The sequence below is a fragment of the Platalea leucorodia genome (assembly GCF_965183815.1).
Source record: "Platalea leucorodia genome assembly, chromosome: W".
Lineage (NCBI taxonomy): Eukaryota > Metazoa > Chordata > Aves > Pelecaniformes > Threskiornithidae > Platalea > Platalea leucorodia.
The window spans coordinates 42,063,626-42,351,983 of NC_138859.1; the positions used below are offsets into that span (position 1 = coordinate 42,063,626).

At 43.9% G+C, this 288,358-nt stretch overlaps 2 protein-coding genes across 2 annotated transcripts; both read left to right on the plus strand.

Moving 5' to 3' along the window:
• The first annotated feature begins 6,124 nt into the window (after positions 1-6,124).
• Positions 6,125-22,042, plus strand: LOC309601890 (Krueppel-like factor 9). Its single transcript, XM_082335133.1, has 2 exons — positions 6,125-6,766; positions 21,705-22,042. Exons 1-2 carry the CDS (start codon positions 6,301-6,303, stop codon positions 21,926-21,928), a joined length of 690 nt encoding a protein of 229 aa, XP_082191259.1. The 5' UTR covers positions 6,125-6,300; the 3' UTR covers positions 21,929-22,042.
• Positions 22,043-105,741: 83,699 nt separating this feature from the next.
• LOC309601520 (polycomb group RING finger protein 3-like) lies at positions 105,742-214,561 on the plus strand (the record flags this gene model as incomplete). Its single annotated transcript, XM_082334562.1, has 11 exons — positions 105,742-105,879; positions 160,619-160,659; positions 163,240-163,316; positions 173,197-173,314; positions 183,053-183,149; positions 185,536-185,591; positions 186,604-186,714; positions 187,500-187,588; positions 189,385-189,522; positions 198,048-198,128; positions 214,514-214,561. Exons 4-11 carry the CDS (start codon positions 173,206-173,208, stop codon positions 214,559-214,561), a joined length of 729 nt encoding a protein of 242 aa, XP_082190688.1. The 5' UTR covers positions 105,742-105,879; positions 160,619-160,659; positions 163,240-163,316; positions 173,197-173,205.
• Between the last annotated feature and the right edge of the window lie 73,797 nt (positions 214,562-288,358).

The window sequence follows — 288,358 nt, forward strand, 5'->3', positions numbered from 1 at the left end:
TATGTTCCTTATATCCAATTTAATGAACTAGGGGGTCAGCGCTCAGTGGAAAATGTTATTCTTAAGGAAAGAGAAGGTTTTAGCCACTGGTACTACAGAGAACATACCATATTTATTTACAGTATTAGTGGTACATGAATGACAACCCATTCTGTACCCCCTTCTGGTCAGATCTGGATAACAGGACCTGTTATTCTGCCCAGTGCCTTGTAAGCACTGGAGACCAACAGATGCAGGATCAGTTGGGAAAAATGCTCAAAGAACAGGGTAAAACTGTCCTTCATCCCTTGATGGCTGCCACCTTAGACAAATTGTTCTATTCATGTTTTCTATTTGATTTTCATCAACTTACAGATCATCCAATAACAGATGGAACCACTAGTTCATTTGTTTAGGTTTTCCCCCCCCAGCTATGATATGCTAAATGATTTCAGCCTTACACCAATTATCCATAGCAAAGGATTATTATTGTGTGGGGTTGTACCTAGACATTTAGTGAGCTAGTGTACAAAATGGCTGACACCTACTCATTTTTATTTCTTGTGGGAAGAAAGCAATGCTGTTTCATATTCTTTACTCACTTCCTAATTATTTCCATATTCCATTAAAGAGAGTGTCCTGGTTTCAGCTGGGATAGAGTTAGTTTTCTTCTTAGTAGCTGGTAGAGCGCTGTGTTTGGGATTTAGGATGAGAATAATGTTGATAACACACTGATGTTTTGGTTCTTCCTGAGCAGAGTTTACACTAGTCAAGGACTTTTTAGCTTCCCCTGCTCTGCCAGGTGCATAAGAAGCTGGGAGGGAGCACAGCCAGGACAGCTGACCCAGACTGGCCAAAGGGCTATTCCATACCATATGACATCATGCTCAGTATATAAGCTGGGGGAAGAAGAAGGAAGGGGGGGACGTTTGGTGTGATGGTGTTTGTCTTCCCAAGTAACCGTTACGCGTGATGGAGCCCTGCTTTCCTGGGGATGGCTGAACACCTGCCTGCCGATGGGAAGGAGTGAATGAATTCCTTGCTTTGCTTTGCTTGTGCGCGCGGCTTTTGCTGTACCTATTAAACTGTCTTTATCTCAGCCCATGAGTTTTCTCACTTTTACTCTTCTGATTCTCTCCCCCATCCCACCGGGGGGGAGTGAGCAAGTGACTGTGTGGTGCTTAGTTGCTGGCTGGGGTTAAACCACGACAGAGAGTAAAAGCAATCTATAAAGCTCTTTATGGTTTGGGCCCTGTCTATTTTTGCAAGGAAGGATGGTCTGTGGTTGAAGCAGTGGAAACTGAGGAAACTGAGGTTTGACTGATTCTTTGCCTGTTATAAGGCCTTAGTGACCTCAGGTTATGTATAGCTCAGTCTTGCTGGGCCTCAGTTCACCACTGATAAAAGAAAAGTAAAACTCCTCTGTCTGACAGGAGTACTTTTATATCTATACAAAGATTTTAGAGGCACCCTGGTTTTACTTTGATTAATGCTTTATAAATGTCTATGCAAATAATTTCAAAGGCAGAGTGTTTCCCCATTATGCTCTCTCCTGACACTTGAGAAACAGAAAAATACACAAACTAACACACTTCATGTCTTGGTATTCATGGTTTATGGATGATAGCAAGTTCCTTCCCTTTTTTTTTAATAATACTTGGTCCAGAAAATCATTTTTCCTTCTACTCTTATAGAGTCAAAGTCAGTTAACCCTGACAGCACACTATAAGCTCTATATATTTGCCAGAATGGATGGAGGTGAAGGATATGTTATTTGGGTAGAGAAGGTAGCTTTTCTGAATGATAGGAAACTACTTTAACCAACCTTACTTTTGTTTGCTAACTGTGGCTTATATTGGCAACAAAGTAGTAAAAACATTTTATAAGATAATAAAAGTCCCCTGAGCAGTGGAACCAAGGAATCCTGGTCTCCTATGGTGTATGTTCAAAGCGTGGGCTCTTGTCAAGATATCTGAATGTCTAACAAAGAGCAAGCTCATACTTCAACTATGTCCTCAGTGAAGGTACTAAAGGGGTTTCTCTCTTCTCTGCTTAACACCTATTTTCACTAAATTTGAAGGAAGTTCATATCTTCAGTATGAAATTCACTTGAAACTGGCTAATGGGCTCAGAGGTATTATGAGCCAAATAAACAGAAAAACAGGTGGACAGATAGCATGGCAACATACATTTCGTTTCCTCAGAAAGACAGAATAAAAAGTGAACTGAATAATGCTACTGAGTAACAGTATTGTATTGGGTATATGTGGCAAGGTTGGGGGGTGGGGGGCTGCAGGGGTGGCCTCTGTGAGAAGAGGTCAGGAGCTGCCCTGTGCTGGACACAGCTGAGTCCACAATAGACCCACTGCAGGCCAAAGATGAGCCAGTCAGAGAAGTTGGTGGTGCCTCTGTGAAAACGTATTTAAGAAAGGGCAAAAAACACCACACAGGCGTATGGTGAGGGGTGGGGAGAGAGTGAGAAACAGCAGTGAGGTCAGAGAAGGAGGGGGAGGAGGTACTCCATGGCACTGGAGCAGGTATTCCCCTGCAGCTTTTGGAAGAGACCACAGTAGAGCAGTTGGATATTTCCTGAAGGAATTGTGGCCCGTGGAGAATCCACGCTGGAGCAGATTTTCCCTGGCTGGACTGCAGCCCATGGAGAGGAACCACACTGGAGAAGGGGAAAAGTGTGAGGAGAAAGGAGCAGCAGAGAGGAACTGTTATGTACTGACCATAATGCCCCACCTCCCATCCCCCCTGGACCGTGGGGTGGGTAGAGGAGTTGGGAATGAAGCCTGGGAAAGGGAGGGTGGGGGGAAGGTGGTGTTTTAATTTTTTTGTCTTTGTCTTTCACTATCCAAATCTATTTTAGTTGGCAATAAATGAAATTAATTTTCCCCAAGTCAAGTCTGTTTTGCCTGTGACGGTATCTGGTAAGCAATCCACAGTCTTTGTCTTGACCCACAAGCTTTTTCATCCTATTTTCTCCCCCTGTGCTGTTGAGGAGGAGGAGGGAGAGAGCAGCTGGGTGGGAGTTTGGCTGCTCACCACACAGTAGCAAAGGCAGGTGATAACTTTAATGGCATGCAGTCTCACAAACAGACAGAAAAGACTTGTTTAATGTCTGAGTCCTGAAAATCCCAGTAAACAACCCTTGATTTGTTTTGTTATCATCTGTCACGTTGTTCAGATCCCCTCAAGACACTCAAGCATTTTGACGACTATATAAAACAAGATGAAGATGAATGCATGACTAGACAGATTAAGACTGGACAATGACTGCTGAGTTCTCAGTGTCAAGGAGTGCTCTCGGCTCATATTTCATAGAATCATAGAATCGTTAAGGTTGGAAAAGACCCTTAAGATCATCGAGTCCAACCGTTAATCTATCACTGCCAAGTCCACCACTAAACCATGTCCTCGAGCACCACATCTACCCTTCTTTTAAATACCTCCAGGGATGGAGACAATGGATGATGCTCTGACCTTCAAAACAGGTATTACAAATAAGCATATATCTAAAGGCATACTATTTTGCCACTGGCTTTCTTACACTTCTCTGAAATAAGTCATGTTACCAAGTGTTTGATTTTCTTTAAGGGGCTTTGAAAGGAAAGTGGATTCCTGTTTCTTGCACTGAATCTACATTAAAGTCCTATGCTCTTTTTTTTTTACTTTTGGGGTTTTTTTGCTGATTGTTTGCAGGGCCCAGGAAGTACCTTTTTTTCTGCATTGTTGCAAAACTTGACTTCTTGGGCTTGGGGGTTTTGAAAGGAAGATATGTGAAATGGCATTGGCAGGAGGGAAGTTTCTTTTATTCCTGTAAAGCATAGGACTAGAAGAGGGATGCAAGATAGGGTGCAAAAGTGCATTAAAATATTCCTCAGATAGATACCCGATTTGTAGTTTTTCCCATGCACTTTGGGTTGAACCAGTTACCAACAATTTGTCCAGGAAGAAACTTTCCCCACAACAGACTTGTGGAGACTATTGAAGTTGTTTAGCTTTTTACCTCCTCTGTAACAGAGGAAGTAGTCCACTCTGCCCAACCCTACTGTATTCGCAATAGACTGGAGCCCTCCTCTTCTCTCCCAGTGATGATATTATAAGTGTGACTGTAGTCAGCATCCTGGAATTGACAGAAGTAGTTTAATGAGGGACTTCTAATTAGGAACAGTTAATCTTGAAGAAGAAACAAAAGACTGATAAAGAGGAGTCTCCTGGTCATGGGGCTGAGAAGTTGCCACACAAGGATTAAGTCAGCGGATTGTTGGAGATACCTGGCCTGAGGGAAGAAACAGGAGGACACCAAAAAACAGTCTAGCAAGGAAATACCAAGATAAGCATGAGAAAACAAGGCTGCTGATAAAGCCTAAGTGAGGATCACTTGAACCATGAGTGAACTATCCTAATTAACATAGTAAATTTTATTATATAAATTAATATACAATATAATATAATACAATATTAATTATATAAATTAAATTATAGAAATTAAATTATATAAATAAATTATATAAATTAACATAGCAAATTTTAAAAAGCAAAAAAACCACCTCTAGCACCCCGGCCCAAGCAAAGACCCCTACCCACTGAGCATGCGCTGTAAATTTAAAACACACTGTACCTTTAAGTGGAGACAAGGCTTGTGAGAACCAATAGAAGCAAGGATGAATAAGTGGAATTGTAAAAACACTGATAACAGCTACTCGGAATGTATAAAACGTCACTGTACATTAACCAAGGGGTGCTAGCTTTGTGGAGTTACCACCTAGCACCTATCTCTGCGCAGACATGAAATAAATCGATATCTCAACTCTGTGTGTAGATTGGCTTATTGCACACCAGGTAACAACGGGCCCATCTTGTGCGATAACACGACTTTTGATCCTTTATGTAAGATTTAGGTATGTCAAAGGGTGCCAAGGAATGGCCCGTGCACCATGGACCTGTTTTTACTTCATATCCACTGCACAGTGACCTGAGCAGTCTCTTGCAGCTCTCTGTGAGGGAATGTATGTGCAGCAGCAGGTTCATTCAAAAAACTTGTGCTGATCCTGTTTCCTCGAGGAGATAGAGATGCCTGTGGCATGGCTGCTTTTTTCCTGGCAGGGAGAAATGAAACTCGAGATTCCTCCAGATGGAAAGTCAGGAAGTCGACTAAAAACACACATATGAATGCATACAAAAGTTACTCATTAAGTAATTTTACATTGCCCTAAACTTGTGCTTTCTTGTATTGGGTGGAGAGAAGGCCTGATAGTTTTACGGAAGAGTCGGCTGGAGGTTTTTGAGCACCTGAGTGAGCCGCTTGGCCCGCAGGGCTGCGGCCGGCCCACCAGGTTTACAAGGTTGTACATCCTTAGGAACCTCGCTCTGATTAGCCGAGCCCTTGCCAGTGACATCAGCCGGCTCACTTTTCATTAGCCGGCTGGTTGCTGGGACTGTAGGATTTCTAGCGAGACACTTAACCCTCTCGATGCCGCACGGCGCCGGCGGCGCCGGCCGCCCCCCGCAGCCTGCCGGCAGGACTGCACACCCCTCACGTAGGAGGGCGCGGGGTCGATGGTGCGAATCGAGCCTCGGGGAGGCTGCGACGAGGGAGACGTGGATCCCCCTCCTCTCGCTCCCCTTGCATCATCGCCCTTTTAACCGGGCGCGCCAAGGCACCCAGAGTAGCACGCGGTCTGGGGAGAGAGCACAGGGATTGGTGGGTCTGCGCCTGGTGGACACACCCTCCATGCAAAAAGACTCATCTGAGTGAAAGAGGCAAGAAGGTAAACAGAGTTGATTTGTGCTGTCTGTTGGCCGATGGGGGGGGGCTCCGAAACTAATGTGATGGGATTTGGCGCGGCCGTTCCTGAGGAGTGCGCGGGGCAGCCAGCAGTTTCCTCTCTACTAGCGGCCGCGCCTCGGTGTCCGCCGCTGTCGCCAGACCCAGGCCGACAAAGCGCTGTTCCTCAGCACTGCCCTCCGTCTGCTGAATATTGCCTTGGGGGGTGTGTGTGTGAAAGACGAGCCCTGGGGGCAATTTGAAATTTTTTTCCCCCTCGCGTTTTCTTTTATTAAATATCCCCTAGTGAACTACTCGAGGTTGGCTCCGGCAGCTGTGTCTCTCAGCCTCATCCCAGCGGCACCCTGCCCAATACTAGACTGACCCTCCAGCGGTTGGCAGACCATGGCTTGCAGCACCTGGCGCGACAGTGCAGCAGGCCCCAAGGGAGTGTATTGAGGTGCCCTGTGCTGCCCGGGGACTTGGCGAAGCGCAGCCAGCAGCGGGAGTGGGACTGTGCACGGCGGTGGCAGGGCTGCTCCCATACCATGTCGGCCGTCGCCTACATGGACTTCGTGGCTGCCCAGTGCCTGGTGTCCATCTCCAACCGCTCTGCCGTGCCCGAGGCGGCACGGCTGAAAGTGCCAGGAGAGGAGCAGGTTGGAAAGGAGCTGTGCGACCCCCGTGACGCTTGGAAGGACTACTGCACCTTGGTGACCATCGCCAAGAGCCTCCTGGAGCTGAACAAGTACCGGCCCCTGCCCATCCCCTCCGTCTGCAGTGGCAACGTGGAGAGCCCGGACGAGGATGTGGGCTCTGACAGTGACGCGACCACAGAGCCGGGGTCGAGCCCGGCATGCAACTCAGCGCCGGGGCAGCCCCCCCACCTGCACGACGCCGTGCCCCCCAAGGGGAAGTTGGTGGCTGAGAAGCGGCACAAGTGCCCCTACAGCGGCTGCGGCAAGGTCTACGGGAAGTCCTCCCACTTGAAAGCCCACTACCGAGTGCACACAGGCAAGCCGCGGGCGCGCGGGGGGGGGGCGGGGGCGGGGCTCGAGGGAGCTGCTTGTCCTAGGGTGAACCCTGTGGGGATCGTTTGCCGCAATATCACTTATTTCTCCTCCCACATTTCGGGTGGGGAGCCTGTGGAGGGGGGCCCCGTGTGAGCCCTACGTCGGTGGCACCGTAAATCTGGCCGAGAGCCCTCGGGGTTGTCTAAAATAGCGCGGTGTGGTCGGGTGCAGTGTCTGCCAGGCTAGCGGCTGGTGAGTAGGCCGCCTGCCACCACGGGGGGTGAGAGTGGGGCCGGCTGCCCTGGGCAGAGCTGCGGCAGCAGGGCGTGGCTCGTCCTCCCGCACCCCCGTGGGCTTCCTGAATCCTCAAGGAAGAACCCATCTCAGCTCCTCCAATAGCCCTGGTGTGAAAGGGCCGGCAATTAGTGGAGGAAAGCCTAAGGAAGAAAAAGGCAGGGAGCAGAAGAGCAAGTCTTGTGGAAAATCTTGTTTTTTAGAAAGGTAGCAACCTTTGGAAAGTGAAATACATTTTTGGTAAACAGATCAGCTTGAAGAGAAGCTGTTGGTGACTGATATTCCAAGATTGCTGTATTGCTTTTATTTATGAGCTTCTTGAATTGGACTTTCTGATCCAGCGCTACAGCACATAAGTTTCTTAGTTATGTGACAGTCACCTTCATTATAGATGCTGTGGTAGGTTAACTCTGGCTGGCTGCCAGATCCCTAGCTAGCTGCTCTCTCACTCCCTCTCCTCAACAGGACAGGAGGAGAAAACAAGGTGGAAAAGCTCATGGATCAAGATAAGGACAAGGAGATTCCTTACCAATTACAGTCATGGGCAAAACAGACTCTACTTGGGGAAGATTAATTTAATTTATTGCCAATTAAAAATAGAGTAGGACAGTGAGGAAACAAAACCCAAAACTTTTAAAATAAATAAATAAATAGAACCCAACCTCAAACACTGCCACCCACTTCTTCCCAGGTTCACCTTCACTCCTTTGTTCCTGACTTCTCTACCTCCTCCCCACCCCAAGCGGCACAGGGGGGATGGGGAATAAGGGTTGCAGTCAGTCTGTAATGCTTTGTCTCTGCTGCTCCTTCCTCCTTATACTCTTCCCCTGCTCTAGCATGGGGTCCCTCCCACGGGATACAGTCCTTCAAGAACTGTTCCAGCATGGGTCCTTTCTGCAGGGTAGAGTCCATCAGGAACAGACTGCTCCAGCATGTGCTTCTCACCACAGGCTGCAGTTCCTTCCAGGAGCCTGCTCCAGTGTGGGCTCTCCACAGGCTGCAGCTTCCTTCAGGGCATATCTACCTGCTCCAGCATGGCCCTCTTCATGGGATGCAGGGGGACAACCTGCTTCACTATGGTCTTCACCACAGGCTGCAGGAGAATCTCTGCTCTGGCACCTGGAGCACCTCCTTCCCCTGACTTTCTCCTTCACTGACCTTGGTGTCTGCAGGGTTTTCTCTCATATTTTCTCACTCTTCTCTCTCACAGCTGCTGCACATCATTTGTTTACCCTTTCTTAAATATGTTATCACAGAGGCACTACCAACATGGCTGATTAGCTCAGATTTGGCCAGTGGTGGGTCCATTTTGGAGCTGGCTGAAACCGCCTCTGTTTGGCACAGGAGCAGCCCCTGATCTCTTCTTATACAGGCCACCCCTGCAGCGCCCCCCCCCCCCCCGCTACCAAAACCTTGCCATGTAAACCCAATGCAGATGTTTACTATAATATTGGCTGTGGCAGAACAGCTTTATATGAAGATGCTGAGCATGTTTTGAATGTAAGGAAATCCTCGCTACTTTTCAGAGTATTAAGCTCTGAAAGAACACAGAGGCAAACTTTCTGCTCATATAAATGAGCAAGTTTCAGAGACACTAATGGCATTTTGCTCGCTTGCAGTTGTAAAGATTTTTGGCCCATTTCCTAAAAATAAATTGGTGGCCTTGGGTAAAAAAAGCTCTCCTGCTGTTCTTTGAAAGGATGTATATTTGGTAATGCTCAACTACTGTTTTTATCTTTTTGAAGCCAGGTTTAATTCATCAGTTTTGCACTCTGTGTTTTGATAGCCCTTAGTAACTTTAAGTTTTACTTCATGCCAGGGAAACTGGATGTTTCAGGATCCTAGTAATGGCTTGAATACTGAAGTGTAGGATGGTTGTGTTGTATGTTGGCACCATACTCTGTCTCACTTCTGGGCTATGTGAACTGTTAAATCTTGGCATAGCTCCTTGCAAAGGGGAGGCCACATCTCCCCTCCCATGCACGGTGATAAATTACACCTTTTGGCTTTTGTTGGCAGACCCCCTCAAGCAGGTGAAGGACCAAATGAACTTAAGGGGAAAATTCCAAAAGTATGCAACTTAAAAACCTGTATCAGCCCCACAGACTCCCCATGGAAGAGACTTTCTTCAGGGACTTAGGTTACTTTGTAAATGATACAAGCAGGTTAACTTGTACTCCCTAGATGTGGCTCATTCAACTTAGAGGATTTAGCCACTGTCCATATGGGATTGGCTTCTTCTCTGCTTAGCTGTTCCTGTTATCATAACCCATCTCAGCTGAGATGGCATTTTTCACAAGGGCTTCATTCATAAGTCTCTGTGCTTTAATACCCATGTACTCTCCCAAGCAGTTTAGAGGGTGTGGCAAAATGGAAACTTAGTGATTAAAAAAAATCTGCTGCAGCAACTCTTATTTCCTCTGGTTCTGCCTAACAATTAAGAGCATAGTAATTGTAGAATTTTTTTAATTTCTCCAGATTAAAGGGCTGTGTATGAGTAAGGAAAGGCATGGATCAAAGGAAACACACTGCCACATGCTTCATATCTGTTTTGTAAATGACTTATGGATTTTGTATATTGGCAGTGATAGTAAGTGGTGAAGTAAAAAATGAATTTATCACTGAGGGAACGTGTTGCAAGTTATTGCTTTAGTATTTAGTGCAGTCTGAGTAGGGCATGGTAAAATCTGAACACTGGCTAAACTTCTATTGCTCTAACTTGCCTGTTCATCTAGCTATATTTGTATTGCAAAGGAAGAGACCTGGAGTTGGTTATCTACCTATGCCTTACTAGGAGATCTGTTATGTGCTTGGCTCAAGAGGTCAGGAGAAGGAGGATTACTGGATGTGGTTCAGTGGTGGACTCTGCATTTAGGTGGAGTTAAGACTGTCTCCATGAGCAAGGAAAGAAGATGGTCAGTGATGACCCTTAAATAACTTCATTACCTACCCTAGGGATTATTGTGTTATCAACTCAAAGATTTCAGCTCAAATCCTCTTTTGGAGGCTGAAGGTAACTGATGCCTTGCAAAACTTTGGCTCACAAATGACAAAGGAAATATATTAGTATCACTTCTACTTAGTGCTCAGATACCTGCCCTGATATGGGGACCAAAATAGACATCAACTGGGATAGCATTTTGGGTGTTAACATGAAAATTAATATACTGTACAACCCACACTGCTTGCTGTATGCAATATAATTCTAAGTATCTTCTGAAGTGGTATGAGGCTTACAAAGGCCACTCGCTTGTGGGTGGCACATAACTCCAAGTATTAAATGCTTAACTTGGACACACTAATGTACCTTCACTGTAGTTCTGTGTGATTAAAAACATTACAAAAATGCAGCAGTAAATAAACTTTGAGAGCTTTCTAATGTAAACAGTTACTAGTAACCAACTGAAATACTAATGATGCTGCTAATAGTAATTACTTTTTATAAATGGCAGAACAATTCCATAGCAACAGTGGGATTTGATTGAGCCTCCAGAGTTATTCATAACTACATATTGCAGAGTGTTAATGCTCCCTCCTCAGTACCATTTTTTAAAAAAAATCATTTATCTCAGATTTTTGAATCCCTTCCATCTACCTTCCACTTAATCAGGCCATCAATTTGGTTTCTTGCTACTTTGTAGCCTTTAGTTGAAGTAGGTACACAGCTATCAATTAAAAACTTCCTGGTCTTAAAATTTTAATATTCAACCTCAGTCTCTCAATCTTGGACAATGACTTTAGGACTTTGGTTCACACCTATGATCTTGCTCGTACCAACATGACTTTTTACTCATGGATGCTAACTAAGCAAGGTGGAAAGCTCTGAATACTGATTTGTGCTGTATAATGTTGAGAATCTAAAAATTCACTGGACCATATTTGGTCAGCTAACAGAAAATGAGACATGAAAGAGCAAATAAAGTTAGAAGACCGAAGACTTGATGTTCAGAGGTTAGAGGTCTGTATCTTACTAGTAATTCTGTAAACCTGTTGGTTGAAAGGTATTAAGTATTTCAGAGACCAAAACTATCTGTATAATAACTGTTTGCTTGAGCCTTTGAGTCTAGCTAAATTTCCAGAAGACTGTGGTGGGTTGGCCCCAGCCAAACAGCTACCCTGCCCCTCTCATTCCCCTCTCCTGTGGGATGGGGAGAAAATAGAAGGAAGGCAAGAAGACCTGTGGATTGAGATAATGTCAGTTTAATAGGGAAAGCAAAAGCTGTGTGCTCAAGCAAAGCAAAATAAGGCATTAATTCACTACTTCCCATCAGCAGGCAGATGTTTAGCAATTTCCTGGAAAGCAGGGCCTCAACATGTGTAATGGTTGCTTGGGAAGACAAATGCCATAGCCACGAATGTCCCTGCTTCCTCCTCCTTTCCCTGAAATTTTATTGCTGAGCATGACATCATATGGTGTATCCCTTTGGTCAGTTTAGGTCAGCTGTCCTGGCTATGTCCCCTCTCAGCCTCTTGCCCACTCTGAGCCTACTGGCCTTTGAGCCAGGTGGGGGATTTGGAGAGACAGCCTTGATGCTGTGGGAGCACTGCTCAGCAGTAGCCAAAACATTGGAATGTTATCAACATGGTTCTAGCCACAAATGCAAAGCACAGCACTATATGGGCTGTTATGAGGAAAGTTAACTCCATCCCAACCAGACCCAGCACATCCATCTAAAACTGTCTTCTGTGGTGATCTTAACAAAAAAGTCAGTGGATGGTGCTGCACATCCTACTTAAGCAAGCAGCCCTTGGTTGTGCCACCATTCCCACTGAACTCAGTATGACTTAGAATAGGATTTGCAGGAGGAAGTTAAAGAAGTCTGAACTCTCTTCTTTTCCAGAAGGTAGGCCTTTCATTTCTTGCCAAACCCCCTGTGTTTCTGTGATGTAATTGGGTACTTCTTCATTCTATCTTGGATGTATACCTAAATTCAAAATTTATGAACTTGCAAAAGTCTGTGATACAAGGACAAGCCTATCACTGAAACTAAACTTCTGCCTTTCCTTTCTTATCACTACTATCCAAAAGTAACATGGAATTTATTATTTAAATTCTGATGTGTTGGACAGGAACACTATTACGGGTAAGATTGTGTGAACTGTTTCCCATAGCATCTCTGAGGTACGTGGCACTTTGAGTAGAAGATAAAAGATGGTATTATCCCAAAGCTCACAAGCCAAAAACTGTTTGTCTGGAGGGCAGGTGGAGGACATGAAATATGAAGTGACCTTACCTTAGTCTCATAATACTTAGGTAGTATTATGAGAATAGGACAGGTGAACTCTGATCAATTTGGTAGTAGCAGGATGGATTATAAGAGTGGTCTTTCTGCACAACAGTCTTGAGTATTGAGGTGGCATGGGCAAGTCTTGCAGACTTCCCCTGAGGGCTTTCTGAGCATAGAAAAAAGCCCAGACATAGGCAAGATGTGCACAAGACCAGAGCCCTGAAAGTAAGAGCAGATATGCAGAGGATTAACTTGAAAATGCAAAGACTTCTTTAAATAGGTAGTTTTAGAGGTTTGATATGGCCAGTAATATGTAGGTTTATCTTAGCCTCAAAAATGAGGGGGGGGAGAACTTAACAGAGGAGGATGTGCAGACCAGAGGATCTCCAGGGAAAATACAGACATATGAGAGTAAATAAGCAATCTCAGCCAGAAGGCCTGGGCAGGGAGCATTGAGCAAAGGACAAGATACCAAAAGAAAGGAAAAGAATGGCAGGAGAAACTAAATTAAAGAATGTACACTTGCTATGATGGTGTGAATGCAAGCCAGTTAAAGGTCATATGGCAGCTCATAGCAGATCCTCCTGCTTAGAAAAGAGGAATAGAGAAGGTACCATGATGTTAGTTTGTGAGATGCCTCTTACAGGACCTTTAGAAGTTAACTCACCTGGGGGGGGGGGGGGGGGAGTGGGTGTAAATTCCAGACACTTCCCAAAATTTAGTGCTACAATTTGGTGGGAAGTTCATGTCTACATCAGGTACTCTAATTAAGGTTAGATGCACAAAAAATCCTGTTGTATGAAAAGTTTTCCCTCTACACTAGGTTTTATAGCCAACTGCCATCTTGTAAATCAGGTCCAAACAACACAAAATTTGTAACATTAGGCAGTTGATACACCCTTAAACTCTTCTGACATTTTACTCCAATTGATAGTTAGTAGTAGGTTGTGGGCAGAAGCATGGATCCATAGATGGCCATTCTACAAGGTGAATCTGAGGAGCATTTCTGGTAGAAGGGAAAGACACACACAGCAGCTGATTAGTGCTGCAATATAGATATAATAGCATTGATCCAGGTGCCATATCAGTTTAGTTTGGTGGTTTAGTCTGGAGAAAAGGAGGCTCAGGGGAGACCTTATCACTGTCTACAACTACCTGAAAGGAGGCTGTAGCGAGGTGGGGGTCGGTCTCTTCTGCCAAGTAGCAAGTGATAGGACAAGAGGAAACGGCCTCAAGCTGCGCCAGGGGAGGTTTAGATTGGATATTAGGAAAAACTTCTTCACCAAAAGGGTAGTCAGGCATTGGAACAGGGCTGCCCAGGGAAGTGGTTGAGTCCCCATCCCTGGAGGTATTTAAAAGACAGGTAGACGTGGTGCTTGAGGACATGGTTTAGTGGTGGACTTGGCAGTGTTAGGTTTACGGTTGGACTTGATGATCTTAAAGGTCTTTTCCAACCTAAATGATTCCACAATTCTATGACTCTACCGCTTTGTTATTTGTATTCTAGATTATCACTAGATTGACAGACTGTACACATACAGATATGTTGGCAGTCCTCTGCTTGAGCTTTTTTGAGTATTTTATGTGAGCATAATCTGAAATTTATGCACTGCAATGACACATTGCCAGTTCCTTTACAGTAAGACTGAAGAGCAGAAAGTGGAGCCAGCAGGACATTTTTGCTAAACCCAGACCTTTGTCTGCAACCCCTCTTCTCAAGGATTCATAAAAACATGCAAATTCCTAGAGTTCTAATAGGCGTATTTCCAGGTATTGGAGAAATAGGATCATATTGACTGGAAGCCTTGCTAGCTGAGCAAGGTAGGCAAAAATCATAAAGATTAAATCCAGTGTTGCCTGACTCAGTTGTGGTTTATTTCTGTTTCAAAAAATAAAGTTAAGTGACTGTATGTTTCACAGTGGGGAAAACACCCCAGAAAAGCTTGCATGGGTTATATTAATTCAATCCATGTAAGGAAGTATACATGTAGGAGAGAAGCAGTGAGCAGGCATTGCCCATAAGGATGTGACTCCTGTTGCCAGATGGATGTATTGAAAATGCAGCTCTACTGAGTTCCTGCATGCTGTTGTTTTATGATCTTGAAGACCATGTGGTAGGCATCACCTGTGCTTTTTTTAAGTTTGTGTCTCTTGCACTCCTAGGTGTTAGGATCCATGTGGGAATGATCATTGCCCTTCATTAATTGCAGTGCTGTTCTGTACCACACTGTCATTCATTTCCTCACAGAGCTCCCAAACCTGCAGCCACAAGAGCAGGCAGAAGCCAAGTTAAGATTAAAAGGCCAAACTCTGGGGTAGTGATGGTAAAGCACACTTCAAATGTTTATTTGTGGTAATGTAGTTTATCATCTAGATGTAAGCTATGGTGACTGTGAATAGCCTGAGAACACTCTATAAATACCTTAAACTTGAAGGAAGAGTCTGTTGAAATATTGACTAATGAAATAATATTAAAATAATCAAAATTATATTATCTTTCTGAATACACATAAAATTGAGACCAGTAATGTACCTCAGTTTCATCAAAGATGGACAGAAGGCATGTGTGTTTCTGGCCACAAGCTTGTCTGTACATGAGCAACTTGATAAGATAACCACCACTTAACCTCCTTCACACACATCTTCAGAGAACAGAAGAGTACACTGCAGTGAGGACAATGCTTGCTCTAAGCAAGCTGAGCTTAGCCGTTGTCCACCTGGTTGTGGTAGGCCCTACAGGCACTAACGGTAACAGTGCCTGTAACAGTGGTTACTTTCAGCTAGCCCCACAGATGCTTGCAACATTGATCTCTGCAGAGCCAGGACACCAAGTGGAATCTGAAGGAAGGTCTTCCTTTGCAACCCAAATGCATAAGGAGAGCCAAGCACCTCAAAGAGGGAGCCCTAGCTGTGCATAGGGCTGTCTGTGTTAGCATGTCGGTAGTTCAGTGCCTGACTCCAGGCTGGAGAGAAAGATGGTCCTATCTTTGCTCAGGATGCCTAACCATGAACCTTCTTCTGAAGCAAAGTGCCTATGCCAAGTCATTCCTCTTTGTGCTAGAGAGGAGGGAGGGGACAAGTTCCATAACACTATTATACCCAGTAGCTCAGTAATTAGAAAATGCCATCAGTAGCTGAAAGACCAGTTTTCAAGTCCCTGCTCTGTGGAGTTTAGAAAGAGACCCCTCTGATCGGAGAAAGTTTCTGCTCCTTACCCTGTTGAAGCTGTTCCTCTTTAACAAGCATTTAATTATTTAGATGGAACAGGAACCTAAACCCAGTGCTTCTCAATACCAGGTAAGTGCCCTAAGCACCATGCTATGAGTTGGTCTCTCTCCATTGCTCAGTTAATATTTAAATATTACTGCAAAATGGAGGAAGTTCAAATGGAGAAAAGATGGAAAAGGAGAAGAGGTGGAGACTTGCCCCAGAGTACCTGAGAGTCTATTGCTGAGGATATTCCTCTCGGCTATGAAAAGTGTGAACTCTCAGGTGGGGTCTTTCATCTCCCAGGTAGCTTTCCTGACTGACAGATATAAGGGAGCACAGTCCCCAAATAAAGCCTTTTCTAAGGCATACTGGGAGGGATATCATAGAATCATAGAATCATTAAGGTTGGAAAAGACCCTTAAGATCATTGAGTCCAACCGTTAACCTATCACTGCCAAGTCCACCACTAAACCATGTCCTCAAGCACCCCGTCTACCCGTCTTTTAAATACCTCCAGGGATGGGGACTCAACCACTTCCCTGGGCAGCCTGTTCCAATGCCTGACTACCCTTTCGGTGAAGAAGTTTTTCCTAATATCCAACCTAAACTTCCCCTGGCGCAGCTTGAGGCCGTTTCCTCTCATCCTATCGCTTGTTACTTGGGAGAAGAGACCGACCCCCCACCTCGCTACAGCCTCCTTTCAGGTAGCTGTAGAGAGCAATAAGGTCTCCCCTCAGCCTCCTCTTCTCCAGGCTAAACCACCCCAGCTCCCTCAGCCGCTCCTCATAAGACTTGTTCTCTAGACCCTTCACCAGCTTCATTGCCCTTCTTTGGACACGCTCCAGCACCTCGATGTCCTTCTTGTAGTGAGGGGCCCAAAAGTGAACACAGCATTCGAGGTGCGGCCTCACCAGTGCCGAGTACAGGGGCACTATCACCTCCCTGGTCCTGCTGGCCACACTATTCCTGATACAAGCCAGGATGCCATTGGCCCTCTTGGCCACCTGGGCACACTGCTGGCTCATGTTCAGGCGGGTGTCAACCAACACCCCCAGGTCCTTTTCTGCCAGGCAGCTAATATAATCCAGTAGAGAAGCTACAAGGATGTTCCTTACATCTGACACTGTATCAGATGGGGGTAATAGCAAGATTGAGTCTCACTGGGATTCAGGCATGAGCTAGGATTCCCAACAGCTCAGTAGAGCTGGGTTTTAGTGGGTGGTTTTGCATCTGGGTTTGGTTGGTTGTTTTTGGTGTTTTTTTTTTTTTGTTTTTTTTTTTTGAAAGAATCTCAAACACCTGCACATGTAAGCAGCTGTTGAGTGGTGGTTCTGAGGATGTCAGAGCAGTCTACTTGCTGAAGGTGGCATTTTTAACACTTTAATCAACCTGTGATGTTAAGTCCTGAGTACTGGTGGAATAAACTTATTGATGCAAATTATCCATCCATTGCCTATCCTGTAATCACCTGACATTGATTAGGGGTCTGTTAAATCCATTGCAAGACTAGCTGGTTGAGGTTTAAGTGTTCTAGAAGTCCTTGTTTTATACAAATAGTACATACCATCCTCAGTGCTGATCTTGCTCTGTGCTGTTTCTTACCAGCATCTGTAGCTTTGGTTGCCATGTTTTAATGATCCAATACTGGACTCTCTCAGAAGAGGAAAAAGGCTGCTTGAAATGCCTCCAGTTCACTGCTCAGAAGTGGGTGTACAGATGCCTGTGAGATTCATCTTCATCAGAATATCTTGGATTTTGAATGAGTGTCCACATGTCCCACAGGAAACCGCTCATTCAGAGTGTGTGGGGGAAACAAGGACACTGGAAGACAAAAGTAAGAGAGACCTGAGATAACAGCTATTCTGAGGCAAGGAAGAAAGCCTGTCCATCTTTTTTCCTGCAATAAGCTGGACCATGATCTTTGCACTCATCCATCTACAGAACCTGTGATACTTTGTGAGACACTGAGAAACACAGGAGTGGTGGCTGAGTAGGTTCACAGGAAGAAGAAAAAAAAAAGCTTATTGTGGTCATGTCTAAGTCAAGGATTGTAGTTCAGGACCAGATCTTTTCAGGATACCAAAATTTCTTTGGAAAGTTCATGTTCCAGCAGCCACAGAGCTTCAGAAGGATCTTGGAAGACAAAGACAAGAAGGTATGCTAGATTCTCCGATTTGAACCACACAGAGTTGAATCTGTGTGTTAAAGCTGTGGGAATACTCTCTTTTTTTTTTTTTTTTTCTTTTTTCTTCTCTCCCCTTCCCCCCTCTGGCTTCATGCAAACAGTCCTGTTTTCCTAAGTAGTTTTGCTTTTGCCTGATGGCAAAAGATTTCCTTATTTCAGCTTTCCATAGCTGTGTGCTTTTCCATCTCCCTCTTTCCCATCAGCTCCCTCAAATCCCTTGATAGGAAGGGATCAGCCTTGCTGTAGTTCTGTACCTCTGGATTTTAGGGCAGGTGCTGCAGGCAGAGGTGGAAGTCCCTGCAGCAGTAGATAATGGCTACAGCTATGCCATGTCACATGGCTAGACACAGAATGGGAACTGAGTACAGACACTGCATCCCATAAGTCAAACTTGGAACCATTCTTCAGTTTTGATACTTAATATAGTTGCTATTATGCATCCTAGGCAGCACAGTCCTACCATGTACCTGATGGTATCTTGTTCTGTACATATGTCAGTCAAGGGTGTCTAATTAGCTGTCTGTTCATGCAGCTGCAACTACAGTCCATTTGACTTCCTATTTAATGTGTGAAGCAGTATCATTAGCATTATTTGATAACAAACTGCATTAGTTAACATAGATCCCAGACTCTGGACTCATGGCTGTGTCCAACTTCACTACCGTCAGCCAGAAAAACAAAGCAAGTCTAACAAGCAACTCATCTTGGCCAGACTTCCATCCACACCAACAGCAATTTCTGAAAGTCTTCTGTAAAGTCAGTGCTTAAACAATTCCAGTAATTCACATAAAATTAATACACCATGGAGTGAACTTAAAAATAAGTTTGCACCAGACACTCAGTTTGTTCCAGTCCTAGTGCACGTTCTTTTATAAACCTTTAATAGCCTAAGTGTGTGATTATCAATTTTGTCTTCAGCTTTTTCAAACACCACTTTTTCATTTTCCCTCTGGAAAAATAAGACAGTCCAGAATTTCTTTATCACTTGCTTGTCTAAATTAAGTCATCTTTGTTAAAGCCACTGAACTGCAGCTCCTAACCTCAGTCATCCACATCTAAAACAGTGTCTTGTAGTGAGAAGACAAATAATGAATTAGGATATTGGGTATAATACCTGTACTATTAATGACTCTACTAATGCAGACTTTATATTCTTTTTTCTTTTCTCCCCCCCCCAAACCCTGCACAAGACCACAATGTGGAAAATCTGGAATGTCTCGGGGCAGGACCAAAAAAAGCTAAATAATTGACCCCCCCTAGTCAGAAAAAAATGGAAAGTTACCTGTCTCAGCTCATAAAAAGCAGCTTAGATACAGAGTTTAAACTTGCAGAGAAATTAAAAACTTTCTATTTGAGGGAGAGCATGTGAGAAGGAACAGGGAGGAAAGATCAACTGGAGCAAGAGAGCAGAGATCAAAAGGATCCACAATAACTTTATATCCATATGGGATCTGATGCAGAAATGCGAGTTCTTTAGACTTCAGAAAAGATCTATGGAGAACCAATGTTAGCTTGTGCTGTTATGTCCACCATTACGTCCCTGGTGGCAAACAGGACAAAGAATGGGAATTCTGCAGACGCCTATTCCAATAACCTTTAAATGAATTTGTTTCATTTGTTACTTCTGTAAGCCGCCCTGGATATGTCTTTTGAATAAAATTTTATCTCTTGTTCAGTTCCTATCGCATATGGTTTTAAGGTATTGTTGATACATCACAGTGGCCATTCCTCCATCACTTGGTTGAAATCCAAGCTAAGGCATGTTTTAAAACATAAGTAGCATACTGACAACAAAGGAAATAGTACATAATACCACTTCATTTTAAGGGTTTATTCTGCTCATTTCAAGCCTTAGCAGTACTAAGGGGAAAACATGTGGGGGAGGGGAATGTCTGACTAGAGCACAGAAGTCAGTAGCACCTTGTTATCCAGCCTAGATACCTGATCTTTCTCTAATAGAATTAGGGATTTCTGCAGGCTGAAGAGCTGTCCTGAGGTAGAATATAAGAAATGTTGTTTCTGGGGAAGGGGCAGGATGCATGAACCTTTTCCACTGCTCTGGAGTGTAGGTACCTGGTATAGAGCCATATACTAGATGCCTCCATGTATGCAAGATTTATAGCACTTCTCCCACACTCCCTGGGGGATCCAGAAAGCTTTTCTGCACCTCCCACTGATGCCTGCTTCAAGAAGCTGTGACAGAAACCATGAGAGAGTAAAAGAGCAGTACAAGTTAAATGTTTGACTCTAATGTTACGTGCAGACATCAAGCAAAGCAAAGCCAGAAGAGACCATTTAGCATGGTGCCATCACACAAGTGCTCTGTATTGTTGTGTGCAGCTCCCAGTGTTGCCCTGGGTTGTAGCTGTGATCATGGCCTTCATGTGTAAATGAGCAAACATACAGTTTTAATTTCTTCTATACAGGCAGTGCTTATTCCGAAAGGCTTCCAACCACATTTAAAAACATACAGCAGGAAGCCAAGTCGTCTGTAAAAATTAACCCACAGGTCAGAATGGCTTGCAGTGATGTTTCCACCCTGCTCTGGGTTAATGCACCAGGCTAAATTGGCATTTTGCTATTTCTGCTTCCTTCTTCCTTGACCAAGAGCCAGTCTTGCTGTGAGATGAGGAAAGAAATTGCACAGGAAGCAGGCTATGTTGTGGCTAGCCTAAGAGGCTGCCTTAACGTGCAAACTCATACTCATCTAGCTAAAACTACCAAATGCTGGTCATTCTGGGACAGAGTAGTCTGCCTGTCAAGGAATACCATATAATTAGAAGCCTAAACCATTAAAATTACTACATTACTTATGAGAATTTCACTAGGGCTTTAAGGGCCCATTGTGTGGCTAAATCTCAGCTTATTTAGTCCATCATCTTCCTCTTTGACATCACATCTTCTGGATGCCATCAGTCATTTTCCCCCCACTTCTCCGCCCCCATTCTTCTCTCTAAAGCTTTGCAATGCTTTCTATTACCGGTTGTCATCCTGGCTTCTGGGCTATTAATTCCTCAAGTCTTTAGCCTGGTCTTTCATCTCTGCTGCTGTGTCTGAGGAGTTATTCCAAGGCACACTTGCTTGTAAATGACTCCTTTTTTTTGTGATCTGTAAATGTGAAGCCAACCAAGGTCAACCCACCACAGTCAGCTTTGCAGATCAGGAAGAATTGGGTCTGTGACTATATGCAAGGCCCATGCAACCCGAAGAGGTGAACTGCAGGGATTTGCGGTGTTAGGGAAATTATAGTGAGTACTGTTCACTCCTCACATCCTTGGTTTTAAAACAAAGGTGCAGTGTATTTTAGGTTAAGGTGTTTGGTTTTGTTTTTTACCATCATAGCAAACATTTGTATTGATAGAGCTGTGAATAATGAGATAATTTTCTTGCCCTCAAATCAGCCATCTAAGAGATTGAGGGGAGTCCTTTATTTTGTGGAGCAGCTTGGATTTCTGGGAGAAAGGGAAAGGAAAAGAGAGGGAGCATAGGCCTTCCCTCTACAGCCACAGCATTTTTGATGTACATATTTATAGTCCTGGGGCTGCACAGCTCTCCCAATCCCCTCCCCACTCAGTTCTTCCCAGACTGGAATTACTTGTACTAGGTGAGATTTTTTTTGCTCCTTTTCTAATGGTTACAGATTATTTTATTCAGCAGAATGGAAGTGTTAGAGGAATAATAGTAGTGTTCCTTTCTCAAACCTCTGTAGTGAGCAAAACATAAAAAATGTACAGGAATAAGCAGAGCTCATCTGTTGTTATGACAACATTCAGAGTCATGTAAGGTTCTGCACTAGAGTGAGAGTTTCACGCGGTTGGAGGGGGTTTTGGCTTCTGCTAGAGGTGAGACTGAAACCTGATGAAGTGATCAACAGGTCTGCAGACACTGACACCATGGCAAGAAATAAAGGCAACTTTTCCCCTCAGCAGCATATCCCTCAGCTGTCCTGCTGCAGCAAAGTTTTTATGTGCTGGTGTTTATATCCCTCCCCTAAATTTCTTGTCATCCTTTCCTCCCTGCAGGCGAGCGACCATTCCCCTGCACGTGGCCTGGCTGCCTTAAAAAGTTCTCTCGCTCTGATGAGCTTACCCGTCACTACCGAACCCACACAGGTGAAAAACAGTTTCGGTGCCCCCTCTGCGAGAAGCGGTTCATGCGGAGCGACCACCTGACAAAGCATGCCCGGCGCCACACCGAGTTTCACCCCAGCATGATCAAGCGATCCAAAAAGTCCAGCTCTTTGTGAAGGCAGAGCTGGCCTGGGGAGGGGAGTGGAGGAAGTGAGCCGCAGCAAGGACATGGTGAACAGTGCAAGAGCAGCCTGCTGCCGTGCTGTTCACAGTCTACTCACGGTTTGAAAGCACATGTAGCCGAAGTTTAAAAAATAAGTACTCTGTGCTCCCCTCCCCACCCTTTGCTAGGAACAACAGTCTTAAGCAAGTGAATTGCAGAGTGAGTGAGGGAAGGGATGGTGATTGGACTAGGCAATTACTTTCTTTTGTAATTTAAGGCATTGACACTGGTGTATATAAGTCTGACTGGATGGTTTGGCTTGTGACACCACAGTAGCGTGATTCCAAGGTCTTTGTGATTGCTGTGTCATGAACATGTTTTGTTGAACAATGTAATGCTGCTTGTATTTAAAATATATTGAGTAAAACCACATTCTGAGTCGCTTAAATAATTCTCAAGTAAAAACTCCATTTTAAAAGTGGCTTTACTTCTATCTCAGAATGATCCTTCATTTAAAAAGGCGGTTAAAAGAAACATTGCATTTGTTACTAATAGCATCTGATTGATACACAAAAATAAGGTGAATTTATACTCAAGAAGACCCATTAAAGTAAATGTGTCTTTTCAATTTTTCTTTGTATTTACTATACTTTTGAATATAAGCTGCCCTTTTTCTAGTAAAAATGTGTATAATTCAAGCAGATACTTAAAGCAAAAAAAACCCACAACAGCTCAGTCATTTTCTGACAGTATGTGTATTTAGCTCTATTATTTACTTACCTAGAAAAAATAGAAATCAGCCTGTGTAATGTGGCAGGGGTATGAGGGCAGAAAAATACATCTCTCAGTTAACCCTATACTTTCATTTGACAATAAATACAGTACTGTACTATAGAAATACCACTAACCGTGCTTTATTTTGCTGTGTTTTGTTTGAATAGATGCATAACAGCAGCTGTCATCTTTATAAACTGCTCCTTTTTAAAGGTTTTTTTTCTCTTCATACACTTGCTTTAAAGATTTATTCTCTTCATACACTTATCTAACTCCTGCAAAATCCAATGGCAGTTATGTGTGCTTATGGAGAGAGTAGACATTTCCTTAAGAGCACTCTATTAATGAAAACAGCTAAAATTATTGTAAAGAGCATTTTGAAAGGGCTCCTATATCTCTTTATAGCTGTTGCTGTAGAGTATGGGGGAAAACCATGAGCTAATTGGAAATACAACACAGAAGGTGTGTCATAATATTTCTAGTGTCATAAGCTTCTCTAGGTACCTTGCATTGTACCTGTGTCATGCATGACACATCAAATACTGAGAAAGGCAATATTTGTTTTAAAACTATGTTTTGCTCTTTAAGAGGAGCAAAAACATCACTGAAGGAAAACTTTAAATCATTGTCATTATCTGAGTATTCCATCTTTGCTATGTTAAAAGCATGAACTGTAAGAGGTTATCAGTGATTTTTTCCCTCCCCAACTACTTATAAGGGAAGAATTATGTTTACAGATTTTTCTTTCCAGAAACATTCTTCTGTTCTGTTTTCACCCCTCAAGAAGAGGAAGGGGAGGTGCAGCCCTTCTTAGAGTCTTTGGGCCAAATTCATCTCAGGATAATCACACTGAAATCCAAAGTGTTTCCCCCACAAATGAATTTAGGTCACCTTGTAAAATTTTTTACATAAAAGTCTTGTTAGTACACCTGCAATTACAGTATCTTATTGTACTACCTGATAAAAAGCTTGCTTCCTAGAAACAAACATAAAAAAAATCAACTCAGAGAGTATTTTCTTCTACAGCTGTATATAGCTTTCAGCATTTAGAAATAGTTTGCATATAGTTCATGATAAATTCCATCTATGCGATGAGAACTGCTTTTAAGGCATTAGGGATATTGAGCAGTCTATGCAATAAAAAGGGATGTGTTTTCTTCAGTGAAGACGTCAGGAAACCAAGCACATTTTCTACCTCCATTTCAGCTTTTTGAAACATTTCTTTTAGAAACCAAACTTTAATTTCTGGTGTCCAAATTGAGTTGTAGGAACATGTGTTCTTCCTAATAGGTAGCAGCAGTATTTCTATTGAGTACTGTTAATGCCGCCTTGTTGAGTGGGGTCAGGGCCATGTGTAACCCAATGACATTCAAAGGAGCATTCACATTCATCTTCATTCTTCTCTATGAAGATCACACAAACTTTAGAGTCTGTCATACAGTCTGTATTGTTGCCATTTTGTAGGACAAATGCAGTACTTGGAAAATTAAGGCCTGAACCTATGAAATATGACACTCCCTCACATCCTATCAACTACAATGGGGAGCTACAGCTGATAAACACCTCTTAAATCAATATGTAAATGTTTTGGCTACCAGGAATAACCTACATATGGATGTAAATGTCCAAATTTAGGGATCACAGCTTGAATAGTTGGGGTAGAATGCACATTTGAAGAAATCTCATTGTTTCTTCACATTCTAAAGGAATTAACAGATGGGGGGTACTTTGGTCCTTGAAACAATGGAACATATAGACTCATGTCATTATTACTTGTGACAAAATCCTGTTTCTGAAAAAAAAAAAAAAAACCACCAACAAAACAAACCCCACTCCCAACTGATTTGCTCTAATGTATACTGTATTTCAGCATAGGACAGATGGGATTAATGTGATTCATTAACCACTAATAGAATATATTGGGAATTATCAGGTTTGGAAATTTGTATTTTATTGTTTTGTTCATTTGGCTTTTTAAGGTTGGTTGGTTTTTTTTAGTAAAAGCAAACAACAAATCTAACATATGAAACAAACTCCAGGTTAGTTCTTTGCATCTTGAAGTTAAGTTTTGAAAGAGTGTTGCAAATATTGGGAAAGAAAGGAAAATCAGGTTCTCTAATACTGTATGTACTTGTACTATTTTGGAAATACTTTATAGTGCTGAAGTTAGGACAGCTCCTCTCCTTGGTTAAGAAAGCCCATTACTATAGAGAAGCCATGGCTTTAAAGGTATAGCTATACAACATCTGTTTTGAACAATTTTTCATGACCTGTATTGCAGATCTATTTTCAGTTTGCAGATGGACTTAGCCCAGCATACACCGGACTGGACACATACTTCAAAATGCTGGTTTACAGATTAATGATCTGTAACACTGTAAAATACCAACTTTCCAACAGTTTAATCAGTTATCAGTTTTCTTTTTGTACAGCATTAGTATTCTTTATAAGTTATTTTGCTGTCCTGTTTTGTAAATAACATAAAATTGTAAAAAAAAAAAAAAGGGAAAAAAAAAAGTAGGCATAGATGGTTTTGTACATATATATATAAAATGTTCAAATAAAAAAAGCAATTAAAAACAAATGTTGTTTTGAATAATTGGAGTCAGAGAGAGAGTGATCATGTAAACCAATATCTGAATTATTATAAAAAAATACTGCTGCACATGATGAAATCCATGAGTTGAGTGGTGTATGAGCCAGCTTCAAAGATCTTAGCATTGCTAGTTATTATGCTTGGGTCTTGTTTCTCTACTTTTTCCAAGTATTTTCCCAGGTATTCCTTCTCCCACTGCTCCAGGGAGACAAAGACTAATTGTGGCATAACTTACAGTGGGGGAAGAATATTACCTCACTAGCATGCTAGGAAGTTTCTCTCCCATCGCTCAGTGACTTTTGAGCTCAAGCTGATGCTCTCCCTTGCACCATGCAGCTGCCCCATGAGCTAATGTGCTTAAGCTTGTGCAACCACACTGCTACCTTGAGATTTCCATGGATTTGGATGGGTTCACGAATGTAAGGAGAAAAACTACCTGTTCAGCCTCTGAAGGAAGGAAAGACAAGGAGCCCTGCCCCAAAAAGCTCACTGATGTTTATAGTCAGAACTAGCTAAGAGCAACTAACACTAACTTAACCTGGTACCTGAACTGTGCTAGGGTGTGAGCAAAATTAGAACCCTGACCCAAGGGAATATTTTAACCCTCTAGCAATATTTAACCCTCTGGCAAGGCAAGCAGAGATAGAGGAATGGGATAGTGCTGTCTGCAGCTAGAACAAGATATATAAGCAGACTTCAGGTTTTGTCATTATATTAATGACATAGTGGGAATGAGTGCACCCTCAGCAAGCTTGTGAATGACACCAAGCTGAGTGATGCAGTTGATTCGCTATAGGGAAGGGACGGCATCCAGAGGGACCTGGACAGGCTTGAGGAGTGGGCCCATGTGAACCTCATGAAGTTCAACAAGGCCAAGTGTAAATTCCTGCACCTGGGTCAGGGCAATCCCCAGTATCAATACAGGCTGGGGGATGAATGGATTGAGAGCAGCCCTGAGAAGGACTTGGGGATGTACTGGTGAATGAAAAATTGGATGTGAGCCGGCAATGTGTGCTTGCAGCCCAGAAAGCCAACCGTATCCTGGGCTGCATCAAAAGAAGCGTGGCCAGCAGGGCGAGGGAGGTGATTCTGCCCCTCTACTCTGCTCTCGTGAGACCCCACCTGGAGTACTGCATCCAGCTCTGGGGTCCCCAGCACAAGAAGGACATGGACCTGTTGGAGTGGGTCCAGAGGAGGGCCACGAAAATGGTCCAAGGGCTGGAACACCTCTGCTATGAGGAAAGGCTGAGAGAGTTGGGGTTGTTCAGCCTGGAGAAGAGAAGGCTCCAGGGAGACCTTATTTTTTGTCCTCAGGCTGAACAGCCAAAAGACAAATAAAACAAACTCAGCATGGTTTTCTCCTCCCCTATCACTTTTAGGATAATGGACACAGAACTGGGGCATTGAGCTCATTCCCCTGCAATCTCATCATATAGCACTGTTTGTAAATTTATCATTCCTCACCTTAAAACTCATTAATTTTTGTCTCTAGTGATCTAATTGGAAAAACTACCAAAATCTTCCCATCGTAGACAAGGCCTTAACCTTGGATGTTTCCAGCCAATGAGATCTAATAGACTCTACAGAATAGTCCTCCCAGGAACTGTGTAAATTTTGCCTGAAATAGTCACAACACATGAAGACTGGAAGCATTCCAATAGATGCTAGCAGTAAGATTTCAGCTTGAGGTGTGACACTCAATACAGACCAACTCATTCGGAGAACACAATTTCTACAAGGAGATTCCCCCCCCCGCCCTCCAAGGGAAGACGAAATGAAACACGATATACAAAAAAAAAAAAAAGTTCAGTTAAAAAAAAAAAGTTCAGTTAAATGCCCACAGCATGGTTCAGAAAGCCATGTAATTTCCTACCTGGTAGGATGACTTCTTTCACTTCCATGAGAATCTAAAATACATGTTGTTCAGCACTCATTCAGAGCCAAGGAGGTTTCCTTTCTGCATCAGAGCTCCATAACAACTGCTACTTTCCCAGTGTTTTTTCTATGGAGCCAAAAATCTCTTCCAGGTTGAGCTCCTCACATCTCCCAGCCATATCTGACAAATTGCATCAACAGTAACAATGCAAAGTTATAATTGTCAGACCAATGTACTTATTGAAGTCTGCTTTAAGGGATTGCCTTAAAGTGAAAGAAGCTTTCATAATGGCATGAATTTTGCAATTGCAGGGCTTTCAGTGCCATTCTGTCCTTAACTGAAAACTTCCTTGTCCCTTAAAATACCTTCTCAAACACTCCCACAGGTATTATGGAACTCTTCACCTTTCAAAACGGGAACTTCTTGATTGACACAATTTTTAATCCTTAATGAACACTTCTTTCTGTATTATTATACACTGTTCATATGGAGCTCACCTATTCCTTTCGGGGGAAGAGAGATCAGAGCCCCTGTTGCTTTTAACTTCTATTTTTGAAGTGGCCTCTTTTGTCTGTTTTTGTCTGTTGCCTCTTAGGCCATCAAAACAACACCTAAAAATCTGCACTGCTGAACACAAGGTACAAGGGAAGTGGAATGTGTAAAGTACAGGACTAGGAAAACACTTAGTAGATAAGGACAACTTATCATTCTTACAAACCAACCCAGAGATCCAAAAAGGCCTCATGAGAATTCAGAGGGCACAGAGAAAGACACCAAAGAAAGAGCATTGCCAATATCAGACACCTTCTAATCTTGTGCTAACAATGTGCAAAGAAAAGTCTCAGGCTTTCCAAATGGCTTTTTCCTCCTCTTGTGGATAATGGGCAGAGCCCATAAAGACAGCAGCAGAAGTTTCAGGAGAGATGAGGAGGAGGAACGTGTAAGTAAGATGAGAGCTCCCTGTAGAGAGCATATGTGGGCTTTTCTGCTGTTAACCACTGTTTCAGTGGCCTTGAATAGTGTTTCTAAATGGCAAAAAATTTTGAGATCCTATGAAAAGCCATGTTATAACTGCTCTGTCAAAAACACAAAGACAGGGAAAACCACAACTGTATTATTAATATATGCAAAGTTGGTAGTAAATCACTGTGCCTGTTTTACTGTTTTACTTTAACCAAGCCTTACCTAGAAGCTAAGCAACATTCAGCTTACATTCAGTGAACCATTTTTCTCAGGGGTATTATTTTTTAACTGAAACATTTCAAATGGGAACACCTTACTGTAAACTCCTTTAAATTGAAGTAAAGGAGATTCTCTCAATATAATTTATTCCGGTAATTTTATGTGAGTAAACTGGTCTAAGACATAATGATGGTTGAGGAGCTGCATACACACTGGAGCCTGTACCACTTTATACTGGCATCAAACCAGTACATGTTATACAGCAAAGCATATTTTAAACAGTACAAAAGTTCTGACCATAAAAATCCTTCATGAACAGCACAATTAGGTTCAGAAGCAGTTACTAAGTGTATCCTCAGCCATTGGGGCCCATAGAAAACTCTTTAACATCAGTGTCTTTTGGCCTAAAACCTAAAAACAGAGCAGGGCTGATGATACTGCTAGTGGTATGTGAGAGCAAGTCCCTTTCTGCTTTCTGTACTGATCATCTCCTTTGGATTTATTCTGTTCACAGTTTGCAGTTCTGGGGGGAAAAAAACCCCTTTGTTGTCCATGACAAAGCTATAACATGACCCAAATTGAGGCAAAGCAGTATTAATGGATTGCAGTTAAGATCAAGCAACATAATGATCACAGTCTAAAGCTTTGGTTACAAACTGGGGAAGGGAGGAATCTAAAGATGAACATGAGGTCCCTTCCTAGGCATATGTTCCTTGCCTTTTCATTATGATCCCAGAAGGTGGCAAATGTTCCTTCCCATCACTAGGTGGAAGAAAAAGATGGATTTTCTGTTCTGTTGAAAACACTAATTCTCCAGTACAGTCATGTCTCCCAAAGACACCTGCCTCTTCTACACTATTTATTGCATAATACTGTATGCCATGTGTCTGCTAAATAATGTCAAGTTTAGAATTTCTCCTAGTATAGCTTTTTTCCTCTACTTATCTTCCCCTCATTGTTTAATATCCTTATTTATTTTCACCATAGTCTTTCTTTTCCTCCAAGCTTTCATCCTAGATGTCTAATCATATACTTTTAAATTACATAATCCTGACTACTTAAAGCATGTATTTACTTTGAGCCATCCACATCACGTTACCTGTGTCATCTTCTGCTCTCTCTTCTTTTCCAAAGCTCCTTGTTATGTCTTCTGCAACCATCTTCTCAGTTATCATCTGTTCTCTCATTCTTGCTTCTAGCAAAGCCAGCTTTGTCCACTGCCACCCCTAGTTACTTTCCCCCAACAAAGTGAATTTTGTAATTCTTTTCCAGCTTACTTGCAATGTTCTCATCTCCATGCTTCCCAAAAAGACTATCAGTCTCTGAGAATGGATGCTTGCTCTTCTACAGATAAGCACTGGGCATATTTTCCAAGATTTTGTGTAGTTCCAGGTGCAATAGTGGATGCAAATGATTTGCAATACTAAACTCTAGCTAATGACATGTATAAGGCCACATTCTTCATTTTGAGACAAACATACACTGTCAACAAAATATTAGTGAGGGGAATAGAGTAACAGAAGGAACACTGGACAACTAAGGAATTACTCTGAGAGCAACTGGGGAGCAGAAGAATTGTGGAGAAAAGCTGATGGAATTTGGTGGAAAACACAGAGACAAGAATTGCTGGCAGGGGATTGAGCTGTTGGGAAAGGGCCATAGGAGAGAAAGATGGCTGGTATGTTGCTATAGTGAGAAGGTAGACTGGTTGTCACCTCTCATCTTTTGCCTCTGCTGTTGCTACTTGCCTTTATTTTTCCACGTTTTCCCTGCTGAATTTCAACATCTGCCACAGTAGTTGTGACTGTTCACTCAACTCCTGCTCAGATTTTGGTTAACACATGGCTCATGCTAAGGCCTGATGTATGCTGGGAGCAACGCCATTAGGTCAAAGTGAGGGCAACACATACATAGGCAGGACACAATGGCCAGGAAGGGCTAAAGGTCATTATGCAGCCATTATCACCTGCAGATTGCTGTCGCCTGCAGCCATAATCCTTGCATATTGGTTGTCTGGCAGTTTCTTCAGAATCCGCTAACTCATGGAAATGGTATAGACCAAACTTCCAAGCTGGACAGTATAAATACGTCAGCTTACCCAAAAAGCTTTTGAAGCAGATACAACAGCAGCTGGACTGCTGAGGCTTTCGTGCTTCCCGGTGTGATACAAGGGACACCTGTACTGTGACAGAGAAGGAAGGATGAGCACTCTCACCATCAGCTAGGTAACTATTTTGCTCATAGGTGCACGAGTTACGAGTTGCAAGTTATGAATTAGAGAACTTGTGAGTGAGAAACTTCATGAATTAAGTGATGAATTAGTGAATTCACGTTTTAGACTAGTCTGTACAAAGGAGACTGAGCCCTTGTTTGTCATGTGTGTTTGTTTTCTTTCCTAATGAGATCAAAAAATAAAGTTTAATTTACAGAGTATGTTGTCCTGTAAATTTGAGAGATCCAAATGGACCATGACAGTAGTGCCTGAAAAACTTGCAACAGCTAAATGCATCCAGTTCCTACATCCCTCTCCTCTCTCTCTGGTTAACAATTCATCCTTGTCAATGATTAAGTTAACGTAATTAAAATGAAGTTTAAGTACAGTAAGTACTCCTAAATAACCCCCTGCATATGAAACACCATATTTAGTCCAGGCTGTTGTAACATGCAAAGGATAGCTGGATCAATAAGCCTTATGATGTAATGAATCCTGGCTTTATTTTGAATTAGCAAGGCACTGGGAAAAATGCTTCTGTAAAAAAAAAAAAATCTAGAAAAGTTTTATTTTGGACATTTTGTTTCAGTGAGTCAGAACTGAAAATGGTAACTTTGGCTCTGTGTTATTTATAGTGAAGCTGGAGTGCCAAGGTTCCCTCCTTCCTGTGATGTAGGCTCTCCTACCCAACACCTCCCATCATGTACTGTGTCAGTCAAATCAGAAGAAACTACAGTGCACCTTTCAAGAAGCAGGTCAATTAAAGACAGGTGAGAGGATGGGGAAGTGATGCACGAAACATCAAAACAACTCCTATAAAATTACAAAACATTTTGATGTAAAATTAGAAAACATTTTGATTTAAAATTACTGGGATACTACTGAGCCAATGTAGCTCTCCAGCTCAGCGTGGTGCTCCTTCCCAGCACAGGTGGTGCTAAAGGTTCTGGGAGCACAATAACAAAAGTGGGAATTATGCATTGCCCAGGACCATCCCTTAACCACTCCCTGGGGATGGGCACAGGACCCCTTCTCAGCTTAGCAAACAGTACGCATCTTTAATTAATTACAGCTCTCCCTCCCTCATTTCCCCACACCTAAACCCTAAGTGTGGACAGCAGAGATAGTGTCAGATAACATGTTAATATTATGCATGTTTACTAACTTGAATGACAAATTTCACATCTTACATATCTGCTTGCTCTAACACTTTGCTTTCTAGAAGACATAATGGAATGGCATTGGAATTGGACAAGGAAGGTGAAAATTAAGATTTACTTGTAAGAGATGTTACAAAAATAAAGAGGCCTTGTTAAGGGAACAAGCAAGTAACTGTGGGCTCATGAAAGAAACCATAAGTCAGTCAGTTTAAAGGAAGTAGTGTCTGAAGATGTTCCAGAAGCCCCTAGAAAGGAAGCATCACCCAGAGAGCTTAGTAACAAAAGAGCGGGAACCTTGACACGAACGATAAACAAGAGCCTCCAGTAGTGTTAATTCTAAATAAAATTTGCTATTGGACCAGGACCAGATGCATATTCTGGCCTCTAAAGGACACCTACCATACTTTTTAGCAAGCATCCTGCAATCCAGACCAGCTCAGTGCATTTGATCATCTCTCACTAATTCCAAAGCCTGGAGCATAGAAGTTCAAATCAGCAACAGCCTTAAGAAATCTCATTTATTTTTCTTCCAATAGAAGCCCAGCTCCATCTGTAAGTAAGTAAGTACTGTTTTTCAGTCTTTCCTAATTAACAATAACTTAAATGCACAAATACCATTTTCAGTCATAAAATACAGTAAAAGGTAATTTATAAGTAAGGTCTTTTGAGTATTTAGGTTCTCAATTTTATTTTTATTTCTTACAGTAAGTCACAATTTCCATGCTGCTTTTTCCTCTGTCTCAATACATGCACAGACAGATGTTTGTCAGAACAACAGAGGGTGGTGGAAGATCTTTATCATAGTCATCAGCTGATCTAAACAGCAGGGAAGAGTACTTCTTTTTGGAGAAAGCTCAATTTATACTTCAACTGTCATAACTATTTGGGGTACTTCCATTTCTACATTTTTGAGAAATTATGCCTAGTCAGCAGGAAAAGTTGGATATTGTATGTATATTTAACCTAAACTCCCACTCATCCCCTCCTCCTCAAAGTTATGCAGAATTAATTCTATGTGTTTTTATAGCAAAAGTCCCAGAGGAGCTGAATGGCAGTAGAAAAGCATGAGGAGCAGCAAGGAAACTGGCAGCAACACAGGGGTCCTATACACAGATAAGGAATGTTAAATAATGCTGTAGCTCCACTAAGTGACTTAGTGGGGTTTTTCATGGTTAAATACACTATCCAGTTCAAAAGACTTACTTGTAAGCTAAAAGAGTTCTAAACATGGCAAGGATGCATCTGCCAAATGAATCATCAAGTTACTAACTGGAACATATGCATGGGAGGCATGCAGTCTTATAGCCCATTTGGAAATAGCAATAGCTGCTTTTGTATACAAAGTTGGTTTTATAGGGTTTTTTTGTTTGTTTAAAGGCTTTAGCTAGCAGCACTACTGGACAGTGAATCTTTATTTATAAACATGACAGTGTTGCATGGTTTTGCTGCTTGTCACACTGTCTGGGGAAAAGTAATATGAGTGTCTGTCATATTAAGGTTGTAGCTGGAAATGTCAAGAATAGGACCTCTGGTCTATAGTGACAGACGTCCAAGGGAAAAGCAAACACTCACAACCCTATTACCCTCTTCACTTGTGCAACATGGCAGGCATACATCCAGAAGATTGAATTTTTGAAACAGGAAATGAAGTACCATTCTCTTGAAAGAAGTCAGATTTACATTACATACCTCAGCCTGAAGCATGAGAAAAGAACAGAATTCTAGGAAGAAATCCCATTAATTTCTACAAGGACAGCATTAAGACGAGATAATCAATGCTATTTAGCCATAGAAAAATCAAGTCCTAACACATGTGCATGTATGTAGTTTTACCTATTTAGATATTGAAAATAAATTGATATAGTGATCCTCAGAGACTAAACAGAAGATACATTTCCCTTGAATTTAAAAAAAAAAAAAATTAACCTTACAAGTTCAGGGTTCCAAGAAGACAAATATTTTGAAAATCAACAAACACATTTGAAACAAGATCTTGCAATGAGGTGGACAGATAGGCCTTTTATCTTCAATTAAGTCAGGGAGACTCTTCCTGCCCACTCAGTCCCTGAGCTAGAGCCCAAGTTTCCACACTCATTTAGTACTTCTGTCAAATATTTCTATATGAACACTAATCTTCATGGAACTAATTCTATCAACTCATTTCACAGTAAAACAGAAATCCATTTATCAACAGTGATGTATTCTGGCCTGGGATGTAGAAATATGTAGTTCTCTATTCCCTTAAGGGCTCCTTTATTCAAAATAAGAACTAAATTACTTACTTTTAATACCTGAAACTTTTCAGACCATAACCCTTTCAGAGGGTTATTTTATTTTTAACATCTCGTTTTCACAAGAAAGCCAGACATAACAGCATTCTGTCAGTGAACTTTGTCAATTGAATTGACAAGTAAAACTCCCACCCAAGTGGATACCAAACTTTGTATAAAATTCTATCAATGGCTACTTCTCTGGTGAAAATGAGGATACAGCATATTTTCAGATGGTGTTTTGGGACTCATTCATTTTTAAGTACATTTTACATACAGATGGCAGTTTCAATTTCTTTACAAATCATACTCTTCACAATTTAGTATTAAGTTTAATTTTTGTAATAGTAATAACTGATATTTTATTTTAGGTATTCAACATTCTATTGATAACATGTACTTTCAAATATTTAAGTTATATCCAAAATGGCACTAATGAATTTTTATGGCTATTTGCCAAAAAGCTATTGTGTATATGAGTCCAATTCAGCTGAAGCCTTTTCATTTTATTAGGAAAAGTGAGTTAGGGGGACACTATTTACCACAAGCAAATTCCAGTTTTTGGGAAAAAACAGACACAGTATAATCCAGAAAATTTTAACAACTATATTTTTGATATAACATGCTTACATTGGAGGAGCCCTTACTGATAAAATAGCAAGATACAAGAAATATTCTTTTTCATTTAAAACTACTGTTGAGAAAAAGTAGGTTTTTTGGAGAAGAAAGTCACTATGAGATTTGGAGGAAAAAAAACCAAAAAAATCTTACACATCAAACTTTTTATGCTTTTATGCTTTTACACAAATTTTAAAAAACAAAGCTCTTAATCATCAGTTCTTTGCAGGTTCTCACTGTTTACAACTTTTTAAGTCTTGACTACCAGGTGTTCTACAAAAAAAATTATAGATATATACAGACAGACACACTTGTGTGTGTGTGTGTGTGTGTGTGTGTGTATCACTGTTCATCCTTCCAACTTGCTGCTGTGGAAGCAAAATAGTTATTGTCTCATAGGCCTTTGCAGGCGTCACCAGTTAAGAAACATTTGCAGCTAATGGTCTTGACAGTCAGCACTGGCAAGAAGACGCATTATAAAATAAAATCATCAGTGGATTATTAGTAAAAGGAGTGGATTATTTGTAAAAGGATATACTGTCTAGAGCCTCCTTATCTGCAGAAATCCAATCACTGTTGTTATTTACTAGATCTTGCTTATCTGACACAGTTTTGCTGAAGAATGGGTTGTATAACCTAAAAGAATATAAACTCTGTAACTGCCCCAGTTGGGCAGACCTCATATCAGCAGAGGCTGTCACTCTGCTGCTCTGTCTTCTCTCCTATATCTATAGCAATAAACTGCTGCTGTTCTAACCTGATCTAAATTGTAATTCCGGTTATTTCCGTGACACTGTCACCTACAAAAAGCCTTTAAGTTCCATTTCCTTGCTTCCATCATAAAATGTTGCAGACAAAAAACACTCCCATCTTGTCATTGTAAGTGAGATTCTGCAGCAGCTGGGTAAAAACAAAAAAACAAAGTGAAAATAGCTAGAAGAGAAGGTGTTGTGTGACCTAAAAAAATGGAGGTCTACATAAAGCTTTAGACCTCAAAAGGTCATAGAATCATAGAAGGTTTGGGTTGGAAGGGACCTTTAAAAATCATCTAGTCCAACCCCCTGCCATGGGCAGGGACATCTTCCACTAGATTAGATTACCCAAAGCCCCATTCAACCTGACCTTGAACACTTCCAATGATGGGGCATCCACAACTTCCCTGAGAAACCTGTTCCAGTGCCTCACCACCCTCATCGTAAAAAATTTCTTCCTTATATCCAATCTAAACCTACCCTCTTTCAGTTTAAAACCCTTGTCCCTTGTCCTGTCACTACAGGCCCTGGTAAAAAGTCTTTCTCTGTCTTTCTTATAAGCCCCCTTTATATATTGAAAGGCCACAATAAGGTCTCCCTGGAGCTTTCTCTTCTCCAGGCTGAACAACCCCAACTCTCTCAGCCTTTCTTCATAGGAGAGGTGTTCCAGCCCTATGATCATTTTTGTGGCCCTCCTCTGGACCCGCTCCAACAGGTCCATGTCTTTCTTGTGCTGGGGGGCCCAGAGCTGGGCGCAGTACTCCAGGTGGGGTCTCAGGAGAGTGGAGTAGAGGGCCGAATCACCTCCCTCGACCCACTGGCCACACTTCTTTTGATGCAGCCCAGGATACAATTGGCTTTCTGGGCTGCAAGCGCACAATGCCAGCTCATGTCCAATTTTTCATCCACCAGTACATCTCCAAGTCCTTCTCTGCAGGGCTGCTCTCAATCCATTCATCCCCCAGCCTGTATTGATATTGGGGATTGCCTTGCCCCAAGTGCAGGACCTTGCACTTGGCCTTGTTGAACTTCATGAGGTTCACATGGGCCCACTCCTCAAGCCTGTCCAGGTCCCTCTGGATGGAATCCCTTCCCTCTAGTGAATCAACTGCACCACTCAGCTTGGCGTCATCTGCAAACTTGCTGAGGGTGCACTCAATCCCACTCTCTAGGTCATTAATAAAGATATTGAACGGGACTGGCCCCAGTACGGACCCCTGAGGGACACCACTCATGACTGGTTTCCACATGGACACTGAGCTGTTGACTGTAACTCTTTGGGCACTGCCATCCAGCCAGTTCCTTATCATGTAACAGTCCATCCATCAAACCGAATCTCTCCAATTTAGCAGCAAGAATGTTGTGGGGGACTGTGTCAAAGGCCTTACAGAAGTCCAGGTAGATGACGTCCATAGCTCCTCCCTTGTCCACTGATGCAGTCACTCTCTTGTAGAAGACCACCAGATTAGTCAGGCATGATTTGTCCTTGGTGAAGCCATGTTGGCTGTTTCTAATCACCTCCCTGCCTTCCATATGGTTCAACATCTCTTCCAGGAGGATCTGTTTCATGATCTTACTGGGCACAGAGGTGAGGCTGATTGGTCAGTCAATACAGTAGGATTTTATAACCTTTTTGACAGATTATGTTTAATTTATTCCTAGAAACCCCCAAAGAGACTCCACTCATCCCTTTAGACAATACATTTCCATGCTTCACTTAATCCAGGTTCCAGTAATTTTTTGAGGAACTGTAGATAAGCCATCGGAACTGCAGGGTCTGGCTTTCTCCTCAGCCTGCTCTTGACAGCCTTTTAATTATCCTCTGATGCAGCTCACCTGAACCACCTCATCAGCTAATATCTTTATATGAAGTGCTATATCAATACTCTGTGGTAGGCCATTATAGCTTCACCATATGTTATTAATTGTGTTGACCACCCACTTGTGGTTGATCATATAAAAAAAAAACCCCAACCTTCAGACATCTCTTCCTGATGAATAGTGGTCCGACAGACTCCTTGACCTTCCTCTTACCATAAATGTTAAATAGATTATTATTTTTTTTAAAGCCTCTGAAGTTTCTTGCTTGTTTCTTATTTTTACTCTGACTTTTCTGGTTAGCTCTGCACACTCAATTTTCCTCCTTATCTATTTTTAGTCATTTGACAGTGAACACAACTTTTAAAACTGACTTGGAACCCTACACAGTCATCTTCTACAGCTTCTCATACGTTGGAAGTATTTATGGTAGAGCTAACTCTATCCTTATAAAATCGAAATCCACTCTCTTATTTCTCAAAGTAGGAGAGAACATAGAAAAGCAGAGCCAATGATAAGGAGAAAAAACACAATTAGACAAAAGGGGAAAGATTACAAGTACAGAACAAGTGAGATACAAGTAATGTGGAAGAGAAATGAGCAAACTGTGTGGAGATAATGAGACTGCAAGATCAGAAGGAACAGCAAGCACCATTTTTCTGCTACTTTCAGTCAGGTAAATGGTGTAGGTGGCTTATCACAGGTCCTTCAACTGTGTTTTTTAAAGAAAAGAATGGCATGTACCAGCCAGATCTTCTAAAATGCAGTAAACTACAGGCCTGTCAGTCTCACTTCAGTGCCTGGTAAAATTATGGAGAAGGTTATTCTGCGAGTTATTGAAAAACACTTGAGAGACAATGCAGTCATTGGTCTAGCCAGCATGGGTTCACGAGGGGAAAGCCCTGCTTAACCAACTTAATTTCCTTTTATGACAAGGTCACCCATCTAGTTGACCAAGGGAAGCCAGTAGATGTGTTTTTTTTTTTTATTTTAGCAAAGCTTTTGATACTGTCGCTCACAGTATCCTTCCGGACAAAATGTCCAGCATACAGCTAGACGAGTCCATGATACGATGAGCAAAGAATTGGCTGACTGGTCAGGCTCAAAGAGTTATAGTAAATGGGGTTACATCAGGCTGGTGGCCAGTCACCAGTGGGGTTCCCCAGGGCTCAATTTTAGGGCCAGTGCTCTTCAATGTTTTTATCAATGACCTGGACGCAGGAATAGAATGTACATCAAGTAAGTTTGCTAATGATACTAAACTAGGAGGAGCTGTGGACTCCCTCGAGGGTAAAGAGGCCTTACAGAGAGACTTGGATAGACTGGAGAGCTGGGCAATCACCAACCGTATGAAATTTAACAAGAGCAAGTGCCAGATTCTGCACCTGGGACAGGGCAATCCTGGTTATACATACAAATTGGGGGACAAGAGGCCACAGAGCAGCCCTGCAGAAAGAGATCTGGGGGCTTGGGTTGATGGCAAGTTGAACATGAGTCAACAGTGTGCCCTGGCAGCCAAAAAGGGCCAACTGTGTCCTGGGGTGCATCAAGAACAACATAGCTAGCCGGTCAAGGGAGGTGATTGTCCCACTCTACACTGCACTGGTGTGGCCCCACCTCGAGCACTATGTGCAGTTTTGGGCGCCTCAATATATGAAGGACATGAAACTATTAGAGTGTGTCCAGAGGAGGGCGACCAAGATGGTGAAAGGTCTGGAGGGCAAGACTTATGAGGAGCAGCTGAGGTGGTCACTTGGCTTGTTCAGCTTGGAGAAGAGAAGGCTGAGGGGTGACCTCATTGCAGTCTACAACTTCCTCAAGAGGGGCAGGGGAGGTGCTGATCTCCTCTCTCTGGTGACCAGCGATAGGACACGAGGAAATGGAATGAAGCTGCGCCAGGGGAAGTTCAGATTGGACATTAGGAAAAGGTTCTTCACTGAGAGGGTGGTCGGTCACTGGAACAGGCTCCCCAGGGAAGTGGTCATGGCACCAAGCCTGTCAGAGTTCAAGGAGCATCTGGATGACACTCTTAGTCATACGGTTTAGTTTTAGGTAGTCCTGTGAGGAGCAGGGAGTTGGACTTGATGATCCTTATGGATCCCTTCCAACTTGAGATATTCTATATACACAAACATGTGTACATATGTATACACACACACACATACATTTAGTGCCCAGGGCAACATCTGATGCTTTCCAAGTGCCAGCACTCTAATTAAATTATTCTGAAACTTTATTCCAAAACAACATGGGAGGCTACTTTTCCTCCACTAGCAGATGAGATACAAAGCCCCTACAATTTCCCTTTTATCTGTGGAGTCAGGAAAACCACACACAAGGATTCCATTTCTGGCCTTTTTTTTAACAGAAAATTGATATTTGACAGTAGTCTGAGTCAATGAGGCATAAGTGTGGGGAAAACAGATGTGGTTCAAAGAAGGCCCATGCAAGGAAATAAATTCATGATTCTAAGAGAAAAAAAGAAAAAAAACCCTCTAGAGTACTTGCTAATCTTGCTGAAGTTCATGTAAACTCAGTGCAGGAATGGGATTATAGTCCCTAGTGCAGAAAGTCCATACTGATTGCTTACAATTTGGTCTACATAAGACAATCTTTATCTATGCCTATCATTTTAATGAGAGCTACATTGAGGATTCACGAGTTTCAGGAATTTTGGTTCTAAGATGTTAATGTCTCTATATTTATTGTAGAAGCAGCAATCCTGCACTTTGAGGCCATCCATGCTTGTTCTTCTTTATGCAACACTAAGACTTAGGGTAAAAGAAAGAAGTGAAGGTGACTCCCTGATGGTTACTTGCAGAATACTTCTAGTTTTAGAGAGTTGTGGCAAGGAGACAATGAGAAGCCCATCCCATAGAAGCTGGCACATGCCAGATGATTGGTTCAGATTGCTGCATACCACAGACATCAAAATGCATATGAATCTGGGTGATCCATCAGAGCAGAGTCCCTGGATAATGGTAGGCTTGACAAGGTCTAAAACTTGCCATAAATTAAATAAGCCATACCCCCTTAGAGTCTTAAAACTGTCTTAATGAATTTTAAGTCTGTAGGAACAGTGTTTGGCTTCTTTGCTACCTTCATGTCTTGCTTTGGAATGAGTAACATACAGACCAGATAGCATCTTATATTTGAGAGGATTTATTGTTTATCAGCTGATCTGCTAAGTCAGGAAAACAAGCAATTTTTTTGCGTTCCTAGTGTTTTACTACAACTGCAGGCAGACAAACATCCTCAGGACTGCAAAGTGTAAGGTATTTACTTCCATGTACTACAAATCTCTATTATAGAAACATGGAACTGTGAATCCTTGAGGCTTAGGCAAATGCATACGGACTTTGGAAGAGAATTAAGATGATTTAACATAATTACAAACTCAATTTGCCCAAGTGCAAGGTTTTTCCGATTTTGAAGAAAGGTCACCTTTCTCACCCTCAGTGTTTCCCCTGCTGGCAACAGGTTAGCACTTCCAAGGAAAACTGAAGCCCAGCCATTCTGATGAATGCTGTACAACCATGACAGATGTGCTGGAGCAAAGTGATACTGCAACTAAAACCATTTGCAAGCTGGTTTTGGTTACCATTTCATTCTCCCCCACTAAGGAAGAAATCTATTCTAACGCAGCTTATCAAACAAATAATTAGCTTCTCAGATTTGCAGATTGTATTTTGATAACCACACCTGATGATCAGGAACCTAAGTGGAAAAATCATGTGGCACACTTTCAAAACAAATGGTGCTGCACTGACCTTTTTGAGGGTGGTATCTTACTGAGGGACGCTAATGAGAGATTCACCTAATCTGCAGAGATAAGAGCACCACCACTTAGATGGACTCTCTCCATTTGAGTAGGATTTAGTACTTGATGGTCAGATCAATCTCAACAGACTCACAGTCTGAATGGCTTATGAACAACACTTAACGCATGGTGGGTTGACCATGATCAGTAGCTAAGCCCCCACCAAGTCGCTCACTCCCCCAGCAACAGGAAGGGGGAGAGAATCTGAAGGGCAAAAGCGAGAAAAACTCATGGATTAAGATAATAACAGTTTAATAGGGAAAGCAAAAGGTGCACACACAAGCAAAGCAAAATAAGTAATTCGTGCTACTTCCCATCAGCAGGCAGATGTTTAACCATTTCCTGGAATTCAGGGCCTCGGCATGTGTAACAGTTGCTTGGGAACACAAATGCCATAACCACTAACATGTTCCCAGCTTTTATTGCTGAGCAAGATGTCATACAGTATCGAATATCCCTTTGGTCAGTTTGGATCAGCTGTCCTGGTTGCGTCCCTTTCCCTTCTTGCACACCCCCAGAATACTTGCTGCTAGAGCAGAGCAGGAAAAAGAAAAGGCCTTGAGGCTGTGCAATAGCTAAAACATTGGTGTGTTATCAACACTGTTTTAGTAACAAATACAAAACACAGAAACATATGGGCTTCTATGAAGAAAATTAACTCCATCCCAGCCAGACCAGCCACAAGGAAGATGCATGACAACATGAATTTCTTCTTCGATATCAAAATTAAGTCATACTTTGTTTCCTACATGAAGATCAACTTCACCACCACACTACATAGAATTAAGAAGTTATTAAACTTCTCATTAATTTGCTTGACCAGCTTTTTCAAGGGGTTTAGCCATTTATCTTTGACCTAGAATTAGAAATATCCATGTAAAACCATTTTTAATAATTGAATTTTCCTTTAGGAAGAGCAATTATATACAAAAATACTGTAATTACAAAAGCTAAAAGCTGAGTTTACACTCAAGAAAACTTGAAATGTTACCTTTTATTTTGCTACATACATTCTATTCTAGTAATGACAGACTTATACAGAAGTGCTATTTTATTTTTGCTGTTAGTTGTCTAATTCATTTTTCTTTTCCTCTAGTATACAGAATCACACAGAATCACATAATGGTAGATGTTGGAAGGGACATCTGGACATCAGCTGGTCCAACCCGCGTGCTCAAGCAGGGCCACCTAGAGCAAGTTGTCCAGGACCGTGTCCAGACAGCTTTTGAATATCTCCACGGGGGGAGAATCCACAACTCTGGGCAACCTGTGCCAGTGTTCTACCACCCTCACAATGAAAAAGTGCTTCCTTATGTTCAGATGGAACCTCCTGTGTTTCAGCTTGTGCCCATCGGCTCTGGTCTTGTCACTAGGCACCACTGAAAAGAGCCTGGCTCTGTCCTCTTTGCACCCTCCATTCAGGTATTTATATACATTGATGAGATGCCCCCATGGGGCTTCTCTTCTCTGTGCTAAACAGTCCCAGCTCTCTCAGCCTTTCATAGAATCATAGAAACGTTAAGGTTGGAAAAGACCCTTAAGATCATCGAGTCCAACCGTTAACCTATCACTGCCAAGTCCACCACTAAACCATGTCCTCAAGCACCACGTCTACACATCTTTAAAATACCTCCAGGGATGGGGACTCAACCACTTCCCTGGGTAGCCTGTTCCAGCGCCTGACTACCCTTTCGGTGAAGAAGTTTTTCCTAATATCCAACCGAAACCTCTCCTGGCTTGAGGCCGTTTCCTCTTGTCCTATCACTTGTTACTTGGGAGAAGAGACCGACCCCCACCACGCTACAGCCTCCTTTCAGGTAGTTGTAGAGAGCAATAAGGTCTGCCCTCAGCCTCATAGGAGAGATGCACCAGTCCCTTAATCATCTTTGTGGCCCTTCATTGGAGTCTCTTCCGTATGTCCATGTCTCTCTTGTACTGGGAAGCCCAGAACTGGACACAGGACTCCAGCTGTGGCCTCACCAGGGCTGAGGAGAGGGGAAGGATCACCTCCCTCCACCTGCTGGCAACAGTCTGCCTAATGCAGCCCAGGATACCGTTTGCCCTCTCTGTGACAAGGGCACGTTGCTGGCTCATGTTCAATCTGGTGTCCACCAGGACCCCCAGGTCCTTTTCTGCAAAGCTGCTTTCCAGATGGGTAGCCACCAGCATATATTGGTGCATGGGGTTGTTCCTCCCCAGGGGCAGGACTTTGCCCTTCCCCTTGTTGAACTTCATGAAATTCTAGTCAGCCCATTTCTCCAGCCTGTTGAAGTCCCTCTGGATGGCAGCACCACCTTCTGTTATATCGGCCACTCCTCCCAGTTTTGTGTCATCAGCAAACTTGCTGAGGGTGCACTCTGCCCCATCATCCAGATCATTAATGAAGAGGCTGAACAGGACTGGACCCAGTATTGACCCCTGGGGTACACCGCTAATTACCGGCCTCCAACTAGACTTTGTGCCACTGATCACCACCCTCTGGGCCCAGCCATTCAGCCAATTTTCAATTTACCTCACTGTCTGCTCATCCATTCCATACTTCATCAGCTTCTCTATGAGGATCTTATGGGAGACAGTGTCAAAGGCCTTCCTGAAGTCCAGGTAGACAATATCCACAGCTGTTCCCTCATCCACCAGGCCAGTCATGTCATCACAGATGTTTATCAAGTTGGTCAAGCATGATTTCCCCTTGGTGAATCCATGATGACCACTCCTGATGACTTCTTTTTCCTCCATGTGCCTGGAAATGGTTTCCAGGATCAGCTGCTCCATCACCTTCCCAGGGATCGAGGTGAGTCTGACCAGTCTGTAGTCCCCTGGGTCCTCCTTCTTATCGTTCTTGAAGACAGGAGTGACATTTGCCTTCCTCCAGTCTTCGAGCATTTCTCCCAGTCGCCATGATCAATCAAAGATTATTAAATGTGGCCTTGCAATACAATCTGCCAGCTCTCTCATCACTCGTGGGTGCATCCCATCAGGGCCCATGGACTTATGTATGTCTGGTTTGCTGAAGTATTCCCTGACCTGATCCTCTTCCACCAAGGGTACATTTTCTTTTCTCTAGCCTTTCTCGCTGGGCTCTGGGACCTGGGATTCCTGAAGGCCGGTCTTGTCAGGAAAGACTGAGGTGGAGGAGGCATTCAGCACCTCAGCCTTTTCCATGTCCTGTGTCACCAGGTCTCCCACCTCATTCAGCCATGGGCCCACATTTTCCCTAGTCTTCCTTTTCATAGAATCATAGAATCGTTAAGGTTGGAAAAGACCCTTAAGATCATCGAGTACAACCGTTAACCTATCACAGCCAAGTCCACCACTAAACCATGTCCCTAAGCACCACGTCTACCTGTCTTTTAAATACCTCCAGGGATGGAGACTCAACCACTTCCCTGGGCAGCCTGTTCCAATGCCTGACTACCCTTTTGGTGAAGAAGTTTTTCCTAATATCCAACCTAAACTTCCCCTTGCACAACTTGAGGCCGTTTCCTCTCATCCTATCGCTTGTTACTAGGGAGAAGAGACCAACCCCTTTTGTCACCTATGTACTTAGAAAAGCCCTTTTATTTCTCTTTGACATCCCTGGCAACATTCAATTCCATTTGGTCTTTAGCTTTCCTAACTTCATTCCTGGATGCTCAGACAATGTCTCTGTATTCCTCCCAGGTTACCTGTCTCTGCTCCCACCTTCTGTATGCTTCTTTTTTGTGTTTGAGTTTGGCCAGGAGCTCCTTGTTCATCCATGTAGGCCTCCTGGCATTTTTTGCCTGACTTCATACAAGTCAGTACTACCAGAAATACATATGATCCTTTACTGGTACACTTCTGGTATTAAATATATAATATTCTTTGTTGGAAAAGTTATAATGGTGTACACATGACTAAACTTAAGAAATGTATTGGAGATTCCTGTTTTGTACATACATTTTGAAATTCTTTCAGAAAATAGTGATCTGGACTCAGTTTGCACACCTGTCAAGCTTTTCCAGCAATTCATTGCAGTTCTCAATAAGAACATGCTTTCTATCATCCAGTTCACGAAACTGTTGGTATTTATTAGAAGAGATATTAAAATACACACCTTTTTATTTTAAACTTCTGATTGCTTTTCACTACTGTCTGTGACTTTGCATTATATTTCACTAACTCCTTAAGAGCGAGCTCAACATTTAAATAAATAAAGTCATTTTCTCACATTCTACTTACAGTTCTAACCAGAGGTGATGCTAGCATACCAGCCACAGAAAACATCAGAATCAGCAAAGGTACATGAAATCAGACCTCGTTCTGCTTTTCTGCTCAGAGTCAAAAGGTGCCAAGGTAAACTGATCAAAAGCATGCTCTTGTAATACAGCTAAATTTCTCTTCGCTCAAGGAGACAAGTGCTCTGGCATGGGGTCCTCCATGGGCTGCAAGGTGCATATTTGCTCCACCGTGGACCTCCATGGGCTGCAGGGAGACAACATGCATCAACATGGTCTTCTCCAAGGGCTGCTAGGTAATCTCTTCTCTGGCACCTGGAGCACATCCTCCCCTTCCTTCTTCACTGACCTTGATGTCTGCATAGCTGTTTCCCTCATGTATTCTCACTCCCCTCTCTCACAGCTGCCACACAGTGTTTCTTACACTTTCTTAAATGTTATCACAGAGGCACTACCAACATCGCTGACTGGCTCAGCTTTAGGCAATGGCATATCCATCTTGGAGCCAGCTGAAACTGGCTCTGTCTGACATGGAACAGCTTCTGGTGTCTTCTTACAGAAGGCACACCTGCTGTTACCCCTCCCCTGCTACCAAAACCTTGCCATGTAAACCCAATACAACATGTGTGTACGTAGACTCAACATGTCTAAAAATCACAGAATCATAGAATCATTAAGGTTGGAAAGGACCTCTGAGATCATCGAGTCCGACCTGTTAACCTAACTGCATGGTCCACCTCTAAACCATGTCCCTAAGCACCACATCCACACGTTTTTTGAATACTTCCAGGGACTGTGATTGTACCACTTCCCTGGGCAGTCTGTTCCAATGCCTGACCACTCTCTCCGTGAAGAAATTTTTCCTAATATCCAATCTAAACCTCCCCTGGCACAACTTGAGGCCGTTTCCTCTTGTCCTGTCATTTGTTACTTGGCAGAAGAGATCAATCCCCCACCTCGCTACAACCTCCTTTCAGGTAGTTGTAGAGAGTGATAAGGTCTCCCCTCAGCCTCCTCTTCTCCAGGCTAAACAACCCCAGCTCCCTCAGCTGCTCCTCATAAGACTTGTGCTCCAGACCCTTCACCAGCTTTGTTGCCCTCCTCTGGACACACTCCAGCACCTCAATGTCCTTCTTGTAGTGAGGGGCCCAAAAGTGAACACAGTACTCGAGGTGCGGCCTCACCAGTGCCAAGTACAGGGGCACTATCACCTCCCTGGTCCTGCTGGCCACACTATTCCTGATACAAGCCAGGATGCCATTGGCCCTCTTGGCCACCTGAGCACACTGCTGGCTCATGTTCAGCCGGCCCTTGACCAACACCCCTAGGTCCTTTTTCCAACAGGCAGCTCGCCAGCCACTCTTCCCCAAGCCTGTAGCATTGCCTGGGGTTGTTGTGACCCAAGTGCAGGACCCGGCCCTGAGCCTTGTTGAACCTCATACAGTTGGCCCCAGCCCATCGATCCAGCCTGTCCAGGTCCCTCTGTAGGGCCTTCCTACCCTCCAGCAGATCGACACTTCCACCCAACTTGGTGTCATCTGCAATCTTCCTGAGGGTGCACTCAATCCCCTCATCCAGATCATCGATAAAGATATTAAACACAACTGGCCCCAACACTGAGCCCTGGGGAACACCACTCGTGACTGGCCACCAACTGGATTGGACTCCATTCACCACCACTCTCTGGGCTCGGCCATTCAGCCAGTTTTTCACCTAGCGGAGAGTGCACTTATCCAAGCCATGAGCAGCCAGCTTCTCCAGGAGAATGCTGTGGGAGACAGTGTCAAAGGCCTTACTAAAGTCCAGGTAGACAACATCCACAGCCTTCCCCTCATCCACCAAGCGGGTCACCTTGTCACAGAAGCAGATCAGGTTGGTCAAGCAGGACCTGCCCTTTATGAACCCATGCTGGCTGGGCCTGATCCCCCAGTTGTCCCACACATGCCGCGTGATGGCACTCAAGATGATCTGCTCCATGACCTTCCCTGGCATCGAGGTCAGGCTGACAGGCCTGTAGTTCCCCGGATCCTCCTTCCAACCCTTCTTGTAGATGGGCGTCACATTTGCTAACTTCCAGTCAGCTGGGACCTTCCCGGTTGACCCGGACTGCTGGTAAATGATGGAAAGTGGCTTGGCAAGCTCCTCCGCCAGCTCCCTCAGTATCCTTGGGTGGATCCCATCTGGCCCCATAGACTTGTGGGCATCTAGGTGGAGGAGCAGGTTGCTGTTACCTCTTCGATAATTGGGTCTTCATTCTGCTTCCTATCTCCTTCTCCCAGCTCAGGGTCCTGAATACCCTGAGGATAACCACTCTGACTATTAAAGACTGAGGCAAAGAAGGCATTAAGTACCTCAGCCTTCTCCTCATCCTTGGTGGCGATGTTTCCCTCTGCATCCAATAAAGGATGGAGATACTCCTTGGCCCTCCTTTTGTTGCTGATATGTTTGTAAAAACATTTTTTGTTATCTTTGACTGCAGTGGCCAGTTTAAGTTCTAGCTGGGCCTTTGCCCTTCTAATTTTCTCCCTGCATAACCTCACAACATCCTTGTAGTCTTCCTGAGTTGCCTGCCCCTTCTTCCAAAGGTGGTAAACTCTCTTTTTTTTCCTGAGTTCCAGCCAAAGCTCTCTGTTCAGCCAGGACAGTCTTCTTCCCAGCCTGCTTGTCTTTCGGCACATGGGGACAGCCTGCTCCTGTGCCTTAAAATTTCCTTTTTGAAGAATGTCCAGCCTTCCTGGACTCAGGAGTTCCTGGACTTCAGGACTGCCTCCCAAGGGACTCCCTCAACCAGACTCCTAAACAGTCCAAAGTCTGCCTTTCTAAAGTCCAGGGTAGTGGTTTTGCTGACCCCCGTCCTGTAGAGAACTGCTAGTGTAAAACAACAAGATGTCTCAAACAGCCTGGGTGCTAAAACCACAATGCAGAGCAACGTTTGCTAAGACCCAGGACCAGACAGTACCCTGGAGTGAGGGTGAGGGAGGGAGCCCTGTGGAGACAGGACGGCCTTGCCTCGGCCCCATTCACCGCGGTCTCTGAAGCATCTTATTCCCCCCTCCCCACACCTGCTGCCTGGGGGACAGTCCTGGTATCACTTTTCTTGGTTTGACTGGTCGCTCCTCTTAATTTGACTGGTATCTCTGATATAATTTTCCAATTAGCAAAACTACTAACCACTTGTGTCTTGGGAAAGGAATTTGGGAGGGAGCTAAAAGATAACAAACTGTGGAAAACTAACGGCTCTAACCTTGAAGAAGAGCTAACAAGATGATAAAAGTGAACATCTTGGCACCAAAGACTGGATGGTGGCCAGAGAAGCATGAAGTCTGATAAAACTGCAGTAACTGGGTGAAAGGTAAATGTGGCGAGGGGAGATCACGACCACCAACTCAATTCAGGACCAAAAAGACTTGCCCCCCCACACCTGAAAGGAGCATGCATGCTAATTTGCATAGCAAGCGAGGCTAATTTAAATACAGTAAACCAATAGTGTATGAAATGTTAATCACTAACCAATAAGTGTAAATTTAGGCGGGTTTATACTAATCACTTAGCCTGATAAAAGTGCTGTAGTTTGTATGACGGTGTGTGTGCTGGATTTGTGGAATTATTATCACCGAGCACCCTGTGCAGAATCAACATCTCTATAAGAACCTTCACTTCTCCTCCTCGCTCTTCTTTTCCCCACTGAATACCCCTGTTGGCAGGACCAACGCTGGATCCAGGACTGGTGATTCTCTTTTCCTTCTCTCTCTCTCTCTCTCTCTTTCACTTTTCCTAAGGTGATTAAGCTGTTAAATTGAAGTCAAGTACTGCACGGCCTACCTTGACTTTCCATAAAGCCACGTAGCTGGGGTGGATATAACCGTGAGAGGGTTGGTGGGTATCGAATATTTGTACTCAATATTTGTCTCTAGAAGCTTTCTATTAAAGCTAGTGTTTGTGTACGGACCTTGAGTGTTGGCCCACCTTAATCCACACCGAGAGGATTTGCAAATCTTAGTCACGCCTCCCCCCTCCTCCCCAGGTGGGACATAACACCTCCTTACTTCTCCAAGAATCAAAAACTCTATCATTTCATGGTCGCTGCGCCCAAGACAGCCTCCGACCACCACATCACCCACCAGGCCTTCTCTGTTCACAAACAGCAGGTCCAGCGGGGCACCTCCCCTGGTTGGCTCCCTCACCAGCTGCGTCAGGAAGTTATCATCTCCCACACACTCCAGGAACCTCCGAGACTGCTTCCTCTCTGCTGTGTTGTATTTCCAGCAGATATCTGGTAAGTTGAAGTCCCCCACAAGAAAAAGGGCTAGCAATCGTGAGATTTCTCCCAGCCACTTGTAGAATACTTCATCTGCCTCTTCATCTTGGTTGGGTGGTCTATAACAGACTCCCACCAGGACTGTGTCCCACAAGGCCTTGTTGGCCTCCCCACTGATCTTTACCTATAAGCAATAGATGATTTTAGAGTAAATTCCTATAAACCAAAGCACAGCTACTGTGAGCCTTCTTTTTTATTAGCTCCCATTTAACTTTATTTATCTACTTGGGATAATATAGTGAACGTGATTTACACTGAATGACTTTATTTGAAACTACACAGAGAAAACCTTAAAGTTACATAATTAGAAATTCTTTGCTGTTTTATATTCGACCTTGTGTTGGTTTTGGCTGAGATAGATAGAGTTAATTTTCTTCATAGTAGCTATTATGGAGCTATGTTTTGGATATGTGCTGAAAACAGTGTTGATAACACAGGGATGTTTTCCTTATTGCTGAGCAGTGCTTACACAGAGTCAAGGCCTTTTCTGCTCCTCACACCACCCCACCAGCGAGTAGGCTGGAGGTGCACAAGAAGTTGGGAGGGGACACAGCTGGGACAGCTGATCCCAACTGACCAAAGGGATATTCCATACCATATGGCATCATGCTCAGCAATAAAAACCTGGGGGAAGAAGAAGGAAGTAGGGGATGTTCAGAGTTATGGTGTTTGTCTTCCCAAGTAACCATTCAACGTGATGCAGCCCTGCTTTCCTGGAGATGGCTGAACATCTGCGTGCCAATGGGAAGCAGTGAATGAATTCCTTATTTTGCTTTACTTGCGCGCATGGCTTTTGCTTTACCTGTGTTGTGGTTTAACCCCACCCGGCAACTAAGCCCCACGCAGCCGCTTGCTCACTCGCTCCCAGTGGGATGGGGGAGAGAATCAGAAGAGTAAAAGTGAGAAAACTCATGGGTTGAGATAAAGACAGTTTAATAGGTAAACACTATCCCACACTAAGGGAATGATATCTGTACATATATATCAAAAGACAGGGAAAGTGGTGGTTATTAATTGGAATGTATTGGAAAGTGTGGGACCTGAGCATGATATAGATGGTATAGAATAAGGGGTGGATACTGTCCTGGTTCCAACTGGGATAGAGTTAATTTTCTTCCTAGTAGCTGGTATAGTGCTGTGTTTTGGATTTAGGATGAGAATAATGTTGATAACACACTGATGTTTTAGTTGTTGCTAAGTAGAGTTTACACTGGTCAAGGACTTTTCAGCTTCCCATGCTCTGCCAGGTGCACAAGAAGCTGGGAGGGGGCACAGCCAGGACAGCTGACCCAGACTGGCCAAGGGGCTATTCCATACTGTATGGCGTCATGCTCAGTATATAAGCTGGGGGAGTTGGCCAGGGACCACTGCTCAGGGACAGGCTGGGCATCAGTCGGCAGATGGTGAACAATTGCATTGTACATCACTTATTTTGTATATTCTTTTATCATTATTTCCCTTCTTTTTCTGTCCTATTAAGCTGTCTTTATCTCAACCCACGAATTCTACTTTTTTTTTTCCCCCCAAGTCTCTCCCCCATCCCACTGGGGGGGGAGTGAGTGAACAGCTGTGTGATGTTTATCTTCCTGCCAGGTTAAACCACAACAACCCACCACAGGGCAGTCCCTTAACCTCTTCCCACAGAGGCCACCCCTGTGCCCCACCCCACCAAAACACCTTGCCATATATACCCAATACACTTCTGTAAAGAATGCTACTACCTTCATAAAACACTAAGCTAAAGATTATTGTAAAACAGCAGTATCCAGGCAAAAAAGCTTGGAGAGCCTTAAGTATCTCTTCCTCTCTGTGCCCAGAAATCTCACCTACCTATCTCCCACACATGCACTCCCTACCTCAGACCTGTTGCTTTCACAAACAAAATAGGAAGTGCTTGGGAATAACTGCTTATTGCTGTCTTCCAGCTCAAGTGAGCACTGAGCTGCAGATAGGTGGGAGCTGCCAACAACTCTGAACTGGAAAGGATCATGTACCAAGAGACTGGGAGCTTTTAATTCAAAAGATTTTTTAACTACACATTTACTCAGTGATTACACATGCAATTCATCTTTTTAATGGACAGTTACACCATAGGAATGCACTGTTTTCACTTTCTAGAGGCACAAAACCCTAAGCTAAAATCCATCTGCACAATATATTGCTTCAGAACTTCTGACAGTTTGGGAAGTTTAATTATAATCCTATGCTTTGGAGAGCTTGCTTTATCACCCCATTTTTAAATTTTTGTGTATTTTAGTTAAATATGGGAGCCCTCCAGTAGCAAAAAAAACCCTGAAGTGTTCATCATTTGGAAACTATATATTTGGATAAGTGTTTTTTCTACATTTTAAAATATGGGACACAATCATTGATAAACAGCTCACATTACTTTCTGGCAATTTAACTTATCTTTATATACTAAGTACAACAGAAGCAGTGGTAACAGATGCTATCATGAGTGATCATCAGCAGAGTTCTTATGTTCACTGAAGAATTAGGGTTGCTGTTCTGTAAAGCATAAATCAACTCAAAAGTTCTGTTTTCCCTTCCCTCCACAGAGCACTAGGAAAAATTGTGCAATACAGTTAAGCATTTCACAAACTTCCCAAACACACCGGGAAAGATATTTTCCTATACTGTGTTGATATTTTCAGAAAGGTTTAAAAAAAAGCAGCACCTTTTTTAGATTTTTTTTTTCCCCCTCTCCACTTCTACAAAGTTAATGCTAGAAAAGGAGGCAAGTTTTACACAGTGGCATGAAGGACTGGCATTAAAGCTATAAAGATAATATAGCCAGAAGTGGAGGATGGCCCTTTTAGTCACAGCCAAGATATTTATGTCAGTTCAGAATGACATAATAAAACTGTACAAGGCAATGCTTATATTCCATTACAAATCTATATATGACCTGTATTACATTCAAAAAACCACATTTTTAAAGGAACATTTTAGAAGCTTCTAAATTGAAACTGGAGTCTATTTTGTATCCCAGAGTTTTAAAAACCAATTGGTTTCATTTGAAGTGTATGAGTTTGACCTCATGATAATGAATGCAAAGGATCCAGGGAAAGGCAACACACCCATGTGATTTTTTTTTTTTTTCTCCATAAAAGAAACATCAATTTTATACTCATGCCTCTATCATTTCTAGAGCCAAAGTAAATTCTGAATCCTCTTAAGTGGGGAACCTCAGCTTTCAATTGTACATAAAGCTCCCACTTCAAGCCTTGCAAAGCTGCATGAAGTAAGATCTTGTGTTCATCTCTAGGCACCAAAAATCTGAAATAGATTCAATGTTGAATATGCATGATCCAAGCCTGAGGCAAGTAAAACTCTTCAGGGTACAAAGAGCACCTGCATTTGGGCAGAGGAAAACTTCAACATTCAACAGGAAGACTGGAAAACAATAGACATCTGATGTGGCTGTGAAGCACATGCTAGAATAAATGCACTAACGGGTTAACAGCAAGGTAAGTCAATTTTCATTCAGCTTTGCCACTTGATTGTCATATCCACATGCTAAATATATGTAAATAAATAAATAAATAAATACACAAGTGTTGATTCCCACTCCCTCCTATGTATTCTAAAGTGCATGGCAATGCTAAAGATTCCTGTTCACTTTCTAAAGGTGCCTCAATGAAAGCCACCTAGATATAAAAGTAAATCTAAGTAGAAAGAATTACTGTTTTCAACAGAGATGCTACCAGGAAAAATCCTAGCCTAGACAGAACTTTAAATTTGTTTCAGCCAACAGCATAAGAACTAACTTGGAAAGAGCTCTATCTGGGTACTTCGGGAAAGTTCTATACTAGTGTGGGGCTCTGATTACAACTTATTGGAAGGCATTTACCAGATGACAGAATTCACTTAAATTCTGTATTCATAAGCAATTGGTATTCTGTTGTGCTCATCAGTGGTACAATTGGTTTTGTGCTGTCGTGGTTTAACCCCAGCCAGCAACTAAGCACTGCATCGCTGCTCACTCACCCTCCCCTCCCAGTGGGATGGGGGAGAGAATCAGAAGGGTAAAGTGAGAAAACTCATGGGTTTAATAACAGTTTAATAATTGGAAAAAAAATAACAATACTAAATTGTAAGGAAGAGGAAAATAACAAAGAGAGAAATAAAACCCAAGAAAGACAAATGATGCAAATGAAAACAATTTCTCACCACCAACCAACCGATGCCCAGCCAGTCCCCAAGCAACCGCCCCCCCGCCAAACTCCTCCCTAGTTTTATTGCTGAGCATGATGTCATATGGTATGGAATATCCCTTTGGTCAGTTGGGGTCGGCTGTCCTGGCTGTGTCCCCTCCCGACTTCTTGTGCACCCCCAGCCTACTTGCTGGCGGGGCAGTGCGAAGAGCAGAAAAGGCCTTGACTCTGTGTAAGCACTGCTCAGCAATAACTAAAACATCCCTCTGTTCTCAACAGTGTTTTCAGCACAAATCCAAAACATAGCCCCATACTAGCTACTCTGAAGAAAATTAACTCTATCCCAGCCGAAACCAGCACATGTGCAAAATGAGAAGCTAGTTTAAGAAAATATAGTTACCTGTAGCCAATGTTTTCTCATGAACTGGTGTTTGAACATATGTTTGTTGACAGTATTTAATTAAAAGTTTGGAAATTTATACATAGAAAACCAGAATTTGCATTTTCTTAAAACTTGGCTTAAGTAGTAAATGCTGCTATGTGCATACTGAGTATTAACATCAATTATTTAAAGAAATTTGCAACAAATGAACCTAAAAATTAACAAGCTATCAAAGCAAGAGAATTTAGCAAGGCTCTTTCAAACAATCATCATAAACAGGCAACTGTGACAATTATCTAATGAGCAGATGGAGCTAATAGTTCTCCCTAATGTTCAATGTGGGTCAAACACAGATTTGCTTCTTAGGCTCATTAAATGAATTAAATACCAGAAGTCGGTAAAATAACACTAAGGTTCTCACTTAAACTGTCATAGTAAAATAAAACCCCCAGAAATCTGTTGTTGCTAATTTGGCTTGTTCAAAAAAACATGCTTTTTTGGTCTTTCCATCTAAGCGTTTAAAAACAAACATACACAGACACCCCCACAACAAATATGCTGCTCTCTCCACAATATCCCAGTGCTAAGACCTCACAAAAGGAACATATGTGATCTTCTCTTGGATGGAATAAGTGAGGCTTTCTTCAAATCTTAACCAGATATTTATTCAGATATTCTAAAGGCTCAAAATTGCTTGGGAGATAAAGCTCATCTTAGCACTTCAAGGTTAGCTTTGGGGCAAGACTCTCTTAATGCAGAACTGCTGTAGAAGAAGAAAAAAAAAATTATCACAGCCAAAGTCTAAGAATAAGTTAGAAGGGAAGGGGACACTTGAAATGTATTATTTCAAAATATACTTCATTTGAGATAATACATAATTCAGCTAAGATATACTGAGTTTTCCCTATGTGCTGTCCGAAAAGCAGATTCGTTGCCCGGTGTGCAATAGGCCAATAATCACACACTCAGGAGAGACATTGATTATTTATTTCAGGTTTGCGCAAGCCTGGGTGCTCGGTGGTTTCCCACAAATCAAGCACACGAGATTTCTACCAACGGCCCTTTTTATACAGTACAACCATAACATACGTAATCCATTACATAGCCTTTTTGCTACCTGATTGGTATATGTTAATATACATTCCTAATTTGGTAACAAGATAAGTACATCTTTACAGAGCATGCTCAGAGAGTGGGGGTCCCCTTAATCAGAGGAGGGTCCCACAGTAGGGGGTGTGATTTTTAGTATTATAATGAGGATAGTTCATAGAAAGGACAGGTATGTTGTCCACTGTTTCCATAGTGTCCTTGGTTGGTTTACATGAAAGAATCCAAAATCAATTATTACTGACATTTCAAAGGACATCCTGGTTATATTTAAACTTTTAATATATGAACACCATCCATCGGACTACACTCCTACAATCTACCTGTCTATCTATTAAGTACATCCTGTTTCCTAATAATGAATTTCCAGTTAACCCTCAACACATGAAAGGGCATCTTTAAGTAGAAAACAATAGACAGACAGACGCCACAGTGCAACGCATACATTACTCAGGGGAATACAGGAGAGGAAACTTCTAAGAAGGGGCTAAAGACTTAATTCAAAGACTTCTTCACGCACCATGTGGGGAAGCTTGACTTTGGATTTCCATTTATTTAAAAACTTATAATGAACCTTCTTCACCATGGTCTTTTCCACAGGCTGCAAGGGAATCTCTGCTCCTGCGCCTGGAGCACCTCCTCCCCCTCCTTCTTCACTGACCTTGGTGTCTGCAGGGTTGTTTCTCTTGCACTTTCTCACTCCTTTCTCTCCCAGCTGCTGCACAGCGTTATTTTTACCCTTTCTTAAATATGTTATCACAGAGGCACCACCAGCTTCACTTTGGCCAGCAGTTTTGGATCTGGCTAAAACTGGCTCTGTCAGACATGAAGGCAGCCCTGGTCTCTTCTCACAGAACCCACCCCTGCAGACACACCCCCCCCCCCCACACACCCCCCCCCGCTACCAAAACCTTGCCATGTAAACCCAATACAATTGCATAGCTTCCTAATCTCATCAAGGAAGGACTGGTTATGCCGTTTTCTCTCCTCCAAGAAGGGCATTTAATTACAATACGAGAACGTAAACCATGAAAGAAAAGGTAAAACTGCTCTGCTCCACTCTTCTAAAGTACTTTCTGGTTCATCTTGAGCCTACATCTCCCATGTGGGTTGGGTCTATTTGTCTACCACAGACTCAGGAGAAAGAACGCTTCCAAAGAATAGCTAGCCTTTGTACCTGGACTATGGCTGATAATAACAAAAACCAGGACATAATGAACGTTCACCATGTTTTCACAGATACTTAGCTGTCTTAATTGAGTAAAGCTAAGTTCCTATTCAGCTTTTAATGAAGAAGCTGAAGTAATGAATCAAGCTACAGAAATCAAGGCTAAATGTTTATCAGTGATAACACCCATTCCTAAAGACACAGAAGCATCCTATTCTATGCTATAAAGGCTTCCACACAAGATATTTTCCACAGTGGATATCCCAGTATTCACAGAAAGAGTTATGTCTGAAGCTCTTAGCTATACACTTACTGCTTTATACTCTGATTCTACTCTGTTCTTCTTGACAGCCACTGTAGTGCTCTGAAGAACTAAGTTTGCTTTGAGGATGTTCAGTGATTATGCAATTCTACACAGAAAAATAGAAAGTGTCAATTTTTTTTCCATGAGACTCAAAACTGATATAATCATTACCAGGCTTTAGAAACTATACATTTTTTTTTTTTTTTAGCTAGAGCATACAACCTCAAACTACGTTCAGCTCTGAAGAGTTTTCCTTCAAATTAATTTTTTTTTTTAAATCTATGTGTCTGTGTATAAAGTGTGACTTGCTGGTGACCCCAGTTCTTCAAGATGCACAGTCCACACGTATTCTTACTCTGCAGGCATACACATATCACCTGTGAGCAAACAATTTATGCTTGTACATCAAAAAAGCATGTTCTCTTTCCCTACATCATATATTCACGTGAAGTGTGAGAATACACAAAGCACACAAAGCCATCTCAATTCTTTCTCAGAGAGAATTCAACAGGTAGATTTCATAACTCAAAAACAGAGACTGAAAAAGGGCAAGAAATAAACACATAAGATATATCCCCTCTCTCATCGGCAGTACAAGATGAGTGACTGGATGTGAACTACATGGCAGAAGCTATGACACTCGGGAACATAGGAGCAGTCTTTTCACAGAAACAACCAAGTATTACATAAGTTCTGGACACCCCTCTACTAGCACAGTAATCACTTGGCAGATGTACTCTAGTACCTTAGTGTAACTTGGACAAGATATGACAACAGAAAGAGGTTCTATTTTAAAAGTCTTGTAACAGGCTTCAGTGAGCCCCACAATCTGGTTTGACAACTTTGACAAACAAACACAGCTGTTTTTTAAAAGGGTCAGCCTCAGGGATGGCCAAGAAGGCTTCAAAATCATCAATATATTCTTGAGCATGTGAAGAATAGCTTCAAGCCTGGAAGTACAAGGCACTGAAGGCAGGTTCACCAATTTTCTTATGATTGGCATATAAATAAAAAGGAATCTACACTCTTACGGAAACAGAGCACAGGGTCCTAGCTGCAGACCTAGGGGACCTGCAAGATGAAGTTTTGAGTGGTAGCCTCTGACCACATGTACTGGGTTCTGGCTGGGATGAAGATAACTTCCCTCATAGCAGCCCATATAATGCTGTGTTTTGCATTTATGGCTAGAACCATGTTGATAACATGCCAGTGTTTTGGCTACTGCTGAGCAGTGCTCTCACAGCATCAAGGCTTTCTCTCCAAATCACCCCCCAAAGGCCAGTAGGCTGGGGGTGGGCAAGAGCTTGGGAGGGGCACAGCTAGGACAGCTGACCTAAACTGACTAAAGAAATATTCCATACCATATGATGTCATGCTCAGCAATAAAAGCTGAGGAAAAGGGGGAGGAGAGGGCATTTGTAGTTAAGGCATTTGTCTTCCAAAACAACTGCTATGTATATTGAGGCCCTACTTCCCAGGAAGTAGCTGGGCATAACCTGCTGATGGGAAGTAGGTAATAAATGTCCTCTTTTTGCTTTGCTTCCACACATGGCCTTTGCTTTTCTCATTAAACTGCCTTTAGAATCATAGAATCATTTAGGTTGGAAAAGACCCTTAAGATCATCAAGTCCAACCATTAACCTAGCACTGCCAAGCCCACCACTAAACCATGTCCCTAAGCACTACATCTCCCCATCTTTTAAATACCTCCAGGGATGGGGACTCAACCACTTCCCTGGGCAGCCTGTTCCAGTGCTTCATAACCTTTTCAGTAAAGAAACAGAATCTCAAGCCACGAGCTTTTCCATCTTATTTTCTCCCCCTGTCCTGTTGAGAAGGGGGAGTGAGAAAGCAACTAGGGGTGGGGGGTGGGGTACCTGTCAACCAGCCAAGGTCAACCCACCACACCACAATACTGAGTCAAGGTCAGAGATCTTCACTATATCTTATTTCAACACAGTTTCCAGTATTTCAACTTTGTCTCTTCTTTGGAAGATGCTTAAAAGAACACACAGAAGTCCAGTATGAACTCAGACAGCTGTCCTGGTTTCAGCTGGGATAGAGTTAATTTTCTTCCTAGTAGCTGGTATAGTGCTGTGTTTTGGATTTAGGATGAGAATAATGTTGATAACACACTGATGTTTTGGTTGTTGCTGAGTAGTGTTTACACCAGTCAAGGACTTTTCAGCTTCCCATGCTCTGCCAGGTGCACAAGAAGCTGGGAGGGGGCACAGCCAGGACAGCTGACCCAGACTGGCCAAAAGGATATTCCATACCATGAGACATCATGCTCAGTATATAAAGCTGGGGGGAGACGGCCAGGGGGCAGCAATCACTGCTCAGGGACGGGCTGGGCATCAGTCAACGGGTGGTGAGCAATTGCATTGTGCATCACTTGTTTTGTATATTCTTTTCTCATTATTATTTTCTCTTCCTCTGCTGTCCTATTAAACTGTTTTTATCTCAACCCATGGGTTTTACTTGTACTTGAGAAGCCCATAGGTTATCATGAGTAGCTGCTGTAAGGCAATCTGCTGGAATGTCCCGTGCCAGCCTGCGCTGTGCACTGGTGGATGTTATCATTCCAACCTGTCAGGAGAAGATACATGGCTTTATTACACAAAATAAAAGGCACCACAGTATAGAAGGAAAGAGGAACCTCTCCACAGATAGGATCTGCACAGCATGCTGTGGGAAAATCCATCCAGGGTCCATCTGATGCTGCATGAAAGCAGAGTTCCCAGCATCTGAAGGGTTGTAAGATTTACTCGCTATCTGTATTCCTCTTTTTATTCTATCTTATTAAAACAGCTATTTTAAGATATTTGTTGTCAGGCCTTTCTTATTGAGATCTGCTAAGAAGCCTGCACTGCACTGTTCCCTCCGATGCAGAACACCTGTAAAAGTTACAGTTGGAAGAACGAAGTGGGACTAGCTAGAGACAGTTCAAATTAAGCCATTTCTGTCTGCAACAAATAAAAGGAGTACTGCTTTTGGCCCATTTTTCTGGCTTTGCTAAATGGGCAGTAACTTCTTAAGTATAGCTACATATGCAAGATGACTTCTGATCAAAGGCCAAGAACAGTATTTCAAGACCTGTCCTGTTTGCACCAAGCAATTCAAGCCACTCTGATCAAAAGTCTTTTAAAGAAATTTTTGGCATATTTCTAATATTGCAGTTTTAGGAAAAATGGTTTAGGTAAGAAAAATAATAAAAAGAAAATAAAAACCTACCACCCAAGGCCTTTTCCTCTCAAGTATCTCAATTAAGTCTAGGTAGCACTTGCATTCATGGTATCTCTCAACATCTTGTTTGTATTGTTCAATCGTCTGTCTCATTTTCTCCAGAGTTAGTTTTGTCTTTGCACAATTTCTATAAGAATATATTTTTATATTTTATGTTATCTCCATGAAAACACTTTTCAGAAATAGTCCATACCTCACCTGTAAATAACTAAGTAGAAATTTAACTCTACAGAGGACATTTTAGTACAGCAATAATTAGAGGGGAACAATCCAACTAGGAATAGTTGTCCAGCTCTTTCAAGTACCTAATCACATACTTTCTGTGAAAACAAAACTAACTTAAACAGCAGCCTTAATCTGAAGAAAACCTTTTAAAAGAGCTTAAACATTTTCCAATTAAGTTATTCCTTACAGGTCAAGCCTCCATTAATCTAGAAGCTTCTAAACAACCATAATTGATTCTGCTAAATACAAGTAGTAAAAATGCTTATGGAAGATCTCATAGAGACTTGTAACAGAAATATTAAGGTTGTTAGATGAATGCAGCATATATGAACAGAAATGCATGTGTGTGAATAAGCACAAGAAATAGCAGAAGAAAAGATTACAAGAATGGCCTGTACAAATAAAGAAAGACACTGTTCCCAAAACACTGCTCCCAGCAGTAACACTGAGAAACACATTATTTCTGTCAAGATCAAAAAGCCTGTTCTCTGGTAAGATCACAGCACAGGTGACTGTCAGGGAAAGACCCTGCATCCTAATGCCAGGAGGATGGCAACAAGGTTGCAGCACATTGCATGCACCAGTCCTTTTCCTGTTAGCCCATCTGTTATATTCCAAACAAGGAAAAACAGGTAACAGGCAACAATCTTGTCCAAAATTTATGAAAGTTGAAGTCAGCAAGACTGAGGCAAAGGATCACCCCATAACAGTTGATTACTCCTAAAGGGCACAAAAGATCTGTCCAGAAAACAGTTATTGACAGTCAAGAATCCCAGAGAAGTGATGGGGACTTGACAACGGGCATCCCTTGTACTCTATATCCAGTCCACTTGCATAGATATGGCTTAGCGCTTGCAAGCATGAGTGGGTGAGTAAATGAAATCTGAGAGAAGATGAGCATGAGTGGGTAAAGTCAACCCACTTACAGATTTTGTAAATAAAATACCATTTACCTCTTCTATAAGATCTCACATTAAATTTTATTATGCTATTCTCCCTACAGTCACTTCTCTATGTCTCTATAACGGGCAGGTTTACCTCCAGTTCTCTTTCTTTTTTTCCCCTGAAGTTTTTCAGTTCACAGTGAAATTGGTACATTTCTGGAGGACCAATAGATTCTTCAGTAGTTTCAAGCAACTTAATCTTACTCAGTTTTGCAAATTCTTAAACTTTATCCGACAAAATAAAAAATTATAAAAATGTAGTATTAAAATAATGCAATACAGCAATATTGAATTTAAATAAAGCAACCTATTTCTCATCAAGATCACCTGACTTACAGTTCCATGTCAGATAATCATAGCTCTGAAAGTTAAGCAGAGTATCTCCTAAAACAGTCACCCAACCCCCCCCAAACATTTGTAGGGATTCCCTATGTGGTTTTGTTGGAGCTGTTCTGGCATAACTTAAGATTAAACCTTAGCTGTTCTTGTCCAGGGCTGTTTGGCTTTGTTGGCAGCTTTTGAGGGTAGCTGTTAAGGGTGAGGATTGGTTGGCTGTTTTTCAATTGGCTATCATGTTTCTGAACAAGATATTCTAGTTCAGAAAATGAAAGATTTTATTCCACTGTATTACTAATGTTGGTTCTCAGGCTGTTGATGCCACATCTATCTAGTATAAATGCTATGATTAACTCAAAAATTATGTAACATGGAAGTTAAGAATATGCCTATCAGGTAACGATATCAGGACAGCAGCATCCAAGGCAAGGGAACAGCTCAAAACATGATTGGAGTGAAAGGTGTGCTTCCCATTGCCTGTAGCAAATTAACAGATAGATAGCAAATTAACTAGACCTATAACACAGTAATATCCACTGAACTGATATATATGTACTAAAGAAAAGCTGTTTTAAATGCAAAAGTTATGTTGGTAGAGTCTGCAGAAAGTTCTACTCTAAACAAATATTGTGAATACATAAGAAAATACTGTGGAAACAAGTATTAATTTTCTAAATTTTAACTTTTTTCATCATTTTTTCTTGAATGTTTTTCTCCTTGAACAGAACAGTAAGTAGATGCTTGTCTAAACTCTAACAAGGTTTTGTTTTACTATCATCCCTGATGATCCATATGAACTGGAAAGGACCCCACCATCACTTTTTGTTAAGGTGCAATTATGAGACAACTTAGATATTCTCACAAAAACCCTAATCTGTCTGAGCATGGATTCAGCTACAGAAGCAGCATGTGGCATTCTTTAGTCTTCTCCCTCCTTTAGGGGCTACTTTCCATCAGGATAATTTTACATAATTTGATCCTGAACACCTTTAAGTCCTGCTCTATGCTCAAGAAACTGTTGAACCACAGAAGTTACCAAAAAGGCTCTGGTAGCAGTCCCTGTTATAGCTGCAGGGCCATTTAGTAGGACTGTCTCCTTTTCAGAGAAAGAAGCCTAAACAACTCTTCCCCTTTGCTTACCGACTACAGGATCCAATCCTGAGGAATTGACTGGATGTAACCAGTGAAAAGTACATAAAGTACATGCAGAGACTGACTGGAAAAGTCAGGGATGCAGGACTGCAGAAGCCATGGAGGTAAATGCACAGGGAAGGCGCTAGGAGACCTGAAGACTTCAAACAATAAAGCTGTAGGGAAATGCGTATAAGAACACCTCAACAGCAGACTAGTGGGATGGCAAGATACCACTGCTAGTGTTGCTACCCAAACACATAGGGAACATCAACAGCTTTCCTTGTCAGTCTCAACTGACAGCACATAAAAAACTATCTAATTAGCAAGCCTTAAAGGTCACACAGTTCCTTCCTTCTTCCACCATCATGCCAGTATGACTACCTCCTCCCTCTCATATGATGCTGAATGATCATAATAAATTTCCCAAGTGCTGCAAGATCATAGAATGGTTTGGGTTGGAAGGGACCTTAAAGATCATCTAGTTCCAACCCCCCTGCCATGGGCAGGGACACCTTCCACTAGATCAGGTTGCTCAAATTCTCATCCAACCTGGCCTTGAACACTTCCAGGGAGGGGTCATCCACAACTACTCTGGGCAACCTGCTCCAGTGCCTCACTATCCTCACAGTAAAGAATTTCTTCCCAATATCTAAGCTAAATCTACCCTCTTTCAGTTTATAGCCATTATCCCTCATCCTATTGCTACACTCCCTGATAAAGCGTCCCTACCCATCTTTACTGTAGGCCCCCTTTAAGTACTGGAAGGCTAATATAAAGTCTCCCCAGAGCCTTGCCTTCTCTAGGCTAAACAACCCCAACTCTCTCAGCCTTTCTTCATAGGAGAGGTGTTCCAGCCCCTGATCATCTTCATGGCCATCCTCTGGACCCACTCCAACAGGTCCCCATCTTTCTTGTGTTGGGGACTCAAGAGCTGGACACAGGACTCCAGGTGGGGTCTCACCAGAGCAGAGTAGAGGGGCAGAATTACCTCCCTCGCCCTGCTGGCCACGCTTCTTTTGATGCGGCCCAATATATGGTTGGCTCTCCAGGCTGCGAGAGCACATTGCCAGCTTATGTCCAGTTTTTCATCCACCAGTACCCCCAAGTCCTTCTCCTCAGAGCTGCTCTCTATCCACTCATCGCCCAGCCTGTATCCATGTTTGGGATTGCCCCAACCCAGGTGCAGGAATTTACACTTGGCCTTGTTGAACTTCATGAGGTTCACATGGGCCCACCTCTCCAGCCTGTCAAGGTCCCTTGGGATGCTATCCCTTCCCTCTAGACTATCAACCACACCACTCAGCTTGGTGTCATCCGCAAGTCTGCTGAGGGTGCACTCAATCCCACTGTCCATGTCTCTGACAAAGATGTTATATAATACTGGTCCCAATACAGACCCCTGAGGGACACCACTCATCACTGGTCTCCACCTAGACATCAAGCCATTGACTACAACTCTTTGAGTATGACCATCCAGTCAATTCCTTATCCACCGAGTGGTCCATCTGTCGAATCCATGTCTCTCCAATTCAGAGACAAGGATGTCGTGCGGGACAGCGTCAAATGCTTTGCACAAGTCCAGGTAGATGATGACAGTCATTCTTCCCTTATCCACCAATGCTGTAACCCTATCATAGAAGGCCACCAAATTTGTCAGGCACAATTTGCCCTTAGTGAAGCCATGTTGGCTGTCACCAATCACCTCCTTGTTTTCCATGTGCCTTAGCATAGTTCCCAGGAGGATCTGCTCCATGATCTTGCTGGACACAGAGGTGAGGCTGACTGGCCTGTAGTTCCCTGGGTCTTCCTTTTTTTCCCCCCTTTTTAAAAATGGGGGTTATGTTTCCCCTTTTCCGGTCACTAGGAACTTCACCAGTCTGCCACAACTTTTCAAACATGATGGATAGCAGCTTAGCAACTTCATCTACCAGTTCCCTCAGGACTGTTGGATGCATCTCATGAGGTCCCATGGACTTGTGCACCTTCAGGTTCTTTAGATGGTCTCAAACCTGATCTATTCCTATGGTGGGCAGTACTTCATTCTCCCAGTTCCTGCCTTTGGATTCTGTGAATTGGGCAGCACGGCTAGAGCACTCACCAGTGAAGACCAAGGCAAAAGAGTTGCTGAGTACCTCAGCCTTCTCCATGTCGCAACGAGATGCGGCAGTAAGAAACTACAAAACCCTTTCAAAATACAGTGCTCCAGTTGCATCCACCGTCTTTCAAAATTCTTCCATACCTAAAGAAGAAACTGGCACAAATTGCCTACTTGGCTATTTCAGGCTGCAATCTGTTCTTCTGCTGTTTTCAAGGTTGATTACTTTCTGTTGATAAAGCATGTTGATGTATCATTTACCACTTGAACCTCACGTGATAATATCATTGTGAGGTGTCTTAGACCAGTGTGGTGGGCTGACCCCAGCCAAGAGCCAAACACCCACAAGCCAAAAGACTCAGATCAAAATAAAGACAGTTTAACAGGGAAAGGAAAAGCTGCACACACAAGTAAAGCAAAAAGAGGAATTAATTCACTACTTCCCATCAGCAGGCAGATATCCAGCTGCTTCCCGGAAAGCAGGGCCTCAGCACATGTAACAGTTGCTTAGGAAGACAAATGCCATAATCACAAACTTTCCCCCTTCCTCCTCCTTTCCCCAAACTTTTATTGCAGAGCATGATATGGCATGGAATATCCCTTTGATCAATTTGGATCAGCTGTCCTGGCTGTGTCCCCTCCCAACTCCTTACCCACCCTCAGCCTAGTAGCTTGGGGGGGGGGGGGGGGGGGGCAGGTAGGGCAGAGCAGGAAAGAGAGGAAGCCTCAAGCAGTGCTTCCATAGCAATAGTCAAAACACTGGCATGTTGATGCTATCAACACCAGTTTAGCCAAAAATACAAAGCACAGCACCATAGGGGCTGCTATGAAGAAAGTTAACTCCATCCCAGACAGACCCAGTACAACCCAATTAATAAAAAGGGTGTTTACACTTTTGAGAATACACAAAGATCACTGAATGACAACAAAAATATTAGAGTTACTGCATGAAGAAGACATCTAAGTGTTTTATATTAAAAAACTGGACAGTAGTAGCAGATTCAATGCTTCAGATAATGCCCACTACTTCAATAATGAATTAATCTTGCCATGTTTCCTGTGTCACATAGAAAGTCTCAAGAATATCTGCAAATCTTAAGTCAGAGGAAGTTATTCTTATAAACAAACTTGTGCTGAATGTATGAATGGAACCATTTTAAATTTGTTAGAGATGTGAAGAGTTTATATACATTTTTATATATGAAATTTAGTAAGTGATATGCAGAAGGTGCACAGCACCACTATGCCTTTAACATTAAAAAGTAGTGTACATCACTGTGGGAATAAATGAGATTGTGTTTTACTTTGACAAGATGCAGCTGTGCCCTTGAGGCTTGCTACAAACAGGTTTGAAGGGATACAGCTGTGGCCTTGAGGCTTGTTACAAACAAGTTTGTGAAACTCAGAGGCAGAAAAATAAGGATGAGATTGGATACATCCCTGAAAGAGGAATTTGCGTGCACCAGCTTGAAGAACCAATAAGTAACGCTGAAGAGACGCATGGACACAAGACAGTAGCCAATGAAATGGGTTTTGCTTGCTCGTGAACACTAGATCATATTATAAAAGGGATAGATTGTAAAAATAAAGCGTCATCACCGTTGTTGTCGTCATCTTCACTTGTCTTCGCCTAAACTCATATGCGGAGTCCGTGTTTAATTGCCACAAATGGTAACCCTGACGTGATTAGATCCTACGACGTGATTCGATCCTACGAACCGCGGATGAGAGAGCGGCCGGTGGCAAGCCCAGCTGAACTTTATTGCAGCGGACCAGAGAGCTGCTTGTCCAGACAATTAATCGCCTTGGGAAAAAGAGGTGAGCAGCTGGGGACTGGAAAATGGGGGCGCAAATGTCCTCGGAAGAAAAATCTATTTTGCGTATATTTTTGCGAATCCTTGCAAAAAAGGGCATAAATTATGATGAAGGAAAGGTTCGGTTGTTGTTAACTTGGTTGCGAAAAAACGGGCAACAAGCGAACGCAGCGACCGCGTTCCAGGTGGAGACTTGGGAGGAGGCAGGAAAAGTGTTATGGGAAGCGGCCACCAGGGGGGACAGTAATGCCGCAAGTGTTTTGACGACGTGGCGTTTACTGAAAGACTCTTTAGAACAATTAGAGTCAGATCGAAAGGCTGCAGCTTCTGCTACCACTCCGGAGCTAACCCCGCAGGGCACACCAGAAACACCGACATTGGGTTCGTCCTCCGACATGCCCTTGCTCGCGGGTGCTCAGGCTGCACAACCCTCCACCCTCCCCACGCCACCGCTACCCTCTGCGCCGCTTTCTCCTTCACCTGCTCCTATGGCTTCAACACCTCTGCTAGACCTTCCGATCCCTGCAACCAGTACTCCACTCCCCCGCCCACCCCCGGCCCCTGCTGCATCAGCACTCTTATCGCCTTTCTCTACCACTTCTAATGCCGATACTCCACAAACCCATAATCAATTGCCGCCCGAGGAATGGGGGGCATCAGCCCCTGCTACAAGGTGGCAAAAGATTAGACACCAAGCATTGCAAGTGGGGGATACAGCTTTTTGTTCAGCGATAGCGTGTCCCGTCATACGCAGCAACACAAATGTCCCCGATGAGCCTGAACCTTTTTCTATAATGTTTTAAAAGATCTACGACAAACAGTTGCCGCGCATGGACTGGGTTCTCCTTTTACACAATCCCTGCTACGGGGAATATTTACAAATGAAATAGTACCATTTGATATATGCACGCTTACTAATCTTATATTGACCCCAACACAAAAGGTGATCTTTGAAAGCACCTGGCGTACCGCCTGCCAAAACGCCACAATTATCAGTATGCAGCGACAAGGCGACCCTTTACAAGGGGAAGGACTCCCACAACTTATGGGGGATCCGCTGTTAAATCATCCAACGTTACAGGCACAATTATGACCAGAGATATTAGCACAAGGCAGAGACCTTGCTTTACAGGCATTACTAAGAGTGCTGGATGCCAGAAGAGCGACAAAGTCATTTACATTAATAAAGCAAGGGGCAGGAGAGGGATATATCTCATTCTTAGATCATCTTAAAGAGGCTTTGGAAAAACAAGTTGAAAATGCAGAAGCAAGAGAGGTCCTACTCTTAAAATTAGCCTTTGAAAATGCGAATACGGACTGTAAAAAAAGTGCTTTTGCCTCTAAAAAAAAAATCCCTCCTTAATGGACATGATAGAAGCTACCCAAAAGGTGGGGTCAATGTCCCATAATATGGAAACATTAGCTACAGCTTTTGCCACCGCAATGAAAGTACAGCAATCATGTTTCTCCTGTGGTAAAACGGGACATTTTAAAAGAGATTGCCCACAACTAAGAAAAAGAGATACGACGAGCTCTAAGCAGATATGGACTTGAAATAGCCCCTGAAAAGGTGCAAAAAACTGAGCCTTGGAAATATCTGGGCTGGAAAATCTTGCAACAAACAATTGAACCTGCAAAAACAAAAAGGGGGAATGCCAGGAGCCACTCCAGCAGACAAAGTAAAGCCGTGTATGTGTTAAACTACCTGAATATGTCTGAAAATAATATTCCTGTTATTATCTCTCATTTTCTGTCTCTTCAATCAAAAGATTTAACAGCCACACCACAGAAGGCCTGAGTTTTTACAAAGTCGCTACAAACAGGTAAATGGGAAGGTCCTTTTGATCTACTAACCTGGGGCAGAGGGTATGCTTGTATCTCAACAGATGTAGGACCTAAGTGGGTACCTGCAAGGTGCATAAGACCGGCTCTTGCATCGGATAACAAGAATGAGTAGCAGAAGACGCTGAACTCTGAGAAGACTGATGGGGAATGACTTATCAGACAACTCCGAATTAATCCATAAAGCAATCAAAGATTTGAAGTTAGCAAATTACAAGTCAGTGATGGATTTGGTTGGCTGAATCACTTACTAACAAGTTGGGGAACTGGCGGGTGGGTAATGTCTCTAATCAAAATGGGTTTTTTCTTGTTACTAATATTTTGCACTATAATAACGATAGTTTCTTGTCTAGTGTCTTGGGTATAGAAAATACTATAGAATACGATTAAACAAGCTTTTGTAGTAGAAAAACAAAAAGGGGGAATTGTGGGAATAAATGAGGCTGTGTTTTACTTTGATGAGATGCAGCTGTGCCCTTGAGGCTTGTTACAAACAGGTTCACAGGAATGCAGCTGTGGCCTTGAGGCTTGTTACAAACAGGTCTGTGAAACTCAGAGGCAGAAAAATAAGGATGAGATTGGATACATCCCTGAAGGAGGAATTCGCATGCACCAGCTTGAAGAACCAATAAGTAACGCAGAAGAGACGCGTGGACGAAAGACAGTAGCCAATGAAATGGGTTTTGCTTGCTCGTGAACACTAGATCATATTATAAAAGGGATAGATTGTAAAAATAAAGCGTCAGTGTCATCGCCATTGTCATTGTCGTCGTCATCTTCGCTTGTCTTCACCTAAACTCATATGCGGAGTCCGTGTTTAATTGCCACACATAACTCCATCAATAAGCTATATATACACACACATTCCATACAGTATGAAAGATACTTTTTCTTCTCATTTTTCTGCTTTTAAAGAACAGCAAAGATGTATCAGTTATCAATTTAGTTCTCTAATTTGATACACCTTCAAAAATTTAGTCTGGTTAAGATGCATCAATAACAAATGAGTGATGAGTTAGTCATACACTCTCGAAACTTTGGTCACCACTTCAGTTTGGAAATTTGTCTAGTGCCTACTCAGTCAGCATACTGTTAAAGGACAGGGCTTAGTAACATTTTGGAGGCCATGTACTTCTTTTAACAAAATTTCCTTTTCATACAATTTGGTCAGGGTAGACAGTTTTTATAAAAATTAACTCAGGATCTGAATCAGTTGATTAGCTCTGTGTCCTATTTAGTTTAGGCAAACAGATCAGGTTATGGCTTATCAAAATAACTTGTGCTACTGCAGCTTCAGGTTAAACTCTCTTGCAAAACACACCCATTTAAGGAATCTATTAGTATAGTCACTCTTTAGTTGAGAGGACAAAATACTTATAGGAAGCATGCAATATTACCCTGTAATCATAAGTAAATGTAATTTACTGGTATATTTTCACAGATCAAGTCCAAATGATGTTTCAGTTGCTCTGTCATGTGAAAGTTTACCTAGATTATTACATTAGTTGGAATTCAATCTATTTTTTTTTTTGTTTCTCCCTCTGCCCCTACCAGCAAGTAGGCTAGGGGTGGGCAAGAAGTTGGGAGGGGATACAACCAGGACAGCTGACCCCAACTGACTGAAGGGATATTCCATGCCATATAATATCATGTTCAGCAATAGAAATAGAGGAGATGAGGGGTTGGGTAGGTAGCCATTTGCTCAGAGACTGGTTGAGCATTGGTCTACTTGTGGGAAGTGGGAAGTGATTGCCTTTGCATCACTTGTTTCAGTGTTTCCTGCTGCTGCCCCCCCCCCCTTCCTCTTTCCTTCACTTATAAAGTTATCTTTATCTCAACCCACAAGTTGTCTCTGTCATCCCACCTGGGGGGGGTGGGGTGGCATTCAGCTACCTACCAGGGTTAACCTACAACAGATAAGTTTTTAAGCTTAAAATTGGGGGGGGAGGCACCTGCTTAAAGAAAGCTCTCTGCACATTAGATATTTCCCCCCCATGACTGTGTGAGGAAATAATCTTATTAATATGTATGAGGAAATATAGTTTTACTACTTACAGTTCAATTTCAACTACACCTTTCAAGTGGCCCTGCTTTGCCGAGAGACAAACCTACAAAATGAATCATAGAAATCACTGCAAAACAACAGTTACTTAAAAGCCTCTCTTACAAAAATATTTATTTGTGGAATATGGTTTCTGTAATGGTATATTTTTATTGAGAACTGGCAGTTAAAAATTTATTTTGGATTTCTATTAACAATAACTAAAGGAAGGCACTATTAACTTCTTCATTAACTAGCAGTATTAGAACTTCCTATACATGTTAACAATTTCTGATCAATTTCAACCTCCAAAAGTGAACAAATTATAATCAACAGATCCACAGAGATGAAGGAGTTTCCATGAATTCAGGAAACAGAGGCAATACAAATGAAAAACATGTCCAAATGTTAACTCTAATAGTGTAATATATATATGAAAGGCCAATAAATAATACTAACATACAGTACTGCCATCCAGACAGTTTCCATATTTACATTTGCTCAAGACTGAGCTGTAACTAGAGAATATATAAGATCATTTAAGTACCCAGATTTAGTGTTTCAAAGTTCTACTGAAACATATTCCATCTAACCAAAATATCCAACAAAGCACAAGGAAAAACTAAAACATCTGACAATGCAAACAAGCTTCCTACTATTATGCCAGCACATTATCTCTTGTGAGTAAAAATGATAGTCCCATTGAAGATAATAGGAACACTTATCCCCAAATCATCCAACTTGCATTTAAATCAAAGTTTAACAGCTCCAGGGTTTTAGATAAATTCTCAGACACATCAATGACGTTCTTTCTATAGATCTTATAGATTTGGAAATTTATGGTAGACTTCATTATAATTTTTCCTTAAATTTAGTTGGAATTCTTATTTGAATGTTATTTACGTAATAGGAGGCATTTTCTTACCCCACTACAGAAGCCTGGAAATCTTCCAGCATAACACCTAGTCTAGTAAGGTTCTAGGAGATTTCACACATCTTACAATTCAGCCAAGACAACAAACAGTTAAATAAGCCCATCCCTTTGGTAAAAGCCTTTGTCACTGGACCAGGGTTATTCTACAATTCAGACACCTTAATTTTTATTTAAAAAAAAAAAAAAAAAAAAAAAAAAAAAAAAAAACAAAAAACCACACAACACAACAACAAAAAAACACCACTAAACAAAAAACACCCACCACCAAACCAATGAATACAGTCTTTCGTTCCCCTCTGATGGGCTGAGCCCTCAATAAAACTCAGATTAAACATCAAAATTTTACAAAACTTTATATTCACCTTATCAGCTTACACGATAAAAGGTTTTCCAGTCAATCCCAGGCAGATAGCACAAACAATACTCAACTTTGCTGTTCCACTAACACCTACAGTCATCTTCAATTTGGATCCTGGATGTACTTCACAGATGCCATATGTTCTGGAAAGCACAATAATTTTATTTTCTAATGTAACATATTGTTTATAAGGTTAAAAACCAAAAAAAAACCCCACTTACTTAAAGCCACCTTACAATTATATTTACATATTACAGACATACTTCTATCAAATCTAGACTCAACCCTCAAATATTATAAGAGATCCTCAGAATGATAACTAACACTACGTTAAAACAACATAGAATAAAACCCTACTTACCATGTTATTTACAACAACTTCACAACAATATAAAGAATGAAATGTTAAATCCAGACAATTTCTAGTGACTTAACTAGGACTTCATATTATTTTACAGCTTAAGAAAAGTGAGTTCAGCTAAGTCTGTTATATTTGATTCCAGTTGACTCCTGCATTGCAGTCACAGAAGGAGATTCCACTCAAGTCTCAAGAAGTCTGTGGATTCTGTGGTACTCCATATTTATAGACTGGATATTGTGCAGTACCTCTTCCTAGTTGCAACAACTTAAAGCATTAGCCTATTATCAGTAAAGTTGGGTTTTTTTGTTTGGTTGGGGGGGGGGTGTTTGGTTTTTGTTTTTTTTTTACATTTTACTCATATTAGACATTATCTTTCATTGGGTGCATGCGGCAGGCCTAGTGCAATAGGAACTACAGGAAAAGACCAAGCACTAGCATACAAATTCAAGACAAGCTAAATAACATTAGCATGATTAGTAATGCTCCCACATTAATAATGAATTTCATCATTTACTGTTCTGTTCCCACACCATACCAGACACAGAAACTGAAGCACTGACACCAAAAAAGAAACAAGAGACAGTAAGTGATAAGACAATAACCTATCATCTTAAGTACTTCTAGAAGAGAAGGTAGCAGTTAAATCCTTAATGCACCTTATGGGAAGAAAAGTTACTACTTGTCAGAGTAGTAGTACTACACAAAGAACCTATAGGATCCCATAATCTACATAGTAGGTCCTCTCCTCCTATAGGTTCAGCATTAAAAAAAGTTTTACACAGCTCTTTCCCCCAGCCCTAGCTCATCTTGAGATCCAAAACCTTATTAAGTCCCTCCATTAACTGAGGAATACTCTGCTCATTATACCATAATTGTTAACAGCTGCAGCAAGTACGTCCCCATCTTGCAAACCTGGTACTTGAGGTTTAGCTCTTCTGACTTAACAGCCAGTTCCCGAACCTTGTATCCACTTTAAAACAAAGGACTAGGGGAGAAAACCTAGAATACTCATGCTAGCCAGCAACCTCTGGCACGACTCCAACAGAGAAACTGCATAACAGCACTCAAAGACATCCCACGGCCAACGCCAGCCACTCAGCCATCACCACCTGAAGTACAAAACACCTGCCACCTACTCACTGAAAATTCTCTATGAAGATCCTTATTACGGAGCTCTTAACGAAACAAGTACACAGCTCAGTAGCCTTCGCTGTCTGCTAAGTGCTGCTCCTACCGAGCTGACAAGCGCCCAGACTCCACCTACCTACCACTGCCATCTTCACCCCAACCTCCTCCCTACACCATACATCTGTAAAGGAACCCGCTTGCTTACATACCCACCCCACTTCCCCTCCCCTCCCATGAACAGGCAAGAAAACAGAGACAGGGCATTCATCCTGTGGTGAAAGACGCATGCATTGGCTGAAGGGGTGTGACCAAGCTACGATGAAGCTGGTCATTGGCTCGCAGAGTGCCACGCTGGTGTCTATTGGCTGGAGCAGAGTCGAGGCGGTAAAGAGGAGTTCCTTTAGAAGAGAAGCGGAGGGGTTTTTTTTGCATTACTTTTGGTTTCAGAAAACAAGATGGCTAGTGGTGCTAAGATGCTTCGTGCCCCCCTAGTTGTAACGGGAGTTGCCCGTTCAGGACAGCTTCAGGCAGCCGCCTGGCCTAACAGACATAAAGCGTAGCCCACGGAAGAAATCCCTTTCGCCTTACGAGACTACATCTCCCGGTGGGCACTGCGACAGGAGGAATATGTTTCCTAGCGTGCGTTGCAGAGGGGACGCAATGCATGTCGGGACCGGCGCGCTGTACTGAATGGAAGTGCTTCTGGTTGTGGTGTTGGGTTGTAATGGTGTTATTTGGGTGTGTTTTTCTTCTCTGGTCTGTGTGTGCGGGAAGAGGCCGTCTCTGAGGCGGCCTCTCAACAGCTGCCTCTCAGAAGAGGTGTGAGTGGTATTGGGGTCTGCTGTTAGGTTGCTGAATCGTGGGAGGCAGATGGAGGAGGCAAGGCAGCAGTAAGGGCCCTGGTTCTTCTCGGCGGCATTTGCTCAGAGGAGTGGGATGAGGCTTGGCAGGCCTCAGGGTTGTTGGTACCACCATGCTAACCGAGGTATCCTTAGCTGTCATCGAGTGCTACCGCTAATTGCCTTTTCCAGGCTCCTAATAAACGTAATGTATTGCATGAGGGTGATGTTAGTGGCTTTCCCATGAGATGGCAGCATGACCAAGCAGTTGGGGCACGGGCAGCGTGTTCAGTTCTGGGCATGCAGCAGCCACTCTGAAGTTAGTTCTTCCGAAGTGGGTGTCTTCTAAATACCCTCACCCCTTAATAGGGAAAGGCTTAGGTTTGGGTCAAATGAAGTCCTCTTGTTTCTAGACTGCAGTATTTGCTTGGGTTTGTTTAATTTTTCTTAATTTTTGATAAAATAATGGAAAAAATATTTTTTAAATGTGTTACTTAAGAGATCTGGAAGTCCACAGGAAAGATAGATGTTCTTTTGAAAAGATCCTAGAGCCCTTTCAAATGAAGCCCTTTACTGTTTGGGATGTTATAGTTGTTTTCGAACGTTTCTTTTTCATAGATGTACTATACTGGACTCAGAGCAATTACTTGTGGGTTCTCTCATATTTACGGCTTTTGAAGACATTTTCAGACGTTAAACATCATACATAGTACAACACAGTCTCAGAACTGTTCTTTGCCCTGCTGTGGCCCCTTTACAGCTATTCCAGCAGCAGGAGAGGAACAAATAATAAAAATGGATCCAGGGCAGAAATTAGTTGCATGGGGAGTTTCCATGGGCAGAGCTGATAGAATGTTTTTTTACCTCACCATAGAATTGAGGTTTGCCAGTAGAGGAATCTTAATGCATTTGTTCTTGTTTTTCAGATGTTTTGCAGCCCTTCTTTCACTAGTCTGGCAATTTGCCTGTTCTGTAGACTGAAATTCAGCAGGTGTGGAACTAATTTAAAGTCATCTTTCAAATTCTCCTTCCATTCTTTAATTCCTGCAGAGGCAGAATCAGACAGAAAGGTGCTGTTGTTTCCTGGTGAAGGAAGAACTTGGGCTTTTTAGTTGCAGTCAGGATAGCACTTCATACTCTACGGATAAATATTACCCTTAGTGATACCAACAAACTCATTATATCAGCGAGGTCTCTAAAGAATAACTGAGAGCAGAATAAAGTAATTGATTATGTTCTCATTCATATCAGTATAAATCTGATTACTTTGATGTAACGAAGCAGAGTTGCATAACAGTGTTGCTGATATGAGTTCAATAGTTAGACTTTGTGCTTCATTTCATTTATAGGAAAGTCCCATCAGAAGTATGCAGAATCACAAGCCCTGGTGACTTTAACCAGTTCACTTTCAATTCTTTTCCGCTGTAGTGGTCCTGACCAGAACAAAACTGTACATCGAGGAGTTAGTGATCCACAGTACAGTTAACATGAGTGGGCCCAGGCCTATGCTGCATATACAGCATGGCCTTCAGGCCTGTGTTGTGCTGCATAAATTCCTGGATACAGGATAAATTTAGCCAGCTCATTGTAACAGAGGAGCCTGCAGGCAGCTCCCACTTAGTATTGGTGACTAAGCGACCTGTGTGTCCTGCCTTTATCGAAAGGTGTAGCAAAAGGTTCTCATGCAAACATTGCTTCTGTTTGACAGGAGAAATGATGAATAGAATTGCTTTCTTGTAAGAAAAAATGCTATAATAGCTTGAATGACCAAAATAGGGGAACCTCTTCTACTGATGGGGGTCTGCATGGCATGCTATGCATGGGTTGGAGTCCTGTTTGATGCTACACCACTCAGGGTTTCCAGTATCTAAAGGGATATAAGACTATCTATGCTATTGTCTCCTTATAGTGTTAGCTCTAATAAATAGCATTGTTAATGATGCCTTACAGAGTCTGAGTGCCTTTCTTACTGGGATCATCATGGACCAGCACCTCCCGATGCAAAACATCTGCTTACATAATTTGATCTTGTATTGGGTGTATGTGGCAAGGTTTTGGGGGGGGCTCTGTGGGAAGAGGTCTGTGGCCACCCTGTGCTGGACACAGCTAGTTCCAGCTGACTTGGCAGCAGACCCACTGCAGGCCAAAGCTGAGCCAGTCGGCAAAGTTTGTGGCACCTCTGTGAAAACATATTTAAGAAAGAACAGAAAATGCCAAACAGGCAGAGGATGAGGAACAAAAAGTGAGAAATAGCAGAGGGAACACCAAGGTCATCGTTGGAATAGGTGCCCCACAGCGGAGCAGATATTCCCTGCAGCCCATGGAGGACCCATGCCAGAGCAGATGGATATTTCCCAATGGAACTGTGGCCCATGAAGAACCCACGCCGGAGCATTTTTTTTCTGGACAGGAACTGCAGCCTGTGGAGATTCCACACTGGAAGAGGTAAAATGTGAGAGGGAAGGAGCAGCAGAGAGAAACCGCTATGTGTGGACCATAACCCCACCATCCCCCCTGTTCCACACCACTCACAGGGTGTGGGAGGGTGGTGGTAGAGAAGTTTGGAGTGAAGCTGAGCCTGGGAAAGGGGGGAGGCAAGGTGTTGTTTTAATGTTGGTCTTTTTGTTTCTCACTACCCAAATCTATTTTAATTGTCAATAAGTTAAATTAATTTTCCCTAAGTCGAGTCTGTTTTGCCCACAACAGTAATTAGTAAACAATCTCCCTGTCTTTATCTTGACCCACAAGTTTTCTTATCCTATTTCCCTCCCCCCCATCCTGTTGAGAAGGGTGAGTGAGAGAGCAGCTGGGTGGGTGTTTGGCTGTTAGCCAAGGCTAACCCATTACAGATCCGAATGTTGATACCAAAACATAAACTCTCTAGAACAACTGTGAAACTGTATTAACTCTTATGAAACAGTCCATTGTTAATGGTTGTTTTCATTTTCAGAATGTAATAGTAAGATTTATGTGTTGGTAACCAGCTGCCACCAGGATTGTAGGTAGTTACTAACTTCCTTTTGTCTCTTCCTGAGTCACTAGGAAATAATACCCTGTGCTTCAATCTGTGTGGTCTAATAAATTGCATAACAACATACATGTTTGCTTATTTACTTGAACAACCTCTTTAATTGGTTGTGTCACCAAAATAATAAAAGATTATTAGAGATGCAAGAGGCTACATCTTCAGCTTTTGTCTCAAATGCTCTGTACAGCTCAATACAACATGTTTTGGTTGGGGGAAATCTAAACTATAGTAGAATAATCTGAAGTCTGATATAATGTGTCCCAGGTGCCGGTGGTCCAAAAAGCCCATATATATTTTGTGCTGAAAGGAGCAAAAGCTATTTCCATTTTTCAGGGCTTAGATCTTGCAGAAGCAGCTTGGATATGGTGGCTGTAAGAATCATTTGTATGGCTCAAAACAGAAGCTTCCTGTAGCAGATGAGATTGACTTTGGGCTGCTCTGTGCTAGCTGTCTTAGATGATGTGACCCATGCATTTAATTTTTCTTAGCTTGAATTCAGTATTTTGAATACTGTTACATTAGGCTCAGTGGTTTCTTGTTATGCCAATAACTAAAGCAGAACAATAAGATAATTTTCGAAGTTACATTTTATTAGGAAGTTAGAATAATTTTAAAAAAACCCCTTACATAAAAACACATAAATTCTTTACAAAAATAACAAGTTGTGTGAATTCAGTTTCTTATTAACATAAATGGAAAGCATTTGTGGTTGGATAAAGTATAAGAATCTGATTTATTTAAAAGACAAGATCTGTATGCCAGAAGACATATGGCTTTAAATGTATGCAAACCCATTTCATATAGTTCAAAATGGCAGTGGCTTACATTGAATTATACTGGAACACTAAAAGTGATTTGATTATTGGCAAGGATGACAAATATATTCATTACAGTAAAAGAACACAAAAAATTGTTAGCAAAATGTTAGTTTCCCAGAGAGATTAGTCATCATGAATAATTGCTTTTAACCTGTAGGATATTACTAACAGCTAATACTTTTTTCTTTATTATTTCAAAATACTTATAACTTCATTTTAAAAAATCTATTCTGTACCAAATACAAAGCATTCACTGAATACAGATTTCAGATAACGCAATACTGAATTTTAATTGTGCACCTTTACTTTCCTCTTCTATCTATATGCCAGAAAGATTTAAAAAAAAAAGAAAAAGTATTACATCTGTGCAAAATGAGAAGTCTTTATATGAAACCTGATACCTCATGCAAAAGGGGGGGGAGTCTAAGAAGCCCTGAGTCAACAGCTTCATTGCAAAGGTGAGGAACAAGAGTGCTCTGAGTTCTTTCTATACATTGGTGAACATTCAAATCGGTCCAGTATTTGCTTAAAACATATTTTGAAATAGGCAGTTTGCAGTACCTTCTATGTACTTCATTCCTTTCAGCAGAATGTGTTTAATACTCAGTTTCATATAAGTTGTCAGGATAGCCTGATGAGAAATGAATTTCTTCCATTTCTAGAATATAAGAAAGAGGAAAATACTGTAGTTAATTGCATTTTTATCACTTTAAATTAAAAATGCAGTTACTGTAAGGGTATGTGGAAGGGGTATCTGGTCAAGGACCATTTTAATGCAAAAAGGGATAATAAGAAAAGGAGGAAGCCATAAACAAGAACATATAGGAACACAAACCTGACCAACAAATGATAAAGGAGGCAGTGATAAGAACCACACCTGGTCAGTCACACTAATTGATGAGGGCATGAGTGAGTGTGAGAATGTTTATTCCAGCAAGGTTATCTGATCAGGGTTGGGAATCTAAGGGAAAAAGGGGAAACTAGAAATAAAAATAGAGAGAGACAGACCTGACAAAACAAACCCGGAGACAAAGACAAGAAATAAACCTTGACAGTCGCACTAATTGATGAGTTATCAAGAAACTACAGGTGCCACTTCCAGGAAGACCAACTTTAACTTTGCAAGTGATGAGATTGTAAACCAGGGGAGATCAGGGACACTGGACTGGGAGGGGTGAGGGAATCTATAGAACTATTTAAACCCATGAAGAGATGTGCAGGGAAAGGGAGGAGCAGAGCAGAACAAAGACGGGGCAGACAGAAAAAGGTATAAAAGGGGCTGGTCACTATGCTTGTCTGTCTGAGCCCTGTGTCTGATGACTGCAGTCTGTCTGATCTTCTTATATCTTCTCATTAAATCTTAACTATCGCTCTGTGTAATCACACTCTTGATCATGTGTGGGTGTGTGATGCAAGGACTAAGTGCCAGCTACTGGTGAGACTTGTATGTGAGTGAAATTTGGTGCCAGCCACTGGACACCCCTGGCCTGTGGTGTCAGCTACTGGAGCGAGTAGTGGTCTCTGCCTCTGGCCACTGGGGCGGGTATGGTGTGTGTCCTGAAAAACTGGCTACTGGAGAGGACTGGCGTGACTCAGGAGCTCAGTGCCGGCAGCTGGAGCGAGGCCGTGGGTCACAGCCTGTGTGCCTGGTGCCAGCATTTGGCATGTGCTGAGTGTCTGTATCTTCCCCAAACCTGGTGTGCATGGGGGGAGTGGTGCAGGCAGTGGTGGTGGTGCGTGTGTATTTGCTAGCAAACTTCAAGCTGGACTAGCCAGCGAGTAGGGGGGCCTCAGGTCCAGGCTGGGGTATGAGGCAGACAAGGGTCTGTGCTGGTATGCCCAGGGGGACTTGTGAATGTGGAGTTCATGTGGGATAAGCATGTGAGTGAGTGCGTGTTTGCTAGCAAGCATCAAGCTGGACTAGCCGTTGAGTAAGGGACCCATGAAGCAGGTAAGAGGGCCCAGGATCCGGGCAGGTGTACAGGGCGGACAGAGGGGGTGTGCCAGTGCTCAAGGGATCCGTGAATGTGCATGTGCTTGTGAATCTAGAGTGCTGTGTGTGTGCCTTCACTAGTGACCATCTATCTCTACCAGCCGAAGAGGAGGAAGGGGACTTGGCTGTCTATACTATATGTTTTATGTGAGTCCTATATGTTGGTGCTGTTGAAGGTAGCACCTTGTCTGTGGCAGTCTGTGTAACTGGCCGTGTCAGTGTTCTCTGTGTGTGTGTGTGTGTGTGTGTCTGTCTCTGGGATGCGTGCTCAGTTTTGCTACTAGTTGAACCTGCAAACAGGAAAGCAGCAGCTGTGTCCCTCAGCCTGAGCAGAGACCCTAGGGCACCGGGGCACCAGACTGGGCTCCAGCGGCCAGGTGGGAGGAGTCCTGGGCTGGAGCTGCTGGAGGAGGCAGCCGCTCTTAACATCCTTTAACAATTACCATGTTGGATTTTAAATGAGATGGCCATACAGCTTTTAAGAAGTGCCATAAGATCTTTACTAGTCCAAATTTGTCAGGACTTTCTCATGTTTCACATCTTTTCTAAAAAAAGAAAAAATTCTTCTGCAGTAACCCAGAAGTATGAAACTAAAATCACACCCATTCAGTGGGGATTCAAGGGAAGAAGTATTGCCTATATAATTACAAAAATCACTGTGTGAATTACCAGGGGTCTCCTAAGAAAAGCAAAGTATGTTTATGCTTACCTGAACAGGATCCTGCCTGGAACAGAATATCATCAATAGCAGTGTCACTTCTTATTGACACTCTATGAATTGGTTCAAAAATAATCTGTAAAGGATAAAGCATAGCTTTTTTTTTATGAATCCCATACCTAAGAAGGAGGACTGGGGGGGGGGAAGAAAATACCAATGCATTCTATTCAAGGATCTAGTGTGTCCTGAAAGCCTGCTTCACTGAAAGAAACTTCTATATTCCATCAGCAGACTGATTTTCCTTGGTCAGAGAATTTGGGGGCGTATGATGCTGAAGGAAGCAGGTTTGTTCTCACAGTTTGATTATATAATTGCTGTGTTTTATAAACCACTGATCAATTTATGAGTTTAATAATATAACACTTCTATCTTGTTTTTCAGCCCAAATGTGTTGCCATGCTAGATTATGCAAGCAAAGCTTGAGGGAGGGAAAAAAAGTATTACAGTGTTATGCTGTGCTCTTGCTAATGAAGCTAAACTTGCTTTTCAATAAAAGTTAACTTTTTCTAATTAATTTTTGGACTCTTAAGGCAAAATGAAAAAATAAGTACATCTTTGATCAGTACAGTTTTGGGTCCAGAGCTGTTTCAGTCAACAGCAATTTTGGCTTTCTCTTTGACAGAAACAAAAGCAGGCTTTGTCTCTGGCAATGTTGACATCAAAGGCAGAGCTCTGGACTGCATCATCCCTTGACTTTGGTGCCACCACAGAAAGCCCATTCTGCAAGAAACAGTTTTATTACAGCTTAGTGAGTATATCAAATCTAGACAAGGCTTTAGACAGCTGAAGGAAACGAAAATTGCATGTGTGATGTAAATAAAAACTACTGCTACTGAAGTGATGGGAAACAGCATTTAAGTAATTTTAAAAAAATAATTTTGAGTTAATTAATTAATGAACTATTTTCATACTTGAACCCACTGTCTTTAATTCCTTCCCTACCTTCACTTTTAAGAAATTATTCATTACTTAAGCTTGTTCAGATGTCTGTTCTATCCTGTTGTGGTGGGTTGACCCTGGCTGGATGCCAGGTGCCCACCAAAGCCACTCTATCACTCCCCCTCCTCAGCTGGACAGGGGAGAGAAAATATAACAAAAGGCTCATGGGTCGAGATAAGGACAGGGAGAGATCACTCACCAATTACCGTTATGGGCAAAACAGACTCTACTTGGGGAAATTAATTTAATTTTTTGCCAATCTAAATCAGAGCAGGATAATGAGAAATAAGAACAATCTTAAAACACCTTCCCCCTACCCCTCCCTTCTTCCCGGGCTCAACTTCACTTCTGAATTCTCTACCTATTCCCCCCCAGTGGCACAGGGAGACCGGGAATGGGGGTTGCAGTCAGTTCATCACATGTTGTCTCTGCCACTCCTTCCTCCTCACATTCTTCCCCTGTTCCAGCATGGGGTCCCTCCCATGAGAGACAGTCCTTCATGAACTTCTCCAGTGTGGGTCCTTCCCATGGGCTGCAGTTCTTCACAAACTGTTCCAGCATGGGCTCTTTCCAAGGGGTGCAATCCTTCAGGAACAGACTGCTCCAGCATGGGTCCCCTGCAGGGCCACAGGTCCTGCCAGGAGCCTGCTCCAGCATGGGGTCTCCACAGGGTCACAGCCTCCTTCGGGCATATCGACCTGCTGTGGTGTGGGGTCCTCCACGGGCTGCAGGTGGATATCTGCTCCACCATAGACCTTGTTGGGCTGCAGGGGGACAACCTGCCTCACCATGGTCTTCTCCATGGGCTGCAGGGGAATCTCTGCTCCAGTGCCTGGAGCACCTCCTCCCCCTCCTTCTTCACTGACCTTGGTGTCTGCAGAGTTGTTCCTCTCCATATTCTCACTCCTCTCTCCAGCTGCAGTTACACAGGTCCCCCCTCCCCCCTTCTTAAATATGTTATCATAGAGGCGCTACCACCGTTGCTGATTGGCTTGGCCTTGGCCAGCAGCGGGTCTGTCTTGGAGCCATCTGGAACTGGCTCTGTCAGACATGGGGGAAGCTGCTGGCATCTTCTCACAGAAGCCACCCCTGTTAGCCCCCCCACTACCAAAACCTTTCCATGTAAACCCAATACAGGCAGCTAGCCTGAACCTGTTCTGTGCCATCCTCATGGTCCCGAGTATTATTTTTTTGTGTGTATTGTTAGTTCAAAGTACTCATGAAACTGAAAAGTTTAGAGTACAGCCACCACTACAGTATAAATTAAACATTACAGCAGTGTTGTGTTTTTCATGTCCTGGCATGGGGCATAAAGGCATAGACTGACCTCCTGGGACTGCATGTGGTGAGAGAAGCAACACTTGGTGCAATGTGTATATGTGCTGCCTGTTTGTAAAGACCTTGGAGTGAAATATCCTGATGATGGGAGCCACCACAAAGGTGACCTGACAAACATACTGACAAACAAGGATCATAGAATCACTTAGGTTGGAAAAGACCCTTAAGATCATCAAGTCCAACCGTTAATCTAGCACTGCCAAGTCCACGACTAAACCATGTCCCTAAGCACCACATCTACATGTCTTTTAAATACCTCCAGGGATGGGAACTCAACCACCTCCCTGGGCAGTCTGTTCCAGTGCCTGACAACCCTTTCGTGAAGAAATTTTTCCTAATATCCAGTCTAAACCTCTCCTGGCACAACTTGAGGCCATTTCCTCTCGTCCTATCACTTGTTACTTGGGAGAAGAGACCGACCCCCACCTCGCTACAACCTCCTTTCAGGTAGTTGTACAGAGCAATAAGGTCTCCCCTCAGCCTCCTCTTCTCCAGGCTAAACAACCCCAGTTCCCTCAGCTGCTCCTCATAAGACTTGTTCTCCAGACCCTTCACCAGCTTTGTTGCCCTTCTTTGGACACACTCCAGCACCTCCATGTCCTTCTTGTAGTGAGGGGCCCAAAACTAAACACAGTATTCAAGGTGCGGCCTCACCAGTGCTGAGTACAGGGGCACCATCACCTCCCTGGTCCTGCTGGCCACACTATTCCTGATACAGGCCAGGATGCCATTGGCCCTCTTGGCCACCTGAGCACAATGCTGGCTCGTGTTCAGGCAGCTGTCAACCAACACCCCCAGGTCCTTTTTCTTCCAGGCAGCTCTCCAGCCACTCCTCCCCCAGCCTGTAGCATTGCCTGGGGTTGTTGCGACCCAAGTGCAGGACCCAGCACTTAGCCTTGTTGAACCTCAAACAGTTGGCCTTGGCCCATCGATCCAGCCTGTCCAGATCCCTCTGTAGGGCCTTCCTACCCTCCAGCAGATCAACACTTCCACCCAACTTGGTGTCATCTGCAATCTTCCTGAGGGTGCACTCAATCCCCTCATCCAGATCATTGATAAAGATATTGAACAGAACTGGCCCCAACACTGAGCCCTGGGGAACACCACTTGTGACCGGCCACCAACTGGATTTAACTCCATTTACCACAACTCTTTGGGCCCGGCCATCCAGCCAGTTTTTTACCAGTTTTTTAACTGGTGTAGGAGGTCGCTAATCATTTACCCTTGGATCATGGCGGCTTCATTCTGCTTCCCATCTCTGTCTTCCAGCTCAGGGCGCTGGGTACCCCAAGAACAACTGGTCTGACTATTAAAGACTGAGGCAAAGAAGACATTAAGTACCTCAGCCTTTTCCTCATCCTTTGTCACTATGTTTCCCCCCACATCCAATAATGGATGGAGATTCTCCTTAACCCTCCTTTTGTTGCTTATGTATTTGTAGAAACATTTTTTATTGTCTTTTGCGGCAGTAGCCAGATTAAGTTCTAGTTGGGCTTTGGCCCTTCTAATTTTCTCCCTGCATAACTTCACAACATCCTTGTAGTCCTCCTGAGTCACCTGCCCCTTCTTCCAAAGGTGGTAAGCTCTCCTTTTCTTCCTGAGTTCCAGCCAAAGTTCTCTGTTCAGCCAGGCCGGTCTTCTCCCCCGCCAGCTTTTCTTTCTGCACATGGGGATGGCCTGCTCCTGTGCCTTTCAGATTTCCTTCTTGAAGAATGTCCAGCCTTCCTGGACTCCTTTGCCCTTCAGGACTGCCTCCCAAGGGACTCCCTCAACCAGGCTCCTGAACAGGCCAAAGTCTGCCCTCCGAAAGTCCAAGGTAGCAGTTCTGCTGACCCCCCTCCCTACTTCGCCAAGAATCGAAAACTCTGTCATTTCATGATCGCTATGCCCAAGATGGCCTCCAACCATCACATCACCCACAAGTTGTTCTCTGTTCACAAACAACAGGTTCCGCAGGGCGCCTTCCCAAGTTGGCTCCCTCACCAGCTGTGTCAGGAAGTTATCATCTTCCACACACTCCAGGAACCTCCTAGACTGTTTCCGCTGTATTGTATTTCCAGCGGACATCTGGCAAGTTGAAGTCTCCCACGAGAACAAGGGCTAGCGATCGTGAGACTTCTCCCAGCCACTTGTAGAATACTTTGTCTGCCTCTTCATCCTGGTTGGGTGGTCTATAACAGACTCCCACCAGGATGTCTGCCTTGTTGGCCTTCCCCCGATTGTTACCCATAAACACTCGACCCTTCCATCACCATCATCAAGCTCTAGACAGTCAAAACACTCCCTAACATACAGGGCTACCCCACCGCCTCTCCTTCCTTGCCTATCCCTTCTGAAGAGTTCATAGCCTTCCATTGCAGCACTCCAGTTGTGCGAGTCATCCCACCATGTTTCCGTGATGACGACTACGTCATGGTTTTCCTGCTGCACAATGGCTTCCAGCTCCTCCTGTTTGTTGCCCATGCTGCTTGCATTGGTGTAGATGCACTTCAGTTGGGCTATTGCTCCTGCCGCCTTTTTGGGGGGAGAAGCCCTAATTCCTATGTGACTGGTCTCAGGTGCTTCTGTGGTTTCTAACACATCCAAACCCCTTGCGTCTTTGCTGCTGCTGCGTGGATCTCCATCCCCTACCTCCACTGAGATGGCTAGGGTGCTGTGCGCATTAGTACAGAGAAATTTCAAATGTGCTCCAGAGTGCTCAGCAAATCATGGAGCAGACCTAAGGACCTCGCTAGCACACCATCTCTCAAACACTGGCGTGCTGCCCTATGGCTTATCACTAGCAAGCCTGGTTTTATCCCTTTCCCCCTTCAAATCTAGTTTAAAGCTCTTTCAATGAGCCCCGCTAAATGCTGCACAAAGATCCCTTTCCCCCTTTGAGACAGGTGTATCAATGGGAAGCCTGAAAATACAATGCTAGATGTTCTTAGATGAGTGCAAATATGTCAAGCAATTACATGAACCTACCTTGGAAAATCCAAATCATTGTTAACTCACAAAATAAAAATATAGATGCTCAACTTGCTATGAATATGCTAACCAAGATAGATTTTAACAATTAGACCATACAATACCCATAGAGATAATGGCATAAGCAGTGCTTGAATGTTACTGAGTGAAATTACCGGACAAGAAGATAATTTACTAACAAACTGCATGATTGGTATTGCTGAAGGCAAAGACATCTGAGGGCACATGTCACAGTAGTATGTAGGTGACATCCTAAAAACTAAAACCTAAGAAACTAGCAATGCTACTGCTTTGGATACAACACAACTATCCTTTCATGGAGCACTATCCATTCACAGCCCTGGCTATTAAAGAACAAACCGATTGTTTGGCTATGATTTTCTGTGAGAAGTGCAAGGCCTATGTAGATAACCATCATGAATGTAAAGGCTGGGAGGGTGGAATGTGCTATGAACAGATCTATAATGCATCAGTGTTTCATGCCCATGACCAAAACTCCAGAAGCAGGGCAGGACTATATTATCTATGGCATGGAACGTATGCAAGAAACTGGGACACATATCCCGAACTACATTTTTGCCATGGAGTCAGCTCCAAATGCCCTTTGGGGTGAAGAAGAAGGGGTGGAAAGGAAAACTGAAGGAGAATGGGAGTTTAAGGGGGACACATGTCTCATGGTCTTTATTCACTTGTTTACGGACACAGAGTTTTGGGGCTACACTTTCCTAGCACATAATGCCAAAGGCTATGATGGCTACTTCGTTATTAGCCAGCTTTTGAAAGGAAAAATGGACGTGCAATTAATCACCCAAGGTGGTAAACTCATGTACATAGAAGTACCCAGTCTGAGTATACGTTTAATAGACTCTCTACAGTTTTTTACCCATGAAACTAAGCAGCCTTCCCCAAGCATTGGGAATTGCGGGCTGCAAAGGTTATCCCCCCCATTTTTTTGACGCTGCTGAAAATCAAAGTCATGTAGACCCTTTTCCACAGCCAGAATATTATGGGGTGGACAGCATGATGCTTCAAGAGAAAAAGCCATTCTTGGCATGGCACACAGCTAAACAGAAGAGGATTTTTTTGACTTGCAAAAAGAATTGGGTGTGGCTGGGATGAAGTTTACTTTCCCAGTAGCAGCCCTCAAAGTGCTATGGTTTGTATTTGTAGCTAGAACAGTGTTGATAACACGCCAATGTTTTGGCTACTGCTGAGCAGTGCTGGCACAGCATCAAGGCTGTCTCTCCAACCCCCACCCCAATGCCAAAGGCCAGTAGGCTGGGGGTGCAAAAGAGTTGGGCCATTCACCAGGGATTCACCTGACCAAGTGGTGCAAGAGGGCCTTCACCAACAAGCTGGCCAGACTTACAAGGAGGGCTTTAAACTAGATTTAGTGTGGGGGAAGGGGATGGAGTTTTGAGCACCAGACAGGAGCCAGGGGCTGCTGAGGTATTAGGAACCAACAGGGAAACACCTGTGAAATGCCTCAAAGGTATTAGGGCATGTTCCTCTAAAAGGTGACAGGGTGGATAGCCCAGCTGAAGTGCCTCTATACCAATGCACACAGCAGGGGTAACAAAGAGGAGGAGCTGGAAGCCACTGTGCAGCTAGAAAGGTATGATCTAATCGCTATTGCTGAAACGTGGTGGGACAAATCGCACGACTGGAGCGCTGCAATCGATGGCTGTAAACTGTGCAGAAGGGACAGGCAAGGAAGGAGGAGCGGGGGGGTTGCCCTCTATGTAAAAGAATGGACTGACTGCACAGAGCTGTCTTTGAAAAACAGCAATGAGCAGGTTGAGAGCTTATGGGTAAAAATTAGGGGCCAACCCAACAAAGGAAACCTCATGGCTGGTGTTTACTACAGGCTGCCCAACCAAGGGGGGCTTGTTGACGAAGCATTCTTACTTCAACTACACGAAGCATCACAATCACAGGCTCTGATCCTGCTGGGGGACTTCAATCACCCTGACATCTGCTGGAAAACCAGCACAGCAAGCTGTAAGCGGTCCAGGAGACTCTTGGAGTGTGTCAAGGATAATCTCTTAATCCAGCTGATAGACAGCCCAGCCAGAGGAGAAGGGTTACTGGACCTCTTGCTCACCAACACAGATGAATTAATTAGAGAGGTCAAGATGATTGGTGGCAGCCTGGGCTGCAGTGATCATGCCCTGGTGGGATTCACAATCTTGAGAGCTATGGGCCAAGTGAAGAACAGAGTCAGGACCCTGAATTTTAGGAGAGCAAAATTTCAGTTGTTTAAGGAACTAGTGGATGGGACCCCGTGGGAAACTGCCCTCAGGGACAAAGGAGCTGAACAGAGCTGGCAGCTCTTCAAGGACATTTTTCTTAGAGCACAAGAACTATCGATTCCCACGTGTAAGAAATCAGGCAAGGAAGGCAGGAGACCAGCATGGCTGAGTAAGGACCTCCTGGTCAAACTAAAACACAAGAGGGAAATGCGTAGGCAGTGGAACCAGGGACATGCATCCTGGGAAGAATATAGGGACGCTGCCCAGATGCATAGGCATGGGACCATGAAAGCTAAGGCACAGTTGGATCTGATTTTGGCAAGGGATGTGAAGAATAATAAAAAGGTCTTCTACAGGTACATTGGCCAGAAAAGGAAGATTAAAGAAAACGTACCCCCTCCCTGATACATAAGACAGGAGAACTGGTGACACACCATCCGTCAAACACTGGCGTGCTGCCCCATGGCTTATCGCTAGCAAGCCTGGTTTTATCCCTTTCCCCCTTCAAATCTAGTTTAAAGCTCTTTCAATGAGCCCCGCTAAATGCTGCACAAAGATCCTTTTCCCCCTTTGAGACAGGTGTACCCCATCTGTTGCCAGCAGGCCTGGTGTCATGTAGACTGACCCATGATCAAAAAAACCCCAAAATTCTGCCAGTGACACCAGTCTGGGATCCAGGTATTGATCAGCTGGCTCTTCCTGTGTCTTCCCTCATCATTCCCTGCAACTGGAAGGATAGAGGAGAACACTACTTGTGCTCCTGATCCCTTAACCAGTCGCTCCAAGGCCCTGAAGTCTCTTTTGGTTGCCCTTGGACTTCTTACTGCAACTTCATCACTGCCTATATGAAAAAGCAATAATGGATAGTAATCTGAGGGCTGTACCAGGGTAGGAAGCTTTGTCTTCACATCTTTAACCCAGGCCCCAGGGAGGCAGCAGACTTCCCTAAGAAGTGGGTCAGGTCTGCATATTGGGCCTTTTGTTCCCCTCAGGAGGGAGTCTTCTATGACAATAACTCTTTTTTTTTTTTTTTTTTTATGGAAGTGGTTTTGACACAGTGCATAGGCTGACTTAACCTTGGAGACACCTCCAATCTAGATGAACCATCATCCTTATTGTTTTGTTCCACTTGCAGAGCCTCATACCTATTATGCAAGGACACCTGGGAAGGTGAGGTAGTCACAGAGGAGATGCACCTGCTGCTACAGGCAGGAACTTGTTGCCATTGCCCCCTATCCCTTAAGTCACTGCATTCTGCTGGATGGAGAGAGGATAGGGAATCCACTGTATCATGCGTCCTGTCGGCCTGACAGGCCTGTCCCAGGGAAGGTAGGGTGCAATTCCAGTAACCTCTCTCTCTCTCTCTCTCTCCCCCCCCTCCCTCTCCTCCTCCCCCCCCCCCCCCAGGTGGGTGCGTGAGCTGCGGGCTCCTGGCCGGGTTCTCTGCTTCCCAGGTTCAGGAAACCCCCCCTGTACACCGGGCTAGAGCACTCCTTGGCCGAGAGCCCCGAGACATCCTTGATAAGCTCAGCCAAACCTCCTTAATGGGGAGTAGTTGGCAGGACAAAGAAACCCTGATGGGTGTAGGACAAAGAAACTGTGATAACGAACTGACCTTCCAGGAAAACAGGAGTCAGCAACAACTATTCCAGGAACCGATGTCCCATGCCCCGTTATGCATCTACACCAACAAGATATAAAAAGTAACTCGCTACCTACCCAAAATGAGCTTCTCTGCAAGAGTCCCTCTGCAAGAGCTTCTCTGCACGAGATCTCCCAGACACTGTGACGTATATCATCCTTGAAGAGAGACTTTCCGTCATCGATTAGCCTACTCCTGGGAGCAGTTTGGTGAATGACATACCAGTAACACCTCACATAATAAATTTATAGGTGTGCACACAGGTAAAGTATATACTCACTTCACTAGTTGGTATTCTGTAATAACTTGTAATATACAAGAATAACCCAAATATATGTAATATATATATTATATATTTGCTTTCCTAGTGATAATTTTGTAATAACGCGTGATCGCATCCTAGTCCATCTGGAAAATAAGGGAATTACTATCCCTGGAGCTGAACAACAGGGACCTAGCCAAACGGCTCAATTTTTAGGCATAACTTGGCAAAGTAGCAGACAGCGTATTCCCTCTGATATCTTGCAGCAAATATCCGAGTTGAGCTCACCCTCCAGTAAGAAGGAGCTCCGACAAGCCCTAGGAACTTCAGGATTCTGGCGAGCCCATATTCCAGGGTTTAGTATAATTGCTCGACCTTCATACAATCTGCTGAAGAAGCATGCTACCTGGGAACGGACAGTTCCTCATGAAGAGACGCTTCGTTTATTAATATGCAATGTTTTAGAATATCAGGCTATGAGCCAAATAATACCAGGGGCCTCCTTTAGCTTACATATAGGACTCGCAGAAAAGAAAAAGGATATCAATGGGGATTGTGGCAACAAGCTCCCGATAAGGCCCAATTAACTCCCATACTGTTTGGGTCAAAGGGGTGGCAAGGTTCACAATCACATTATTCACCCTGGGAAAAATCGCTGCTGGCTACTTATGTAGCCCTATTAGATAATGAACCCATCACATTAGATGTACCCTTAGAAATACAGACCCCGTTCCCCATCCTCAAAGGAATCGGAGAGTCCTCAGGGAATTGCACACTCCAGTACAATCCAGGGGATGGTAATGTACGTAGCACATTGCGACTAGGTTGAGGGGAAAACGGGACTTACAGGGAAATTGGTAGAGTACAATATCTGATGGCAAGGGGGTGCCGAGCCACCCCTTGATACGCTGCCCTCACCCATTCAAAATGTGCTACCCCCATCTGATTTACAAAAGGATAGCAAGGTTTGGTCTAATGTCTGTTTTACAGATGGATCAGCTAAAACGGTTAAAGGAGAATGGAAGGGAAGGACTGCCCTCTTGCACCCCTTGGACAGGACATCTGAAACAAAAGAGACAGAGGGATTAGTTCAATTGGCTGAGCTCCAGGTGGTAGCGTTAGCTGCCAAATGGGGTGTTGGCACAATATATACTCATTCCTATGCGGTATTGGCTCCCATACTGGAAAGTTGAAGGATGGGAAGTCTGGGGAAAGAACTGTGGGAACAGCTATATTTAATAGCTAGAGCGAAGCAGGATGATGAGAATACTCTTCAAATAGGGCATGTATCAGCACATACGAAATGCACAGATCTAGGATCCAGGTGGAACCATGAAGTAGATCACTTGACTAAAGAACCTATAAAGAACAGTTATATTGTTCTTTCACATAACATATATACTCTCTCCACGTCTGTTCACAAGATGCTGGGTTGGCTACGTGACTGCTTAGGACATACAGGTGCCCTGAATTTATAGCGACAGGTTGGCCTCCAAGGGTGGCTCAACTCCAAAGTACAATGCCTAGACTTTGTAGTTAGCTGCCCTTTCCGTGCAGAAGCCTGAGACAAATTTTTGGCTGGGCAACAGTGGGCCAATTTGAGGGAAGGTAAATACTTGTGGTCCTTGTGGCTAATAGACTTTTTAGGACCACTACCCTGAACTCCAATTAAATGGGAATACATTTTAACCAGGGTAGAGATTATCAGCGGTTTAGGTATGGCCTATCTGTGCCTTCAAGCCAGTGCAAAATACATAATTTTTGGATTAGAACAATGGTTTACACACCTACCCCTACCCTCTGAGTTTCAATCAGACAATGGATCACATTTTCAAAGTAAAGATATACAGAGATTGGCTGAAGCTTGAGGAATTAGGTGGATTTTCCACATCCCTTATCATCCTCAGTACAATGATATTATTGACCAATTGAATGGACTTCTTAAAACTCATCTATGAATTCGCACTTGGACCAGTGAGTCCAAAATCTCAACAACTGCCTCCCCATATCACGGCTGGCAACATCACCTTAATGATGCAGTTGCACAAATTCAACATGGGTGGGGAGAACAAGCAATTGTAATTCATAGTGACTTGTAGTGCGTATATGTAGAGAGAAGAGACGAGAGGAGAGAGACGAGAGACTATTTCAGTTGGAAGTGACCTACAACAATCATCTAGTCCAACTGCCTGACCACCTCAGGGCGGATGAAGCATTAAAGCATATTATTAAGGGCATTGTCCACATGCCTCTATCATGGTTTAACCCCAGTTGGCAACTGAGCACCACACAGCCGCTCGCTCACCCTCCCTCCTCCTCCGGTGGGATGGAGGAGACAATTGGGGGGAAAAAAAAAAAAAAAAAAAAAAAAAAAAAAAGTAAAACCCATGGGTTGAGATAAAGACAGTTTAATAGGACAGCAGAGCAAGAGAAATTAATAATATTAATAATAATGATGATAAAAGAATATACAAAACAAGTGATGCACAATGCAACTGCTCACCACCCGCTGACCAATGCCCAGCCTGTCCCCATGCAGTGATCACTGCCCCCTGGCCATCTCCCCCAGCTTATATACTGAGCATGACATCATATGGTATGGCATAGCCCTTGGGCCAGTCTGGGTCAGCTGTCCTGGCTGTGCCCCCTCCCAGCTTCTTGTGCACCTGGCAGAGCAGGGGAAGCTGAAAAGTCCTTGACTAGTATAAACACTACTTAGCAACAACTAAAACATCAGTGTGTTATCAACATTATTCTCATCCTAAATCCAAAACACAGCACTATACCAGCTACTAGGAAGAAAATTAACTCTATCCCAGCCGAAACCAGGACACTGGTTAAACACTGACAGGCATGGGGCATCGACCACCTCTCTAGGAACTGTTCCAGTGTTTAACCACCCTCTCAGTAAAGAAATGCTTCCTAATGTCCAGTCTAAACCTCCCCTGATGCAGCTTTGAGCCATTCCCACGCATCCCGTCACAGGATACCAGGGAGAAGAGATCAGCACCTCCGTCTCACCTTCCCTTCCTCAGGAAGCTGCAGAGAGCAATGAGGTCACCCCTCAGCCTCCTTTTCTCCAAACTAGACAAGCCCTGGTCTTGTCTAGTAAGGACCTCCTGGTCAAACTAAAGCGTATGAAGGAAATCCATAGGCAGTGGAACCAGGGAGCCTGTCTTCTCCAAACTAGACAAGTCCCTGGCCACTCCTCAAAGGACATGTCTTCCAGCCCTTTCACCAGCTTTGTTGCCCTCCTCTGGATGCATTCAAGGACCTTAGCATCCTTTTTAAATTGTGGGGCTCAGAACTGCCCACAGTACCCAAGGTGAGGCCACACTAGTACTAAATACAGCGGGATAATCACCTTTTTTGACCGGCTGGTTATACTGTGTTTGATGCACCCCAGGATGCGGTTTGCCCTCTTGGCTGCCAGGGCACACTGCTGACTCATATTGAGCCTGTTGTCGACCAGCACCCCCAGATCCCTTCCTGCAGGGCTGCTCTCCAGCCCCTCCTCTCCCAAACTATACTTGTGTCTGGTGTTACTCCGTCCCAGGTGCAGAATCTAGCATTCATTGCCCAATTGCTCCAATCTATCCAGATCCCTCTGCAAGGCCTCTTGTCCCTCGAAAGAATCAACAGCACCTCCCAGTTTAGTATCATCAGCAAACTTACTAAGGGTGCATTCAACTCCTGCCTCCAGGTCACTGATAAAAATATTGAACAGAACTGGCCCTAGAATTGAGCCCTGAGGAACGCCACTGGTGACTGGCCGCCAGCCAGATGTAGCCCCATTCTCTACAACACTTTGAGCTCTGCCCTTCAGCCAGTTCTTCACCCAGTGCACCGTGTACCTGCTCATCTCACAGCTGGACAACTTGAAAGACTGTGCCTGATGATTGCACTGTTCTTTAAATGCCTTTCAATAGCACCCAGGATGATCTTCTCCATAATTTTTCCAGGTACTGAGGTTAGACTAACAGATCTGTAGTTCCCTGGGTCTTCCCTCACACCCTTCTTGTAAAGTGGAATAACATTGGCTAGCTTCCAGTCAGCGGGAACCTCCCCAGACTCCCAAGACCTTTGGTTGATGATCGAGAGGGGTCCTGCTGTAACAGCCGCTAGCTCCTTCAGTACTCTGGGATGAATCCCATCAGGCCCCATGGACTTATGAACATTCAGCTGATACAGCTGGTCCCTTACAATTTCAGTGTCCACAAATGGAAAGTCACTGTTCCCACACTCGTGGTCCTCTGACTCAGGGGACCAGGCAGCCCAAGGTCTATCAGTATTATTAAAGACTGAGGCAAAAAAAAAAAGCATTGAATGCCTCCGCTTTTTCTTCATTCCTATTTGTCAGGTGACCATCTTCAACAAGTATCAGTCCAATGTTTTCCTTAGAACTCCTCTTGCTATTAAGGTACTTAAAAAAGCCTTCCTTGTTGTCTGACACAACACTGGCCAGTTTCAACTCTAGTTCAGCTTTGGCCTTTCGTGCCTTCTCCCTGCATACGTGAACTACGACTCTAATCTTCCTGCGAAGGCTGACCTTGCTTCCAGAGATCATACAGTTTCTTTTTCCTCAGTTCCACGAGGAGTTCCCTCTTCAGCCAAGCTGGTCTTCTGCCCCGCTTGCTTGACTTTTGACACGCTGGAATTGCCTGCTCCTGTGCTTCTAAAAGGTGGTTCTTAAAAACTGACCAGCACTCGTGGACTCCTAAGCCCTCAAAGGCAGATTCCCAGGGGACTCTGCTAAGTAGCTCCCTGAGTAGCTTAAAGTTTGCTCTCTTGAAGTCCCGGGTAGCGACTCTGCTGTCCTTTTTTCTCATTACACTGAAAATTTTAAACTCAACTATTTTGCAATCACTGTGGCCAAGACAGCCACCTACCATCACATCTCCCACGAGTCCTTCTCTATTCACAAACAACAAGCCTAGGAGGGCCTCTTTCCTAGTTGGTCACTGAGTACTTGTGACAAGACATTATCTTCAACATACTTCAGGAATTTCCCAGACCTGCTTGGCACAGCAGTATGGTATTCCCAGTTGATGTCTGGGAAGTTGGAATCTCCCATAAGGGCAAGGGCTACCAATCCAGAGATTTCTCCTAATTGCCTATAGAGTAACTCCTCAGTGCTATCATCCTGGCTGGGCAGTAGACACCCACTGCAACATCTCCTTTGTTTTCCATCCCCCTAATCCTCACCCAGAGGCTCTCCACCACATCACCGCTAACTGTAAGGGCTGTACAATCAAACCTCTCCCTTGCATACAGTGCAACTCCTCTGCCTCGCCTGCCCTGCCTATCCTCCCTGAACACCCTGTAGCCCTCCATCCCAGCACTCCAGTCGTGGGACTCATTCCACCAAGTCTCACTAATACCAATGACATCATAGCTCTGGGAACTGACCACTGCCTTCCAGTTCATCCTGCTTGTTTCTCATACCGTGTGTGTTGGTGTACAAGCATTTCAGATGGGCTCCTAAGCCCTCCGTGCTCCCTGGAGCAGCGTAAATGCTCCCATTAGCATTGCCACCCTCAGGCAATGCCATACCAACCCTTGGCTTACCTTCAGCTCTCCTGTTGGTATCCCCTTCCCCCATCGATTCTAGTTTAAAGCCTTCTCAATCAGTCCCGCCAGCTTACGAGCAAAGAAGCTTTTCCCCCATCGGGAAGGAACAGGTGGATCCTGTCAGGCCCCAGCATACCTTGTGCCTCAAAGACTCGCTCTTCCATGGTTATAAAAACCAAAGTTCTGGCAGAGGCGCCAGTCCTGGAGCCAGGTATTGATGTCATGGGCACGCTTGCTTCTTCCAAAGTCTCTCCCCATTACTGGGAGGACTGAGGAAAACACTGCCTGTGCTCCCAAATCTTTTAGCATTCTTCCCAGGGCCCTGAAATCTCTTTTGATCAACCTTGGACTTCTTGTTGCAACATCATTAGTACCCACATGAAAGAGCCAGAGTGGGTAATAGTCCAAAGGCTGTACTAAGCTCATCAGTCGTCTGGTGACATCCCTGATTCGGGCCCCAGGGAGGCAGCAAACTTCCTTGAAAAGAGGTTCCAATCTGCAAATGGGTGCCTCCATTCCGCTCAGGAGGGCGTCACCTACGACCATAACTCGCCGTTGTTTCTTCTTGGCACTGGTCTTAATGCAGGTCTTGTTGCGAGGGGTTGGTTGATCTGACCTTGGTGACGGTGCTTGCACAGGTTCCTCCTATCTCATTACACACTTTGTCTACCATACCCAGAGCCTCATACCTATTCTGTAAAGGTAGCTGAGAGGGTAAGGAGGGGTTCCTCTTACAGCTCCGTGCAGTAACCTGCTTCCACTCCTCCCTATCCCTTGTAACGCTGCCTTCCTCCTGGCACAAAACAGATCCTGGACCTACCTCCGTAGTGGCCATGCTGAGTTGGCACGTGTGTACCAGAGATGGCAGAGCACAGCTCCATTGGTTGGTCTCCTTCTCAGACTCTCGGATGCTCCTCAGTCAGCCCACCTCCTCCTGAAGCCACCAGGCAGAGTAGTTCATCTACCTGGTCACACCTCCCACAGGCTTGCTTGCTATCACCCTCTATATCTCCAGGCAGTCTGAAGCCTGGGTGGTCGCATGCTCTGACAGGAGCTCTGTCTGTGTGGCTGCATTGGTTCTACTGGGTGCTAGAAGCTCAGGAGAAGCAGAGGACACCGCTTTTCGCTGGGTGGTCACCATGCTGCCGCACACCTGCCCACTGCCACGTGCCTGCCCACTGTGCTAGGTCCTCTGTTGTAGGATACAGTGTAAGGCTTTTCATCCATTTTGAGCTGTGTTGAGCACCTCCACCTGGTCTCCCTTTCTGAGCAGAGGTGCAGATTCTCTCATTTTAAATACGCCCCCACATACATTTTTCCAAACCCTCGCAGAGTTTAAAGAGTTCACATCCACAGGCCTGGTTCTGACACTTCTGTGAAAGCTATGGCTATAGCTCTTTATAAACTCCGACAACACATCAATGTAGTCAAGAGCGTCACGTGCTGCAAAATATCTTTGTTTTGAGCATCCTCTTTAAACCCTCTATAAACAGAGGCTTTTACTTCATTATTAGTAGCAAAGCAGTAAACATCATACTGCTTTAAATGCTTCTTTAAAGGCTTGCTTAAAAATTTATTTCTTCAGTCTGTCTGTAACTTCTGAGGCATGGGCCCCCTACTAAAAATGGTTTTAAAATCTCCAGCTATTTCAGAACCCATTTTGCCTTTTAGACCAATGGCCCAGGCATGCTTTGATAATGTGTCTGTCAATCACTGTTAAGAAGTACTTAACACCATTGTTGTGTTTGGAAAACTGTTGCCTATCCACCAAGTCTGCCTGCCATGGAGCATCCACCTCTGCCACACTCACCTTGTTTCTTCTAAAACCTCCAGAGCTTCCTGCCTCCTCCAGAGCACTATAAATGTCTTTTAATAAAATTAATCTATGCCACGTCTACCGACACACCACTACTACGCACATGCACAAAATAAAACACTGAACAATGAATTTAACCCATGCACAGAGAAACTTTATTAACAGGTTATGAGGGGTGTCGATCACCAGTCAGGCTTCTCCAGCCTCTATCTTTTTTTTCCCCCTTGAACACTGCTCTCCTTTCTATACCTCTTCTCCTTTCTTTGACTGCTGCAGACCTGGGCAGGAATGCAAGCAGTTCACAGTACATTTCTGTCTTCTCCCTTCTCGCTTAGTTGGAGCTCTTCCCAATGTCCTATAATGTTACCAATGACCAAAGGAGAAGAAAACACATATAGCACAAGCCTGCATCCCATAACAGTCTTACAGGTAGCTGTAAACTCTCTCTGGTGGGTTGACCTCGGCTGTTCACCAGGTGCCCACCAAGCCACTCTATCGCTCCCCTCCATCAATAGGACAGAAAGAAATAGGAGAGAAAATATGGCAAAAGGCTTGCGGGTTGAGATAAGGACAGGGAGATCACTTACCAATTACCGTCATGGGCAAAACACACACGACTTGGGGAAATTAATTTAATTTATTGCCAATTTATTGTAACAAAGCAGGACAGTGAGAAATAAGAACAAATCTAAAAAACACCTTCCTCCCACCCCTCCCTTCTTCCCAGGCTCACCTTCACTCCTGACTCTTCTACCTCCTCCAAAGGAGCACAGGGGGATGGGGATTGCAGTCAGTTCATAATGCTTCATCTCTGCCGCTCCTTCCTTCTCATGCTCTTCCCCTGCTCTCGTGTGGGGTCCCTCCCACACGATACAGTCCTTCCTATGGGCTGCAGTCCTTCAGGAACTGACTACTCCAGCATGGGTCCCCCATGGGGTCACAGGTCCTGCCAGAAAACCTGTTCCTGCATGGGCTCCTCTCCACAGGTCGTAGTTCCTGCCAGGAGCTTGCTCCAGCATGGGCTCTCCATGGGCTCTCAACATGGAGAGAGATGGTGAAAGCCTTTCCGCAAAGTATACTTCCATGTCTTACCCTGCAGTGCTAATTCAAAGATGGCATCTTCATTGATGTTATTCCAGCTGTGTGTGTACTGTATTTCTACAAGCCCTACCTCATACTTGCCTGAGAGCTCCAGGGGCCTCACCAGTTGTATGGTAAGCTTCAAGCTGGGATTCTGTGGGAAGATTCTGGCGCTGGCATTGCTGGGTAGCGTGATGTAGAAACACCCATCTGCCATCCTTCTATTTCCCCCAACTCCACTGCCAATCACTAGATGTCCTGGACTTGAGAGGCTTCTATCCAGCTGTTAAGTTTCTGGGACCTGCCATGCCACTTCACCAGCAGACGTTTCTTCCTTCCTTCCTTTCTTTCCCTTTTGCTGTGATGATGATCTCAATTTTGTAGATTATGTCCTCATCACAATTCACTTCTTGAAGTTCTTCACGGTAAAATGTCCCCTCGATTGTTTCATGACCATCTTCTGTTATGCGATACACAGATATCTGTCTCCTTCTCACAATTTTATCTACTATGAAAACTTCATTCATAAACATCTGCTCATAACCTTTCTTCACTGAGAAGGTGGTCAAGCACTGGAAAGAGCTCCCCAGGGAAGTGTTCATGGTCCCAAGCCTGTTGGTGTTCAAGAAGTGTTTGGACAACGCTCTTAGATATATGGTTTATCTTTTAGGTGTCCCTGTGTGGAATCAGGAGTTGGAGCTGATGATCCTCATGGGTCCCTTCCAACTCAGGATATTCTATGATTCTATGACTTTGATTTTCAGCAGTGTCGAAAAAATGGGGGGATAACCTTTGCAGTCCGCAATTCCCAGTGCTTGGGGAAGGCTGCTTAGTTTCATGGGCAAAAAACTGTAAAGAGTCTCTTAAACGTATACTCAGACTGGGTACTTCTATGTACATGAGTTTACCACCTTGGGTGATAAAAGGAGGAAACAGATCTTGGGATATCTAAGACTGTTGCTTGTTTTGCCTGTGATAATAATTGGTAAGTGACCTCCCTGTCCTTACCTCAACCCACGAGCTTATTTTCTTATTTTCTCCCCCTGCCCTGATGAGGAAGGGGAGTGAGACAGCGTCTTGGTGGCAGCCAGCCAAGGTTAACCCACCACAGTTTTCTGGTACAGTATTGTGCTTGTTATTCTCTATATCCCTGAATGAATCCAGTGCTGAGTTCAGATTTGTGCCAAGGGAAATAGGGTGTTTACAAACTACTAATAGGTGAGTTGCACTCATAGTACTAACAGTTTGCGAAGGTCTGTGGAGCACTGACAGCATCTAGGAAGAAAGATGAGCCCTGGGAAGAAGAACCTATAGTTTGCTAAGGTTTACTTGTCTAGAATAAGTTCACACATCATATAATCATAGCATATCTCGAGTTGGGAGGGACCTATAAGGATCATCGAGTCCAACTCCCTGCTCCTCACAGGACTACCTAAAACTAAACCATATGACTAAGAGCATCGCCCAGATGCTCCTTGAACTCTGACAGGCTTGGTGCCATGACCACTTCCCTGGGGAGCCTGTTCCAGTGACCGACCACCCTCTCAGTGAAGAACCTTTTCCTAATGTCCAATCTGAACTTCCCCTGGCGCAGCTTCATTCCATTTCCTCGTGTCCTATCGCTGGTCACCAGAGAGAGGAGATCAGCACCTCCGCTGCCCCTCTTGAGGAAGTTGTAGACTGCAATGAGGTCACCCCTCAGCCTTCTCTTCTCCAAGCTGAACAAGCCAAGTGACCACCTCAGCTGCTCCTCATAAGTCTTGCCCTCCAGACCTTTCACCCACTTGACTTCTGACACTTTGGGATTGCCTGATCCTGCACTCTTAAGAGATGGCTCTTAAAAAGTGACCAGCATTCATGGACCCCAATACCTTCAAAAGCAGATTCCCAGGGGACCTTACTAACTAGCTCCTTCAGCAGCCCAAAGTCTGCTCTCCCCATATGCAGGGTCAAAGCTTTGCTGGCAGTTTTTCTCCTATCGCCAACTATTTGAAACTCAACTACTTCATGGTCACTGTGACCAAGACAGACACCAATCACCACTTTGCCCATGAAACCCTCTCTGTTTACAAACAACAAATCTAGGAGGGCACTTTTCCTAGCCGGCTCCCTTAGTACCTGCACCAAGAAGTTATCATCTTCAACGTGCTTCAGGCATTTCCTGGACCTGTTTGTGTCTGCTGTATGATATTCCCAGCTGACGTCTGGGAAGTTAAAATCCCCCATAAGGACAAGGGCAGCTGATCTAGAGATATCCCTTAATTCCCTATAGAATAATTCATTGGTGTCGTCATCCTGGCTGAGTGGTCAATAGTAGAATCCCACAATTTCTGCTTTATTTGCTTTCCCTTTAATCCTTACCCAGAGGCTCTCAACCGTGTCATCGCCAACTGCAAGCGCCATACAATCCAACCCCCTCTTACATACAGCACCACCCCCCACCTCACCTGCCCTGCCTATCCCTCCTGAAGAGCCTATAACCATCCATCATAGCTCACCAGTCACAGGACTCATCCCACCAGGATTCACTTATGCCAATGATGTTGTAGCTCTGGGACTGGACCAAAGCTTCTAGCTCCTCTTGTTTATTCTTCATGCTGCGCACATTAGCGTAGAGACATGATTGAATAAGGCAATGCTCTTTTACAGTGTGGCAAAATCTATGGAATTTAAGTTATAATTGTGATATAGGGAGGAAATTCAAGTTTGCCCTATAGTTGCAATTATGGTACAGCCGAATATCAGAGCTGTGCTTGTGTGTATACCTGGTGGGCCTAGTCATTAATTCCTGGGTGGTCCAGGAACTCCCCAGCTTGTCTCTGCCTAGATGAGACAATGGATTGATTTGAGACAAGGTGATTGTGAATCTGCATAGAAGTTCAGTCAACAAATCAACTAATAGCTACAGGATCACTCTCTGGGTGGGTGGGATTCTGGATAGTCCAGGTGGTTCCCCCAGGCAGCTCCTGTTGTGCATAGGACAAATGATAGGCACTACTTCTATGCTTCAATGTGTTGATTAACACCCTATGTGGAGAATTTGGCAGTCTGAGTGATTCCCCCCAGTTAGTTCCTGCTGTAGAGAAAGGAATTGACTGAACTGTATGTAAATACGATAATTTTAAATAGCCATTTGTATTGGGGTTGACATGGCAAGGTTTTGGTGGTGGGTGGGTGGGTCTGCAGAGGTAGCCTCTGTGCCAGATATAGCCAGTTCCAGCCAGCTCAGCAATGGACTGTAGTGATCCTGACCGAAAGACCATGGTACATTGAGGAGTTAGTGATCCACATAACAGTTAACCCAAGTACACCCAGACCTGTGCTGTGCTGTGCTGTGCTGTGCTGCACTACACGTACGTGGCCTTCAGGCCTGTGTTGTGCTGCACATAGTCCTTCGCCACAGGATAAACTCAGCCACCTCATTGCAACACAGGAGCCTGCAGTCAGCTCCCACTCAGTACCATCGATTATGTCACATGCATGACCTTGCCTTTATCTAACAGTGCAGCAAGAAGTTCTCGTGAACATAATTTCTGTTTGATTGTAGATATGATAAATAGAGCTGTTTCCTTGTAAGAAAATCCCATAATAGCTTGAAAGACCAAAAGGGAAGAATCTCTGCTATGGACAGTGACTGCATGGTATGCTGCATGTCGGTTGGAGTCCTGTTCAATGCTACACTGCTCAGGGCTCCCAACATGTAAAGGGGCATACGATTATCTATGCTATTCTCTCCTTACAGTGTTAACTCTAATAAATAGTATTTTAAATTATACCTTATAGAATCTGAGTGACTTTCTTACGGGGATTGTAATGGACCAGCATGTCCTGGTGCAAAACATGGACTCACTGCAGGCCAAAGGAAAGCCAGTCAGAGAAGCTGATGGTGCCTCTGTGAAAACAAATTTAAGAAAGGGTAAAAAACACTGCACAGGCAGTGAGGAGTGAGGAAAAAAAAAGTGAGAGAAACAATCCTGCAGACACCAAGGTCAGAGAAGAAGGAGGGGGAGGAGGTGCTTCAGGCACTGTAGCAGATATTTCCCTGCAGCCCATGGAGGACCCCATGCCAGAGCAGGTGGATATGCTCTGAAGGAAGATGCAGCCCATGGAGAGCCCACATAGGAGCAGGCTCTCCTGACAGGAACTGTGGCCTGTGAAGAAGACCCACGCTGGAGATTTTCTTGAAAGACTGCAGCCCATGGGATGGACCTACACTGGGGCAGGGGAAAAGCGTGAGGAGGAAGGAGCAGCAGAGATGAAGTGTTATGAACTGATGGCAACCCCCCCATTTCCCATCCCCCCTGTGCTGCTGCGAGCGGTGGCAGGGAGGAGGCAGAGGAGTCAGGATTCGGAATGAAGGAGTGAAGTTGAGCCTGGGAAAAAAAGGGGGGGTGGGGGGAAGGTGTTTTAGTTTTTGGCTTTGTTTCTCACCATCCTATTTTTAATTGGCAATAAATTGAATTAATTAATGCTATGTGGCATGAGCTCAACCTCAGTTCCTGCTTTGCAAATTTGTCCTCATGCTTTGTCTTTCAGCAGGGCTTTCAGTTGAAGTGTTTGACTTATGCAACCCAATGAAAAATTGCAAATATCTTGTCACCAGCATTCCCAGCTCCTGTTTAAGTTTCATTGTAACTGGTGGACTTCTTAAAGCTCCAACTTAAAGAAGTATGTGATTATTTGGGGGAGGATGTTAAAAAAACAACCAACCTATATGCTTCTGGAGAAAACTTTGGAATATGATATGGCTTTAAACACTGAAATCTGAAAGCATAAGAATTGTCCAGAATATAAATCTTATTTATTAATCTCATTATTTTGAAAAATTCAACTCATCTTTATAGTCTGGGGAATGTTGGTACTGTTAGGAATTGGACATCCATTTTCTGGACTTTTAAAATGTGAGCGTGTCTTGGAGATGATGTGAGCTGTTTCTGAAGTCTAGACCTGTGGATGGGGGAGTATTTGGGTCCTAGAGAATCTAGTACAGAAGTTGGTGGGTTGCATGTGTGAGTTTAATGTTGGGAGATTGTTCTGGTGCCTTTTTGTGGTGTGAATAGAGGACTAGAGAGTCCTGTGTGTGGAGGTTGTTGGTGGAGAAAACCTGTTGGTGGGTTGTGCAGGGTTTATTCCTGTGTAAATAAGGGTGTTGGTGGGCTGTAGCAGTGAGATCTTTCCTTCTATATCGCAATATTGTATATTGCACCCTCAGTAAGTTTGCAGGCGACACCAAGTTGGGTGGAAGTGTTGATCTGCCTGAAGGTAAGAAGGCTCTGCAGAGGGATCTGGACAGGCTGGATCGATGGGCCAAGGCCAACTGTATGAGGTTCAACAAGGCTAAGTGCTGGGTCCTGCACTTGGGTCACAACAACCCCAGGCAATGCTACAGGCTGGGGGAGGAGTGGCTGGAGAGCTGCCTGTTGGAAAAAGGACCTGGGGGTGTTGGTCAAGGGCCGGCTGAATATGAGCCAGCAGTGTGCCCAGGTGGCCAAGAGGGCCAATGGCATCCTGGCTTGTATCAGGAATAGTGTGGCCAGCAGGACCAGGGAGGTGATAGTGCCCCTGTATTCGGCACTGGTGAGGCCGTACCTCGAGTACTGTGTTCAGTTTTTGGCCCCTCACTACAAGAAGGACATCGAGGTGCTGGAGTGTGTCCAAAGAAGGGCAACAAAGCTGGTGAAGGGTCTGGAGCACGTGTCTTATGAGGAGCAGCTGAGGGAGCTGGGGCTGTTTAGTCTCAAGTAGAGGAGGCTGAGGGGAGACCTTATTGCTCTGTACAACTACCTGAAAGGAGGTTGTAGTGAGGTGGGGGTCGGTCTCTTCTGCCAAGTAACAAGCAACAGGACAAGAGGAAATGGGCTCAAGTTGTGCCAGGGGAGGTTTAGATTGGATATTAGGAAAAATTTCGTCACGGAGAGAGTGGTCAGGCATTGGAACAGACTGCCCAGGGAAGTGGTACAATCACAGTCCCTGGAAGTATTCAAAAAACGTGTGGATGTGGTGCTTAGGGACATGGTTTAGAGGTGGACCAGGCAGTTAGGTTAACAGGTTGGACTCGATGATCTCAGAGGTCCTTTCCAACCTTAACAATTCTATGATTCTGTGATTGTAAGAGTGTTTGTCCTCCCAATATGTGAGGGAGATGTTAGAAGGGTCATGCAGAAAATGTCTGTCCCTGTTTATCACATCATTTGTGACAGTGATGAGTGTCCCTGTCTGTGGAAATGTGCAGATGTGGGGAGGATTGTTCTGGGGTGCTTGTCTTTGCATGTGGAGAAGGTACAGGTTTGGGGGAAGCAGTGCCAGTGGTGCCTGCCCCTGCGTGTCAAGAAGGCTAAATGGGACAGGGGAAAAGCATGCATTGCATAAGGGCTATTTCTGGGTAAATTCACCCCTCACCCAAACTCTCCCATCTTGACAAAAAGATAGCATACAAGGATGCTACCTGAAAAAAGTGTGCATGCATGAGGGAGCAATACTGGGCTGGGAATCCCACAGGGGCCACCCTAGGGAGAAACGCAGAGTACAACAGAGAGGTATCCTCCACCCCGAGCTTAGGGTGGTGTCCTGGTTTCGGCTGGGATAGAGTTAATTTTCTTCCTAGTAGCTGGTATAGTGCTGTGTTTTGGATTTAGGATGAGAATAATGTTGATAACACACTGATGGTTTAGTTGTTGCTAAGTAGTGCTAAGCAGTGCTAAGTTGTTGCTAAGTAGTTGCTAAGTAGTGCTTACACTGGTCAAGGACTTCTCAGCTTCCCATGCTCTGCCGGGTGCACAAGAAGCTGGGAGGGGGCACAGCCAGGACAGCTGACCCAGGCTGGCCCAAGGGCTGTTCCATACCGTATGACGTCATGCTCAGTATAGAAACTGGGGGGAGTTGGCCGGGGGGCAGCGATCGCTGCTCGGGGACGGGCTGTGCATCGGTCGGTGGGTGGTGAGCAATTGTATAGTGTATCACTTGTTTTGTATATTATTATCGATTATTATTACTACTACTATTACTACTATTCTATTTTATTTTACTTCAATTATTAAGCTGTTCTTATCTCAACCCACGAGTTTTCTCCCTTTTACCTTTCCGATTCTCTTCCCCATCCCACCGGAAAGACACTGCTCCCCTTTCACCACACGCATAACGGAGTGGGATAGGAGGAATGGATGACGCGAAACCAATCCCATATCTCGAGAGAGGCAAGGATATAGATCTGAGCGTATGTGTACACACAGTGCGCATGCACCATATGCATGACACGCTCACTCGGCTTCATTCGGTCTGCACTCGGCTATTTCCGTCTCTTTGTTTTAAACTCTGAGTCGGAATATTGGGAGGGGAGGAGGAAGGACAGAAAATATTTTTTTTCCTTTTTTTTTTTTTTTTGAGGGGGTAGGGAAAAAATAAAAGGGGAACTGGAAGGAAAAGGGGACGGGAATCAACCCCCTGAAGATAAAAGATTCCTGCTCCTCCCCCTTCTCTTAGCGGCCGGGCACAGCGTAGCTCATCTTCTTTTCTGTTGCCGTCTGTTGACAGGTCAGTCTGCCGCCCTCCGGTGCTGGGGGGGGAGCGGGATAGACACGACACGACACCGGGTTGGGTGTGGGCGTGGGCAGGTTGTGCGTGAACTTTTTGTGATGCAGAAAATGCACGTTATTGTCTCGGTGGGTTCGACGTTTCTCCCCCCCCCCTTAAACCCCCTTCCTTTTTCGTGCTTAATGGTAGCTTCTGCCCACCAAAGGGAAAGGTGTCTTTTCCTTTAAAAAAAAAAAACACACAAATTGTTTCTCCCCCCACCTTTTTCCCCCTTCTGTTTTCACCCCTCCCTTTCTTATTCCAACTATTAAGCTTCCTGGCTTTTGGAGGAGTGGTAACGATTCTTTCTTTTCGGGTGCCTGGTCTGTGTGTTTCTGCGTCCTGCCAGCAGACTCTTGTCTTCAGGTTTGCATGGAGACCTCGCATTACTGTGGGTTGGCTTAGGTGTGTAGCTCAGCAGGGTGATAAGGAATGTTTGTGGAGAGGTGGTGGTGGGGTTTGGATGAGAGCTGTCTTGAGTCGCGTTCAGAAAACTCCCTCCACCCCTATTAATGGTTTTGCATTGATTAAACCCCCACTATTGGAAGGGGGAGGGAATATGTCTCTAGTCAGAATGGAGTGGGTGTATTCCTTGCTAAATTACCTCAGTTATACAGGTGTGGGGTTTTGATGCTGTGTATGGCTTAGGTTTTCAAGTCCTGTGAGAAGTAGGAATTGAAATAGCACTGGTAGATTAAAAAAGGAATGTTTGTGGTTTGCATTGCTTTCCTGCCCCGAGTATTTGTTGATTTGTTTTTTACTACCAAGTTCTGTTTATTTTCTACAAATGTTGAATTTGTCAGTGAGTTGTGGTGTTATGGAATAATGTGGTAGTCAGTCTCTTGTTGAAAGGTAATTGATTTCGCTTCAGAAGGTCCTATGAAGAAACTGCAGGAGACAATACTTTAATGCTATGGTTGTATAATACTTGAATGCTCTTTGCTAGTTCACATATATTTTTGTTTCAGGAGATGCTGTATACTCTATAGCTCTGTGTATGCATAATCTCAAGTCAGTTTAGTCATTTTTTTTTTTTTTCTTTTCCCCTCTGGATGTGAAATATGGATGACTGAGAAACCTAGATCTAGAAATTATGTTTGATTACCCATGTGTACTCTAGAATGTTCCTTTAGAAGTGTTTTGCTTTGGTATTTTTTCAGGAGTCCTACATAATTGTCTACCTATGTTTCTTAGAATTAAAGTTGTGGATGAGAAGGTTAAAATAAAAAAAAAAAACAGATGCTATTTAAACACAATGTTCATTCTGTCTTTGAAATCTCATGTGCAATAACGATCCTTCTGGACTAAAGTAATTTTAGACCAAAATGTTGGACTCTCCAGGAAGCTACTTTGGGAATATATTAAAAATATTTGCATGGAAACTTTAAGGTAGATATGATCTGTAAAGTGGATGTACGTTTTGACAGACACTGCAAATGTAATGAGATCTTGCAAGAATGCGAGCGTAGAATATTCCTGTTTGTTTATATGTGTATATATAACTCTTCATCCTTTTATATTGGGATAGTGGTCTGACTGGTACATAGTTTAAGACAGAGATACTAAATGGAAGCCTTTATTAGCAGTATTTGGTGATGCAAGAGATTTCAGAATGTTGATATTCTTAAATGTCCCGTGGTTTAAACTGTTTCCTTTTTGATTTTACTAGTAAAAAGGGTTGAGTAACAGTTCAAACTACCCCCTTGTGCTCGGATAGGTACTCCCATCAGGTTTGAAGGGATGCCAGAGAAAACTGACTTAGGAACGTCAGACTAGAATGTCTGATGGAAATAAGTCAACAGCTAGAAAGACACTACCCAATTCCAGAATCTATTACTTGGTACAGGACTTGTATTGGAGCCCTGTCTCTAGGGTAAATTAATAATTTTAATAAAAGACAGGTTTTGGGAAGATGAAAGTCAAGGCTCACACACTTTGTTCTGAAAGTACTTGCTATGCTGAAGTAGTTAATACAATCAACAGGGTGGAGAGGGTGGGGTTGTGTTGCATTAAAACCCCCCCTTGCTATTGTGATATGTACTGTTGTGTTTTATTGTTGATTGAAACAGATACTGTATGCAGCAGTTTTTACTGTAGTCTATTTGAAGAGCTGAGGAAAAACTTGCTGCTCTTCTTCAAATTAGGTTTCTGTTAAGTTAATCTTCAGAAGAAATACTTCTGTATTTAAACTGCTAGCGTATAAAATATTCCCAGTGGTGAGAACTTAGGAGATGGAAAAAGTTTATTTGCTATTGAACATTTGAATGAAACTTGTCACTACAAAGGTCTGAAAGTCTTACAGGCATGTTGCAGGACAGAATAAAAGAGCAATGATTTGATAGGTAATGCCATTTTCCTTTTTCTACCAGAAAGATAACTTCATTTAAAGTGAAAGTTGAGTTGAGTTGGTTCTGAGGGGTAAATTCTGTCTGAATGACTGATTATTTAATAAAAAAAAAACCCAAACAAACAAAAAAAACCACTTGTTTTTTAGCTTCGTTAGCATGCAAACTCTAAAATGTCTCCTTTCATAGAGTTCAAGAGTCTGTAGGAATAGATATGTCTACTTCAGAGAACTTGATTTTTTTTTTTTTTTTGAAACCTACCTTGTATACTAAGAGCTTGTCAAATTGCACTTGCTTTTTGAAGCACTTGACACATTCTTTTTAGAGATTATTCTTTATAGTGGCAAATGTAATTCTCAGATGCTGTCTCTAGGTACAGGCTAGTTGAAAAATGTGAATTTGTCATGAGCAGTTTACTTCATTTAGAAAGGTATAGTTAAATAGCTGTTATCATTGGGGCTTCTTAAAAACAAAAACAAAACAAAAAACAACAACAAAAAAACCCCCAACCAAACCCAAAAACAACTGCAAACAAATAAAACCCCCAAACAAAACCCTGCCCCCAAACACACAGACTCACTCTTCCCCCCGCCCGCCCCCCCCCCCAGCCATTCATAGTCAACCTGTCATTCCTCATACTTGTGAATGATTTGTGCTATGTTTTGCAGAGGGATAAAGAAATCTAATTCCTACATGTTTTCTTGAAAATAATATTAAAAATAAATTGATGGCTGAATAAACGTATATAAGGGACCTAAATAAGTGTGTGAAACGGTACAGTGAGCTCAAGACTTACCTGTTCTGATTAGCTTTTGGCAACCAGTCATGTAGCAATGATTGCCTCTCGCCCAGCTTGTAGTTAGGTGATGTGGAGTCAGCTGGGGAAAGCGTTGAGAAGACTTGGGTGAGAACTGGAGATATCAAGGGTATGTTGGTGTTATTATGATTGAGGAAAGTAAAGGCACAAATGCAATGGAAACCAGGCTCTGTTAGTTCTATTACTCATGGAACAACTTGTTTGCATAGATGAAAAATGGTTGAGTTTGTTTAAAGTGATGGGAAGGGAATTCATGATACCCTCATATGTTTGGGTTGCTGTTAAACATTTTACATTTTAACCTTGTGACTGACGCTAACATTAAAACTGACAATATGTAAAAACACTTATTTTGGTGGCAATAACTACCATTATTAGGTGAAATTGAGGGTGTATTTGTTTTGTGAATAGTATAGTATGGTGGGAAACATTTGCATGTGTGTTGGGGAATGTGTGCTGTGCAGTATGTGCTTAAGAGCAATTTTTTTTTTCAGGTTACTGGAACAAAGATTTAACTGCTGGTTTGTAAATGATTATTTAGTTCATAAATTAAACTGAGAATTTTTTTTTCCACCCTTATGTATTGCTATGGTTTAACCCCAGCTGGCAACTAAGCACCACACAGCCACTTGCTCACTTCCTCCCCTCCTGTGGGATGGGGGAGAATTGGAAGGGTAAAAGTAAAACTCATGGGTTGAGATAAAAACAGTTTAATAATTAAAAATTTTTTTCTTTTCCTTAAAATTTATTATTATTATTATTATTATAACAGAGAGAGAGGAAAATAAAACCCAAGAAAGACAAGTGATGCAAATGAAAAGAATTGCTCACCACCAACTGATGCCTAGCCAGTCACCAAGCAGCAGCCCCCCTGCCAACCTCCCCCCTAGTTTTATTGCAGAGCATGACATCATATGGTATGGAATATCCCTTTGGTCAGTTGGGGTCGGCTGTCCTGGCTATGTCCCCTCCCGACTTCTTGTGCACTTCCAACCTACTCACTGTCAGGACAGCGTGAGGAGCAGAAAAGGCCTTGACTCTGTGTAAGCACTGCTCAGCAATAACTAAAACATCCCTGTGTTATCAACACTGTTTCCAGCACAAATCTAAAGCATAGCCCCATACAAGCTACTAGGAAGAAATTTAACTGTATCCCAGCCAAAACCAGTACATGTATAATGAGACAGTGCATGATATTCTGTCTTCAGTAGATCATTTATCTATTGTAATGTTGCTGGATACACTAAGAATCTCATGACTGAGATTTTTTGATTTAATGTTAAAAAAAAGAAAGATACTGGCCCTATAGATTATCTTGGCTATCTTCTCGTGTCATGTGCATGCAAATATTAATCTAAAAGTATAAATAAATAATTAAATAGGAACCATTTATAAAGTATAAATGGTTCCTATTTAATTATTCCTATATAAACCCCCAAAAAACCCACAAAACCAAAAAAAACCACAAAACCCTATAGCCTGCAAACACTACAATGGCCAGGGTTAATTTTTTTTTTTTGTAAGGTGTTGTCCTTATACAATCCCTCCCCACCCTCTAATTTGGCACCTGAAAGAACAAGGTAAAAAGTATGAGCCAACTGGCTAACTACAAATGTTCATTACTTAGGGTGTACTGTATTATGTGCAGATAGCATTTTGTGGAGAGCAGGAGCCATTTACTAGTTTAAATATACAGACTGATATAATGGAAGCTGTGAGTCAATTGATTACTTGGAATAGTTTTGGCAATACAGTGCTCTTCAGCTAACTTATTAGGAGAATTTGTGGCATATCGTTTTTATTACATTGAGTTTATTTGTCGTACTTAACAGTAGTTATCTGTAGGCTTGACTTGTGGAACGGAAACTTTGAAATCTTATGGCCTATTTTGTTCATTTCAAATGACTTTACCTCCAAAACATTAAAGCATAGAGACTGTTTGAAGCCAGGATTGTATTCTCAGAGTTTAGGGCCAGAATGGACTGAGATTTTTGTCTGACTGCCTGTGTATCAAACCATGAACTTCCACACAGTTGCCCTTGCATTGAACATAACTGCTTTTGACGAAAATGTGAACTGTCCTAGATAAAAGGAATCTCGTCTTGATTTGAGGATTCTAAGGATGCAGGATCTACGGGGTTTTTGTTTGCTTGTTCCAATAGTTAATCATGCTAATTGCTGAAAACATATACCTATTTTCTAAAGCAAATTGGCATCTGATTCCAAACTCTAACTCCTGTTATGCCTTTATCTGCTAGCTAGAGTCTTTTAATACTTTGTTTTCACTTTGTGAAGGTGCTGTGACACAGTTGACCTCCCAGTTGTCTCTCTTTGATAACTAAACAGATGGTTCTCTCTGTGAGGCATTTTGAGTACCTGAATTTTATTTTGAACTCTTTTCCTTCTGTGTTTTTTTCGATTTTTTTTTTTCAAAGTATGGATTCCAGAGCTGTATATGGTATCTGACTGATTCTGTCTGCACCAATGAGATATCTCTCTTGACTCATTATTCCCCTGACTTATACAGCCAATAATTACATTAGCCCTTCTTGCTTCAGTATCACGCTGGCTGATTAATCTCTGACTTCTAAATACTTTTTTTAATTGAATCCTCTTTTTTTGGGGGGGAAGGGGGCAGGCAAATATAACCTTGCCACTTGTTAAACGTGTTAAGTGCTCACCAATCCTAGAACATGTTGTCCCCAAATGCAGGTGCCTGCCGCTGTGTGTGTGCTGCCCCACCCCCGAGATCCTGCACTTGAGGGGAAAAGTTTTACTGTGTCCATGAGGGAACTGGGTGGTTAAAGTATACATTGCAAATAATACCTGTCTGGTGTAAAGCTAAAACATTTTAAGTTATTTTGGAAGCAATAAGTGTGGATGTTTTCTTTGTTGAATGAGGTATATAATTGTGGTGGGTTAACTTTGGCTGGCTGCCAGGTGCCCACCAAGCCGCTCTCTCACTCCTCCTCAGCAGGAGAAGGGGAGAAAATAAGATGAAAAGCACATCGGTCAGGATAAGGACAGGGAGATCACTTGCCAATTACCATCACAGGCAATACAGACTAGACTTGGGGAAAATTAACTTATTGCCAATTAATAACAGAGTAGGATAGTGAGAAACAAAACTAAAATCACCTTCCCCCTCTACACCCCTTTCTTCCCAGGCTTACCTTCACTCCTGACTCTTGTACCTCCTCCTCCCATGAGTGGCACGGTGGGGTGGGGGTTGTGTTCAATTCATAACACCTCATCTCTGCTGCTCCTTCCTCCTCGTGCTGTTCCCCTGCTCCAGCATGGGGTTCCTCTCACAGAATACAGTCCTTAAAGAACTGTTCCAGCATAGGCCCTTTCCATCCTGTTTTGTGGGGTACAGTCCTTCAGGAACAGACTGCTCAAGCGTGGGTCCTCCACAGGCTGCAGTTTCTGGTAGAAAGCCTGCTCCAGCATGGATTCTTCTCCATGGGCCGTGGTTCCTGCCAGAACCCAATATTCTTTCCCACAGCCATCGGCAAAGGGAGCTCCTGCTACCACCTTCCCTCTCTGTGTGACACTTAACTCAAAACAGTTTCCCATTCATGGGCCTATCGCTAGTTCTTCTGGTTCACGTGGTTTTGGGGGGGGGGAATCCCTTGGGGGCTTTTCCTTGTTGTCTTTATGCACATGTTGTTCTGAAGTTGGTGTTTTGTCCTGGCTTTCCTTTTTAACAGTTTTGCTTGCATCTTTAAGCACAGTACAAAGTCCAGAAGCTGCCCCAATAATATTGCATGGTCATCCTGTTGGGCTGGGGCTGGATGCAGGAGGCCTCTCAGTCTGGCTCACAGGATTGGTCTCTTATTTGCATGGGGTGGAGATTGTGAAGGGGCCCTTAGATGGGCCTCCTAGGAGGGGTCCGTAGCCCTCAGGCATGTTCCAACTTGTTTGTGCCCCACCCCCTATTCCCCCCCTTTTTGGCATTCCCCCCAAGCCCAAACATGTTAGAGCTTGTTCAGCAGACTTAAAAGGTGTTTTTTTAAGTTTATTTAGTTTAATTACTTTCTGTTCACATTTAAACTTTAATTTTTAATAATTTTTATGGATATATACACACCTGTATATAGAGTATCTATCTACGTGTGTGTGTATATAGATATAAAAAAATATGTTCTACATCTATGTATAAATAATATATATAAGTGCAAATATACGAGATGTATAGATACATGAAAATGTATACGTTTTTATATGTGAGCACTTCGGGGTCCAAAAGAAATGGGCAGTCAATCAGAGGATGCTCTGAGATCACATGGGTATACCAGTGTCAAAAATGGCAACCAGCCAATCGCAGGGCAACACAGAAACACTTGGATTCATGACATTGTCTAAAAAAGTGGCCTTAGCATATGTAGTAGGAGAGGAGCTTCCAGGTCTGACATAGACATACAAACAACAATGTCTATGTAGACATAGACAGACAACCCTGCAGATGCCAAGGTCAGTGAAGAAGGAGGGGGAGGAGGCGCTTCAGGCACTGGAGCAGAGATTCCCCTGCAGCCTGTGGAGAAGACAATGGTGATGCAGGTTGTCCCCCTGCAGCCCATGGAGAGCCCATGCTGGAGCAAGCTCCTGGCAGGAACTACGACCTGTGGAGAGGAGCCCATGCAGGAACAGGTTTTCTGGCAGGACCTGTGACCCCATGGGGGACCCATGCTGGAGTAGTCAGTTCCTGAAGGACTGCAGCCCATAGGAAGGACTGTATCGTGTGGGAGGGACCCCACACGAGAGCAGGGGAAGAGCATGAGAAGGAAGGAGCGGCAGAGATGAAGCATTATGAACTGACTGCAATCCCCATCCCCCTGTGCTCCTTTGGAGGAGGTAGAAGAGTCAGGAGTGAAGGTGAGCCTGGGAAGAAGGGAGGGGTGGGAGGAAGGTGTTTTTTAGATTTGTTCTTATTTCTCACTGTCCTGCTTTGTTACAATAAATTGGCAATAAATTAAATTAATTTCCCCAAGTCGTGTGTGTTTTGCCCATGACGGTAATTGGTAAGTGATCTCCCTGTCCTTATCTCAACCCGCAAGCCTTTTGCCATATTTTCTCTCCTATTTCTTTCTGTCCTATTGATGGAGGGGAGCGATAGAGTGGCTTGGTGGGCACCTGGTGAACAGCCGAGGTCAACCCACCAGAGAGAGTTTACAGCTACCTGTAAGACTGTTATGGGATGCAGGCTTGTGCTATATGTGTTTTCTTCTCCTTTGGTCATTGGTAACATTATAGGACATTGGGAAGAGCTCCAACTAAGCGAGAAGGGAGAAGACAGAAATGTACTGTGAACTGCTTGCATTCCTGCCCAGGTCTGCAGCAGTCAAAGAAAGGAGAAGAGGTATAGAAAGGAGAGCAGTGTTCAAGGGGGAAAAAAAAGATAGAGGCTGGAGAAGCCTGACTGGTGATCGACACCCCTCATAACCTGTTAATAAAGTTTCTCTGTGCATGGGTTAAATTCATTGTTCAGTGTTTTATTTTGTGCATGTGCGTAGTAGTGGTGTGTCGGTAGACGTGGCATAGATTAATTTTATTAAAAGACATTTATAGTGCTCTGGAGGAGGCAGGAAGCTCTGGAGGTTTTAGAAGAAACAAGGTGAGTGTGGCAGAGGTGGATGCTCCATGGCAGGCAGACTTGGTGGATAGGCAACAGTTTTCCAAACACAACAATGGTGTTAAGTACTTCTTAACAGTGATTGACAGACACATTATCAAAGCATGCCTGGGCCATTGGTCTAAAAGGCAAAATGGGTTCTGAAATAGCTGGAGATTTTAAAACCATTTTTAGTAGGGGGCCCATGCCTCAGAAGTTACAGACAGACTGAAGAAATAAATTTTTAAGCAAGCCTTTAAAGAAGCATTTAAAGCAGTATGATGTTTACTGCTTTGCTACTAATAATGAAGTAAAAGCCTCTGTTTATAGAGGGTTTAAAGAGGATGCTCAAAACAAAGATATTTTGCAGCACGTGACGCTCTTGACTACATTGATGTGTTGTCGGAGTTTATAAAGAGCTATAGCCATAGCTTTCACAGAAGTGTCAGAACCAGGCCTGTGGATGTGAACTCTTTAAACTCTGCGAGGGTTTGGAAAAATGTATGTGGGGGCGTATTTAAAATGAGAGAATCTGCACCTCTGCTCAGAAAGGGAGACCAGGTGGAGGTGCTCAACACAGCTCAAAATGGATGAAAAGCCTTACACTGTATCCTACAACAGAGGACCTAGCACAGTGGGCAGGCACGTGGCAGTGGGCAGGTGTGCGGCAGCATGGTGACCACCCAGCGAAAAGCGGTGTCCTCTGCTTCTCCTGAGCTTCTAGCACCCAGTAGAACCAATGCAGCCACACAGACAGAGCTCCTGTCAGAGCATGCGACCACCCAGGCTTCAGACTGCCTGGAGATATAGAGGGTGATAGCAAGCAAGCCTGTGGGAGGTGTGACCAGGTAGATGAACTACTCTGCCTGGTGGCTTCAGGAGGAGGTGGGCTGACTGAGGAGCATCCGAGAGTCTGAGAAGGAGACCAACCAATGGAGCTGTGCTCTGCCATCTCTGGTACACACGTGCCAACTCAGCATGGCCACTACGGAGGTAGGTCCAGGATCTGTTTTGTGCCAGGAGGAAGGCAGCGTTACAAGGGATAGGGAGGAGTGGAAGCAGGTTACTGCACGGAGCTGTAAGAGGAACCCCTCCTTACCCTCTCAGCTACCTTTACAGAATAGGTATGAGGCTCTGGGTATGGTAGACAAAGTGTGTAATGAGATAGGAGGAACCTGTGCAAGCACCGTCACCAAGGTCAGATCAACCAACCCCTCGCAACAAGACCTGCATTAAGACCAGTGCCAAGAAGAAACAACGGCGAGTTATGGTCGTAGGTGACGCCCTCCTGAGCGGAATGGAGGCACCCATTTGCAGATTGGAACCTCTTTTCAAGGAAGTTTGCTGCCTCCCTGGGGCCCGAATCAGGGATGTCACCAGACGACTGATGAGCTTAGTACAGCCTTTGGACTATTACCCACTCTGGCTCTTTCATGTGGGTACTAATGATGTTGCAACAAGAAGTCCAAGGTTGATCAAAAGAGATTTCAGGGCCCTGGGAAGAATGCTAAAAGATTTGGGAGCACAGGCAGTGTTTTCCTCAGTCCTCCCAGTAATGGGGAGAGACTTTGGAAGAAGCAAGCGTGCCCATGACATCAATACCTGGCTCCAGGACTGGCGCCTCTGCCAGAACTTTGGTTTTTATAACCATGGAAGAGCGAGTCTTTGAGGCACAAGGTATGCTGGGGCCTGACAGGATCCACCTGTTCCTTCCCGATGGGGGAAAAGCTTCTTTGCTCGTAAGCTGGCGGGACTGATTGAGAAGGCTTTAAACTAGAATCGATGGGGGAAGGGGATACCAACAGGAGAGCTGAAGGTAAGCCAAGGGTTGGTATGGCATTGCCTGAGGGTGGCAATGCTAATGGGAGCATTTACGCTGCTCCAGGGAGCACGGAGGGCTTAGGAGCCCATCTGAAATGCTTGTACACCAACACACACGGTATGAGAAACAAGCAGGATGAACTGGAAGGCAGTGGTCAGTTCCCAGAGCTATGATGTCATTGGTATTAGTGAGACTTGGTGGAATGAGTCCCACGACTGGAGTGCTGGGATGGAGGGCTACAGGGTGTTCAGGGAGGATAGGCAGGGCAGGCGAGGCAGAGGAGTTGCACTGTATGCAAGGGAGAGGTTTGATTGTACAGCCCTTACAGTTAGCGGTGATGTGGTGGAGAGCCTCTGGGTGAGGATTAGGGGGATGGAAAACAAAGGAGATGTTGCAGTGGGTGTCTACTGCCCAGCCAGGATGATAGCACTGAGGAGTTACTCTATAGGCAATTAGGAGAAATCTCTGGATTGGTAGCCCTTGCCCTTATGGGAGATTCCAACTTCCCAGACATCAACTGGGAATACCATACTGCTGTGCCAAGCAGGTCTGGGAAATTCCTGAAGTATGTTGAAGATAATGTCTTGTCACAAGTACTCAGTGACCAACTAGGAAAGAGGCCCTCCTAGGCTTGTTGTTTGTGAATAGAGAAGGACTCGTGGGAGATGTGATGGTAGGTGGCTGTCTTGGCCACAGTGATTGCAAAATAGTTGAGTTTAAAATTTTCAGTGTAATGAGAAAAAAGGACAGCAGAGTCGCTACCCGGGACTTCAAGAGAGCAAACTTTAAGCTACTCAGGGAGCTACTTAGCAGAGTCCCCTGGGAATCTGCCTTTGAGGGCTTAGGAGTCCACGAGTGCTGGTCAGTTTTTAAGAACCACCTTTTAGAAGCACAGGAGCAGGCAATTCCAGCGTGTCAAAAGTCAAGCAAGCGGGGCAGAAGACCAGCTTGGCTGAAGAGGGAACTCCTCGTGGAACTGAGGAAAAAGAAACTGTATGATCTCTGGAAGCAAGGTCAGCCTTCGCAGGAAGATTAGAGTCGTAGTTCACGTATGCAGGGAGAAGGCACGAAAGGCCAAAGCTGAACTAGAGTTGAAACTGGCCAGTGTTGTGTCAGACAACAAGGAAGGCTTTTTTAAGTACCTTAATAGCAAGAGGAGTTCTAAGGAAAACATTGGACTGATACTTGTTGAAGATGGTCACCTGACAAATAGGAATGAAGAAAAAGCGGAGGCATTCAATGCTTTTTTTTTTTGCCTCAGTCTTTAATAATACTGATAGACCTTGGGCTGCCTGGTCCCCTGAGTCAGAGGACCACGAGTGTGGGAACAGTGACTTTCCATTTGTGGACACTGAAATTGTAAGGGACCAGCTGTATCAGCTGAATGTTCATAAGTCCATGGGGCCTGATGGGATTCATCCCAGAGTACTGAAGGAGCTAGCGGCTGTTACAGCAGGACCCCTCTCGATCATCAACCAAAGGTCTTGGGAGTCTGGGGAGGTTCCCGCTGACTGGAAGCTAGCCAATGTTATTCCACTTTACAAGAAGGGTGTGAGGGAAGACCCAGGGAACTACAGATCTGTTAGTCTAACCTCAGTACCTGGAAAAATTATGGAGAAGATCATCCTGGGTGCTATTGAAAGGCATTTAAAGAACAGTGCAATCATCAGGCACAGTCTTTCAAGTTGTCCAGCTGTGAGATGAGCAGGTACACGGTGCACTGGGTGAAGAACTGGCTGAAGGGCAGAGCTCAAAGTGTTGTAGAGAATGGGGCTACATCTGGCTGGCGGCCAGTCACCAGTGGCGTTCCTCAGGGCTCAATTCTAGGGCCAGTTCTGTTCAATATTTTTATCAGTGACCTGGAGGCAGGAGTTGAATGCACCCTTAGTAAGTTTGCTGATGATACTAAACTGGGAGGTGCTGTTGATTCTTTCGAGGGACAAGAGGCCTTGCAGAGGGATCTGGATAGATTGGAGCAATTGGGCAATGAATGCTAGATTCTGCACCTGGGACGGAGTAACACCAGACACAAGTATAGTTTGGGAGAGGAGGGGCTGGAGAGCAGCCCTGCAGGAAGGGATCTGGGGGTGCTGGTCGACAACAGGCTCAATATGAGTCAGCAGTGTGCCCTGGCAGCCAAGAGGGCAAACCGCATCCTGGGGTGCATCAAACACAGTATAACCAGCCGGTCAAAAAAGGTGATTATCCCGCTGTATTTAGTACTAGTGTGGCCTCACCTTGGGTACTGTGGGCAGTTCTGAGCCCCACAATTTAAAAAGGATGCTAAGGTCCTTGAATGCATCCAGAGGAGGGCAACAAAGCTGGTGAAAGGGCTGGAAGACATGTCCTTTGAGGAGTGGCCAGGGACTTGTCTAGTTTGGAGAAGACAGGCTCCCTGGTTCCACTGCCTATGGATTTCCTTCATACGCTTTAGTTTGACCAGGAGGTCCTTACTAGACAAGACCAGGGCTTGTCTAGTTTGGAGAAAAGGAGGCTGAGGGGTGACCTCATTGCTCTCTGCAGCTTCCTGAGGAAGGGAAGGTGAGACGGAGGTGCTGATCTCTTCTCCCTGGTATCCTGTGACGGGATGCGTGGGAATGGCTCAAAGCTGCATCAGGGGAGGTTTAGACTGGACATTAGGAAGCATTTCTTTACTGAGAGGGTGGTTAAACACTGGAACAGTTCCTAGAGAGGTGGTCGATGCCCCATGCCTGTCAGTGTTTAACCAGTGTCCTGGTTTCGGCTGGGATAGAGTTAATTTTCTTCCTAGTAGCTGGTATAGTGCTGTGTTTTGGATTTAGGATGAGAATAATGTTGATAACACACTGATGTTTTAGTTGTTGCTAAGTAGTGTTTATACTAGTCAAGGACTTTTCAGCTTCCCCTGCTCTGCCAGGTGCACAAGAAGCTGGGAGGGGGCACAGCCAGGACAGCTGACCCAGACTGGCCCAAGGGCTATGCCATACCATATGATGTCATGCTCAGTATATAAGCTGGGGGAGATGGCCAGGGGGCAGTGATCACTGCATGGGGACAGGCTGGGCATTGGTCAGCGGGTGGTGAGCAGTTGCATTGTGCATCACTTGTTTTGTATATTCTTTTATCATCATTATTATTAATATTATTAATTTCTCTTGCTCTGCTGTCCTATTAAACTGTCTTTATCTCAACCCATGGGTTTTACTTTTTTTTTTTTTTTTTTTTTTTTTTTTTTTCCCCCCAATTGTCTCCTCCATCCCACCGGAGGAGGAGGGAGGGTGAGCGAGCGGCTGTGTGGTGCTCAGTTGCCAACTGGGGTTAAACCATGATAGAGGCATGTGGACAATGCCCTTAATAATATGCTTTAATGCTTCATCCGCCCTGAGGTGGTCAGGCAGTTGGACTAGATGATTGTTGTAGGTCACTTCCAACTGAAATAGTCTCTCGTCTCTCTCCTCTCGTCTCTTCTCTCTACATATACGCACTACAAGTCACTATGAATTACAATTGCTTGTTCTCCCCACCCATGTTGAATTTGTGCAACTGCATCATTAAGGTGATGTTGCCAGCCGTGATATGGGGAGGCAGTTGTTGAGATTTTGGACTCACTGGTCCAAGTGCGAATTCATAGATGAGTTTTAAGAAGTCCATTCAATTGGTCAATAATATCATTGTACTGAGGATGATAAGGGATGTGGAAAATCCACCTAATTCCTCAAGCTTCAGCCAATCTCTGTATATCTTTACTTTGAAAATGTGATCCATTGTCTGATTGAAACTCAGAGGGTAGGGGTAGGTGTGTAAACCATTGTTCTAATCCAAAAATTATGTATTTTGCACTGGCTTGAAGGCACAGATAGGCCATACCTAAACCGCTGATAATCTCTACCCTGGTTAAAATGTATTCCCATTTAATTGGAGTTCAGGGTAGTGGTCCTAAAAAGTCTATTAGCCACAAGGACCACAAGTATTTACCTTCCCTCAAATTGGCCCACTGTTGCCCAGCCAAAAATTTGTCTCAGGCTTCTGCACGGAAAGGGCAGCTAACTACAAAGTCTAGGCATTGTACTTTGGAGTTGAGCCACCCTTGGAGGCCAACCTGTCGCTATAAATTCAGGGCACCTGTATGTCCTAAGCAGTCACGTAGCCAACCCAGCATCTTGTGAACAGACGTGGAGAGAGTATATATGTTATGTGAAAGAACAATATAACTGTTCTTTATAGGTTCTTTAGTCAAGTGATCTACTTCATGGTTCCACCTGGATCCTAGATCTGTGCATTTCGTATGTGCTGATACATGCCCTATTTGAAGAGTATTCTCATCATCCTGCTTCGCTCTAGCTATTAAATATAGCTGTTCCCACAGTTCTTTCCCCAGACTTCCCATCCTTCAACTTTCCAGTATGGGAGCCAATACCGCATAGGAATGAGTATATATTGTGCCAACACCCCATTTGGCAGCTAACGCTACCACCTGGAGCTCAGCCAATTGAACTAATCCCTCTGTCTCTTTTGTTTCAGATGTCCTGTCCAAGGGGTGCAAGAGGGCAGTCCTTCCCTTCCATTCTCCTTTAACCGTTTTAGCTGATCCATCTGTAAAACAGACATTAGACCAAACCTTGCTATCCTTTTGTAAATCAGATGGGGGTAGCACATTTTGAATGGGTGAGGGCAGCGTATCAAGGGGTGGCTCGGCACCCCCTTGCCATCAGATATTGTACTCTACCAATTTCCCTGTAAGTCCCGTTTTCCCCTCAACCTAGTCGCAATGTGCTACGTACATTACCATCCCCTGGATTGTACTGGAGTGTGCAATTCCCTGAGGACTCTCCGATTCCTTTGAGGATGGGGAACGGGGTCTGTATTTCTAAGGGTACATCTAATGTGATGGGTTCATTATCTAATAGGGCTACATAAGTAGCCAGCAGCGATTTTTCCCAGGGTGAATAATGTGATTGTGAACCTTGCCACCCCTTTGACCCAAACAGTATGGGAGTTAATTGGGCCTTATCGGGAGCTTGTTGCCACAATCCCCATTGATATCCTTTTTCTTTTCTGCGAGTCCTATATGTAAGCTAAAGGAGGCCCCTGGTATTATTTGGCTCATAGCCTGATATTCTAAAACATTGCATATTAATAAACGAAGCGTCTCTTCATGAGGAACTGTCCGTTCCCAGGTAGCATGCTTCTTCAGCAGATTGTATGAAGGTCGAGCAATTATACTAAACCCTGGAATATGGGCTCGCCAGAATCCTGAAGTTCCTAGGGCTTGTCGGAGCTCCTTCTTACTGGAGGGTGAGCTCAACTCGGATATTTGCTGCAAGATATCAGAGGGAATACGCTGTCTGCTACTTTGCCAAGTTATGCCTAAAAATTGAGCCGTTTGGCTAGGTCCCTGTTGTTCAGCTCCAGGGATAGTAATTCCCTTATTTTCCAGATGGACTAGGATGCGATCACGCGTTATTACAAAATTATCACTAGGAAAGCAAATATATAATATATATATTACATATATTTGGGTTATTCTTGTATATTACAAGTTATTACAGAATACCAACTAGTGAAGTGAGTATATACTTTACCTGTGTGCACACCTATAAATTTATTATGTGAGGTGTTACTGGTATGTCATTCACCAAACTGCTCCCAGGAGTAGGCTAATCGATGACGGAAAGTCTCTCTTCAAGGATGATATACGTCACAGTGTCTGGGAGATCTCGTGCAGAGAAGCTCTTGCAGAGGGACTCTTGCAGAGAAGCTCATTTTGGGTAGGTAGCGAGTTACTTTTTATATCTTGTTGGTGTAGATGCATAACGGGGCATGGGACATCGGTTCCTGGAATAGTTGTTGCTGACTCCTGTTTTCCTGGAAGGTCAGTTCGTTATCACAGTTTCTTTGTCCTACACCCATCAGGGTTTCTTTGTCCTGCCAACTACTCCCCATTAAGGAGGTTTGGCTGAGCTTATCAAGGATGTCTCGGGGCTCTCGGCCAAGGAGTGCTCTAGCCCGGTGTACAGGGGGGGTTTCCTGAACCTGGGAAGCAGAGAACCCGGCCAGGAGCCCGCAGCTCACGCACCCACCTGGGGGGGGGGGGGGAGGAGGAGAGGGAGGGGGGGGAGAGAGAGAGAGAGAGAGAGTTACTGGAATTGCACCCTACCTTCCCTGGGACAGGCCTGTCAGGCCGACAGGACGCATGATACAGTGGATTCCCTATCCTCTCTCCATCCAGCAGAATGCAGTGACTTAAGGGATAGGGGGCAATGGCAACAAGTTCCTGCCTGTAGCAGCAGGTGCATCTCCTCTGTGACTACCTCACCTTCCCAGGTGTCCTTGCATAATAGGTATGAGGCTCTGCAAGTGGAACAAAACAATAAGGATGATGGTTCATCTAGATTGGAGGTGTCTCCAAGGTTAAGTCAGCCTATGCACTGTGTCAAAACCACTTCCATAAAAAAAAAAAAAAAAAAAGAGTTATTGTCATAGAAGACTCCCTCCTGAGGGGAACAAAAGGCCCAATATGCAGACCTGACCCACTTCTTAGGGAAGTCTGCTGCCTCCCTGGGGCCTGGGTTAAAGATGTGAAGACAAAGCTTCCTACCCTGGTACAGCCCTCAGATTACTATCCATTATTGCTTTTTCATATAGGCAGTGATGAAGTTGCAGTAAGAAGTCCAAGGGCAACCAAAAGAGACTTCAGGGCCTTGGAGCGACTGGTTAAGGGATCAGGAGCACAAGTAGTGTTCTCCTCTATCCTTCCAGTTGCAGGGAATGATGAGGGAAGACACAGGAAGAGCCAGCTGATCAATACCTGGATCCCAGACTGGTGTCACTGGCAGAATTTTGGGGTTTTTTTGATCATGGGTCAGTCTACATGACACCAGGCCTGCTGGCAACAGATGGGGTACACCTGTCTCAAAGGGGGAAAAGGATCTTTGTGCAGCATTTAGCGGGGCTCATTGAAAGAGCTTTAAACTAGATTTGAAGGGGGAAAGGGATAAAACCAGGCTTGCTAGCGATAAGCCATGGGGCAGCACGCCAGTGTTTGACGGATGGTGTGTCACCAGTTCTCCTGTCTTATGTATCAGGGAGGGGGTACGTTTTCTTTAATCTTCCTTTTCTGGCCAATGTACCTGTAGAAGACCTTTTTATTATTCTTCACATCCCTTGCCAAAATCAGATCCAACTGTGCCTTAGCTTTCATGGTCCCATGCCTATGCATCTGGGCAGCGTCCCTATATTCTTCCCAGGATGCATGTCCCTGGTTCCACTGCCTACGCATTTCCCTCTTGTGTTTTAGTTTGACCAGGAGGTCCTTACTCAGCCATGCTGGTCTCCTGCCTTCCTTGCCTGATTTCTTACACGTGGGAATCGATAGTTCTTGTGCTCTAAGAAAAATGTCCTTGAAGAGCTGCCAGCTCTGTTCAGCTCCTTTGTCCCTGAGGGCAGTTTCCCACGGGGTCCCATCCACTAGTTCCTTAAACAACTGAAATTTTGCTCTCCTAAAATTCAGGGTCCTGACTCTGTTCTTCACTTGGCCCATAGCTCTCAAGATTGTGAATCCCACCAGGGCATGATCACTGCAGCCCAGGCTGCCACCAATCATCTTGACCTCTCTAATTAATTCATCTGTGTTGGTGAGCAAGAGGTCCAGTAACCCTTCTCCTCTGGCTGGGCTGTCTATCAGCTGGATTAAGAGATTATCCTTGACACACTCCAAGAGTCTCCTGGACCGCTTACAGCTTGCTGTGCTGGTTTTCCAGCAGATGTCAGGGTGATTGAAGTCCCCCAGCAGGATCAGAGCCTGTGATTGTGATGCTTCGTGTAGTTGAAGTAAGAATGCTTCGTCAACAAGCCCCCCTTGGTTGGGCAGCCTGTAGTAAACACCAGCCATGAGGTTTCCTTTGTTGGGTTGGCCCCTAATTTTTACCCATAAGCTCTCAACCTGCTCATTGCTGTTTTTCAAAGACAGCTCTGTGCAGTCAGTCCATTCTTTTACATAGAGGGCAACCCCCCCGCTCCTCCTTCCTTGCCTGTCCCTTCTGCACAGTTTACAGCCATCGATTGCAGCGCTCCAGTCGTGCGATTTGTCCCACCACGTTTCAGCAATAGCGATTAGATCATACCTTTCTAGCTGCACAGTGGCTTCCAGCTCCTCCTCTTTGTTACCCCTGCTGTGTGCATTGGTATAGAGGCACTTCAGCTGGGCTATCCACCCTGTCACCTTTTAGAGGAACATGCCCTAATACCTTTGAGGCATTTCACAGGTGTTTCCCTGTTGGTTCCTAATACCTCAGCAGCCCCTGGCTCCTGTCTGGTGCTCAAAACTCCATCCCCTTCCCCCACACTAAATCTAGTTTAAAGCCCTCCTTGTAAGTCTGGCCAGCTTGTTGGTGAAGGCCCTCTTGCACCACTTGGTCAGGTGAATCCCTGGTGAATGGCCCAACTCTTTTGCACCCCCAGCCTACTGGCCTTTGGCATTGGGGTGGGGGTTGGAGAGACAGCCTTGATGCTGTGCCAGCACTGCTCAGCAGTAGCCAAAACATTGGCGTGTTATCAACACTGTTCTAGCTACAAATACAAACCATAGCACTTTGAGGGCTGCTACTGGGAAAGTAAACTTCATCCCAGCCACACCCAATTCTTTTTGCAAGTCAAAAAAATCCTCTTCTGTTTAGCTGTGTGCCATGCCAAGAATGGCTTTTTCTCTTGAAGCATCATGCTGTCCACCCCATAATATTCTGGCTGTGGAAAAGGGTCTACATGACTTTGATTTTCAGCAGCGTCAAAAAAATGGGGGGGATAACCTTTGCAGCCCGCAATTCCCAATGCTTGGGGAAGGCTGCTTAGTTTCATGGGTAAAAAACTGTAGAGAGTCTATTAAACGTATACTCAGACTGGGTACTTCTATGTACATGAGTTTACCACCTTGGGTGATTAATTGCACGTCCATTTTTCCTTTCAAAAGCTGGCTAATAACGAAGTAGCCATCATAGCCTTTGGCATTATGTGCTAGGAAAGTGTAGCCCCAAAACTCTGTGTCCGTAAACAAGTGAATAAAGACCATGAGACATGTGTCCCCCTTAAACTCCCATTCTCCTTCAGTTTTCCTTTCCACCCCTTCTTCTTCACCCCAAAGGGCATTTGGAGCTGACTCCATGGCAAAAATGTAGTTCGGGATATGTGTCCCAGTTTCTTGCATACGTTCCATGCCATAGATAATATAGTCCTGCCCTGCTTCTGGAGTTTTGGTCATGGGCATGAAACACTGATGCATTATAGATCTGTTCATAGCACATTCCACCCTCCCAGCCTTTACATTCATGATGGTTATCTACATAGGCCTTGCACTTCTCACAGAAAATCATAGCCAAACAATCGGTTTGTTCTTTAATAGCCAGGGCTGTGAATGGATAGTGCTCCATGAAAGGATAGTTGTGTTGTATCCAAAGCAGTAGCATTGCTAGTTTCTTAGGTTTTAGTTTTTAGGATGTCACCTACATACTACTGTGACATGTGCCCTCAGATGTCTTTGCCTTCAGCAATACCAATCATGCAGTTTGTTAGTAAATTATCTTCTTGTCCGGTAATTTCACTCAGTAACATTCAAGCACTGCTTATGCCATTATCTCTATGGGTATTGTATGGTCTAATTGTTAAAATCTATCTTGGTTAGCATATTCATAGCAAGTTGAGCATCTATATTTTTATTTTGTGAGTTAACAATGATTTGGATTTTCCAAGGTAGGTTCATGTAATTGCTTGACATATTTGCACTCATCTAAGAACATCTAGCATTGTATTTTCAGGCTTCCCATTGATACACCTGTCTCAAAGGGGGAAAGGGATCTTTGTGCAGCATTTAGCGGGGCTCATTGAAAGAGCTTTAAACTAGATTTGAAGGGGGAAAGGGATAAAACCAGGCTTGCTAGTGATAAGCCATAGGGCAGCACGCCAGTGTTTGAGAGATGGTGTGCTAGCGAGGTCCTTAGGTCTGCTCCATGATTTGCTGAGCACTCTGGAGCACATTTGAAATTTCTCTGTACTAATGCGCACAGCACCCTAGCCATCTCAGTGGAGGTAGGGGATGGAGATCCACGCAGCAGCAGCAAAGACGCAAGGGGTTTGGATGTGTTAGAAACCACAGAAGCACCTGAGACCAGTCACATAGGAATTAGGGCTTCTCCCCCCAAAAAGGCGGCAGGAGCAATAGCCCAACTGAAGTGCATCTACACCAATGCAAGCAGCATGGGCAACAAACAGGAGGAGCTGGAAGCCATTGTGCAGCAGGAAAACCATGACATAGTCGTCATCACGGAAACATGGTGGGATGACTCGCACAACTGGAGTGCTGCAATGGAAGGCTATGAACTCTTCAGAAGGGATAGGCAAGGAAGGAGAGGCGGTGGGGTAGCCCTGTATGTTAGGGAGTGTTTTGACTGTCTAGAGCTTGATGATGGTGATGGAAGGGTCGAGTGTTTATGGGTAACAATCGGGGGAAGGCCAACAAGGCAGACATCCTGGTGGGAGTCTGTTATAGACCACCCAACCAGGATGAAGAGGCAGACAAAGTATTCTACAAGTGGCTGGGAGAAGTCTCACGATCGCTAGCCCTTGTTCTCGTGGGAGACTTCAACTTGCCAGATGTCCGCTGGAAATACAATACAGCGGAAACAGTCTAGGAGGTTCCTGGAGTGTGTGGAAGATGATAACTTCCTGACACAGCTGGTGAGGGAGCCAACCAGGGGAGGTGCCCCACTCATCTAAGAACATCTAGCATTGTATTTTCAAGCTTCCTATTGATATGAGTATACATGATGTGTGGTCTTTTACATCTTCAATGCACAATTGTGGTGTATCCTCAGCTTTGGTCATAAAGCTTTAAACTTATATTCAAACACGTCCAAAGTTTCAGTTAAATCTGAATCTTAGGGAGAGTGCTTTGCTTTGTTAATCTTAAATATTTGTCAAATGTCTCAAGTCAGAGAATTAAATTTTATGCTTAGAGTTGGCACAGAAGGAAGGAATGTCATTAAAATGCCATTGTGCTATAATAGGGGCCTTAGTTTTGGCAATTTTATTTGCAAATTGAAACGTTTATTAATGGACCTTTCTCTCTAGTTAACAGCATTCACTGTTAAACTGGAGACTGCTGTCCTCTTGCTTTCTGATAGGTGATAGCAACACTTTGACTTTATTAATAAACCTTGTGTATGTTCAGTTGTCTTAAGTACTCTCTAACTTCATCTTCCTCTACTGTGGGTAATGCTTTACTCCCCCTAGACTCTGCCAGTAGTCTCAGAGACCTGAGGGAAAACTTCACCAATGAAAACTGAGGCAAGGAAATTGAGTTCTTCAGCCTCTTCCACATCCTCATTCACTAGGTCCCCTGCCCCATTGAGTTGGAGCCCACATTTTTTTCTTAGCATTTCTTTTACTGCCAGAAGCCCTTCTTGTTGCACTTCACATCCCTCACTAGTTCCAACTCTAGCTAAGCTTTGGCTACCCTAATTCCATCCCTGTGTACTTGGGTAATGTCTATATTCCTCTTGGGTAGCTCGTTTTCCACGTCCAACTTCTGTGTACCTCCTTTTTGCATTTGAGTTCAGTCAGGAGTTCCCTGTTCATCCATGCTGGCCCTCTGCCACACCTGCTAGACTTCCTGCATGTCAGAGTAGACTGTTCTTGTGCTTTGAGGAGATTCTCCTCTGAGATCAACCAGCCCCTTTGCTCTCCAGGGCAGTCTCCCATGAGAGCCTGTCAAGCAGATCCCTAAGTAAGCTGAAATTAGCTCTCCTGAAGTCCAAGAATGTGATTCTACTGTTTGCCTTGTTTCCTTGTCTCGGGATCTTAAACTCCACCATCTCATGGTTGCTGCAGCCAAGGCTGCCCTCAATCTTCACATCCCCAGCCAGCTCTTCCTTGTTTGTGAGTAACAGATACAGCAGAGCATCTCTCCTAGTTGGCTCTTTGGTCATCTACATCAAGAAATTCTTTGGCACACTCAACAAGTCTCCTGGATTGCTTGCACCCAGCCATATTGCCTTTCCAGCAGATATCAGGGTGTTAACAGTCCCCCATGAGTACCAGGGCTTGTACACATGAAGACTCCTTTTAACAACTGGAGGAAACCTCATCTACTTCTTGATCAGGTGGTGTGTTGGATTAGCTTTGGCTAAGGGCCAAACTCCCACCCAGCTGTTCACTCACTCCATCTCCTCAGCATGACAGGGGGAGAAAATAGGATGAGAAAGCTCATGGGTCGAGAGAAAGACAGGGAGATTGCTTACCAGTTACTGTCGTGGGCAGAACAGACTCAAGTTGGGGAAAATTAATTTAATTTATTGCCAATTAAAATAGATTAGGGTAGTGAGTTCTCTACAGGCTGCAGTATGTGTCAGGAAAATCTGCTCTGGTGTGGGGTCTTCCACAGGCTGCAGGGAATATCTGCTGTGGTGCCATGGAGCACCTCTTTCCCCTCCTTGTCTGACCTTGGTGTTCCCTTTGTTGTTTCTCACTCTTTTTGTTCCCTCTTTCTCTCTTTGTCTGGTGGGGTTTTTTGCACTTTCTTAAATATGTTTTCACAGAGGTGCCACAAACTTCACTGATGGACTCAGCTTTGGCCTGTGGTGGGTCTGTTGCCGAGCCAGATGGAACCAGCTGTGTCTGGCACGGGGCAGACCCTTACCTCTTCCCACAGAGGCCACCCCTGCTACCAAAACCTTGCCATATATACCCAATACAGGTGGTCTGTAGCAGATACCCACCATCATGTTATCTGTGTTGAGAGCTTCTGAATAAGGATTGGCAGATAGGTCAACTGGCTTATCACTTGCTCCAAGGCAAAGCTCCATGAATTCTAGCCGTGTGTTTTCATAGAGCACAACCCCTATTCTTCACCTTTTTGGCCTTACTTTCCTTTGCACCTCTCTCAGAAGGAGAAAAGGGTTTTTGCCCAGGAGCTAGCAGGGCTGATTGATAGAGCTTTAAACTAAATTGGAAAGGGGGAAAGGGACAATACCAGGCTCGTCAGCGACGAGCAACGGGATGGCACGCCAAAGTTCGAGGAGCTGCGTGCTAGTGAGATTCCTCAGGCTGCTCCACGAGCCAACGGGCACAATGAACCGCACTTGAAGTGTTTCTACACAAATGCACGCAGCCTGAGGAACAAGCAAAAGGAGCTAGATGCCTTGGCCCAGTCCCAGAGATACGACATCATAGGTGTAAGTGAAACCTGGTGGGGTGAGTCCTGTGACTGGTGTGCCGTGATGGATGGGTACAGGCTCTTCAGGAGGGATAGGCAGGGCAGGCGAGGCGGCGGGGTGGCATTGTATGTAGTGGAGGGGCTGGAATGCATGGAGCTAGCAGTCGGCGATGGCCCAGTTGAGAGCCTCTGGGTAAGGATTAAGGGACAGACAAATAAAGCGGATGTCGTTGTGGGAGTCTACTAGAGGCCACCCAGCCAGGATGACGACACGGATGAGTTATTCTTTAAGGAACTAAGGGATGCTTCTAAGTCATCTGCCCTTGTCCTTCTGGGGGACTTCAACTTGCCAGATGTCAACTGGGAATACCACACAGCTGGTACAAGCAGGTCCAGAAGATTCCTAAACCATCTGGATGATACCTTCTTGGTACAGGTACTAAGGGAACCGACCAGGAAAGGTGCCTTCCTCGACTTGCTGCTTACTAACGGAGAGGGTCTCGTGGGTGAAGTGGCGATTGGTGGCTGCCTTGGCCACGGCGACCATGAAGCAGTCAAGTTTAAAATCTATGGTAACAGGAGGAAAACTGCCAGCAAGCCCTCAACTCTGGATATGAGGAGAGCTGACTTCAGGCTGCTCAGGGAACTACTTCGTAAGGGCCCCTGGGAAAAAGCTTTTGAAGGTGCTGGGGTCCGTCAGTGCTGGTCACTTTTTAAGTACCACCTGCTAAGAGCACAGGAGCAGGCAATTCCAAAATGTCGGAAGTCAAGCAGGCGCGGTAGAAGGCCGGCTTGGCTAAGTAGGGATCTTCTTCTAGAACTAAGGCGAAAAAAGAAAATGTATGGCAGGTGGAAGCAAGGTCAGGCGACATGGGAGGACTACAGAGATGCTGCTCGCCACTGTAGGGAGGAAATTCGCGCGGCCAAAGCTCAATTAGAGCTGAAGCTGGCCAGTACTGTGAAGGACAATAAAAAGGGCTTTTTAAAATATGTTAATAGCAAAAGGCAGGCGAGAAATAACATTGGCCCGTTACTTGATGAGCATGGTCACCTCACAAACAGGGACACAGACAAAGCAGAGACATTTTAATGCTTTCTTCGCCTCGGTCTTCAACACCGATGATGGGCTCTGGGGCCCCCAGAGCCCTGGGCTAGAGAACCATGAGTGCTGACTGGAAGCTGGCAAACATTGTCCTAATCTTCAAGAAGGGTAATAGGGATGACCCCAGTAACCGCAGGCCTGTCAGTCTCACCTCTGTGCCTGGCAAAATCATGGAGAAGATTATTCTGGGAGTTATTGGAAAACACCTGAAAGACAATGCAGTCATTGGTCCCAGCCAGCACAGATTCACGAGGGGAAAGTCCTGCTTGACAAATTTAATTTCTTTCTATGACAAGGTTACCCACCTAGCTGACCAAGGGAAGCCAGTCGATGTCATCTTTTTGGATTTCAGTAAAGCCTTCGATACTGTCTCTCACAGTGTCCTCCTGGACAAAATGTCCAGCATACAGCTGGATAAACACATAATGCAATGGGTGTGCAATTGGCTGATGGGTCAGGCTCAAAGGGCTGTAGTAAATGGGGTTACATCGGGCTGGCGACCAGTCACTAGCGGGGTTCCGCAGGGATCCATCCTGGGGCCAGAGCTCTTTAATGTCTTCATAAATGACTTGGATGCAGGACTTGAAGGTTTGCTGTCTAAGTTTGCCGATGACACTCTCGAGGGCAGAGAGGCCCTGCAGAGAGATCTGGAAAAATTAGAGAGCTGGGCAATCACCAACCGTATGAAGTTTAACAAGGGCAAGTGCTGGATTTTGCACCTGGAACATGGCAGCCCTGGATGTACGTACAGACTGGGGAATGAGAGGCTGGAGAGCAGCCCCGCGGAGAGGGATCTGGGGCAAGTTGACGGCAGTTGAACAATGAGCCAACAGTGTGCCCTGGCAGCCAGGAGGGCCAACCGTGTCCTGGGGTGCATCAAGCACTGTATTGCCAGCCGATCAAGGGAGGTGATTGTCCCGCTCTACTCTGCGCTGGTGCAGCCTCATCTTGAGCGCTGTGTGCAGTTTTGGGCGCCACAGTACAAAAAGGATACGAAGCTACTAGAGAGTGTCCAGAGGAGAGCCATGAAGATGGTGAAGGGTTTAGAGGGGAAGCCAGATGAGGAGCGGCTGAAGTCACTTGGTCTGTTCAGCCTGGAGAAGAGGAGACTGAGGGGAGACCTCATTGCAGTCTACAGCTTCCTCACAAGGGGAAGAGGAGGGGCAGGCACTGATCTCTTCTCCAAGGCGACCAATGATAGGACCCGAGGGAACGGCGGGAAGATATGCCAGGGGAGGTTTAGGCTGGACGTTAGGAAAAGGTTCTTCACCCAGAGGGTGGTGGAGCACTGGAACAGGCTCCCCTGGGAGGTAGTCACGGCGCCAAGCCTGACAATGTTCAAGAAGCATCAGATATATGGGGTGAATTTTGGGGTTGTCCTATGCAGGGACAGGAGTTGGCCTCGATGATCCTTGTGTGGGTCCCTTCCAACTCAGGACATTCTAGGATTCTGTGATTCCTAAAGAACCTGTATCCATCCATTGCAACACTCGAGTCCCTATGCAGTCCCTGAATACTTGCATCAAGAAATTGTCTTCAGCACTGTCCAGAAATCTCCTGGCTTGTTTGTGCCCAGACGTATTTCCGTTCCAGCAGATATCAGGGTTGTTGAAGCCTGCTATGAGTACTAAGGCCTGTGATTGAGAGGCTTGTTTCAGCAATTTAAAGAGCTGTCTTCCTCTTCTTGGTTAGGGAGTCTCTAGTAGATGCCTTCCACAACATCAGCCATGTTGGTCTATCCTCTGATCATTAACCATAAGATCTTCATTCAAGGATAATCCAGGGAACTATAAACACGTCAGCCTCACTTTGGTTCTTGGGAAAATCATGGAGCAAGTCTTCTTGGAATACATTTCTGGATTTACTAAAGATATCCAAGTTAGGATGTTATGGTCAGGATGGATGGAAAACTTGATGGGTAAAAATCTGGTTGGCTGGTCAGGTTCTAAGGGTAGCAGTACTCTACCTGGAGGCTGGTAACAAGCGGAATACCACAGGGGTCTATCCTGGGACCTGCCCTGGTTAACATCATTATCGATGATCTAGAAGAAGTGACAGAGTGTACTCTCATCAAGTTTGGAGATGACATGAAATTGAGGGGCGTGGGGGCAGTTGATATGCTTGAGGGCAGGGCTGCTATTCAGAGGATCTAAGCAGGCTGGAGGAATGGGCCAACAGGAACCTGATGAAATCAGCAAGGACAAATGCCAAGTCCTGTATCTGGTACATTATAGATCTGTTCATAGCATGTTCCACCCTTCCAGCCTTTACATTTGTGATGCTTTTCTACAGTCGGTGGTTCTTTAATTGCCGGGGCCTTGTGCCTCTCTAAACATTCCCTGGACTTGCACAGCAGTCTGCATCTAGGGCACCTTATTCTCATACCCATGCTAAATGCACAGTTGTATGACTAGCAGAGCCAGCAATAATATTTACAGCTATGGATGTGATTATACAGCATATGACAAAGCTCACAGAAGTTTCTCACCTGCTCCAGATACCTTCCTGATGTCCCTAACACCATAATAATGATGTTCATCATGTAAAAGAAGGAAAGAGGTCTTGGGATATTCAAGCCCATCATTTGACTTTAAAAATTCCCCAGCCTTTTTTACCCTCAGATAGGAGGGATGACATGTGTATTAACATGTAGCAAGTTGTCAAGCAAAGTGATCTCACTCAGCATAACCTTCCTGTGCACAGACCACTCCAGTTGGTCATGTAGCTCTTTTTTTCTGCATCTGCCAGATCCCTTGCTGCTGTAAGCACTGTGAACTCCCAGCAAAACAGAGATTATTGTCTTTGTTATTTAGATAGATAATTAAATAGGGACACTTTTTGTCTATAATTTTGGAATGGGGGATAGACTGCAGGGTTCTGCATACCCCAACCCCCAACAGCTTTTGCAATAATGATGGCCAGGTGGAAAGTCTGATCAAAACACAGCTCGCTCTTACTTTGCAGGAGAGTACTGACCCAGTCTAAAAATTTCACAGCATTCATATTTCTTAAATTGACAGTAGGAAAGTATAAAGAGTCATGCATGCGGACAGCTTCAAGTCAGAGCCGAGCATAATCACCAGGTTTAAACAGGTGTCCTAAGCAGTCAAAATTTTGCTCTACCTCCCAAACAAATGTTTCATAAGCTTCATGAAATCATACCTGGTCTAAATTAACAAATTTGTATTCTTCTACACATTGCCTAGCCCTGAACCTCTGGATCACGCTTGATGGTGTCATAAGCCCTTGCCAACAAGACACTTGTAGTAACACAAAATTCATTTAGCCTTTCTAATTAGCAGTCTTTGTTGTAACAGTTTTTTCTGTTTTGCTAGCCTGTGAGCCAATACCCCAGAATTAACAGCACCACCAGCCCCTTTATGCCCTCCTTCTTGGCTGCTACTCCTCTTTACCTGATAATAATCATGGTCTTTCAGCTTTGCAACCCCCCCATTGCTCTTTCTGCTCCCCTTGCTCTTTTTGCAGTAGCTTTGGTCCATAGGTTGCTAGGCTGTGTATTCAAAGCCTGAGTCTTGTTGCTTCCAAAGTATTCATGGTCTAAAAACACAGGAACTTGAACAGTTCCCAGCACGTTTCTGTCTTCTCCCTCCTCAGTCAGTCAGCTGGAGCTGTTTAAAATGTTCTATAAGGTCTTCATTGACCGAAGAATAAGAAAATACATGTAGCACAAGCCTGCACCCCATAATAGTCTTACAGGTAGCTGTAAGCTCTCTTACAGCTGTGGACAAAGGGAGTTCCCACCACCACCTCCCATCTCTGTGTGACACTTCTTACTTCAAAACATAGTTTCCCATTCGTGGGCCCATCGGCTTGTTCTTCTGGTTCACATGGTCTTTTGGGGGGAATCCCTTGGGGGCTTTTCCTTATTGTCCCCATGCACACATTCTTCTAAAGTTGGTGTTTTGTCCTGGTTTTCCACTTCAGTGGGCGGTGTTGCCTGTGTCTTGAAGCACAGTGCAAATCCCAAAGGCTGCCCCAATAATACTGCATGGCCATTCTGTTGGGCTGGGGCCGGATGTGGAAGGGCCTCTCAGTCTGGCTCACAGGATTGATCTCTTCTTTGCATGGGGTGGGGGTTGCACAGGGGCCCCTTGGTGGGCCTCCTAGGAGGGGTCCATAGTCCTCAGGCATGTTCCAACTTGTTTGTGCCCCCCCACCCCAAACATGTTAGGGCTTGTTAAGCACACTTGTAACGTGGGTAGGGGGGACGATGACCCCATCTTTTTACTTTTATTTAATTACTCTCTATTCACATTTATAAATATCTATCTATAAACGAACAGCACATATATTTATACATCATTTATACTCCTTTATATATCTATCTATATAGTTTTTTTTATACATGGTCCAAAGGAAATGAGCAGCCTATCAGAGGGTGTTCTGAGATCACATGGGTCAAAAAATGGCAACCAGCCAATCACAGAGCACAAAAATGGTGGCCTCACAAAAATGGTGGCTTCCATGTATGTAGTGGGAGGGTGCTTCCTGTTCTGACGTACTTCTAGGTAAACTGGAAGGGGCATCTTTTCTTGCCAGACAATCACAGGGCAGTCTGAAAACACATGGGGCATGTTGTTGTCAAAAATAGCGGCTACCTGCTGTAAAATGGCAGCTGAAAGAACATGGCGGCCCCTGTGTATTTAGTAGGAAGGGACTTCCTGCTCTGACATCCTTCCAGGGTAAACAGGAAGGGTTGGCTGGTCCTGTCAGCCAATGACAGGGCTGCCTGAGAACATGCGGGGTATGATGGTGTCAAAACATGGCAGTCAGCCAATCATAGAGCAGTATGAAAAAATGTGGGTTATCATGTTTTACAAAATGGCAGCTCCCTGCCATAAAATGGTGGCTGAAAGAAATAGGTGTCCCATGTGTACGTAGAAGGAAGGGACTTCCTGTTCCAACATACTTCTGGGTAAACTGGAAGGCATGGCTGGTCTTTCCAGCCAATCACAGGGCAGTCTGTGAACATGACAGGTATGACATCTTACAAAATGGCAGCTCCCCAGGAGCAAAAAGAGGTGGAGTAAACAAACCAGATGACTGGAAGGGGGGAGGGCGGGCAAGTGGCTGCCCCAGACAGACATGTGACTGCCAGTAGGGGCGGGGTTTCTGATGGAAGTTGGAGGCTGTGGCACCTGTCACTTCTTATCCTGGATAAAAGAATTCTTTATACAGTTCTCCCCTTTGCCTTCTCTTCTAATGGCTGAACAAACTCAATTCTATCAGCCTCTCCATATAGATCATGTGTTCCAGCCCCCTAATCATCTTGGTGGACCTACAGTGGACTCGTTCCAGTATGTCAGCTGGTGTCTTTCTTGTATTGGGGAGCCCAAAACCAATATAGTATTCCAGATGTGGTCTCACAAGTGTCAAATACATGGGAGTAGTCACTTTCCTTGACTTGTTGGCTACACTCTTGCTAATACGATCTGGTATGTGGTTGGCCTCCTTTGCCACAAGGTCACACTGCTACCTTGTGGTCGTCTTCTCCACCAGACCCACAGGTCCTTTTCTGCAAAAGCTTCTGGGCAGTTGGCCCCCAGTCTGTACTTTTGCATGGGGTTGACCCATCTCAGCTGCAAGACTTTGTATTTGCTTTTGTTGAGCTTCATGAGGTTTCTGTAAGCCCATTTCTCCAGCCCCTCAAGTTCTCTCTGAGTATCAGCCCTGCCCTCCAGCCTATTGACTTCTCTCCCATTTGATATTCTCTGCAAACTTGCTGAGTGTGTGCTCTGTCCTATCGTCCAGGTTGTTAATAAAGAAAGACATTAGACAGGATTGGCTCTGGTTCTCTTATCACAAAAATAAATGGAGATTAAATTGAAGTTTGAACTTCTGTGCACCTGTTGCAGATTTTGGAAGTAAACAGTTTCCCACGTCACCATTTGGTCATCTAAAGCATGGATACACAGAATATAAGGATAAGTGGAAAGTTTACAAATTTCTCCTTTGCATCATCTATTAGATGGTCTGATATTACCCTATGATCTGTTCACTGGAGGAGTGAAAACAAGGGAAGAACAAGCCGCTCTACTTTTCCCGTAACTTCTTTAACTGTTTAATGCTTTCCATGCTCAATAGACTTTTTTTTTGTTAATCATCCGTTATGACTACCAGCACAATTTTAACAGTCAATTTTAACAGCAGCAGTCAATTTTAACAAGAAAATATATATAAAAGAAAAACAAACACCCTTTCTATTTCCCCTTCTAGCCTTCTTAATTAAAAAACCAAAGTGAACAATTTTTTTCCTCTGAAAAGACTGTTTCAGATGTTCAGGATGCACTGTATATAAATATCTTCTGAGTACATCCTAGAGCAGGGTCCTTTCTCTCCTTGTCAGCCAAACTTTAAATGTTACTAGTTTATGGTTAATTGTTCTAGTAGGTTGTCTGCTAAAGAGCCGAGGGGAAAACTGTATTAGAAATGGTATGTATTTGAGCCAGTATTATTTTTTTATTAATATTATTATTTTATTTTGGATGTCCCTAATGGTATAATTCTGTTCCCAAGGGTGGTTCTTGGTGAATTGCATAAAAGAGCCAAATGCTATTCTGTGGGTAACAATAGGGGACTGCATTACTTGGCATCTTTGTATTAAAAGACTTTTTCTCCCCTCTTTGCTGTACATTACTCACTTATGTCTGGTGTTTGGAATTTGTAGTCGGGAGGAATAAAGACCTAGTAAAGTGATTTTCTTGGAGTTTAAAAATTCCTGGAGGAAGATGGACAAATACCTGATTAAATATTGTATACTGGAAAGACAGAGAGCTGTTTAAAATTTGATTTGATGGGAGGAATACATTATTCCTTGCATGGAATATCAGATCACGTTTAAAGATGAACCTCACCAGAGTGGAGGAAATTCTCTTCCAAAAATTTTTAAACACGTTGTGCGAATATGTGTATGCACAACCTTGATAATAGCCATCATTTTGTGTGCTAATTAGCAAAGCTGTGATAATTCAGGAAGTTCTGTAATTTTTAAAAGAATATATGTTCTCTTATATAAAATGTAGAAGAAATTTAATGTAATATCTACAAGCTAAACTTTATTGATCATGCTCTCAATTTTCTATTTTATTGCCTGTTATTGTGGGACTACATACATAGTCTGCTTCTGTCATTGTGAAATAGTTATACAGTACTTGCAAATGTAATGCATTGCAGTATTCCTGTTTGTGCTTTTGTGGATGCTTTAGTCACAACTGCATAATAACAATGTAGCAATTACTTGTTTACTTCCATATTATTTTTCCACGTAGTTTATTACCAGAAATTGGTCTCATGATTCACTTCTCTACTGATTTCATTTCTGCTACCCCAGTATATTATTTTGTCTTAGTTCACTGTTAATGCGGTGTTAGCTCTCTCTGTGTACTTTCAAGGCAGAAACCGCTAGCTTTTTTCTCCATCAACTTTTTCCTCAGTCTTATCTAGCACTATTTCCCTTGTGCATAAAACTTGACATCCATGCTTTGTTTTAAGGGATTTTGGGGTGTTTTGTAGAATAATTTAGATACAGAACATAGTTTCACAAATTAATTGAAAATAAACTATTCAGAGGCTGGAGAGAACAGTTGCTATAATTGGTTAAAGAAGAATGGCTTGACTGATCTATTCTGTAAGGTTGTATATTTTGTTCTATTCAGATATTTCTACAAAGTCAAATTTTTAATGTGTGGTGAAATGATTATATGTGGAGCTGAGATGGGAAACTTCACAAGGTAATAAATTCCCATGCTAGGTAGAATAAGCAAAGCTGGTGGTTAATGCTGCAGCTGGTGCTGATTAAGGGTAATTGATAATTGTTGACTTTCTCCAAGGTTGAATTAAGTGGTTAGTAATAGTCAATTTAAAAAACATTTTTCCCTACTTCTGTTCATTTAAGTGCAAGCCCTGTTGAGCACTAAGCAGTAAGGGAAAATACAGGTAATATTTTTTTGAGACCTTTAAGGTCAAATATGTAATTGAAATGAACGCACTGAAAGCCGAACGCATGAACGACACTGAAAGCCGAAACCTGGGTAAAATCAAGGAAGACTTTCAAGCCCTGGGGGTGCAAGTGAAAAACATTGGTGCCCAGGTTATCTTTTCCTCCATCTTGCCAGTTCGAGGGAAGGGTGTAGCCAGAAATAGGCACATAATGCATATCAACTCCTGGCTACGTGGCTGGCGCTGTTGTGAGGGTTTTGGCTTTTATGACAATGAGGCATTCTTCGATGACTATAACATGCTAGGGAGGGACGGAATCCACCTGTCTAGGAGGGGCAAGGGAATCTTCAGCAACAGGCTGGCTAACTTGGTGAGGCGGGCTTTAAACTGAAGGACTTGGGGGGTGGGGTCCAAAACAGAAATGCTCATGCCACCACATCCAACTGGGGAGTAAGTAAGTCAGGCCAACCAGAGCGGTGACGGGTGTTCCTTAGCTGTCTCCCAAGATGTGTACCAGAAGAGCAACCACCTCAAATGTATGTATACAGATGCACACAGTCTGAGAAACAAACAGGAGGAACTGGAGCTCCGTGCCCAGTCAGAAGGTTATGATATCACAGGAGTAACTGAGACATGGTGGGACAACTCACACGACTGGGGAATCGCGATGGACGGTTATAGGCTGTTTCGCAAAGACAGGCAGGGAAGAAGAGGTGGAGGAGTCGCACGCTATATTAAGGAAAACCTCGAATGTATCGAAGTCAACTATGGTGATTGTGAGTGCTCTATTGAATGCCTCTGGGTTAAAATCAGAGGGGTCGTCTCCAAGCAGGACCTCACAGTGGGGCATCTGCTACCGACCTCCAAACCACGATGATAAAGCCGATGAAGCAATATTTGGGACACTAAGGCAAGCTTCTGGTCAACAGAACCTGGTTCTCATGGGTGACTTCAACTACCCAGACATTTGCTGGAAGAACAATACAGCAGCTCGCATGTCGTCCATCAAGTTCCTGGAATGTGTAGAGGACTGTTTCCTCTTACAAATGTTAGATGTGCTAACCAGGAAGGAGGCACTACTGGACCTGCTATTCACAAACCAAGAAAACCTGCTTTGTAATATCTCGGTCAGTAACAACCTTGGCTGCAGTGATCACAATATTGTGGAGTTCGGGATCCGGCTGAGCATGGTGAAGGTTAGCACCAAGACAAGGGTTCTAGATTTTAGAAGAGCAAACTTCAGCTCGCTCAGAGCTCAGTTGGGAGGGATTCTGTGGGAAGCTTCCATGGAGGATAAAGGAGCCAGCAAGTGCTGGGAGTTCTTCAAGAATGCTCTCTTGGAAGCACAAAACCAGTTTATCCCCTATAAAAGAAAGGGAAGTAAGCAGAGCAAGAGGCCCCCTTGGCTCAACCACGAGCTCCTGGGTCTGCTTAAAACCAAGAGAGATGCGTACCAGAGATGGAGAAGTGGAAGATTGTCCACTGAGAACTACAAGGGCATTGCCAGAGTGTGCAGAGATGCAGTTAGAATAGCAAAAGCTCAGCTTGAATTGGAACTGGCCAGAGATGTCAAAAATAACAAGAAAGGGTTCTTCAGGTATGATGTAATTTGCAAGCGGAAACAGAAGGAAAACATAGGCCCACTGTTAAACAGTAGAGGTGAATCAGTCACCAACAATGCTGAAAAGGCAGAGGTTCTCAACACTTTCTTCACCTCTGTCTTTACCAACACTGTTGGGTCCCAGGCGTTGGGAACGAAAATCCAGGATGATCCAAACATAGACCCACCATCAGTGAAGAAGGAGTTAGTATGTGAATTATTACAGGAGCTTGACCCCTACAAATTGATGGGCCCTGACGCCATCCACCCGAGGGTGTTGAGAGAGCTGGCTGATGTCATTGCGGGGCCACTCTCTATAATCTTCGAGAAGTCATGGAGATCGGGGGATGTCCCAGAGGACTGGAGGAAGGCGAATGTTACCCCTGTCTACAAGAAGGGCTCAAGGGTGGATCCGGGCAATTATAGGCCCATCAGTCTTACTTCAGTCCCTGGGAAAGTTATGGAACGGATCCTCCTGGGGGCCATCACGAGTCAAATGAAGCACGTGATTGGGAAAAGCCAACACGGCTTCACAAAAGGCAGATCGTGCCTGACAAATCTGGTGGCCTTCTATGATAAAGTGACCTGCTCGGTTGACATGGGGCGAGTGGTCGACGTCATCTACCTGGACTTCTCCAAGGCTTTCGATATGGTTCCCCACGGCCTCCTCCTGGAGAAATTGATGCGTTATGGCCTGGACAAGTGGTCTGTGCAGTGGGTGAGGAATTGGCTGGTGGGCCAAAGGGTGGTGGTAAATAGGTCTTTTTCAAACTGGCAACCCGTCACAAGTGGGGTCCCCCAGGGATCGATATTGGGCCCAACGTTATTCAATATCTTCATAAGTGATCTGGATAACGGGATCAAGTGTAGCCTGATGAAGTTTGCAGATGACACCAAATTGAGTGGGGAAGTAGACACTCTGGAAGGGAGAGCCACCCTGCAGGAAGATCTGGATAGGCTGGAAGAGTGGGCTAACATGAACCTTATGAAGTTTAACAAGGACAAGTGTAAGGTCTTGCACCTGGGAAAACATAATCCAGGAGTGCAGCATAGGCTGGGATCCACCTGGCTGGAGAGCAGCTCTGTGGACAGGGACCTGGGGGTCCTGGTGGACAGGAAGCTCAATATGAGTGAGCAGTGTGCTGCTGCAGCCAAGAAGGCCAATAGGATGCTGGGTTGCATCAAAAAGGGCATCACCAGCAGAGATACAGAAGTCATTATCCCACTCTACTCGGCGCTTGTCAGGCCACACCTGGAATACTGTGTACAGTTCTGGTCCCTGTTATACAAAAAAAGATGTGGACAGGCTGGAGGGGGTCCAGAGAAGGGCCACCAAGATGATCAAGGGTCTGGGAAGCCTGCCGTATGAGGATAGGCTGAGAGAGCTGGGCTTGTTCAGCCTTGAGAAAAGGAGGCTTAGAGGTGCTCTCATCACCATGTACCAGTGCTTAAAGGGGAGCTACAAAGAAGATGGAGACTCCCTTTTTACAAGGAGTCCCATGGTGAGGACAAGGGGTGACTGGTACAAGTTACTCCCAGGGAGATTCCGATTGGACACGAGAGGTAAATTTTTCACAATGAGAACAGTCAATCATTGGAATAATCTCCCCAGGGAAGTGGTTGACTCCGCTACGCTGAACACGTTTAAGACTCAGCTGGACATGGTGCTGGGCCATCTCGTCTAGATTGTGCTCGAAAGGTTGGACCAGATGATCCTCGAGGTCCCTTCCAACCTGGTATTCTATGATTCTGTGATGATTCTATGAAATATCTGGAGTAGGAGAACAAAACTGAGAATTCTGACTGACAGACAAGTTGGTGAATCTAGTTCTCACTCCACCTGCCCCTTTTCTGAAGAATTTCCTCTTGCCCTTTTTGCCATCTTCAGGCTATATTAGCAAAACCTGCCTTCATCGATGGTTTGTGCTAATATGACATACTGTTGAGCATCTGAGGTGCAAATATATGTTTTTGCTTCAAGGTGGCTATATCTAGCAAGGGGTGGACAGTTGCAGGCAATAATTTCTTAAACCACAGGAATGAGTCTGTCAGCTCTTACTCCTGTGATGATCACTGAGGTTTGTCTGTGGCTGTGATAATCTAGACCTTTCAGTTTTTGTTCAAGATTAGCTTCGTGGAGAAGCAGTCTTTCTCCGTGTTTTGACAAAACAACCTAGAACACTGTTGTAATTTTCCACTGAGCTCTTCTCTCTGAGACCATGTCCCTTAGACCAGTGTAATGCTGTAGTGTTACTGTTGTGATGATACTGCTTTCATTTCTATAGTTGAGGTTTCATTCTGTCTTAAGATTTTGTCTGTCATAGTTTGGGAAATGTAGCTGGTGCTGATGGCCTTGACTTAGAATACAGACAAAAGACTGCACTGGAACAATCAAAGTATGTTCCATATGTTCCTTAAGGTATGTTTGAACACTGATTCATTATTAGATTATGTAATGAAGAAATGCCTTAATTGTTGACTTTTTTTACCTCATTTTTTTCCTGTAAGTTATTGAGTGAAACATTTAAACGTTGAGAATATAGTGGCCCTTTCTGAACCCACACTGTGAAAGTTGGAGAATTCTTCACAGTTGATGTTATGGCTTGGAAAAGGATGAATGTTCCAGTTCTTATAAATAAATAAAATAAATAAATAAACCCTGTTCAGTTATCCAGCTATTACAGAATATTGGAATTTTCACTTTGTGAAGGAGTATACCAACAAAGTGTAGTATTCATTTTACATGAAGCACATGCAATGACTGAAAGAGATTTCAAAGGGATGTGTTCCTGTAATGACTTCATTAAGCCTCACAAAAGTGAGAGATGGAATCTTTCCTTTAGCCAGTGTGACTGATCCCCAATACAGATTTCGTAAGATGGGTTCAGAACATATGACCTGCAAGAAGCATGGCTAATGAAATGTAATGGGAACCACCCCCACAACTTTCTTACCTTTGTGCTGTTTGTTAAATGTAGTTGATTGATAGAGTTTATTGCATTGAAATAGTGAGAAGTTCATACTAAGGTAGCTTGGTTTAGAATATCAGTAATTCAAGGCTCTTCTTTTTGCATATTTGGTTTAACATAGTTATTTTGGGTTTGATCAACATGTCAAAATAACCCACCAGCTGAAAAAGCTACAATTGTCCTAGCTAGGGCATTATTAGTTACTGTACTGGAGGACTTGATTTTCAGCCTAGAAAAGAGAAGGCTTGGGGGGGATCTAGTCACAGTCTTCCAATACCTAAAAAGTTGTTAGAGAAGGTGGAGATACTCTTTTCACAAGAAAACACTGTGACAGGACAAGAGGCAACAGGCACAAGTTGTTTCAGAGGAAATTCTGTCCAGATATAACATAAAAATTCTTCACTGTGAGAACAATTAAACACTGGAATAAGTTGCCCAGAGAAGTGGTGGACTCTCCCTTGCTGGAAATATTCAAGACTTAGTTTGATGGGGCTCTGAATAACCTAGTCTAAGGCCTTGCTTTCAACATGAGGTTGGACCAGATGATCTCCAGAGGTCACTTCCAACCTAGACTTTTCTGTGATTCTAAAATGGAGAGCAGAGTACATCTTAAAACTACTCTAGGATTTCAAGAACAAAAGAGAAAAGGAGTTTTTACAAGGCTCATTTTTTGTGTTGTATAACTTGTCAAACAGCCGATTTTATAACTCCAGAAAGAATACATGGTAGCTGTTATGCATTTACAAGGTTTAGGGGCAATTCTAGTAATTCTAGTAATTTCATTCACTCATCTTCTGTTGGAGCAGCTGGGGCAGGATTGTCAGAAAAAATAAATTGAAACCGTTGTTGGTTGCTGAAATCTTAACTAGAGGCAAAAATATACTTTTTTTTTTTTTCAGACTCTTTCAATTAAGGCTTCAAGTTTGGCTAGAGTTGGCTGACTGTAATCTGGGCTTTGTTAAATTTTACTGGAATGTTTAAAAAAATAGCAGATGTCCAGTCAGTTAAATTTTAGCAGCTTCCTAACTTTTTGACAGCTGGTGGCTCCTGGCTCCTCATGACAGACTTGTTTTTTAGCAGTCAATGCTTTACTCATCTATCACTGTGGCTCTTCTAATAGGTGGAGTGAGATGGCTGAGTGTGTGAATTTTTGAAGGGTTCCTAGTAAATATCCAGCAGTATTGTCTTTGATTGTATCGTAGGCTTATCCATGGCCACATGCTTTGAGGTGCTCCAGCAGGACCTCATGCACAGCCACTGATGCTTCAAGGTGTACCTGCTGCAGTGTGGACTTATCCACAGCCACAGATGCTTTGAGGTGTCCCTTCTCCAGTGTGGACTTATCCTTGGGCCACAATCCCTTCACAGGTATACCTGCTGCGGCACAGACATAACCATGGCCACAGACGCTTCGAGGCATACCTGCTCTAGCTTGGGCTTATCCACGTCCACAGACGTGGTGTCCTGCTCGTGCGTGGACTCATGCACAGGTCACAGTCCCTTCGACTCGAGTTCACACAGCAGTTCCAGCCTGTCCAGTACAGCAGCACAGAAACAGCAGAGATGCCCTGGCCATCTTCCAGCTCAGGCGCATGGCCGTTGTTGTTATCAAAATGTTCCCAGGCACAGCAGAGTAAGATGATAAGCAGTACAGCAGTACAGCAAGCAGCGAAAGCAAAAAACAGCCACTAACAAGCACTAGACTCTAATATACAGTAAGGCAAGCAAGCCCTGTGGCAAGCACAGGAGCCTGCTGATTAATACCTAAACAGCACTAACAACAGCTATAAATTCAATCTAGCACATTCCAATTAAATCTTTCATTATCTCGAACCCTTCGTGCCCCACGTTGGGCGCCAAAAAGGACTGTCGTGGTTTAACCCCAGCTAGCAACTAAGCACCACAGAGCTGCTCGCTCACTCCCCCCAGTGGGATGGGGGAGAGAATCGGAAGAGTAAAAGTGAGAAAACTCATGGGTTGAGATAAAGACAGTTTAATAGGTAAAGCAAAAGCTGCACATGCAAGCAAAGCAAAACAAGGAATTCATAGAATCATAGAATGCTTTGGGATGGAAGGGACCTTTAAAGGTCATCTAGTCCAGCCCCCCTGCAATTGGCAGGGACATCTACAACTAGATCAGGTTGCTCAGAGCCCCATCCAGCCTGGCCTTGAATGTTTCCAAGGATGGGGCATCTACCACCTCTCTGGGCAACCCGTTCCAGTGTTTTACTACCCTCATTGCAAAAAAAGTTCTTCCTTATCTCTAGTCTGAATCTACCCTCTTTTAGTTTAAAACCCTTGCCCCTTGTCCTATCGCTATTGGCCCTGCTAAAAAGTCTGTCCCCATCTTTCTTATAAGCCCCCTTTAAGTACTGAAAGGCCGCAATAAGGTCTCCCTGGAGCCTTCTCTTCTCCAGGCTGAACAACCCCAACTCTCTCAGCCTGTCCTCATAGCAGAGGTGTTCCATGCCTCTGATCATTTTTGTGGCCCTCCTCTGGACCCACTCCAACAGGTCCATGTCTTTCCTGTGCTGAGGACCCCAGAGCTGGATGCAGTACTCCAGGTGGGGTCTCACCAGAGCAGAGTAGAGGGGCAGAATCACCTCCCTCGCCCTGCTGGCCACGCTTCTTTTGATGCAGCCCAGGATACGGTTGGCTTTCTGGGCTGCGAGAGCACATTGCCGGCTCATGGCCAGCTTTTCGTCTATCAGTACCCCCAAGTCCTTCTCCTCAGGGCTGCTCTCAATCCCTTCATTCCCCAGCCTGTACTGATACTGGGGATTGCCCCGACCCAGGTGCAGGACCTTGCACTTGGCCTTGTTGAACCTCATGAGGTTCACACAGGCCCACTTTTCCAGCTTGTCCAGGTGCCTCTGGATGGCATCCCATCCCTCAGGCATGTCGACTGCACCACTCAGCTTGGTGTCATCTGCAAACTTGCTGAGGGTGCACTTGATCCCACTGTCTGTCATTGATGAAGATATTAAACAGCACTGGCCCCAGTACGGACCCCTGAGGGACACCACTCGTCACTGATCTCCATCTGGACATCGAGCCATTGACCACTACCCTCTGGATGCGACCATCCAGCCAGTTTGCTATCCACCGAACAGTCCGCCCATCAAATCCATATCCTTCCAATTTAGAGAGGATATTGTGGGGGACCGTGTCAAAGGCCTTACAGAAGTCCAGATAGATGACATCCATAGCTCTTCCCTCGTCCACTGATGTAGTTACTCCATCACAGAAGGCCACTAGGTTGGTCAGGCAGGACTTGCCCTTGGTGAAGCCGTGCTGGCTGTCTCGAATCACCTCCCTGTCCTCCATGTGCCTTAGCATAGCTTCTAGGACGATCTTTTCCATGATCTTTTTAGGCACAGAGGTGAGGCTGACAGGTCGGTAGTTCCCAGGGTCCTCCTTTCTACCCTTTTTAAAAATGGGTGCAATGTTTCTAAAAAGGGTCTAAATTAAATTCTAAATTCATTTGCTACTTCCCATTGGCAGGCAGGTGTTCAGCCATCTCCAGGAAAGCAGGGCTTCATCACACGTAATGGTTACTTGGGAAGACAAACACCATAACTCCGAACATCCCCCCCCTTCATTCTTCTTCCCCCAGATTTATATGCTGAACGTGACGTCATATGGTATGGAATATCCCTTTGGTCAGTTGGGGTCAGCTGTCCTGGCTATGTCCCCTCCCGACTTCTTGTGCACCTCCAGCCTACTCACTGGTGGGGTGGTGTGAGAAGCAGAAAAGGCCTTGACTCTGTGTAAGCACTGCTCAGCAATAATGAAAACATCCCTCTGTTATCAACACTGTTTCCAGCACAAATCCAAAACATAGCCCCATACTAGCTACTATGAAGAAAATTAACTCTATCCCAGCCAAAACCAGCACAGATTGCTATTTAGAGAGTATTCTTTTTCGTCACGTTATTAGAAATACAGCAATATCCGTATGAGGATGGGAACCAGTTCTCTTTCCTGATTAACAGAGGTCAGTAACTGCTTCATAAGTAGGTACAAAAATCCCTATACTCTACTACATAATATTACAACATTATTCACTAGAGAGACAATATTTCCTAGTCTCTTTGAATAAGTGGTTGGCTTCTGTAGATATACATGTATAACATCCTATGTAACTGGATTTTTTCGTTGTACATAGAACTCATATATTCATTCTGTGAAGGAAGTGGACTGATACATGTATATGATGGGAGGGAGGAAGGGGAAGATCTCTTCAAACATAACAACTAAAACTTAAGTTCTGTAGGAGTTGATGACAGCTTCACTTAGCTTCAGGCTTCTTTGGGGTGGTCTTTTTGAGCCTTGATTATCTTGCATAATGTCATAGCTATTAATACAAATGTGCACCCTTTAAAAGCTGGCAGCTTTTAAAGCCAGAAGTCAGTTGAGTCCCTCACCTGTACTACAAAAGGATGTTTTAATGAAGATTAAGATAAGACTTGGGTGACGGTTGTCCTGTGTCTGTTACTTTAGTAGCTCAGCTACTTTGTAGCAGAATCTCACTGCTGACTTGATTTTGAAGGGACTTTGTTCTTCATGAGACTGAGGGCTCTCTTTAGGCAACCCTTAATTACTGGAGGACAAAGGTCTTTCAGTCTCTTCATGATACATGTGATTTGAATTGAAACAAAGTACCTTTCTAATGACTTTTAATTTCTAAATCTAAATTCTGAACAAAGAATGTATTGTAACATTTTTCCTCCTAGTATATTACAAATTATTTCTGTAATATTTTGTCAAGATTGCATTTTGGAATAGTGTACAAAAATGAATATTTTTTCCTTCAAAATCTTGCTGCCTCTATAAATAATTTTATTTAGTGATAATGAACTAGATTTTATTTAGAGAAAGTTAAAGTGGTATTAATGAAAAAGGTTACTCTTGAGGCTATGCTGTATTTATATAGTATTTCTAAAGATTTAGAAAAATAGAATCACAGAATCGTTTAGGTTGGAAAAGACCTTTAAGATCATCAAGTCCAACCGTTAACCTAGCACTGCCAAGTCGACCACTAAACCATGTCCCTAAGCACCACATCTACTCGTCTTTTAAATACCTCCAGAGATGGGGACTCAACCACCTCCCTGGGCAGCCTGTGCCAGTGCCTGACAGCCCTTTCGGTGAAGAAGTTTTTCCTAATATCCAATCTAAACCTCCCCTGGCACAACTTGAGGCCATTTCCTCTCGTCCTATCGCTTGTTACTTGGCAGAAGAGACTGACACCCACCTCGCCACAACCTCCTTTCAGGTAGTTGTAGAGAGCGATAAGGTCTCCCCTCAGCCTCCTCTTCTCCAGGCTAAACAGCCCCAGCTCCCTCAGCCGCTCCTCATAAGACTTGTGCTCCAGACCCTTCACCAGCTTCATTGCCCTCCTCTGGACATGCTCTAGTACCTCGATGTCCTTCTTGTAGTGAGGGGCCAAAAGTAAACACAGTATTCAAGGTGCAGCCTCACCAGTGCCGAGTACAGGAGGACGATCGATTCCCTAGTCCTGCTGGCCACACTATTCCTGATACAAGCCAGGATGCCATTGGCCCTCTTGGCCACCTGGGCACACTGCTGGCTCATATTCAGCCGGCTGTCGACCAGCACCCCCAGGTCCTTTTCTGCCGGGCAGCTCTCCAGCCACTCCTCCCTCAAGCCTGTAGCATTGCATGGGGTTGTTGTGACCCAAGTGCAGGACCCAGCACTTAGCCTTGTTGAACCTCATACAGTTGGCCTTGGCCCATCGATCCAGCCTGTCCAGATCCCTCTGTAGGGCCTTCCTACCCTCCAGCAGATCGACACTCCCACCCAACTTGGTGTCATCTGCAATCTTCCTGAGGGTGCACTCAATCCCCTCATCCAGATCATTGATAAAGATATTAAACAGAACTGGCCCCAGTACTGAGCCCTGGGGAACACCACTTGTGACCGGCTGCCAACTGGATTTAACTCCATTCACCACAACTCTTTGGGCCCGGCCAGCCAGCCAGTTTTTTACCCAGAGAAGAGTATGCCCATCCAAGCCATGAGCAGTCAGTTTCTCCAGGAGAATGCTGTGGGAGACAGTGTCAAAGGCCTTACTAAAGTCCAGGTAGACAACATCCACAGCCTTCCCCTCATCCACTAAGCGGGTCACCTTGTCATAGAAGGAGACCAGGTTAGTCAAGCAGGACCTGCCTTTCATAAACCCATGCTGGCTGGGCCTGATCCCCTGATTGTCCCATACATGCCGCGTGATGGCACTCAGGATGATCTGCTCCATAACCTTCCCCAGCACCGAGGTCAGGCTGACAGGCCTGTAGTTCCCTGGATCCTCCTTCTGGCCCTTCTTGTAGATGGGTGTCACATTTGCTAACCTCTAGTCAACTGGGACCTCCCTGGTTAGCCAGGACTGCTGATAGATGATGGAAAGTGGCTTGGTGAGTGCTTCCACCAGCTCCCTCAGTACCCTTGGGTGGATCCCATCCGTCCCCATAGACTCAGAGCCAGGTATTGATCTTCTGGCTCTTCCTGTGTCTTCCCTCATCATTCCCCGCAACTGGAAGGATAGAGGAGAACACTACTTGTGCTCCTGATCCCTTAACCAGTCGCCCCAAGGCCCTGAAGTCTTTCTTGATTGCCCTTGGACTTCTTACTGCAACTTCCTCGCTGCCTACCTGAAAAAACAATAATGGATAGTAATCTGAGGGCTGTACCAGGGTAGGAAGCTTTGTCTTCACATCTTTAACCCGGGCCCCAGGGAGGCAGCAGACTTCCCTAAGAAGTGGGTCAGGTCTGCATATTGGGCCTTTTGTTCCCCTCAGGAGAGAGTCTCCTATGACAGTGACCCATCTTTTTTCCTTTGTGGAAGCGGTTTTGATGCAGGGTGTAGGCCGACTTAACCTCAGCGACACCTCCAAGCTAGATGTACCATCGTCCTCGTTCGGTTCCACTTGCAGAGCTTCATACCTGTTATGCAAGGGCACCTGGGAAGATGGGGCAGTCACAGAGGAGATGCACCTGCTGCTACAGGCAGGAACTTGTTGCCATTGCTCCCTTTCCCTTAAGTCACTGCATTCTGCTGGATGGAGAGAGGATAGGGAATCCACTGTATCATGCATCCTGTCTGCCTGACAGGTCTGTCCCAGGGAAGGTAGGGTGTGATTCCAGTAATCTGTCTCTCTCTCTCTCACTCCCTGATACTCCTCAACCTACTCACCTCCTCCCAGAGCTCTGTCACTAAGTGGAGGAGTTCCTCTACCTGGGCACGCCTCCCACAGGTTTGCTCGCTGCTGCCATCCAGTACTGGCATGAGTAGGGCACACCCTGCAGCCTGACACGTGGGTGGCAGCATGTTCCCACCGGATCTCTGTCTGGGAAGCTGCGTTACTCATGGTGGGTGCAGAGCTTAGCGAGGCCATGGCTTTTTGTTGGGTGGAGACCATTGCTCCCTGGTTGATCTTCAGCACCCTTCCTGCATGCCCTTCCGCGTGAACTGCCACGCCACGCCCTGTTTGTCCACTCTGTTCATGGCGCTCCTCTGAAGTTCTGACACTTCAAGGCCCCTTCAGATTTTTTAGCAGATGTATTACATCTTGGTGCAGTGTATTTGGTTTGCACAGTGAGGTTTTGGTAGTGGGGGGCCTACAGGGGTGGCTTCTGTGAGAAGCTGCTGGAAGCTTTCCTTATGTCCAATAGAGCCAATGCCAGCCGGCTCCAAGACGGACCCACCGCTAGCCAAGACCGAGCCAATCAGCAATGGTGGTAGCGCCTCTGTGATAACATATTTAAGAAGGGGGAAAAAAAACCTGTGCAACTGCAGCCGGAGAGAGGAGTGAGAATATGTGAGAGGAACAACTATGCAGACACCAAGGTCAGTGAAGAAGGAGGGGGAGGAGGTGCTCCAGGCACTGGAGCAGAGATTCCCCTGCAGCCCCTGCAGAAGACCATGGTGAGGCAGGCTGTCCCTGTACAGCCTATGGAAGTTAACGGTGGAGCAGATATCCACCTGCAGCCTGTGGAGGACCCCACACTGGAGCAGATGGATGCACCCGAAGGAGGCTGTGACCCCGTGGAGAGCCCGTGCTGGAGCAGGCTCCTGGCAGGACCTATGGACCCATGGATAGAGGAGCCCACGCTGGAGCAGGTTTGCTGGCAGGACTTGTAACCCTGCGGGGGCCCACACTGGAGCAGTCTGTTGCCGAAGAACTGCACTCCATGGAAGGGGCCCACACTGGAGCAGTTTGTGAAGAACTGCAGCCTGTGGGAAGGACCCACATTGGAGAAGTTCGTGGAGAACTGTCTCCCGTGGGAGGGACCCCACGCTGGAGCAGGGGAAGAGCGTGAGGAGTCCTCCCTCTGAGGAGGAAGGAGTGGTAGAAACAACGTGTGATGAACTGACCGCAATCCCCATTCCCTGTCCCCCTGCGCTGCTCGGGGGGAGGAGGTAGAGAAAATCGGGAGTAAAGTTGAGCCCAGGAAGAAGGGAGGGGTAGGGGAAGGTGTTTTAAAGTTTAGTTTTTATTTCTCATTACCCTACTCTGATTTGATTGGTAATAAATTAAATTATTTTTTCCCAAGTCGAGTCTGTTTTGCCCCTGATGGTAATTACTGAGTGATCTCCCTGTCCTTATCTCGACCCACGAGCCTTTCATTATATTTTCTCTCCCCTGTCCAGCTGAGGAGGGGGAGTGATAGAGTGGCTTTGGTGGGCACCTGGCATCCAGCCAGCGTCAGCGCACCACATCCAGGTATGAACTTGTTTTCTCAGCTCTGAATAGAGGAAATAGAACACAGAGAGTAATTTGGGTTTAGATAAGCTAGTGATCATTTGTCAAAAATGGAAAATTGGTTTAGTAGGGCCAAATCTGGTTGGTCGGAGATTGTTTTTCTCCAACTATAATCTTGTAGAAAAGTTTTCCCCTTCTCTTGTGTGGTAGGGATTATTCAGCACCCAAAAGAGTGTTAGGCTGTTCTTCAGACATGAGCCAAGACTCAGTCACGAGTAATTAATGGTTTGAACAATCTAATACATTTTAATTGAAAAGAGGCAGCTGGAATGCACCTTGCTTAACTGTGTTGGAGACTGGCTTCACAAACAGTGGAGCGAAGTTTATGTCTTGCCAAAGGGAATTTACAACTCTTCTGGCTGTGCAGTCCAGCCTCTTGCCTTGAGTCATTCCTAAAGTGTCCCTAAGCTTTAAAACAAGCCTACTTGTGTGGTAGGTGCTGCTTGAGCAAGACTCCATGTGAAATAAGAGTTTCTTTGAACAATACAATGATCAGATTACACAGCTTTGATAATCAAGACAACCAGATATCAGGTTAAAATGGTAGCGTTTTCTGTCAGGTTTTGTTGTGAGAAAACCTAGTGAAGATTGGATTTGGGAGTTGAAAGGTGTAAAGGTTTTCCAAAGAAAAGTTCTGATTAAACTTAATAGTATAATAAAGCATAGCATGGTTAGAATATGCATAAAAGTACTTTGTGCATGTATAGCTACTGTACAGTAAACACCATAACTACAGTAATATCAGTTTTAAGCCTCAGAACAAGTGCAATTATTTTTATAGTGCTTATGAGTCCATTAAACCATATTTCCTAATGTGGATCTGTCACAAATGGGAGAATTTATTTGGACAAATTGCTCCTTTGATAAAAAACTATTTCAGAAGGGCATTGTAGCTTCATTTGAAATTATTAGATGACCAAACTCCTCTCTTATTTGTCTGCCCTAAACTTGCAGCTACTGGTTCTTGTCTATGCCCTTCAGTACCAGGATTTTCTCATGTAAGTAGCATGAAGTTGCTTTTGCGGTATAATCATGTTCCTGTTGTCTTTTTGGAGAAAGTTTTTTTTTTTTTTCTTGTAAAACCTTTGAATAGATTTGTAGCTTTCTACCTTCTCAAATTTTTAACATTGCTTGGAAAAACCTTGGTAACAAAACCGTATTAAGTGTTTGGTATAGATTTTGTCATTATCCTGTGTAGAGGTAAAATCCTTGACCAGAGGACACCCAGTATTTTCTCTACTCTCAGTACTTTCTTGCTGCAATGTTGCAATGCAGACTCATGTTTTCTTTCATCTATGTTTGTAAATGAGTGGAAAACCAGAAAGGTGCACCTCTGTGCTGTGGAGAAAGTATTTTCAAACACTGAAGGGCAGAGAGGCATCCAGTTCTAAGACCGCTTTTAATTGCTCAACAAAGATGACTTGTTTAACTGTCATGCAGGATTCCAGTGTGATGATCAGAAATAAAGTTTCATAAATGGACATTTTCGAGTGAGCAGTTTCTTTCATGAATATGAAAAAAATCATTATGCTTATTCTATATTTTGTATTGTGTGGGCCTGACCCAAAGAAATTCTTCTGGTTGCTGTGGATTTTGTGCTTTGTGGGTGGAAATGTCTCCTTTGCTTGGTAAAATGCTTCAACGATTATCTTCATATTGGGGGTAAAACTTTTTGCTGGATATCTACCAACAAGAAGAATAAAACTACTGATTAGATACTGCTGTTATAAATGCTTGTTTTGTAAATGATGGCTTAAAAAGGTTGTCTAGCTGGGAAATTCATTATGAAAGGAAAGAAAAATAACAAGAGCCTTTGATTCTCATTGCAAGAAAGATTGTGAAAGAAAGATTTTTCTCCACAGATTAACTACTTCAGTACAATTTCTTATCTGTACTTGGTTGGAATTTGGTCCTATTTAATAGCTATTTAGTAGCTTGTGCAAAACTTGATGCTATTTGCTTGGTCCCTAGCGGCTAATGTGGGAAAAGTTGATTACTTCTGTCTTAACTGACAGGAATTCACACTACTAAAATGTCACTGTAATTGTTAGTAGTTTCTTCCCTCTCTTCTTAAGTACTCCCCCAAAATCCAAATAAGTTCTTAAGATTTTTTTCTTCCTGAGTTTCACAGGCTGGCTGTAATTGAGTGTCATGGTTTAACCCAGCAGGTAGCTAACCACCACACAGCTGTTTGCTCACTCCCCCCACCCAGTGGGATGGGGGAGAGAATCAGAAAAAAGGTGTAACTCATGGGTTGAGATAAAGACAGTTTAATAGGACAGAAAAGGAAGGGAAAATAATAATAATGGTAAAAGAATATACAAAACAAGTGATGCACAATGCAATTGCTCACCACCCACTGACCGATGCCCAGCCAGTTCCCAAGCAGTGGCCACGACCCCCCGGCCAACTTCCCCCAATTTATTTGTTCAGCATGACGTCACATAGTATGGAATATCCCTTTGGCCAGTTTGGGTCAGCTGTCCTGTCTGTGTCCCCTCCCAGATTCTTGTGTACCTCCAGTCTCCTTGCTGGCAGTGTGAGAAGCTGAGAAGTCCTTGACTTCCTTGACTCAGTAAGCACTGCTCAGCAACAACTAAAACATCGTTGTGTTATCAACATTATTCTCATCCTAAATCTAAAACACAGTACTATACCAGCTACTAGGAAGAAAATTAACTCTATCCCAGCCGAAACCAGGACATTGAGGAACCTGTGTCGAGGAATCATAGAATAATTTACATCGGAAGAGACCGCTGGAGGTCATCTGGTCCAACCCCCTGTTCAAAGCAGGGCTGATTTCAAGGTTAGGGCAGGTTACTCAAGGCTGTGACCAGTTGAGTTCTGAGTATATAACCTCTCTGTACAACCTGTTCCAGTGTTTGACTGCTGTCTTAGTGGCTCTCTGTTGGACTTGCTTCAGTGTGTCAACATCATCTTGTAATGGGGAATGCAAAATTGGACATAGTACTCCAGATGCAGTCTCAGAAGTGCCAGATGGACTGCAAGAATCATTTCCGTGGACTGGCCGGCTACACTCTTGCTAATACAGTCCAGTATATGGTTGGCCACCTTCGTCATGAGGGCACACTGCTCCCTTCTGGTATACCTGTCATCCACCAGGACTGCCCCCTGCCCCCCCCCCCCCCCCCCCCCCCCTTTTCTGCAGAGCTACTTCCTAGCCAGTCAGTGCCCAGCCTGTCCTGTTGCATGGGGTTATTCTGTTCCAGGTGCAGGACTTTGCATTCGCTTTTGTTAAGCTTCATGGCAGATAATTTCTCCAGCCTATCAATTCCCTCTGAACAGCAGCCCTACCCTCCAGCCATATTGACTACTGTCCCCAATTTGGTGTCATCTGTGAACTTGCTGAGAGTGCACTCTGTCCCATCATCCAGGTCACTAATAAAGATGTTGAACAGTATTGGCCTCGATATTGATCCCTGAGGGACATCACTAGTAACAGTCTGTCAATTGGACTTTCTACTGCTGATCACAACCCTTTGAGCTTGGTGGTCCAGCCAGTTTTCTTCCTCCTTTCTAGTCCACTTACCCAGTCCATACCTCACCAATTTGGCTACAAGGACACTATGAGAGATCATTTCAAAGGCCTTGCTAAAGTCAAGGTAAGCAATATTCACTGCTCTCCCCTTGTCCACACAACCCGTCATGTCACTGTAGAAAGCTATCATCAGGTTGGTCAAGCACAATTTGCCTTTGGTAAATCCATGCCAGCTGTTCCCAATCACCTTCTTGTCCTTAATATACCTGGACATGGCTTCCAGGAGGATTTGCTACATAACTTTCTCAGGGACTGAGGTGAGGCTAACTGACCTGTAGTTCCCTGGATCCTCCTTATTGTCCTTCTTGAAGATGGGTGTGACCTTTTCCTTTTTCCAGTCATCAGGAACCAATCCAATTGCCGTGACCTTTCAAAGATGGTAGAGTGCGGCCTCGAAACAACATGGGACAGCTCCCTCAGTGCCCTTCAGTACATCCCAGCTGTTTCTATGGGCTTGTGTGTGTGTGTGTGTCCAATTTAAGTGTTCCCTAATTCTTTCTTCCCCTACTGTGGGTAATGCTTCACTCCCCCAGATTCTGCCACTAGGCTAAGGGACCTGTGAGGCCTGAGGGCAGACCTTACCTGTGAAAATGGATTAAAAAAAAAAGGCACTGAGTGCCTGTATTGGGAGCTTTGCAGAAGACATTGTATTCAAGGAGTTAGTGATCTTGAGTACGCCATGTTTGCTCTATTGGGCCTTGTACTTAAGGCTTGAAAAGCCCATAGGTTAGCATGAGTATCTGCTGTAAGGGAATCTGATGGAATGCCCCATGCCGGCCTGTGCTGTGCACTGGTGGGTGTTATCACAGAGATAACATTCCAACTTGTCAGGAGAAGATATATAATTCTGTTTGTTACACAAAATAAAAGGCACCATGGCATGGGAGGGAGCAGGAACTGCTCTATGGACAGGATCTGCACAGCATGCTGTGGGAAAAATCTGTCTGGGGTCTGTCCAATGCTGCATGAAAGCAGGGTTCTTAGCATCTGAAAGGACATAAGATTTACTCGCTATCAGTATTCCTCTTTTTATTCTATCTTATTAAAACGGCTATTTTATTATGCCCTTTGTTGTCAGGCCTTTCTTATTGAGATTGGATTGTAGGTATTTCCTTCCACTTGATGAAAATTAATTCATTAACCTGTTTACCTGCTCTATGAAGTTTGTGGCGCCCTCTGCTGATAGCTTCCTGTACATGGGAAAAATGATTTAAGAGTACCGCTCAGATATGAGTACTTGAGAAATGGCTGTAATAATGAAAAATCTAATGCCTTCACAAATAGCTTAACTCTCTCATAGAAAGGCTATGCATGCTGCTAATCATAACTTCACTTATTAAAACAAATGTAAATATTGAACTGTTTCTTTCTATTCAACAATAAAGGTCTTTCTAGCTAGTTTATTTTATTAAACATAGCAGGAAGAATTTTGTCAAAGCTTTGAATATTTTAAAACTTTATTTTGAAGAAAAAAAATCCTTTTAATTTTGAGGCATTTTATTAATTCCAGCAAAACTTCCTTGCACAAAGTAAGTTTGAACTTATTGTTCTCCTTTTAGGTGGCTGGAGTGAGTGAGGGTCTCAACATCAGTAGTTGGAGGAGCCATGGATCTAAGGAGCATGTGTCCGGAGTGCCAGCTATTGGGGGGATGGGTATGAGTGAATATGGGGCCAGCAATTGGAGTCAGACCAGGGGTGTGTGCACTAGAGCGAGTAGGAGTCTCAGTGCCAGCAACTGGAGTGGGTGAGGGTCTTGGTATCAGCCACTGGGCTGGGACCGTGGGTCATAGGGCCCGTTTGTGTCCTGGGTGCCAGTTACTGGGGAGACCAGGGTGAGTAAAGTGAGTGAGGATCACAGCATCAGCAGCTGAAGTGGGGACAGCAGGTCACAGGGCTCATGTGTCTAGGTGCCAACTACTAGGGGGTTGGAATGTTTGTATTTTACCCTAACCTGCTGTGTGTGTGTGTGTGCATGTGTGTGTGCATGTGTCTGTAATTTGCTAGCAAACTTCAAGCTGGACTAGCCATTAAGTAGGAGGCCCAGGATCTTGGCAGGGGTATCAGACTGGCAAAGGGCCAGTGCCAATATTGGAGGGATCTGAGAGTGTGGGGGTGCCTGTGAGATGAGTGTGTGAGTACATGCACCTGTTTGCTAGCGAGTATCAAACTAGACTAGCTGGCAAGTAGGAGACCCATATAGTGGGTAAGAGGGCTCAGGATCTGGGTGTGGATATTAGATGGACAGAGGGGCCATGCTGATATTTGAGGGATCTCTGAATGTATGTATGCTTGTGAATCTAGAGAGTGAGGGTACATGTGTTTTCACTAGTGAACTTCAATCCTGATCAGCCAGAGAGGAGGAGGGAAACTTGGCTAGCTGTACTTATGTTTTATGTGAGTTCTGGTAGTGTTATATGTGGGTGTTGTTAAAGGCAGCACCCTGTCTGTGGCAGTTTGTGTAGCTGGCCATGTTAGTGTCCTCTGTGAGAGTGTGTGTGCGTGCGCACACATGCATCTCTGGGATACACACTCAGCCTCGTTACTGGTTGAACCCGCAAACAGGAAAGCAGCAGCCACATCCATTGGCTTGAGACAGAGAGACCCCCCGGGCTCGTCTCCAGCAGCCAGGCAGGAGGAATCCTGGAGTCTGCCAGAGGTAGCAGCCTTATAACATCCCTTAACAGTGTTCACCCCTGTTCTGGACTCTCATGAGAGAAGGCTAACTTCTTGTCTTGCATTAAAAAAACATTTGGTACAGATGAGAACTACAGTTTGCCAATCTATCAAGTTACTAAGAGCAGTCCTAGCAGTTTGGGTAGTCCTGTAAATAAAATAAAATAGATGTTAAAATGCTAGCGCTCACTTGGCCCTGAACATGTTTGTATTAAGGGTTAGTAAGTATCCTTGCCCAGTCACCAATAGCTGGTCTAGATAAAAAAAATTGTGTACTTCATTCTTAGCTTTCATAATGCATCATTGTCTTCTTGCATTCAGAGCATGTAGCATATGGTGATATAGGACCAGTTTGGCTTTTTTATTTTCCCCTCTCAAGAAGATAAGCGCCACTCTTTCCTTCCATCTGAATTACAACGTTGCTGTGTTCTCTCCAAGTAATGGGAGATATTTGATAATCCCTTTTAGAAAACATCTTCACTGATCATAAGCTTGTGTTGTGATGTGTTTTCAGAATGCTCTGGTGATAAACCTGTAATTCAGTTTCTTCAACCACAATATAAATGAGGACATTTTTTGCTGAAGGAATGGATTCTGTTGCAGCAGATGTGTCCTCAAGTCCATTCTCCTCTACAGACAAGGGATTTTCTGTTTTCTGTGTGAAGTTTTTTGTTGTTGGTACCAACACAAAGGCATTTAATGCCACTCTACTTTGTTTTCAGTGTGGCAATGTTTAACATTTGTTTGAATTTTCTCTGAATGCAGTAAAAAAAAAGTACCTGAAGGACATGCTGAGAGATTGTTCGGTTGCATTGCATTCTGGTTTTCACCTATTGCTGTCATAAAGTTTCATTGTACCATAGTGTTTATCATTTCCTTAGGCAATATAAAAGTAAAATTAATAATTGCAGGCTATGCCTTTGGTTTTGATGGAGGAAGATAAAGAAACAGTATTCATTGTTTGTCTTTATAACATCTGGATATTTCCTGTTTGGAAAGTGATGGAAAAATATTTTTTCCTTTTATGTTGGAAAATATATGAAGTTTTTGGAGATACGATAGATTTCCATCTGAAATTTTTTTAAAAATTCAGTGAAATGGAGAGCAGATACTTTTAAATAGATTTTGAGAAAAATACTGCTTGCTGTGGATCTTCAAACCCAAATCTTTTTAAAAGACCAATCATTTTCTTCTGTCATTCTCATTTGTGCAGATGTGGTGGGTTGACCCAAGCTAGCAGCTAAGCACCACACAGCCGCTTGCTCACTTCCCCCCACCAGTGGGACAGGAGAGAGAAGAGAAGAGCAAAAGCAAGAAAACTCATGCGTTGAGATAAAGATAATATAATAAGCTAAGGAAAGAGGAAGAAGAAAGAAAAAACAAAAACAAAACCAAAAAAAAGACGATGCAAAGGCAATCACTCACCACCTCCTACAAGTAGACTGATGCCCAGGCAGTCCCTGAGCAATGGCTACTTACCTAAAACCCTCCTCCCCTCCAATTTTATTGCTGCTGCATAATGTTATATGGCATGGAATATCCCTTTGGTCAATTCAGGTCAGCTGTTCTGGTTGCATCCCCTCCAAACTTCTTGCACACCCCAACCTATGCGCTGTGGGGCAGAGTGAGAAACAGAGAAGGCCTTGATACCGTGTAAGCACTGTTCAGCAATAGCTAAAACATTGGTGTGTTATCAACACTGTTTTGGTCACAAATCCAAAACAGCACTGCGCTGCCACAACTCTCTTCCTCCTGAATAAGCTCTGCTACCCGTGATGGGCTCCAAGCTGTCTGTGGATGACACTGTGCATGTTGTGATTGTCAGAGGTGGCTTTGGAGGGACTGCAGGTGCCAGCCAGCTGAAGTCCTGGACAATCCCCTTTGTGCTAGTGGTTAGCACCATACAGGCTGCTATGAAGAAAATTAACTCCATACCAGCCAGACCCAGTATAGCAGATAATTGATTTTTTTGGTCTTTTTGCCACCACATGGTATCAGGACTGCTTGAATTTTGGGCTGTTTTTACTTTTCTGTGGTAAGCTTGTCCTTTCATAGAGAATGTTACATGGGTGTTTCCTGAAGTTCCTTTTTCTACTAATTCTGGCAGGCTTTCCCTTTTTTTCTTTGTCAAAAATGAATGTTTCTTTTTCCTTTGAGTTGTTTTGAATTAATACATGTAGGTAGTGTTAGGTGAGCTTAGTAGGTTAAGATTTCTATGTGGTGGCTGGATTTTAAGGAGTTTTGGATGCTAACTTTCAGATTATTTTTCTGTCTTTTCAGGTCTCTGGATGGCAGACTGAAAAGAAATGCAGTTTTAAGAGGTATGCCTCATATAGCCCAAAATATTCCTGACTAGCATATATGCTAATGATAAAGCCACTCCTTTGAGGAGGGGTCTCTTTGCTTGTCCTCTGTTTCTGTGAGTCTACTCTAATAAGGTTTATTTGCTGGAATCTCTGAAAGCTGCTTCTTCAAACCTGTTTTGTTAGTGGCATAACTTTACTGAAGAGGTCTGTAATATACTGCTCACCCTTCTGGTTGAGAATTTTAACAAGACATTACCTTAGTAGAGAAAGTATAGCATGAATGAGGATACTTGACTGACACGTCTACCCCCTTCCACACTCTCCCGTTGTGGATTTTCTTTAAATTGGGAGTGTACTCCAAATACTTTTGTAGTTTCCTCTACTCCATCCCTTGGTTGAATACTTGGGCTATCAGGCACCGATACTGTTCCTAGCCTCAGTGTGGTATAACATAACATTATTTAGAACCAAAAAGAAGAAATACTAGTCTCTGTTCAAACAATCGTTTTGGCATATTGGCTGGATATTTGGATCTGATTGATTGTTTTTTGTTTTAGTTTTCATGTTCCATCTATTCAGAGGTCTGCCTCTTTTACTCCTCTCCAGTGCTGATATGTTGTGTCTGAATAATTCAGTGCTTTACAGCTGCTAGCAAAAGCACTCTCCTAGAAATTAAATTTGCTACTTCTTCCCTTATCAATTTCAGGATTAATTCAAGAAATTGTAGGGAATCTGTTCCCTTCCTTACAATTTGGAACAGATTTTAGAAAAATAGCCTTTTTCTTGTTCTCACAGAAAGCTAGGTCTCATTCAATCTTTTTAGTACTCTCGTTTTTCTAATTTTTCAAAAGAAAACTTTTCCTTCAGGATTGAATTGGGTCTCTGAAACTTTAGAAGGTCTCCTATTTCTTTAAGGTAGTCACAATGTGGATTTTTGGTTCTGTCTAAAGAATGGTTCCTAGTCAAAAGTACTTCTTTTTTTGGGTTAAAAACAGCTCTTCAGCTCATCACAGAACTGCTCATTTCACTAGCTTCTAAGCTCTGTTTGCAAGGGTCTTTCTTAAAGAGTGATCTAACCCGCAAAGGGCTGATTTCTCACATTTCATGTTTCCTGCTTTCTTTTTCAGTAACTGGGACACAAATTAATTTTAAAGAGGTATCCTCTATCTGAGAAGAGTTTTATCATTTAAAAATTGTGAAATTAGAGTGGAGAGTAGCTTCCTCTCTTCCAATAATGGATTTGAGGGTAGGGGATCATGTTATGATGCTGGTTCTCACTTACTGGCTGGGTTAAGAGTAAGATGTTTCTGATCAAATGCCATTATGCAGTAGATATAAAGAATTTCAGACAGTTATTTACAGTACTTCTCAGTTTGTTTAAGACTTTCTGCTGTAGCAGATTGTTTAAACAAGTAACTGCGTAGCAGAGCTAATGAAGCTTTGTATCATACAGATTTGTCTTGATTGGCTGTGACTGACTTTTTAAACAAGTTATGCTAAGATTTTTCTGTAACTCTCCGCTAATCACTACAAAACAATATTTTGGATAGAGCTTTGGTGGCAGCTGAAGGTTTGCTGTGTTCAGTTGTGGAAAACAGGCATTCAGAAGCTGAGGGTAAAATTGCAAATGTTCAAGTCCTGGTCCCTCCTCCTTGGCTGTTTGCTTTTATTTAAGAACATAAATATCTATGAGATTTCTGCCTGTGAACTTGGCTGCAATCACATGAAAGATTCAGAAGTTCTTGCATCTTGTATGCACTGACTAATCACATAAGCATTGTTACTGAAGGAAGCCAAGCTAAAAACATCTTCAGTTAATATATAGGTGCATATTTCCCATATTAACTCCAGTGCACTCTAGTGAGTTTATAAATCAGTCTCTAATCCAGAAGGCTGAATTTGGAGATTTGATTTATTTATTTTTTTTTAAATTAAGGATAAGAATTTGATGCAGGAAAACTTTAGTCTAGGTAATGCTTTGCAAACATAAACTTATACTCTCTTCTTGTAACTTAAAGCTACAGCTACTTTCATGTCTAATCTTTTTCTGCTAGTTGTAAAAGCAACAAGGTTTAAATGCTGTGATCATGCTATCTTAATTAAGTAGAGTTGATTTCTATGTAATTATGGCCAGATATTGTTTTCCTCAAGTACTCAGTGAAGCTTGAAAACAGCCCAAAGGATAAGAAATTTGTCTTTCATATCACTTGAATAGACCAATGCATGAGGTATTAATATTTGATTCCCTGCTTAATAGGGGTAAACAATGTGATTACATTTGTTTTGCAATTTTAAATAGACTGAGCTTTACATGGGCACTTCCTATTTATTTAGAACAAAATGCATTTAAACTTGAATGCAAGTAAGAATCTGGGCACTAGGTCAGTGGATTATAGAGTCAGGAGGGATGGGATAATTTGTTCCAAATCCATCTCTTGTTTAACAATGGCCATAGGACTTCCCTCAGTTACAAGTATTGTTTGAACTATTGGAAGGCATAATAAGTTGTGTTTGAATGTTACAAGCCACCTTACAACTTATGTATACTGGAAATATGTATTTACTATTCTTTTTCCTTTTTAAATTCAAAATTAGGTTGGATTACCTGCTCTGGAAAAGTTTTCAAATTCACTTTTGGCTTCCTTTTGGACAAGGTGCTTGCTGATTAAGAGGTAGGAAGATAGGATTTTTACAGAGCCTGTTGCCTGCATTCCAAAATGGGGGTGGGGGGTATATTACCTTCTATCTCATACCTTTTTTTAAAAGATAATATTGTAGAAGGAATTAAGAGGAAAGCTTGGATTTGCCTAGAGAATAGGGTTAGTTAAAGCAAGATGTCTAATCTCTGTCTTCCTAGTGCTGGTCCTTATCTGCCACATATCAGGTTAACTACCTGTGCAGAAAATGTCAGTAGTCTGAGAAGAAGAATATTACTTCAAGTGGAATTGTCCAGAGAAATTTAGCTGCTGGTAAACATGCTTTTCACAGTATCATTTAGGTTGGAAGGGACCTCGTGAAATCATCTAGTCCTCAAGCAGGGTCAACTAGAGAAGGTTGCCCAGGACTGTGTCCAGTCGGGTTTTGAATATCTCCAAGGATGGAGACTCCACAACCTCTCTGGGCAATCTGTGCCAGTGTTTGACTACCCTCACAGTAAAAAAAAAAAGTCTTCTGTTCAGTCAGAATTTCACGTGTTTAAATTTGTGCCAATTGCTTCTTGTCTTGTCACTGGGTACTACTGAGAATAGTCTGGCTCCCTCATCTTCATTCTCTCCCATAAGATATTAACACACATTGATAAGATCCCCTTTGAGCCTTCTCTTCTCCAGGCTGAAGAGTCCTTGCTCTCTTGGCCTGTCCTCATATGAAAGATGCTCCAGTCCCTTAATCATCTTAGTAGCTTTGCACTGGACTTGCTCCAGTAAGTCCATATCTTTCTCATACTGAGGAGCCCAGAACTGGACACAGTACTCCAGATGTGACCTCACCGGTGCTGAATAGAGAGGAAGGATCACCTCCCTCAACATGCTGGCAACACTCCTCCTTATGCAGTCCAGTATACTGTTGGCCTTCTTTCCCACAAGAGCGCATTGTTGGCTCATGATCAACTTGTCCACCAGAACCCCAGGGTCCTTCTCTGCAGAGCTACTTTCTAGCCAGTTGGCCCCCAGCGTGTAGTGGTGCCTGGGGTTATTCTTAACTAGGGGCAGGACTTGACATTTCCCCTTGCTGAACTTCATGAGGTTCCTCTCTGCCCAGTTCTCCAGCCTGTCAAGGTCCCTCTGAATGGCAGCACAACCCTCTGGCATTTTATCCACTCCTCCCAGTTTTGTATTGTCTGTGAACTTACTGAGGGTGTCCCAGCATCTAGGTCATTAATGAAGATGTTAAACAGTATTTGCTCCAGTATTAACCCCCTGGCCAGTATTAACCCACTTCTGACTTGCCTCCAACTGAACTTTGTGCCACTGCACACAATCCTTGCCATTCACAACCCTGGCCATTCAGCCAGTTTTCAGTCCACCTCACTGTCCACTTATCTAATCTGTACTTTGTCAGCTCGTCTATGATGATATTATGTGAGACAGTGTCAGAAGCTTTACTAAAGTCAAGGTAAACAACATCCACTGCTCTCATCCACCAAGCTAGTCACCTCATTGTAGAAGGCTATCAATCAGGTTGGTTAAGCATTATTTCTCCTTTGTAAATCCACGCTGACTACTCCTGATCATCTTCTTGTCCTTCATGTGTCTGGAAACAGTTTCCAGGTGGATTTTCTCCATCACCTTCACAGAGACTGAGGTAAGGCTGACTGGCCTGTAGTTCCCTGGATCTTCCTTCTTGCCCTTCTTGAAGCTAGGAGTGACATTTGCTCTCTTCCAGTCCTCAGGAACCTCTCCCAATTACCATGACCATTCAAAGATAATCGAGAGTGGCCTCACCATGACATCAGTCAGCTCCCTCAGCACTTGTGGATGCAACCCATCAAGCCCCATGGATTTATGTATGTCCAGTTTATTTAAGTGCTCCCTAAACTGGTCCTCCTCCACAGAGGGTAAATCTTCCTTACTCCACACTTTCCCTCTGGTCTCAGGGGCTTGGGATTCCTGAAGGCCAGTCTTGTCAGTAAAGACTGAGGCAAAGAATGCATTGAGTACCTTGGCCTTTTCCATGTCCCTTGTCACCAGTTCCCCTGCTCCATTCAACAGCTGGCCCACATTTTTCCTAGTCTTCCTTTTGCTGTTTATGTACTTGTAGAATCCTTTCTTGTTGCCCTTCACACCCCTTGCCAGATTCAGCTCCAAGTTGGCCTTGGCTTTTCTAATCCCATCTCTGCAAGATCAGACAGCATCTCTTGTTACGAGTGAAAAGCAGGTGTGGATCCCTCAGGGATGAGGCACAACACACAAGTGAAAGCTTTTATCTTTAATGAAAGCATAGTGTTACCACGGTGGGAGACCCAGCACACTGACACGAATCAAATAGGGACCCAATGCAGTGGAACCCTGCTTGGGAGCGAAGCTCAAGGGAAAGCACCGCAGGGGTGGATAATAAAACTTTCGCTGATTAGCATATCATACATGTGCAATGTCCTGTTTTACTCATTAGCGAACTCACTGATGTAATGCAGGTGCTGTTGTCCGAATTCCGAGATCCACAGCTGGCCTTCATGTTGGCACCCGTGCAAGGGTATGTGCAGATGGGGGGGAAGCAAACTATCCCAGGTTACCGTAACAACAAGATAAGATGTGCTTGGGACTCTACATACTTGGATGGGGGAGGCAAACTACCTGGGTTACTGTAACAAAGTCTTCTTGCGCCCTACAATCTCTATACTCGTCCTGAGTACCCTGCCCCTGCTTCTACCTCTTGTACATTTCCTTTTTATGTCTGAGTTCAGTCAGGAGTTCCTTGCTCATCCATGCAGGCCTCCTGCCACCTTTCCTTGCTTTCCTACTTGTTGGAATGGACCTTTCTTGAGTTTGGAGAATGTAATCCTTGAATATAAACCAGCTCTCCTGGACCCCTCTTCTCTCCAGGGCCATATCCCATGGTATTCTTCCAAGCAGATCTCTGAAGTGCTTGAAGTCTGCTTTTATTCCACTCTTTGTAATAGATGTGAATGCTGGGTTAATTTAGGTCTTTGAGACTGTTAGCTAGGCACTAAAGACAGATGCTGAAACTTTTTAAAGACTATTGAAACTGTCTGAACATAAATCTGTCTTGATGCTGTTATAGGAACCCATCAGTAGAAGGATTAGCTATTTTGTATAGTTGATTGATAATCACAAAACTAATAATATTTCACATGGAATTTCTAAAATATTTAGACAAATGTAAAATCTTAGACTTCAATAAATGTTGAATTCACTGTTGGTAACATAGAAATAACTTTCAGCAAACATCAACACAAGTCTGGGAGTATATTCATAATTGTGTAAGTGAAATTAAGATTGCACAAGTCTTATGAGGAGCGGCTGAGGGAGCTGGGGCTGTTTAGTCTGGAGAAGAGGAGGCTGAGGGGAGACCTTATCGCTCTCTACAACTACCTGAAAGGAGGCTGTAGCGAGGTGGGGGTCGGTCTCTTCTCCCAAGTAACAAGTGATAGGACGAGAGGAAATGGCCTCAAGTTGTGCCAGGGGAGGTTTAGATTGGATATTAGGAAAAACTTCTTCACTGAAAGGGTAGTCAGGCATTGGAACAGGCTGCCCAGGGAAGTGGTTGAGTCTCCATCCCTGGAGGTATTTAAAAGACGGATAGATGTGGTGCTTAGGGACATGGTTTAGTGGTCGACTTGGCAGTGCTAGGTTAATGGTTGGACTCGATGATCTTAAGGGTCTTTTCCAACCTAAACAAATCTATGATTCTATGATTCTGTGGTTCTATATGGTATGGAATATCCCTTTGTTCAGTTGGGGTCAGCTGTCTTGGCTATGTCCTCTCCCAACCTCTTGCCCACCCCCAACCTACTCCCTGTGTATGTGTGTGTGAGGGGGGGGAAGAGAGAAAGTCTTGATGCTGTGCAGGCACTGTTTAGCAATAGTCAAAACACTGGTGTGTTATCAACACTGTTTTAGCTACAAATACAAAACACAGCACCATGCAGGCTGCTATGAAGAAAGTTAGTTAACTCCATCTCAGTACAATTAATTAGGATTAAAAATCAGTTAATGGGAGATGATCTAATTCAGTTTGTAATATGCACTTTCCTCTTATGTGATACAGAACAGATCTGAGAAATTCCTAAATACATTTTTCCTAAGGATTTATTAATTGTTTGCTCTTCTTAATTTTAATTTCTCATTTAAGGTGGTAATTTGAGTCCTCTCATTTCTTCTTTATGTATCTCAGGAGTTGTACTGGGTTTATGTGGCAAGGTTTTGGTAGTAGAGGGGCTACAGGGGTGGCCTCTGTGAGAAGAGATCGGGAACTGCCCCCGTGTTGGACGGAGAAAGTTTCAGATGGCTCCAAAACAGACCCACCACTGGCCAAAGCTGAGCCAGTCAGTGAAGCTGGTGGTGCCTCTGTGATAAAATATTTAAGAAGGGGTAAAAAATGCTGCACAGCAGCTGTGAGGGAGAGGAGTGAGAAAAATGTGAGAGAAATAACCCTGCAGACACCAAGGCCAGAGAAGAAGGAGGGGGAGGAGGTGCTCCAGGTGCTGGAGCAGAGATTCCCCTGCAGCCTGTGGAGGACCCCACACTGGAGCAGGCTCCTGGCAGGAACTGTGGCCCGTGGGGGTCCCACACGAGAGCAAGGGAAGAGCATGAGTAGAAAGAAGTGGCAGAGATGAAGCGTTATGAACTGACTGCAACCCCCATTCTCCATCCCCCTGCGCTGCTCAGGACAGCGGGGGGGAGGAGGTAGAACTGGGAAAAAGGGGGGATGGGAGAAAAGTGGTTTTAGTTTTGTTCTTATTTCTCACTATCCTACTCTGTTATTAACTGGCAATAAATTAAATTAATTTCCCCAAGTCAAGTCTGTTTTGCCTGTGATGGTAATTGCTGAGTAATCTCCCTGTCCTTATCTCAACCCAGGAGCTTTTTCCGTCGTATTTTCTCCCCCTGTCCTGTTGAGGAGGAGGAGTAAGAGAGCAGCTTCGTGGGCACCTGGCAGCTAGCCAAGGTCAACCCACCACAGTACTTTGTAGGTTTTTTTAATAATTGTTTTCTCTTTTCCTCTCTAAACAAAACATCTCAACTCAAATGGGAATCGCCTCATGCTTGGCTCAGAACTTCCTATTTCAAATGTTACTTTAAAGAGAATGATAACTTAAGAGTATTTTGAATGATAAATCAATGTGCACTTTGCAGATAAAAAAAGCACGTTGGGAAGCACATCAGTTTGTTTCCAAGTCTAGATCAGTCAGTGTCTCTAGTCTAATCAAACTGTCATCTTCATAATGTACCATTTTGCTGCTAGCTTCTTCTTGTCTTTCTAAATAGTTACAAGTATATCTGGCATTGCTTCTTCTAATATAGCATTTTAAGGCATTTCACTGTTATGGCTTAGCTGTCTTTAAAAATGCTGATGTATCCCAATTCTTTGACCCTTCTGTGAGCAAAGGACAACATGTAGCTTGAGTTGTGTATGGCTCAAGCCCACAAGATGCAGGCTAAACTGAAATCTGATGTTGAGAACTTATGAACCTTCAAAATTTCATTGCCTGTCAGAGATTCATCTTGTGCTGGAACTTGTATGTCAGGACCTCTGCATGTGTAGTGAATCTGTTCTCTTAACAGCTGCATGTTGACAGTATGGGTCAGGCCTTCTGGAGAAACCTCTTATTGCGGCTTGCATCTTATTTTGAAGTTGAAGTGACTGGAAAAAGTTGCCTCTGTACCTCTACTTCCTGCTAATAGATTCCAGTGTCTGTTCTTTAAACAACTACTGAGTTTTCTGGTGTGCTTCTTGCAAGTTCTGTAAAACTGTAACCAGGTTTATTTGCTGCTTAGGTGTAATTAGGGAATTCTACTAGATGTATACTTTTCCTTTACCAAAAAATATCTGATTTTTATTTCCCATTCATTACATGGATGTTTGTCTAGATGTGTGTATTATCTTTGCTATCCTCTGTTTCTCTGACAAAAATGGCTTTAATTAGGCTACCTATTTTGTAGCATATTTTTTTTCTTTATTCTGTAGTTATTTTGCATCTTATTATATTTTGTCCTACCTGAGCTCTTACTGGTTGATGCCTCGTTTGGCATTGCTTGAATACACTATAGTGGGGGGGAAAATATCCAATGTTCTCCAGAGGAGAAATTATTTCTTTATTTCAGTTTTTACCATATCTTTAGCTTCTCATCATGGTTAATGCTTGGATTCACTCCTTGGTAATCCATGCACACCCATAGTTTTGGCTGAATAACTAGAGTTATATTTAAATTTTGTGCCTGGGTGTTTGCCATTTTAGGTATACTTTTAGCCTTCCTAACTATTTTTACCTATTAAAAATTATGCTTTCCATTGCCTTCAGAAGGGTTCACTCCCTATTTGGCTAGTGGTTCAAACAACAGTTTAAGCCATCTCCTAAATATTTCTGAAGAATGGCCATAAATAGCTGTTCTCCTGTGCTATAGAAATGTGTGTAGTTCATACAGTTTTTTAAATTGGAGATCTCATTTACTATATTGAAACTGCTAAATATGTGGCTGCTCTTCAGTTGCATGGAAACCTAGCTATAAAATAAGGTTTAGAAAAGAAGTAATCGAGTTCCCTGGTATAGGTTCTGATCTGTCTGATATACTGTGTAAACAAATCATGTTTTCATTCTTCTGTGACAGCTAGTTACTAGGTTAATGAAATGTCAAACACCATAAAACAAATTTGGGTTCTGTATCTTTTACTACTTAGCCCTAAGACCTAGAAGTCTTCAGTTACTCTTATATATCACACAGTGTAGATTTTACAGTGCTTGAGAGAAAACGCACTTCAGTAGTTTATAACGGAATAATTTTTCAATGCTGATATCTTTCACATTAGTTTGAAAGTTTAGCTTCTGATATACTCTTTATATGTTTATATGTTCTTTATGCTTAGTTTACCACTTAGTCTATTTACCTTAATCCTTTTCTATGTTTAACAAACTTGGGGTTCAGGCTACCATCTTGTCATATTCCTGTCTGAAGCTTTGCATACTGTGAAAAATGTTTCACTATTCAAATTCTGAAATGTATTCCAAAACAAACTGTTAAAAAAAGTATTTGTGAGCCATGCCTACTCAGTCAGTTTACTGGAGAGCAAGGTTATCTGGTAACAGAGTGTAATCTGCGGTATGGGAACCAAATGTAACAGACTGTAAACCAGTTCAATCTCCTGTTTCAATTAAATCTAATGCTGTCATGCTACCAGTGCAATTTTTATTTTGATATATATGTATAAGCAGGAGGTTTCTTTATCATATTTAAAACTGCCCACATAAGGGTTTTTTGGGGGATCAGAATGTATCTGCTTCCTGGGTAACTTGTCCTCTCTTGTATTTTTTATTTTTGTATTGGGTTTGCACAACGAGGTTTTGGTAGCAGGGGGGCCTACAGGGGTGGCTTCTGTGAGAAGCTGCTGGAAGCTTCCCCTATGTCCAAGAGAGCCAATGCCAGCCGGCTCCAAGACGGACCTGCTGCTGGCCAAGGCCAAGCCAATCAGCAATGGTGGTAGTGCCTCTGTGATAACATATTTAAGAAGGGGGGGGGGGGGGGGGAATGCACAACTGCAGCCAGAGAGAGGAGTGAGAATATGTGAGAGGAACAACTCTGCAGACACCAAGGTCAGTGAAGAAGGAGGGGGAGGAGGTGCTCCAGGCGCAGGAGCAGAGATTCCCCTGCAGCCCCTGGTGAAGCCCATGGTGAGGCAGGCTGTCCCCCTGCAGCCCATGGACGTTAACAGTGGAGCAGATATCCACCTGCAGCCCGTGGATGCTGGAGCAGGTGATACGCCCAAAGGAGGCTCTGACTCTGTGGGAAGCCCATGCTGAAGCAGGCTCCTGGCAGGACCTGTGGACCCATGAGAGAGGAGCCCATGCTGAAGCAGGCTCCTGGCAGGACCTGTGGACCCATGAGAGAGGAGCCCATGCTGAAGCAGGCTCCTGGCAGGACCTGTGGACCCATGAGAGAGGAGCCCACGCTGGAGCAGGTTTGCTGGCAGGACTTGTGACCCCATGGGGGACCCATACTGGAGCAGTCCGTTCCTGAAGGACTGCACCCTGTGGAAGGGGCCCACACTGGAGCAGTTCGTGAAGAACTGCAGCCCGTGGGAAGGACCCACATTGGAGAAGTTCGTGGAGAACTGTCTCCCATGGGAGGGACCCCACGCTGGAGCAGGGGAAGAGTGTAAGGAGGAAGGAGTGGCAGACACAACATGTGATGAACTGACCGCAATCCCCATTCCCCGTCCCTCTGCGCTGCTCGGGGGGAGGAGGCAGAGAAATTGGGAGTAAAGTTAAGCCCTGGAAGAAGGGAGGGGTTGGGGGAAGGTGTTTTAAGATTTGATTTTATTTCTCATTATCCTACTCTGATTTGATTGGTAATAATTTAAACTAATTTCCTGAAGTCGAGTCTGTTTTGCCCCTGATGGTAATTACTGAGTGATCTCCCTGTCCTTATCTCGACCCACGAGCCTTTCATTATATTTTCTCTCCCCTGTCCAGCTGAGGAGGGGGAGTGATAGAGTGGCTTTGGTGGGCACCTGGCATCCAGCCAGGGTCAACCCACCACAATTTTAAACAAAAGGAATGAAAAATATTGTATATATTCTGAGGATAAACAGGACATAAATCTAAGTATTCAGTTGCAATTAGGGGGAGGGAAAGTTTAGGAAACTTGAATCTTAATCCTTGGCTGTATATTTATGAGAATTATATGTTTGAGAGGTAAAGGTTACTTAGTTTCCTAGCACAGTTTGAAGTGACTTTTTATTTTTTTTAAAATTTTTGTTACTCTTCTTTTTGAGATTTCATATAGATAGATAATATATATTTAAAAGATACCAGTATATTCGTTATTTAAAGCATGCATTTTGTAGTCTGATTCTGTTTACTCTAGAGGTGATGGGCAATGTTGCAAAAAAAAAAAAAAGCGCTATTTAATTTTTAAATTCTGAATGCCTTTCTTTTAATGGTGGTTGTAGCATCCTTTAATTTGAAAGTGGGGTGGGAAAGCTCTGTATTTCTTAGTACAACAGGGTGTAGCTCTACTGATGGGACAAGAAGTTTAGTTTGTAATGTTTTCTTTATTAATTTGATTTTTAATGTTTAAGAAACCTGGTTTATTTTACTTTTCAGCTCCCTTTTTCAGATACGGATTCAAAATCATGCTCTAACCGTAAGGAGATGTGAGGCTGACACAGTGTGGTTAACCCAAATTTGTCAAATCAGACCTATTCCTTTTGATTTTGCACTTTTTGCCAATTACAGGAGGATCATCTCTCTTCACTTTCAGATGTCTTAATTACTAGCTTGACTGAAATTACTTAGATGAGTAAAATAGGATTTGGTCTTAAACCTGCATCCCTTGATGTATTGGATATAAGTGGCAAGGGGGGTGGGCTGCAGGGGTGTGGCCTCTGTGGGAAGAGGTCAGGGACTGCCCTGTGGTGGACATAGCTGGCTTGGCAATGGACCCACCACAGGCCAAAGCTGAGCCCATCAGCAAAGTTTGTGGCACCTCTGTGAAAACATATTTAAGAAAGGGCAGAAAACACTGGACAGAGAGAGGAGGAGGGAACAAAAAGAGTGAGAAATAACAGAGGCAACACCAAGGTCAGAGAAAGGAGGAGGTGCTCCATGATGCTGGAGCAGATATTCCCTGCAGCCACTCTGAAACCCTGACATGTAAAATAGTGTAGATTTCAATTATTTCACCATTCATTTTTATCATCTTTTAAAAGTTTAGTACTCATTCAAAATATATGCATAAGTATACAAGAGCCTGAAGCTATCTACGTAAGCATATCTTTAAGGTGAATTATAGTTACTCATTTATTCCAAAACTACTTTTACATCATCAGTACATCTGAGTTGCTATGTAATGTGTGGGTGATTTTTTTTTTTTACAGATACCAAAGATGATGACTAGAAAGATTAAGCTTTGGGACATTAATGCCCATATAACCTGTCATTTATGCAATGGATACCTGATTGATGCCACCACTGTAACAGAATGCTTACATACTTGTAAGTAGGAATATAATGCTATGAGTAAGCTAAAATCGTTTTTTTACTTGATGTGCTAGATGTTTTAACAGTTTTAGTTGAAGTTTAAAGTTTTACTGTGTATCAGCCAGAATAATGCAAGCTTTGCTATGCACATATTTTTTCAGCAAAAATATATTGTTTTGTGAGACAAATAAGGAAAACAAACTTGAAACCATATATAGTAAATGGTAATATATATGTTTAGGAATGTAGCTTTTCTGCTGAATATTAGAAGAAATGTGGCATGCTTTACAGGGATGATATGATGTTTCAGATTTGCCAGAGATATTGTTTTCCACTACATTTGATTTCTAGATGCTGTTCTTCAGCTTTAATATATTTGCTTTTCTTGTTTTTCTTCCCATTCCTTTTTTTTACCTCATTCTTGAGTCCCTTCTCCGTGTGCTCCAAATCTCAAGTTCCTTGGTGTTCTGTTTGGAGTAAAGCATTTAGAACCCTAATCCAGGCTTTTACTTTGTTTTGTCCCAAATTCTGTAATGCTGCCATTAACTATTAAAATTGGTCTTGCTAGAGGGTCACTTTTTCATTGTTCTAAAATGTATTTATTTATTTATTTATTTGCAACCCTGAAACATGCACTGCAAGCAGGTGTGCTCAGTTCACATAGGCCATGACATTTCTCAGGAATGCATTTTTAGAGCAAACCTATGGGGTGTCTTGTGGAATGTCCCTTATTATAAATTTATGTTTTCAGAAAGTTTGGTTGCTTTTGGTTTCATCCTTAGACTTATGGTATTAATTCTGAGGGGAGACATAGCCTCATATTATGGGTGGAAGGGTGGGGAGCAACTTTTTAAAGAAAGAACAGCTATAGGGAAAGTGAGTTTTCCCAATTTGTTTCTTCATTTGTACCTTTTTAGTTTGTCTGTGACAAACTGAGCTGACCTGTGCTGAGTTTAGTTTAGGAGGGGTTGGTATCTCCTTATTCAAAACTGGAGGATCTGCTCATGACAAGTGAGAAGTTGGTGGTTTTAGAAGATGGGTTTGGTGCTTTTGTTTATTTGGTTCAAACAGGTTATGGCCTCACCCTTGCAACTGGATCTGCTAGTATATACCACTGGAGCAGACTGTAATACAAGATCTGGGCTTAGTGGGCAAAACTACTAGGATTGGTCCAATAATAACCTCTATCAGCAACAGTAATTTAATCTTAAATATGTAAATACAATATATAAGCAAAGCAAATGTAATGACTTTTTTGGCTTTAACTGGTGTTTATTCAAACATACCATCATGTCTGAGAGGTAGATGGCACTACAACTACAGTTCTCTTGCCTTATACCATAAGGGCTGTTGTAAGGCTGCCTAAGATTAAAGGAATCACTGTTTAAGGAAATGTTTAACCTTTTTTAATAATAAAAAAACCCATATAATTTTGGTAACGAGCTTTTTTAATTTCTGAAGTTTGAGCTGGAGTTCATTTAGAACTTCAGGTCAGGAAAACACTTAATACCGCAATGTATTATTATTAGTGAAAAAAACAGTAGTACTGGTTAAAATGAGGGAATTGTTTTTCTTTGAATCAAATATATGGTTGTGTATAGACTTGGAAACAGTTCCAAAAGCATGCTGCTCTGTAGTATTCATTTTAACAGTTTTTACCTGTATACTACAGACATTTCCTCATTTAATTTTCTGATTGAACTCTAATTGTAGTGTATTTTGTGAAAGTGAAAAGTTAAACTGCAGTTGAATAAAATGATTCAAAGCAACTGACTTGAGGAAAAAGAAATTACTTTTGATGAAGATTTATTATCATAACACATTTTTCTTCTACATGCATCGATGATAAACAGCAAAATGGCTAGGTATCTTAATGGCATGCAGTGTCCGTAACATCCTTTGTGAAAGCTGAAAAGTACAAGTAAATATGCTACTAATCTATTTGAAATGCTGTTCTAGTAACTTTGGGAATGGGGCTGTGCTCCAAATTTGAGCATGTTTTGTTAGGAAGATTCCAACTAGATATAATTTTCTTACCATACCTACAATGCATCACTTCTCTGAATTGAGAACAGTCATGAAAAATGTCCATTAAAAATGTTCTCTTCTCCAGGCTGAACAACCCCAACTCTCTCAGCCTTTCCTCATAGCAGAGGTGTTCCATCCCTCTGATCATTTTTGTGGCCCTCCTCTGGACCTGCTCCAACAGGTCCATGTCCTTCTTGTGCTGAGGACTCCAGAGTTGGATGCAGAACTCCAGCTGGGGTCTCAGGAGAGCCGAGTAGAGGGGCAGAATCACCTCCCTCAACCTGCTGGCCACACTTCTTTTGATGCAGCCCAGGATACGATTAGCTTTCTAGGCTGCAAGCATGCATTGCTGGCTTATGTCAAGTTTTTCATCCACCAGTATATCCCCAAGTCTTTCTCCTCAGGGCTGCTCTCAATCCCTTCATCCCCCAGCCTGTATTGATACTGGGAATTGCCCTGACCCAGGTGCAGGAATTTACACTTGGCCTTGTTGAACTTCATGAGGTTCACACAGGCCCACTCCTCAAGCCTCTCAAGGTCCCTCTGGATGGAATCCCTTCCCTCTAGTGAATCAACTGCACCACTCAGCTTGGCGTCATCTGCAAACTTGCTGAGGGTGCACTCAGTGCCACTGTCTATGATGTCGTTGATGAAGATATTAAATAGTATTGGTCCCAGTATGGACCCCTGAGGGACACCACTCATGACTGGTTTCCACATGGACACTGAGCTGTTGACTGTAACTCTTTGGACACGGCCATCCAGCCAGTTCCTTATCCACCTAACAGTCCATCCATCAAACCCATATCTCTCCAATTTCGAGGCAAGAATGTTGTGGGGGACCATATCAAAGGCCTTACAGAAGTCCAGATAGATGACGTCCATAGCTCTTCCCTTGTCCACTGCTGCAGTCCCTCCATCGTAGAAGACCACCAGATTAGTCAGGCACGATCTGCCCTTGGTGAAGCCATGTTGGCTGTCTCTAATCACCTCCCTGCCTTCCATATGGTTTGACATGTTTTCCAGGATCTTTTCCAGGCACAGAGGTGAGGCTGACTGGTCAGTAGTTCCCAGGGTCCTTCTTTTTACCCTTTTTCAAAAATGGGCATGATGATGTTTCCCTTTTTCCAGTCACTGGGGACCTCACCTGACTGCCATGACTTTTCAAATATCATTGAGAGTACCTTGGCAACTACATCAGCCAATTCCTTCAGGACCCTAGGATGCATCTTGTCAGGTCCCATGGACTAGTGTACGTTCAGGTTCCTCACGTGGTCTCAAACCTGAACTGCTCTTCTCCTACAACAGGAGGGACTGCTTTCCCCCAGTCCATGCCTTGAGGTTTAGGGACTCAAGACATGTGGGAAGAGAGATTACCATTGAAAACTGAGGCAAAAACCTCTGTTGAGTACCTCAGCCTTCTCCATGTTGGTTGTCACCAGTTATCCTGTCTTATTTATTGGGGGTGGGTACATTTTCTTTAATCTTCCTTTTCTGGCCAATGTACCTGTAGAAGACCTTTTTATTATTCTTCACATCCCTTGCCAAAATCAGATCCAACTGTGCCTTAGCTTTCATGGTCCCATGCCTATGCATCTGGGCAGCGTCCCTATATTCTTCCCAGGATGCATGTCCCTGGTTCCACTGCCTACGCATTTCCCTCTTGTGTTTTAGTTTGACCAGGAGGTCCTTACTCAGCCATGCTGGTCTCCTGCCTTCCTTGCCTGATTTCTTACACGTGGGAATCGATAGTTCTTGTGCTCTAAGAAAAATGTCCTTGAAGAGCTGCCAGCTCTGTTCAGCTCCTTTGTCCCTGAGGGCAGTTTCCCACGGGGTCCCATCCACTAGTTCCTTAAACAACTGAAAGTTTGCTCTCCTAAAATTCAGGGTCCTGACTCTGTTCTTCACTTGGCCCATAGCTCTCAAGATTGTGAATCCCACCAGGGCATGATCACTGCAGCCCAGGCTGCCACCAATCATCTTGACCTCTCTAATTAATTCATCTGTGTTGGTGAGCAAGAGGTCCAGTAACCCTTCTCCTCTGGCTGGGCTGTCTATCAGCTGGATTAAGAGATTATCCTTGACACACTCCAAGAGTCTCCTGGACCGCTTACAGCTTGCTGTGCTGGTTTTCCAGCAGATGTCAGGGTGATTGAAGTCCCCCAGCAGGATCAGAGCCTGTGATTGTGATGCTTCGTGTAGTTGAAGTAAGAATGCTTCGTCAACAAGCCCCCCTTGGTTGGGCAGCCTGTAGTAAACACCAGCCATGAGGTTTCCTTTGTTGGGTTGGCCCCTAATTTTTACCCATAAGCTCTCAACCTGCTCATTGCTGTTTTTCAAAGACAGCTCTGTGCAGTCAGTCCATTCTTTTACATAGAGGGCAACCCCCCCGCTCCTCCTTCCTTGCCTGTCCCTTCTGCACAGTTTACAGCCATCGATTGCAGCGCTCCAGTCGTGCGATTTGTCCCACCACGTTTCAGCAATAGCGATTAGATCATACCTTTCTAGCTGCACAGTGGCTTCCAGCTCCTCCTCTTTGTTACCCCTGCTGTGTGCATTGGTATAGAGGCACTTCAGCTGGGCTATCCACCCTGTCACCTTTTAGAGGAACATGCCCTAATACCTTTGAGGCATTTCACAGGTGTTTCCCTGTTGGTTCCTAATACCTCAGCAGCCCCTGGCTCCTGTCTGGTGCTCAAAACTCCATCCCCTTCCCCCACACTAAATCTAGTTTAAAGCCCTCCTTGTAAGTCTGGCCAGCTTGTTGGTGAAGGCCCTCTTGCACCACTTGGTCAGGTGAATCCCTGGTGAATGGCCCAACTCTTTTGCACCCCCAGCCTACTGGCCTTTGGCATTGGGGTGGGGGTTGGAGAGACAGCCTTGATGCTGTGCCAGCACTGCTCAGCAGTAGCCAAAACATTGGCGTGTTATCAACACTGTTCTAGCTACAAATACAAACCATAGCACTTTGAGGGCTGCTACTGGGAAAGTAAACTTCATCCCAGCCACACCCAATTCTTTTTGCAAGTCAAAAAAATCCTCTTCTGTTTAGCTGTGTGCCATGCCAAGAATGGCTTTTTCTCTTGAAGCATCATGCTGTCCACCCCATAATATTCTGGCTGTGGAAAAGGGTCTACATGACTTTGATTTTCAGCAGCGTCAAAAAAATGGGGGGGATAACCTTTGCAGCCCGCAATTCCCAATGCTTGGGGAAGGCTGCTTAGTTTCATGGGTAAAAAACTGTAGAGAGTCTATTAAACGTATACTCAGACTGGGTACTTCTATGTACATGAGTTTACCACCTTGGGTGATTAATTGCACGTCCATTTTTCCTTTCAAAAGCTGGCTAATAACGAAGTAGCCATCATAGCCTTTGGCATTATGTGCTAGGAAAGTGTAGCCCCAAAACTCTGTGTCCGTAAACAAGTGAATAAAGACCATGAGACATGTGTCCCCCTTAAACTCCCATTCTCCTTCAGTTTTCCTTTCCACCCCTTCTTCTTCACCCCAAAGGGCATTTGGAGCTGACTCCATGGCAAAAATGTAGTTCGGGATATGTGTCCCAGTTTCTTGCATACGTTCCATGCCATAGATAATATAGTCCTGCCCTGCTTCTGGAGTTTTGGTCATGGGCATGAAACACTGATGCATTATAGATCTGTTCATAGCACATTCCACCCTCCCAGCCTTTACATTCATGATGGTTATCTACATAGGCCTTGCACTTCTCACAGAAAATCATAGCCAAACAATCGGTTTGTTCTTTAATAGCCAGGGCTGTGAATGGATAGTGCTCCATGAAAGGATAGTTGTGTTGTATCCAAAGCAGTAGCATTGCTAGTTTCTTAGGTTTTAGTTTTTAGGATGTCACCTACATACTACTGTGACATGTGCCCTCAGATGTCTTTGCCTTCAGCAATACCAATCATGCAGTTTGTTAGTAAATTATCTTCTTGTCCGGTAATTTCACTCAGTAACATTCAAGCACTGCTTATGCCATTATCTCTATGGGTATTGTATGGTCTAATTGTTAAAATCTATCTTGGTTAGCATATTCATAGCAAGTTGAGCATCTATATTTTTATTTTGTGAGTTAACAATGATTTGGATTTTCCAAGGTAGGTTCATGTAATTGCTTGACATATTTGCACTCATCTAAGAACATCTAGCATTGTATTTTCAGGCTTCCCATTGATACACCTGTCTCAAAGGGGGAAAGGGATCTTTGTGCAGCATTTAGCGGGGCTCATTGAAAGAGCTTTAAACTAGATTTGAAGGGGGAAAGGGATAAAACCAGGCTTGCTAGTGATAAGCCATAGGGCAGCACGCCAGTGTTTGAGAGATGGTGTGCTAGCGAGGTCCTTAGGTCTGCTCCATGATTTGCTGAGCACTCTGGAGCACATTTGAAATTTCTCTGTACTAATGCGCACAGCACCCTAGCCATCTCAGTGGAGGTAGGGGATGGAGATCCACGCAGCAGCAGCAAAGACGCAAGGGGTTTGGATGTGTTAGAAACCACAGAAGCACCTGAGACCAGTCACATAGGAATTAGGGCTTCTCCCCCCAAAAAGGCGGCAGGAGCAATAGCCCAACTGAAGTGCATCTACACCAATGCAAGCAGCATGGGCAACAAACAGGAGGAGCTGGAAGCCATTGTGCAGCAGGAAAACCATGACATAGTCGTCATCACGGAAACATGGTGGGATGACTCGCACAACTGGAGTGCTGCAATGGAAGGCTATGAACTCTTCAGAAGGGATAGGCAAGGAAGGAGAGGCGGTGGGGTAGCCCTGTATGTTAGGGAGTGTTTTGACTGTCTAGAGCTTGATGATGGTGATGGAAGGGTCGAGTGTTTATGGGTAACAATCGGGGGAAGGCCAACAAGGCAGACATCCTGGTGGGAGTCTGTTATAGACCACCCAACCAGGATGAAGAGGCAGACAAAGTATTCTACAAGTGGCTGGGAGAAGTCTCACGATCGCTAGCCCTTGTTCTCGTGGGAGACTTCAACTTGCCAGATGTCCGCTGGAAATACAATACAGCGGAAACAGTCTAGGAGGTTCCTGGAGTGTGTGGAAGATGATAACTTCCTGACACAGCTGGTGAGGGAGCCAACTTGGGAAGGCGCCCTGCGGAACCTGTTGTTTGTGAACAGAGAACAACTTGTGGGTGATGTGATGGTTGGAGGCCATCTTGGGCATAGCGATCATGAAATGACAGAGTTTTCGATTCTTGGCGAAGTAGGGAGGGGGGTCAGCAGAACTGCTACCTTGGACTTTCGGAGGGCAGACTTTGGCCTGTTCAGGAGCCTGGTTGAGGGAGTCCCTTGGGAGGCAGTCCTGAAGGGCAAAGGAGTCCAGGAAGGCTGGACATTCTTCAAGAAGGAAATCTGAAAGGCACAGGAGCAGGCCATCCCCATGTGCAGAAAGAAAAGCTGGCGGGGGAGAAGACCGGCCTGGCTGAACAGAGAACTTTGGCTGGAACTCAGGAAGAAAAGGAGAGCTTACCACCTTTGGAAGAAGGGGCAGGTGACTCAGGAGGACTACAAGGATGTTGTGAAGTTATGCAGGGAGAAAATTAGAAGGGCCAAAGCCCAACTAGAACTTAATCTGGCTACTGCCGCAAAAGACAATAAAAAATGTTTCTACAAATACATAAGCAACAAAAGGAGGGTTAAGGAGAATCTCCATCCATTATTGGATGTGGGGGGAAACATAGTGACAAAGGATGAGGAAAAGGCTGAGGTACTTAATGTCTTCTTTGCCTCAGTCTTTAATAGTCAGACCAGTTGTTCTTGGGGTACCCAGCCCCCTGAGCTGGAAGACAGGGACGGGGAGCAGAATGAAGCCCCCATAATCCAAGGGTCAGATCATCCTGAGTGCCATCATGCGGCACGTACGGGACAACCAGGTGATCGGGCCCAGCCAGCATGGGTTTATGAAAGGCAGGTCCTGCTTGACTGACCTGATCTCCTTCTATGACAAGGTGACCCGCTTGGTGGATGAGGGGAAGGCTGTGGATGTTGTCTACCTGGACTTTAGTAAGGCCTTTGACACTGTCTCCCACAGCATTCTCCTGGAGAAACTGACTGCTCATGGCATGGACAAGTGTATTCTTCACTGGGTAAAAACCTGGCTGGCTGGCCGGGCCCAAAGAGTTGTGGTGAATGGAGTTAAATCCAGTTGGCAGCCGGTCACAAGTGGTGTTCCCCAGGGCTCAGTGTTGGGGCCAGTTCTGTTCAATATCTTTATCAATGATCTGGATGAGGGGATTGAGTGCACCCTCAGGAAGTTTGCAGATGACACCAAGTTGGGCAGGAGCATTGATCTGCCTCAAGGTAGGAAGGCTGTGCAGAGGGATCTGGACAGGCTGGATCGATGGGCCAAGGCCAACTGTATGAGGTTCAACAAGGCTAAGTGCTGGGTCCTGCACTTGGGTCGCAACAACCCCAGGCAATGCTACAGGCTTGGGGAAGAGTGGCTGCAGAGCTGCCTGGCGGGAAAGGACCTGGGGGTGTTGGTTGACAGCCAGCTGAACATGAGCCAGCAGTGTGCTCAGGTGGCCAAGAGGGCCAATGGCATCCTGGCTTGTATCAGGAATAGTGTGGCCAGCAGGACCAGGGAGGTGATAGTGCCCCTGTACTCGGCACTGGTGAGGCCGCACCTTGAATACTGTGTTCACTTTTGGGCCCCTCACTACAAGAAGGACATTGAGGTGCTGGAGTGTGTCCAGAGGAGGGCAACAAAGCTGGTGAAGGGTCTGGAGCACAAGTCTTATGAGGAGCAGCTGAGGGAGCTGGGGTTGTTTAGCCTGGAGAAGAGGAGGCTGAGGGGAGACCTTATTGCTCTCTACAACTACCTGAAAGGAGGCTGTAGTGAGGTGGGGGTCGGTCTCTTCTCCCAAGTAACAAGTGATAGGACGAGAGGAAATGGCCTCAAGTTGCGCCAGGGGAGGTTTAGGTTGGATATTAGGAAAAACCTCTTCACTGAAAGTGTAGTCAGGCACTGTCACAGGCTGCCCAGGGAAGTGGTTGAGTCCCCATCCCTGGAGGTATTTAAAAGACGAGTAGATGTGGTGCTTAGGGACATGGTTTAGTGGTGGACTTGGCAGTGCTAGGTTAACGGTTGGACTTGATGATCTTAAGGGTCTTTTCCAACCTAAACGATTCTGTGATTCTATGATTCTATGACACCATTTTCTTTTGGCAGGTTACAGTCTCCTTAGAGTTCTGAGGAATAAAATGGCCCACTTTCTTACTTATAGAATGGTAATTCTTTTGAACGATGTCATCCTCCTAATTCCCTGGAGACCTCAAACTGCTGGGTAGGCTTGCACAGCCACCAATTAGTTGGGGTGACCGTCAGGGCTGCAGCCTAAGCCTGCAGGTGAGCAGAGCAGGCAGCAGCCCAACAACTGACAGAGTGTGTTGCCCTTTTCGTGCAAACTGCCGACACCACTCCCAACCGAAGTCACAGTGTTGGCCTTTAGCGCTCCCTAGCGGCCGGTTATATGCGGCTTCCCGGGGTTTGAACTGGACATGGGGACCGCCAGCACTGCCCAACTCTTGCCCGACCCTCTCGCAAGACCTGTCGCCTGCTGGCCGGACTCTTCACAGCCACAGCCCAAGGGTGTCAGAAACCCACTCATACCCCTGTCAACCTCACAGGTTTCCTCAAACTACATCTTGTTTTATTTCTTTTTAATGATTAATGTTCTTGTTATTAGTCTGTAGAAGCTGCTTGGTGAAGTATTTGGAGGAAAACAACACCTGTCCAACATGTCGGATTGTTATACACCAGAGCCATCCATTACAGTATATTGGGTAAGTGTGCAGTATGAAAGGAAAAGCACAACTAGTTACTCTCTGGGCTGTACGAACCTCTCATATACAGCACAATTTCTCTCTACATTTTTTTATTTGCTTATCAATATTTTAAATATATATAAAGAAGCTTGATTAGAAGATAGAAGATTTATATAAAAGAGGTAAGGTATTGAATTCTGCTGTGAATTTGCAATTCTTTTGAAGCAAATCCTTTTCTCTTGAATCGGACAAGCACAATAGACTTTATTCTTTAATTCCTGAGTGAAGTTTAATGAGATTTGGTCATTTCCTGTTTTGGATGCCTGGATCATAAAGGTTGCACATATGGAACACCTACATGAATTACACTTCTGTTAAATCTTCAGAACAATGACTGGCAGTTGGACAGTGGTTTTCAGTGACTGAGAGGGTGTGTTCAAAGACTTTGCAAATACACAGCATTATTGTTGATTTAGTCTTTCAAAGAACTATTTAGTTCATAGGTGCAGATGAGAAAGTTGGTAGCAGAAAAGTTATAGTGGCTTCAACATCTTGAATGGAACAGCCTCTGAAATATTTGTGCCTACTTCTTTCCATTCCCATACAGGGCTCCCTTACTGTGTGACCTAAAATGAACAGGGTGTTGTACCATAATTTCCTTCTTTTTCAGTGTATTTTCTGTTTATTTGTACATTACCTTTCTTTTTCTTCAACAGTTTCCTCTCATTTTAAACATTTCAAAGGTATCAGTCAAATGTTTATACCACCTGACTTGGCCGGATGTCCTGGTTTCTGCTGGAATAGAGTTAATTTTCTTCCTAGTAGCTGGTATAGTGCTTTGTTTTGCATTTAGGATGAGAATAATGTTGATAACACACTGATGTTTTAGTTGTTGCTAAGTAGTGCTTACACCAGTCAAGGACTTTTCAGCTTCTTGTGCCCTGCCAGGTGCACAAGAAGCTGGGAGGGGGCACAGCCAGGACAGCTGACCCAGACTGGCCCAAGGGCTATTCCATACCATATGATGTCATGCCCAGTATATAAACTGGAGGGAGTTGGCTGGGGGGCAGTGATCGCTGCTCGGGGATGGGCTGGGCATCATTCAGTGGGTGGTCAGCAATTGCATTGTGCATCACTTGCTTTGTATATTATTGTTATTATTACTACTACTACTACTATTATTTTACTTTATTTTAATTCAATTATTAAATTGTCTTTATCTCAACCCACGAGTTTTTCTCACTTTTACTCTTCCGATTCTCTCCCCATCCCACCGGGGTGGGGGGAGCGAGCGAGCAGCTGTGTGGTGCTTAGTTGGTGGCTGGGGTTAAACCATGACACCGGATCTGCACTAGAGATTTGTACCATAACAACTTTAATTGATAGAAATGTATTGAGACAGTGTGTTAGTATTACAGATAGCTGCTGTATTTTGTGTAGACTCTTGTCTACCTCTATGCAAAGTTTCCTTTCATTTGTGGCACTGCTTCAAATGTGCATGTCTCAGTTCTAGTGCAGCTTTTGAAGAAGTGGCTATAGATAATGAATTTGATTCTTTCTCCACTTTCACTGAGAATTGTGCATGTCCTATAAAAACTTTCTGAATTGCTCAAAACTGAGTCCCCTTCAGGAGTCAGAAATAAGATAGGTTTTTCTTATACTTTCCGAGAATGATGTAGAGATTGTACTAGAGTGTATTTTGAAATATGACAAAACAGTAATGACAACTTCCATCCTTATGTGCTGGATCAGTCTGTCTTTTTTTGTTCCACCCTTTTTAGCTAGATGGGATTATGAGCTACGTGATGTTGCTCTTGGGTAAAATGCTGGATTATAAGAGCAAACGCAAATTTTCTTTCCTTTGTTCTCTTTGTTCTCGCCTTTTTTTCCCCTATAGGCTTTTTTCCGCCTGTTTTTTAAAAAGCCCAGTATGGATAACTAAACAACCTAGCAACATGAGAGATTAATTAAAAGGGATAAGAAACAGTCTAGTTTCTAGAAACAGAAAAGTGTCTAGTGTCTAGAAACAGAAAAGAAAAAAATGCTTTTGTCAAAATTTGCAAGGAATTTTGAGAGTTATGTTACTGATACATATGCAGGTATATGGCATCTCTCACAGGATGCCATCCTTCGCGTCATAAAGACCATCCTTCCTAGCATTTCTGTTAAACTTTTGTCAATTTAACTTTTTTCGGTTCTTGTCTTAGCCTGAACCGTATCTGCATTCCTTTCTTGTTACTGTTATCTCATGTTTGATATTTCAGTTATCCAAGATAAATATTTTTATTTCTTACCAGACTTCAGAGGTTTGTAGAGTCAATTTAATACTGAATCTCTTTAAGAGAAATGTTTTGAATCAAGATGGCTAATTTAAACCTTCAATTTTTCTTTTTTTTCCTGCTAGTCATGATAGAACAATGCAAGATATTGTTTACAAGCTTGTGCCAGGCCTCCAAGAAGGTAAGTTTTCTGGTATGACCTATTTTTACTGAATGTTAGGTTTACACATAGTTCCTTTACATTAATGAAAGGAGGAAGTGAGGAAAATGTTCATGGGGGGATGAAAAATACCGTCTTCACTTGTTCCAGTTCTAGCACTACTTTTCCGCTATACTTCAGTGCTTTTTTTAATTTTAGACTTGTACTAGCAGTGTTACTGAAAAAAATTCAGAAATTAAAATGCTGGTGTTATTTCAGGGAAAAGTAACATTATATAAACCTAAATAGCACTACAACTTTTTCATGTTGGCATTCTATAATTTGCATACATTCTTCTTTAATAAACTGTGTACATATTCATGTCTTTTTTGACAGCTTTGCAGAGTTCTCAGAGGTAGAATACTGATGTAGCATAACTTTTAGTTTCAGTGAATTTTTCTTCTCCTAAGATGTACTTAAATCCTTTGCTAGCAGGTACCTTTGCATTTGTGTTCTTATAATCTACTTTGATAATGAATCTGTTGAAATAAAGGAATGCTTTATAGTAATTGTTCAGTATTATTTTTCAGTGGTGTGTTGCTACTTTTATTTAAGTAGCATATTTCAATTCAATTAAGCTGTCAAGTGAAGACATTATCGTACATTTATAAGCAAGTTTAGGTAAACAGATTATTTTAAAATTATTTCTAGGATATTGAAAATCAGAAATATGGATAAAAATTTAAAACTGATATTTTGACAGAAATATTGAAGGGGGAAAACACAAAGTATAGTATAGTATTTAAAATTTATTTTATATGTAATAACAGAATGGTGTAATAATAGCTCTGCAAATGACTTGGTAGTATTCTGACTCTCGAGAATAAGATCTGGGGTAACTTGATTATGGCAACAAGAGTAGAGAAACAGCAAAAAGTGCAAATACCACTTCCTGCCTGACAAGCTGCTTATACAGAACAGAGGAGGGTTTTGGAATACCTTGATAAATATTGTGCTAGAACATTACATAACTAATATTTAAAATTTTAAACAGCGGAAATGAAAAAGCAGAGGGAATTCTATCACAAACTGGGTATGGAAGTACCAGGGGACATCAAAGGGGAGACATGCTCTGCAAAGCAACATCTAGATTCACATCGCAATGGTAAATGGTCTTATGTTTATTCTGTCTTGGGATGGGGGTGCAGACTGCCATTAAGCTGTTGAAAAGATCTGTCAGAGGTAGGTGTCTAGCTAATATTTACTAGCACTCATAATTGTTGTATAATATTGTACAAGGTTTGCTTGTGCTTATATATTGGACTATATACAAGAACTCACCACTTTGAACTAACCATCTAAGTGCAGTATTGTTTTGCATCACACTTGTTTATAGAATGTGTTCTTTTAGCTGGCTGTAACGTGTTCCTGGTGAAGATCTTCAGTAGTATCTATGTGGGAACTCTATGATAAGAAAAGGTTACTTTTTATCCCAGTCCTGAATTGCATTAACTTCAGAAACTGCTGATGTTAACTGTAATTTTGTGATAGAAATAGTGTGGTGGTTATACTTAAAATGTATGTGTGTATGTTTATCCAAGGGCAAAAGAATTCTCAAATTTGTGACTGTCAGGAGAGCATATCAGTTTTACAGAATAGTGAATGAGCCCTGACAAATTTGTAGCAAGGTGTCTTGAACTGATTTTTTGGGAAGCTTTGGATTAGTGTCCACATCTCTGCTACCAAGAACAAAGCTGCTTTCCAACTTTTTTCTTGGTTAGAAGAGAAGCTGATCATGCTCTGACAAGCCTAATTACTTAAAAAAAACAAACCCAAACAAAACAAAAAAAAAACCCACAGTTGCTTTTATAGTCTTGACTTTGTTTCAGGATTACCTGTCATCTGATATGTCTAATTTAATTATTGTAATGCTCTGCTTTCTTCTGAAAGGTGAAACTAAACCAGATGAAAATTCAAACAAAGAAACTTCTGAAGAAAAACAGGAAGAAGATAATGACTATCATCGAAGTGATGAACAGGTGGGCTTACTTCTGATATAGGGCATTTCTTAGTTTTATTTTGTATTTCCACTTTATCTTTAAATTATTATTTTTCTTTGAAACTTTTTTCCCTCTGACAGAGACAAGATACAGTGTGCTCCCATGCTTTTGTGTAAACTTGAGCTTCATCTTTTTTATTTAGGTAGCTGTGGAGAGATTTGGTTTTGAGAATTTCATTAAGGTTTGATAGTTATAACTATTTCTGAGTTTCCTGAGTATTGGCTAAACTCTGTGTTGGCTTTCATCTCAACTACATTTCAAGTCATTTGGGCCCTTTATCTGAGAGTCTACTCCCATGCCACTCCAGTGCATCAGGATTGAATATGTTTCAATAATTAGAATGAAAAGTCTTTTTTTTACTTAGTATTTAGTGACAAGTTTTAAACACAAAACCTGTTTGAGTATGAAACTTGCTATTGGAATACACAAGTCACTGCCTTCATGTTTCCCTGCTAACTGTGTCCAAAGTAAATTAAATTTGGATTAATTATTTTCCATTTAATGATAGTACAATGGTAGTATTCAGATGGATTGTACTTTGTACTGGATCATATAAGTGCACAGAATAAAACTTATCCTAAAGAGCTTAGACTAAATAAAGAAAATAGATGATTGAGAAAAGAAGAGGGAATTGAAGCACAGAGATCAAAAGGCCATTTTTTCCCATATAATCTTTTGTATTTCAAAAATTTGTTACATCATCTGCATCAGTAAATTTTAAAGTTAAAAATATTTTTTTAAAACATGCCTTAAATATTAAACTATGTTACTGGGTTCAGAGGTTAGATTAGAAATAGTCATTAAAAAGTGATAATGGTTTTGTCAGGGAGCAGCAAGGGCAGGCTGCTGCTCCATAGGGGCAGGCAAGCCAGGAGCCAAGAGTAACAGCAAGGCAGTCAGGGCACTGACCTCACTAACAAGGGGTGCAGTCCCACAATACCTGAATAAGGAGAGCATAGCAGCTCTGGTGACAGTGACCAGATTCAGTCACAGTCCAGTGATCACCAGGTAAATCTTTAGTGATGAGGCAGGTCCAAGGTTAAGCCAGAAAGTGAAATCGGCAAGTCAAAGTCAGGTCCAGAGATGATAGTAACCAAGGTCATACACAGTCCAGTGATCACCAAGTCAAGTCCATAGTGATAAGACAGGTCCAAGGTTAAGCCAGGAAGTCTAATCTGTGGGTCAGGGTCTAGGCCAGGCATGGGCATGGCTGCAACGTAGCTCATGCAGGGGGACCAACCAAGGGAGGGAGCTTCAGCTTAAATGATGCTGCTAAGTGGAGCAGAGTGAGCTCACACTGAAAATTCTTCAAGCTTTTTCTCAAACATCTCTTTCTACACAACAGTTTCATGGTCATACAGCTGCTTATCAAAATTGGCCCTGAGCTCAGGCAACCAAACTCCCAAGGGAGAGGGGAATGAGCTCAGGGTCCTGACAGGTTTTCATATTACATATTTCGCTTTGGCCTTGACCTAGGCTTCTTCTGAACTAGTTGTAACCTCTGCACTTAGAATAAAGCTCTGGAACAAGGCAGCCCTAAAGTTCTGCCTTGAACTTTTGTCCAGATCCCTTTTGAGTTGAATGGTACTTAACAGTAAGCTGACAAATTACTAGACAGCCTTTTTTTTAATGACACTGCATTTTGCTTTAAAGAATACTGGTATTCTACGTTTTCACCTTTTTGTTGGACTAATAAATGCTGCATGTGAAATGCATAATGGGGACTGCAGAAAATTCTGTCAACTAGCCCTGACTGTGTTTGCTTTTTCCTGAAGGTAAGCATCTGCTTGGAATGCAATAGCAGCAAATTACGTGGATTGAAGCGAAAATGGATCCGCTGCTCAGCACAAGCAACAGTCTTGCATCTAAAGAAGTTCATTGCTAAAAAACTTAACCTTTCTTCTTTTAATGAGGTAATGTTTTAATGTTTAAAAATGATTTTGCAAATTAAAGTCTTATGGATTATTTTCAAAACAGTGTCTTTCCTTCCAACCAGATTTAAAAAAAACCTGAAGCACACACTATTTCCTAATATAAAGGAACAGTAAATGGCTATTTGAGGAGCTGAATGCAGACAAATAGGTTTTTCTCTAAATTTACCTCCCCTCCTTTTAATTTAAGGATGCTGGTCATCTTCCCTTTTTTCTCCCCCTCCAATACAATGGAGATGTAGCTCTTACTGGTTCTTGGCTTTATACAGAGTTAGCAGTGCAGCTCAGTGAGTTGTTCCATGACGAGTTTTAAAACATACCAAAAGTCTTGGTTATGTGTTTTCCACCTGTGTTAAAACTGACTCCTGCAAGATGCTTTGTTTGGTGGCCTTAAATGAAGGGATACACTACCCTAGCAGAGATTTTTCACTCAATGCAGAGAATGGATTATAACACTTGGATACTTCTGAAAGACTGATTTAATGGAAAGCAGCACATATACTTTCTTCTGCTTCTCTAGTGAAACTCCGCCTTGTGTAGTATCAGCTAGTGCCACCTTCCCTGCAGGGAATACATAATTGGACTGTTCATGGGAAGAAATCATGGTGGAGGGTAAGGGAAGAAAGAGGCTTTTCTATCCTCTGCAAGTTGTGTCATTTCAGATTCTAAAACTAGAACACATAATGGCAGGCATGTGAAAACGCAGCCTCTGTTCCCTCTTTGTTGGTATTAGTCACAGTCCCCCTCCATCCAGTCTGAGTCTCAAACTGCCATCTCTCAATCTTGAAAACTTCCAAGGACAGTGATGCCATGACCTCTTTGGGCAACTTCTCCTGGTTCTTAATTATCCTTGTAGAGATTTTTTTTCTCCTTATATCCAGTCAGAACTTCATCTGTTTACATTTATGACCATTGTCTCTCATTCTCCCACCATGCACCTCAGTAAAGAGCCTAGCTCTATCTTCACTATAGGCTTCTCTTAGGTATTGGAAGGCTGTAACTAGGTCCCCTTTAAGCCTTCTCTTCTCCAAGATAAATAGGCCCAGTTCCCTCAACCTCTCCTTATAGGGCCTGTGTTCAAGCACCCTGACTATATTGGTGACCCTCCTCTGAACTTGCTCAAGTTTATCAACATTTTTCTTGACCTGGAGGGGCCAAAACTGGATACAGCATGCCAGATGTGGTCTGAGTGCTTAGTAAAGGGGAATAATCACTTAGAATCACAGAATCATAAAATGGAAGGTTGGAAGGGACCTTCAAAGATCATCTAGTCCAACCCCCCTGCCATGGGCAGGGACATCTTTCACAAGCTCAGGTTGCTCAAAGCCCCGTCCAACCTGACCTGGAACACTTCCAGGGATGGGGCATCCACAACTTCTCTGGGCAACCTGTTCCAGTGTTTCACCAACCTCATCGTAAAGAATTTCTTCCTTATGTCCAATATCTAAATCTACCCTCTTTCAGTTTAAAACTGTTGTCCTAATAGCTAAACAGCAATGACAGCTATAAATTCGATCTAGCACATTCCAATTAAATCTGTCATTATCTCGAACCCTTTGAGCCCCACGTTGGGTGCCAAAAAGGACTGTCGTGGTTTAACCCCAGCCAGCAACTAAGCACCACACAGCTGCTCGCTCACTCCCCCCCAGTGGGATGGGGGAGAGAATCGGAAAAGTAAAAGTGAGAAAACTCATGGGTTGAGATAAAGAAAGTTTAATAGGTAAAGCAAAAGACGCACATGCAAGCAAAGCAAAACAAGGAATTCATTCACTACTTCCCATTGGCAGGCAGGTGTTCAGCCATCCTCAGGAAAGCAGGGCTAATAAACACAAGGTAAAATAACATGTAAGCCATACCACCTCCCTTACTTTTTATGGATGTGATTACATTTGGTCTTGCTGTGAGTAGGAAGGAAGGGGAACTAGACTAAATAAATAGCCTCTGGAGGTAGATCTTTCAGGAAAATTCTGTGTCCCCATTCTTGGCAAATCCATGCAATAAAGGAATAGTTGAGGTTGGAAAAGAACTCCAGAGATCGGCTAGTCCAACTGCCCTGCTCAAAGCAGGGTCAACTAGACAAGATTGCCCAGGACCGTGTCCAGTTGAGTTTTGAATATCTTTACAGATGGAGGCTCCACAACCTCTCTAGGCAACTTGATCCAGTGTACAGTCACCCTTACAGTAAACAAGTTTTTTTATGTTTAAATGGAATTTCTTGTATTTCAAATTGTGCCAATTGATCCCTTCACTGGATATCACTGAAAAGAGTCTGGCTCCATCTTCTTTAATAGTCAGTCCAGTTGTTCTTGGGGTACCCAGCCCCCTGAGCTGGAAGATGGGGACGGGGAGCAGAATGAAGCCCCCATAATCCAAGGGGAAATGGTTAGCGACCTGCTACACCACTTTTAGACACGCACAAGTCTATGGGGCTGGAGGGGATCCACCCAAGGGTACTGAGGGAGCTGGTGGAAGTGCTCACCAAGTCACTTTCAATCATCTATCAGCAGTCCTGGCTAACCGGGGAGGTCCCAGTTGACTGGTGCTCGAGGACATGGTTTAGTGGTGGACTTGGCAGTGAGAGGTTAACGGTTGGACTCGATGATCTTAAGGGTCTTTTCCAACCTTAACGATTCTATGATTCTATGATTCTATGACTGGAGGTTAGCACATCTACAAAAAGGGCCGGAAGGAGGATCCAGGGAACTACAGGCCTGTCAGCCTGACCTCAGTGCTGGGGAAGGTTATGGAGCAGATCATCCTGAGTGCCATCACGCGGCACGTACGGGACAACCAGGTGATCGGGCCCAGTCAGCATGGGTTTATGAAAGGCAGGTCCTGCTTGACTAACCTGGTCTCCTTCTATGACAAGGTGACCCGCTTGGTGGATGAGGGGAAGGCTGTGGATGTTGTCTACCTGGACTTTAGTAAGGCCTTTGACAGTGTCTCCCACAGCATTCTCCTGGAGAAACTGACTGCTCATGGCTTGGATGGGCATACTCTTCACTGGATGGATGGAGTTAAATCCAGTTGGCAGCCGGTCACAAGTGGTGTTCCCCAGGGCTCAGTACTGGGGCCAGTTCTGTTTAATATCTTTATCAATGATCTGGATGAGGGGATTGAGTGCACCCTCAGCAAGACTGCAGATGACACCAAGTTGGGCAGGAGTGTTGAGCTGCTGGAGGGTAGGAAGGCTGTGCAGAGGGACCTGGACAGGCTGGATCAATGGGCCAAGGCCAACTGTATGAGGTTCAACAAGGCTAAGTGCCAGATCCTGCACTTGGGTCGCAACAACCCCAGGCAATGCTACAGGCTGGGGGAGGAGTGGCTGCAGAGCTGCCTGGCGGGAAAGGACCTGGGGGTGCTGGTTGACAGCCAGCTGAATATGAGCCAGCAATGTGCTCAGGTGGCCAATGGCATCCTGGCTTGTATCAGGAATAGTGTGGCCAGCAGGACCAGGGAGGTGATCGTGCCCCTGTACTGGGCACCGGTGAGGCCGCACCTTGAATACCGTGTTTACTTTTGGGCCCCTCACTACAAGAAAGACATTGAGGTTCTGGAGTGTGTCCAAAGAAGGGCAACAAAGCTGGTGAAGGGTCTAGAGAACAAGTCTTATGAGGAGCAGCTGAGGGCGCTGGGGGTTGTTTAGTCTCAAGTAGAGGAGGCTGAGGGGAGACCTTATCACTCTCTACAACTACCTGAAAGGAGGCTGTAGCGAGGTGGGGGTCGGTCTCTTCTCCCAAGTAACAAGTGATAGGACGAGAGGAAATGGGCTCAAGTTGCACCAGGGGAGGTTTAGATTGGATATTAGAAAAAACTTCTTCACTGAAAGCTAGTCAGGCACTGGAACAGGCTGCCCAGGGAAGTGATTGAGTCCCCATCCTGGAGGTATTTAAAAGATGCATAGATGTGGTGCTTAGGGACATAGTTTAGTGGTGGACTTGGCAGTGCTAGGTTAACGGTTGGACTTGATGAAGTCCAAAGGTCTTTTCCAACCTAAACGATTCTATGATTCTTTACTGCCCCCCCGTCGGATATTTCTACACATTGATAAGATACCGCCCTGAGCCTTCTCCAGGTTAAACAATCTCAGCTCTCTCAGCCTCTTCTCCAATGCCAGACACTCCAATACCTTAGTGAACCCTTTACTGGACTCTCCCCAGTATGTCCATGTCTTTCTTGTGCTGGGGACACAGGACTCCAGATGTGATCTCTCACCAGTGCTGAGCAGAGGGCAATAACAATCTCCCTCAACCTATTGGCAACACTTTTCCTAATTCATCTCAGGATACTGTTTGCTTTGTTTGCTGCAAGGGTGCATTGCTGGCTCATGTTCAACTTGATGTCCAACAGGACTCCCAGGTCCTTTTCTGCAAAGCTTCTTTCCAGTCAGTCAGCCTCCAGCCTGTACTGGTGCCTGGGGTTATTACTCCCCAGGTGCAGGAGTTGGCATTTTCCTTTGCTTAAATTCATGAGGTTCCTGTCAGCCCATTTCTGCAGTCTGTAAAAGTCCTTCTAAGTGACAGCAAAACCATTAAGTGTATCAACTACTCTTTCTGGTTTTGTATCATCTGTAAACTTGCTGAGGGTACACTCTGCCTCGTTGCTCAAGTCGTTAAGGAAGATGTTCAACAGTATTGGCCCAAGTACAGAATCATAGAATGGTTTGGGTTGGAAGGGACCTTTAAAGATTATCTAGTCCAACCCCCCTGCCATGGGCAGGGACATCTTTCACTAGATCAGGTTGCTCAAAGCCCCATCCAGCCTGGCCTTGAATGTTTCCAATGATGGGGCATCCACAACTACTCTGGGCAACCTGTTTCAGTGTCTCACCACCCTCATCGTAAAGAATTTCTTCCTTATATCCAATCAAAATCTACCCTCTTTCAGTTTAAAACTGTTGTCCCTTGTCCTGTCACTACAGGCCCTGATAAAAAGTCTCTCGCCATCTTTCTTATAAGCCCCCTTTATATATTGAAAGGCTGCAATAAGGTCTCCCTGGAGCCTTCTCTTCTCCAGGCTGAACAACCCCCACCTCTCTCAGCCTTTCCTCATAGGAGAGGTGTTCCAGCCCTCTGACCACTTTTGTGGCCCTCCTCTGGACCTGCTCCAACAGGTCCATGTCCTTCTTGTGCTGAGGACTCCAGAGTTGGATGCAGAACTCCAGCTGGGGTCTCAGGAGAGCCGAGTAGAGGGGCAGAATCACCTCCCTCAACCTGCTGGCCACACTTCTTTTGATGCAGCCCAGGATACGATTAGCTTTCTAGGCTGCAAGCATGCATTGCTGGCTTATGTCAAGTTTTTCATCCACCAGTATATCCCCAAGTCTTTCTCCTCAGGGCTGCTCTCAATCCCTTCATCCCCCAGCCTGTATTGATACTGGGAATTGCCCTGACCCAGGTGCAGGAATTTACACTTGGCCTTGTTGAACTTCATGAGGTTCACATGGGCCCACTCCTCAAGCCTCTCAAGGTCCCTCTGGATGGAATCCCTTCCCTCTAGTGAATCAACTGCACCACTCAGCTTGGCGTCATCTGCAAACTTGCTGAGGGTGCACTCAGTGCCACTGTCTATGATGTCGTTGATGAAGATATTAAATAGTATTGGTCCCAGTATGGACCCTTGAGGGACACCACTCATGACTGGTTTCCACATGGACACTGAGCTGTTGACTGTAACTCTTTGGACACGGCCATCCAGCCAGTTCCTTATCCACCTAACAGTCCATCCATCAAACCCATATCTCTCCAATTTCGAGGCAAGAATGTTGTGGGGGACCATATCAAAGGCCTTACAGAAGTCCAGATAGATGACGTCCATAGCTCTTCCCTTGTCCACTGCTGCAGTCACTCCATTGTAGAAGACCACCAGATTAGTCAGGCTCTTTTTCCAGTCACTTTTTCCAGTCACTGGGGACTTCACCTGGCTGCCATGACTTCTCAAATATCACGGAGAGTGCCTTGGCAACTACATCAGCAAGTTCCCTCAGGACTCTGGGATGCATCTCGTCAGGTCCCATAGACTTATGTATGTTCAGGTTCCTCAGGTGGTCTCGAACCTGATCTTCTCCTATGAAGGGAGGAACTTCATTCCCCTAGTCCCTGCTTTGAGGTTCAGGGGCTCGAGAGATGTGGGAAGAGAGATTACCATTGAAAACTGAGGCAAAAAAGCTGTTGATTACCTCAGCCTTCTCCATGTTGGTTGTCACCAGTTTTCCTGTCTTATTTATTGGCGGGAGTACATTTTCTTTAATCTTCCTTTTCTGGCCAATGTACCTGTAGAAGCCCTTCTTATTATTCTTCGCCTCCCTTTCCAAATTCAGCTCCAACTGCGCCTTAGCTTTTCTGATCCCATCCCTACGCATCCAGGCAGTGTCCCTATATTCTTCCCAGGATACACATCCCTGGTTCCACTGCCTGTGCATTTCCTTCTTACATTTTATCTGACAGTAGCCTACCATCACTCTCCAGGATTTTTATCAGCCTTTTTAACAGGCCATAATGGAGAATTATGTTGTCAGGCCCCTGAGGGCACTTAGTGGCCATCTTAATGGATACAAGGATGCTGTGCAAGATGGTGCTGAAAGCCTTGCTTAAGTCAAGGTTGACAACATCCACTCTTCTCATCCATGGATCTAGTAATTTCATTAAAGGCGGCAATCAGGTTGTTCAAGCGTGATTTTTTTTTCCGTTGGTGATTGGGAATAGCCAGCATGGATTTACCTTTGCCTTTATGTGCCCAGAAATGACTTCCAAGAGGACTCACTTCATGACTTTCCCAGGGATCACCAAAGTGAGGCTGACTGGCCTCTAGTTCCCTAGGTAGTCCTTCTTGCCCTTTTTGAAGATGGGTACAACATTTCTTCAGTCATTGGGTACCTTCCCTGATCTCTGTGACCTTCAGTGATGATAGTGTGGCCTTGCAATGACATCAGCAAACTCTTGTGGCACCCTTGGATGCATCCCATCTGGTCCCATGGACTAGTATGGGTTGAGATTTCTCAATAGATCCCTGACTTGATTCTCCTTTGCTACTGGCTGTTTGTCTCCTCCTTGAACCCTGTGTCTAGGCACAAAAAGGCCTGGGAGACCTTGTTGGTGAAAACCAAGGCAAAGAAGGCACTGAGTACCTCAACCTTATCTGCAGACACTGTCGCTAAATTGTCCACCTCATGCAGCAGTGGGCTCACATTTTCCTTGTTTATTCTTTTATTGATAATGTAGCAGTAGAAGTTCTTCTTGTTGCTCTTGATGTCCCTTGCCAGTTTCAGCTCCAGCTGAGCTTTGACTTTCCCCAAACCATCTCTGTATACCCGGGCAATGTTTCTATTTTCCTCCTTTGTAGCCTGTCCTCACTTCCACCTCCTGTATATGTCCTTTTTCTCATGAGCTCCCTGTTTAGCCAAGCTGGTCTCCTGATACATCTACTAATTTTTCTGAGTATTGGGATGGACTGTTCTTGTGCTTGGAGGAAGTTGTCCTTAAAGACTTGTCATCTCTTGAGCTCCTTTGCCCTTCAGAGCTGCCTCTCATGGGATCCCACTTACCAGCTTCCTGAAAAAGCAAATTTCTGCTCTACTGAAGGCCAGGATCTGTACTACTTGGTTTCCTCGCCCCGTTCAGGATCTTGAACTTCACTATTTCATGGTTGCTACAACCAAGGCTGCCATTGATTATCATGTCCCCAGAAAGTTCTTCTTTTTTGGTGAGTAGTAGATCCAGCTGTATGTCATTTATGGTTGGCCCATCTAGCATCTGTGTTAAAATTCCTAACACCTTTCAGAAACCTGGATTGCTTTCTTACTAATTACACCTTTTGCTTTTGTGTTTAAACTCACTATTCCACTGCAGCAATCTCTGGTTTTACAACCTACTTGGCTCTTATTGAAATGTAAGAATGTTCATTCAACAGTACTTGTGTTTCAGGAGTCCTCCCTCCCCATTTAAGGACACATGGCATTTTTGTGGAAACAGTGTATTGGTATGTCCAGTGAAAAATATGTTTTGAGGAGGAAGGCCCTAAGGATGTGAACACTTGGTTGAATGCTATAGACAAATCCTGGTTTGAATTATTTTCTGTCAGTTAAGCCATGTTAGTGGACTGCATGCACATTCTTAGCTTTCTCAGGTTGCGGTAAAGCACCATTAGCATATGTCACTTGATCTCACATTTGCTTATGAGTCCATACCGTTGCTGTTTCCAATATCAAGATCTTCCAAAGCTGACATAGAAAAGTAAAAACAACTATAAAGTATCTATCTATCTGCAAAAAAAAGCCCTAAACACTGATGTATAAGTGGGGGATAGCCTTTTAAAAATGTATTTTCAGAGTAGAAAGTTACTTGCTGGGTACTGTGTAAACAATTTTCATAGCATGTCAAAGGACAAAGCTGTCTTTACATGAGAATTGATTTCTGTTTCTTTGATCTTTTTATTGGGTCTTATCTGAAGTGTATTGTTTCAAAGCCATATTCTGTGTCTCAGTGAATTATTTCTTCTTTTTACATCAGCTGGATATATTATGCAATGAAGAGATTCTTGGCAAGGACCACACACTCAAGTTTGTAGTTGTTACTAGATGGAGATTTAAGGTATGACACAACTGCTTTTCATCAAAATTTTCATGTTCCATGTAAATCATTAGCTGACTAAAGAACAAAGTTCATAAAGCATACATCATGCAGGCCTATACTGCAATAACTTCAAAATGGTTAAAATATATATTTTAAAATGTCTAATAAATATCTTTAAAAATAGATATTTTTCTTAATTCAAAAGAGAAAAATGGGGGGAAATTTAATATATGCCACTAAGGAAAAGGGGAAGTTGATGGCAGATGTCAATTTGATAGTAATTAAAAATATATAAGGTAAAGGAGGCTGAAGCCATTGGGAGGGACATTTTTCTCAGCCATGTCAGTCAGATACAACTAATATTACTCTGTGTAGATTGTGAAAATGGTTACAATGCAGAAGAGATAAATATTCAATACATTTGTATTCTGTAGTTTGGAAGAGAGAGGCTGAATATACTCATTAAAGGAGGCGAATGAATTAACTTTGCTCCCCACTTCAGTTCAAGAGACTTGTAGTAATATTTAGTAGGCATAAACAAGGCTGGGGAAAGCAGTTGAGTGGGTCTCTGGGTTACTGGTGTTAGTTTCTTTAAACAAAACAAAACCAAAACCAAAACCCCACACAACAAAACTTAGAGCTGAATAGTAAATAATGGGGGATTCATATTGAGCATAAATTAACACTGGTGATTTATGGCCACCCAAATAAAATGGCTGTAAGTATCATGAAATGTCAAGTTGAACATCTAGGATACAAGTGACATCCAGAGAATCAGGGTGTGTGCAGTTTGGGAGTGATAACTTTGAAGAGGGGTTAGTGTTCATAATGGACATACAATAGAAGCTCCCAGGATAATAATGTGGTAGAAAGATGTGATACCTTTGGATGCATAAATAGAAGGGATGAATGAGAATAGGTAGGCAATTTTTATCTGTCTGTGATGAAATAATTAATTTCAGATTGGAAAATAGAAGGTAGGAGATTGTGGTCAGTTATGACATATTCATGAATGACCTGGAAAGGATGTTAAATAGTGAGGTGACACTGGCACCAATAAAGTTATTCAAGACAGTAAAGATAAAGGTTGGTGATGAAAGGTTGCAGGAGGCCTTTACAGTACTGGATGACCAGGTGATAAAATGGTACCTAAAGTTCAATATGGGTAAATGTAGAGATGCACGCTGGGGAAAACATGTATCTGAACATTATATATAAAAATGGTGGGCTCTGAGTTGACTGCCATCAAACAGAAATCAGGTTTCGGGGTTAGACATAAAGATATCGGCTCAGTAATGGTCCAAGAAAAACCCAAATGAAATGCTAGAAATTATTAGGAAAAGAATAGAGAGCTAAACAAGAGCACTGCTGTGCCTCTGTATAAATCCACTATTTACCTGTATCATGAAGATTTGTACAGTCATGAGTGGCATGGAAAAGGCAGCAACTGGAAACTGTCTTATTCGGTGAAAGAGATGAAGGATATCAAGTGAAACTTGTAGGTATGAGGTTTAGAATGAGCAAAAGGAAGTGATTTTGTTGTAAATTCCATTTACCCTGATAGGGGATTGAGTTGGGGGAGACACAGATCACAACCAATATTCATTAATAACAGCTTTTATAAAGCTCTTATTAATAGAATCAAGCTATTATTAATAGCAGATAACTTTATACAGTATATTCATTTATTCCCTCACACACTTGGTCATAGTTACCCAGTTGGAGAAACAGCAGGGAGACCAACCCCAGCTGTGTACTCAGAAGCAGTGTCATACTGACATGCCAGTGGCTTCTAGGTAGGTGTTCAAACAGTCCTTTATGACACTTCTCTCCCTGTTGATACCTAAGTTAAACTTATGGTATTGTCAATTTTCATTCAGTTTACATAATCACAGAATGTTTCATTAGCTGTATAATCATTATAAGCATAAACATTTTGATTCTATACTATTTTATGATTATCACAATTAATAAAACTATCCATTCAAATGTGATTAACCATACAACAGGGTGTCTTAAGAGATATACTGATATTTCCTTAAGCCTTATCCCTTAAAACTTTTTACCTAATATCTCCCCATAACATGTGACAATGATGAAATGTTTCTCATTCCTCATATAATTGTTTAGTTAACCAATATGTTCTCTTTTGTCATAAGTAAGATTACATTTACAGTAGATCTTTCCCAATTCTATATTCAGAACATTACTGAAATCAACAATTCTGTCACTAGGTCTGGCTGCTCTATTCAAATTGTTTCTTTAAGTACTATCATGTAAACAAATAAAACTACCAAGGTTCTAAGGTTATTATAACTTTAGAGCATTTTTCCAAAGCTTCAACTGTGATCCCCCAGCCTGGGTGGACCCAAATCCTGAGTTGTAACACTTAAATCTGATAGAGCTCTAAAAGGAGTCTTAATTCAAGTGCCTTAAACTGTTGTTATTACATTAAATAGTTAGATTGAGCTAAGCAAGACAAAGATGGGTTAGGTCACAGATTAGCTATCCAGCCATGCAAAACTTCTTTATTGTAAGAATTACTGGCTACTCCAGTTAAACAGACAAAAATAAATATAAGTGAGGCCTATATCAAATTTGTGGTCTTGTTAGCAACAGCAATACCATGTTTCCTGGGCTACAAGGTCACTTACTTCTATCCCTGTCCTTTGGTAGTCCATGAATCACAGGTTATTGCTCAATGAGTCCACCAAGGATGCTGCAAACCCTCCTATGGCTCAAGGCTCCTAATCAGGACTGAGCAGAGACTCTTCTTGGAGGCATTCACTTTCTCCTATCAGGTCTTGCCTCATGATAATCCATAAAGGTTTGACAGTTCTTCATGGCAGTGTATAGTCAGTACCTGATTTGCTAAATGTCTATGATTAACACAATTTATAAAAATTTATGAAAATTTATAAAAATAAGCAAACTATAGGGTGTAGAGCCAAGTTAAGAATTCCTGCAATTTCAGGAAACCTCTCTCAGTCTGATAGGCACTGGTGCGTACCACTCACTATAGCTCAAATCTACTAACCGCTACTGAATCAGGTTCTTCTGGCAGGCTGCATATCTTACTCCTTGGTCTTGCCTCAGAGTTTACCTTGTTATATTATAACTTTGTCAGCCCTCGCTTGTTGACGGAGTTGTAGTTAAGTAAGTCTGTTGACCTGCAAAAATCAAAGCATAAAACAATAATGTTAGTGTAAGCATATAAGTAGATCTATGTGGTGGTTTAACCCCAGCCGGCAACTAAGCACCACACAGCCGCTTGCTCACTTCCCTCTCCCCGGTGAGGTGGGGTAGAGAATCGGAAGAGTAAAAGTGTAAAAGTATTAAAATTTGTATTAAAAATTTGTATTAAAATAAATACAGTTTAATAGGTAAAGCAAAAGATGCACATGCAAGCAAAGCAAACCAAGGAATTCATTCATTACTTCCCATCGGCAGGCAGGTGTTCAGCCATCCCCAGGAAAGCAGGGCTCCATCACGTGTAATGGTTACTTGGGAAGACAAACACCATCACGCCAAACGTCCCCCCCTTCCTTCTTCTTCCCCCAGTTTATATACTGAGCATGATGTCATATGGTATGGAATAGCCCTTTAGCCAGTCTGGGTCAGCTGTCCTGGCTGTGCCCCCTCCCAGCTTCTTGTGCACCTGGCAGAGCAGGGGAAGCTGAAAAGTCCTTGACCAGTGTAAGCACTACTTAGCAACAACCAAAACATCAGTGTGTTATCAACATTATTCTCATCCTAAATCCAAAACACAGCACTATACCAGCTACTAGGAAGAAAATTAACTCTATCCCAGCTGAAACCAGGACAGTATCCACCCCTTATTCCATACCATATACGTCATGCTCAGGTCCCACACTATCCAATACATCCTCATTAACCACCCCACCCCCCCCCGCATCCTTTGATACAATACACAGGTATCATTCCCTTATTCTATGGACCACCCCTGTGAAATGTCTGTAAAATGTCCATAAACATCCACAAATGTCCACCAAATGTCCATTGAGTTCATTTAGTCCGTGACTTTGGGCTCCATCTGTGATGGTGGTCGCTCAGGACAGGAGAGGTGGTGTGTTGCATGGAGTTATTGGGCACCAAAGCCAGCTCAGGTCGGGTCATTGCTGCACTTGCACTGGTTCTTGTAAGGCTTCTCCTCCATTGGTTCAGGTGGTTCCTGCTACAGTAATTCCTATGACATGCAGATCATGGGTTACAACAATTGAAAGGTATTTCCATTACAGTCTCCACCCCTGGCCCCTTTGGGCCAGGTTATAGGGCTTAACATTGCAATGAACTCCTCCCCTTGCTCCTAGCCTGGCTAGCAACAAGGGGTTCCTGCTATAGTCATTCCCATAACATGCAACTCAAATTCCAGGTTACAACAATTTAAAGGTATTTCCATTACAATCTCCACCCCTGGTCCCTTTGGACCAGACCATAGGGTTTATCATTGCAATGGACTCCTCCCCTTGCCCCTGCTCCGGCTTGGACTTATCCACAGACTGCAGTCCCTTCTTAGGGGAATACCTGCTCCAAGTGGAGCCTTGTCTATGAGCCACAGTCTCTCCAGGGGTATACCTGCTGCGGCATGGACTTATCCACAGCCACAGTCGCTTAGAGGTGCACCTGTTCCAGCATGGCCTTCTGCATGGGCCACAATGCCTTCAGAGATATACCTGCTCCAGTGTGGCCTTACCCATGGCTGCAGTCCCTCCAGGGGAGTACTGGCTCTGTCGTGGGCTTATCCATGGTCACATGCTTTGAGGTGCTCCAGCATGACCTCATGCACAGCCACTGATGCTTCAAGGTGTACCTGCTGCAGTGTGGACTTATCCTTGCGCCACAATCCCTTCAGAGGTATACCTGCTGCGGCACAGACATAACCATGGCTGCAGACGCTTCGAGATGTACCTGCTCTGGCATGGGCTTATCCATGGCTACAGATGCTTTGGGGTGTCCTGCTCTTGTGTGGACTCATCCACAGGTCACAGTCCCTTCGACTCGAGTTCACACTGGAGTTCCAGCCTGTCAGTACAGCAGCACAGAAACAGCAGAGATGCCCTGGCCATCTTCCAGCTCAGGCGCATGGCCGTTGTTGTTATCAAAATGTTCCCAGGCACAGCAGAGTAAGATGATAAGCAGTTCAGCAGCACAGCAAGCAGCAAAAGCAAAAAGCAGCCACTAACGAGCACTAGACTCTAATATACAGTAAGGCAAGGAAGCCCTGTGGCAAGCACAGAAGCCTGCCAATTAATAGCTAAACAGCAATGACAGCTATAAATTCGATCTAGCACATTCCAATTAAATCTGTCATTATCTCGAACCCTTTGAGCCCTACGTTGGGTGCCAAAAAGGACTGTCGTGGTTTAACCCCAGCCAGCAACTAAGCACCACACAGCTGCTCGCTCACTCCCCCCCAGTGGGATGGGAGAGAGAATCGGAAAAGTAAAAGTGAGAAAACTCATGGGTTGAGATAAAGAAAGTTTAATAGGTAAAGCAAAAGACGCACATGCAAGCAAAGCAAAACAAGGAATTCATTCACTACTTCCCATTGGCAGGCAGGTGTTCAGCCATCCTCAGGAAAGCAGGGCTAATAAACACAAGGTAAAATAACATGTAAGCCATACCACCTCCCTTACTTTTTATGGATGTGATTACATTTGGTCTTGCTGTGAGTAGGAAGGAAGGGGAACTAGACTAAATAAATAGCCTCTGGAGGTAGATCTTTCAGGAAAATTCTGTGTCCCCATTCTTGGCAAATCCATGCAATAAAGGAATAGTTGAGGTTGGAAAAGAACTCCAGAGATCGGCTAGTCCAACTGCCCTGCTCAAAGCAGGGTCAACTAGACAAGATTGCCCAGGACCGTGTCCAGTTGAGTTTTGAATATCTTTACAGATGGAGGCTCCACAACCTCTCTAGGCAACTTGATCCAGTGTACAGTCACCCTTACAGTAAACAAGTTTTTTTATGTTTAAATGGAATTTCTTGTATTTCAAATTGTGCCAATTGATCCCTTCACTGGATATCACTGAAAAGAGTCTGGCTCCATCTTCTTTAATAGTCAGTCCAGTTGTTCTTGGGGTACCCAGCCCCCTGAGCTGGAAGATGGGGACGGGGAGCAGAATGAAGCCCCCATAATCCAAGGGGAAATGGTTAGCGACCTGCTACACCACTTTTAGACACGCACAAGTCTATGGGGCTGGAGGGGATCCACCCAAGGGTACTGAGGGAGCTGGTGGAAGTGCTCACCAAGTCACTTTCAATCATCTATCAGCAGTCCTGGCTAACCGGGGAGGTCCCAGTTGACTGGTGCTCGAGGACATGGTTTAGTGGTGGACTTGGCAGTGAGAGGTTAACGGTTGGACTCGATGATCTTAAGGGTCTTTTCCAACCTTAACGATTCTATGATTCTATGATTCTATGACTGGAGGTTAGCACATCTACAAAAAGGGCCGGAAGGAGGATCCAGGGAACTACAGGCCTGTCAGCCTGACCTCAGTGCTGGGGAAGGTTATGGAGCAGATCATCCTGAGTGCCATCACGCGGCACGTACGGGACAACCAGGTGATCGGGCCCAGTCAGCATGGGTTTATGAAAGGCAGGTCCTGCTTGACTAACCTGGTCTCCTTCTATGACAAGGTGACCCGCTTGGTGGATGAGGGGAAGGCTGTGGATGTTGTCTACCTGGACTTTAGTAAGGCCTTTGACAGTGTCTCCCACAGCATTCTCCTGGAGAAACTGACTGCTCATGGCTTGGATGGGCATACTCTTCACTGGATGGATGGAGTTAAATCCAGTTGGCAGCCGGTCACAAGTGGTGTTCCCCAGGGCTCAGTACTGGGGCCAGTTCTGTTTAATATCTTTATCAATGATCTGGATGAGGGGATTGAGTGCACCCTCAGCAAGACTGCAGATGACACCAAGTTGGGCAGGAGTGTTGAGCTGCTGGAGGGTAGGAAGGCTGTGCAGAGGGACCTGGACAGGCTGGATCAATGGGCCAAGGCCAACTGTATGAGGTTCAACAAGGCTAAGTGCCAGATCCTGCACTTGGGTCGCAACAACCCCAGGCAATGCTACAGGCTGGGGGAGGAGTGGCTGCAGAGCTGCCTGGCGGGAAAGGACCTGGGGGTGCTGGTTGACAGCCAGCTGAATATGAGCCAGCAATGTGCTCAGGTGGCCAATGGCATCCTGGCTTGTATCAGGAATAGTGTGGCCAGCAGGACCAGGGAGGTGATCGTGCCCCTGTACTGGGCACCGGTGAGGCCGCACCTTGAATACCGTGTTTACTTTTGGGCCCCTCACTACAAGAAAGACATTGAGGTTCTGGAGTGTGTCCAAAGAAGGGCAACAAAGCTGGTGAAGGGTCTAGAGAACAAGTCTTATGAGGAGCAGCTGAGGGCGCTGGGGGTTGTTTAGTCTCAAGTAGAGGAGGCTGAGGGGAGACCTTATCACTCTCTACAACTACCTGAAAGGAGGCTGTAGCGAGGTGGGGGTCGGTCTCTTCTCCCAAGTAACAAGTGATAGGACGAGAGGAAATGGGCTCAAGTTGCACCAGGGGAGGTTTAGATTGGATATTAGAAAAAACTTCTTCACTGAAAGCTAGTCAGGCACTGGAACAGGCTGCCCAGGGAAGTGATTGAGTCCCCATCCTGGAGGTATTTAAAAGATGCATAGATGTGGTGCTTAGGGACATAGTTTAGTGGTGGACTTGGCAGTGCTAGGTTAACGGTTGGACTTGATGAAGTCCAAAGGTCTTTTCCAACCTAAACGATTCTATGATTCTTTACTGCCCCCCCGTCGGATATTTCTACACATTGATAAGATACCGCCCTGAGCCTTCTCCAGGTTAAACAATCTCAGCTCTCTCAGCCTCTTCTCCAATGCCAGACACTCCAATACCTTAGTGAACCCTTTACTGGACTCTCCCCAGTATGTCCATGTCTTTCTTGTGCTGGGGACACAGGACTCCAGATGTGATCTCTCACCAGTGCTGAGCAGAGGGCAATAACAATCTCCCTCAACCTATTGGCAACACTTTTCCTAATTCATCTCAGGATACTGTTTGCTTTGTTTGCTGCAAGGGTGCATTGCTGGCTCATGTTCAACTTGATGTCCAACAGGACTCCCAGGTCCTTTTCTGCAAAGCTTCTTTCCAGTCAGTCAGCCTCCAGCCTGTACTGGTGCCTGGGGTTATTACTCCCCAGGTGCAGGAGTTGGCATTTTCCTTTGCTTAAATTCATGAGGTTCCTGTCAGCCCATTTCTGCAGTCTGTAAAAGTCCTTCTAAGTGACAGCAAAACCATTAAGTGTATCAACTACTCTTTCTGGTTTTGTATCATCTGTAAACTTGCTGAGGGTACACTCTGCCTCGTTGCTCAAGTCGTTAAGGAAGATGTTCAACAGTATTGGCCCAAGTACAGAATCATAGAATGGTTTGGGTTGGAAGGGACCTTTAAAGATTATCTAGTCCAACCCCCCTGCCATGGGCAGGGACATCTTTCACTAGATCAGGTTGCTCAAAGCCCCATCCAGCCTGGCCTTGAATGTTTCCAATGATGGGGCATCCACAACTACTCTGGGCAACCTGTTTCAGTGTCTCACCACCCTCATCGTAAAGAATTTCTTCCTTATATCCAATCAAAATCTACCCTCTTTCAGTTTAAAACTGTTGTCCCTTGTCCTGTCACTACAGGCCCTGATAAAAAGTCTCTCGCCATCTTTCTTATAAGCCCCCTTTATATATTGAAAGGCTGCAATAAGGTCTCCCTGGAGCCTTCTCTTCTCCAGGCTGAACAACCCCCACCTCTCTCAGCCTTTCCTCATAGGAGAGGTGTTCCAGCCCTCTGACCACTTTTGTGGCCCTCCTCTGGACCTGCTCCAACAGGTCCATGTCCTTCTTGTGCTGAGGACTCCAGAGTTGGATGCAGAACTCCAGCTGGGGTCTCAGGAGAGCCGAGTAGAGGGGCAGAATCACCTCCCTCAACCTGCTGGCCACACTTCTTTTGATGCAGCCCAGGATACGATTAGCTTTCTAGGCTGCAAGCATGCATTGCTGGCTTATGTCAAGTTTTTCATCCACCAGTATATCCCCAAGTCTTTCTCCTCAGGGCTGCTCTCAATCCCTTCATCCCCCAGCCTGTATTGATACTGGGAATTGCCCTGACCCAGGTGCAGGAATTTACACTTGGCCTTGTTGAACTTCATGAGGTTCACATGGGCCCACTCCTCAAGCCTCTCAAGGTCCCTCTGGATGGAATCCCTTCCCTCTAGTGAATCAACTGCACCACTCAGCTTGGCGTCATCTGCAAACTTGCTGAGGGTGCACTCAGTGCCACTGTCTATGATGTCGTTGATGAAGATATTAAATAGTATTGGTCCCAGTATGGACCCTTGAGGGACACCACTCATGACTGGTTTCCACATGGACACTGAGCTGTTGACTGTAACTCTTTGGACACGGCCATCCAGCCAGTTCCTTATCCACCTAACAGTCCATCCATCAAACCCATATCTCTCCAATTTCGAGGCAAGAATGTTGTGGGGGACCATATCAAAGGCCTTACAGAAGTCCAGATAGATGACGTCCATAGCTCTTCCCTTGTCCACTGCTGCAGTCACTCCATTGTAGAAGACCACCAGATTAGTCAGGCTCTTTTTCCAGTCACTTTTTCCAGTCACTGGGGACTTCACCTGGCTGCCATGACTTCTCAAATATCACGGAGAGTGCCTTGGCAACTACATCAGCAAGTTCCCTCAGGACTCTGGGATGCATCTCGTCAGGTCCCATAGACTTATGTATGTTCAGGTTCCTCAGGTGGTCTCGAACCTGATCTTCTCCTATGAAGGGAGGAACTTCATTCCCCTAGTCCCTGCTTTGAGGTTCAGGGGCTCGAGAGATGTGGGAAGAGAGATTACCATTGAAAACTGAGGCAAAAAAGCTGTTGATTACCTCAGCCTTCTCCATGTTGGTTGTCACCAGTTTTCCTGTCTTATTTATTGGCGGGAGTACATTTTCTTTAATCTTCCTTTTCTGGCCAATGTACCTGTAGAAGCCCTTCTTATTATTCTTCGCCTCCCTTTCCAAATTCAGCTCCAACTGCGCCTTAGCTTTTCTGATCCCATCCCTACGCATCCAGGCAGTGTCCCTATATTCTTCCCAGGATACACATCCCTGGTTCCACTGCCTGTGCATTTCCTTCTTACATTTTATCTGACAGTAGCCTACCATCACTCTCCAGGATTTTTATCAGCCTTTTTAACAGGCCATAATGGAGAATTATGTTGTCAGGCCCCTGAGGGCACTTAGTGGCCATCTTAATTGCCCTGACCAGCCTTACTTGTGGCCTCCACACCCTCTGCCCAGGAGCCCCAGTTCAGCTCAGACCTGGGCCTTCAGTCCCTGCCTGAGCTATGTCATAGGAGTACTGGACTCCAGCTCAGCCACAGCTGTGCTTGGCCATAGACCCCACTGATTTGGACCCTGACCTGCAGACTGATTTCCTAGTCTGACCTTGGCCTTACCTCGTCACCATGGACCTACTCGTTGACACTGTCTGACCCTGGTTACTCTCATCAGATCTGATCGTGACACTAACCTGCAGATTGACTTCCTGGCTTGATCTTGGACTTGCCTCATCACCATGAACTTGCCTGATGATTTGGACTCTTAGTTGAACCTGTTTACCATCCCTGAGTCTACCCTGCTTACCTTGTTCAGGTACTGTGAGGGCTCTGCCCAGCAAGGCCCCTGCCCTGCTGGCCTTGTTATCGCATTTGGCTCCTCATCCCTTAGGGAGCAGATGGCCTTCACTGCACCTTGACATATGTGGGTTTATAATTTCCCACAAAACACCTTGTTCTAAATATTCCTTAATGATTTCTCCCAGAGCAGTCCTAGATTTTTTAGGATATGGATATTGTATAAGGGGGCTGAAGTGAGGGTCCCACTGTTTCAACTTGGTCATTTCTTTTTTCCACACTGTAGGATTTTTTTTCTGCCATACTCCTGGGACCTGTTGTTTCCAGAATTCTTTATCTATTTCAGTTAAAGTTTGTACTTGTTCTCTTGAATCTTTATACCAGCCTTTCCCTGCTTCCTGTATTCCTTTATATTTCTACAAAATATCACTATAAAAATTAAGATTCCATGTGCCATTATCCAGTCAATTCCTAAAATAAGAGGTTCTTTGCTATTATTTACAACCTCATACTTGATATCAACAGCTCACTGCCCTATTATTAGATTCATAATATAATATTTAGGGCCTTTTCCTTCCTGTTGAAAGAGGCTGCCTTCATATTTTCTTGTTGAATAGATACTTTAAGAAAAGTGTTAGACAAACTGATTCATGTGCCTGTGTCCAGGAAAACACTGTATTTTTTTTCTCTACTTCATACAAAATATTGGGGTTCCCCCTGCCCCCGGATCCCAATGTATTTGACACACAGGCATCCATTCATATGGGTAATCCTGGGCCCAAAGCAGACTTCCCTATTGTCGGTTTTCATCAATTGGGGGTAGGGCAGCAGAGCTTGAGCACTGAGGTATACTGCTGCTACTGCTCTTCTTTTCAGCTGTTCTATCACTCTTTTTAGCTTATCCCATGTTTTCTTCCTAATCCATTTTGCCATATTTTCTCCTGAATCCTTTAACACTTTTCACAGTCTTACACAGATTTGGTCCGTTTCTTCTGATTTACTAACCTTATTGTCACTGTTCCCTGCACCTTTTTGTCTTATCCTTATTTCTCTGCAACTTCTTCTCTACTGTCCATCTTCACAGTTACTGTAAGTCCCTGTTTTTTCTTAATGTATGTAAGAAATCTTTCCCTTTTCTCCTGAACCTAGTGCCTAATACTTTGTAACACACTGTGTTATCTCTACCCATTGATTCCAGGTAGGTTCCCCGGCATTTTGCTGCATGGACAGTTGTGAATAGCGGGGGTGCATTTGGGCAGCTAATTCTCATAATTCATCAATGGCTCGATGTCCAGATGGCGAACAGTGACGAGTGGTGTCCCTCAGGGGTCCGTACTGGGGCCAGTGCTGTTCAATACCTTCATCAATGACATAGACAGCAGGATCGAGTGCACCCTCAGCAAGTTTACAGATGACACCAAGCTGAGTGGTGCAGTCGACATGCCTGAGGGATGGGATGCCATCCAGAGGCACCTGGACAAGCTGGAAAAGTGGGCCTGTGTGAACCTCATGAGGTTCAACAAGGCCAAGTGCAAGGTCCTGCACCTGGGTCGGGGCAATCCCCAGTATCAGTACAGGCTGGGGGATGAAGGGATTGAGAGCAGCCCTGAGGAGAAGGACTTGGGGGTACTGGTAGAAGAAAAGCTGGCCATGAGCCGGCAATGTGCTCTCGCAGCCCAGAAAGCCAACCATATCCTGGGCTGCATCAAAAGAAGCGTGGCCAGCAGGGCGAGGGAGGTGATTCTGCCCCTCTACTCTGCTCTGGTGAGACCCCACCTGGAGTACTGCATCCAGCTCTGGGGTCCTCAGTACAGGAAGGACATGGACCTGTTGGAGCGGGTCCAGAGGAGGGCCACAAAAATTATCAGAGGCATGGAACACCTCTGCTATGAGGACAGGCTGAGAGAGTTGGGGTTGTTCAGCCTGGAGAAGAGAAGGCTCCAGGGAGACCTTATTGTGGCCTTTCAGTACTTAAAGGGGCTTATAAGAAAGATGGGGACAGACTTTTTAGCAGGGCCAATAGCGATAGGACAAGGGGCAAGGGTTTTAAACTAAAAGAGGGTAGATTCAGACTACAGATAAGGAAGAAATTTTACAATGAGGGTAGTGAAACACTGGAACAGGTTGCCCAGAGAGGTGGTAGATGCCCCATCCTTGGAAACATTCAAGGCCAGGCTGGATGGGGCTCTGAGCAACCTGATCTAGTTGTAGATGTCCCTGCCCATTGCAGGGGGGATGGACTAGATGACCTTTAAAGGTCCCTTCCATCCCAAAGCATTCTATGATTCTATGATCCACTGTTCAAGGAACCTGATTCATCCTTATTTCTGCCAGGGGAGCTGGAACTACTTGTACCCCATCAGGTACAGAGTGGTCAGTACATGATAGATATCATGTCCTGACAATGTTTGAGAAACCCCACATTTGTTCATAAAACATTCTCCATCTTCTCCTGGCTTAGTGCAGCTAACAGAAGCATCCAACAGATGCAGCAGTTTGCACAGTGGTTTCTGGGCTTTGCTTTTAGATCATCTAGATTTTCTGGGAATGGGAACAACTTCTGAGATCATCAGGGGACTCCTAGGAACCCCTTGAGGAACTTCAGGGTGCCTGATGTTGCTGGGAAAGGATAGCTACATGAGACTGATTCTAGCAAGGTCTAGCAGCAGCTAATGAGCTCTGTCAGTTGTTCTTGATCAAAGGGTGCTTTAAGCTTTTGTTCCAGCTGACTCCTGATTAGGAATGGTCAATCACACTTTCAGCAGGTGCTAGGGAGAGGTCTATATAACTGCTGGGCCTAGCACTAATAGAAGTAGTGAGCAGACATAACATTTGTTATGGTAAGGTATGCAGAAATTGACTAGAAACTCTGCTGAGGGTAGTTTATGTGTGCTCAGCAACAGTAATGATGTGCTTTGGGGCATGGTCCCCAGCACTAACTAGAGCAACTACCCCTGGAATATCAGAGGTTTTGACTCAGTGAGCTCCAGAGGAAGATGCATCTCTCCAGGCCTTCAGCTGCAAGGAGTGCCTGGGGCTTCTTGCTAAGGCTGGAGTAGGGGGAGATGGTGTCCTTGTCTGCAGAAGATGTATGTTGATGGAGAATCTCTGTTGTGAAGTAAAGGGGCTGCAGGGAGGAGGTGAGCAGACTGCATAGCATCAAAAGTGATGAAAAGGAGATCGATAGGATTTTCTCGGAGACCCTAGAGATACAAGAGCCTGAATCTGCAGCTACAATGAGGGAGGGGGCAGCCAGGGTCTGTGTTGAAAGAAAGGAACAAGGTAAATGGCAGGATCACATCCCTGGACTCCAGGAGAGCAGGCTTTGGTCTGTTCAGGGACCTGCTTGGAAGAATTCTGCGTGTTGTGGTTTAACCCCAGTAGGCAGCTAGGCATCACTCAGCCACTTGCTTGCTCCCTCCCAGCAGGATGGGAGAGAGAATCAGAAGGGTAAAAGTAAGAAAACTTGTGGGTTGAGATAAAGGCAGTTTAATGGGTAAAGCAAAGCTGTGTGTGCAAGCAGAGCAAAATAAGGAATTCATTCACTACTTCCTGTAGGCAGGCAGCTGTTTAGCCATTTCCAGGAAAGCAGGGCATCCTTATGCATAATGGTCCAAACATCCCCTCCTTCCTCCTTCTTTCCCACAGCTTTTATTGAGTCCTCTCCCAACTTCTTGTGCACCCCCAGCCTACTCACTGATGGGGCAGTGTGAGAAACAGAAGGCCTCGATGCTATCCAAGCACTGTTCAGCAATAACTAAAACATGGGTGTGTTATCAATGCTGTTTTGGTCACAAATCCAAAACATAGCACCATAAGAGCTGCTATGAAGAAAACTAACTCCATCCAGTAGATAAGTAATTGTACTGTGTGAATAGATAACATAATTCACTTGCACACACGTGCTTGTAATTATTGGATTGGAGCAACAGTAAGGAGGCCAACCTCATCTATTTACTAAGAAGTAAGAGTGTCATACTGACATGCTAGTGGCTTTCAGGTAGCTGTTCAGAAAGTCCCTCAGTGGTCCCTTGTCTATTCAGGGGTATATATAATCCTATAGTTTTCATCTACATATAGCAGCCACCACTTTCCTGGATGTGGTCTGAGTTGTGCAACCCATTATTAATGCCAGTGTTTGCTCACGGCCTTGGCCTTAAACAGACCTTTAGTGTTCTGTGTTTATCATGTCTTGTGGGTTCAACAGGACTGCTAGTTTCAGGAGCTTATTGGTCCTTGGGAGACTTTCACACACTATCTTCATGAAGTTCAAGAAGTTCATGAAGAGCCTCATGAAGTTCAACAAGGGGAAAGGCAAAATCCTGCTCCTGGGGAAGAACAACCCCATGCACCAGTACATGCTTGGGGTCACCCAGCTGGAAAGCAGCTTGGCAGAAAAGGACCTGGGGTCCTGGTGGATACCAGGTTGAACAAGATCCAGCAATGTACCCTTGCCACAAAGAGGGCAAACGGTATCCTGGGATGCATCAGGCAAAGTATTGCCAGCAGGTGGAGGGAGGTGATCCTTCCCCTCTACTCAGCACTGGTCAGGCCACACCTGGAGTACAGTGTCCAGTTCTGGGCTCCTCAGTACAAGGGAGACATGGACATACTGGAGAGAGTCCAACGAAGGGCCACGAAGATGATTAAGGGACTGGAGTATCTCTCCTATGAGGAAAGGCTGAGAGAGCTGGGACTTAGAGAAGGCTCGGGGGGGGGGGGGGGGGGAGGGTCTCATCAATGTATATAAATACCTGAAGGGAGGGTGCAAAGAAGATGGAGCCAGGCTCTTTTCGGTGGTGCTCAGTGACAGGACAAGAGGCAATGGGCACAAGCTGAAACACAGGAGGTTCTGTCTGAGAATCCGGAAACATTTTTTCACTGTGAGGGTGACCGAGCACTGGAAGGGGTTGTCCAGGGATGTTGTGGAGTCTCCCTCCTCAGAGATATTCAAAAGCCATCTGGACATGCTCCTGGGCAACTGGCTCTAGGTGACTGTGCTTGAGCAGGGGGTTGGACCAAATGACCTTCCAACCTGTGATTCTCAGCATGTACTTTTCCTCTCTTTGGCCTGCTCTTTTCAGGTAACTATTGCTCCATCCATGCACATAAGTACCTAAAGAGCCAATTCACACAAACTCATGCGGAAGAGGCTTTTATGACCATTTTTTATGTTGTGTAAGCTTGAACTATAGAACTCTGTACTGCAGAATGTTGTAGATGTTAAAAGTTTACATAGTGTTGTTTTTTTTATTTTTAAAGCAATGGGTAAATTCACAGAAGAATTATTGGGAGAGGACTATTAATACAAGGCTCTACATCTGGCTTAGGAAATTCCTGAATTGTTTGAGATTGGGGAGCATTCTGGAGGCTATTGCTATTTACTTGCCCTGTTCTTATGCCCTTCCCCAAGGGTCTGCAACTGGCTCCTGCTGGGAACAGGTTCTATTCTAGATGGCCAGTGTTAGTTAGCTACTCTTAGGATGATCAATTACTGAGACAAAAATAGAAGGATTCTTTGGGGGGGGGGGGCTCTGTAGGTGGGGTATCTTGGTGAAATTTTGGAATATAGCTACTCTGATAGTCTCTCTAAGCTTTAATTTATGAAATAGATAAATTTTATTTATAAAGTATATTAATTAATTTTGGTTTTGCCCTTTAACCTGTCTGATGATTCTGTCTTGCAGAAAGCACCTCTACTGCTACATTACAGACCCAAAATGGACTTGCTGTAGGAGAACTTTATTGTCCTTCTGGACAGTTTTTTTGCAGAGACTATCATCTGGCACCTTAGTGCAGCACTTAACTCTCATGTGACACAAACCAGCAGAATCATTTTGGAAGACTGTAGTGCTTCTATAGCAGACTGCCCTGAATATTTCTAGGGATGTGCTGCATAGATTTTTGGACAAAAAAAAATATATATATATATATTTATTTTTGTACAAATGAAATAAATCACAGCTCAACAGGATTCTACCAGCACTGAGTTTACAGGTAGTGAAAACACTTCACAGTTCCATGGAGCTCAGCCTGATTCATCTATTTGTAGTTACACAAAAATAAGTTAAAATGGTGTGGGAGAGATTTAAAATGTTGCTTTTAACACCAAAATCACTACATTTACTTATTTTTTTGTCTTTAAACTTTACAACTTGTTTCAGTATGTTTTTCTGAGGTGTTCTAGTTTTATGTAGTATGCCCAATTATGTCAGCTTTAATCAAGCCATTCTATAGAGAACTGAACATACCTAATGATACAGTGACTGGTGATATTTATTATGCTGCATAAAAAACTTCCTAAAAGCCTGGAGATCCAATTACTTCATTAGTTTTGCACAATGATGTTTGTTCTTTATTTTGTATTTCAGTAATGTTTTAATATCCCCCCTTTGCATGTTGATTTGAAATTAGTTCACTTGATTTTTTTAAATATGCCTTAATATTTTGCCATGGCATAAATTACATCCGATCATAACAAATACTCATAAGTGCTGAACTTAAGAAATTGTTTTAAAGCAAATATGTCATATAATTGGGGCTTGCAAAAATAAAATTTTACTTTAGGGAGTATTTGCTATTTCATTAGCTGTTAAAACTATGGCTGTTGGGCACCTTTTGTTGATGTTGCACAAGTTTCCATTTCACTAGCTAAAAATTCTTCAGTTAACTGCAAACCAATCCTGTGTTTCTTTTACTGTTTTCTATATGAAACCATAGCTGTTTATAGCTCAATTACTATTTATCTTTGATGTCAGATTAGATTACAGGGGCACTGTCTGGCCTTAACTGATAATTTTGCTTGTGTCAAGCCCTGAGAGATGCAAACTACCATATGTGTATGTGTGTCTGTGTACAGACATGCGCGCACCTTAAAGAATCCACCTTCAGTAGTGCTTAGCAGTGTTGACTACACTGATTGGAAGGCTTTTTAAAATAGTCAGCTTCATAAAAATGTGGTAGTAGTTGAAAGTGACTTCTGCAAGCTGTATGCTGCATAGCATTACATATAGCATGGATGTGAGTGTGTCTGACATGGAGTCTTAAGTAACTGATAAGCAGTATTATTGGCAGCTGGAGGCTGCCAATAATTTTTAACTCTTTGAGTTTTCCTGTCAGCTGAAAATGGCAGTTATATCAAACACTTTATTCTTTCATAAAATGTCAATGGCTAGGAAAATCAGTATGCCTGTTAGCACTGTCCTGCTTCTTCCAGCTGTGCTCCCCTACTTTGCAAGAAAGAATTGCTTAACATTACTTGATAATAGGAGGTTGATCCCATAAGAGGCTTATTCAAGTATTCTAAATCCTACTGCCTCTTCTTGAGTTTTCCAAGCACCACATTGTTCTGCGCATCTCCCATGGTTTTCTTAATTGAACTTTTCAGTTCTTCTTTTCCTAGTTCTGCTGTTGCCAGAGGGAAGCTCTAAGTTCACTTGTTTGTCTTTGGAAATGGGCCCCTTGTTTTCATTTATGGCCATAGATGGTGAATGGTGAAGAAATTGAAAGAAATGCAAAGAGAAAGAAAAAGTCTACTGAACTATGGGGATGGTCAAGAGAGCCACAGTAAGGCCACTGGAGTACTGCCATCTCTGCAAATGATGATGTGAGACCACTACATTTGAACACCTGGGTTAGACAGGACTTCTTTATGTCAAGGCTTAGAGAATGTGTGTGTGATGGAATTAGAAGTTTGCTCTGTTTTTGCTGTACTGTTTCTGGACTCGCTTACCTACAATTTAGCTTTTATCTGTTTTTAGCATTAATAGAAGTGACAGAAGAGGACAGATGAGATCTAATTAGTCTCTTTTTTTGGTAGTTTTTCACAGAATAGTGAATGCAGGTGATATGGATGTATATGTAAGTTAACATAATAGGCCTTTCTGGAGCTCTTCATGTGGCTATCATTGTATACTTCCCAGTGTAAATCAGGGGCTGGTTCCAGTTGGTGAGGCCTCCAGAGAGTGCAAATATGGCTATAAACACCCATCTTCCATGCACCCCTAATGTACCTGACACAGACATGGAGCTCAAGCCTATAGACCATGTAAATGCCTAATTCATTGTTCAGCTACAGTCTAAGGGTTTAATAAATATATTTGTGATTGGTCTACCTCAGTATATGTACACTGTGGAACGTTATTGCAAGATCAGATGTTGATGCAGTGCTGTTGAAGTTTATTGGGATTTTAGTGTTTCCCTGTGTAGCGCTACAACTGAGAGAGGTTAGCAGTTACAAACGTAAATTCAGAAAGCTCTCTGCCATTCAGTTCTAAATCTTGCTCTAACAGTCTATGGTATAGAATATATGTTTGCAAGTTTGTAACTACATTTGGAATCACTCAAATTTGTTATGGTGCTATATCAATATATTTAAATCTGTTTATATAGGTACACATCTGTAGCCAGTGTTAACACCTATAGCTGGTGGTTGCTCATAATTATAACTGCTTTTGTAATGTGTTTAACCTGATAAAGCCTCAGCAGTGCTTTTAAAAGCAAAACAAACAAAAAACCCCAACCACAACCCTATTGTTCACATCATGTCACAACAGATATCTTCATTACAAAAACTATTTCCCATGGGGAGGGATGGGATGGTGTCTGCACCATTTTTTTGCTTTCTAGCTTTATAGGAAGACTAGACTACAACTGAATTCAAGTCAGAGGCAAGTCTTGGAGTCAAAGTTCTGGTTTACTTCTTTGAAGCTTAAGAAACAGTTGATTTAATGTCAAGATTATATTGGCTAAAACAATACTGACTTCTCTCTCTCCTTTTTTTTTTTAACTTTTAAATCTGAAAGTTGGGCTCAGTATAGATATTTCTTGAATCCTGATGAGGTCATGATTAATTTATTTTGATCTTAATGAAGACAGCATTACTATGAAGTAATTTTTACAGCCACTTACACTGGTAAATAATTGCCGTAAAAAGGTATCTTGTAGCATTATCCTCAGCAGCAATGAGACTAAATTATCCCAGGCTCAGAGTCTCACTAGATATAGTTTTCATTAAAAATAGGTAATTCACAGAAAATATATAATATTGAATTTAAATAAGATTTGGGAGTTTGGAAAAATTAACTTTACAAAAATTATTTATTATATTAAGCATTCTGTTTTATTTTATCATTAGAGTACTTTTTGTTTCAAAGGTCCAGCTTTATTTGCAGGCATATAAAACTGTAAAAAGTTTTAACAGCTTCTTCCTGTTATATTAGGTTTGAATGGCTCTTATTTGTATGTCTTTGCTATGTATAGCTAAAGAGCTTTGCTTATTCTTTTGTGCAATGGGTCAGAAACATGCATTTATAAGGCATATATTTAAACTGTAAATGTAGCATCTACTTCTAAATTGAAAAGCAACATAGATGAGGATTTTCATATATACATTCAGTGGGTTTTTGCTTGGGGTTTTCATTTGTGGTTTTTTTGGGTTTTTTTTAAGAATGAAGTTTGGAATTTTATGGGCTTGTAAAATCTTTAAGTGCAAGAACTACCCATCAGCAATATTTTTAAATGGATGATCTATCAAGAAACTTCAATATGAATTGTGGAAGTAATATGCAAAAGATGCAGCCTATCCAAAATTGGTTTGTGCCATTGTTATGTCTGGTTTCTTTGCGGGTCATGTAACCCAAGGATATTTATTTTTATTGGTTGTGCAATAATATACACACCACTGTTACCTCTGAGAATGTGGGACTGCAAAAATGAGACTACATTTATGATGGTACTGGTTTTTTTCAGTAGACTATGAGCCTTTGAAAGCTTATCTGGCTCTATTGTTGTTATAACAGCATTAATTAGTCTTAGGAGATTCACTTTTTTTCCTACTAGATGGTAAATGGAACTATACAGCTAGCCTATTTTTCAATTATATGAATTTTACCATTGAATTAAGTATAATCGGAAAGAGCCAACTAGTCTGTACAATAACACATTAATCTTAATAAATGCGTTTTCTCAGCAGTACTTAAGAAATGTATTTAGTACATAAGGCTGAATTTTACAGAAAAATCTAGTTTCTGTATTTCCTCAGGTAATTGATTCAGTTTGGACATTTCACCAGAGATGTTAATACAATCTATGCTTCAGTTTTTCTGCCTGAAGTAAATAACAAGAAAAAATGTCATACATACTAGAATCTTTGCATAAGATTCACTTAACTATGACTGAGAGGTATTGACTTCTGTCTCTTTTAAAGGTGCAGAGAGAGCATTAAGGTGCCTAACATCAGCATGGAAAAATACTTTAATGTCTGCTTTCATCAAAATCTGTAATCATGTATAGACACTCTCTAGGTACCTGCCTTTTGTGGGAAGCCAACAGTCATATTTTTACAATGGAGTTTGATATGCCTATACACAAATTTAAAACTCTGTTCTTGTTTGAGCCACTTGAGTGGATCCTCAAGGCTTCTTGGAAACCTTTTGAAGCCACCATGATCTGCTGAGGTCAGATTGCAAGATAGGGGCTAAAAGGCCAATTCTGCAAACTCTTACAGTGGTAACTTTATTACTAACCTAGATGGTTCCACTGAGAGCAGTGGAATCATTCATGTGGACAAAATTGCTTAAATGTGTGTCTGCAAGATGGAGTCCTAATTTTTGAAGGATGGACTGATGTTTCTGTATCTTTTAACTTAAAAAGCATTGGTTTAATAAAGTTCTTTTATCCAAGTAATTTAATTGGACAAAAAGAGTTTGTTCTTTTTCTGCAACAACATTAAATTAAGTTAAAGGACAATAAACCAGTATAATCACTAAGCCTTTGTCCTCAATATGTGGCATAATAAAGATACTGAAACTATCACAGTGTAAGATCATATTTTTGATTTGGTTTCACTTGAGAGATTACTTTTTTATACTGTTTCCTGTGTGATTTTTGTACTATTGGTGGCTAGTTTTGGTCTGAAGAAGCCTTTTGGGATTATTGCTTAATGTTTTGATTTTACAATAGTGATGCTTGTATCCAGTGTTTTGCCAAATAATATTATATGCTTGTTAATAAAAGTAAAAAAGCTAAGTGAAATCCTGCCAGGCTGGTGGTAGTTGTTCCATTCCATTCCCCTCTCCCCCCCTGCCCTGTACTATATTATGCAAGCTAGTTCTTTATGTGCTTAAACAAACACGGTGTGACTGGAACAAGAATGACATACATGGTTTTGTAATCAATCTTTATTCCCATCTTACTCAGCTGAGATGTTGGCATGGCCCAAAGGAGTACTTTGTGACATATGATACTGAAACGTCTTTGCCAAACGTGTGGCCATAATTGCATATCAGTTAATTAACGTCTTCTGTTGGGGGGACAGGAAATAGGTACTTTACCATTTTCATGTATTTGTGAGTATAAATATACTTAGAATAGAATAGAATAGACTATTTCAGTTGGAAGGGACCTACAACGACCATCCAGTCCAACTGCCTGACCACTTCAGGGCTGACCAAAAGTTAAAGCATGTTATTAAGGGCATTGTCCAAATGCCTCTTAAACACTGACAGGCATGGGGCATCGACCACCTGTCTAGGAAGCCTGTTCCAGTGTTTGACCACCCTCTCGGTAAAGAAATGCTTCCTAATGTCCAGTCTGAACCTCCCCTGATGCAGCTTTGAACCATTCCCACACGTCCTATCACTGGATACCAGGGAGAAGAGATCAGCACCTCCCTCTCCACTTCCCCTCCTCAGGAAGCTGTAGAGAGCAACGAGGTCGCCCCGCAGCCTCCTTTTCTCCAAACTAGACAAGCCCAGAGCCCTTAGCTGCTCCTCATAGGACATGCCTTCCAGCCCTTTCACCAGCTTTGTTGCCCTCCTCTGGATGCATTCAAGGTCCTTAAGATCCTTTTTAAATTGTGGGGCCCAGAACTGCACACAGTACTCAAGGTGAGGCTGCACCAATGCTAAATACAGTGGGATAACCACCTCTTTTGACCAGCTGGTTATACTGTGTTTGATGCACCCCAGAATGCGGTTTGCCCTCTTGGCTGCACCAATGCTAAATACAGTGGGATAACCACCTCTTTTGACCAGCTGGTTATACTGTGTTTGATGCACCCCAGAATGCGGTTTGCCCTCTTGGCTGCCAGGGCACACTGCTGACTCCTATTGAGCCGGCTGTCAGCCAGCACCCCCAGATCCCTTTTTCTGCAGGGCTGCTCTCCAGCCACTCCTCTCCCAATTTATGCTTGTGCCCAGCATTACTCCATCCCAGGTGCAGAATCTGTCATTTGGACTTGTTAAATTTCATCCCATTAATCATAGCCCAATGCTCCAATCTATCTAGATCCCTCTGCAAGGCCTCTTGTCCCTCGAGAGAGTCAACAGCACCTCCAAGTTTAGTATCATCAGCAAACTTGCTAATGGTGCATTCAACTCCTGCATCCAGATCGTTGATAAAAATATTGAACAGAACTGGCCCTAGCATTGAACCCTGAGGAACGTCACTGGTGACTGGTCGCCAGCCAGATGTAGCCCCATTCACTACAACCCTTTGAGCCCTGCCGTTCAGCCAGTTCTTCACCCAGCACACTGTGAACCCGCTCATTCCACAGTTGGACAACTTGTCCAGAAGCATGCTGTTGAGGGACAGCATCAAAAGCCTTACTGAAATCCAGAAAAATTACTTGCCCTTCCTATACATGTTACTTTAAGTTTTGCTCTTATCTCATGATGCCGATGCAGAGGGATAGACTGGACCGTGACACTCTTTTGGACACATGTCAAACTGAAAAGCATACCAACCCAAATTCTGACTTTTCTCTTTTTTGAATGGGGAGGAAGAGGGCATAGCTGTCCCCAATGGGCTTGGGAGAGGGTGTTCTTCCCACAGTATTGTTCTCATCTTCCTACAGTATTGTCAATTTACAGACTATTATATTGCTCTTTGTATTGAGGAATGTAGAAGGGTTCTTTTCCTGCTAATAAGTTAGGAATTGTCAAGAACTTTGGATTGGTTCTAAGTCTTGCACACAATTCTCACACCAGTAGTAGCCATGTATAATCAATTATAAATGCCACAGATATTGCCACCGAGTGGTTCATTGAAATACTGACATGAGAGATCTAACAGAGGTGATATCCTGCAGAAAGTGGAATTTTCCACTGAGTAAAACTACAAACCACCTGTGCTTTGGGAAAGGAATCTGGGAAGGAGCTAAAGGATATAAGAGTATTTGTTTAATTAATGAACTGTGGAAAACTAATGACTATACCCTTGAAGAAGAGCTACTGGACTGATAAAAGGGAACATCTTGGCACCAAAGACTGGATGGTGGCCAGAAAAACATGAAGTCTGATAAAACTGCAGAAACTGGGTGAAAGGTAAATGTGGCGAGGGGAGATCACGACCACCGACTCAATTCAGGACCGAAAAGACTTGCCCTCCCACACCTGAAAGGAGCATGCGTGCTAATTTGCATAGCAAGCGAGGCTAATTTTAATATAGTAATCCAATAGTGTACGAAATGTTAATCACTAACCAATAAGTGTAAAATTAGGCGGGATTATACTAATCATGTAGTAAAATAAATATGCTGTAGTTTTGTACGAAGGTGTGCTAGCTTTGTGGAACTGCCACCTAGCACCCATCTCTGCGCAGACATGAAATAAAATACCTCTGCTCTGTGTGTTAATTGGTGTCTGCACACCGGGCGAACGACCCCGCTTTTGGGATAACAGAGGAAGGTCACTTTATTTATAAATAGTCATTTAAAAGTGGATAAACATTAGCACTAATTCTACTGCCAGAACAAACACTGCAAATTATAAATCCTACATGTTCTCATTATTAGTGGTTCTGACACTTCCCCTGTCCTTTCTACTGCTGTTCATCTGTCTGTGAACTAGTTGGTGGCACATCTGGTTCAGCTTGCTTTTTCCCACTGTGCTGTTTTTAGTGAATTTCAGGAATCGAGAAAAAAATAGAGCTAGAAATGTTCTATTTCATAGTAGTATAATTACAGATTTTATTTTTTCCAACTCCTGTATCATGCTGGAATAGTGAGACTAAAACAACTGCCATCTGTGACCCAACATGTTTGGAAGGAAGTATATAATGATATACAGTATATAAGCATAAGACATATGCTTCACAGAATGGTTGAGGTTGGAAGAGACAGCTGGAGATCATCTATTCCAATTCCCCTCTTCTCAAAGCACAGTCACCTAGAGGAGGTTGCTCAGAACCATGTCTAGTCAGGTTTTGAATATCTCTGAGGATGGAAACTCCACAACCTCCCTGGGCAACCTGTTGCAGTGTTCAATCACCCTCATGGTAAAAAAGGTTTTTCTTATGTTTAGGTGGAATTTCTTGTATTTAAATTTGTGCCCATTGCCTCTTGTCCCATCACTGAGCACTACTAGAAGAGTCTGGCTCCATCTTCTTTACTGCCTCCCATCAGGTATTAACACACATTGATAAGATCCCTCCCCAAGCCTTGTCTTCTCCAGGCTGAACAGTCCTAGTTCTCTCGGCCTCTCCTCATATGTCTGATGTTCCAATTCCTTAGTCAGTTTTGTGGTCCTTTGCTGGACTTGCTCCAGTATGCCCATGTCCTTGTACTGGGGAGCTTCAGGATCGGACACAGCACAACAGATGTGGTCTCACCAGTGCTGAGCAGAGGATAAACTGGTGCATGGGATTGTTCCTCCCCAAGTGCAGGGCTTGGCACTTCCCTTTGTTGAACTTCATGAAGTTCCTGTTGCCCCATTTCTGCAGCTTGTCCAAGTCCCTCTGAATGGCAGCACAACCATCTGGTCTATCAACCACTCTTTCTGGTTTTGTATCATCTGCAAACTAGCTGAGGGTGAACTCAGTCCCATTGTCCAGATCATTAATAAGAGGTTAAACAGGATTGGCCCCAATAATGACCCCTGGGGTACACCACTAGTGACTGGCTTCCAGATGGACTTCATGCCACTGGTCACAACCCTTTGAGTCTGTCAGTTGAGACAGTTTTCAGTCCATCTCACTGTCTACTTATCTAGCCTGTACTTCATCAGCTTCTCTATGAGGATGTTGTAGGAGACAATGTTGGAAGCCTTGCTAAAGTCAAGGTAAACAAACATCTACTGCTCACTCCTCATCCACCTTAGCCAATCATCTCACTGTAGAAATCTGTCAGGTTGGTTAAGCATGATTTTCCCTTCCTAAATCCATGTTGACTACTCCCAGTAACCTTCTTGTCCTTAATGTTTGGCTGTGATTTCCAGGATTAGTTGCTCCATTGGCTTCCCAGGGATTGAGGTGAGGCTGACCAGCCTGTAGATCCCCAGATCCTGTCTTTCCCTTCTTGAAGACAGGAGTGACATTTATTTTCTTTCAGTGTTCGGGAACCTTCTCTGATTGCCAAGACCTTTCAAAGATAATAGAGAGTAGCCTTGCAATGACATTGGCTGGCTCCCTCAGCACTTGTGGATGCATCCCATCAGGTCCCATGGACTTGGGTATATCCAGTCTGTTTCAATGTTCCCTAACTTGATCCTCCTCCACCAAAGGTAAGTCTTCCTTGATCCAGACTTTCCCACTGGTCTCAGGGGCCTGGGATTCCTGAGGGCAAATCTTACTAGTAAAGACCAAGGTGAAGAAGGTATTCGGTACCTCAGCCTTTTCCATATCCTCTGTCATGTCCAGAGGAAGGTCTTTAGGTTTGCAGTAGGAATGGCTTGCATGTCATTTCACGAGTGGTTAAAGACAACACTATCAATGTTTATTATGAATGTGGCCTTTGCAAAATATCCTGTTGTAAAAATTGTTTTTCAATTTAATGTTTTGTATCATTTTATGTATATTATACTTGTAGTACAGATTTTCTCTTTTTTGCATAGAAATATAATTTCTTTGTCCTTTTATTTTTTATTGCCGTTACTTCTGTGGTAGCTTAAAATGATTCCTTTAAACTAGACTCAATTGTACATCATGGAAAATCTAAACAGAACTGTGGGGTGGAACAGAGCAAACCCCCTCTTGTTGCCTAAGCACGGTGCTTAAACCACCACACACACAGGAGCAGAAGCAATTTAGCTTGCCCATGGAATTCCTAAAGTCTCACACAAGCAGCTTTGGCAATAATCATGTGAGCCCTGAAAGCATAAACCTGTCTCTGCAGTTAATGAGCAACAAACTCTATTTTTCTCTAGAGGTCATTCAATGTGATAAAAATTCCAACTGCTAGCACTTCATCTATTTATAATCTTTCTGACTTGAGTATTTAAGATATTCTGCAATAAGAAAGAGTAATTATAAGCTAAATGTCTCCTTTTGTACAATAGCTCTGAGTTTTTTGAGATAGAGGCATTCAGAAAAAAAAAATCCATATTATATCTCAATATAAGTTGATAAGTGAATTTGAAGTGTCCCTGTGTGGACAACTACTCAGGATTAAATTGACATTTATTCACTTAAGCTTAAATCACTTTCACTTCTGAATTAAGTGTCTGAGTAGGAGTATAATGGATATAAAAGTATAATACAATCCATGTCTCACCAGTTTGGCTATAAGGCTACTATGGGAAGCCACGTCAAAGGCTCAAATCAAGACAAACAACATTACTTCTCTCTCCTTTTCCACAGAGTCAGTCATAGAAGGCAATCAGTTTGATCAGGCATGATTTGCCCTTGGTAAATCCACGCTGGCTGTTCCTGATCACCTTTCATGCTTCATGTGATGGGAAATGACTTTGAGGAGGATTTGCTCCATAACCTGCTCAGGGATCAAGGTGAGGCTGACTGGCCTGCATTTCCTTGGATTCTCCTTCTGGCTATTCTTGAAGATAGGTGCGATGTTTGCCTTTTTCCAGTCATTCATCTAGCCTCTTCTGCCTGCATAAGTAGCAGAAGAAAGAACAGTCAGTGTTTTCTATTTTTTGAGTTGTAGCCAAGGCACCAACTTGATCCCTGTTACTCAAATCTCCAACTAGTTTACAGCGGCCAGTGTTTTTATCTTCATAGAACACTTGTGTGTTTGAACACCACTACTGCCCCCATTTTGTAGTCATAGGGTCTAGGTTCACTCACTATCTCCAGTTAAACAAGTTCATTCCCAGCTGTATTAGTCATCAAATGCATTTGTGAACTTGTGGACTTCATTTCAGTCTAACCAGAAGACTGAACCCATTTCTCTTAACTGCTGCAAGTGTACAATCCTTCCATTTCACAAGCCTGTAAAAGTTACCTAAAATATGACAACAGTAGCAAGTGCTACTAGCTCTATAGGGTTGGTATTGTGAGACCAGGGGTTCTGCTGCCAAGGGCCTTCTGGGGACATGTCGTGGTTTAACCCCAGCCAGCAACTAAGCACCACGCAGCCACTCGCTCACTCCCGCACTGGTGGGATGGGGGAGAGAATCGGAAGGGCAAAAGGGGAAAACTTGTGGGTTGAGATAAGAACAGTTTAATAACTAAAGTAAAATAAAAATAGAACAGTAGTAATAGTAATAATAACAATAATAATAAAACCAAGTAATAATAGTACAATAGTAATACAAAGCAAGCGATACACTCTACAATTGCTTACTACCCACCGACCGATGCCCAGCACGTCCCCCAAGCAGCGATCGTTGCCCCTCCCCCGGCCAACTCCCCCCGCTCATATACTGAGCATGACGTCACATGGTATGGAATAGCCCCTTGGCCAGTCTGGGTCAGCTGTCCTGGCTGTGCCCCCTCCCAGCTTCTTGTGCACCCGGCAGAGCATGGGAAGCTGAAAAGTCCTTGACCAGTGTGAGCGCCACTTACCAACAGCTTAGCACTACTTAGCAAGAACCAAAACATCAGTGTATCATCGACACTGTTCTCATCCTAAACCCAAAACACAGCCCCATACCGGCTAACAAGAAGAAAATTAACTCTATCCCAGCTGAAACCAGGACAGTATCCACCCCTTATTCCATAACATTTACGTCATGCCCAGATCTCACATTATCCAACACATCCTCATTAACAACCACCCCCTTCCTTTCCTTTGATACAATACACGGGTATCATTCCCTTAGTCTATATGCTATCCCTCTAGAATGTTTGTTGAGTTCATTTAGTTTATGACTTTGGGATTCATCTGTCATAACGGTCTTTCTGGGCAGGAGAGGTAGTGTGTGGTGTTTGACTGTAGCATGCTGAAGCCAGTTCTAGTTCTATCACCTCTGCACTTTGCTTGGTTTCCTCAGAGTTCATTCTTCATTAATCTGGGTGATTCTTACTATATGCTGTTGATATGGCATATAGTAATCATAGAAGTGATGACATCCAGTATTGTATAGCAACTAACATTATGCAATTCAATTCATTGGCTATTTTCCCCCAAAATCAAGTCTCCTTGAGGTACACATCGGACTTTCCCATCCTCCCGCATCACCCACCAAGTGCACCCAGGTCCTTGAGCAAAAGCAATCCCACAAATGGGTTTACCTCTGCCCGAGGCGGGAGTAACCCAGACTGTCTTCCCCAGCATATTTTTTATGTGCACTACAGGGACTTTATCCCCCTCTACAGTATGTAAAAGGTTTGATGGGGGAGTGGCAGCTTGATTGGCAGATCCCCTAGTGCTGACTAACCAGGTGGCCTTTGCTAAATGTGTATCCCAGTGTTTGAATGTCCCACCACCCATTGCTTTTAGTGTAGTCTTTAACAGTCCATTGTATCGTGTGATTTTCCTGGAGGCTGGTGCATGATAGGGGATGTGATATACCCACTCAATGCCATGCTCTTTGGCCCAGGTGTCTATGAGGTTGTTTCGGAAATGAGTCCCGTTGTCTGACTCAGTTCTTTCTGGGGTGCCATGTTGCCATAGGACTTGCTTTTCAAGGCCCAGGACAGTGTTCCGGGCGGTGGCATGGGGCACGGGATATGTTTCCAGCCATCCAGTGGTTGCTTCCACCATGGTGAGCACATGGCGCTTGCCTTGGCGGGTTTGTGGGAGTGTGATATAATCAATCTGCCAGGCCTCCCCATATTGATATTTCAGCCATCGTCCTCCATACCAGAGAGGCTTGAACCGCTTGGCTCGCTTGATTGCAGCGCATGTTTCGCATTCATGGATAGCCTGTGCAATAGTGTCCATGGTCAGGTCCACCCCTCGATCACGAGCCCATCTATATGTTGCATCTCTTCCTTGATGGCCTGAGGTGTCATGGGCCCACTGAGCTAGAAATAATTCACCCTTATGTTGCCAGTCCAGGTCCACCTGAGCCACTTCAATCTTAGCAGCCTGATCCACCTGCTGGTTGGTTTGATGTTCTTCAGTGGCCCCACTCTTGGGTACGTGAGCATCTACGTGATGTACTTTTACAACCAGGTTCTCTATCCGGGCAGCAATATCTTGCCACAACGCGGCAGCCCAGATGGGTTTGCCTCTGCGCTGCCAGTTGCTCTGCTTCCATTGCTGCAACCACCCCCACAGGGCATTTGCCACCATCCATGAGTCAGTACAGAGACAGAGCATTGGCCACTTTTCTCGTTCAGCAATATCCAAAGCCAGCTGGATGGCTTTCACCTCTGCAAACTGACTCCATTCACCTGCTCCTTCAGCAGTTTCTGCAACTTGTCATACAGGACTCCATACAGCAGCTTTCCACCTCCGATGCTTCCCCACAAGACGACAGGACCCATCAGTGAACAGGGCATATTGCTTCTCATTTTCTGGTAGTTTATTATACAGCGGGGCCTCCTCAGCAGGCGTCACCTCCACCTCTGGCGATATTCCGAAATCTTTGCCTTCTGGCCAGTCCATGATCACTTCCAAGATTCCTGGGCGACTGGGGTTTCCTATTCGAGCCCATTGTGTGATCAGTGCGACCCACTTACTCCATGTAGCATCAGTTGCATGATGTGTACAGGGGACCCTCCCTTTGAACATCCAGCCCAGCACCGGCAGTCGGGGTGCCAGGAGGAGCTGTGCTTCAGTACCAACCACTTCCGAAGCGGCTTGAACACCTTCATATGCTGCCAATATCTCTTTTTCAGTTGGAGTATAGCGGGCCTCAGATCCTCTGTATCCCCGACTCCAAAACCCCAGGGGTCGACCTCGAGTCTCCCCTGGTGCTTTCTGCCAGAGGCTCCAGGTAGGACCGTTCTCCCCGGCTGCAGTGTAGAGCACATTTTTTACATCTTGCCCTGCCCTGACTGGCCCAAGGGCTACTGCATGAACTATCTATCTCCTGTTTAATTTGTTCAAAGGTCTGTTGTTGCTCAGGGCCCTATTTGAAATCCTTCTTCTTCCGGGTCACTTGATAGAGAGGGCTTACGATGAGACTGTAATTTGGAATATGCATTCTCCAAAAACCCACAACGTCCAAGAAAGCTTGTGTTTCCTTCTTGCTGGTTGGTGGAGACATGGCTGTTATTTTGTTGATCACATCCATTGGGACCTGACGACGTCCATCTTGCCATTTTATTTCTAAGAACTGGATCTCCTGTGCAGGTCCCTTGACCTTACTTTGTTTTATGGCAAAGCCGGCCTCCAGAAGGATTTGGACTATGTTCTTCCCTTTCTCAAAAACCTCTTCTGCTGTGTTGCCCCGTACGATGATGTCATCAATGTATTGCAGGTGTTCCGGAGCCCCACCCTGTTCCAGTGCAGTCTGGATCAGTCCATGGCAAATGGTGGGGCTGTGTTTCCACCCCTGGGGCAGTCGATTCCAGGTGTACTGGACGCCCCTCCAAGTGAAAGCAAACTGTGGCCTGCACTCTGCTGCCAAAGGGATTGAGAAAAATGCATTGGCGATGTCAATGGTGGCATACCACTTGGCTGCCTTTGGCTCCAATTCATATTGAAGTTCTAGCATGTCCGGCACGGCAGCGCTCAGTGGCGGCGTGACTTCGTTCAGGCCCCGATAGTCTACTGTTAGTCTCCACTCTCCATTAGACTTTCGCACTGGCCATATGGGACTGTTAAAAGGTGAGCGAGTCTTGCTGAATCACTCCTTGGCTCTCCAGTTGACGAATCAACTTATGGATGGGAATCAGGGAGTCTCGGTTGGTGCGATATTGCCACCGGTGCACTGTTGTGGTAGCGATTGGTACCTGTTGTTCTTTGACCCTCAGCAACCCCACAACAGAAGGGTCCTCTGAGAGACCAGGCAGGGTAGACAGCTGTTTAATTTCCTCCGTCTCCAAGGCAGCTGTACCAAAAGCCCACCGGTACTGTTTTGGGTCCTTGAAATACCCTCTCCTGAGGTAGTCTATGCCAAGGATGCATGGGGCCTCTGGGCCAGTCACAATGGGATGCTTCTGCCACTCATTCCTGGTTAGGCTCACTTCAGCCTCCAATACAGTCAGCTGTTGGGATCCCCCTCTCACTCCAGAAATACAGATGGGTTCTGCCCTTTTATAGCTTGATGGCATGAGGGTACACTGTGCACCGGTGTCTACTAAAGCCTTATACTCCTGTGGGTCTGATGTGCCAGGCCATTGAATCCACACAGTCCAGTCAACCCGGTTGTCCCTTTCCTCCACCTGGCTGGAGGCAGGGCCCCTCTAGTCCTGGTCATAGCATTCGTTACTCACTTCTTGTAAATACAAATCAAAAATCCCTTTATTAGGATCGGAAGCAAAATCAGCCCTTCTGCCCTGTCTGGGGAACTGCTCACTGGAAACTGGAGCAGCAATTTTCCTGGGAGAACCCCCTTTTGTAATTGTTTTTCCTTGCAACTCACATACCCATGCCTCTAGGGTCAAGGTCGATTTTCCATCCCACTTCCTCATGTCCTCTCTGTGGTCATGCAGATAAAACCACAGGGTGGCCCGTGGTATGTATCCACTATATCTTCTCTCTTGAGCAGAGGGACACTTACTCCTAATGGCTGAGATACTGGTCCATACAGGTGAGGAGTAGGACATGTCCTCTTCGAGTTGCTGGACCTTCTGGGACAGTTTCTCCACAGCCGAGATGCAGGCCCGTAGGGAGGAAGAGAGACTTCCTTCGTATTGTCGGAGTTGGCCAGCCATTTCATCCACCGTTGGTCCCTCTTCATCTTTCCAGGTCATTACTGCCAATGAGTTTGCATGTGATGATGGTGTGCTCTGTACAAACTTACACCACATGGGTCGTGTGCACCGGACTTCATCTGGATCTTTGGATACCTGCTTGTTGTCCAAGTCACCATAAGTCACCTCCAGCACAGCTAATTCCCTCAGGTACTGGATACCTGTCTCCATGGTGGTCCACTTGCCTGGGTGACATATAACATCTTCCTTGAAGGGATACCTTTCCTTCACGCCTGACAGGAGTCGCCTCCAGAGGCTGAGGGCTTTTGCCCCTTTTGCAATCGCTTTGTCAACGCCCCCTTCCCTAGAAAGGGATCCCAGCTGCTTGGCTTCCCTACCCCCCAATTCCAGGCTACTGGCCCCGTTATTCCAGCATTGGAGCAGCCAGGTGATGATGTGCTCGCCTGGACGAAGACTGAAATCTTTTTGCATATCTCGCAGCTCACTCAGGGACAGGGATCGGGTGGTTACCATCTCATTTGTGGGTCCTGCCTCTTCCTCCTCCTGTTCTCTTGATGGCCCTGGCTCATCATCAGCCCTTACTAAACGAGCTGATTTTGTTGTGTATGTTTTCTTCTGTATAGGGGCAAGCGATACTGGCACGGGTTGGTTCTCTGGTTCAGCCGCAGCGCCTATCGCGGAGGCTGGCGCAGCCACGGGGGCCGGCGCGGGGGCTGGCGCAGCCGCAGTGCCTGTGGCAGGGGCCGGCGCAGCCACGGGGGCCGGCGCAGCCATGGGGGCCATCATTTTGTCGTCCAATCCAGAGACCTTCTCTTCCCCTTGAGGGTTCTGAATAGTGTTGAATAGGGCTCGGTAGGCATGGGCCAGGCCCCAGCACGTTGCAGTGATCTGTGTCTCTCTGGAGTTGCCAGGGTGACAACAGACATTTTCCAAATACTTTACTAGTTTTTCAGGATTCTGCACTTGTTTGGGGGTGAAGTTCCAAAATACTGGAGGTGCCCATTGTCCTAGGTACTTGCCCATACTATCCCACACACCCTGCCACTCAACTATCCAGCCTTGGAGGAAATCTCTGGATGATATTCTTAAGCTGCTTATTAACCTTAGATAAAACTGAAACAAAATTCCCAAGAACTACCAATGGATATATCTTAACTACCCAAGGATGTTCAAGATACTGAAAAGTTGTTGCAATGAAGGAGGAAACATCATAGAAGAAGGCAGTGAAGGTGCCATTCTGTATTTCCTCCATAAAAAAACCTCTCAGAGGAAGAGGTATAATTGCTAATTGTCTCCATGAGGTGGTACCCGAAGTACAGTAATGGCTTCAGTACAGAACCCAAATACCAGATAGCACTCAAGGTCAGTGTTTTAATAGCCAGTCTTCCAGGCAAAACATCACTCATTATGGCAAAGCACAGCAAACTGAAAAAACCCACACCAATCTTCAACCTGCACAGCAAAAACAAGAGCATGGTGCAGGTCAGGTAGACTAGTACCGAGAACGGATGAATCAATATTACGACCGATAACTGTTAACAGATACAAATTCCTTAATACACTCTAGTTAATCTGTTATTATCTCAAACCCTTCGTGCCCCATGTTGGGAGCCAAAAAGGACTGTCGTGGTTTAACCCCAGCTAGCAACTAAGCACCACGCAGCCACTCGCTCTCTCCCGCACCGGTGGGATGGGGGAGAGAATCGGAAGGGCAAAAGGGGAAAACTTGTGGGTTGAGATAAGAACAGTTTAATAACTAAAGTAAAATAAAAATAGAACAGTAGTAATAGTAATAATAACAATAATAATAAAACCAAGTAATAATAGTACAATAGTAATACAAAGCAAGCGATACACTCTACAATTGCTTACTACCCACCGACCGATGCCCAGCACGTCCCGAAGCAGCGATCGTTGCCCCCCCCCCGGCCAACTCCCCCCCCCCCCGCTCATATACTGAGCATGACGTCATGTGGTATGGAATAGCCCCTTGGCCAGTCTGGGTCAGCTGTCCTGGCTGTGCCCCCTCCCAGCTTCTTGTGCACCCGGCAGAGCAGGGGAAGCTGAAAAGTCCTTGACCAGCGTGAGCGCCACTTAGCAACTATTTAGCAACAGCTTAGCACTACTTAGCAAGAACCAAAACATCAGTGTATCATCGACATTGTTCTCATCCTAAACCCAAAACACAGCCCCATACCAGCTACCAAGAAGAAAATTAACTCCATCCCAGCTGAAACCAGGACAGGACAGAATCTCAGGGAAGGGCAACAGTGACTTCACAGTCAGCCCCTCTGCCAGCCTCTAGCTATGAGTCATTTTGTCCTCAAAGGAAGCTCCAGTTTGTAAGACAGCATGACACAAAGCAGCCAAACCAAAGCCAAGAATTGGCCTATATTTTTGGGGCTGGCATTCTCCATGCTAACTCACTTTCCCCAGGTAAGTGTTCCCAATGAGAATGAATAAATTCCTCATAGGTGCAGCTGTTTGTATGATGGGGAAATATTGCTACTCCGCACAGACATTGCTATCTAAGATTTGAGTACAAGCCAGGCTACAGCCTATTTCCCTCTACTCATGTCAGTAAATGTCTTCACATGCATAATCCCACTGCTGCTGTGAGAGTCACTGGGTGCTGAAAATATGAGCAAAGGTCCTGCAAACCTTGATTCAAGGACTTCTCCTTCCCATATTGATCCCTGGTTAATATAGTACTTGAATGTGCATGGTGAAGTGCTTTCCTGATTAGAAATGGGATAGAGCATATGCCTAAATGCCTTTTTGAGCCAGGAACTGAGCAGGGGTTTTAGAGCCTAGTGCCGTGGTTTCATGATACACATTGTTTGGCAATAATATCATTCTTTTCCCTGTCTCTCCCTGCTTGTTCCTACCTCTGTTCTGCCATCTGAGCTGTTCCAGCACCACTGCTTGTGTGGCCAGGTTGAGAAATGGATCAGGAAATTGCTTTTTTAGCTTAGAAAACAATTTTAAAATATTTTTTTTTCTTTTTAAATTGGATCAGCTTCCCATCTACTTCCCAGCATGACCCCACAAGCACATCTGGAGGGTGCAAAAACTGTTGCAGGACCCAGGACCAGAGGACAGGAATTCCTTGACCTGGTAGTCTCACTGAAGACTTTGTATAGTAAAGCCATGACCCAAGGCCCTTTCTGAGTCAGAGCCTAACTTAGGCAAAATTTTAGGACTCTAACTAGATGCCTTTTATTTAGAAAAATCTTCACCCTTACAGCCCTAATAACAGAATTATTTTTGTACTTGCACATATTCCTAAACTTTTGCTCTTTAAAGCTTTAAGGTATTGAACCATTATTTTTAAATGCCACTATCAAAATTCAAACTACACCTAGTCTTTTGTATACAGTAACTCTCTAGCATATGTTTAATAGTTTCAGTATATGATTATTCCACTGGGATGACAAAAATAAAAGAAGTCATACAGCCAGCATATTGCATTGAGACACTTTTATAATATTTAATTGAATTATAGGACATTAATGTAGTGCTGTCTTAGATTTTTAAAGTATGTCTTAAAATATAATTATACATTCAGGATTTGCAAGTTTCAAAACTTTACTTGCAGGGAGTGTTATGCTTTCAGCTCAAGCGCTGGTTTGATTAGCAGCCTTCTGCAAATACCTCCAAATATTGAATATAGCCTACAATATCTTTAATCAAGATACTCATTCAATTACACTGGTCGGTTCAGCTCTAGTCACATCTATATAACATAACCATATAATGTTCTAGTTAAGGTAGTGAAATTTAAATATTATCTGCTTAAAATATATAAACAACATAGTACTTGTACACTGCATAATTTCCCTCTAATCAACAACAACAAAAACAACATCTCTCATCATGTCTCAGAATCTTAGCATCATCAAGGACATTTAATATTTAATATTCTAAATGCATTCAGAAAGTCAAAGAAGACATGAATCACTCCTTTGGCATTGTCTGGAAAACTTTGACAATTTCCAGCAAATAACTAAAAAGAATCCAAGTGTGTGGGTTTGTGTGGCAAGGTTTTGGTAGCGGGGGGGCTGCAGGGGTGGCTTCTGTGAGAAGACACCAGAAGCTTCCCCCCATGTCTGACAGAGCCAGTTCCAGCCAGCTCCAAGGTGGACCTGCTGCTGGCCAAAGCTGGCCAAGCAATAGTGGTAGTGCCTCTGTGATAACATATTTAAGGAAGGGGAAAAACTGCTGTGCAACAGCAGCCAGAAGAGAGGAATGAGAATATGTAAGAGAAACAACTATGCAGACACCAAGGTCAGTGAAGAAGTAGGGGGAGGAGGTGCTCCAGGCGACATAGCAGAGATTCCCTTGCAGCCTGTGGTAATGACCATGGTGATGTAGGTTGTCCCCCTGCAGCCCATGGAGGTCCACGGTGGAGCAGATATCCACCCTGTGGCCCATGAAGGACCCCACGCTGCAGCAGGTGGATGTGCCCGAAGGAGGTTGTGACCCTGTGGAGAGCCTGCACTGGAGTAGGCTCCTGGCAGGACCTGTGACCCCGTGGAGAGGAGCCCATGCTGGAGCAGGTTTTCTGGCAGGACTTGTGACCCCGGGGCGGGGGGGCGTTTACTGCCTACAGGGGTATGGGACTTATTATGGAATGCTGGGAAGAACATCGGAATTGTACAAGACTTACTTATTATGGGATGTTTAGAGGAAGGCCCGAAGGCAGGGAAAGGGAAGGATCAAGGTTTGGGGAGGAACAAGCATGGGGAAAATAGAGGGAGATAAGGGGCTGAAAGGGGTTGGTCATACATAAACAGGATGCTGGTCAGTATACATGTCTGGCCATGCCCTGTGCCTGATCACCACAGTCTGTCCGGTGTTTTCATTAAACTAAATTTCTAACTTTTTCCTGGGTGAGGGACTCTATTCTGTGTGCATGTGTGTGTATGAGGGTCTGAGTGGCAGCAACTGGATAGGGGGCTGTGGGTCATAGGGTCCTATGCATCTAGGGTACCAGCAACTGGAGAAACCAAAGTGCATGCATATTGTGTGTGGGTGCATATGTAGGTGTGTGCAATTGCTAGTGAACATCAGAACCCAGACTAGCCAGTGAGTAGGATAAGAAGTGAGGGAGCCAGGTATCAGAGAGGCCATAAGTTTGTACTGGAGAGACCAGAGGGTCCGAGAGTTGGCTACTGGAGGGATCAGGGGGTCCAAACCAGATACTGGAGAGACTAGGGGGTCTGAGGGTTGGCTACTGGAGAGACCATAGGTCTAGACTAGCTACCAGCTAGACCTTTGTGTGTGTGTGTGAGCTACTGGAAGGATCCTCTGTGTGTGTATATATCTGAGTGAGGGGGTCTGAGTAGCAACAGCAACTGGAGCGGACTGTGGGCCTTGGAAGTTCGCATGTCCAGGTGCCAGCAACTGGGGAGACTGGGATAGACTGTGTGTCTGAGCCCAGCTACTGGAGGGATCCATACTGTATATATGTGTGTGTGTATATATATATATTTCACTAATGGACCTTCATCCTGATCAGCCAGAGAGGGGAACAGGACGAAGCCATTGGTGCTGTTTGTGTTTGTGCAAGTGCTGTGTTTTCTGTCTGCGTTGATTTGTGTGGCTAGCTGTATACATATATACAGGTATTGTGTGCATGCATGCATGCATGCATGCGTGCCTATTGGGGATAAATGCTCAGCCTCAGTACTGGCTGGACCTGGGGTCATGGAGCTGCAGGAGCATTACCTCTATCAAGCTACCAGATTCCTAACTCTGCTGGCCTGCTGTATGACTTCAGGTGACTCCCTTCACTTCTCTGCATCTCTCATCCCCTCTCCTCTTGGGTCTGCCTTACCAGTCAGTGCTTTGAACAGGAGCTATTTTTTGGTGTGGTTTCATTCATCACAGGAATTCAAGAACAAGCACTGATCATTCTTTTTTTATGTTCTCTCTTCCTCCCCTTCTCCCTTAAATAACATTCTGCAGACTAACTAGTGTTCCTCACTGGTATAATTCTACTGTCTTTAGTTAAACCCTCCATTTTAGCTGTGCAATTGCCCTGAAAGTGTCTCTGGGGCTAGAGAGTATATTAGGCTCCAGAAGCTTTATTGCAGGCAATGACAGAGGAAGGAAAGAACGTGTTTTATTTCCAGTTGGTGAGGGTATCTGGTTAGGTAAAACCTTCTCCCCCTCCATCTGTCAGTACTATTTTGTTTGTACCCGCTGTGAATTTGAAACAAAAGGTTCTGTGAATGGAAAGTCAGCACATCATTTTTAAAAAGTTACATCCATTTCATAAGAAGTCATCCTGGATGAGAGAAGAAATCCCTCCTAAAACCCTTAGACTCAGTTCCTAACAGCAGTAACAGAAAGGGCAGGTACTCTGTCATCTGAATAGGAAACTTCAGCTGTTGGTCTTCCAGCTCTAAGTCATAGTGGAAAAAGGACTCATTGATATAGTATCTACTGTAAATACAGGGGACAGTTGAGACCAATGCTAAAGCCTGAAGGGAGCTGTGTCCCCTCCCAACTTCTTGTGCACCCCCAGCCTACTGGCTGGCAGGGCAGTGTGAGAAACAGAGGAGGCCTTGATGCTGTGTAAGTACTGTTCAGCAAAAGATCGGTGGGTTATCAACACTGTTTTCATCAGAAATCCAAAACACAGCACCTACAAGCTACTATGAAGAAAATTTACTCCATCCCAGCCAAAACCAGTACACAAAGTTAATGTTTTAGGATGTAGACAATTTATTGGCCAGTCTGCTTCTCCTGGTTAAATACTCTATAAATAAAGGGGCCCTAAAACTGTGTCAGTGAAGGTTTTATTGTGGAACATTTTTTAAAAAGCAGATCAGTACCTGAGAAAATGCGACAGGCAGAATGCCTCTGCATACCTCCTTGCTGTGTGCTGTATCTTCTCTCCATTTAACATAGAAGTTGAAATCTGTAGTTTTGCACTGAAAACCTGGTGTTAGGAAGGTGCCTTGTGGTGCCAGGTCTGGAGCTTGTAAGTTATTATCTCCAGAGAGAAGACACGAGTAGTCCTGACACCTCACTTCTCAAGCTGATCTTTCCTTTTAAAATTGTGCATGCCACACATGAGGCCAGAGTGAAATTTTCAGGGAAAATAAGAAAGGATGAACTTATTCTATGGGACAGACAATCAACACCAGATATTTCCCTCCAGTTAAAAGTTGAATAAGCGCTCTCTGTAGTATTCTAACAGAACAGCCATAAACAAGACAAGCTCTGCCTGCCCCTGTTCTTTATCTGTACACCTGCCTCCTCGCCAGGCATCATGTCAACCTGATAGGCAGTAGTCAAGAAGATGCAATCTGTAGACAATATGCCTCAACCACATCTGTGCAGTGGACAAATCTGAACTGAGAACCCTGGCATAAGCCAACCAACCCTGGAGCAGACAGTCTGCTCTGTGTGTATCTCACACTCACACACACACACACACACAGAGGTCTAGCTGGTAGCTGGTTTAGACCTATGGTCTCTCCAGTAGCCAACCCTCAGACTCCCTGGTCTGTCCATAACCTTCCCAACAAAGGAAACCTTGTGGTTGGTGTTTACTACAGGCTGCCTGATCAAGGGGAGCATGTTGATGAAGTGTTCTTATTTCAACTACAGGAAGCATCACGCTCGCAGGCCTCTGCTAGGGGACTTAGACCACCTTGCTGGAAAAGTGGCACAGCAAGCTGCAAGCAGTCTAGGAGACTCTTGGAGTGCATTGAGGAATACTTCCTAATCCAGATGATAGAAAGCCCAAGATGCATTACTGGACCTGTTGCTCACCAATGCAGAGGAACTTATTGGAGAGGTCAAGATTGGTGGCAGCCAGGGCTGCAGTAATCATGCCCTGGTGGAATTCATGATCTCAAGGGATACAGGCAGGCAAAAAGTATAGTCAAGACCCTAAACCTTAGGAAAGTGAACTTTCAGTTCTTTAAGGAATTAGTAGATGGGACTCCCTGAGAAACTGCCCTCAGGGACAAAGGAGATGAACAGAGCTGGCAGCTCTTTAAGGACATTTTTCTTAGAGCACAAGAACTATTGATTCCCATGTGCAAGAAATCAGGCAAGTAAGGCAGGAGACCAGCATGGCTGAGTAAGGACCTCCTGGTCAAACTAAAACACAAGAGGGAAATGCATAGGCAGTGGAACCAGGGACACGCATTCTGGGAAGAATATAGGGATACGGCCCAGAAGTATAGGGATGGAATCAAGAAAGCTAAAGCACAGTTGGATCTGAATTTGGCAAGGGATGCAAAGAATAATAAGAAGGGCTTCTACAGGTACATTAGAAAAGGAAGACAAAAGAAATTGTACCCTCCCTGATAAATGAGACAGGGGATCTGGTCACAACTGATATGGAAAAGGCTGAGGTAATCAACAACTTTTCTGCCTCAGTTTTCAATGGTAATCTCTCTTCCCACATGTCTTGAGTCCCTGAATCTCAAGGCAGGGACTGGGGGAAAGCAGTCCCTCCCTTTGTAGGAGAAGATCAGGTTTGAGACCACCTGAGGAACGTGAACGTACACTAGTCCATGGGACCCGATGACATGCATTCCAGGGTCCTGAGGGAATTGGTTGATGTAGTCGCTAAGCCACTCTCCATCATATTTGAAAAGTCATGACAGTAAAGTGAAGCCCCCAATGACTAGAGAAAAGGGAAACATCATGCCCATTTTTAAAAAAAGGTAAAAAGAAGGACCCTGGGAACTACCGACCAGTCAGCCTCAACTCTGTGCCCGGTAAGATCATGGAACAGATCCTCCTGGAAGACATGTCGAAACATATGGAAGGCAGGGAGGTGATTAGAGACAGCCAACATGGCTTCACCAAGGGCAGATCATGCCTGACTAATCTGGTGGTCTTCTACGATGGAGGGACTGCATCAGTGGACAAGGGAAGAGCTATGGACGTCATCTATCTGGACTTCTGTAAGGCCTTTGATACAGTCCCCCACAACATTCTTGCCTCTAAACTGGAGAGATATGGGTTTGACAGATGAACTGTTAGACAGATAAGGAACTGGCTGGATGGCAGTGCCCAAAGAGTTACAGTCAACAGCTCAGTGTCCATGTGGAAACCAGTCATGAGTGGTGTCCCTCAAGGGTCCATACTGGGACCAGTACTATTTAATATCTTCATCAACGACATAGACAGTGGGACTGAGTGCACCCTCAGCAAGTTTGTGAATGACAAAGGCGCACGTGAATCTCATGAAGTTCAACAAGGTGTGGTGGGTTGACCTTGGCTGGATGCCAGGTGTCCACCAAGACACTCTATCACTCCCCTCCTCAACAGGACAGAGGAAGAAAAATACGACGAAAGGCTTGTGGGTCAAGATAAGGACAGGGAGATCACTCACCAATTAACGTCACAGGCAAAATAGACTCGACTCAGGGAAATTAATTTAATTTATTACCAATCAAATCAGAGTAGGATACTGAGAAATAAAACCATATCTAAAAACACCTTCCCCCAACCCCTCCCTTCTTCCCGGGCTCGACTTCACTCCCATTTTCTCTACCTCCTCCCCCCCCCCCCCGAGTGGCGCAGGGGGATGGGGAGTGGGGGTTGCAGTTCAGTTCATCACACATTATCTCTGCCACTCCTTCTTACTCACACTCTTCCCCTGCTCCAGCATGGGGTCCCACCCACAGGAGACAGTCCTCCATGAACTTCTCCAACGTGGGTGCTTCCCACAGGCTGCAGTTCTTCACAAACTGCTCCAGCATGGGTCCTTTCCACAGGGTGCAGTCCTTCAGGAACAGACTGCTCCAGCGTGGATCTCCCACAGGCTCACAAGTCCTGCCAGAAAACCTGCTCCAGCGTGGGCTCCTCTCTCCACAGGTCCACAGGTTCTGCCAGGAGCTTGCTCCAGCATGGGCTTCCCACAGGTTCACAGCCTCCTTCGGGCACATCCACCTGCTCCAGCGTGGGGTCCTCCATGGGCCACAGGGTGGACATCTGCTTCACTGTTAACCTCCATGGGCTGCAGGGGGACAACCTGCATCACCATGGTCGTTACCACGGGCTGCAGGGAACCTCTTCTCTGACACCTGGAGCACCTCCTCCCCCTCCTTCTTCATTGACCTTGGTATCTGCATAGTTGTTTCTCTCACATATTCTCACTCCTCTCTCTTCCAGCTGCTGTTGCACAGCAGTTTTTTCCCCTTTCTTAAATATGTGTCCCGGTTTCAGCTGGGATAGAGTTAATTTCCTTCTTGGTAGCAGGTATGGGGCTGTGTTTTGGGTTTAGGATGAGAACAATGTCGATGATACACTGATGTTTTGGTTCTTGCTAAGTAGTGCTAAGCTGTTGCTAAATAGTTGCTAAGTGGCACTCACACTGGTCAAGGACTTTTCAGCTTCCCATGCTCTGCCGGGTGCACAAGAAGCTGGGAGGGAGCACAGCCAGGACAGCTGACCCAGACTGGCCAAAGGGTTATTCCATACCATATGATGTCATGCTCAGTATATAAACTAGGGGAAGAAGAAGGAAGGGGGGGGGGGACACATTGGGCGTGATGGCGTTTGTCTTCCCAAGTAGCCGTTATGCGTGACGGAGCCCTGCTTTCCTGGAGACGGCTGAACATCTGCCTGCCGATGGGAAGGAGTGAATGAATTCCTTGTTTTGCTTTGTTTGCATGCACGTTTTTTTTTTTTTTTTTGCTTTGCCTATTTAACTGTTCTAATTTATTTTACTTCAATTATTAAACTGTCTTTATCTCAACCCACGAGTTTTTCTCCCTTTTTACCCTTCTGATTCTCTCCCCCATCCCACCAAGGGGGGGGTGAGCGAGCGGCTGCGTGGTGTTTAGTTGCTAGCTGGGGTTAAACCACGACAATATGTTATCACAACGGTGCTACCAACGTTGCTGATTGATTGGCTCAGCTTTGGCCAGTAGCAGGTCTGTCTTGGAGCCAGATGACACTGTCTCTATCAGACATGGGGGAGCTTTTGACGTCTTCTCACAGAAGCCACCCCTATATCCCCCCCACTACCAAAACCTTGCCACGCAAACCCAATACACAAGGCCAAGTGCAAGGTCCTGTACCTGGGTTGGTGCAGGATACCAGGTTGTATCCTGGGCTGCATCAAAAGAAGCACGTCAAGGAAGGAGAATCATTCCCCCTTTACTCTGCTCTGGTGAGACCCCACCTGCAGTACTGCATCCAGCACTGGGGTCCTCAGCACAATAAAGGCATGGACCTGTTAGAGTGGGTCCAGAGGAGGGCCACGAAAACGGTCAGAGGGCTGGAACACCTCTCCTATGAAGAAAGGCTGAGAGAGTTGGGGTTGTTCCAGCCTGGAGAAGAGATTGCTCTGGGGAGACCTTATTGCAGCCTTTCAATATATAAAGGGGGCTTATAAGAAAGATGGAAAAAGAGTTTTTACCAAGGCCTGTAGTGACAGGACAAGGGTTTTAAACTGAAAGAGGATAGATTTAGACTGGACATAAGGAAGAAATTTCTTACTGTTAGGGTAGTGAGACACTGAAAAAGATTGCCCAGAGAAGTTGTGGATGCTCCATCCCTAGAAGTGTTCAAGGCCAGGTTGGATGAGGCTTTGAATAATCTGATCTACCAAAAGATGTCCCTGACCACAGCAGGGAGGTTAGACTAGATGATCTTTGAAGGTCCCTTCCAACTCAAACCATTCTATGACTCTATGATTCTAAATCTCTTTCCTACAGGCCACTGGAAAACAGACATATTAATTATCTCAAATAAAGACACCTCTTTATGCCTTTCTGCTTAAAAGGACCCTTTTTTTTTTTAAAGGACATGTCTGAAAAACAGCCTTCCTCCTTCAGCTGAACTGTTGTCTGCTCAGATGCCATGGAAATGGGTTTAATATTAAAATAGATGGCTCTTTCATATAGGTTTATTTTGCCAGTAGCAGAGTTCTGAATAAGTACTGTAGTTTCTGACATCTAAGTAATCATGTAATTGAGACACAGCAGTCTAAGAACCTCCAAAACACCAATAGTAAGTCATTCATCAGCACTAACAAAAAGTTATGGGCAGGAGCACAATTCGCATGAGGCTAAATTTTATTCCTGACTCAGATGTAATTTAATCAGTCTCCAAGTTTTTAATAGTAGATTTTAAAATGCAGAATTCCTGTCTGTCTATTAATTTGGTATGAACATGTTTTAGTGTCATTCGAGGAGGCCCCAACTCATGTGATGTCAATAATCCCATGACATAGACTGGGGAGAGTGACAAACCCAGGGAAAGTAACAAAGCTTATGCTATTCCCAATCGCTCTTTAGAAGTGTCCATGAGAAGTTTTGCCTGTAACAAAGCTCTTTATACATAGAGTTGGCACTTACTAGAGTGTATAAGCACAAACTTCCTTATGTTGGCCTACTTGTGGTGGTGTAGGGATTTACTTGTGAAAGTAAATGAAAGTAGATTTATCTGCGAAAGTAAATTTATTTGTGAAAGTAATACCATTAAGGCCCAAGACATTTGTCTTGACACTGAACAAAATATTTGTCATTTTGAGATACATCCTAACAAAACTCCTGAAACTATACTCATATATGTTGGAAACAGATGTGTTTGCATGAGAACCCTCTGTGATTCTCTATCTATAGACAACACCGTCGTAAATATATATAATCACTCAAATACCTGTGTTTGTTTGCAATTTCACCAAAATCATAGGATGCGACTTTAACTATTCAGCTCCTGTCACAACTTAGCAACTGCTACAATCATAGACTCATAGAATCATTAAGGTTGGAAAAGATCCTTAAGATCATCGAGTCCAACCGTTAACCTATCACTGCCAAGTCCACCACTAAACCATGTCCTCAAGCACCACGTCTACACGTCTTTTAAATACCTGCAGGGATGGGGACTCAACCACTGCCCTGGGCAGCCTGTTCCAATGCCTGACTACCCTTTCGGTGAAGAAGATTTTCCTAATATCCAACCTAAATTTCCCCTGGCACAGCTTGAGGCTGTTTCCTCTCGTCCTATCGCTTGTTACTTGGCAGAAGAGACTGACCCCCCACCTCGCTACAACCTCCTTTCAGGCAGTTGTAGAGAGCAATAAGGTCTCCCCTCAGCCTCCTCTTCTCCAGGCTAAACAACCCCAGCTCCCTCAGCTGCTCCTCATAAGACTTGTTCTCTAGACCCTTCACCAACTTCGTTGCCCTTCTTTGGACACGCTCCAGCACCTCGATGTCCTTCTTGTAGTGAGGGGCCCAAAAGTGAACACAGCATTCGAGGTGCGGCCTCACCAGTGCCGAGTACAAGGGGATGATCACTTCCTTAGTCCTGCTGGCCACACTATTCCTGATACAAGCCAGGATGCCATTGGCCCTCTTGGCCGCCTGAGCACACTGCTGGCTCATGTTCAGCCAGCTGTCAACCAACACCCCCAGGTCCTTTTCCGCCAGGCAGCTCTCCAGCCACTCCTCCCCCAGCCTGTAGCATTGCATGGGGTTGTTGTGACACAAGTACAGGACCTGGCACCTAGCCTTGTTGAACCTCATACAGTTGGCCCTGGCCCATCGATCCAGCCTGTCCAGGTCCCTTTGTAGGGCCTTCCTACCCTCCAGCAGATCGACACTTCCACCCAACTTGGTGTCACCTGCAAACTTACTGAGGGTGCACTCAATCCCCTCATCCAGATCATCGATAAAGATATTAAACAGAACTGGCCCTAATACTGAGCCCTGGGGAACACCACTTGTGACTGGCCACCAACTGGATTTGACTCCATTCACCACCACTCTCTGGGCTTGGCCATTCAGCCAGTTTTTAACCCAGCGCAGAGTGCACTTATCCAAGCCATGAGCAGCCAGCTTCTCCAGGAGAATGCTGTGGGAGACAGTGTCAAAGGCCTTACTAAAGTCCAGGTAGACAACATCCACAGCCTTCCCCTCATCCACTAAGCGGGTCACCTTGTCACAGAAGGAGACCAGGTTAGTGAAGCAGGACCTCCCTTTCATAAACCCATGCTGGCTGGGCCTGATCCCCCAGTTGTCCTGCACGTGCCACGTAATGGCACTCAAGATGATCTGTTCCATGACCTTTCCCGGCACCGAGGTCAGGCTGACAGGCCTGTAGTTCCCTGGATCCTCCTTCCAACCCTTCTTGTAGAGGGGTGTCACATTTGCTAACTTCAGTCTAACTATACATCATATCAAGATCTATTGCCTACCCCCATCGGAATGAATCTTACACTGGTGAAGAAACTACTACAACATGATGATCTGCATCAACTGCAAGAACGCATCTGAAACAATGGACACAAAACTCTAATTATTGTTAGTCATGATGCAGAGGAGATACACCATGTCTTGGAAGGAGTGAAGAAAGATGGAGAGCATCACTGGTGGGATACCTTATTCAGATGGTCCCCAACAGCGATCAGGATACTGAACAAGATGTTACACCCTATCGTGATTTTGTTAACTCTCATTATACTATGTTACTGAACATTTTCCTATATTTTAGGGTGTGGTGAATAGCTAGACAAATAGCATTATTACAAAAACCTCCTCGTGCATATAAAATTGCTTAGCTACACTTAACTAAATCCTAATAATCAAGGAAACCAACCAAAAATTCCCCTCAAAATTACAGTTGGAATATAACATTACTCTGTTTATAGGCACAGAGGCAAGAGGCGATCACACCGCCACACTGTGGGAAAGAGATGGATTGACTTTAGTCATGGGGTGGATTGTGGTGGTGCATTCCCCCCACCCTTCCTGAACTGTTTTATAGTCTCAGTAACTCCCATCAAGACTTGGCCTTTGTGTAATGAATTTGGCGGTTAAGCATCCCTTGACCATATCAGAAACTCTTACATGGCTAAGGTGGGAGTAGCACTGTCTGTACCAGGGAGCCAGTTGTCCCCTGGCAACCTTGGAACATATTTTACATCTGTACCAGGAATAATCAGCTGCCCCCATGTGGTGGTGAATCCCCTCCCCTTCCTCTGGACCATCTTACGATCACAGGGACTCCTGTCAAGGCTTGGCCTCTGAGCAATGAGTCTGGTGATCAGGCGCCCCTTGGTCATACCAGGCACTCTTGCATGGCTGAGCTGGGGAACAAGAATGCCTTGATCCCACCTGGCATAATCAGTCACCCCTTGACAGCTTGGGGACATATCATTGTGGATCATAACTCGGGCAGATTGGTACGGGAGGATCGTACCTGTCTTGCTGAGATTAATGAGAACTCAGCAATTACCGACCGGAGCTGTGGCCAGGATGGAAATTTACTGATGCCTAAAGTCAATCATCTCACAACCCTATAAACAGCGGTACCAAGGGAAACCCTTTGAGCTCTCCTGGACTGCAGTGGGCTGCACCAGTATCTCCCTCTGAGTGGGACGCCTCTCAGAGCTGTAAACTCTTAAGTTTGCATACGGAGGCCTGGCAACAGGACCTGGGCTGATCTCCAGTGCCCTTTGCTCCTTGAGGTTCAACCCTTCGCCCATTGAGACAATCATTTGAAGTGAGTATTTCACTGAATTCGAGGGGAATTTTTGATGGGTATCTTTATCTGTGCATATCAAACTCGCCAGGGATTTTAAGAGGTACCTTTATTAGGCCTATTGTGTGATTGTGTGTGTATCGATACAAATATTGTAGTAAGCTTTATTTAATCACTTTGTAGATGCTAGAGTAACCAATGATTAGTTACTTCTAAATTCTTGTGATTCTCTCCTTACTGTGAACAAACCCTAAATTGCTGCTAAATACATATAATCCTTAGCCATAAACTGTTGACCAAGTCTGAGACTAGGATTGGATCCAGCCACACCTAGGCTCCTCTCTGAGAAGGAGTTTAGAAAGCAAGGGGGTCCATTCCAAACCCCGTGACTCAACGGGAGGGCCTCCTTTACTCCCCCCTTGTATTTCCTTCTATCTCAATCTTTCCCTCTCTCTCCATATATTCCATTCATTTAATAAGTAATAGAGTGAACCTTGCCATCAAACTTTGTTAAATCACCCTTTTATAAATTAAAATCACTATTTGCAAATATCTGTGGTGGTGATTATTCAAGTGATCTAACCGCTCATTCGTGACACCCTGACAGCCTTGGGGCATATCTTATCTGGGTTGTAACTCAGGAGGATCTGTACTAGTGTCACTGGAATTTTTGAGAACTTTAGTAATCACCAACCCGGATTGTGACAATAGGATGGAAGTTTACTGATGCCTAAAGTCAATCATCTCACAACCCTATAAACAGCGGTACCACAGGAGACCCTTTGAGCTCTTCTGGACCACAGCGGGCTGCGCCAGTATCTCCCTCTGAGTGGGACGCCTCTCGGAGCTGCGAACTCTTAACTTTGCATACGGAGGCCTGGCAACAGGACCTGGGCTGATCTCCGGCGCCCTTCACTCCTTGAGGTTCAACCCTTCGCCCGTTGAGATAATCATTTGATGTGAGTATTTCACTGAACTCAAGGGGAATTTTTACTGGGTACCTTTGCATATAGAGGCCTGACAACAGGACCTGGGCTGATCTTTGGCACCTTTCACTCCTTGAGACTCAACCTTCACCCGTTGAGATAATCATTTTATGTATTTCACTGAACTCAAGGGGATTTTTTGACAGGTACCTTTATATATGCATGTTGTGAGTATTTCACTGAAGTCGCAACAAATTACTAGGCCTATTGTGTGTGTGTGCATTGATACAAATATTGTAGTAAACCTCATTTAATCACCTTGTAGATGCTAAATTAACCAATGATTAGTTATTGCTAAATTCTTGTGATTCTCTCTTAACTGTGAACAAACCTTAAACTGCTGCTAGACATGTATAATCCTTAGACATAAACCATTGACCAAGTCTGAGACTAGGATTGGATGCAGCCGCACCTAGGCTCCTCTCTGAGGAGTTTAGAAAGCAAAGGGGTCCATTCCGAACCTTGTGACTCAACGGGAGGGCCCCCTTTTCCTCCGTGTATTTTCTTCTAACTCAATTTCCTTTTTCTTTCTCTTATATATATATATTCCATTCATTTAATAAGTAATAGACTGAACCTTGCCATCGAACTCTGTTAAATCACACTTTTATAGATTTCTATTAAAATCACTATTTGCAAATATCTTTGACAGTGATTCTTTAAGCGACCTAACCACTCATCCATGACACGACTCTAGCATGAAGTATTGTCCCCAAGGATATGAAGGTTCTTCAGTCTAAAATCTCTCAGCAGTCAGCATGACTAGCAACAAATGTTGAAACAAGTAATGTTTAGAGAGTTGTTTTGGTTTTACATATCTGTGATCACCTGTGGGGCCATTGCAGGACCAAGTCTCTTAACTCTCTGCACAGAAGTCACAAGCAGTTACCACTTCCAGAAACTACTAAGCTGGGCTAGATTCAGACTGGAGTTAGCAGTCTAGGAGCTGGAGGACTTCTGGAACATCTAGTAACACTATTTAACCCTTCCTTGTGCTCTATTCCTCCCTTCAGTCTAGATATCTATCCCATATCTAACATCAGTTGGTAGGCAGCTGTCACAGAGGTACACTAAGACTAACCAGAACGAAGGAAAAACTCAAACAACTTTATTGCACAAAACAACCAAAACCGCACAACAGAAACCAATGAGAAACAGGGGTAAACCAAAATCAGTCAACACTCCGATAACATTTAACACATAACAGGTTCGAGGTATCAGGCAGGCAGGGTATTGTTACTGCATGGCAATACACACGACAATGATGATCCAAAGCGCGCACATACTCACTCACAAAGGGGGGAAAACTCTCTCTCCCTCCCGTGGGTACCCAGAGGATGTAATCGCTCACCCCCGGGGGGTTGGGGTGGGTGTGAGGGCTCACTCAAGGATATTCAGAAGAAAATCACTCACCCAAAGGAGGTGAGGGCACTCAATCCCGGGAAGTTTCCTCAGTTCAACAAGATGAACTCAGGCAGCGTCCCAACCCGAGGGGAGAGGTTTCGAATACAGACCCGCTGCTCTGAGAAGACCGCTCAAAAGGGGTCTCCGGCAGCGCCCCATTTATACCCTGGGTCGGATCTGAGCTGTGGTCATAATTGGTCATGATCCAGAAGCTTCTCCGAGCCAAGGCGCCTCATTGGCTGCGGACCCTGCCTGGCGACCGAGAGGCCCCGCTCCTCCTGCTCCGCCTGCTCCGCCTGCCGAAGGGTGTATGGGCCTGGGGGCACGGGAGAGCACAAAAGGCGCGAGAATGAGGCGCTAAAAGCCAGTGATCACCATGTTAAAAGCCCCGATCTTCAGGGTGGGGGGGAGTGTACCTGTCACAGCAGCTCAACCTATTTCTATGTGAAGGTACTATTGCTGAGGAATCTCAATCTCAAATGTTGAGAGTGATGTACCATATGTTCGTTCCCCCCCCCTCCCCCCCCCGCCCCCCCCCCCGGCCCTGTTAAGGAGATCCATATCACAAGAGTCTCCCTTTTGGCTATGTGTGGTGGGTTGACCCCAGCTGGCAGGTAAGACCTCACGCAGTCACTCGCTCACTCCCCTCCCCAGGGGGATGGAGGAGAGAATCAGAAGAGCAAAAGCAAGTAAAAAACTTTGTGGGTCGAAATAAAGAGTATAATAAGTGAAGGGAAAAAAAAGAAAAATAAACAAGTGATGTAAAAGCAGTCACTGACCACCAGTAAACTGATGCCCAATCAGACTCCTAGCAATGGCTACCTTGAAAAACTCCACCCCCCTCTTTTATTGCTAAGCATGATATTATATGGTATGGAATATCTCTTTGATCAACTGGAATATCTCCTCCTCAATAAAAGGAGGTTGTAGTGAGGTGGGGGTCGGTCTCTTCTCCCAAGTAACAAGCGATAGGACGAGAGGAAATGGCCTCAAGTTGCACCAGGGGAGGTTTAGGTTGGATATTAGGAAAAACTTCTTCACCAAAAGGGTTATTAAGCATTGGAACAGGCTGCCCAGGGAAGTGGTTGAGTCTCCATCCCTGGAGGTATTTAAAAGACGGGTAGATGTGGTGCTTAGGGACATGGTTTAGTGGTGGATTTGGCAGTGCTAGGTTGATACAAAGATTCACGGATGCTTCTCCTCACAGTCTGAATCCCCCCCAAGGGAGAAACGGAGTATTCAGAGAGTCCCTGAAATGGAACTCAATAGCAACGAAGTTACTATTAAGCAGGTATTCTTTATTGCGGCGCTGGGCAGCACTGGGGATTCTCCACCATAAGTGCTCCACCGATCTGGTAGACTTTCAGAGATTATATACTATAAAATCCTACATATTCACAGGATTTCTGCGAAATCATTTACATAAACATGAGAATTCCTGGAACTTATTAACATATGCAAATGTCCGATCCGCATGCGCAGTCATCTCCCGTGGTGGTCTTCAGGTGGTCTTTGGGGGTCTTCAGATGAAGGCTCGTAGTCTTCTTCACTCTGTTCGCTGATTGACCTTTGCTTCTGCGCAAACTCAGTCCTAGGATCACGTAAACGGTGTCCTTCAAGGCTGTGGTCATTCTTTTGTGACCTCCTATCTTCCATGTATTTGTTCTCCCAAGGCCCAGTTGTCTGAGATGGGATTATCCCGGAGCCCCCTTATCTTGCAACCATTCTAACTACTCCCTAAATCACAAAGGCCTTTCTTTTGTTTAGTTAAGTGACTAAGATATTTAAATATACTCCTTGCCCCTAGGCTTTCAGGAGGCATTTTGATGCAGTGGCTTTGTCTGTCTTGGCTTTAACCCTTTCATTCCCCCCTTTTCTTTAAACTTTGTAAATTTCTTTACAAAGGTCTTAAGTTTTCATATTTTATCACCTTAGGCAAGGCCCAAACTCTCATAGCCAATTGCTTCAGCTTATACCACAAAAGGCAATTGACAACTGTTAGTATAATAACGAACACCAATAATATCAGGAGTGGGTGGACTAGAACATTCAAAGTTTTCTCTGCAGAGGGTGAGTATCCCAAAAAGATATCCCACCAATGATGGCCGGTATCATCTTTAATTTGACTAGACAGTCCAATAAGTTTGTCCTTAGTTATTATTGGTTCAAGATTTTGTTTAATTTTTCCAGAGATGTTTGCACGACTTATATTTAAGCCAAAACATTGCCACTTGTTCTTCTGTATATGCGAACACATAAAGGGAGTGATTAGGTGATATTCTGCAACTACCGATCAATTAGTCACTAAACACACATGTCTGGCATTAATTTCTACAAACATGTCAAACACATCAGGAGACAGGATCATCCATTTGCAACTGTTAACAGAATGTTCTAATAAGCATGGTTAGACTGTTGTCCACATAAGATACCGTCAGAGGTGGTTTCACAAAGATCTAAATCATATGCTTGTCTCAGGTAGTGGCAAAGGTTTTTCAGGAATTATACTTAATACCTCACCTTGTTCTGCAGCTCGTCTTGCCTCGTAATCAGCCAATTTATTTCCCACTTCCCTGTCAGTGTTACCTCTCTGATGCCCTTTGCAGTGCATAATCGCCACTGCTGACGGAAGTTGTACAGCATCTAAAAGTCGTAAAATTATATCAGCATGTTTTATACCTTTTCCTTGAGTGGTCAAGAGTCCTCGTTCCTTCCAAATTGCTCCATGGGCGTGGACTACACCAAAGGCATAGTTTGACTCGCAGCCCTTCGGCCAGCTCCAACGCTCTCACTAGGGCAATTATTTCAGCTAGTTGTGCAGATGTACCCTTAGGGAGTGACTTTGCTTCCACCAGTCGGTCTGTGGTGGTTCCAGCATATCCTGCCATTCGAACTCCATTCTTTATGAAACTGCTCCCATCAGTATACCACCTTCGGTCGGCTTCCTCCAGCGGCTCCTCCTTCAAGTCTGGTCTGCTTGCATATACAGTTTCAATAGTTTCTATACAATCATGCACGACAGTCTCCATTTCCTGATTATCGCTTATGATTTCTATATCATCTAAAATGGAGGTTACAGTGTGGGAAGTGTGCACAATCATCTTTTGTCCCAAAGTAAATTTTCAAGCTTCTTGGATAATCAAAACAACGGCAGCCACTGCCTGAAGGCATCCCGGCCATCCTTTGCTTACTTCATCCAATTGTTTAAAGTATGCTACAGCTCGTTTATAAGGACCCAGCTTCTGGGCCAGAATTCCCAGAGCCACTCCTTGCCTTTCATAGGAGAACAGCCAGAAAGGTTTCGTTACATCTGGTAGGCCCAAAGCTGGAGCCTTCATTAGCTCCAGTTTCACTTCCTTGAATGCCCTCTTAGCTTCATCAGTCCATATTAATTGTGTCTGGCTATTTTCAACAGTTCATATAGAGGTTTAACCAAAAGTCCATAATTATAGATCCATAATCGGCACCAACCTGTCATTCCCCAAAAGGTTCAAAGCTCTTTTACCGTGGTTGGTTCTGGAGTTCTGCAGATGGCTTCCTTTCGGTCATTCCTGAGCTGTCTTTGTCCCTTAGAAATCACGAATCCCAGGTATATTACTTCCTTCTTCAAGATTTGGGCTTTCTGTAATGAGACTCGGTAACCACTTAATCCCAGAAAATTCAACAAGCTCACAGTCCATTCCTTGCACTCTTCATCCTTTTCTGTGGCTATTAAGATATCATCCATGTATTGCAAAAGAATCCCATTTCCTGGGGGCCTCTCCCAGGTCTCTAATTCCTTAGCTAATTGATTTCCAAAAATGGTAGGGCTGTTTTTAAATCCTTGGGGTAACACTGTCCAGGTCAGTTGGGTTTTTTGTCCTGTATCAGGGTTTTCCCATTCAAAGGCAAATAAATTGCAGTTTTCTGGAGCCAAGGTAAGGCAAAAGAATGCATCCTTTAAATCTAACACAGTAAACCATTCATAGGTTTCCTTTAAACCAGTCAGCAGAGTATATGGGTTTGCCGCTACCGGATACAAATCTTCAACTATTTATTACCCGCAAATCTTGCACCGATTGATAAGTTTTGCCATCAGGCTTTTTGACGGGCAAAATGGGAGTGTTATATTCTGAAGAGCATTCAATTAAGTCCAAATTTTATAAACTCTTCTAAAATACTTTTTACCCCTCGCCTATCTTCCAATTTCAAGGGGTATTGCTTTATCTTAACAGGTCGTGCCCCTTCTTTGAGTTTAACAACAACCAATTCAGCATTTTTAGCCTTTCCAGGTATTCCTGAGGCCCACGCTCCTGGGTATACCTGGTCTTTTATTTCTTGTATAATTTCTTCTTCTCTAATTTGGGGTTCAGTAAGAACCAAGCTTAAAATTCCAATGTGATTTTTGTCTGGTATTTTAAATTCAATTTCCTCATTTCTAAATTTTATTTCGGGATTTAGTTGTTCTAATAGGTCCCTTCCCAGTAATAGTTTAGGAGCCTCAGGCAGGTAGAGAAATCATGAATCCCCACACTCTTCCCAATTCTAAATTTTAATGGTTTCAAGAAAAAAGCTTTTTCAACCTGCCCAGTTGCTCCCACAACATTAACATTTTGTTTACTTATAGGTAACAAGGTTTGATTCAATACAGAGAATGTGGCTAACGCAGCCACTATCTCCTTTCCCAGTTTCCTTCTGTCCTCCCCCTCCCATTCCGATATACTCTCCACGCTTCCTCCAGCAACTTTTCTAAATTCTTTATATCTGGTTCCCTAAGTTTCTGAAGTTTCTTTCTGGTATCATTAGTGGATTGTCCCAGAAACAGAGATACCAACTGCTGTGTGGCAGCTTCTGACTCTGGTTCCATAGTAGTAAATCTTCTCACAGCAGCCCGTAAGTGATCTAAAAACTCCGTGGGCATTTCAGTCTGCCCCTGCTTGATAGCATACAGAGCAGACCAGTTAACTGCCTTTGGGATCGCATGTTCTATTCCAAATTTGATCCAGGTTCGGTATCGTTGCAACAAACGGTACTGAGCTGGACCATTAGGGTCCCAACCCGGGTCCCTGGAGGGCACAGGATCTTCGGCTGTGCCCTGTAAAACTCGTCCCTCAATCTGTGTTTCTACATGAACTCGGGCTGCCTTTAATACAAGCTGCTTCTCAGTTTCAGTCATAGCGTCTAGCATAAGATCCACATCTTTCCAACCCGGGTCCAAATTCTTAGTAATCCACTCAAACCTTTTCGCGATCCCACTTGGGTCCTCCCTGTACCCCTTAACTGCATCCTTCCACTTATCCACATCATCCATCTGGAAAGGCACTTTTCTTCCGCCCTTCTGGGTTTCTCTGTCACCTTCAAACACCTCTGTCCAATACTACATGCTGAACAACATCGCTTCAACTTCCCTAACTCTTTCCGATTTTCCCTTTCCAAAGCCAACACCATGGGATCTTGGGGAGCAAAATTAAAACCACAATCTTTCTGCCGCTCAGGGTGATTTCGGAGGGTGAAAAACATATCCGCATACATAGCTTTGTCCCATTTTCCCTCCCTCCTTAAAAATAACAGGAGTTGCAGCAAGGCATTATACTTCAGAGTCCCATTCACAGGCCACTTTTCTTCATCATCTAATTTATACAATGGCCATCACCGATTACAATACTTAATTAGAGTTTTCTTATTCACATTTCCTCCAGGAGGACCCCCTGTGTCCTTCCAGTGATATAAAATGCAACCTAATGGAGATTTCTTTGGTATCTCTTTACTTTGCTGTGACCCTCCCATTTTATTGGTCCCAGTTCTTTCCTGTATTCCCGCAGTATCTTAACAGTTAGTTCCACGGTCCACACTTTACCACTTAGAGGGTTACAGAATTACTGTTTCACATCCATACAACCTTTTTCTTTTGCTTCGTCCGTCTCCGGCCGTTTCCCTCGCGGGACAACGAAACCACGGATCAGGACTCCTCACTCGCTTCGTACTAAGAGTACGTCTCATTCACACACGCACAGGACAGCATACACACTTTTGACGACAAAACACTCAAATACCAAGTACGTCTCATTCACACATGCGCAGGACAGCATACACACTTTTGACAACAAAACGCTCAAATACCAATACAATGAACAAAAATCCTAAAAGCAAGCGCAGAGCAACTACTTGTCCTTATAACATGCCAAACACAATCCCAAAATCAAATAACCAAGTTCCAAAGCCAAGATCCAATGTACCCAAATGCAAGAGTTCCAAATGAGCACCGAAGTGCCCCCAGATGAGCACCGAAGTGCCCCCAGATGGGCACCGAAGTGCTCCCAGATGGGCACCGAAGTGCCCCCAGTGTATACCTTTAAGGCGCTAGCTGCCCGGTATACTCCACCAAGCAGGAACCACTCACGGCTTACAGGGGTTTCCGACAGATGACTAGTCCCAAACCAAATTTAAGAAAGAATACCTTTTTCCGAAGACGGTCCTTGTCTGCTCCCGCAGCGATCCGATTGAGGCAAGGAGTCCCTCCGGAAATTTTCCGGGGGTACCCTAGGGAGTCCCGTTCTCAACGGGTCCTGCAGCCGAGCAGAGGGGGTCCCATCTGGGGTGCCAAAACTGATACAAAAATTCACGGATGCTTCTCCTCACAGTCTGAATCCCCCCCAAGGGAGAAACGGAGTATTCAGAGAGTCCCTGAAATGAAACTCAATAGCAACAAAGTTACTATTAAGCAGGTATTCTTTATTGCAGCGCTGGGCAGCACTGGGGATTCTCCACCATAAGTGCTCCACCGATCTGGTAGACTTTCAGAGATTATATACTATAAAATCCTACATATTCACAGGATTTCTGCGAAATCATTTACATAAACATGAGAATTCCTGGAACTTATTGACATATGCAAATGTCCGATCCGCATGCGCAGTCGTCTCCCGTGGTGGTCTTCAGGTGGTCTTTGGGGGTCTTCAGATGAAGGCTCGTAGTCTTCTTCACTCTGTTCGCTGATTGACCTTTGCTTCTGCGCAAACTCAGTCCTAGGATCACGTAAACGGTGTCCTTCAAGGCTGTGGTCATTCTTTTGTGACCTCCTATCTTCCATGTATTTGTTCTCCCAAGGCCCAGTTGTCTGAGATGGGATTATCCCGGAGCCCCCTTATCTTACAACGATTCTAACTACTCCCTAAATCACAAAGGCCTTTCTTTTGTTTAGTTAAGTGACTAAGATATTTAAATATACTCCTTGCCCCTAGGCTTTCAGGAGGCATTTTGATGCAGTGGCTTTGTCTATCTTGGCTTTAACCCTTTCAAGGTTAACGGTTGGACTTGATGATCTTAAGGGTCTTTTCCAACCTAAATGTTCTATGATGCTATAATTTGAGTCAGCTGTCCTGGCTGAATCCCTTGGAGAACGGGGAGAAAGCACAGTCTCCATTTGTAATTTTAAGAGTATTTTTAAACAGGCAAAACAGATAAAACATAACCATATTTCTTACCCAAGTAAAAAAACCAAAGCTCTTCAGAAAAAGTTTGCAAAATGAAGGAGAAAGAACATGAATATTTATAGCCTGACTGATATTACTGACATTTAATAGAACAGAATTCAAACCAGTAAGAGCAGATGACTTTCTAACAGCTTTAAGCAAAGCAACTCCCTAACAATACTGTACTCCAACTGTATGTCAAAAAGTGTCAAAATGCTTGTTCATTTTTCCAAGTATATCAGTTTACGTAAAGCTTGCTTCTCCTAGATTCTTCGCTCACCACAATGATACCACTATCATTACTGAGCTTGCATTCATGCATGAAAGGAAAAAAAATCCACTTGAATGCAGTCCAAGCCCAGTTTAACTGACTACCTGAATTCACTTTGTTTCCAGGCTCCATCTGTCATCCAGAATTGCTATCTGTGAGCAAATATTCAGGCTAAGCTAGGAAGACAGCACAAAGTGCTAGGCAGTCATGCAAAGTTTCGTAGTGCAGTTTCATTTCTAATACTATCATCTAGGTGAAGTAGCAAAGAAATACCCTAAATAATACAGAAGTTTCTGTTGATATTCTGTTCTGTTCACCCAGGAAACTACAGATCTGTTAGTCTAACCCCAGTACCTGGAAAAATTATGGAGATCATCATCCTGGGTGCTATTGAAAGGCATTTAAAGGACAGTGCAATCATCAGGCACAGTAAACATGGGTTCATGAAGGGAAAGTCCTGTCTAACTAATTTAATGTCCTTCTATGATAAGGTCACCCACCTAGTGGATGAAGGGAAGGCGGTGGATGTGGTTTTTCTGGATTTCAGTAAGGTTTTTGATGCTGTCCCTCAACAGCATGCTTCTGGACAAGTTGCCCAACTGTGGAATGAGCGGGTTCACAGTGTGCTGGGTGAAGAACTGGCTGAACGGCAGGGCTCAAAGGGTTGTAGTGAATGGGGCTACATCTGGCTGGCGACCAGTCACCAGTGACGTTCCTCAGGGTTCAATGCTAGGGCCAGTTCTGTTCAATATTTTTATCAACGATCTGGATGCAGGAGTTGAATGCACCATTAGCAAGTTTGCTGATGATACTAAACTTGGAGGTGCTGTTGACTCCCTTGAGGGACAAGAGGCCTTGCAGAGGGATCTAGATAGATTGGAGCATTGGGCTATGATTAATGGGATGAAATTTAACAAGTCCAAATGTCGGATTCTGCACCTGGGATGGAGTAATGCCAGGCACAAGTATAAAGTGGGGGAGGAGTGGCTGGAGAGCAGCCCTGCAGAAAAAGGGATCTGGGGGTGCTGGCTGACAGCCGGCTCAATAGGAGTCAGCAGTGTGCCCTGGCAGCCAAGAGGGCAAACCGCATTCTGGGGTGCATCAAACACAGTATAACCAGCTGGTCAAAAAAGGTGATTATCCCACTGTATTTAGCATTGGTGCAGCCTCACCTTGAGTACTGTGTGCAGTTCTGGGCCCCACAATTTAAAAAGGATCTTAAGGACCTTGAATGCATCCAGAGGAGGGCAACAAAGCTGGTGAAAGGGCTGGAAGGCATGTCCTATGAGGAGCAGCTAAGGGCTCTGGGCTTGTCTAGTTTGGAGAAAAGGAGGCTGCGGGGCGACCTCGTTGCTCTCTACAGCTTCCTGAGGAGGGGAAGTGGAGAGGGAGGTGCTGATCTCTTCTCCCTGGTATCCAGTGATAGGACGTGTGGGAATGGTTCAAAGCTGCATCAGGGGAGGTTCAGACTGGACATTAGGAAGCATTTCTTTACCGAGAGGGTGGTCAAACACTGGAACAGGCTTCCTAGACAGGTGGTCGATGCCCCATGCCTGTCAGTGTTTAAGAGGCATTTGGACAATGCCCTTAATAACATGCTTTAACTTTTGGTCAGCCCTGAAGTGGTCAGGCAGTTGGACTGGATGGTCGTTGTAGGTCCCTTCCAACTGTAGCTTTTCTATTCTGTTCTGTTCTATTCTATTCTATTCTATTCTATTCTATTCTATTCTATTCTATTCTATTCTATTCTATTCTATTCTATTCTATTCTATGTGTTCTGAGCTGTCTGGATTGAAGAAGTCAATATGAGTGTGCTACCCTGCATACTGATAATGGTTCTTCATTTCAGCTGCAGCAGAATAGAGTCTACTTATTAAGCAATCATTTGTCCTTTAAATTTGACACAATCTAGACAGCTTAACAATTACTATAACCTTCCTAGTTCATATTTCCCACACATAACACTTATAAAAAGTTCTCACTGAAACACCCTGTTATAATAATATAACAGCATTGGAATAAGACAAATATTTACCAATGTACTGTTTTATATAATGAAAAAACCATAGAAAACAAAATTATATTAATCACCAATATTCATTTATTTTGCTATGGGAGATTTCTTATTGTAAATGTTTTGGCTGGGATGGAGATTATTTTCTTCGTAGTAGCTTGCAAGGTGCTATGTTTTGGATTTCTGATGAAAACAGCATTGATAACACAGGGATGTTTTTGTTATTGCTGAGCAGTGTTTACACAGCATCAAGGCCTTTTCTGTTTCTCACTCTGCCCTTGCCAGCAAGTAGGCTGGGGGTGCACAAGAAGTTGGGAGGGGACACAGCTGGGACAGCTGACCCCAACTGACCAAAGGGATATTCCATACCTTATGACGTCCTGCTTAGCAATAAAAGCTGCAGGGAAGAAGGAGGAAGGAGAGATGATCAGAGTTATGGCGTTTGTCTTCCCGAGGAACCATTATAGGTAATGGAGCCCTGCTTTCCTGGAAATGCCTAAACATCTGCCTGCCAATGGGAAGTAGTGGATGAATTCCTTATTTTGCTTTTCTTGTGCACATGGTTTTTGCTTTACCTATTAAGCTGTTTTTATCTCATCCCACTGCGGGGAGAGTGAGCAAGTGGCTGTGTGGTGCTTAGCTGCCTACCAGGGTTAACCCACAACATTTATGTTTTTTTTTTATTTAATCTAATCTGTATGTACTCTAATTTAGCCCTTTTATGCATTCATCCACACTGCTTTTTTCTCCATTTCATTAGCTTTAGAACGTGCTTGTCATATGCACAAGAAAAGAACACAATTTAAGTGCTTGCAAATCAAATTTCACCTGAGCCCATAACTATACATACAATTTTCCATTAAAATAAAATCTATTTCCGCTTAAGCTAATCACTTGTACTTTGCGCTGAATGCATGCAGAAACAGCAAAAGAAGAAATGGCAAGACACTGATTTGTTCCCATAGATACAAAACAGAGAAGTAAACAAAATACTTCAGATATGGGCAAAGACATTCCCTGTCTTTTAGTCTACTTCTAGTGACTTTAACATCTTTGACAGAAAGGGCTTCTCTCGTCCACAGTAAAATTTCTGTTCTAAATGGGGGGGGGGGGGAACAAAAAGAGAAATTTTGAGAAGACAAAATATGCCTAAGTTTGGGGAAGTAAACAGATGTGTGAAATCCAGGCTGAAGTCTATACTCTGCTCAAGTAGAATGGAAAACTTGAACTTTATATTTATCACTTTCCAAAACAGAATCTCACAACTTTTAGTTTTTTGTCTATTCCACAGCAAATATTTCTTAATGAAACTTTTAAACAGTTATTGGCACCTAAACCTGAAAACAGTTTCATACATTCCACATGAATGCTCTAATCAATGACTATTAGTTAGTTCAGCACCCTTTCTTTTTCCCCACAAAACCTTTGAAAGATCTTGGGTTCATCCCACTATTAAAAAGGAACAGTTCTGAGGTTTCAAAAAACATTTCCTGCCCAACTCCAGTTGATAATCTCCTCCATTATTGGTTCCATTGTCTTCCAATACCAATAGACAAGACAGCTACTGATCCAACGCCAAACTCATAAAGCCAGGCTCCCAAGGAACATCAAGAAATACAGGATGAAATCTAGGTTCCGCTGAGTTGGCAGTACTAGAGTTTCACACTTGATCAATATCAGGCAAAACTTAGTATTAAGACTGTTATTTTTCCTGTATATGCACGACTAACAAAGAGCAGTTGTCACAGCGATTTCCATACTTCCTGAGGAAACATCTTTTGGGAGCTTGTGGTGGCTTGCTGCTGCTGGTGAGGGTTCATTTCTGGAAACTTTTGCTTCTGTCAGCTTTAACAGCCAGCTTCTGTTGGCTGTTTCTTGATTAGCCTACAGCTATTATCTTCAACTGACTGCTGATCAGGGAATGTCAGGCACCAACCTATTCAACTGGTGCTTGGGGGAGCTGCTATACAACTGGTAGGCAGGAGCACAGCTCCCAGGGGCAGCTAGCAGAGATGTAGAAGCTTTGTATCAAGGCACTGTTGGGGTTGGCGGGGGGAACCCCAGATGCTTTCTGGGAAATCAGCATACTGGGGTGCCTCTCTGAAGTGTCTGTACACTAATACACACAGTATGTGGAATAAACAAGAGGAGTTAGAGATCTGTGGGCAGCTGCAGGGCTATGATCTTGTTGGGATCATGGAGACATGGTGGGATGGCTCCCATGACTGGAGTGCTGCATGGAGGGATACAGGTTCTTCAGTAAGGACAGGCTGGGGAGACAAGGGAGGGGGAGTTGCCCTTTATGTGAGAGAGCAGCTGGAATGCAAGGAACTCTGCCTGGGGATGAATGAGGAGCCTTACCCAATCCTTATGGGTAAGGATTAAAGAGCAGGCCAGTATGGGTGCCTGGCTGGGAAAAGAGGTGAAAAAAACAAGTTGTCAGCTGTGATAGAAATGGCAATATTATGGTCCTCCAGATGAGTAAGAAGTAGATACTGATGGTTTAGGTTAGATCCTCAGGAACATTTGGTCTGTCTGCTTTACAGCACAACTGCCTCTTATCTTTTTTTAGTTGGGCTTGAAGGAGGGTCTGGAGGAATGGGTGGTTCATTGGAAGGGGGACCTGGACCAGTGGGAAAGAGGGAGGGAAATGCATCATTTCATACCTTGTGTGAGATAGCTGAAGTAGGAGCAGAGAAGATGGAACCCTCACCCATGAGTCCCCTGCAGTGTGATGGGATGATAGTCTTCATATGCTGTTAGCATAATCCTTTATCTGGCTTATTGCTTTTATTTTATCTGCTCCTAGTTTTATAAAGCTGACAGTCACTGTTGTTTTATGAATGGAAACAGCCTAGCAAACAAATTCTAATTCTTAGTATCTCTATTTGCTGTTTATCTCTCCCCTGCAGTTAGGTTGTTCATAACGTCTCCTTGATAAATTAAGATACTGAGTGGCTTCAGGATCACCTTGTTTCATGGCAATGTTTTTGTGATGAAGAGAAAAAGCCCTTCATCACAAAACATGCCATGAAACAAGGTGATCCTGAAGCCACTCAGTATTTAATTTATCAAGGGAGTTATGAAACAACTGCAGGGGGAGGGGGAAGGAAGGAAGGAAGGAAAGAAAGAAGGAAAGAAAGAAGGAAAGAAGGAAGGAAGGAAGGAAGGAAGGAAGGAAGGAAGGAAAGAAAGAAAGAAAGAAAGAAAGAAAGAAGGAAGGAAGGAAGGAAGGAAGGAAGGAAGGAAGGAAGGAAGGAAGGAAGGAAGGAAGGAAAGAAAGAAAGAAAGAAAGAAAGAAAGAAAGAAAGAAAGAAAGAAAGAAAGAAAGAAAGAAAGAAAGAAAGAAAGAAAGAAAGAAAGAAAGAAAGAAAGAAAGAAGGAAGGAAGGAAGGAAGGAAGGAAAGAAAGAAAGAAAGAAAGAAAGAAAGAAAGAAAGAAAGAAAGAAAGAAAGAAAGAAAGAAAGAAAGAAGGAAGGAAAGAAGGAAAGAAAGAAAGAAGGAAGGAAGGAAGGAAAGAAAGAAAGAAAGAAAGAAAAAGAAAGAAAGAAAGAAAGAAAAAGAAAGAAAGAAAGGAAGGAAGGAAGGTTGAGAGAGCTGGGACTGTTCAGTCTAGAGAAGCAAAAGCTCAGGGGCCATCCTGAACTGCTCTTCCCCTGCATCCTATAATGTGTCCCATATCCCAGGCAGCAACCCCCCTTAGTCAGAAAGGTGATCCAGAGAGCTGCTCCTGATGACTTATTATGATGGGTTTCATGCCAGTAGAACAAAAGCTACTGTTGTCCTGACTCAGCTGAGTAGGTGTCAAAGATTTAGTATTTTGCTGCCCACAAATTGCAAGTCTAATTTAAGAGAAGTTACTTTATTCCAAGTTATGGTAAGGATACTTCTTTATTTTATTTACACTTATGCTGATGCTTCTTTACCTTTTCTTGATATTACTGGAGTGGCAATAAGTGGTTTTGAGGTATCTGAGTATTTGGGTCCAAAGTTCCTCTCATCTGCATGGGTTTTAAAGGAATTGTCAAGAGGGGAGGGGAAGCAAATTGGTCCCCCTCAGACTGATTTAAAAGTACTCTTTAAAGAGTTATACCACATTAACTAAATTGATTCAGAAACTGATGCTGTTAAATCAGTGCATTTTCTATAAGAAAAACAGGCCCAAATGCCAATTTATACTTTTTTGGCAATGTATTGGAGCCTTAAAGCAGTTGTAATTAAGTCCCTTTTGTATAGTTAGGGTATTTGTAAAAAAGGGGCCTTGAAGCAAAGCAAAATCAGATTTTTAAAGTTTTACTTGACTGTTTATTACACTGGAACACTCTATTGATTGCTGCTTGGTTCCTTTTGCTCCAAATCTTGCAAAGATGTTCATGTGAGTGAAAGAACAGGTTTATAGGGATTTTTCATTCCCTTTGTATGATGCAAATAATTGCATAAAGTGCCGGGTTCCCACATAGATAGTTCATCAGCAGTGGGATGAGCTTGTACATAGGTGGATTTTGATTTTTATACTGAAGAAGGTGAGATGAAAAGGACAAGGGGATAAATAAGTAAAATGTCCACCTACATGTCTGTACCTATTGTCAGTTGGTAGCAGGCAGCTTGGGGGAGAGAGGCACTTCTCTACCTGCTTCTTGCTCTCTTTTGCCTGTCCTGCAAGGAAATGATGCACATCTGTCATGGTTTAACCCAGCAGGTAGCTAAACACCACACAGCTGTTTGCTCACTCCCCCCACCCAGTGGGATGGGGGAGAGAATCAGAAAAAAAAGGTAAAACTTGTGGGTTGAGATAAAGACAGTTTAATAGGACAGAAAAGGAAGGGAAAATAATAATAATGATAAAAGAATATACAAAACAAGTGATGCACAATGCAATTGCTCACCACCCACTGACCGATGCCCAGCCAGTTCCCAAGCAGCAGCCCTGGCCAACTCCCCCCAGTTTTTGTTCAGCATGACATCACATAGTATGGAATATCCCTTTGGCCAGTTTGGATCAGCTGTCCTGGTTGTGTCCCCTCCCAGCTTCTTGTGCACCCCCAGCCTCCTCGCTGGCAGGGCAGTATGAGAAGCTGAAAAGTTCTTGACTTAGTGTAAGCACTGCTCAGCAACACCAGTGTGTTATATAAACATTATTCTCATCCTAAATGCAAAACACAGTACTATACCAGCTACTAGGAAGAAAATTGACTCTATCCCAGCCAAAACCAGGACAATCAAGAAACACTTTTTCACTGCGAAGGTGACTGAGCACTGGAACAGGTTGCCCAGAGAGGTTGTGGAGTCTCCCTCCTTGGAGATATTCAAAAGCTGTCTGGACATGGTCCTGAGCAACCAGCTCTAGGTAGCCCTGCTTGAGCAGAGAGTTTGGACCAGATGACCTCCAGAGGTCCCTTCCAACCTCAACAATTCTGTGACTACCTAACAGGAGCATATGTCTATGAATCCAGCAATATGGGAAAGTGCTGGGGATGTGCAGGCCTTGAATTGTGTTATTTTATTCCTCAGTCTTAATCATTTGAGAATTTTGTGCTTCAAACTCCCAGCAAAGTGCTTCCTTCAGCTGAGCATCACGAAGTAGCCTAGTTTAGAAGCCAACGGGCTTCAGCCTGGGAGCGGGGGATGGGGGATGGTGACTGATTGAAATGTTATTGTAGTGCAAGTCCTTTGGGCTGCTGTGCTAAAAAGTATTGAGATCCTGGAGATCAAATGGCTGATGAGATGAATGCTTTCTCTTCTTGTTTGAAAGTGTGTGTGTGGAGGCAGGGGGAGATATTCAGAGCAGTAAGTGTTTGCACTGCAGAAGAGAAAGATGCCACTAGAGACCTAAGGGTGCTTTCTTTTTCACCATTAACTTATTAGCTTGGCGTGTCTTAGTGTTGATGCTGGTGTTGCCAGCTTGCATTACAGGACCAACTAGTACCCCAGTTTGCATGGTACAGTATGAAAACAGAACAATAAAGCAGTACCAGTTCCTCCACCGCCACCACCATTTCAGTGAGCTAACTTATTAGTGCCAAATTATTTTCAAATTAAATTGGAAAACAAAACATTGTTCTCCAGCAGCACACTCTGCTAGAAGCAAACTGATCTGGCTGAAAATGAACCTTGTATGTGTGTATATGTGTGTGCACACACACATGCGCACGTACTCTTCAGCTGGATTTAGATTATGGCTGGATGAAAGCTAGTGTAAGGCTGGATAAGGATCACAGGGCAGGGGAGAAGGGCTGAGATGTCAAGACCACCCCTTTTCACACCAGCCTGCACTCAGATCTATTACAAGCCTGCAAGAAAGGTGAAGTACTAAGTTCATCAGCCCCAATTTACAGGGAATGAGTTAATAACAACATTGTGGGTAACAGTTTACAAATATTTTGCCTTGTTCAGGTGAATTCAGAGCCTCTGAGCACCAATAGGTTGTGGGAATAAATGAGATTGTGTTTTACTTTGATGAGATGCAGCTGTGCCCTTGAGGCTTGTTACAAACAGGTTTGAAGGGATGCAGCTGTGGCCTTGAGGCTTGTTACAAACAAGTCTGTGAAACTCAGAGGCAGAAAAATAAGGATGAGATTGGATACATCCCTGAAGGAGGAATTCGCATGCACCAACTTGAAGAACTAATAAGTAATGCTGAAGAGACGCGTGGACGCAAGACAGTAACCAATGAAATAAGTTTTGCTTGCTCGTGAACACTAGATCATATTATAAAAGGGATAGATTGTAAAAATAAAGGGTCTTCGCTTGTCTTCGCCTAAACTCATATGTGGAGTCCGTGTTTAATTGCCACAATTGGTCTCCTTACATAGTTCCATGCTTTACAAAAAGTGGTGACTAAGTGATTTATGTGGTATCACAGAAGATGCTTGCATTAGAACTAGGAATAAAACCTAACCTACACTGTAAGCCGCTGTCCTCTCTTTGCAAGATGATATGTATTAATGAAAATACCAGAATAAAGGGAAGAAAAATCCCCCCCACAAAATATTTGATATGGTTGGGAAAAGGTATAACAAAGAGGAAATAATTTCAGAACCCTTCAATTCCATTTTTTTTTTTTGTTGTTCTGAAAAGAATTATTACATAATAGGTCTTCATGAAAATGTTAAAATATATTCATTTCTTGCATTTTGTATTGCTAAAAATGGATTAAATAAATGTAAACAAAATCAGGTTGTGACATTTCAGGTTAAGCTAGTTCATTTCTCATTGCCTCATTAAATGTAACAGGTTGCTTGCTAGCAGCTTCCTTTAGGAAAAAAAAATAACATCAGTCCATTCACGTTTTGTAAAAACACATTGAATACAGTTTAGCCAAAGTTTTGGGATCCCATTTCCCAAAGTCGAGAACTTTAACTAATAAATACGTAGTGTCTCCTTTAGCTGAACATCGACCAGCTGCAGGGTTTGGTTGTTGGTTTTGTTTGTTTTTTCTTTCTGTAATAGAAGTTGACTTTTTGTTTCTATCCAATCTTTGATGATCCCAGTTTTTGCACATGAATATGCAAAATCAGCTGATAATTTTAAATATCATCTACTTCCAGGGCTGATTTTTTCACTGCCCCATGTATAGCATGCTGTTCTGCACTGGGGCTGGGGGTGGGGTGAGTTGAGAGAGAGAGAAACGGTACAAGGTTCTTTCTGGATCTCAATAAGAAAGGCACAACAGCAATTGTTTTAATAAAATAGCATTTTTAATAACAGAATAAGAAGAGGAATATAGATAATGAGTAAATCTTACAACCTTTCAGATGCTGGTAACCCTGTGTTTGTGCAGCATTGGATGGAGCTTGGATTTAATGGCCTTGACTTGCACAAAACAAGGTTTCAGGACTGACACTTAAATCCCCATAGAACACTTCTTACCTCTTGCATGCTATGAGCATGCAGCTCTCTAGAGCCAGAGGTTCCCTCTTGCTTGAGCCTAGAAGAGGAAGGAGCCTGTATTGTGCCAGATGGAGGAGTGTTGAGGTGGAGAGAAGGAAGCAGTGAAGGGCCTGCAATCCTCTGTTGCTGTGACAATGGCATGGTGCCAACAGAGTGACTAGGAGAGAGGACAGTCCCTGCAGTGCTGCTCAGAGAGGGTGTAGGCATCTAGGAGGAATGGAGGTAGGAGGAAGACTCTGGCTCAAGTGATGAAAAGGCAGACCCTTGAGATAAGAGAGGAGGGGAGATAGATAAACGGTCTCTGGGTATTAATGGGTGCAGAGCCCTTCTTGCTTGTCAGCTCTGACCAGAAAGATCTTCTAGCTTTATCCTTAGCTATTGTTGTTACTTTAATAAATTGAGGATAAGTGTTTGGCTTGAAACAACTCTTGCCTTTTGACGTGTAGGCAGGTAAATGAAGCCAGGAACGATCCTTTCTCCTGCCAGTTTGCTTCTTTCTCTTCATTAAGGATACTGTAAGTACTCAGTTCAATATAGCTGCTGCTGTTAGCAAAAAGCAACCCAAGCACTTCCTCAACTAGAAATGTAGGATTGATTACATTAGTCTGTACACTGGTCCTGAACCAAATCAGCTCTTGGACAGATTAGTGCCGTTGCCTCAGAGTGGAAAATGCCAATTTTAATATAGAGTTTGTCTTGGGTAGATGACTTTGTACAGAGCACAGATGCATGGAATTGGGTCACAGCTAGGTCTGTACCTGAGGAAGGAGGTTAAATGAAGGCTTACTTGCAATGAAATCTCCTATACCAAGCTGCATATAACCAAATGGGACACCCTAGGGAGCTGTGTTCTCTTTAGATTTTAGTTTAGCTCTGACATGATGTAATTTATGGAGGACTCAAACATGTTTTCAGTCTTGGCCCAAATTGCTCTGCTGTTTCAGGGTGAAGGCAGGATACCATAACAACACTACCACCAACCATTTTAAGATGGAACAAGCCTACTATTAAATTTCTAGTTTGAAACTGTAGGGAAAGGACTGGAAGCAGAGCATGTGATGTCTACTGAAGGGGCAGGGTGCCTCTATGCAGCTTCTTTGGGACCTTTTGTGCACTTTTGCACAGCCTCCAAAAGACAGCAGTCCTCAATGGGATGTCCAGGCCCTCTGCTCAACTGTCCCAGCGTCAGTGATGGTGGAGATGTTAAGGTATTTTGCTGTGGTTCTAGAAGCAAGAGTTCTAGCTCTGCTTTGCACTTGCATTGTGATGCTCATCACCAGCTGTCAGTTGAGCAGGTGAGTCAAAAGTGGTGGAAAGGATGCCAGCCTTAGTTAGCCATGTTGACCAATGGACTGCCTAGATGTGACTGTGACTCTCAGCTCTGGTGGGATGAATGAATAAGTTGCTTTTCCATGCTTCATATCTCCAAGAGTTGAGTCTCATAGTTGCATTTTTGAGTGAGACCGTATGTTCACTGTAACCTTCAATTAATGAACTCTGTTGCTGGCAAGTAGCTACTTGTAGCAAGGACAGGGTTTTGCTCGGAGCTGGAATGAACAGTGTGGTTTGAAGGGGTGCACCAGGAGGGTGAGAGCACTGCTGATCTGTGATCTATCCTTAGAGTCAGTCCTCAGTTGGCGAGGAGCACAGCGGAGGCAAGGGTAAGTCCTGTGGCTCAGCGCTAGATTGGGGCAGGTTCTCGGAGCCCGGGAAACCCGAGGGTGAGCAGAGGGACCCGTCAGGAGCCGGCAGCTCTCGTGAGCGAGGCTGACGCGTGGCTGATGCGGCGTGGGCATTTCCAGGACCAACAGCGGGAGATTTAAACGGCCCTTAGGGAGTGCAAGTGACCAGGAGCGCGGCGACCAGGACAGGCAAACAGGGCATGGCGCGTCAGTTTGTGCGGCAGTTCGCACAGGCAGGGCTCTGCAACCCCCTTGTAGGTCTACAGCCCAGGGAAGTGCTCTAGGCCTCTGGCAAAATGGTGGGCACTCACCTCAGGGCCAAAACCACTGTTCCTACAGAGAAAGCCCCTGAGACATCTGACGCATCCACCCAGACGGATCTGGTAAGAAAGGAAACATCAGTACAGGCAGTAGGTTGCAGCAAGTGCCCAAACCCTTCTCCTGATGAAGAGGTAAGTACCTGCATAAGGTGCGCACAGGTCAATGATCTGTTGCATCAGGTGGCCGAACTGCAGAAAACAGTTAAAAGGCTGCGCAGTATTAGAGGATCTGAGACAGAGATAGATAGGTGGTTTCAGAGCCATGTTCCTGTGGCAGACACCACTGAGAATGAGACACACTGAACCCTGGTGACTCACAAAAGCAGGACTCCACATCAACCTGCACCCCCCACCATCAAAATCAAAAACAGATATGAAGCCTTAACAGCTGAGGACACCCATGAGCAAGGTCTGCAAAGCCCCCTGCAAGGGGAAACTGTACCAGCAACACACAGTGGACACCGTAAAAAGAAACGACGAGTAGTCATAGTGGGTGACTCTCTGTTGAAGGGTACTGAGGCACCCATCTGCCAACCTGACAGGGAGTCACGAGAGGTATGCTGCCTTCCAGGAGCTAAGGTTTGAGACGTGGCCAAGAGGGTGCCACAACTCATCAAGAAAACGGACTACTATCCGTTGTTACTATTTCATGTAGGCACGACCGACACTGAAAGCCGAAACCTGGGTAAAATCAAGGAAGACTTTCAAGCCCTGGGGGTGCAAGTGAAAAACATTGGTGCCCAGGTTATCTTTTCCTCCATCTTGCCAGTTCGAGGGAAGGGTGTAGCCAGAAATAGGCACATAATGCATATCAACTCCTGGCTACGTGGCTGGCGCTGTTGTGAGGGTTTTGGCTTTTATGACAATGAGGCATTCTTCGATGACTATAACATGCTAGGGAGGGACGGAATCCACCTGTCTAGGAGGGGCAAGGGAATCTTCAGCAACAGGCTGGCTAACTTGGTGAGGCGGGCTTTAAACTGAAGGACTTGGGGGGTGGGGTCCAAAACAGAAATGCTCATGCCACCACATCCAACTGGGGAGTAAGTAAGTCAGGCCAACCAGAGCGGTGACGGGTGTTCCTTAGCTGTCTCCCAAGATGTGTACCAGAAGAGCAACCACCTCAAATGTATGTATACAGATGCACACAGTCTGAGAAACAAACAGGAGGAACTGGAGCTCCGTGCCCAGTCAGAAGGTTATGATATCACAGGAGTAACTGAGACATGGTGGGACAACTCACACGACTGGGGAATCGCGATGGACGGTTATAGGCTGTTTCGCAAAGACAGGCAGGGAAGAAGAGGTGGAGGAGTCGCACGCTATATTAAGGAAAACCTCGAATGTATCGAAGTCAACTATGGTGATTGTGAGTGCTCTATTGAATGCCTCTGGGTTAAAATCAGAGGGGTCGTCTCCAAGCAGGACCTCACAGTGGGGCATCTGCTACCGACCTCCAAACCACGATGATAAAGCCGATGAAGCAATATTTGGGACACTAAGGCAAGCTTCTGGTCAACAGAACCTGGTTCTCATGGGTGACTTCAACTACCCAGACATTTGCTGGAAGAACAATACAGCAGCTCGCATGTCGTCCATCAAGTTCCTGGAATGTGTAGAGGACTGTTTCCTCTTACAAATGTTAGATGTGCTAACCAGGAAGGAGGCACTACTGGACCTGCTATTCACAAACCAAGAAAACCTGCTTTGTAATATCTCGGTCAGTAACAACCTTGGCTGCAGTGATCACAATATTGTGGAGTTCGGGATCTGGCTGAGCATGGTGAAGGTTAGCACCAAGACAAGGGTTCTAGATTTTAGAAGAGCAAACTTCAGCTCGCTCAGAGCTCAGTTGGGAGGGATTCTGTGGGAAGCTTCCATGGAGGATAAAGGAGCCAGCAAGTGCTGGGAGTTCTTCAAGAATGCTCTCTTGGAAGCACAAAACCAGTTTATCCCCTATAAAAGAAAGGGAAGTAAGCAGAGCAAGAGGCCCCCTTGGCTCAACCACGAGCTCCTGGGTCTGCTTAAAACCAAGAGAGATGCGTACCAGAGATGGAGAAGTGGAAGATTGTCCACTGAGAACTACAAGGGCATTGCCAGAGTGTGCAGAGATGCAGTTAGAAAGGCAAAAGCTCAGCTTGAATTGGAACTGGCCAGAGATGTCAAAAATAACAAGAAAGGGTTCTTCAGGTATGATGTAATTTGCAAGCGGAAACAGAAGGAAAACATAGGCCCACTGTTAAACAGTAGAGGTGAATCAGTCACCAACAATGCTGAAAAGGCAGAGGTTCTCAACACTTTCTTCACCTCTGTCTTTACCAACACTGTTGGGTCCCAGGCGTTGGGAACGAAAATCCAGGATGATCCAAACATAGACCCACCATCAGTGAAGAAGGAGTTAGTATGTGAATTATTACAGGAGCTTGACCCCTACAAATTGATGGGCCCTGACGCCATCCACCCGAGGGTGTTGAGAGAGCTGGCTGATGTCATTGCGGGGCCACTCTCCATAATCTTCGAGAAGTCATGGAGATCGGGGGATGTCCCAGAGGACTGGAGGAAGGCGAATGTTACCCCTGTCTACAAGAAGGGCTCAAGGGTGGATCCGGGCAATTATAGGCCCATCAGTCTTACTTCAGTCCCCGGGAAAGTTATGGAACGGATCCTCCTGGGGGCCATCACGAGTCAAATGAAGCACGTGATTGGGAAAAGCCAACACGGCTTCACAAAAGGCAGATCGTGCCTGACAAATCTGGTGGCCTTCTATGATAAAGTGACCTGCTCGGTTGACATGGGGCGAGTGGTCGACGTCATCTACCTGGACTTCTCCAAGGCTTTCGATATGGTTCCCCACGGCCTCCTCCTGGAGAAATTGATGCGTTATGGCCTGGACAAGTGGTCTGTGCAGTGGGTGAGGAATTGGCTGGTGGGCCAAAGGGTGGTGGTAAATAGGTCTTTTTCAAACTGGCAACCCGTCACAAGTGGGGTCCCCCAGGGATCGATATTGGGCCCAACGTTATTCAATATCTTCATAAGTGATCTGGATAACGGGATCAAGTGTAGCCTGATGAAGTTTGCAGATGACACCAAACTGAGTGGGGAAGTAGACACTCTGGAAGGGAGAGCCACCCTGCAGGAAGATCTGGATAGGCTGGAAGAGTGGGCTAACATGAACCTTATGAAGTTTAACAAGGACAAGTGTAAGGTCTTGCACCTGGGAAAACATAATCCAGGAGTGCAGCATAGGCTGGGATCCACCTGGCTAGAGAGCAGCTCTGTGGACAGGGACCTGGGGGTCCTGGTGGACAGGAAGCTCAATATGAGTGAACAGCGTGCTGCTGCAGCCAAGAAGGCCAATAGGATGCTGGGTTGCATCAAAAAGGGCATCACCAGCAGAGATACAGAAGTCATTATCCCACTCTACTCGGCGCTTGTCAGGCCACACCTGGAATACTGTGTACAGTTCTGGTCCCTGTTATACAAAAAAAGATGTGGACAGGCTGGAGGGGGTCCAGAGAAGGGCCACCAAGATGATCAAGGGTCTGGGAAGCCTGCCGTATGAGGATAGGCTGAGAGAACTGGGCTTGTTCAGCCTTGAGAAAAGGAGGCTTAGAGGTGCTCTCATCACCATGTACCAGTACTTAAAGGGGAGCTACAAAGAAGATGGAGACTCCCTTTTTACAAGGAGTCCCATGGTGAGGACAAGGGGTGACTGGTACAAGTTACTCCCAGGGAGATTCCAATTGGACACGAGAGGTAAATTTTTCACAATGAGAACAGTCAATCATTGGAATAATCTCCCCAGGGAAGTGGTTGACTCCGCTACGCTGAACACATTTAAGACTCAGCTGGACATGGTGCTGGGCCATCTCGTCTAGACTGTGCTCGAAAGGTTGGACCAGATGATCCTCGAGGTCCCTTCCAACCTGGTATTCTATGATTCTGTGATTCTAGAGAGCATCACACAGAGCCTCACACCATGATCATATGTCCCCAGCACCCATATGTTGCCCATCATCTCTTTCATGGCAGCCCTTTGTTGTGAACACATCTTCCAGAATGGATGTTCTTGAGGGTAATGGTGAGTACCCAGGATGACCTGCAGGAACTTGAAAAGCAAACAACACATTGCCCTTAGGTGAAGCTTGTGATTTCAATATACTCTTGGACAGTTGTTGTTCAGGAGCTTGGGGGCAGGGCAGACAGTAAAGTGGTCCTATACCCTTTTTGGAGTCTGGCAAGGGCAATGGTCTGGCATTGTTAGCTCCTTTGGGTCACGATGTGCTAATTCTATGCAGCTTTTACAAGTTTTCCTGGCCTCTGGACCTTTATCAGGTCACAACCTATGTCCCTCCTGGACCCCAACTAGTCCTTGGGGAACACAAGAAGAGTAAACTGTATTTCAAGGCAGAAACTGTACTATTTCTTTTAAAACTATGGTTTCAACAGGCCTTTCCTAGTAATATTTTACTCAGTTCCTCTCACATGGATCTGCTTAGCTTTATAATTGCTTCTCATAAAATGTGTTTGTCTGCATAACTCCTGATTTGTCATTCCTGCAGTACAGGATCTCACTAATGCTAGCAAATGGAGCTCTTGCAAGCTCAGGAGCATAGGGCTGCAGGGAACAGTGCTGAAAGTCAGGCCCTGGGTTGTCACAAAATGTTCTCTCATCATGCAATAGAGCATTATATGGGGCTGAACCTGACCTGGATGGGAAGCAGAACTAATTAGCCTATTTCACTGGCATGACTATATTGTTTTGAGGGACACATTGCACTATGCATTGTAGACATGAGAGTTTTCTTAGAGATGGTATGGCAGAATCTCTTCACTTTTTTTTTTTGTGGCACACTGTATGTCCAACTAATTACAACATGTTTCCCAGACTTTCCCCATGTGTGCCAATTCACACTGTTCTGCACGGCCCAGTGGAGAGTGAGAATGCTCAAATCCTATCACTGCCCATTGAACAAGCTAGAAAAGTTGTAGCAGCCTATGCTGTAACCCATGATATAGAGGGATCCGAAGGAACAAAGGGGTTAAATTCCACCTAAATCCTAGCATGTATAGATAATCTTCTCAGTATTGTAATTGGTGTTTCTAATGCTGAAAATGCCAAAGGAGACTGTTGCAGTTAAAATTCAACCTTGAGTGACCAAGATGTCAGGCCTTGGGCATCCTATCCTCCAAGGCAATGCAGTTCTTCCCATTGATGTGAACGTGACTTTGGCCCTAATTCTAGTCTATGGAAAGACCAACCTCAGTGGGATCAGGATGTGAAACAATGCACATACACGTGGTTGCTTTTAGCTTCTGTTGCAGGTCAGCTTAATATTTTCAGACCCAATTAATAAGTTGCTACTGAGTGTTTTTATCAATAATGTTATAGGAAAATATATCATGCCAAATACAATAGCCCAAGAGAGGCAAGGCTGCCACCGCTCCATGTCCCCAGGCTCAACCAGTAGCGAGGCCAAAGATATATTCCCAGCAAGTGCACACACAAACCACACATATACACTACATATACATACAGATATATACACATGGCTGGCCACAGATCACAGACAGACACTCAGAGCACTCACATAAACACAGACAACACCAATGGCCTCATCCCGCTCCTTTCTCTGGCTGAGCAGGATGGAGGTCCACTACTGAAAATATATTGGCTGGCCACCAGGTGCCCACCAAACTGCTCTATCACTCCCCTCCTCAGCAGGACAGGGGGAGAAAATAAGATGAAAAAACTTGTGGGTTGAGATAAAGGCAGTTTAATGGAAAAAAAAAAAAAGCAAAGGCCATGTGTGGAAGCAAAGCAAAAAAAAAAAAAAAAAAGAAAAGAAGATTTATTCTCTACTTCCCATCAGCAGGCAATGTCCAGCCACTTCCTGGGAAGTAGGACCTCAGTACGCATAACGGTTGATTCGGAAGACAAACACCTTGATAATAAATGCCTCCCCCTTTCTCTTAGCTTTTATTGCTGAGCATGATGTCATATGGTATGGAATATCCCTTTGGTCAGTTCGGGTCAGCTGTCCTGGCTGTCCCCTCCCAACCTCTTGCCCATCCCCAGCCTACTGGCCTTTGGCAAGGGACTTCTTTGGAGAGACAGCCTTGATGCTGTGCCAGCACTGCTTAGCAGTAGCCAAAATATTGGTGTATTATCAACACTGTTCTAACTACAGCTACAAAGCACAACACTATGAGGACTGCTATGAGGAAAGTTAACTCCATCCCATCTAGACCCAATACACACACACACATATATACATATATACAAAGTGGATCCCTCCAGCAGCTGGGCTCAGACACTCAGTCTGCCTAGTAGCTGGCCCCTGGATCCCAGTGTCCCCAGTTGCTGGCACCTGGACATACCATCCCCTGAGGCCACAGCCCTAATCCAGTTGCTGATACAGACTGTCTCTCTCACACACACACACACACACTCCTTGCTCCCAGGCCACTTCACCTATTCACTGACTAGTCTGGGTTGATCTTTTCTAACAATCACACATCCACACTTGCTCCAGCTGCTGGCACCACCATGGACACACAGGACCTCCAACCAGTGGTCTGACTCCAGTTGCTGGCACTCACAGGGTGACAGCAAGGGAGGCAAGGGGCAGCGGCTTCACCAACAGGGCAGTCACAAAATATCCAAACAAGGGGAGCAGAGCAGGTCTGGTGACAGTAACCAGGGTCAGCCACAGTCTGGTGATGGCCAGGCAAGTCCATAGTGATGAGGCAAGTCTGAGGTCAAGACATGAAGTCAAGTCCAGCAGGTAAGGGTCCAGATCAACAGAGTACATGGCCAGACATGGGCATGGCTGCAATGTAGCTTAGGCAAGGACCAAGGGCAAGTGCCTAGGGTGAATGTCTAGCTTAAATGCAGCTCCCAAGAGAAGGCGAGGGAGCCTTCACTGAGTCTTCTTCCAGCTTTCACTTGAAGCTTTTTTCACCACAGTTTCAATGACACATAGCTGCCTAAGTTGCCCCTGATCCTAGGCAGCCAAACCCCTGGTGGGGGGGGATGCACTGGGGGCCCTGATACCAAGTATCTTGCAAGACTTCTGTAGCCAAGTCAGATTTTCTACCGCTTAAGAAAGGAAGAACTGACAAGTGCCTTGTAAAAAAATCATCCAGATAGAGCTGCAAACTGTTCTGCATGGGCTAACTATTATGCTGTTGTTATGAATCTCTCAGTACTTGGAGCCTCCTTCAGAAAGACTCAGTCCCTTGGGCCCTAATACTACATGAAAAATCTATACTTTCTTTTCTTAGTTAGTTACTAATCTTAGTGGTTACAAAGAGAAGCTTGAAAATGTGGACCATAAAACTTCAAAAATCCAGAGGCCCAAAACCTAATATATCATTTTAAAAGATATTTTCATTTTTTATGCCAGTTTCATGGGTTTTGTACACTTAGTCTGTCTTGTCAGTCCTGTATGATCTTTTACTGAAAACAGAAGCTTAAAATCTTGGCACTGTCAGGAATCTGAATTTTAAGAGAACATGATTTCTTTAGTTATGATGAAACATATATTAATTCATTTCATTTTATGGCAAGCTCTTCAGGCCAAGTTTTTTATTTGTTTGTTTGTTTGTTTTTTCTTTAAATATTTTTCCTTATTTCATGAAGTCTCCAATTTGCCTGAATAAAAATATGAACAGGCTCATACACGTTTTCGATGGAAGAGCTGAATGATCTTGTAAATGTCTAAAAACCTCTAGATTGTTTTAGAAATGTTGAGTGATTTTTGAAACTTTCTGGAATTTCCACACTAGTATTTTTTTCCAATAGACAATGACTATTATATCCCTAGCAATAAACATCCTGCACCCTCCAAGTGACAGAAAGTTGCTTTAATTGTGAATTTTTTGCCCATTGTGCCCACACAAAAATGTGTGCTTATGCACATATGTGCATGCACACACAAACACAACACGTCCCAAACAATCTATTTTTCCAAATGCAGCATAAGGATATTTTTGTCTCCTTTACTATTCAAGAGCTGCATGTCCTAAATTATGCAGAAAGTCATATTAGCTGAATATAATAACCCTCCATCTGCTGAAAGAGATTGTACCCAACCAAATGGTTTTATCAATCAGCTGCCCCAAGTAGACTGATGATTTTTGCTGAAAATTAAGCAATGCTCTCATTATAAACATACTCTTAAAACTAAACTTTTGATCTATTGTTTGTCTTTATTGCTCTTGGTATAGGAGTCAAAAGTTTAACGAGGTCTATTGAGTCTTGACTCGATATCCTTCCATCAGCAGGAACATGAAGCAGGTTGCCTGTCTGAATAACCCTCTTTGAAAAATGAAAAGGAAAGGCCTACTGAAACAGTAACTTTTCCCATGTTTTGAGCCACATTTGAATTTGAAGCATAAAGGGGTAAATACAAAAGAAATGCATCCGACATCAGTAGGGAAACTCCATATCCCAACAAAACCAGAGTTTGGTACTATTACAGTGATAGGTATTACATTGTGATACTCCAAAAGCTAAAGTGATTATCTAAAATTTAAGCACATATAATTTCTGTTGCTATGTTTTAGCATGTCCAGTCTTTAAATTGTAATAGTCCATGGACTGGAACATGGGCTCTTCAGTGCTTCCTAGCATATATCCCATAGAATTATAGGACTGGAAGGAATCCCAGGAAGTCATCTAGTCCCTACTCATCCCCAGAATAATAGCATACATATACCCGTGTCCTTCCTGACACACATACTTATGAAGTCTGTTCTTTAAGATCTCTAGCAATGGAGGCATCCCACCTCCCTAGGCAGTCTGCTCCAGTGAATTACTAGTCTTCCTGCTAGAAAGTTTTTTCCTAGTGTCTACCTTAAATCTTTCTTACTGCAATTTAAGCCTGTTATTTCTTATTGTGTCCACCATGGCCACAGAGAACAGTCCAATAGTCCCTTACTTCTTGCAGCAGTTTATTTGAATACTGTATCTCTATCCATTCTCTCTTCTCTTTTGCAGGCTAAACAACCCCAACTTATTCACTCTTCTGTAATAGCTCATGTTCAGGGTGCTTGTTGCTATCCTCTGTACTCTCTCCAGCTTCTTCACATCTTTCCTGAAGAACAGTGTGCGTCTTGCAGATGACACTGCTGTTGATGCAATTCAGCATGGGATGTGCCATTTGTGTGACTTTGTTGATTCACAGTGTGATCTATGATACCTCTGATGTCCTTTTCTAGAGTTGCTCCCCCTTTCTGTATATATATAGTTCACTCATCCTGCTTACATGTCCCTGCTGAACAGCATCTTAGTTTTTTCCCAGTTCATTTTTCCAATTTATCAAAATCCCTCTTTATGAAGATACTGTCTACTAGACACTCTCACAGACCAAATTTCTCAATCAGTTCTGACAGTATGTGACACAGGTCATATCAATGTGCGACAAATGACAAAAATGCAGAACACTTGTGCCTATTGCATGTTATACTGTAATTGTCATAATAATTTTAAGCATAAAAACTGCTTAGAGGATGCTTTTTCACAGACCATGAGTCACACAAAACAGTTTGTGTTACTTGCCTGTATTTGTGGGATTTGAAACTGAGTTCCTTGACCAAATTATTTGATGGCTGAGACCAGGGTTCTCAGTTGGGCTTTTCACTTAATACCTGGAAGAGTGGGATGTTTTGCCTGTAAGGCTGAGAGAGTATCCACCATCCCACTGACTGAACTCTTTAAGTGTGCCCTCTTGTGTAGCTTCAGGGAATGCTCTCTTCGTCTCCCTCTAGAGGCTGGACCATGTGTAAATTTGTAAATGTGTTACTATTTTCTCTGTATGAACTCCAGTCCTCTCTCATACACTTAGTGTCAGAGAGCAGCAAAAGCAGGCTGTTCTACAAGTGAAGGTGAGCCAAGGGTGACCACAACACAGGTAGTGGCGGTACTCTCACCAACCAGTGTGCAGTCCCAAAGCACCTGAGCTGGGTGAGTGGGGATGGTCACAAAAAAAGGTTCCATGAACAGTCCAGAAATCATCAGACAAAGGCAAGGCAACAAGTCAGGTCCAAGGTCAATCTAAGAAGTCCAAACAATAATTAGAGAACAGGACTGGGTACAGATACACCCATGACATAGCTCAAGCAAGGACTGAAGGCTCAGGGCTGAGCTTAAATGGGGCTCCTGGGACCATGGGCAGTAGGTTGAGGCCCCAGTTGAGGCTGGTCAGGGCCATTAAGGCCTATTAGTGCACTCAGGACCCTGATACTTGGAACTTTAGCTTTTAGATTCCTCAGTTCCACATTCAGTCCCTGCAGACAGCATGTCGGAAGACACTGTGCTTTGGAAAGATCAGGTCCCGGCTGTCAGAAAATGAGAGAAACAGGAGTAGTGACTTAAAGAACTCACCAGCTTGCTTGCATTGGAAGTATCTGGTAGAGCCAGGGATAAAACTCAAGTCCCCTTCAGGCACAGCATAAAACCTTAATTGTACAACCACTTCCTACAACCAGTTGATTCAGAAGACAAACACCTTAATAACGAATGCCCCCTCTATTCCTTTCTCTTAGCTTTTATTGCTCCATCCCAGCCAGACCCAGTACAATCTCCACCCCTTATTCCATACCATTTGCATCATGCTCAGGTCCCACATAATTTAATACATTTATATATCATCTTCTAACCATACCATTGTATTTAATTCTCATTACTGTAATACCTTCTTACCAACACTTATAACTTAACTGCATATTTAAACCATCTTTATAAGCAACATACAGATTTATACATTCTCATTAACTACTGTCCCATGTTCCTTCACAGACAGATAGATAGATATTACTCTCCCATTCCATGGGCTTCTGCCACTCCCCCAAATGTTCATAAGAACAGGCTATGACTTGAGCCCCGTCTGTCAAGATGGGTGCTCAGGACAGGAGAAGCAGCTTGTTCGATTGTTGGGCACCAGCTTGGTTTGGGTCATAACTGCACTCGCCCAGTTCCTTGTGAAGCTCACTCTTTGTTGGTTCAGGTACTTCCTACAACATACAACTCACATCACAGATTATTTTTCCCCCCACAGTTAAATATCCTTGAGGTACACATCAGGTCTCCCCATCCTTCCGCATTACCCACCAAGTACACCCAGGTCCTTGAGCAAAGACAATCCCACAAATGTACTTGCCTTTTCCCAAGGGAGGAGCAACCCACGCCGCCTTCCCCAGCCACTTCCCTACGTGCACTACTGGGACCTTATCTCCTCCCACAGTATGTAGGGGATTTGTTTGGGAAGAACCAGAATGGTTAGCAGATCCTCTAGTGTTAACTAGTCATGTGGCTTCTGCTAAATTTGTATCCCAGTGCTTCCATGCCCCGTTGCCCAATGCTCTCAGCATAGTCTTTACAGTCCATTATATCTTTCAATCTTTCCAGAGGCTTATGGGTTATGTGATACACCCAGTCAATGCCGTGTTTCTTGGCCCAGGAGTCTATGAGGTTATTTCAGAAATGAATCCTGTGTCCTGACTCAATTTTTTCTGGGGTACCATGTCGCCACAAAATTTGCCTTTCAAGGCCCAAAATGGTGTTTCGGGTAGTGGCATGGTTCACAGGGTATAATTATATCCTGATCCTGCTACACCATGTAGACACACACATGTCTATGGGGCCAGATGGGATCCACCCAAGGGTACTGAGGGAGCTGGTGGAAGTGCTCACCAAGCCACTTTCCATCATCTATCAGCAGTCCTGGCTAACCAGGGAGGTCCCAGTTGACTAGAGGTTAGCAAATGTGACGCCCATCTACAAGAAGGGTCGGAAGGAGGATCCGGGGAACGGCAGGGCTGTCAGCCTGACCTCGGTGCTGGGGAAGGTTATGGAGCAGATCATCCTGAGTGCCATCACGCGGCACGTACGGGACAACCAGGGGAGCGGGCCCAGCCAGCAGGGATTTATGAAAGGCAGGTCCTGCTTGACTAACCTGGTCTCCTTCTATGACAAGGTGACCCGCTTGGTGGATGAGGGGAAGGCTGTGGATGTTGTCTACCTGGACTTTAGTAAGGCCTTTGACACTGTCTCCCACAGCATTCTCCTGGAGAAACTGACTGCTCATGGCTTGGGTGTGCATACTCTTTGATGGATAAAAAACTGTCTGGATGGCCAGGCTCAAGAGTTGCAACTGCATTTCAAATTGAAATTATTCAACATGGTCCCTTAATGAGGAGGAATAAACAAAGAAAGATGAATCAAGACTAGCAAAAATGCATTTCATCTCATAAGCAATGAGATGATTCATCTTTCTTTTTAAAAACAGACAAACAGAAAGGCCTCCTAGATTTTCCTCTGTTATGTTTTTTGTTGTAAATTTTGCAAAGTGTTATCCTCCTCAAAGGTTAGACTTTCTTTCCCCTTTTCTGTCCATTTTTCACACCTAACCAGTAGGTCATTTAAAGCACTCATTCTCGCTAGGCCAGCAGATATCAGTCTGATACTGCAGTGGTTTTGCTGTTCAATTGCTTATCACATTTTTGCCCTTTAGGTGCCAACCTGGATTCACTGGAGCAAGATGTATTGAAATGCTGCCCATGAAAATCCTAAACTAAGAAAGTATGTTAAAATAATCTGAACTTTTTTTTTTCCCCAAAATTACAGCAACAAAATCACTAGTACTTGGTGTTTTCACATTTCAATTGGAACTGGCATCTTTACACTCTAATTTATTACTTGATTCTTTAAACTTGATACTGTACACCATGGCATTATCAAACTTCCAAATGTTACTCATTTAGTGTTTTCTCAGTTTAATCCCTCCATCCATTCACACATCAATTTGTATTGCACACACTAGCAATTTTCTTGTTTGGGAGACTGATGTAAAATGCTACGCAAAAAGAATAAACTCACTGAAATCGGTAATGTACAGATTCTGTTTCCTAGCTGCCTTCTTAAAAGTACATTCTAAAAGAAATTTGGGAATTTGGAATGGTGAATTTCTCTCTCATATCTTGAAACACACTTTTATCTGGACTGTTTTGGTTTTGATTGGGTTTTGGGGTTTTTTTTGGGGGGGTGGTCTTTTTTGTTTCCGCAGAGCAAATGAGTTGCTTTCTACATGTTGAGCCATTTTGACACGCTAAATAAAGATTCCATTTCTGAAAGTGAACTCACCAAGTCATATCCGTTCACACTGAAAGTTTTTCTTTCTTATATATTCACCTCTTTTCTATGTTTTTCTCTACTATTTTTTTGTTTGTTTTTCCTCTCAGGTGCCTAAATGAATTTACTGGTGATCGCTGCCAAAACTACGTAATGGCCAGCTTCTATGGTACGTCCACTACCTTTCTGTCTGTACTGCAGTAGAAGCATGCTCAGTTGGTTCTGCTTTCTTGGTGCATCTTTCCTCCATTGTTTTTTTTTTTTTTTAAATCTGTAACTAGATATATTTCCTTAGGCCTATTATTCATCAGTTCTGCTTGTTGCATGAAAATGATAACAAAAAATAATTGCAATACTCTCCTGGATTGTTTGACATGGGGGTTATGGGGAAATGGAGGACTTAGGAATGCTGTGAAATTAACATGGAATGATGCTGGCCACCACTTTTATCGACTTTTTTACAACTGAATTTACACTGAAAACCATGGAAGAATTGTTGATCCTAAGTTATTTTTTCAGTTTCCTAGTTTTGATTTGGATTCCTAAATTACTCTCTGTGTAGTAGGTGCCAAGCTGAGCTTTTCTGAAGTTGCCTCCCTGGAAAAAGTAGAGATGCCCTTGCCTTTCAGCAGGAGATATTCTCAGTTATAATCTTAAGAGAATCTAGATTAAATCTCCTTTAAATGCACTGTCAAGAGAGCACACAATTATCTTAGGCTATTCTGAGAATTCCAGGCAATGTTTATTAGATTCTAGCACCTTACATCTGCAGCATAATGTGCAGTTTCTTAAATTGCTACAATTCTTAAAATGACACTTTTGGAATGGGTCCAATGAGAGTACATTTATATTTAATTAGAAAAATCAATTACAAAACACTTATATGACTTTTTATTACTATGTCCAATATTGATCAGGGCATACAATTAAAAAAGAGAACCCAGAATGAAAGTTCTCTTCAGGAAAACATTTAATCTGGGGCTGAAAGGCAAGCTCATAATTTGGACCAAGTATAGCAGGTAAATGATTTAATTTAGATCTATCAAAATAATTTTGCAAATTATAGAGAAAACTAGAATGTTAGACACAAATGTACATGTGAACTATATAGTGCCATCTAATTTGAATTGATTTCAGAAGGGTCTTTCTTCATTTGAAAAGAGTATCTAAATAGGGCTCCATGTAAAGAATGCCTAGAGATGACCTGTTACTATTCTAAGGCTGTATTTTTGGCTGTTAAGAAAAAGCTAGCTTCACAAATCAGTTCTAGGGCAGAATCAGAACTAGACCAATGCTGAGTGTTTTGAAAATCTCACCAACAGGGTGCAAAGCTTGTTGGTTTGTCTAGGGAACAATTTGGTTGGCCCTGAAATATGTAAACACCGTTTGGTTATCATGGCGCACTGAAAGCAGACTGAAAAGAGACAAAATTAATTTACATGAATCTCTTTAAGGAAACTTCCTCCATATAAATGGCTGAGATTTGTCAGCTTTTAGTTTCCCCACTACCATAATCATCTCCAGGATTGCAACTAAGCAATGCTTCCCCTTTAACTAGTGCTTCCTGCCACTGCAGCCCAAGGTGAAATAAGGAACAAATGGTGTTAGTCTTGCTGGTCTCTGAGGTCCAGCTAGCAGATCCTGTAAGGTCCTTTCCTTGAGCATAGCAGCCATACCTGCTACTGGGTGTGTTCTCCCATTCCCTTGAACTATCTAGTCTTACCAAATGAGGAAGGGAAGATTTGAGACAGACACAATAGGGAACATGTGCAAACCTAGTGTATGGATGTTGGCTGTGAGTTCATGCTGCATCCGTAGAATTCAGGCTAGAAATGCTTACCAGTTGGCTTTCTGCTGCAGTGGTTTTGACCTTAGAGCTCATGGTCTGCTGGTGGTCCATAAGACAGAAGAAAATAGTCCACAAGAGAGCTGCAAAAATACATCTATTCCACATATATATTTTTCTGTATATTTATATTTAAACTTTCACATATTCCCATACGTGCAAACAAGGAAGCAAAGCAAATTGAGGAAGATGAGAGTAATGAAGTAACTTTAAAAGTTTAGCCTAATTTCTTTGCAGTTATCCATGACAACTATTGTGGCATCACTGTTCAGGATGGTCTTTGGATTCAGACAGACTAGGGGAATCCTGGTTTTAAAAGAGGTTTGAAGAACACTTCTCTAGAACATAATCACAGGTAAACTCTGTCCTTTCAACCTGTCTTGGATGTGCCAAGGACCCCATTCCAGAGAACTAGCTGACTTGTTCACTTCCCTAGTTAGTAATTATATCTGTACTGGGCATTTAAAACATTTTGTGGGCATACACATATTGTCGTGGTTTAACTCCAGCCAGCAAGCACCACGCAGCTGCTTGCTCACTCCCCCCCACCAGTGGGATGGGGTAGAGAATCGGAAGGGTAAAAGTGAGAAAACTCATGGGTTGAGATAAAGACAGTTTAATAGGTAAAGCAAAAGCCGCGCACGCAAGCAAAGCAAAACAAGGAAATCATTCACTACTTCCCATCGGCAGGCAGGTGTTCAGCCATCCCCAGGAAAGCAGGGCTCCATCACGTGTAATGGTTACTTGGGAAGACAAACGTGTTCACTCCAAACGACCCCTCTTCCTTCTTCTTCCCCCAGCTTTATATTTCTGAGCATGACATCATATGGTATGGAACAGCCCTTGGGCCAGTCTGGGTCAGCTGTCCTGGCTGTGCCCCCTCCCAGCTTCTTGTGCACCTGGCAGAGCAGGGGAAGCTGAAAAGTCCTTGACCAGTGTGAGCACTACTTAGCAACAACCAAAACATCAGTGTGTTATCAACATTATTCTCATCCTAAATCCAAAACACAGCACTATACCAGCTACTAGGGAGAAAATTAACTCTATCCCAGCTGAAACCAGGAGAGTATCCACCCCTTATTCCATACCATATACGTCATGCTCAGGTCCCACACTATCCAATACATCCTCATTAACCACCCCCCCCCCCCCCCCCCATCCTTTGATACAATACACAGGTATCATTCCCTTATTCTATGGACCACCCCTGTGAAATGTCTGTAAAATGTCCATAAACATCCACAAATGTCCACCAAATGTCCATTGAGTTCATTTAGTCCGTGACTTTGGGCTCCATCTGTGATGGTGGTCGCTCAGGACGGGAGAGGTGGTGTGTTGTGTGGAGTTATTGGGCACCAAAGCCAGCTCGCGTCAGGTCACTGCTGCACTTGCACTGGTTCTTGTAAGGCTTCTCCTCCATTGGTTCAGGTGGTTCCTGCTACAGTAATTCCTATGACATGCAGATCATGGGTTACAACAATTGAAAGGTATTTCCATTACAATCTCATGGGGAAGAAGGAAAATTCTGTTAAAATGACGATAGGCTCTTCCCTGTGTTCTTGAAATTGTGTTTGGCTGAGAAATTAAAGGGGAAAACGTATAATAGGGGCATCTCATTAAGAAAGCACGTTTTATGTCTTTTCAAATTTGAACTAGTCATAGGGTAACATTTTCGTAAGAGACATAGGACTCTACATTCCATATTCAAAAGGGATTTGTGAAACTGAATGCTATGGAACTGAAATAGGACTATGGGTCCAACGTACCTAAGCCACATGTGAGAAAGGGGATCCTGGGCCATCAAGTAGAACTGGCCAGAATGTAGGATTTCTGGTTTGTGACAGTTCTGAGGTTTTTAGTTTGTTTTTAATCCAAATCAGACTAAAGCTAAAATTTTAAAATTTCTTGTGACCTACAGAACAAATTTAGATAATGAAATTAAAAATAAAATTCAAGAAACACTACAGCTTGATGCATATGAAATGAAATCTGTCTCCCTGGAACTCTGTTGCTGAGTGAAGTTGATAAGAATGGGTCATTCCCTATGTCAGGTGCTAGGTCTTCTACACAACCCCACTGTTCCATTTGTTTCCAGCTAGGGAGCATGATGTTCCCAGACTACCTGGCCATCTAATACTTTAGACTAGCCGCCCAGAATTCTTGAGTGTCTAAAAGCTCTTGAGCACAGTACATAAAGACTCTGCCCAGGAGTCTTGGAGAGTCTGTTCCAGCAGTCCCAGGGGCCATATTGTTGCTCTAAGTAGGGATTCCAGATTCCCTGTCGGGTCTCCCCCCTAGACCCCAGTGTATCTCAAATGACATGTGAGCCTGTAAGCTGATTGCCTCAAGTCATGGACTGTAAAGACAACATGGAGCTGAGGCAAGGCATTTTATAGGGCTTTCCTGAAAACTGTGTCCCAAGCAGTCTATTGTGCATCCAGCTAGGATACAATGAGAACACTTTTGATTCTCCAAGGCAGTCAGTGAACCTAAAACACTTCCCATAAGACAGCTTAGTTTCAACAAATCTAGCACTTTTTGGTGAAACTGTTTTGCATAAACGTTTCCAATGAGTTCTAGTCATACTTCACTTCTTTTTAACTGCACTCCAAGCAGTTTTTCTTCCAGTTCTGCCCAAAACAAAATCACATCTAGAATGAAAGTGAGATATTGAAAATAAGTTATCATATTTCCTCTTAAATCATAAATTCAGTATAAACCACATTCTGTTTAATAAATATGGAACAATATTGGATTAAATAAGAAAATACTGTCCAGGATTAGGGAATGTAGCTATGGATAACAAAAATAAAAAATAGAGCTACATGAAGTCTAGATTAAGAATAAGTAATGAATGTTTCTTCAGTTTTCTTGTTAGCGCTTTCAGCCAGAATATAGTTCCATTTTAAGTACCAATTTCCAATTGAATTATTTGAAATAGTAATTGCATGGTATAAATGACAACCAGGGTACCAGTCTTACCTATAAGCAAGAATAAATAAAGCAATATTTATGCATGGGCATGTCATTCATTTTACTGAAGACTTATCCAAGTTGTCTATGCAACTATTGTATATCCTTAGCAGTGGTCATGTAGCGATGTCATATTGGCTCTTTAGTAAGAGATCTGGATGGATTCCAATTCATTTAACCATTAAAGTGTTACTGATCAGTAGGAAAGAATTAGCACTCCCAATGTGTACAAACTAATAAAAAATCTACTTGCTTAGAAAATTAGGATTGGATTAAAAAAACAAAACAACAAAACAAAACAGCAAACAAGAACAAAGTGAGAGCTACTGTGGTTATGGTGTTGGCCCTATGGGAGGAGAAATGAAATTTTGGCAGGACTTGGGTCCTATATGATTTTGTGGGGTAACCCTTTTAGCTAGTCCACATGGTGGGTGTGAACCTGGACATTTCAAAGCACTGGGAGTTTTGCCATTGAGTTCAACACAGTCAGGATTTTATCCAATAGAGCAGCGCTGCAGGTCAGGAAACTGGTCTGCCCAAAGCAATGATGTCCTGCACCTGTGAAAGCTCAAGGGCTCTCCTAGAGCACACAGCAGAAGGGAAAATTGTGTTCCTTGGGGCAGTTTACATGGCACCAGGCCTGCTGGAGACAGATGGGGTTCACCTGTCGCAAAGGGGGAAAAGGATCCTGGCCCAGGAGTTAGCAGGCCTCATTGAGAGAGCTTTAAACTAGATGCGAAGGGGGAAGGAGATAAAACCAGGCTTGCTAGGGATGAGCCTAGGGGTAGCATGCCTGCGTTGGTGAAGAGATCTATAGCCCAAATGAAGTGCATTTACACCAATGCACGCAGCATGGGCAATAAGCAGGAGGAGCTGGAAGCCACTGTGCGGCAGGAAAACTATGATGTGATCGCCATCACGGAAACATGGTGGGATGACTCACATAACTGGAGTGCTGCAATGGATGGCTATAAGCTCTTTAGAAGGCACAGGCTAGGAAGGAGAGGGGGAGGGGTACCCCTGTATGTTAGGGAGTGTTTTGACTGTGTAGAGCTTAACGACAGTAATGATAAGGTTGGGTGCTTATGGGTAAAGATCAGGGGGAAGGCTAACAAGGCAGATATCCTGGTGGGAGTCTGTTACAGACCACCCAACCAGGATGAGGAAACAGATGAAGTATTCTACAAGTGGCTGGCTGAAGTCTCACGATCCCTATCCCTTGTTCTCATGGGGGACTTCAACTTACCAGATATCTGCTGGAAATACAACACAGCAGAGAGAAAGCAGTCTCGGAGGTTCCTGGAGTGTGTGGGAGATAACTTCCTGACGCAGCTGGTGAGGGAGCCAACCAGGGGAGGTGCCCCGCTGGACCTGCTGTTTGTGAACAGAGAAGGCCTGGTGGGTGATGTGGTGGTCGGAGGCTCTCTTGGGCTCAGCAACCATGAAATGAAAGAGTTTTCAATTCTTGGAGAGGTAAGGAAGGGGGTCAGCAAGACCGCTACCCTGAACTTTAGAAGGGCGGACTTTGGGCTGTTTGGGAGTCTGGTTAACAGAGACCCTTGGGAGGCAGTCCTGAAGGGCAAAGGAGTCCAGGAAGGCTGGACGTTATTCAAGGAGGAAATCTCAAAGGCGCAGGAGCAGGCCATCCCCATGTGCCGCAAGTCGAGCAGGTGGGGGAGAAGACCGGCCTGGCTGGACAGAGAGCTTTGGCTAGAACTCAGGAAAAAAAGGAGAGCCTACCACCTTTGGAAGAAGGGGCAGGTGACTCAGGGGGATTACAAGGCTGTTGTGAGGATATGCAGGGAGAAGATCAGAAAGGCGAAGGCGCAGCTGGAACTTAAACTGGCCACCACCATTAAAGACAACAAAAAAAGTTTTTACAAATATGTCAGTGACAAAAGGAGGGCCAGGGAGAATCTCCCTCCTTTGTTGGATGCAGAAGGTAACCTTGCCACGAAGGATGAGGAGAAGGCAGAGGTACTTAATGCCTTCTTTGCCTCAGTCTTTAACAGTCAAGCTAGTCATCCTCAGGTTTTTCAGGCCCCTGAGCTGGGAGATGGAGATAGGATGCAGAATGAAGCCCCAGTTGTTGAAGAGGTGGCAGTCACTGACCTGCTCCTCCACCTGGATGCGCACAAGTCCAT

Coding starts and splice junctions, on each gene's coding strand:
- LOC309601890 (XM_082335133.1), top strand. CDS start 6,301: ATGTCGGCCGTCGCCTACATGGACTTCGTGGCTGCCCAGTGCCTGGTG. Junction 6,767..21,704: donor CCACTACCGAGTGCACACAG/GCAAGCCGCGGG, acceptor TCCTCCCTGCAG/GCGAGCGACCATTCCCCTGC.